At 41.8% G+C, this 288,358-nt stretch overlaps 3 protein-coding genes across 4 annotated transcripts in view; all 3 read left to right on the top strand.

Annotated features, from left to right (window-relative positions):
* Positions 1-94,994, top strand: part of LOC140481693 (uncharacterized) — a 156,644-nt gene extending 61,650 nt beyond the window's left edge. Inside the window, exons 13-25 of the mRNA XM_072578268.1 lie at positions 1,399-1,766; positions 24,201-24,491; positions 24,917-25,128; positions 33,189-33,256; positions 33,659-33,899; positions 35,476-35,656; positions 50,471-50,639; positions 54,891-54,959; positions 57,747-57,879; positions 63,112-63,260; positions 69,111-69,254; positions 78,348-78,515; positions 94,284-94,994. Coding sequence (XP_072434369.1) covers positions 1,399-1,766; positions 24,201-24,491; positions 24,917-25,128; positions 33,189-33,256; positions 33,659-33,899; positions 35,476-35,656; positions 50,471-50,639; positions 54,891-54,959; positions 57,747-57,879; positions 63,112-63,260; positions 69,111-69,254; positions 78,348-78,515; positions 94,284-94,690 — 2,600 coding nt within the window. The 3' untranslated portion in view covers positions 94,691-94,994. The remainder of the gene's footprint in view (positions 1-1,398; positions 1,767-24,200; positions 24,492-24,916; positions 25,129-33,188; positions 33,257-33,658; positions 33,900-35,475; positions 35,657-50,470; positions 50,640-54,890; positions 54,960-57,746; positions 57,880-63,111; positions 63,261-69,110; positions 69,255-78,347; positions 78,516-94,283) is intronic.
* A 20,552-nt stretch (positions 94,995-115,546) lies between these two features.
* Positions 115,547-210,639, top strand: LOC140481435 (interleukin-18 receptor 1-like). Of its 2 annotated transcripts, XM_072577603.1 has the most exons (13): positions 115,547-115,615; positions 119,030-119,291; positions 157,422-157,495; positions 158,808-159,087; positions 161,844-162,024; positions 174,510-174,657; positions 176,815-176,874; positions 184,925-185,060; positions 189,390-189,535; positions 190,553-190,696; positions 192,609-192,773; positions 204,117-204,486; positions 208,329-210,639. In XM_072577603.1, the coding sequence occupies exons 3-12, from the start codon at positions 157,423-157,425 to the stop codon at positions 204,467-204,469; spliced, it is 1,686 nt and encodes a 561-aa protein (XP_072433704.1). In that variant the 5' UTR covers positions 115,547-115,615; positions 119,030-119,291; position 157,422; the 3' UTR covers positions 204,470-204,486; positions 208,329-210,639. The 2 variants fall into 2 exon arrangements, with proteins under 2 accessions (XP_072433704.1, XP_072433705.1); XM_072577604.1 differs by lacking the exons at positions 115,547-115,615; positions 119,030-119,291 and adding an exon at positions 143,181-143,218.
* A 7,535-nt stretch (positions 210,640-218,174) lies between these two features.
* On the top strand, positions 218,175-268,242 carry LOC140481692 (interleukin-18 receptor 1-like). Its single transcript, XM_072578267.1, has 9 exons — positions 218,175-218,381; positions 231,819-231,934; positions 246,113-246,360; positions 246,826-246,891; positions 250,826-250,955; positions 255,368-255,513; positions 261,272-261,415; positions 263,389-263,550; positions 267,861-268,242. Exons 1-9 carry the CDS (start codon positions 218,175-218,177, stop codon positions 268,169-268,171), a joined length of 1,530 nt encoding a protein of 509 aa, XP_072434368.1. The 3' UTR covers positions 268,172-268,242.
* The last annotated feature ends 20,116 nt before the right edge of the window (positions 268,243-288,358 follow it).

Here is a 288,358-nt window from a genome sequence, read left to right as displayed (position 1 = left end):
GTGATCCAAAAATGTGAATCCTTCTCCCATACACCAGCTCCTAACCTTCCAACTCTGCACCACCCTCTTGAAAGGTCCTACCTGTCAGTCTTCCTTCCCACCTATCTGCTCCACTCTCCTCTCCGACCTATCACCTTCACCCCCACCTTCACCTACCTATCACATTCCCAGCTACCTTGACCCAGCCCCACCCCTTTCCCATTTATCTCCCAGCCGTCTTGGCTCACAAACCTCATTCCTGTTGAAGGGCTTATGCCTGAAATGTTGATTCTCCTGCTCTTCGGATGCTGCCTGACTGGCTGTGCTTTTCCAGCACCACACTCTTCGACTCTGATTTCCAGCATCTGCAGGGCTAACTTTCTTTTAGATGAAAATAAAAAATGAGAGAGCATTTTTTAAGGTTATGTCAGAGGCTGGGATTTCAGTGACAAGTAACTCACCTGTTGACACTTCAAACCTGTCTCATCCATGAGACACACGCTCACCCATACAATATCCAGACTTAGAACTAAGTTGCTCTGTTGAGTATGGGCATTGCCAATAAGGTGGGTAATTAATCATCAATCAATGGCCTTGTGAAGCGTGATGTGGACTTTGCATTTTTACTTGCTATGATCTGTTTGGTTTAGGCTGGCCTGAACAGCTGTTTGGTAAGGAACTTCAGGAATTTGAACTGGTGAACACAGAAGAATGGGGCTACACTTGCATGTCAGGATAATGTGTAATTTCAGAGGTGGGCTTGGAGGTGATTGGGCTTGCAAGCACCAGCTACCCAAGTGCTTCTAAGTCATAATAAATTCAGGTTTGGAAGGTACCACCAAAGAAATTAATGTTGCGATATTGTGATGAAGCTTGTAGCACTGCTCCTGCCATGCACCTAATGGAAAAGGAACAAATGTAGAAGGTAGTAGATGGCACGCTTATCAGAGAGGTTGCTTCTTCTTAGATGGTATTGGATATTTTATGTGTTGTTGGATTGGCAGTCATTCAGGCCAATGGAGTGTATTCCATGACTTGTATCTTGCAGGGCGCAGACTGACTTTGGTAAGGCGGAATGTGATTCACTCACTGCAGAATAACCAGTATCTGACCTCTTGTAGCCATAGTATTTATAAGGATGAGATTTTAAATTTGGCTATGCAATAGAATGTGAAGGGGAATGGAGCAAGGAAAGATCAATGGATTTCTTTCTATAGTCTGGTGACTGCCTATATTTTATCTGCAATGCAGTGGTGTCTGTTTAGCCCTTGCAATTAATGTCTCCCCAACCTATGCAGTCTGATCACCATTATTGTGGGAGGCAAAAAGCCAAGTGTATCATTGGCATCCCAGAATGCAATTTTTCAGCTGTATTGATTTGTTCATCTTATGTTTTCTCCATTTTTTTGTTCTTTTTAGATTATGTTGAAAAAGTAAAATCAAACATCAAAGACAGTAGAAGACTGATTATTTTGATGGCAAAATCTGTTGATAAACAACTGTGCACCATGTTTGAACAGCAAGTTGGATTGCATGATGCATTGATATCTAATCAAATAGAAGTGATTCTGATTGAGTTGGATTATCACGATAATTACAGTGACCTTCCAGAATCACTTAGACACATTATACAAAAGAAAGGAACTATTAAGTGGACAAGCAGTGAATGGAAAAAAGAATCGCCATCATTAAGCTCAAAATTCTGGAAACAAGTGCGATACAAAATGCCACTAAGGTCTTCGCGATCTTGTTGTAAAACTGAGTATTACCATACATTAGAAATGCATTAAATAGCATTTCATCTTTCAAGAAATTGCAGATATTTGGGTATCGTACATTGGGTAATAGTGTAAACTGCAGCAGTGGGTGTTTTTGAACACTGGACGAATTTCTTCAGGTCCTTTCCCATTGTAACTTTGAAAGCTCATGGAAATCTGTTTGCAGTCTTAATAGCCTCAAGGTAACCAACCCCATTAACCTGTTAAGAAAGCCAAAGTCTGTCTTTTAATTATTTGCAATGCAGATTTAAAAGTGGTTTATTTTAAACAGGTGCTTCCTTATGCTAGTTTACAACTGTGTAACACATACAGGATTATCCACAAATGATTTGTAAACACATATAAACATAAAATAATACAATTTTGTAAGCTAATGCATTCCAAAAATAGATTTATAAAAACATAATACAATGTTGAATTTATTTTAAATGAAGTTTTGTTTGTTCTGCACAATTATTTATAATATGAAGAACTTCAGGACCATAAAATGTAATAGCAGAAGTAGACAATTCAGGCTGTTGAGTCTGCTCTGCCATTCAATGAGATCATGGCTGTTTTGATAGTCCTCAAATCCACTCACGTATCTTTTCCCTGTAACCCTAGATACCCTTGCTGATTAAATAGCTTTCAATCTCAGCCTTGAATATACTTAATGACCCTGCCTTGGCAGTTGTCAATGGTAAGGAATTTCACAATTTCACTACACTCCAGGAGAAGAAATTCCTTCTCTGTTATAACTGGCAACCCCTAACTTTGAGATTATGTTATCTGGTCTTAAATTTTCTGACAAGGAGAAACAACCTCTCAGTATCTACCTTGTCAACCTCATGAGAATCTTATGTTTCAATCAGGTCACCTCTCATTCTTCTAAACTTCAGTGAGTATAGCACCAACTGACTCACCCTCTCAGAAAGCAATCTCTCCATACCTGGGACTCCATAACTGAGTGAACTTTCTCTGCATTACCTCCAATGCCAGTAAAGCTTTCCTCAGAAAAGGAGTGCAGAACTGCACACAATATTCTAAGTGTGGTCTGACAAGTGCCTTGTACAGTTTTAACAAAATATCCCTACTTTTATACTCCATTCCCTTTTGAATAAAGTTAACATTCCCTGCTGAACCTGTATGCTAGCTTTTTATGATTTATGCATGAAGTCTCCTAAATCATGCTGTGCTGCAGTCTTTCTCCATTTAGCTAATATTAACTTCCTCCATTCTTCCTGCCAAAGTGCAAAACCTTACATGTTGTGACATTATATTCCATCTGCCAAGTTTTTGCTACTCATTCAACTGAGTATATCCCTGGGCAGATGCTGTAATTTTAAAAAGTTGCCTACCTACCTCTTATTGTCATCTGCAAATTTAAATACAGTGCATTCATTTTCCTCATACAAGTTATTTAACATACACAGTAAATAATTGCGACTTCAGCAATGATTATTGTGGCACTCCACTAGTTACAGGTTGGCACCCTCAAAATGCCCCCCCCACCCCCCCCCCCCAATCCCAACACTACTTCTATTAGTTAGCCAATCCTCTATTTGTGCCAGTATTTTATGTGAAACAACATGGGTTCTTCTTAAGTAGCATAATGTGTGGTAACTTTTCAAATGTCTTCTGGAAATCAAAACATATTACAACTACTGGTTCTATCATCTATCTTGCTTATTACCTCTTTGAAAATTCCAGAAAATTTGTCAGATATAATTCCTCCTTTGTGAAGCCACACTGACTGTGCTTGATTAACTCATGCATTTTTAAATGCTGTACTGTTACATCATTTATAATAGACCCTAACATTGTCCCAACAACAGGCCTGCTTTTTAACTAAGGCTGTTATGAATTCTTGGAAGATTGCTACCACACATCCACTGTCTCTATAGCTACTTTAATATCCTAGAATGCATCTCATCAGGTCCAGAGGACTTATTGGCTTTCAGTCCTGTTAGCTTCTCTAGTACTTTTTTGCCACGGTGCGTTATTGTATTTATATCATCTCCCCCTTTTCCCTTGATTATTTTATGTTTTTGAGACATTATTATGGAATTAAAATCCTACCCAAATCCTAAAAATGCTCAGCTTAACTGTTAAAAGTTAACTATGCCAAAGCACAAAGTAGTGACAATTTATGTGAAATAAGATGATGACTTATGGATTAAGAAAAGTTTCCTGGAGATTTAGTTGTTTTGATGATTACTCTGCTTTTATTTGAATGGATCCCTATTTAGTATAAATCCAAAGTAAACGTGCTTAATAAAAATGTTTTTAAAATGTATCAAAGCCTTGAAAGTGAATCTGGATGATGTAATGGGATGAAACTGTTGTTAATAACTGTACATCATGTCTTCTAGATACCTCTGCACGTCTTATTTTGTGGCTCCTTTTATTAATTTTTTACTAAATTGTTCTAGCATAAATAGGAACTAGAATAAGCAGAGTCCTATGTGCCATCCTTCTGATACGCTTCTGTTTGTCTCTTAGGAATTATGTCAGGAACATTACATGATGTTTCACTGACTTCTGAATTCAGTGGAAGTACAGTGCTGAAGTGGTATCTAAACAAGATCATTACTCATGTGTGGTTGTAGTTTCCAGATATAGAGCATGGTGTACACATTGAAAGGAGATAAACTGACTGTTGTAGAGGTTAGAAAGTTGTCCGTCTGATGAATAAAAGAGGTATTGAAGAAACTCAGCAAGTCTGCCAACATCTGTGATAAAAGAAATTGAATTAATCTTTTGAATCCAATATGACTCATCTTTTGATCTTGAGATCCTGACTTTGAGTTGTAGTATGTATATGAATTTCTTTTTAGATCTCTGCCTATTTCACCATTGTCATAGCATATTTAAGGGATGGTCCCAGTAGTTGACTCTGACTAGGCAGCTGAAATGTCTAGTGGTATTCCAAGGTTCAGTCATACTGATGTGACACTAGGATGTAATTGGCAGGCTATGCACAGAATTTTAGCTCAGCAACTTTACTATTCATTACATGATAACAATTTGAAACTAGTAATGTGCAGTTTGGTAGGTTTGTTCAGTTTTTAGCTGTTAGAGTGTAGAAGGTAAAAATAATATCACCAAAGTTCCAGAAGACCATAGAGCTCCCCTCTCATTAGAGGGGATGATTTAACCTGGTGATGGTTTAACCTAAGGGTCACTACATTGCATTCTTGGTGAAGGGCTTATGCTTGAAACATTAATTCTCCTGCTCCTTGGATGCTGCATGACTGGCTGTGCTTTTCCAGCACCACACTTTGTGACTCTGATCTCCAGCATCTGCAGTCCTCACTTTCTCCTACATCTCATGTGATGAGCAAGATTGAGAAGGTGGAATCTTCATGGTGACCTCAGCCAGTGTGAGAAATGAATCTGTGTTGATGGCATCACTCTGCATCACAAACCAGTCATCTAATCAACTGAGGTAACCCCCCACCTCCCCAAACACACACACACACACACAAACTGTCATTGGCTGAGCAATGGTTTGTAGTGCAGAGCAATTCCTGCATCAGCTGAGGTTATCATGAAGGTCCCACCTTCTTAACCCTGCCCCTTGTCTGAGGTGTGATGACCCTCCGGTTAAACTACCACCAGTTTGTCTCTCTAATGAGAGAGCAATCCTCTGGGTTTATGGCAGCTTTATAATGTGGAATTGCATTCTTGATTACAATACTTGGTGTTTATAATACAAATTAACTACTGTATATGTAGTACTTCAAATAAAACAGTTCTATAGCAGTTCTTCATTTTTCAACTGGAGATATTTTCCATTTACCATCTAATTTAACAGTACCAGTCCATAATGCAAACCCATCCATTGACTCCATCTATGCTTCCTGGTACATTGGGAAAGCAACAAACCTAATCAAAGATCCCTTCCACTCCAGTTATACTCTCTTCCAGTTATACTGTATCTTCCACAGAAGATATAAAAGTTTGTGTACAAGTGCAAACCGATTTAAGAACCGCTTCTTCCCCACTGTTATCAGACTTTTGATTGGATGTCTTTAGTATTCATGTTGATCTCTGCACCTTCTCAGTAGCTGTAACATTGTATCTAGTCTCTGTTCTGTTACCCTGATGCACTTATATAGTATGATCTGCCTGTAAAGCATGTAAGACAGCATTTTCACTGTACCTTGGTACATGTGACAGTAATAAAACAAAATCATTTTTACTTATGCCCTCCTAAGTTAATTTGTTATGAAGATAGTATTCATTTGGTGTACATAGTCAATCAGTCAGACTCTCTGATATCACATGCATATTGTCTATTCATACCAAATATATACTCTAAGTAAAAGACTTCAGAATGCAGATTTATTTCTTTGTAGTGTTGTATTATCCACATTGATATAGTTTATGAATAGTTCAATACAGCTGTTTGTAGACTCCTTTTATTCAATACATTTTGCACATTGACTGACACATCTGCATTGGAAACATGGCAACAGTAAAATTTATTAGTATATACCTTAACAAACCTGCTAATGGTACTGGTGAGCTTGTAAAAATAAATATATTGATCAGGGTGAAGTGGGGCAGATGTGCCAAACTACAAATTCAGAATGTAAGGGTTAAAGGATAGCAATAGTATGTTTGGGTTAATAAACTGACTATTTGTTAGCTAGAGTAAACATGAAAGCTCACATTTTCAAGGCTGTAGTTAGAATGAGCATTGGTAGAAGCAATGTTGGGGGAATATTGCAACATTTCTGCTAGAAATCGCAGTGCTCAGCAATTAAAGGCATATGATCTGATATGTGCACGTATGTGATCTGGGACATGTTGGGGAGTGTGTCTACCAAAAATAAATTGTGTAAGACAGAAGAAAACAGGAACAGAATTAGGTCATTTGCCCCTTGAGCCTGTTCCATCATTCAGTAGGTTCATCGCTGCTCGCATTCACTTTCCTGCCCTTTTCCTTTGATTCCCCTATTGATTAGGAATCTATCTCCTCCTTAGATATACATGAGGACTCTGCCCCCACAGCTCTCTGTGGCAAGGAGCTCCAAAGATTCTCAAACCTCTTGAAAGATGAAGTTCATTAAATTGACACCCCTCTATTCTGAGACTATGCCTTCTGGTCCTACACTCTCCTAAGAGGAGAAATGTTTCAGCATTTGCCCAATCAAGCCCCTTAAGAATCCTACCTGATTACCTCTCATTTTTCTAAGTTCCAGTGAAGAAAGTCCCAACCCGTATACCTCTCCATACCAGATATCATCCTAGTTAACTTTCTCCAAAGTGCCACCAATGAAATTATATCTTTCCTTAAACAAAGGGACCAAAATTAGTCTCAGTTCTCCAGACATGGTCTCACCAGGACCTTGAACATTACAGTAAGACCTTCTGACTTTATAGCAGTATGATGCAAGAAATGTCTAGCCAAAATGGGCTAAGAAATTGTATAAAAACCTTACAAACTTGTTATTTGTGAAGAATGAAGATGGAGAGCTCAGCAGGGGCTGACTAGAATACACTTATGTAAACAGACTGTATTGAGTTTATACTTTAATATCCACTGTAAAAATTCACCGTCCGGTATCAATGTGCTATGTGCTGTACTAGTCACCATACTTACAGAAGAATGTTAATGCATTGGGAAAATGTGCAGAGAAGGTTTATGAACTAGTTACAGGAATGCATGGATTACCTTGTGAAGAAAGGCGAAGCAGGCTTGACCTGCATCCTCAGGAGTTTAGAAGAGTCCAGAGTGATTTAACTGATATATATAATCCAAGGGGACTTGACCTGGTGGGATATTCAAAGAAATATTGTCGTGGGAGAACCTAGAATTAGTGGCCACCATTTAAAAATAAGGGGGTATCCATTTAAAACAAGTGGGAAACTTTCTTTTTCTCCTGGGGGTTAAGATGCTTTGGAATTCTCTTTCTGAACATGTAGTGGATGCAGAACCTCTAAATAGTTTGTAAGACAGAGGTAGATAAATTCTAGATTACCAAAAGGCTGCAAGATTATTGTGAGTAAAATCAGATTACAATCCCCTACCCAAGGAAAAAAAGACCTTGGCTATTTACCCTATCCATGCCCCTCGTGATTTTATAAGCTTTTATCATTTAAGAAAGGTAGTGTTGGACATATAGATAAATAAGTTAGTTTTGCTAGGACAGGTAGATACTAATTGGAATTAATAGCTTGGAAACTTAACAATTGAGCTTGATTCAGATCTGATCCGATGTCCTTTTTATGCATTTCGAAAAGAGACTCATAATGCCCAAAAGCTGATTTTATTTGCTCTAGTCTTTTGTAATGATCATAGAGATGAACAGCATGGAAACAAGTCCTTCAGTCCAACCCGTCCACGCCGACCAAATATCCTAACCTAATATATTCCCATTTGCCAGCACTTGGCGCATAACCTTCTAAACCCTTCCCATTCATATACCCATCCGGATGCCTTTTAAATGCTGTATTGTACTAGCCTCTACCACTTACTCTGGCTGCTCATTCTATACAGACACCACACTCTTTGTGAAAAAGTTGCCCTTTAGGTTCCTTTTAATTTTTTCCCGCTCATCCTAAACCTATGCCCTCTAGTTCAGGACTCCCCCACTCCAGAGAAAAGACCTCATCCATTTATCCTATCCATGCCCCTCATGATTTCATAAACCTCTATAAAACCACCCCTCAGCCTCCCATGCTCCAGGGAAAATAGCCCCAGCTGATTCAGCCACTGTCTATAGCTCAAATCCTCCTACCCTGGAGGCATCCTTGTAAATCTTTTCTGAACCCTTTCAAGTCTCACAACATCCTTTTATAGGAGGGAGACCAGAATTGCACAGAATATTCGAAATGTGGCCTAATCAATGTCCTGTACAGCTGCAACATGACCTCCCAGCTCCTATTCTTGATGCTCTGACCAATCAAGGAAAGCATATCAAATGCTTTCTTCACTATCCTATCTACCTGAAACTCAACTTTCAAGGAACTATGAACCTGTGCTCTGAAGTTTCTTTGTTCAGCAATACTCCCTACCATTAAGTGTATAAGTCCTGTCGGATTTGCCTTTCCAAAATGCAGCACCTCACATGAATCTAAATTAAACTCCATTTGTCGTTCCTTGGACCATTGGCCCATCTGATCAAGATCCAGTTGTTCTCTGCGGTATCCTTCTTCAGCTCTAATTTTGGTGTCATGTGAAGTTTATCAAAAGGATTAAATTGTATAAATAGAATCAAGTATCTTTCTTGAAAAGTAACATACACAACCACTAAGTCTGTGAAAAAATGTAGTAATTCAGTCAGGAAAAAAAGTTATCTACTGAACATGTGATATAAGGATTAACATCATGGGGAATGTATTACTTAATTGTACTAAATTGAAAAACTCTCTCAGCCAAAGCTGCAAATGAACTAATGCAGTTGCCTTAAGCTGTCCCAGGAAGAGAAGAAAACAAATATGACAAAGTGATTCTTCATTCAAAATATATGACATGAGCATCACATTAGATTTAAATTAATCAATATTCACCATCATAATTAGTGAACAGCAAACGGAAAATGGATACTACATGTGAGTGAGAAGGCAGAGGTACAAAATAGACCTCTACTTGAAATGTGGAACACATGAAATAAAATGGTTTCCCTCCTGAGAAACTGTGTGCTGGGTGCTTGTCAGGACCTTCGGGTGTTATGTGTTCGCTGTTGTCCATGCCTAAATCATGGCCTCTGCAGCTGTCCTGACAAAAGATGGCATTTCAAACTTAGAATATTCTCACAGGAGTCAATAGGGTAGATACAGGAAAGGTGTTTGCCCAGGTAGTGTATTTAGAAAGTTTCATAGGAATATTTCATAGTTCTAAATATTTAGGGACATAAATAATTGTAGCTGGACTAAGCCATTTAGCCCCAGATGCCTGCTTCACTATTCCCATACTGTCCATATATCCCTCAACTCACTCACTTTACAGTGTACTGCTGCTGCCTGGCCAATTTGTGCACAGGCACTCATCTTGTGCCTTGGAGCCAGTATTTTGCATTTATAAAACAGAAGTTTTATGGCTAGTTCAGATCAGTTTCTGATCAATGGCATCCCCTGGGATATTGATAGTAGGAAACTTCAGTGATGATCGCACCATTGAATGTCAAAGTAGTAATTGGATTGTCTCTTGACCTGCGGAAAAGTGAGGCACATTCCTGCCACTGATTGAGAATGTCCAGGGATTCAGTGATAGAAATGTGTCATCTATGGGAGCATTTGTGACCCTGACAGTTGAGGGTTGTTTGGTGAAACACATGAAGTGTGTTTACTATGAGAATTGAAGGGAAGAAGTTCTTTGTTGGTTGGTGTCATACCTAGCACAAAGAGAGTGGTTATTGAAGGTCTGCTATATTAGCTCTAGGACCTCTCTGCAGGAGGTCCTCAGGGTAGTGTCTGAGGCCAACCACCTTCGGATGCTTCAACAATAACCTTCCCTCCATCATAAGGTCAGAAGGGGGACTTTCACTGATGATTGCACAATGTTCAATATCATTCGGGACTCCAAAGATACTGAAGCAGTCCATGTCTATGTGCAGTAAGATTTGAACAATATCAGAATGATGCTTGGCAAGCTACATTCTCAGAAAAAAAGCTTCCTTGTTGAAGGTAACATTCACACCATGCAAATAGCAAACAATAACTGTGACAAGACAGAATCCAACAATTGCCTCTTGAACATTCAATGGCATTACCAATACTGAATTCTCTCACCATCTACAACCTGGGGGACATGACTGATGTAAAACTAAACTGGACTAGCTATACAAATACTATGGTTACAAGAGCAGCTTAGAGATTGGGAATTCTATGGCAAGCAACTCATCTGTCTCCCCATTACCTAGCCACCATTGATAAGGCACAAGATAGAAATGCATTGGAATACTGCAGCACGTGTGTTGATGAGTGCAGTTCCAACAACAATCACAACAGATGACATCATTGATTGATGTCACCCCACTTGATTGCATTCCACCCATCGCACTCAACATTGATTCCCTTTCAGCATGGACACACAGTGGCAGCAATGTGTACCATCCATAAGATGCATTGTAACAACCCACTGAGGAAGTATTTGCTTCTTTGAACTATCATGGAATCTCAAAAGAAAAGGCAGTTGTAAAAGAAAAGTGTCTGTAATTGACAGACGTGAACTATTATAAACACTTGTTATTAAAGTGGATATTGCATCATTCAGTTTTAATTATTGACAGTAAACTGGGCTATATATAAGATTAGATTAGATTACTTACAGTGTGGAAACAGGCCCTTCAGCCCAACAAGTCCACACCGCCCCGCCGAAGCGTACCCACCCATACCCCTACATCTACATCGACCCCTTACCTAACACTACGGGCAATTTAGCATGGCCAATTCACCTGACCTGCACATCTTTGGACTGTGGGAGGAAACCGGAGCACCCGGAGGAAACCCACGCAGACACGGGGAGAACGTGCAAACTCCACACAGTCAGTCGCCTGAGGCGGGAATTGAACCCGGGTCTCCGGCGCTGTGAGGCAGCAGTGCAGAGAAAACTTACCACGAAGCAATGTCACAAAAATAGGTAATTCCCTTGCAGTAAGATCTGGACAGTGGAAAAGTGCATCTGTCTAGAGCTTCAGTTTCTCTAGAAATCAATCCTCTTTGCAACTAGAGTAATGTAAAAAAATTGCAAAACATTTGCTTAAAAAAAACTAATCTCATTATCTTGCTGTTGATCATACATCCAGCATATTGCTGATAATGCAGCTTTTAAATTTGAAATCTAAAGTCACAATCAGAATATCATTCTTTTAATCAGTATCAGATGTCTTTTTCTTCAGTGGCTTCATTTTAGATGTAGGTTACCTGGATATGACCTTAGATGGCCTTGAGGACAAAGCAGGCCACTTGATTAACACAGCATCCACCATCATAAATATTCACTCTCTCCATTCCTAATACATAGTTAGACCAATATGTACAATCTACAAGACGTACAGCACCAAGGCAGTGCCTTCCAAAACTTCTAGAAGGATAAGGACAGCAGACGCCTGGATGCACCAACACCTGAAAGTTCCTCTGCAAGCCATGTGTCACCCTGACTTGGAGCTATATCTGTTTCTTCATTGCCATGGATACAAAATTCTGAAACTCCTTTCTTTACAGTACTGTAGCATTACATAGACTACAATGGTTAAAAAGGGTTGCTCATCAACATTTTCTCAAGGGCAATTACAGACAAGCAATAAATGTTTAACCTAGTGATGCCGACATCCTGTCAATGAATTTTAAACATTTTTTTTGAGTATTCCAAGTATATTGAAAAATATATCTAATTGATATTGATGGAAGTAAACTACAACATTTTAATATAGAAACAACAAATTAATATGCAAGAAATGTGGGTGGTATTTGTGGAAATGCGTACGGAATATTTATTTTAATTGCAAAGATTTGAAAAAGGTTTTTTATAAATAGAAGACAGATTAGAATCAAATAAGTAAGCTGAAAAATACATACCTTTAGGCATCATTGTAAGGATGCAGGTCAGCTTTCTGGTAATGCAGCTCTGACCTTATTCCACAATATGTGAATACTGAGTTTTCAAAGGGGCCACTGCCTCTGCTTTCTCTCCACAGATTGATAGGTATAGGGCAGATGCCAGAGGTACTTTCTTTACACAGAGAGTAATACGGATATGGAGCACACTGTAACAGTAATAGACTCGCCAACTTTAAGGGCATTTAAATGGTCATTGGGTAAACATATGGATGAAAATGCAAGTGTTGGATAGATGGGCTTCAGATTGGTTCCACAGGGTGGCACATTATTGAGGTATGAAGGGCCTGTATTTTGCTAAAATGTTCTACGTTCTATAGATACTACCAGACCTTCTTGATTCTCCAGCTATTTCTGTTTTTGTTTTTGAATAGTGAAGGATTGGTGCGACCAATCAGCCTAACAGTTACCTCCCTTAATCCCATTAGTACATGTAAACTGATGACTTGAGTAAAGGTCACTATATAAAAGAGCAATAGCATCAGAATAGCAGTATTTATGAAGCAGATAATAATTGAGAAAGGCAGTATAAATCCTCATTTTAAATCATCCTGTTACAAGTTGTTTTGCTTTGAATTTCTGCCTTTTTGTGCTTGAGTACACATGACAATAAAACTTAATTCTGATTCTATTGACACAGGCTGCAACTCTGGTAACTCTTATGTTTTACATGTTTTCTTAAATGGTCACACCTGTTTGACCCTTTGCTCCTCCTGAAGCTGTTTCACTCATGTGGTCATTCTCAGTAATGTGAGGTTTCAACATCTAAAAGAAAGATAGAAGTTGTGTTGTCAGTGATTAATATTGATAATACATTCTTTGTAGTGAAAGTCAGTAGCATAAAGTGGAAAATCAAATCTTGATTTTTCTACAATGAAGCTTTCATGGTTTGAATTTGTAGCTTAGCTTCTCTATTTCCTTGAGGATAGTAAGATGAACCAGTATCTTAATTGAGATCATATTCACCTGTGAATTTTTAAACTATCCTTTTGTAAACTGTGAACTGTTATATGATAATGCAAAGTCAAGAATCCTAAGCGTTGAGCAGATTCTATTGAGTGATTTGCATCCTGTAAGACTTTCCTCACTGTTCTGATACTTTACCGTGCTCTTTTTTTGTATATCCAAGTATCAATAAAATCCATGTGGCATATTGCCCTGTTAAGTCCTACCAATATGCGGGAATTGTTATCTGAAAAGAATCTGCAATGGTTGCCTTTCTGAAAGATAAGGTGTATTAAAAATAGTTAACATCTTTGAATTTTCAGCTGGAAGAAAGTACCCAAGTCCATTATTAAGATGCAGCTTAGTGAATAGGGCACTCTTGGCTAGTTTTGCTAGATTTTCATCTGCTGAGGCCATTGGGTGAATCTAACCAGACCCACATTTGGTTGACTGAGCTAATTCACGGGTTTGAGATTCTTCTCAAATTGTAACCACATCTGAACACCATCTACTTGCCATTGTAACCTATAAAATTACTCCTTTCCTTATCTTCTTAAATTCTTCTTAACTTTGTTCAAGAGAAGGTGAGTCACTTTGCTCATCACGTATAAACAGATTGATTCCCCTGTAGGCTGATGTGATATTCTGTTTTCAATTTAGCTAAGTCTGACAACACTTTTTAAAATTGGCAATGTATTTGCAGTCTTATCAATTTCACAGTTTAATTTAGTTTTAAACATGTTCTGCTGCTTAGTAGATTAGAGGGAGTGACCGTTGAAGGGGTTTTTCCTGGATGGTTTTGCACTTCTTGAGTATTGTTGCAACTACACTCATCTGCACAAATGCAGAATATTCCACTACAATGCCTTATATTCTTGGTAGATAGGCTTTGATGATTCAGGAGTAGCTACTTGCCAAAGTGGTCCTAACCTCTGACTTGCACTTGTAGCCATTGTCTTTATATGGCCAATCCAGTTCAAATTCTGGTCAATGATAATCCCCTGGACTTGATCATGGAGGATTCAGCAATAGGAAAGCGTTGAATGTCAAAGGATAATGTTTTGGATTCTCTCCTTTTTGAGACAGTTGGGTTCTGGACTCAATCCTGATGTGATGTTCAGAGGATGAAATTAGGAAAGAGTGAGGACTGCAGATGCTGGACATCAGAGTCAAAATGTGTGGTGTCAAATGCTGCCTGACTGGCTGTGCTTTTCTAACGCCACGCTCGTTGACTGTGGCTGAAATGTTTGAGCTCCAACAACCACAACCATCTTCCTTTCTATTGGATACAAGTCCAAACAATGGAAACATTTACCTCGGATTCTGACTGACTTCAGTTTTGCTTGTGCTCTTTCATACTGCACTCTGTTAAATATTGACTTGATGTCAGCTACAGTCATACTCACTCCCCACTTGGATTTAGATCTTTTGTCCTTGCTTGAAACAAGTCTGTAATAAGGTAAGGAACTGAGTGGGCCTGGAAGAACCCAAAATAAGCATCAGTGAGTAGGTTACCATTGAGTAAGTGCCACTTGACTGCACTGTTGACGATACCTTCCATCATACTGTTAACACTACTGGGCAATTTTCCACATTGCCAAGTGGATGTCAACATTTTACCTTTACTGGAACTGCCTGGCTATGGGCATGGCAAGAGCACAAGTCTTTAGCACTATTGCTGAAATAGTATCAGGGCCCATAGCCTTTGGAGGGTTCAGTGCCTTCAGCTATTGATAGCTATTACAGAACAAATACTTACGGTCTGACATACCTGCTGAGAAGTGTGATGGGGGCAGGTTCAAATAAGGTATTCCATAAGACATCAGATAATACAGTAAGTATGAAACAATGTGCGGGGTTATGGGGAAAAGGTGGAAGATTGGCACTAAGTTCAAATGCTCAGAGAACCACTGCAGACACTAAGGGCTGAATGGAGATTCTGTGCTATCATGTTGAATCAATGAAAATGGTTGAAGACTGACATCTGTGATGCAGGGGATCTCAGGAGGAGGATAAAATGAATTGTCCACGCAGAACTTCTGGCTAATATTGCTTGCAAAAGCTTCTGCATGAGCTTTCCACTGATATGCTGGGAGCAATCTGAGATTGCAAATTTTGGTTGAATGCAATACTACAGCTGCTGATAGCTGACAGCACCTCATAGAATCCCAATAGTGTGGAAACAGGCCCTTCAGCCCAGCAGGTCCACACCAACCCAGCGAAGAGAATCCCACCCAAACCTGTTACTCTACTTTTACGCCAACTAATGTACCTAAGCTACACATCTCTGAACACTATGGTATAGGCAAATTAGCATGTCCAATTCACCTAACTTGCACATCTTTGGACTGCGGGAGGGAATTGGAGCACCCAGAGGAAACTCAGGGAGAATGTGCAAACTCCAAACAAAAATCACCCAAGGCTGGAATCAAACCCAGGTCCCTAGTGCTGTGAGGTAGCAGTGCTAACCACTGAGGCACCATGTTACCCCAGTCTTGATTTGCTCGATCTGTTCAACAGTTATCCCATTTAGCACAGTGGTGTTGCTACTCAATACAATAAAGAGTATCCTCAATGTGGTGGCGGAGCTTGGTCTCCACAACAACTGTGTGGTGCTTATTCCCACTGTTTATGTGAGCATATAGTTTGGTGAGGATGACATAGCTACATTTTTAGCGCCTGTGGATTCTGTCTTACTGATTTCTCTTTCCCGTTTCCTGAGTTTCATCTCAAATTGACCTTTTCCTTTTAATGATATTTCTCCAGGACTTGGCAACTTCATGGCTATAATTTTAATTGTTTAAGCCATTTAAATTGATCTGATAATGCTGACAATCCAGCTCCTGAACCTCGTTTAAAATGCATCAAGTGTCTGTTCACTTCCAGTTTGGCACTCCAATATTTATCTTTGGAATTATTAATTTGCCCCAATTTTTTTCCCCTGATGTTGAATTTGCTGTCACTTTAAAGATTTCTCCCTTTCTTATCCAATCTTTCAAAATGGTGGGATGTGTAAAATAGACAATTTTGCCCATTTGTAGCACTCCACATCCCTTGCTGGATTTCTTTTTTATTAAGTTAAAAATCACACAACACCAGGTTGTAGTCCAACAGGTTTAATTGGAAGCACTAGCTTCTGGAGCGTCGCTCCTTCATCAGGTGGTTGTGGAGTACACAATTGTAATTTATAGCAAAAGTTTATGGTGTGATGTAACTGAAATTATAAATTGAAAAATACCTTGATTGTTTGTTGAGTCTTTCATCTGTTAGACTGACCATGATCGTTTCACTTCTTTCATATGTAAATCACAGAACTTTTAAAAAGTTACATTCTCAGGTTAACTGTAACAATTGGTGTCAGCCAGATAATATGTTCAATGTGTTAGCCCCCTGTGTTCCCTGTCTGTGCCATAATGTTTAGACTAATCATGTTCCATCTAGTCATGAATGATGGGAAACAATTAAGCAATTAAGTGGAGGTTTCTCAAATACCTCATTACTAATGATGTAGCCCACCACATCAATGCAAAAGTCAAAACTGGAGCATTTGCATCCATCTCTATCCAGAAATGCAAGACAAATGCTACATCTTGGCCTTCTCCTCTTCTCCCAGTCCAAAACTAGAGGGCATAAGTTTAAGGTGAGGGGGGGAAAATTTAGAACGACCTAAGGTGTCCAGGTATGGGATGAGCTGGCAGAGGAAATGGGTCTAATTACAACATTTATAAGGCGTCTGGATGGGTATATGAATAGAAAGGATTTAGAGAGATTAGGGCCAAATGCTGGCAGGTGGGACTAGGTCAAATTAGGATGTCTGGTCAGTGTAGACAAGTTGTACTGAAGGGTCTGTTTCTGTGCTGTATGATTCTATGATTCCTAGTTTCTCCAGTTTTTCTAAGGTTCCTTGAAGCCACACTCAGTCAAATGCTGCGTTGGTGTCAAGGACAGACTCTCTCATCTCACCTCTATACTATATAAGGCAATACACACACTTTATAAATGAAATCGTTACGGGGAAAAACATTTGCCACTGATAAACAGGATGATCTCCAGATAGTGGTTTTAGATTTCAAGTTTAAAAGCATAAAATGATGGATGAAAGATTAGTAGCATAGTGATGGGGTTAGATGCATTTAATCTCTTTTAGCTGGTACTTCCATTCTTAGCTGCTTTACTCTTTTATGCATTGCACTAGTTGCAAACAGGATTGCTTTGCAGAGATACTGATACTCTTAACTGATGTACTTTTCCACTGTCTAGAATGGCCTCATTACAGTTATCTTGGCTTGTGACAGTTCTCTTTCAATAAAAAAAAACATATTTTGCAAATATGGACTGAAAACACAGTAGTATTTTGGGGTTCTAACCCATTATTGTACCATCTGTCAGTTAATGAATCCTGCATGTATGCTAATGTAAGAAGTTCATTCCGTTTATTGAAGTGATTTATATATTGTGAATAGAACCACTGCTGCTCTGAAAATGCCAGTTTTGTACTTAGAATAGAGTACTAGAATCTTGGAGATGTACAGCACAGAAACAGATGCTTCATTCCAACTCGTCCATGCCGACCAGATCTCCCAAATTACTCTAGTCCCACTTGCCAGCACTTGGCCCATATCCCTCCAAACCATTCCTATTCATATACCCATCCAGATGCCTTTTAAATGTTGCAATTGTACCAGCCTTCACCACTTCATCTGGCAGCTCATTCCATACACGCACCACCCTCTGCATGAAAAAGTTGTCCATTAGGTCCCTTTTAATTCATTCCCCTCTCACCCTCAACCTATGCCCTCTAGTTCTGGGCTCTCCAACCCAGGGAAAAGACCTTGTCTATCTTATCCATTCATCTCATGATTTTATAAAACTCTATGAGGTCACCCTCAGCCTCCGATGCTCCAGGGAAAACAGCCCCAGCCTGTTCAGCCTCTCGCTGTAGCTTAAATCCTCCTACTCTGGCAACATCCTTGTAAATCTTTTCTGAGCCCTTTCAAGTTTGACAACATCTTTCCGATAGGAAGGAGACCAGAATTGCATGCGATATTCCAAAAGTGGCCTAACCAATGTCCTGTATACAGCCACAACATGACCTCCCAACTCCTGGACTCAATACTCTGACCAAGAAAGGAAAGCACACCAAACGCCATCTTCAATGTCCTATCTACCTGTGACACTACTTTCAAGGAACTATGAACCTGCACTCCAAGGACTATTTTTCAGCAACATTCCCTAGGACCTTACCATTAAATGTATAAGTCCTGCTCAGATTTGCCTTTCCCAAATGCAGTATCTCGCATTTATCTAAGTTAAACTCCATCTGCCACTCCTCAGCCCATTGGTCCATCTGATTAAGATCCCATTGTATTCTGAGGTCACCTTCTTCACTGTCCACTACACCACCAATTTTGGTGTCATCTGCAAACTTACTAACTATACCTCTTATGCTCACGTCCAAATCATTTACATAAATGACGAAAAGTAGTGGACCCAGCATCAATCCTTGTGGCACTCCACTGGTCACAGGCTGGTAAAAACAATGACTGCAGATTCTGGAAACCAGATTCTGGATTAGTGGTGCTGGAAGAGCACAGCAGTTCAGGCAGTATCCAACGAGCAGTAAAATTGACGTTTCGGGCAAAAGCCCTTCATCAGGAATAAAGGCAGAGAGCCTGAAGCGTGGAGAGATAAGCTAGAGGAGGGTGGGGGTGGGGAGAATGTAGCATAGAGTACAATGGCTGAGTGGGGGAGGGGATGAAGGTGATAGGTCAGGGAGGAGGGTGGAGTGGATAGGTGGAAAAGAAGATAGGCAGGTCGGACAAGTCATGGGGACAGTGCTGAGCTGAAGTTTGGAACTAGGGTGAGGTGGGGGCAGGGGAAATGAGGGAACTGTTGAAGTCCACATTAATGCCCTTGTGCTGAAGTGTTCTGAGGCAGAAGATGAGGCGTTCTTCCTCCAGGGGTCTGGTGGTGAGGGAGCGGCAGCCTTGTGTTCCCGCGAGGAGGTTGAGCAATTCATCAACTTCACCAACACATTCCACCCTGACCTTAAATTTACATGGACCATCTCCGACTCTTCCCTCCCCTTCTTGGACCTCTCGATCTCCATTAATGAGATCGACTTGGCACTGACATTTTTTACAAACCCACCGACTCCCACAGCTACCTGGATTACACCTCTTCCCACGCTACCACATGCAAAAATGCCATCCCGTATTCCCAATTCCTCCGCCTCCACCGTATCTGCTCCCAGGAGGACCAGTTCCACCACAGAACACACAGATGGCCTCCTTCTTTAGAGACCGCAATTTCCTTTCCCACATGGTTAAAGATACCCTCCAACGCATCTCGTCCACATCCCGCACCTCCGCCCTCAGACCCCACCCCTCCAACTGTAACAAGGACAGAACCCCCCCGGGTGCTCACCTTCCACCCTACCAACCTTCGCATCAACCAAATCATCCGCCGACATTTCCGCCACATCCAAAAAGACCCTACCACCAGGGATATATTTCCCTCCCCACCTCTTTCCACCTTCCACAAAGACCGTTCCCTCCGTGACTACATGGTCAGGTCCACGCCCTCCTACAACCCACCCTCCCATCCTGGCACCTTCCCCTGCCACCGCAGGAACTACAAAACCTGCGCCCACACTACCTCCCTCACCTCCATCCAAGGCCCTAAAGGAGCCTTCCACGTCCATCAAAGTTTTACCTGCTCATCCACTAATATCATTTATTATATCCGTTGCTCCCGATGTGGTCTCCTGTATATTGGGGAGACTGGACGCCTCCTAGCAAATCGCTTTAGGGAGCATCTCCGGGACACCCGCACCAATCAACCACACCGCCCTGTGGCCCAACATTTCAACTCCCCCTCCCACTCTGCCGTGGACATGGAGGTCCTGGGCCTCCTTCACCGCCGCTCCCTCACCACCAGACGCCTGGAGGAAGAACGCCTCATCTTCTGCCTCGGAACACTTCAACCCCAGGGCATCAATGTGGACTTCAACAGTTTCCTCATTTCCCCTTCCCCCACCTCACCCTGATCACAGGCCTTCAGTCTTAAAAAACAACCCTTCACCACCACCCTCTGTCTTTTACCTTTGAGCCAGTTCTATATTCAAATGACTAGTTCTCTCTATATTCCATGAGAGCTAACCTTGCTAACCAGTCTCCTATGGGGAACCTTGTCAAGCACCTTACTGAGGCCCATATAGATCGTGTCCACCGCTCTGCTGTCATCAATCCTCCTTGTCGTTCTGTATGCTACACTTACTCAGAGGTAAACACTGCTTGTAGCAAGGGTCGATAAGGCGTGAAAATGCAGTAATGGGTTTGAAAGGGTTGCTTTGATTAGAAAGGGTTGTTTTAAATTTTGATAGTTAAATATAACCGTTAGTTTATGAATGAATTAATAAAACCATTTTATAGTCAATAACGGGTTAGTAAAGGGTTATGAATGAATGAATGGAAACCCAATATTAATGAATACAGGTGAGTGAGTTAATAAAGATAAGCTGAAACTCAGTATCACACAGTTCCCCCCTTTTGATTTTACTGAGACCTAATGAAAAGCATCACACAATTCTTATCCTAGCTTACATACTTTTGACAGTTTGACAACTACACTTTACGGAAAGAAAGCCTGCACAATTAGAATAACAATAACAAACATTATGGTGGACAAAGTTAAAAATCACACAACACCAGGTTATAGTCCAACAGGATTATTTGGAAGTACTAGCTTTTGGAGCACTGCTCCTTCATCAGCTACATTCATTGGCTCCCATCGAGATACCTGTTGACCTTTGGACTATAACTTGGTGTTGTGTGATTTTTAACTTTGTTCACATCAGTCCAACATCTGCTCCTCCACATCATGGCCAAAATCATAGTGGTCAGTCAGTCTCTGGTCCCACTGTATTGTGAGATGCCTGTGTTGATGTGGGAGACATGAATCCATTCCTTGGATTTTTGGCAGCGCTTGTATGGTCCTCCCCATTTGACACCTAAGGGTTCCTTGTGGATCTTTTTCACAAGAACCCTCTGGCCTGTTATGCTGTCGTGACCTCTTTCTTTCCAGGCAGGTCTTTCCAGGCAGCCAATATCTGTGAGGAAGCAGAACTTACAGTATTGGTTAGTACCTAACAGCAAGATGATAGGGTGTCACCCATAAGATGACAGTCGGAACATAGCGGGAGTCTGTATAAAAGTTGGCAAACTGATCCTCTACTGTCCTACAGGCTTCAGTCAGAGCCTGTAATTCTGCTGGTCATGGTGATGCTCTGGGTGATAGTCTTCCCGATACCCTGACAGTGCGGCATGATGTGATAGCCCATCTGGCTTTCTTGTGATCTGTAGTTAATATCCATTTCCCACGTGACTTTGCGCTGTTAGAGGTACAGTGGATTTTTATTAAAGTCCCTTTAAGTGTCTCGTTCCATTTTCAGTAACTTGCAGTCATCCTTATCTTTAGTCCAGATGGAATGGTCTTTTAGATTTTCCCTTTGCAGGGTTATGTTAGACCATGTTACCTGTCCATCATCAAAATATAACTGGAAGTTCAGCTGGGGTGAGGATATCCATCCCGAGGAGCGGCTGGGCTAGAGGTCCTACCCATATACAGATTACTAACTCGTGGGAGCCAAATTCAAGGTGTATGGGTTTGGTCCTTTTCATTTCAATCCTGTCCTGTCAGTCCATAAGCTGTCCTCACTGTCCTGTCTAGCGGGAGTTTGGTCTCCTACCTCTGGGGTAGGCATGTTCATTCTACTCCTTTGTCCAAAGGCACTCAATGTCCGGGTCGCCTGCCTTCATGTTAACATACATCTATCTCCTCTCAGCCAGTAGGAACATGGACGGGTTCGGGACAGGCTCTTTCAGTTTTTTTGTTAACCTCACCAGCTCCTGCTGCTGCTGGATGGTTAGTTTTTTAAACTGTTCTAGGAGATTGATGTTACTCTCAACTGCCAGTCCTGTCCATCCCTGACCCATGTTTCTGTAATTGCTATGATATCCCAGTTCCTAACCATGCCCTGAGTTCATCTGCCTTCCCTGTTAGGCCTCTTGCATTGAAATAAATGCAGTTTTATTTATCAGTCCTCTGCTTTGTTCTCTGCTTTGTCCCTGCCTGCCCTGTCTGTTAAACTCACTTCTTTTCTCAACTGTACCAGTCTTAGATTGATCTCTTTCCTCACTATCTCCCTGGGTCCCACACCCCCACCTTATTAGTTTAAACCCTCCCAAGCAGCTCTTGCAAAGCTCCCTGCCAGTATATTAGTCCCCTTCCAATTTAGGTGCAATCCATCCTTCTTGTACACTTCTACCCCAGTAGAGATTCCAATGATTGAAAAATATGAATCCTTCTTCTTTACACCAGGTCCTCAGCCATGCATTCATCTGCTCTATCCTCCTATTCCCACCCTCACTAGCTCATAGATTCAGGAATAATCCAGATATTACGACTCTCCAGGGTCTCCTTTTTCAATTCCTGCCTAACTCTCTATATTGTCCCTTCAGAATCTCATTCTTTTCCCTTACTATATCATTGGTTCCAATGTGTACAATAACATCTTGCTGGTCCCTCTCCCCCTTGAGAACCTTCTGCACCCCCTCTGAGACATCCTTGATCCTGGCACCAGTGAGGCAACACACCATTCTGATTTTTCACAGAAAGGTCTGTCTGTGTCTCGGACTAGAGAGTCCCCTATCACAACTGATCGCTTTGACCCCAACGTATGCCTCATCACATCACAGCCAGTCTCGATACCAGAAACTTGGCTATTTGTGCTACATTCCCCTGAGAATCTATCACCACCTACACTTTCCAAAACAGCATACCCTGTTTGAAATGTGGATAGCCATAGAAGACTCCTGCAGTACCCACCTACCTCTCTTACCTTTCCTGGAGTTAACCCTTCTATGTGACTATACCTGTGGCTTTACTTCCTTTCTATAACTGCTATCACACTCCCTAACCCTTGTAAATTCCTCATTTCCTCTGTCTCTCCAACCAATCCATTAAATATGATAGAATTCATAACCAATGGCATTTATTGCAGATATAATCCTCAGTAACATGTAAACTCTCCCTAAACTCCTACATCCAACAAGAAGGCATATTACTCTACTAAAGGCTATTTTTGCTTCTTTCAATCTGCAGACCCAAAAAATTGCACAATCTTATTCCTCTACAAAACACTGCTCCAGGCTAACTTAATACTTATGGCTTATATTTTTAAGTTTAATCAAGAGACATGTCTCAATACATCATATAATCAAGAAAGAACCCACTCAACTCACTATTGTAGCTTTACAGCAAGGCCACACTTAAAATTATTCACTTATCTGTTTCTGTGCTGTGACCTTTCCTGAACAAGTTTCTCCAAGATCAATTGTGAATTTTACTGTTTGTTAATTTTCCCAGACCCCTTCAATTTCCAGCGATACATGAATTCAACAGCAAAGGCAGTAACAGTGTAGGTTCACTGTCAGTTAGCAGCGTGGGTTTCTTTCTCTCTCTCTCTCCTGCACGGACCTCCCATGTGCTGCCTTTGTCTATTCCTCTCCCTTTTAAAAGTGCTGTTGTTTTGACATGCTTTTCTCCAAAGGTCCAAAACAATGCACCAGCATATAAAACAGTGATTGCTCCCTCAGTGCAGACTCTTTGACAATGCCTGCTCCCTCTGCACTGACCCTTCGACAGTGCGATGCTCCATCTGCACTGACCCTCCAACTGTGCCTGCTCCCTCCGCGCTGACCCTCTGACAGTGTACCACACCCTCAGCACTGATCTTAAGTGGTCATTGGATAGACATATGGATGAGAATGGAATATGTCGGTTAGATGAGCTTCGGATTGGTTTAATAGGGCAGCATAACATCGATGGCCGAAGGGCCTGTATTACACTGTAATGTTCTATGTTCTATACATTATCTGTGTTTTGTAGAGCTCTAGTGTCTCCGCTGAATCTTCAATAATGTACGTACTGTTGTCTCTTAGAGACTGGCAACAATGTGCATCAAGTTCATTTGTCAAACATGGGGACCACGATAGAAAAACTACGTGCATCTTTTGCAATACACAGACTCCCAGAAAAGTTGGTCACAGGCAGTGGCTATCAGTTATCAGAAGACAATTTGAGTATTTCCTCAAGTTGAATGACATTCAGCATATAAGGATGGCTCCCTACCATCCATCACCCAACGGTCTGACGGAAAGAGCAGGCCAAGCTTTGAGGGTAAGCTTAAAGAAACAGACTACAGTTTCACCTGCTATCAAACTGTCTATTTCATTATTGACTACCACTCATGTAACTATAGAGATAGCTCCAGCAGTGTTACTGATAAGGAGAAGACTCCATACCAAGTTAAATCTCATCTTCCCCCACAATGTGTGGATGAAACAGCATAGGAAACACTATTGCTGGATTCCTCTACACGAGACAGACAGTTTACTTCAGACAAGATTTGGTGCAGAAAACACGGAAATGGCCTTGGATCAGTAAGAAATTGAGGTCGACACAAGGTCAGATCCCTTGATGTACAAAGGTCGGGTGAACAATGCGATCCTGAACAAGACATGGACCACATGAAAGGTGCAAAATATACCCGACCCCTCAGAATAGCTGGAAAGGCGGTCAGCACTCATGGGTTCATCCCTCAGTCTAGCGTCGAAGAATCCTTGGAGTCTGAGATGAGCATGGAGAATGTTACAGTCTCAATGACTTTACTGCCTGAAGAAGAGGATCCATTTAATCTGAGACCCTTTGGGTGCAAGAGGCGGGCTATGGTCCAGCACACTTCGTCAGTATCTGAGGCTGAATTGGAGGAACTGAAACCAGTGCAAAACCACCCCAGGAGAGGCTACAAGAAAAGGTACCGGCCTACATCCCCAAACTCAGAGTGGGGAGGGACATAGTGATTGTAACAAGGTCAGCCAGCTAGACCTCATAGAATATAAGTTCCCTGATTGAGGCTGTTAATCTGGTTCAATCAGGGAGCCCTGGCTGACAGATAAGAACAAAAGCGTCAGAGGTTCTGTTCACTCTGACAGCTGGCTGTGAGGAAGCCGGAGCAGTGTCAAGTATTAAGCAGATGTAAATAAAGAGTGATTTGGTGATTCGGACATGAGCCCTTCTTCAGGGTATCTGATACCCAGTCCGTAGTAACTGAACCAGCTGAATCTTATATGAGGCTGGAAGCAATGTTGTACCCTTAATCTGTAAAGGTTCATTGGTTTAGGTTCTCAGGTTAGCTGATGTCATACTCAAATTTAAGGGTTGGACGCCACAGTAAATTTTATAAAAGAATTGATTCTACATTCACTGATACAGCCATGCTGGTATCAACCTCCATTAGAATTAGGTGACCATTTAACCAGAAGTTAATTTTGATTAGCTCGAATTTGGATGTTGCTGAGCAATTTAATTGCTCCAAGCCAGATGTAAGTGGGCTTTCCAGGATGCACACCCTCCTGGATTATGGCTTATGAGTTGTCTTCCTCAATTCAGGACTACTGGGGCTGTCTTGTTGTCTAGAGTCCATATACCGGTAGCATCGACAATTGCTTTCTAGCCTGGATCGTGAAGAAAATGGTTTTGTTTTGAGGTTTTGCTTTGGCTGACCTAGAGTCTCTCTCTTCAGGATAAGTCCTGAATGAGGCTCTACAATTGCCTTCACTCAAGTGGTGTCCCCCAACCTCTGTTGGCCTGGCGAGTGTGCCCACTTCCATCAGCAAAGCCTAGAAGTCATATGATCCACCAATTGCATTTTGCAGTGACAAAGCTAGTTGTAGTTCCTGCTTGAAGTCCAGTTGGACTTCAGCAAGTAAGTGCTTTTGCATGGTTACATCATTAATCCCACACACCAAAATGTCTCTCAGAATCTCATCAAGGGTTAAACCAAAGTTACATGCCTCTGCCAGTTGTCTTAACCTCATCAAAAATCCCAATACCAATTCCCCCAGCTCTTGAACTGCTGAATAAAACTGACAATGTCTCAGAATTAGAGGAGGCTTGGGTTGTAATATTCCTTAACTGAATCCATCAAACTCTTGAAAAGTATCTGGTGCCTGAGAGGAAGTATCTGGAAGCAGCAGCTCCACAAGCTGTCAGAAGAATTATTCATTGCTTTTCATCCACCTCAATGCCATTTGCCCGGGAAAAAAAAAGTATTCTTTCCACATTCTGGAGTTAGTCTTCAACAGCAGGATTGAGCAAATAAAACTTCCCAAGTAATGGCATGATGTCAGAAATGCTTACCCCAACTCAAACATGGCTGCTGTGACTGAATTTCTTCACAAGCATAATATTTTTCTTGTTGCCACTGAAATAACTGCACAAAACCCGGTATTCCATCACCAAGTCATCCTTTATTTACACATGCATACACTTCCTCAGAGCCAGCTCTCAGTATGAACAGAACCTCTGACAAAATGTAACATCTTCAAGTTTGCAGATGATACCAAGTTGGGTGGGAGGGTAAACTGTGACAAGGATGCAGAAATGGACTGGTTGGGTGTGTGGGCAAACCAATGGCAGATGCAGCATAATTTGGGTAAATGTGAGGTTATTCACTTTGGAAGCAAAAACAAGAAAGCAGATGACTACCTGAATGACTGTAAATTGTGAGAGGGGAGTGTACAATGGGACCTGGGTGTCCAGTCGCTGAAGGTAAGCATGCAGGTGCAGCAGGCGGGAAAGAATGCAAATGGTATGTTGGCCTTCATTGTGAGAGGGTTCGAGTACAGGAGCAGGGATGTGTTGTTGTAGTTGGACAGGGCCTTGATGAGGTCATGTCTAGAATATTGCGAGCAGTTTTGGTCTCCTTTTCTGCGGAAGGATGCTCTTGCTCTCGAGGAAGTGCAGCGAGGATTTACCAGGCTGATTCCACGGATGGCGGGACCGATGTATGAGGAGAGATTGATTAGGTTAGGATTGTTTTTGCTGGAGTTCAGACAAGTGAAGGGGAATCTCATAGAGAATTATAAAATTCTAACAGGACTAGGCAGAGTAGAAGCAGGGAGGATGTTCCTGATGGTGGGTGCGTCTAGAACCAAGGGTTACAGTCTGAAGATTTGGGGTGAACCATTTAGGATGGAGATGAGGAGACATTTCTTCACCCAAAGAATGGTGAGGCTGTGGAATTCATTACCCCAGGAAGTAGATATAGCACCTAGGCTGAATGGGATCTAAGGTTATGGGGAGAAAGCTGGATTAGGCTGTTGAGTTGGACAATTGGCCATGATCGTGATGAACAGTGGAGCAGGCTTGAAGGGCCGATTGGCCTCTTCCTGCTCCTATCTTTTTATGTTTCTACGTTTCCTGTTTGTATCTGTCAGCCAAGTTGGACCAGGTTAACAGTCACAATCAGGGAATTCATGTTCTATGAGGTCTAACCTGGTTGACATCATTATAATCATTAAAATGTCTACCTCTAAATAAATAAGGAGCAGAGAATAACCAATGAAGCAAAGTCTTTCAAATTTTCAAAGTGAAAATATGTATGGAATGGTTAGGTAATTCATAGAACATAGAACAGTCCAGCACAGTACAGGCCCTTTGGCCCACTATGTTATGCCAAGCATTTAACTTAATCTTAAGGTAAATCTAACCTACACACCCCTCAATTTACTGCTGTCCATGTACTTGTCCAGCAGTTGCTTAAATGTCCCTGTTGTCTCTGACTCCAATGCCACTGCTGGCAGTGCATTCCACGCACCCACCACTCTCTGTGTAAAGAACATACCTCTGACATCTCCCCTGTACCTTCCACCAAACACCTGAAAATTACGACCCCTTGTGACAGCCATTTCTGCCCTGGGGAAAAGTCTCTGGCTATCTACTCTATCTACAGCTCTCATTACCTTGTACACCTGTATCAAGTCACCTCTCTTCCTTCTTCTCTCCAGTGTGAAAAGCTGGAACTCACTCCACCTCTCTTCATAAGCCAAGCTCTCCAATCCAGGCAGCATCCTGGTAAATCTCTTCTGCACCCTCTCTAAAGCATCTGCATGCTTCCTATAATGAGGCAACTAGAACTGGACACAATATTCCAAGTGTGGTCTAACTAGGGTTTTATAGAGCTGCAGCAAAACCTTGGGGCTCTTAAACTCAATCCCCCGTTAATGAAAGCCAAACCACCATACGACTTCTTAACATCCCTATCAGCTTGGGTGGCAACTTTGAGGGATCTATGTATGTGGACCCCAAGATCCTGCTATTCCTCCAAACTGCCAAGAATCCTGTCTTTAACCTGTATTCAGCATCCAAATTCGATCTTCCAAAATGAATCACTTGGCATTTATCCAGGTTGAATTCCATCTGTGACTTCCCAGCCCAGTTTTGCATCCTGTCAATGTCATGTTGTAGGCTGCAACACTATCCACACACCACCGACCTTTGTGTCATCGGCAAACTTACTAACTCACCCTTCCACTTCTTCATCCAAATCATTTATAAATTCTATAATATAAACACAGTACATTTAAGCTGCACTCGTAGAGAAAGATGAAACTTACAGATTTTCAATAATTAGGCATAAGATTAATATTAAGGAAGTTTTTGAAAGTTTTATTCTCAGTATGCTAAGATTTTTTCAATATCACAATGTGAATTTGCTGCATCTTTCACTTGTATAAATGTTAAAACAATTTCTTTCCAACTATTTACTGAGTCTAGAATAATATTTAACAGAGGAATGGTTTAATAGATTGTTTAGTCAGCTTTGTTCTCCATAAATGGTTAATTGTTCTGATGAAATTTGATTTGTTCTCTATCTCTACATCATTTCAAAGTAGATATCATTTGCATAATGAATAGCTTATCGCTACAAATAGTTGTACAGTCATTTTACAACAGCAGAGCCATGCTTACTAATTAACTGAAAGAACTGACATGTATTCCATTCGTCTGCTGGAGTCGCTCTGACTCTGACAGGTAGGCTTGGATCCAACTGTGTTTCTTTAGAATCATGCAGATCAATTTTCTTACACTTAATTACTATAACTATTCAATTCAGTTTATAAATTGCTGGGTTCCTCTATTTGTTCTTTGGATATGAGTATCATTAACAAGGTCAGCATTTGCTATCTGCTATGAATGTTCTTCTTGCGCTTTGCACACCAAGTGGTGTAGATAGATGCAGCTGTTAGGACATTAAAGGCATTTGACCCAGTGACAGTGAAGGAATGGTGATAAAATTCCAAGTCAGGATGGTGTGTGGGCAGGAGGGAAATCTGAAATTGGTGGGAATCCCATGTGTTTGCTTCCTTCTTCTTTTCAGTACACAGGTTTGGGAGATGTATTTGAAAGAGCCTTGAGGGGTTGCCGCAGTACATCTTGTAGATGGTATACATTGCAGTCGCTGTGCTTCCGTGCTGAAGGCAATGACTATTTAATGTTGTGATTGGGTACTGATCAAGTAGATTGCTTTGTCCTTGATGGCTTCAAGCCTGAGTGTTTTTGAAACTGCTCCATTGAAACAGAGAAGTTTTTATGACAATCAGTGAGACCTATCATGGCTGCTGTTACATCGACTAGCTTTCTATTGCAGACTTGGGAATTGATAATGCAAGTTAACTCATGGCACTCTCATAAATCTTCATAGCGCCAAGAAGCTATGTCACCCTGTATATTAAGTGAGTGGCATATATATTTTGTTTCATTCTGTTAGATCTACATGGTTAGTGTACAACATTTGGTAAATATTTGTTCCAATGTATCAAAATATCCTCTGTCAGCTAAAAAGGGAAACAATATTACTGAATTGCTACGTGCTACGCTCGGGTATGTAATACATTGGGGTATAATATAGACACAGCTGGAAAAAGGTTGTTGTGGTGTTAAAAAATTAACAGTACGTGGAAGAAGAGGCCTTTAAATATATAATCAACCCTAGAGGACAGGGCAGCATGGTGGCTCAGTGGTTAGCAGTGCTGCTTCACAGTGCCAGGGACTTGAGTTCAATTCCCACCTTGGGCGACTGTCTGTGTGGAGTTTGCACAGTCTCCCTGTGTCTGTGTGGGTTTCGTCCCGGTGCTCCGGTTTCCTCCCACAATCCAACAATGTGCAGGTTAGGTGAATTGGCTAGGCTTAATTGCCCATAATGTTAGGTGCATTAAGTAGGGGAATGGGTCTGGGTGGGATACTGTTTGAAGGTCTGTGTGGACTTGTTGGGCCAAATGGTCTGTTTCCATACTGTAGGGAATCTAATCTAATTAATCAGTGCTGTACTGCTGGGCCATTTTCCTGTACATAGGTTGGAACATTCCGCAAGCTTATTTGGCGCTCTGTCAACGTGGACGCAGCAGGAGTTGCAGACCATCCTGGACAATGATTGTACTCTCCCCCTACAAGGCCACTATCAGTCAATGGCTGCTGCATCAATATTTTATGTTTCAAAGGTTGAGAGAGCATGCCTGTATTTTGGAGTGTCCTCTCTATCATTTACCTGTCACACATGTTGTCGCAAGTAGCTTTTGCAGTAATGCCATGAAATCGGTTATGCAGTGTGACATCAATGGCCTGGGTTCAATTCCTGCACCAGCTGAGTTTACCATGAAGGAATCCCTTTGTCAACCTCTCCCTTCTCCTGAGGCATAGTGATTCTCCGATTAAACCATCACCAGTCATCTCTCGTTAATGACAGCACAGGCCTATGATCTGGTAGGACTATGGCAACTTTACCTTTACTTTTCATGAAATCAGTAAGGCAGGAAAATGACTTACTGTTATGAAGCAAAGAAAACAGGATAGAAGAGGATTTGAATCAGTGAGTATAATCCTCAGCACTTTGACTTTTGTCCTTCCCGTACTTCTATATTCCTGGACAATTGGTCATGTCAAAATGTCCAATCCACTGGTTATTCTTTAAGAATGAATTTGCTTTAAAAACTTCATGGATGTGATCTAGAAATAAGATTCAAGTTTTGTGGTGTAAGATGTATCTCTGTGATAGATCAGGTTGGATTAGCTTTAATAGAACAAATAGATTATCTCGTGAATATCATGTTATTAAAGAGCGTCATTTTCTCAGTTGCATGATTTTCTCTCGTGCAAAAAGGAATGTCTTCGGAAATCAGTGATGTCAGTCTGCATTCCCCCTTGTACAGGCAGGGTATGAATCAGTTACTGATGGACAGAATGAGATGGTGAATCTGCTAGGGTTGGTTATTTACTTTTCCAAAGGTGATAGTTGGCTTCATGAAGTAAAGAATAAAGGTGAGTATTCAGGTAGAATGCAATCTCTGGATGTTGCAACTGGAATACTTCCTTCTGAATCCGTGCCATTTCTTTGGTATTCAGTTGCCCGAAGAGATGAATTTCCTTCTTGATCTAATATTCTCTAATATACTTCTGCATTAAGACATAATCCCAGAACAGTACACAACAGTGAGAGTCCCTTTCAGATCTGCAACCACTTAATAATAAAATTTGTTTTGTTTGGAGAATGTTTTTAATGTAGATGAATAAATTTTGATTTGGAAAGAAGTAGGAGCAATTCAGAAGATAGAAAAGCAGGAAGCATCTTCTTTGATTATAATGGGTGTGACGAAGCTGCTCCCTTATCAAAGTTATGCAATCTTTTTTTTTAGAGAGGTCGTAGCGATACAGACTCTGAAAAGTCTGGAGGTGAAGGGTATTAGGGCCAATTTAATAATAGCTAACAGATACTGCCTCAGACAGAGGCTTTCAGGTTTAAAAAAACTTATACAATGAAAGGAGAGTGGCCAGTTCTCTCAGCTCAGCTCCTCTCCGGTTTGTTTTTTTTAGCAGTAGTGTTAAAGAAAGGCTGCTGGATCCAAAGAAGCAGGTTCAGGCTGCAACTCTCTCTCTCTGACTTCTAACCTGTAAGAACTTATGTTTGATTTTACCTTTTGTGCCAAGGGGTGTTTATGGGGATTGCTCCAAGTATTTGGAACAACATCATTACGTTGGGATGATCTGTTGGTTTTCCATAGAGGTTAAGTTATTCGGTATTCTGATTCCTGATGTTTGTGTTTCATTCAGTAATCTTGTAAATAAATTCTGTTTTGCTTGAAACTAAGTGGGTTGACCAACTGATTCTCTCCTGGGAATATCCACTTTACACCTGCTTAAAGCAACTGGCAAAGTTAGAGTCTGGCTACCTTCTTGAAATGTTTTAAGGGTGTATAGCCTTAGGTGAGAAATCAACTGCAATTACTACCAATTCTGGATTGCCAGTTGTCACTGCCCCTTCTTCCGTGTCACTGTGCCCAGTGCTCATTGGTGGAGTACAGTCCATTAACCATTGACATTTTTGAACCTTATCAGCAGCCATTCCCAATTTTGCCAAGACACCATTAATATGTTGAGGTTGTAAAGGACATTGTGTGATTGTGCCTGTACCAGTGCAATGAACTGCAATGTTTATTGGAGATGTAAAGATTGATGCAACCTGACATGGGATAGGAAAAATATTGAGTCAAATGATTAATTATCTTTTTGCATGTTGTGTAAAACAAATATACAGTATTATCGTTCTAGAGAAGGATCACTGGACCTGAAGCATTAACTCTGATTTCTCTCCACAGATGCTACCAGGCCTGCTGAGCTTTTCCAGCAATTTCTGCTTTTGTTTCTGATTTCCAGCATCCGCAGTTCTTTCGGTTTCTATTTAACATAATATAGTCTGTTTATTTCACAAATGGAGTGCACTTGCACCATTTATTTGTGAATCTATTAATCATCCCTACCCAGTTTTCCTCAAGTGAAAAATGAAATAATAGTTTGCATTCCAAATGTAATTTAAAAGTTGATATATTTAATCATCTATGTAAACAAAACTGTTTTCATGCTCTGCCACTTCATTAAAGTATTATTTGCTGTATTATTTATTTTATATCTAGAGTATGAATTAGAATACTGCAAAGCTTGAAATTGCATATTAACACATGGTTCTACACATTTCTGCAGAAATATGTCATTTTTACCATATATCATCCTTGCTGCAGCCTACCTCTGTCTAATTGTGGCTATACCAGGTAAGTTGAACAAAGATGATCCATTTAATAAATTGTTTTCACATTATACAGTTAAAAAAATGATTAGAAATTCAATGTAGAATGTCAAACCAGATCATCTGGTCTCATCATTGCCTCCTGGTGGTGAGAGACTGGCTCTGTGTACTAATGGGGGAAGGACATGATCTCACTGAACCAGAGTTTCAATGGATTAAGACTTGAATATGTGGCTAATGAATTACTGGTTAGGCTAATTTCTCTGAATGAAAACAATCTGAGTTCTTGAATCAATAACTCTATTATACATCTTCTAACCAACATTGTGATGCACATAATCAGTCTGATAAAAATCAGCTGACAAAAACTAAACTTGACCAACAATATTTCCATAATTTAAAAGAGGTTTTCTCTCTACACATTCAGATGACTGCTTTGATCTTCAAAATGAAAATAATATATCAATTCTTGAACACGAGGCATTTAAGTTAACAATATTTTATACAATGGATTTATCGATTGATAAAAATGATTCCTTTATATTTCAATGCAACGAGAATACTGCTATAATCACTAATCAAAGTTGGCAGATGGATTCAAATGAACTTTTCCTTTGGTTTCTGCCTGCATTACTGAGAGACTCTGGTACCTACAGTTGCTACTTGTGGTAAGTTTTCCTTTTCAATTTAAGAGATAAATAGATATGCTCAATAATTGAATCACATTAGTTTTGAAGAAAAGGGCCCCAATTCTTGGATTAGTAAATGTTGATGGTGTGTGTTGTACTGGTAAAATGGCCTGAATGTTTTAAATTTCATACTGTTATCTATTAACTTATGCATGAGATATGGAATCATGAGGAAGAATATTCAACAGTTCAGTTCATTCAGGCAAGACTATCTCCCAATTGATGGAATTGATGAAAAGAGCAAACCTGGCTGTGCATCATGCAATTCATCTCAGTAAGCTGCTGGTGCTGATCTCAAGATGGTGCTGCTCCTGGCTATGGAGCAGTCTGGCTTCGCCCTTCAGTTGGATGCACATTAAGTCAATGGCAGAATGATGTTGATGTTTGTCATTAGGTGAGAAATCAACTGCAATCACTACCAATTCTGGATTGCTAGTTGTCACTGCCCCTTCTTCCGTGTCACTGTGCCGATTGCTCATTGGTGGAGTACAGTCCACTAACCATTGACATTTTTGAACCTTATCAGCAGCTATTCTCAATTTTGTCAAGACACCATTAATGTGTTGAGGTTGTAAAGGACATTGTGTGATTGTGCCTGTACCAGTGCAATGAACTGCAATGTTTATTGGAGATGTAAAGATTGATGCAACCTGACAGATGACCTATGGGAAATGCTTTCATATGGATGGTGAAATCCTGCTCAGTAACTGCTTCTGAAAATGTCTAATTAAGTTCCATAATTCCTTCAACAATCTGTCACATTCCAAAAACATGTTTTTTTTAAAAAAACTGGAGGCTTTGACAGAAGCTGATTTTGAGGTGATTTTCCATTCAGATGTCTCACAATCTTGTATCCCATCTCCAGTTCCTTCTGTTCAATTTGCTCTGCAATTGCCCCCCCTAACACAGTACACTGACCTAAACTCATTAACTAACTTCTGCTGTTAAGGACCTGTGTCTTGATTGGAATTTTTTGTTAAAATGCAAATTTTTAAATGTATGTTAGCAGTCCTCATTATCTATTCCTGTTCTTACTTTCATTAAGTAGACAGGCAAGAGGCTGGACGAACATAGCAAGGCCAGGTAGCATTAGGAGGTGCAGAAGTTGACATTTCATGTATAACCCTTATTTTCATTAAACCATATTCTCTATTTAGAGCTAAACTGTGTCTCTCTGTGAACCTTTTATCCTGTAGACATTTAGAAGGGCCCAGTTGCAACATATATTTCATTACTTTCATTGACAGCTTTTTAGGACAGGTTCTCATCAAATCTAATCTAAACTAAAAGGATTGACTATGCACAATACAACAGAAATTTGCAACGTCTGCTTTACCTTGATGGTCTGGGGGAAGAGGTTCAAAAAGATTGATATGTTTGAGACAGATATGTTTTGAGGTAACTAAATAGTTTATTTGCTTAAAAGAGTGATCCATTTAAATGTATAAGGTCATTCTGTTGATTAATGTTGTTATATTACAACTGTAATCAAGCTTTTATAAGTTTGCTTTTCTTATAAGTTAGTGTATAATTGTAACCAATATTATTGTTTCAGGAATGCAACTTATTGTGTCATGGACATTTTTCATATAGAAGTGCTTCAATTACACCATGATCAGTGCTTTCATGAGAATTTACTAGAGTTGGATCAGACAGAATCTCCTGGTTCTATACTGATTCATTGCTCAGATATAGAAGACTATTTTCAACCATTTTCAGTTCTGCAATGGTTCAAGGTATGATTGTCGGGCAAAATGCTGAAAAAACTTCAGACAAGGTGATTTTCTTTCAGATACTTTAAGTGTGAAGGAGATTGCCTTGATGTTTTTAATCAACCTGTTCAAACAAATGATAGCACATGTCTGGAGCAGGCAGTACTTATACCTAGCCCTTCTGACCCAGAGGTAGGAAACTGACCACTGTGCCAGAAGAGTCCTTAAGGAGGCGGTCTAAATTGGTTCTTAAGCCAAAATATCAGTTTAGCTCTTGTTTAGTGAACAGTTTTTAAACATCTAATTGCCATTTTGATTAATTTACCGCTAGTATTCATCAACAAAGCTACACGACATTTTAATTTTAAATCCAGAAGTGCTCTTATGCACAGCATTTTGATGGATAGAGCTTAATCTAACACCCACTTCTGATATCAGTCAGGTGATTGGAAGTACTCAAGTCAATCCTGAAGATTTTGAATACTCTATAAAGGCATATCACTATTACTGGTCATTTGTCTTTGGTTATTTGAAGAATTATGGAGACACAAAAACAACAGATTAACATTTGCCTTTCTGCTGATCTGAAGTTTTCCTACCTTCATTATGTTTGTTAGAGCCATCAATAGTTTTTTAATGGAATTTTGTCAGCTGCAATCAATCAGAAGGACATAGGAAATAGGACCTAGAAAATTCTTGCTTACTGAGCATACTTCATCACTGAATGAGAACATGAGTATGCCCTCAGTTCCTCATCCCTTGACTCTGTTAGCCAAAGATCTATTAGTCTCTGACTTGATTATGCTCAATGACTAGGCTTTATTTGTATACAAGGATGCCCAGTTCTTGGAAAATATTTTCTTGTCAAATACCCTGTCAAATCTCTTAATAGTGATATGAGTTTCAATTGGATCACTTAATATTCATTGTTAAAAATCACACAACACCAGGTTATAGTCCAACAGGTTTAATTGGAAGCACTAGCTTTCGGAGGGCCGCTCCCCCAAAACCGCCTGGTGAAGGAGCGGCACTCAGAAAGCCGGTGCTTCCAATTAAATCTGTTGGACTATAACCTGGTGTTGTGTGATTTTTAATTTTGTACACCCCAGTCCAGCACCGGCATCTCCAAATCATTAATATTCATTGATTTATTGTTGTCACATGTACCGCATACAGTGAAAAGTGTGGCTATGGGTGCCATACAGGTAAGTCTTATCATACAAAGTGTATCAGGGTAGCAGAATAATGTTACAGCTGCAGGGAAGATGCAGAGAAAGGGATCAAAAATGACATTTGAGAATTCCGTTCAAAAGTCTGATAACAGCGGGGAAGAAGCTGTTCTTGAATTTATTTGTAAGTGTATTCAAACTTTTATATCTTCTGCCTGATGGAAGAGGACGGGAGAAGTCATTGATTATGTAGGTTGCTTTCCTGAGGTAGTGGAAACTATAGATGGAGTCAATGGATGGAAGGTTGGTTTGCCTGATGGACTGGGCTGTGTTCATGACTCTAGTTTCTTGCAGTCTTGAAGGAATATAGTTCCAGTCTACTCAATATCTCCTTATAGGTTAATTGCTTCATCTTAGGGGGTCAACTGGGAAATGTTTGTTGTACACTATCTGAGGAAAGTATCTATGTCTTTAGGTAAGGAGACCATAACTTTTCACAGTACTCCAGTTCGCACCAAAATGCCCACACAATTGCATTAAAATAATTTTATTTTTATTATTCAATTGTTTTAATACATAAGTTAGCATATTATTTATTTTCCTAATTTTTGGCTGTAAGTGCGTATTGACTTTCTGTGATTCCACATGGATGCCAGATTCTCCTGAAAATGCAAAATATTTTGTCGTCTCTTCTACAAAATTTTCTTCACTTTGTTTTTTGACAATTGCACATTTCCCCGCTAAATATTCCATCTTCCACAGGCTTTTGCACTTACCTGACTGGTTTAAATCCCTCATTTTGTCCAGGTTATAACCTCCTTTCCCACCTAACCTTGTATTATCAGTAAACTCAGATTACACATGTCTACTCGATATGATTTCTTTCAATTGTACTAAATAGATATAAAAACTGGATATCGAGACTATGCTTTTGACACTCCACTGGTTACAGCCTCCTAAACAGAAATGTTCACCTTTATTCCTACTCTATTTTCTGCTAACGAACCGAACCTTAATCCATGCTAATCTATTGCTTCCAATCCAATGAGTTCTAACAGAAGTGCTCTGTCATCTTATCCTCACAACAGAGTGAAAACTATGCTCATGATAAGTCAGGGTCCTTATATAGTAAATCTCCATCAGTGGTGTCACTGTACAAATTCCTTATGCTCTTGTGGAGGATTACTATATGCTAATGCTACAAGCAATGCCACATCTTACTGATGGGTGTTCCTTCTAAAGAGTAAGTGGCAGACTAATCATATTTAATGCTGCAAATAAGGGGGTGATCAGTTGGTTTTGGGACTTGAGTGCACTAAGTATGCAAGTAACAACAGATTTTAGCATTTTTGTTATTTAACAAACTTACAAATTAATAAAATTCAGTACTTTGGCCCCTTGAGCCTGCTACACAATTCAAGAAGGATAGAGCTGATTTATTTCTGTTTCCAGTTCCACTTTCCCACCTACCTGCAAAACCTTTTGATTCCCTTGCCTAACAAGAGTCTACCTTCACCTTAACAATATTCACTGTCGCTCCTCCAACAATATCAGAATGGTACTCAACATAGTGCAAGTATGCCAGCAAAGATTGATCCCGGGTTTGGTGGTCTCCCTAGATGCTGAAAAGGTGTTTGACCGGATAGAATGGCTGTACCTGTTTGGGGTCCTAAAGTCTGGGTGGAGCCTTAGCCAAATGGGTGGCAGTTTTGTATAAAGATCCTAAAGCGGCTGTCATCACAAATGGCACTAAGTCAAATAATTTAATATTGGGAGAGGTAGTCGACAGTGGTGTCCTCTTTCACCGCTATTATTTACCTTGGCAAAGGATCCTGAAACAGTGGTGCCAGTGGTGGGAATGGGGCAGCATTAGATCACCCTATATGCTGATGAAGTCCTTTTGTTCTTGGCCAATCCAGAGAAGTCTGTTCCTCGACTGATTCAAACAATCAATTTATTTGGTAGTTTTTTGGGTGACAGGATCAACTTTACAAAATTGGAAGCCCTGCGGGTGGGGTGTTAGTGGAGGTGCCTGACCTGAAGGATAGAATGCAGTTCCCATTTAGATAGTCGTCAAAAGGTTTTTGTAATTGGGAATTTTTATTACAACCAGCTGTACAGAGCTAACTATGTACAATCACTGGAGAGGATAAAACAGGATTTGCAGTGGTGGGAGGGATTACAGTTCTCAAGGTGAGGCAGAATAACCCTAACTAAAATGAATGTTCTTTCTCGCCTGTTGTAGCCCATGAGAATGCTCCCATTGTAGCTATGCAGACGAGTGTTACGGAGGCTCGATGGTTGGCTAGGGTCCTTTATTTGGTGTTGCAGGCGCCCCCTAATTAAATTTACTAAACTGCAGCTCTTGCAAGGTGAGGGAGGGGCGGATCTTCTGGACTTGAAGTGGTATCAAATAAGCACCCTGTAAGCATATGTTGGAATTCAAGAGAGGAGTGTCTCCAGGGTGTCCCAAATGTAAAATTAGTATAGGCACTCATACAGCTTGCTACTGGTCATGTTGTAAGATCCAGAGATACTAGAGTGCTATAGCAATGGAACTAAAAGGCATTCTGGGGATTGAAGTCAAAGTGGATCCGATATTTCTTCTTCTGCCATATTTGCCCTCTCTGTGGGAACACAGGAAGGGATTGTGTAACATTCTTACCCACTGTGCGAGGAAGAACATTTTAATGAATTGGATGTTGGAAAAACCACCAGGTCTTAAGGGATGGTGTAGGCTGGTGATGGAGCATCTTCCCCAAGACTACCTCACAAATATGGTGCACCACAAAATGGAGCAGTTTTACAAGACATGGCGGCCCTTTCTAAATTATATTGATGCAGACTTATCAGCAATATTAATTAGGACTGTGGTCTAGCTGTGGGAATCAGTCTGAATGCCCATGGGGCCGTGGGACGGGGAGACTGGGGAAAAGAGTACGGGTACAATGACTGGTGGAGGTGTGATGAGTGAAATAGAATAAAGTAGTGAGATATAATCTAATTTAAGTTAATTTGAATTTGGTCTAATTTAATTTTTATTCAATTTGTTTGTAGTTTAGTTTAAGTTAAGTAGATATGTTTGTTCTGGCAGAATAGTAGGTAGATCATTATTAATAGTATTGCCATATGATATTGTTGTACTGCCTCTATTTTTCTGTATTTTGGTATTTCTCTTTTTTGTATATAGATATTTTGTACAAGATTTGAAAAGGTTTCTATTAAAAATATTTTTAAAAATTCACCGGCACATCAGGATTAATATCAGAGCTTTTTTAAAAGGCATTCATGGGATGTTGGTGTCATTGGCTGGGCCAGCATTGACTACCCATACCTAGTTACCTTTGAGAGCCTAGTTATGAGCTGCCTTTTTGGACCACTGCAGTCCTTTTGCTATAGATGCACTCACAATGCTATTAGTGAGGGATGTTGACCCAGCAACACCAAAGGAAACAATATATTTCCAAGTCCAAATGGTGAATGACTTGGAAAGGAATTTGCTGGTAGTGATGTTCCCACATTCCTGCTGTCCTTGTCTTTCGGGATGGAAGTAAATGTGGGTTTGAAGGGCGCTGTTTAAGGTGTCTTGGTAAATTATTACATAGTATACACTGCTTTTACTGAGTGTTGGTTGTGAAGGGAGCGATGTTTGTGGATATGGTGCCAATTAAGTGAGCTATTTTGTCCAGGATGGTGACAATCTTATTAAATATTGCTGGAGCTGCACTCATTCACGTAAGAGGGGAGTATTCCATCACAGTCCTGACAAGTGTCTGGTGGACAGACTTTGGGGAGTCAGGAACTGAGTTACTTGCTGCAAGATTCCTACACTTTGACATAATCTTGTCACTGTATTTAAATGGCTAGTTCAATTCAATTTCTAGACAATAGTAACCCCCAGGACATTGATAGTGGGAGATTCAGTGATGGCAACATTGTTGAATGTGAATGGATAATAGTTAGATTGTCGTTTGTTGAAAATGGTCTTTGGCTAGCATTTGTGTGGCAAGAATGTTACTTGCCACTTTTTAGCCCAAGCCTGGATATTGTCCAGGTCTTGCTGCCTTAAGGCATAGGCTGCTTCAGTGTCTGAGGAGGTCCCACTGGTGCTGAACATTGTGCAATCATCAGCAAATATCCCTCCTTATGACCTTATGATGGAGGGAATGTCATTGATGAAGCAGCTGTGGACACCACTGTGAGGGCCTTCTGAAGACCTTCTCTGAAACTGCAATGACCAACCTCCGACAACTTTGTACCTATGGAGAGTTTTCCCCTGATTTCTATTGACTCTAATGTTGCTAGGGCTCCTCAATACTCTACATCTTCTAGTACCTTTGCGTGTAAGTCATGAAGTTAAGTAGGTTTCTTGGCTTTAGTTCCATTACTTCTCAAGTCCTAATCTTTTCTAGTACAAACATCCTTATGTTTCCCATTTTCACTAGTCCCTTAGTTCCCAATGCTTCCAGAATTTATTTTTTGTACCTTCAGTCAGATATATATAATATGCTAAATTGTAGTTCAAGTGTTTGATCCTGTCATCACATTGAATACTGGGTTGAAAAAAATGACCTGGCTGGATGAGACACAGGAAGAAACCTTTGAGGATGCAGAATTAATAGTTCACCCCTGGAGCTCCTCCCAATTTAGGATGTGAAATGGGCACAACTGGAAGAGACAATAAGAGTGCTTTAAGTCTTCGGATGACTGACAGCTCCAATGGGAAAGATGTGTGCTGGTGACTATCAAATTGCAAATCCTTCTACCACATGCCAACAGCAGTCAACAAGATTAGGAGAGATTTCCTATTAGCCCTGAGATGAAAGACATGTTGGAACCTCTATCATCAATATCCATAGATCCAGACTCGAACATGCATGTAAAAGGTACATGTTGACACACTAAGTCTCAGACTTCTGAGTGAAATGTAACTCCAAACTCTCCTGTCAGTTTTTTCAAACTTCCCTATTCTGCATGCCTTCGTAATGGCTGAGATCAAACCCATTAACATCTGTTTCAATAGACAATAGACAATAGACAATAGACAATAGATGCAGGAGTAGGCCATTCAGCCCTTCGAGCCTGCACCGCCATTCAATATGATCATGGCTGATCATTCCCAATCAGTATCCTGTTCCAGCCTTATCTCCATAACCCTTGACTCCACTATCTTTAAGAGCTCTATCCAATTCTTTCTTAAATGAATCCAGAGACTGGGCCTCCACTGCCCTCTGGGGCAGAGCATTCCACACAGCCACCACTCTCTGGGTGAAGTAGTTTCTCCTCATCTCTGTCCTAAATGGTCTACCCCGTATTTTTAAGTTGTGTCCTCTGGTTCGGCACTCCCCCATCAGCGGAAATATGTTTCCTTCTGCCAGAGTGTCCAATCCTTTCATAATCCTATACGTTTCAATCAGATCCCCTCTCAGTCTTCTAAACTCAAGGGTATACAAGCCCAGTCGCTTCAGTCTTTCCGTGTAAGGCAATCCTGCCATTCCAGGAATTGACCTCGTGAACCTACGCTGCACTCCCTCAATAGCCAGAATGTCTTTCCTCAAATTTGGAGGCCAGAACTGTACACAGTACTCCAGGTGTGGTCTCACCAGGGCCCTGTACAGCTGCAGAAGCACCTCTTTGCTTCTATACTCAATTCCTCTTGTTATGAAGGCCAGCATGCTATTAGCCTTCTTCACGACCTGCTATGCATGCTTGCCTTCATTGACTGGTGGACAAGAACACCCAGATCTCTCTGAACAGCCCCTTTACCTAATTTGATACCATTGAGGTAGTAATCTGCCTTCCTGTTCTTGCCACCAAAGTGGATAACCAGACATTTATCCACATTAAACTGCATCTGCCATGCATCTGCCCACTCACCTAACTTGTCCAGGTCACCCTGTAATCTCCTAACATCCTCATCACATTTCACCCTACCACCCAGCTTTGTATCATCAGCAAATTTGCTAATGTTATTGCTGATACCATCTTCTATATCATTTACATATATTGTAAAAAGCTGCGGTCCCAGCACGGATCCCTGCGGTACCCCACTGGTCACTGCCTGCCATTCCGAAATGGAGCCGTTAATCACTACCCTTTGTTTCCTATTAGCCAACCAATTCTCTATCCAATCTAGAACTTTGCCCCCAATACCGTGCGCCCTAATTTTACTCACTAACCTCTTGTGTGGGACTTTATCAAAAGCTTTCTGAAAGTCCAGGTACACTACATCCACTGGATCTCCCTCGTCCATCTTCCGAGTTACATCCTCAAAAAATTCAAGAAGATTAGTCAAGCATGATTTCCCCTTCATAAATCCATGCTGACTCTGTCCTATCCTGTTACTATTATCCAGATGTGTCATAATTTCATCCTTTATAATAGACTCCAGCATCTTTCCCACCACTGAGGTCAGACTAACTGGTCTATAATTTCCTGCTTTCTCCCGCCCACCCTTCTTAAAAAGTTGCACAACATTAGCCGCCCTCCAATCCTCAGGAACCGACCCCGATTCTATTGAACTCTGGAAAATAATCACCAGCGCATCCACGATTTCCCGAGCCATCTCCTTCAGTACCCTGGGATGCAGGCCATCAGGTCCCGGAGACTTATCAACCTTCAGACCTAACAGTCTCTCCAACACCAAATCCTGGCAAATATAAATTCCCTTAAGTTCAGGTCCTTCAGCCACTGTTACCTCAGGGAGATTGCTTGTGTCTTCCCCAGTGAACACAGATCTGAAGTACCCATTTAATTCCTCTGCCATTTCTTTGTTCCCAGTAATATATTCCCCTGTTTCTGTCTTCAAGGGCCCAATTTTTGTCCTAACCATTTTTTTGCCTTGGACATGCCTAAAAAAGCTTTTACTATCCTCCTTTATCTTCTTGGCCAGTTTACCTTCGTACCTCATTTTTTCTCTGCGTATTTCCTTCTTACTAATCCTCTGTTGTTCTTTAAAAGCTTCTCAGTCCTCAGTTTTCCCACTTATCTTCACTAAGTTATACTTTTTCTCTTTTAACTTTATATGTTTCTTTACTTCCCTCATCAGCCACGGCCGCCCATGTCTCCTCCTTGGATCTTTCTTCCTTTTAGGAATGAACTGATCCTGCAACTTCTGCATTATACACAGGAATATCCGCCATTGTTCCTCCACGGTCTTCCCTGTTAAGGTATTGCACCATTGAACTTTGGCCAGTTGCTCCCTCATAGCTCCATATTTCCCTTTATTCAACTGAAATATTGTCACTTCCGATTGTACCCACTCCCTCTCAAATTGCAGATTGAAGCTTATTGTATTATGGTCACTACTTCCCAATGGCTCCTTCACTTCGAGGTCACTGACCAATTCTGGTTCGTTACACAATACCAGATCCAGAATCGCCTTATCCCAGGTCGGCTCCAGCACCAGCTGCTCTAAAAATCCATCTCTGAGGCACTCCACAAAGTCTCTTTCTTGAGGCCCGATACCATCCTGATTCTCCCAGTCTACCTGCATGTTAAAATCCCCCATAACAACTGTAGTAACATCTTTGCGACAAGCCAATTTCAGCTCCTGATTCAACTTACATCCGACATCCAGACTACTGTTTGGGGGCCTGTAGATGACTCCCATGAGGGTCTTTTTACCTTTAGTGTTTCGAAGCTCTATCCACACTGACTCTACATCCCCTGACTCTAGGTCCCCCCGCGCAAGGGACTGAATATCCTCCCTTACCAACAAGGCCACCCCACCCCCTCTGCCCGTCAGTCTGTCCTTACGATAGCACGTGTAGCCTTGAATATTCATTTCCTAGGCCCTGTCCCCATGAAGCCACATCTCAGTTATCCCCACAATATCGTATCTGCCAATTTCCAAAAGAGCCTCAAGCTCATCCACCTTGTGTCTAATGCTTCGTGCATTCATATATAGAATTTTTAATTTGTTACTGCTCTCACCCTTCCCCTCAACCCTTATTTCACTCAACTTTACAGCATGATGCCTTTTCCAGTTTTCTGCCTCCTTGATACAGTTGTCTTTCTTGACTTCTCTTGTTCTAACTACCCCTTCAATTTCCTTTTTAAACATCCAGCTTGTCCCCTCCCCCCCCGCTACTTAGTTTAAATGTAGCGGTGTTGCAGCAGAAAACCTGCCTGCCAGAATGCTGATCCCTGATCTATTAAGGTGCAAGCCGTCTCTCTTGTAGAATTTATGGTTACCATAGAATATACCCCAGTGATCCAAGAACTTGAAACTTTGCTTCCTGCACCAGTTCCCCAACCACACGTTCAAGTCCATTATCTCCCGGTTTCTGGCCACACTAGCCCGAGGAACTGGAAGCAAACTGGAGATAACCACCTTGGACGTCCTGCTTTTTAGCCTTCTTCCTAGTTCTCCGAAGTCCCGCTGTAGTATGTTCCTCCTCTTCTTCCCGACATCATTTGTGCCGACATGTACCACCACCTCGGGCTCTTCACCCTCGTCCTTGAGGATGTCCTGCACTCTGTCCGCGATGTCTTTCACTCTAGCACCAGGAAGGCAACACACCATCCTTAAATCCCGTCTGCTGCCACAAAAACCCCGGTCAGTTCCTCTCACGATGGAGTCCGCTATTACCACGGCTCTGTGCGATGTCCGACTCTTCCGCTCTGCTTCTGCGGCAACTTTTGATTGACAAACATGGCCGCCTTGCGAACTGGCAGTGTCATCAGACTCTACTGTTTCCAAAAGCTTCAACTTGTTCCTGACAGGTACTTCTCCCGGCGTCTCTTGCACCTGTCTCCTCTCTGCCTTCCTCAACGTCTGCACTCTTCTGCTCTCTTCTGGCATGATTGGTGTAATAACATCACTGAAGGTCTTGTCCAGAAAGATCTCGTTCTCTCGGATGAGCCTAAGGTCTTCGAGTTCTTTTGTCAGTGCTGCAATATGCTCGGTCAATTGCTGAATGTGCGCACACTTTCCACACATATACGAGCCAGACACACCAGAGTCGTTGACCTGCCACATCAAACAGGTAGCGCACTGAACCAGTTGAGCAGTCATGTCTTCACCCTCTTCAACTGTGGCGTAATCTCTTTACTCAACCTCCTTATCAAGATTCCTGAGCTGAAGCCTCACTCTTCGATCTAAACTTCCTTAGACCCTCTTCCTATGGCAAGTCTGTGGACTCTTAATTAAGGTTAGAGGAGGAGGGAGGGAGGGAGACCCTACTTTGTAGGACCTGGGATTTAGAACACACCCACTCTAATAACAATCACTTACCTTCCCGACCGGCTTTGCTCTATCACTTCATTTTTTTAATATGAATATGTTGTATATGCCTTTCTGATCCTTTCTTTATTGACTCGTCTGCTCAGCAGTGCCATTATTGCTTTTGAACTTGCCTTCCCCTGAACAGTGCCAGCCCTCCTTCGTCAATCCAAAAGCCTTCCTACCACAATGCTTATGCAGGGTCTCAGTGAAAGAGCATGAGATAGGCACTAAGTTAACATGCGCGGAGCCAGTACAGACATAATAGGCTGAATGGATTCCTTATGCATCGTAACAATTGTGTGAGTCTGATTAATCAATTTGCCAGGATAACCTAGTTTAAGTGCAACCCATCCCAACAGATTGGCTCCCACTTTCCTGAGTACTGATGGCCTTGTCCCATGAATCAATATTCCTGCCTCTCACATCACTCCCAATTCCATAAAGTTGACCTTGAATCAATTTCTTACTTAACAAATTTGCAAGTGATTCAGTTAACCATCTAGACATTATTATAAAAAAAGTTCTTTGGTTTAATTTCAGCCTTATCTCCTCAGGTTCTCTCACCAATACTGATGACATGGTTTCTAGGTGGAGCACCACAACTCCCCATTCAGTCCTACCCTGTTTTAACCCTAAATCGTTCTCCTGCTGATGGAGCCATCTTTAACCTTGGCCGGAGGCAACCAACACAACCTTCAGAACTCTCTTGGTGGCTGAAAAGAACAGATTTTATCCCTTGGCTGACCTAGTTTGCAGAATTTTGATTATTTTGATATGTTTTCTTTCACGCATTACCATGTAAAATCTGACATGTGCTGGTTGAGAAGCTCATCGAAAATAATCCATCATTTTGGTTAGTAAGTACACCTAGATTGTAGAGACCCTGCAGTGTGGAAGCAGGCAATTCAGTCCATCGAATCCACACTGACCATCCGAAGAGCATCCCACCCAGACCCACTCCCCCTACCCTATAACTCTGCATTTCCCATGGCTAATCCATCTACCCTTCACATCCTTGGGCACTATGGGCAATTTAGCATGGCCTCCCCCTAATCTGCCCGTCCTTGAACTGTGGAAGCAAACCAGAGCACCTGGAGGAAAACCATGCAGACACAGGGAGAATGTGCAAACTCCACATAGACACTCACTCGATGGTGGAATCGAACCCAGGTCTCTGGCACTGTGAGGCTGCAGTGCTAACCACTGAGCCACTGTATCGCCCCTAATATTAGGGTGAAGGGGGAAGGACTACTGCAGTAGCTTCCTTAAGAAAGAGGAACTTCGCCAAAGCAAGATAATTAAACTACTCTCTGCAGAGTATGTGGATATGTAGGCAAAACCTAGACTCTTTTATTAGTAATGATCACCCTGGAATCCCTCTTTCCTAGCATTCCATTGAATAGGTAGTCTAGGACATTTTAAGTAAACAGCTATCTAGCTTCCTATGAACAGCTAAGTTTTAAATCACCCTGGAATCTATTAGTCTAACTTCAGGTAGATTCCTAACAAGCTGAAACAATCAGAGTCACAATAAATGTGAACTATTATGAGAATGTTAAGCTACCAATTAATTCCTTTGTGCACTGGCACAAATGTCTTGTTTGAATTTTGGTCAATGTCTGTAAGCATTACTTTCCTGTGAATTTAACACTAAATCCAGTAACATGCTGAACATCAAGCCTCCTAATGCAACCACACAATTTACAGTTACCACTCCACCCCATTTCTATCACCTGTAGAATTAGAGCAAACTTACAGCAGAGAGAAAAAGCTCATTCAGTGTATCATGTTGGTCCAAATTGAATGAACTCTTCTCACTTTCCAGTGGCTGGGCTGCTGCCTTATAGGTTACAAAGTTTCAGGTGCAGATCTCAGTTCCCTGTATATCAGTTGAGGCTTTCCAACCGGACTAACAAACTTGGCAGCAAATTGCAGGTACTCACCACCCATTGGGTAAGAATGTCTTTTTTCTTAGGTCCCCTCTGATTCTTCTACCAGTCACCTTAAATCTATCTATCTCTGATACTGATCTCTCTATTAAGGGAAACAAATCATCCCTTTTCACACTATCCAAGCCCCTTCATTATTTTCTACACCTCAATTAAATCACTCCTCAACTTCTGCTGTTCTAATGAAAATATCCCAGTCTATTTAATCTTTCCTCATACCTACAATTTTCAACCACTGGTAATAGTCTTGGATGTCTCCTTTGTACTGTCTCCACAACAATTATGGCCTTCCTGTGATGTGGTAACCAGAACTGTTCACAAAACTCCAGCTGTGGCCTAAACAGCGTTATAGGTGGTTCCAATGAACAAAAACATTCCATTTGTTTTATTTCCTACCTGTCCTGTCACCTTCAGACACCTGTGGACATACACTGTGAGGTGTATGCAATAGCTTCCCAATTACTCTGTATTCCCTTGCTTTGTTAGCCCAACCCACATGCAAAACCTCACACCTCTGTTTGAATTCTATTTGCCATTTTCCACTTACTCATCAAACCATCAACGTCATCCTGTAGTTGACAGCCATCTTCTTCACTCTCAACTACCTGACTAATTTTTGTGTCTTCTGCAACTCCGCCAATCATGCTTCCCACAGTTAAGTCTCAATCAATGACATACATCAAAAACAGCAGGAGACATAATACTCAGCTCTGTGGAATACCACTAGAAACTGAAAGAAACATCAATATTTAGATTTGTTTCCTGTCACTGAGTCAACTTTGGATCCAACTCAAAACTTTCCCCTGGGCTTTACCTTTTCTGACCAGTCTGTCACATGGAGCTTTGTTTAATTACTTACAAAAATGCATGTAGATAATATCCACTGCACTACACTCATCAATCCTCCTTGTTACTTCCTCCAAAAATTCAATTAAATTGGTAAGACATGACCCACCCTCAATAAAACTATGCTGACTATCTCTGATGAACTTTTGCCTTTTCAAGTACAAGTTAATCTTTTTTTTCAACATTGATCCCAGTAATTTGCTCACAAATGAGGTCAAACTGACAGGCTTATAATTATTTGTCATTTTCCTTGCGCCCTTTTTGAATAGTGGCACAAGTGCAGATCTCCAATTCTCTGATACATCACCTGCATCCAGTAAGGACTGGAAAATTATCCTTCAAACACCTATTGGTTCCTTCTGGTTTCTGTTATGAGTCTAGAATACTAGTCATCTGGGGCTGGTTATTATTCCACTCTCAGAAAGGTTCGTCCCTCCAATGCATATATTCACATTTTGCTTATTTTTATCTGGTCTTTCACATTCCCTTTACCTAGAATGGCTGTACAAATTTTTGTGAAAGCAATGATAAAATACTTACTCATTAAAATCGCTGCAGCATTCATACACAAGTTACCATGTACATCTCTGATACGTCCAATCAATCCTGTTTTCAACATGTACCAATAAAAGCACCCTTTTGACTTCCTTCATTTTCCCAAACAATATTTTTTGATATCACCACTTTTAGTCCTCTAAGCCTCCTGAAATATTACTTTTCTTGTGATTGTCATTCTCTGCATTTTTGTACTTTTTCTTGCCTTGTATGCCTCTGGATAACAGGGAACTCTAGATTTGGCAGGACTCTCTCTACCTCATCATAACTTTCAATGGTATTCTCCTTTTGTCCCCTACCTTCTTTGTCCATTACCAAACCCCTCCCTTTTGATTATTGGCCCTTTCACCATGTCCCTGTCTGATCCTGCTCTGAAAGATCCCACTCCCATTGAAATCTCTATGCCCAGAGTAACTATCACACCCTTCTCATTTAGTTTAGTTCTTTCTCCCTGCCTGACACAACATCTTACCCACTGTGTTACCTGCCCTTAATATCCAGCTCTCACTCTTAATTTTCTCCCTTGCTCCATGACCATTATTCCTCTTTCTGAATCCCAGTTTGTTCCCTAGATTCCACAGGATTATTCCATTGCCTCCAACAATCAATCCTTTTAAACTCCATTCCCTACTTTACACTTTCAGCCATGCCAGCACTCTGTTAATCTTTCTTTCATGTTGATCCCCCTTTAGTGAAAACCACCATTGATATTGCTCCCCTCCTTCAATTGAGTCCTGCTTGCCTGGTCTGGTCAGGTGTGTATTCCTGAAAAACAGGCTATCAAATACTTTCCACCTCCACTGGAAGGTTCTCTCCTGGCTAAATAATACATGGCATGTGGTTAAGGGTTCCATTGTATCAATGGTCTATCGCCATTATGACAAAGTAGTCAGTTAGTTTAGTTAACAGCCTTATTTCCAGCTCATTACATTACTTAACATTGATTATTGCTACCATCCAGGTTTAATTTCCCACAGCCTGTAAGTTATGTACAAATTGGGTATAAATTTGCTAACAACCAAAAATATATTTATGACTGATAGTTTAAAGATGAGGCTACATGAATTTAAACCATTGCTTTCCATTTCAGGATTGTATCCCTCTTACAATTGACAATAAAAAATATTTTAGTAATGACAATAAACTGACAATCAACAATGCAGACAATGAAGATATTGGATATTACACGTGTAAACTTGAATACAAGTATCTTGGGAAGAAATATAATGTAACAAGGACAACACAATTAAAAATGAAAGGTAGGTCAATTGGTCAACATATTAGTCTTCAACTCTTTCTCCTAGCAAAACTAAGAAAGTAGATTTTTGTACAGTATGGCATGTTTTACAGAACTAATTTAGGACAGACTTTTGCACTTGTATAATTGGTGGAAGAATAGCACTCATAGACATAGGTGAAAGGATGTCTGCTTCTTCAGCTGTGTGATGAAGTTGGAAAATATAACAGGATGATTCAAGTAAAATTTGGAATGTGATCTGAATAGTTATGTGCATAAATTTGCTTAATACAATGTTACACATTTAGGTAATTTGGAATATACAACAAAATTAGTTTTGTTTCTTGTGTATTTTTGATATCTGGTGACTTGTCTAAAATGCATGCCAGCACTAATTTGTGCATATGTGAGATCTTAAAAATAAGGTAATCATTTAACTGGTCCACAACATTAGCATCTACTCTATATTCACAAAGTAATGTGATCTTTAGGAGACAGGAGCCTTAATGTTATGGTCTTTGCATATCATCCAACTTGCAAATGATGGAAGGGAGCGATAAGAAAGAGAGAGGGAGATGCTATTGAGAGTTGGACAACAGAGAATGGATCTTCAAAGAGGCAAGAGTGAGAATGAGAAACTGTTCAGGGATAAGCTGGTGGAAGGCACTCCTACAACTTTTCATAAACAGGGAAGTGAAATTGACACACACATACTTCCACTGTTCTTATTTGAATGGGAGACAATACAGCCATAAATCAACCATACTGAGAAATTTAAAAAATACACATATATATAAAAAATACCAGCTAAAGATCAGAATCTGCTTTCTTTGTCCATTGAAATGAGGATACTATCTGTCATGTTCCATGTTTGATGTGTCCTCCAGTGACTCAGCAGACCAGTTCTTGGGGTCTTTGGGCAGAGAGGGTGTGAGTTGTCATAGAGAAAGGAGGATTCTCTAGTCAGGATTCTGCTTTGTCTCTCCTTTCAATTGTATTACTTCATCAAAGCAGTTTCTACAGTCAATTTCCAACATTTTGCAGCTTGTTCAATGAGTCATCATCACATATCACAGTTGTGGCAATATCCTCCTAAACACCAATGTCAATTTGTTCCCTTCATAATAAGATCTTCAGAGTGTCCACAAAACGTTTCCTTTGCCTTCCTTCCGATACATTACCATCCATAAGTTGAGAAGAGTTTGTTTTGTCGAAGTAGAATCACATGTTGGGGATTAGGTAAAGGTTCTGCTGAATTGAGGGAGATAAAGGGAATCTATTAAGTACTCAGGCTACAGGAGTGGTAAAGAAGAGTTGAATAAGACAATTGGCCTGAAAGGGTAAACTTTGAAGCCTTTGTATAGCTCTATCCAGGTGTGATTGTTTCTGCAAGGAGCTGGTGTGTTCTGATTGTCTGTGACCGTTATTCTAGTCTGTTAATTTTACCTCCACTGTTAACACCCATGGACCTGAGATTAACCTGGTATCTTTAGAAGGTATCAATGTCTCTTAGTAAGTGTAATATAGTTAAGTAGTGTTATGTGTAAAATTAACATAAATTACCTTTAATTTGACTACTTACTAAGAAATCTCATAGATAATCAAATACTGAAACAATAATTTAAACCTTATTGCATGTAGCAACCAAAATCAGACCCTCAAATAAGCAGGTTAAACCTCATCACTCAACATGGTTATTACCTGATTAATGGTGGAATTTAACTACAATTTCATTCAACATCATCTGTCTCTGAATGTCTAGGGTTTGATCCTTGTGCAGTGTTGTTCTTCAAAGTTTTACTGCTGAAGAATCCCAGAGTTGAATTCTTATACAGTCTTCTCTCTTTCAAGTTTATGGTGTGACATTATTGATGCTCCTTTAGATTCTTTTATCCACAATATTGACAACTCCTCTGGAGGTATCAAATCTATAGCTTGTCTCCTTATCAGGAGTGACTTTAGTGTTTCTTGTTACATTTGGCCTTGACTGCCAGTTTTCCTGTGATTATTGCATAGAGTCAGAGAGTCATACAGCACAGACACAGACCTTTCGATCAATCCAGTCCATGCTGACCATAATCCCAAACTAAACTAGTCCCTCCTGCCTGCTTCTGGCCCATATCCCTCCAAACCTTTCCTATTTCTTAAATTCTTTTGCAGGGCAATCATTTATCCTTGTGGTATAAGGCAGCCAATTATCAAACAGTTGCTAAAACAGTTATGTATATGTATCTTCGACTCCTCGTTCTCACATGCATGGCTAATTGCTTTCAGTTGCTGAATAACAGTTTGTCCTTTTGCTCAACAGTGTTATTGCTGATTCCTTCAATCCAAGAACAGTATTAAATTTCTGAAGTTTACTTTATCATAACAGTCTTAATCTAACTTGCTACCTTAGTTATTATGTAATAAGCTACTTCTCATTACCTAAATACATGCATCTTCTGCTGAAATCTTATTGTTGGTTAATTGCTGACCACTTAATATGAGTAAAAACAATGACTGCAGATGCTGGAAACCAGATTCTGGAATATTGGTGCTGGAAGAGCATAGCAGTTCAGGCAGCATCCAAGGAGCAGCAAAATCGACGTTTCGGGCAAAAGCCCTTCATAAGGAATAAAGGTAGTGAGCCTGAAGCGTGGAGAGATAAGCTAGAGGAGGGTGGGGGTGGGGAGAGAGTAGCATAGAGTAGTTGCAGTGGGAAAGGGACTCCCTGAGATTCTTGTAGAGAGGAGGAAAACTTCTTCAAGGCAGGCATCTTGCAAGAGGATTTGCAGTAGGGTTAAAATCAATGTGGTAAAAACAATGACTGCCTGATGAAGGGCTTTTGCCCGAAACGTCGATTTTGGTGCTCCTTGGATGCTGCCACTTAATATGAGTAAGTCCAGTGGATTAGTATTAATGACAGGGATTGATGGCAGCATATCTAACCAAAGACATCCCAACAGAATGAACTATCAGCAAAGGACATCTCTTACAACAAGGAGACAAGTCATGTTTCTGTCATAAATAATCAGCTATTAATACCATCATTAGAAATACCTAGGACAATGTTTACCTTTCCGTAAAAGGGAATAAATGCACTTAGGAAAGGACTTGAATGGTATGTCTTACATATAAAATTTGAAATTAATACATCATAGACATAAATTTTCACTGATTTCTATTTATGTGCTTTTCTTAAAGTGTCTTAAGACAATAAAATGTATTTCTAAATTATTTTATTACTTCATCTTTGATTCTATAATATGTTTTACATAATTTTCTAAACCTACAAAAAGAGCACAGAGCACTTATGCATGATATGTATATAAACATTTATTGAAAAAAAGGTAAAATATAAATTTAAAACCATCCAAATCTCTTCATCAAGGTTGAAATATGTGGGTTCCAAAAACCTTTGGATCCTCTCTGAGGAAAGAGGTGTAGAGGACTGGTTACTGCTAACCTCCAGCATGACTCAGTTGGAGAATATTACATGGCTCTGGTAACCTGCCATCCCAATAACTGAAACTCACAGAAAGATTGGGAAGAGACAGAGCAGAAGCTGCTTTTGGGTGAAGAACTGGGTATCAATCTGGGTGCTATACTATCTATAACAAATGGAAAAAGATCAAAGAGGAGATTTAGAGAGTAAAATGTGTGGAAGGTATTCCTAACCCAGTGTGCATGTGTCAGTCACCAATGTTGTGGAGATGGATAGCAGGACATTGCCTTAGAGGTTCATTGTGATTACCTCCCTCCTCTCCATGATTGCAGACAATACCAAATCATATCTTCATCCAATTTCCAAACTCTCCCCCCACCCTCAGTTAGGCTTTCGCCAATGGTGTTTTCTCTTCACTAAGTGTTTGTCAGAATGCTGAGTAGCTGACACTACAGTATGTTAATGATGGCTCTTTGTTAAGATAGGCAGAACTCCCCCATTAGCCATTTATGACCCCACCAACTCCCTTGTAACCTTTAGGCAAATATTGGGGACCTGACATTTTCAGATCCTGTTGGAGTTCCTTCCCTTTCTGCTGCACTGTCAACTGATTACATCATCTCAGGTCCAAGAGCATTTTAGGCTTTATAATCTCCAAGCACAAGCCAATATATGTACAAGTGATGCTGTTCTGTGCTGTCAACATTCTGTGATATAATGACTCTATAGCATCTCAAAATTATTGTCATCATTTACCAGAATTGAATAGTTGTACTCCTGCACATTTGTAGTTGCATATAGGATATCTTTGATTGAGATCTTTACATTTTGAATTGATTGTTTCAGAGACAATAATCAATCAAGTACAACCTGAAATGATAAGCCCTACAAATGAAACAATTGAAGCAAGACTTGGTAAGTATGAAGAAATAGTCGTAACTTATGGAGCTTTTATTTTGTCTCAAATATTCTAATGGTATTTTAACCTTTATTGTAATGCTGGCTGTAAAATGTGTTCAATTTATTTTCATCATATGGATGTTGAAAACGCAATGATTGAAAGATAATAAATCATTTTCTAGGGAAGTGATCATTTATTTGACCACATTCACAGTCCCACCCAGACTGGAAAATTCTCTTTCCTCAAAGTAACTGCTATGTCATATATGTGGAACAGATCTTTGGTTAGAGAAGTTAGCACAATGCACATTAACAACTTAAAACAATGCCTAGCTGACTTTCAACATGAAAATGGAATGACAGATTTCCTTGGTGGTTCAGTAGCTGAATGGGCTGAATGATACTGAGCAATTTGAACCAGGAAAATCATGAGAATGATTTAAACATACAAAGATAAGTGTGAAATCAGTGGAGCTCAGAACCAACATCAGATACATTATTCCCTTGTCTGCCTGGCTGAACTTGTTCTCATATTGAACAACCTTTTCTTCATGTATGCTCTTTCCCTGCTTTTCCTCCAGGTAAAAGATGATACTTTGCATACCCACACAGGTACTAGCTATAGCCTATTTTCTAGTGGGTTATGTTAAACATACATTTTTCCAGTCTTACACCCCAACCTCCATTTTCTGTACTTGATTAGGATATCAGTGTCACTTCCTGTTCTCACCCTGAATGGAAAATCTCATTAACATTGTTCTACCCTTCTCTCATTAACACCTGGTTCACCTCTAGTACTGCCTTGTCTTTCTTCAAATTTTCTGTCTCCATTTCTGTGGATAGGCTATCAACTTCAGATCTGTAAACTCTCACACCTATCTGGAGTAAACGTTCTCATGGGCTTTTTCCTGTTCATTTTTCTTGTTCAATCTTCGCCTTCAATCATGGATTCCTACCAACTGTAAGGGTCCTTGACCATGACTAATGTATTTCACAGATAATCTCTTACCCCTTCCTCTCCCTCCCACAACTTTCACAGGAGTTAAAATTACTGCACAGAGGCTGAGCTCCCATTTACTTAATGTGTGGAGTACACTGATTGAGGCCAAACAGTTCACAGTCAGTCTTTGAAGGGAGGAGATTCTCAATCTCCTGCTTATATCTGTCAGCCAGGGCTCCCTGACTGTCCCAAGCTAACAACCCCAATCAAGGGTTGCATAATCAATAAGGTCTCCCTGGTTCCAATCACTACAAGAGTCTAAGGACAGAGTGCTAAGGAAGGTAATAGGCCTGAAGGTGCATAAATCATCCAAATTAGATGGAATACACACCAAAGTTCTGAAAGAGAAAGCTGTGGATATTGTGGAGGCATTGTTAGCCTCAATTCTACTTTCCTGTCTATCCCACCTCATAACCGTTTAGCTATTAATAATTAAAAATCTGTCGATCCCCTCCTCACCAGGGACCCAGGGTTTTATTCCCACCTTGGACGACTGTCTGTGTGGAGTTTGCACGTTCTCCACATGTCTGCGTGGGTTTCCTCTGGGTGCTCCGGTTTCCTCCCACAAGCCAAAGATGTGCAGGTCAGGTGAACTGGCCATGCGAAATTGCCCGTAGTGTTAAGTGCATTAGTCAGGGGTAAATATAGGGTCGATGTGGACTTGTTGAGCCTGTTTCCATACTGTAGGGAATCTAATCTAAATTTACTCAATGGCTCAGCCTTCACCACGCTGAGTGGTGGTGATTTCCACACGTTCACAACTGTACAAGAAATACAATTATTCTTCATCTATCTATGACCTCTTGTTCTAGATCACTGCACATGAGGGACATCCTCTCTGCATCTATGTTGTCAACCCCCTTTAGCATCTTACATACCTCAACTAGACTACCTCTCATTCTTCTAAACTCCAGAGAGTATAGGCCTCAACTGCTCAATCTCCCTTAATAAGACAAATACCTCATCTCCAGAATCAATCCAACGGCTCTCCTCTGAACCATCTCCAACACAATTACATTAAAAATTGTGCACAGTACTCCAGGTGCAGTTTCATTAATGCCTTGTGCAGCTGCAGCAACACTTCCCTACTTTTATACGCTATTCCTTTCGCAATCAGTGCCAAAACTCCATTTGATTTATTACCTGTTGTTCTGCATACTAGATTTTTAGTGATTTATTCACAAGGACACCCAGACCCCCCTGCACCGAAGCACTCTGAAGTTTCTATTTGATTTAAGTTGCCTTTCTCCTTCTCTGACCAAAATGGATAATCTCACACTTATCCACGTTAAGTTCCATTTGTCAAATTTTGGACCATTCACCTAACCTAACTATATCTATTTGTACATTTCTTCTTGATTGCAAGGAATTGAATGATCAATTAATCCATTATCTATCCCATGCTGAAGCGTAATGGCAGATTTATTTTTCAGTATTGACAAATGTATTGTTAGACATTTAGTATGTTAATGAATGTGCCACTAAGTAAAACTATTTAATGATGTTAATTCAATTAGTGATGTTATTTGGGTTTTATTAATTTCCTTTTGTTCTTTATGGTTCTAATAATTAAAGTAAAATGTTAAATACTTAATAAAAGCATCACTGGGAAATCCTTCAGGTTCTACTAATTTCCAACCTTAATGTTTAGATGTGAAAAAAGAAACACATTGCACGACAGGTTGTTTTTTTTTCTACATTGGCATAATCAGTTTGATTACACTTGAAACTGTGCAGCATTATTTTATTAACTATATTTCTGTATATTAGGGCTGCATAGTTCTTTTCTGATTATTTCACAGGCTCAGAGCTAAATATGACCTGTGAAGTTCTTCTGGGATCTGGTGAAGTGGCAGAATTTGGGAAGCTTGCCTGGAAAATGAATAACACTGATATTCCTGAAGATATGTTCAGAATTAAGCAAGGAAACAAAATGTATGTGTTACTTTTAATCCTTAGCTAAACTGATTGCTTGTTAGGAAAGAATGGGATGAATGAAAAGAAACTTCTGTAAATGCACCTACTGCTTATGAAAAAAATTTCCCTGGAGTTAAGCTACCTCTGTCTGTCAAAATATATTAATATGTAATTTACAAATGTATGTTTGATGATAAAGGTCCTTTCTTTCCTTCATCATTACGTGGGATGGAATTGCCCATGTATTTATGCCCAGAATCTCATATAATTAGGATGTTAATAAGGGAAAGAAGGCTGGAGTAAAAGACCAATGAAACTTGAGCATAAATGTGCTATCCATGTCATTACCCTATTCTCATATTTTCTCACTGGTTTATGCCTTCTGTTGATTCAGGTGCTGAAATCCATCTCAATTTCGCTTAAAATGTTCTACCCAATCTAAAATGTCTGATATATGAATTTTTTGCAATTAATATTAGGCGCAGTCAAAGAGACTTGTCCTGGTGCTTTTTTGCAAATTTTTTTTTCTGGTTTGTTTTATTGCAATTTCATACTAACTGTGTAAGTTGCTTTAAAAATTGAAATACTTCTACAACCGCAAACTCCAGAATGTGCTGTGGCTTTTCATGCATCAAAATTAATCACTTTCAAAGTTTGGTAGAAGATTTGTAGCTCTGGTGCTCGTTGTTGTGGTTCTGTTCGCCGAGCTGGGAATTTGTCTTGCAAACGTTTCGTCCCCTGTCTAGGTGACATCGTCAATGCTTGGGAGCCTCCTGTGAAGCGCTTCTGTGATCTTTCCTCCGGGCATTTATAGTGGCCTGTCTCTGCCGCTTCCGGTTGTCAGTTTGAGCTGTCCACTGTAGTGGCCGGTATATTGGGTCCAGGTCGATGTGTTTGTTGATAGAGTCTGTGGATGAGTGCCATGCCTCTAGGAATTCCCTGGCTGTTCTCTGTTTGGCTTGCCCTATAATGGTAGTGTTGTCCCAGTCGAATTCATGATGCTTGTCATTATTTCTTTGGCTAGTGTTTTGTCGATGGAGATGAATAGTGCCGTTACATCAAATGAGACCACATATTTCTTTGGCTAGTGTTTTGTCGATGGAGGTGAATAGTGCCGTTACATCGAATGAGACCATATATTTCTTTGGCTAGTGTTTTGTCGATGACAAGCAACATGAATTCGACTGGGACAACACTACCATTATAGGGCAAGCCAAACAGAGAACAGCCAGGGAATTCCTAGAGGCATGGCACTCATCCACAGACTCTATCAACAAACACATCAACCTGGACCCAATATACCGGCCACTACAGTGGACAGCTCGAACTGACAACCGGAAGCGGCAGAGACAGGCCACTATAAAAATGCCGGAGGAAACAGCACAGAAGCGCTTCACAGGAGGCTCCCAAGCACTGACGATGTCACCTAGACAGGGGACGAAACGTTTGCAAGACAAATTCCCAGCTCGGCGAACAGAACCACAACAATTAATCACTTTGAAATTCTGCTACAATGTTTATGGGGAAATTGTGAACCAAATGACTCCCAAACGAAGAAGTTATCGAGATTTCACATGTTGTAACTTTCATTTTAACTTAATTCTGTCCCAACGCAAATAAAACATAAGTTAGCAGACAAATGATATTTTAAGTGCAACAGTAGATTTCACATTGCAGGGCAATTATGACAAGAGTTATTTCTCATTTGCACATTAGCCTTCACAACACTCCGTGCAACATGTGATACTATCTATAGTTCCATGTTTTCTAACTCTGTCTCTAGTAAATAAGAGCTCTCATTTTCCCACTGAATCAGTTCAGCCCTTAAGACTCAACCAACTCACTTCAACGCAAGATCCCAGAGACTGTTCGCTCCTGCAAAACCTCATAAAGACCAGGTTCATAACAGTTCAGGTGGTACAGTCATAGAGTCATAGAGATGTACAGCACGGAAACAGACCCTTTGGTCCAACTCATCCATGCCGACCACGTATCCTAATCAAGTGTTTGCCAGCACTTGCCCCATATCCCTCTAAACCCTCCTATTCATATACCCGTTGAGATGCATATTAAATGCTGTAATTGTACCAGCCTCCACCACTTCCTCTGGTAGCCTATTCCCCAGAGATTCCTTTATAAGCCCCTTTAATAAACCCAGTTTAGTAGTCTGGTTTGATTAAGAAAACTGAACCAATAGTATTAAACATGTACAATTCACAATTCTGCTATAACTGTGTCTTCATCTTTCTGAGTCTAGAGTGTGGTGCTGCAAAAGCACAGTAGGTCAGGCAGCATCCAAGGAGCAGGAGCATCGATGTTTCAGACATAAGCCCTTCATCAGGAATCCTTCAGCTTTCTGTCTTATCGCAGTGTATTGTCCAATCATGTATATTCATGTATGTGCGTTCTCTGTTCTTCCCTCTGCAGTGGCTCTCCTTCATTCTTACACTCACAACTGTTTGTCTGCCTTTTTTCTGTCTGGTCGCACGGCGCTTTGTATCTTAACCTCCATCTTGTTGGTACTGTCTCCAGGTAAAGGTAACTGGTTTACTTGGGCCAAGAGTTATATTATTCAAGAAAATTACAATTAATCCCTTTACAATTTGTGCAAACTTTTATAAGTCTATTTCATGCATTCTTAAAAACACTTACAAACCAACAGGCACTTTAAGGAAGTTACAAATTTTCCTTACTGTATTGCGTTTCGGTCAAATAGTTAATTTGAATTCTCACACTTACAGAAGGAGTGTACGATGTCAGTCAGTGTTTTCTTTAAATCTTGACTGTTAACACTGCTGCCTCACAGCACCAAGGACCCATTAACAGAACAGAGGTGGAACGAGTGGAGAGTGTCAAGCTCCTGGGAGTGGTCATCCACAACAAGCTTTCTTGGACTCGTCATGTGGACGCACTAGTTACAAAGGCTCAACACATCTCTTCTTCCTCAGGCAGCTGATGAAATTTGGCATGATGGTGAATACCCTTGCCAACTTTTATAGGTGCGCCATCGAGAGCATTCTGTCTGGATGTATCACCACCTAGTATGGCAACTGTACCATTCAAGGTCGGAGACAGTTACAGAGAGTGGTGAGCTTGGCCCAGACAATCACAAAGGCCATCTATAGAACCTATCAATAGGCCTGGTGTCAAGGAAAGGCCGCCAGCATTCTCAAAGATCCATCTGACTTTGGCAATGCTTTTCTACAATCTCTACAATTGGGGAGAAGGTACAGAAACCTGTTAGTATGAAATTGCAATAAAACAAACCAGAAAAAAATATTTGCAAAAAAAGCACCAGGACAAGTCTTTTTGACTGCACCTAATATTAATTGCAAAAAATTCATATATCAGACCTTTTTGATTGGGTAGAACATTTTAAGCGAAATTGAGATGGATTTCAGCACCTGAATCAACATGTACCAGCCAGTTTTGCAACAGTTTCTATCCTCCTGTTGTTAGAATACTGAATGGGCTCACAACTCTTAACATTCGTCTGTACCTGTGCTTTTATTTTTTACCGCTGTTACCTATTATTTACTTATCTATGCTACTTAACTGTGTGATCTGCCTGTCTTGCTCGCAAGACAAAGCTTTTCACTGTGCCTCGGTACACGTGACAATACATTCAATTTAATTCAAATGGATTGTGGCAAAATTAGCACACAAATGGACTTAATTTTAAGTTATTTAGGTTACGGTTTTCAAAAATGCCCTTAATTGAAGTTTAAGCCAACGTTTGAAGCTACACAATCAACAACAGACTGCAAACGTCTCTTCCTCTCAGGCAGATTTGCATCATAATCTTTCTAAATGCAATAGTGATGGGGCATTGTTATTTACATTTCTTGCAATGCCAACAACAGTGAAATTGTCAGCAGCGTAATCTTGATTGCACTTGGAGTTAATGTAAAAGTTACACATCAGTGAATAACAAAGGAGTAGCCATAAGGTGTCTTGAGCTTGAACAGCCATTTAATAAGACCATTACTGAACTTTTGCATCAACTGTTCTTTCCTGCACTGTTCCCTTAACCATTAGTCTGAATAAAGCTATTGTTCTCCATTTAAATATACTCAACTCAACAATTGAATGCCATCTCTGTTGCTGAGTTCAGTGTCAGGCAGTTGGTTATCATGTGGGAGTGTGCTAGGTTGGGGCTTTTCAATCTCTGCTCTGATTATCTCTGCGGTCAACTTGTATTTAAAGAAACAGGCTCCTGTTGGAAATTTATCCCTGATTAGGTACATACATCAAATCATTTGGTTCAGCAAGATATAAATTTCTGCCTCTTCTCTGGGGACTGGGACCACCTGTGGATGACACCAATGACAGAAGACAAGAATTGGGTGTAAGATAGATGAAAAAGGCTTGGGACAGTTAAAGGCAGCTGCACCATATACATGCTTCTTTTAAACATATCGTTTTGAAGTAACCATGAAAGCAACTTCACTGTGGCCAATACAAAAAAGAGCTCAGAGTAAGTAGACAAATGTTAATACCCACCATTAAGACTCATGAAATCTGGAGACTTGGTGTCAGCATGCTCATCAGACTGAAAATAACATTCCACGTCCCTTTCATTATATTTTGATGAAGATTCCCCACTGCTTCAAGTGGGACAAATGTAATTTCTCTACTAATTGGGGAAGAGATGAAAATCATTTCCAGAAACTGCAAATTCATTGTGACCTACATTAAAGGCAATAAGCTCATCATGTATATAAATCTTGCAAATGTCACATCCCTCACACTTTGTCTGCCATAATTTCAAAGTCTCAAAAACATAACAAAAAAAAAGTCAGTTAGTTCTGCTTTTTAAAATCTTGATGTTCTATCTTCTCTCACAAAACAGGAAGGTGAAAGATTTCCGCAGCCGTTAGTTACTAATTAGCCTCTCAAAGTAATTTGGCAATGACTTAAAGGCACATACAAGTTTAAACACATTTCAATCTTGGTAGCTAAACACAAAATATTCACAGCCACCATCAGACTTCAACTAATGAAAGAACAGTGCTCCAAAAGCTTATGATTTCAAAATAAACTTGGACTATAACCTGGTGTCATGTGACTTCTGACTTTGCCCATCCTAGTCCAACACCAGCACCTCCATATCATGGCTACCTTTTAGTTAATGTATGTACTTGAACTGACATTTTAAAATGTAATATTTTTTCAAAAAAGTAAAATTCTGAATAATATGTATCAAGTGATCAACACTTACTAATTGCTTTATTTTTTATACTATCACAGTGACAAAAAAGAAGCTAAGCATGCAGTAGTATCTTTAAGAACCTTATCTATCTCCAGTATCATTGAAGAAGATTTTCAAACCACATTTGAATGTTTTGCATATAACCCACGAGGCAAAAGTTATGGCTTTATAAAAATTACACCTCAATGTACGGTTTGCTTTTGGATTTAGTTTTTTTTTACTGAAATAAAGGTATTTTGCTATTTCATATTTAGTTTAACAACCACTCTATGCATAATGTAAAATTTAAAACACTGACAAAAGCCTGTTTACATATTTGTATGAGTAGGGTTGGAATTATTGTTTCCATGGTGGTCCAGGCATTGGCTTAACTGTAAACTCAGAGGGAATATTTGTTCTTACTTTCTGTGGAAGAGTGAATGGTTTTGAATTTAGCCCTAGCTTTCTGGCTAATTTTCTCAGCAGTTTCTTTTTAACATTTGCAGTTCATATTTGTGATGGGTGATTGTTAACATGATAGACATTTGTCCCTAAAAACAGCTGAGTTAGAAACAGGTATCTGAAGTGATTCAATTAATTCACTTATTTTTGTGATATCTTGATAGATTTGTTCATTTGTGCATTTTTTGGCCAGAACGTCAGTCCATTCACTCTTATTGTGTAATTTTGAGGCAGTTCCTCTCTGGTGCTAAGAATGAATATCTTGTCTGTTCAGTGCCTGGTGAGATTTTCTAGGTATTTTCTAGTGTCATTGTTATCTTTTAAGCCGGGAATGGGCAGTCTGCATCTTTCCACCTTAATGCTGTCTTTTTATTGCATTACTTTACCTTGTTACTCTGCATTTCTCCGACTCAATCCCACTCAGAGTTTGTCAAAAGAATAGGTAAGGAATAACACTGCTCTTGATTTATAGTAACCTTGACTTAGTGCTAGCTGTTACTTGTTCATCAAAAGGCATCAGTGTAATCTCTACTCTGGAGATCTCGGACAGGGTTTTGCATTTTCCATATCAGTATACTGATATGAAGCTCTCAACTCTGTACTGACTTGATAACAATTATCCAGCACAAATTTTCCCTTGATTGGCCAGGTAGTGGCCAGAAATTTCACTTGCCTTGCAGAACAGTGGAAAAGTCCTTCAGTGCATTAACTAACATTTATATGCAACCAATATTACCCAAACAGATGATCTGATCATTCATCTCATTTGCTGTTTGCAGGATCTTGCTATATTGAGACAAACTGCTGTACTTCTCTGTATTATTACAGAGAGTACTTTTGAAAAACAATTCATTAATTACTTTGGGACATTTAGATGCAAAGTGCTGTTAAATGCGAATTCTTTATTCTATCTGACCACAAGTACGAACCTTCAAGTGTTGTGGCCTTTATATCAGAATGGGAGCAAGATTGATGGAGGAACAAGCTTACATTTTAAAACATTTATTTTAAAGCATGGAATTAATATGCATCGTATTTTTTAAAATGAAATTACAGATACTTGCAAGTTAGTTAAAAAATGTCTAGATGCTAAATAAGTTCTGCAATTAGACACAGAGAGGAAGGAAGGCAGAGTATGAATCAAATGCTTTTAAAATAAATTAGTTCTTTATCCATGCACTGAATGATGATTTCAGATAATAGGTTAATAATGTCTTGCAAACTTCAACAGATCCTGTACAGAAAGTGGGGTGGGGGTTGGAGGAGGAGGAGGCAGGGGACGGGGAGTTGAGGGGAAGCAGACAGAAAGATATATGAACATATGAAGTTGGTGGAGCAGCTTATGCCTCTTGGCTCCTTGATCCTCCTCTAACAATTAATATAATCATTGCTATATGAATTGCGCCACATTCCTGTCTAACGTCCCCCCCCCCCAAACCATTTCGCCCCTTTGCTTAATAATGAGCCATTGGAGTGGCCATAAGCCATAAGCCATTAAGCCCACCAAGACTGCTCTGCTATTCAGTAAGGTAACATCTGATGTGATAGTCCTCAAATGACCTTTCCTGCTTTTTCCCTATAACTCTTGGTTCCCTTACTGATTACAATCTGTTTATCTCAATATTGAACATACCTAATGATCCAGTATCTACTGCCTTCTGTGGCAAAGAATTCCACAGATTCACTACCCTCTGAGAGATGAAAATCTTCCTCATCTCCAATTCAAACAGGTGACCCCTTATTCTGGGATTATGCCATCTATCTTAGACTCTCCCACGAGGTGATACAACCTTCCACATCTACTCTGTAAAGTCCCCTAAGAATTTTGCGTGTTTCAATAAAGTTGCCTCTCATTCTTTGAAACTCCAATCTACTCAAGCTCTCCTCATAACATAGGCTCCCTATATCTGGAATCAACCTAGTGAACTTTCTCTGGACTGCCTCAAAAGTAAGTATATGTTTCCTGAGATAGAATGTTCAATACTGTTCATAATATTTCAGCTGTCATCTGGCTAGTGCCTCGTACATATTTAGGACAACTTCCATATTTGTATACTACATTTCCTTTTATTTACAGGCCAACATTCTATTTGCCTTCCTTTGTACCAAATTCCAAGTCCCTCTGGATTCTGTAGTCACAGTTACTATGTTTAATTCCTTTCCTCCTTTCCCTCCTTAATTATTTAGTAATTTTGGAATGACATATATATCTTCTATTGGGAAGACAGATGCAAAGTATTTGATCCAGTCCTCTTCCATTTCCTGGTTCCCTATTAGTATTCCCTCAGCATCATTATCTAAGGGATCTACATTAATTTTGATGTTCCCCCCTTGATTTATATAATTATGAAAGCTCTTGCTTTCTATTTGCTATTGCTTACAAGTCTACTTCAAAGTTTATCATTTTCCTCTTTATTATTTATTTAATTATCTTTTGTTGGTTTTTAAAACTTTCCCAATCCTCTGGTTTGCTAGTAATCTGTAAACCATATTGTATATACAGCAGACGTTTTATTAACTGGAACTTATGGGACCAGGAATGCTGATCAAGTGGTCCATATAATCAATGTAAAAATGCACACTCAGTAATATAAACAAAATGCAGGAGGGTATACACATCACTGTGATACTTGACTTACAGCATAAGTCACTTAAATAATAACTTAAAATAAAACTTGCTCGCAGAAAGCCTTCTCACTCGCATCCTTGATTGATTGCTCTGATATTGTAGAAATCACGATAATACAGTTAACTTTTGATATTTCAGGTGTATAATTTTTCCCAGTTTATCGAGAGTGCCAGTCCATTAGGTGCCGGTTAAAACAAAGTTTCCTAGAATCCTTCTTTTCCACTGGAATATTACTATGCTGCGAGCCATGAATTATTTTCTTAAACATCTGCCATTATTCCTCAATTGTCTTTGGTATTAAATATCTTTCCCAGCCCATTCCAGCTAGATGTGCCTTCATTTCTTCATGATTACCAATTTTGCAGCTTAGCACATTTGTTTCCAACACAAGTTCCTTCCACATAAACTAACTACTAAATTCTACAATCTTACTGTTGCTGTTTCCCATGGGATCTTTTACTCTACCATCATTTATTAATCCTACCTCACCAGATCCAATATAGCCTGATCTCTGGTTGGATCTATCACATATTGTTTCAGGGAACTGTCTTGAACACACACTATGAATTCTTCCTTGTGGCTACCTCTGCTAATCTGACTATCCATATCTACGTGAAGATTGAAGTCACCCATTATTAATGTATTGTCTTTTCTTCCAAGCCTTCGTTATCTCCTGGTTTATTCTCTGCCCACTGTACAGTTACTTTCTGGGGACCTAGAGCCAATTCTGACTTGTCTTTTCCCATTTATATTTCTTACCTCCACCCATATGAATTCTGCATCTCTGATCCAAGATGTCATGTTTATTTCATCCTCTACAAAAATGCTACCCTGCTACTCTTTCCTTCCAGCTTGTCCTTTCAAGAAATCACATGCACATGAATATTTAGTAACCAGCTTTGATCTCCTTGTAACCGATATCTTCTCAATTGCTGGAAGATAATGCCCATTAATGTGTATTTGCTTTGTTAATTCATTTATTTTGGCCCAAACATTTAACTTTCCCCCCCCTTTGACCCAACTTAATGATTTTTATTCTACGTTTGTATACTCTAATAAGAATCTATCTCCTTCTGACTTAAAAATACTCAAGGACTCTGCTTCTCAGAACTCTATAATTTTGCAGCATTTTTAAATTCTTTCTGCAAAGTGGAAAATTTCAACTTTTGCACTTGTTACTTTATTTACCACAACAAATCCGTATCTTTCGTGGCCTGCTTAAATCCTCTTCATAATCTACTTTCTGAACTGCCTTTGTGTCATTAACAAATTTAGCAACCAAATATCTCTTCACCTAAGCCATTTATACAAATTGTATGAAGTTAAGACCCCACACTGCGGTTTTACAGCTGAACAATAACACTGGTGACAACTAAAATTAAGATTTCTAACTTCTATAATGCAGAAAACTATCTTATTAAATATCCAATGCTGTCTTTTTATTTCCACTATAATTTTGATATCAGACAGAGATCAGGAATGTTTATTTGAATCTTCAAGGATTTTAAAGTTGTGCAGAACACTGTTCATTTACGATTTTTAATGATTTGGTCATTTTCCTCGAGCGTACCTCTACAGCTTTAGGTTTTGGAAAAAATGCATAATCAGGTGATGCGTTTCACTCATAACATTTCCATTAAGACCTATCTTCCTGCTCCTACTGATCTTGGATCTAAATGATTCCAAAGGACATATTAACAGAAATATTCATGTTGCTCTAAAAACGCTCACAAACCAGGTGTAGTGCATTAGATGTGCAGTTAGCAACTCTATTAAACAAAAATGAGGTGGGTTCCTTTCAAGCAATTATGGGAGATCCTTGTCACATCTCTGGAATCTCTTTGCACACTCACACCATGAAGGTAGCTGGTGCTTTGCTTTCTTTGGTGAAATCATTTTGATCATTTTCCTTTGAAAAGCATTCAGTTGTGATTAGCAGCCTTCCAATACTATAGGGCAGCGACATTTCCATTGTTGTGGGCCATCACTGACTGCAATTGTGGCTGTATACACATTGCTTTGCATCCAGTTCAAAAAAAGTTATGGAATGGGTCACTGTTTTGGATCCAATGATTTGCACTGTAGCCAAAACTCACAGCACCATTTTATGATTCAGCTATGACGAGGTCTGAGGAAACGTACAGTAACGTTCACACTTCTACCACAGTATTAGTGAAACACAGCTTAGGCATTCTCAGCTAAGGGAAGTGCTACTGTGTAGTCTGGTTGACATCACCAAGACTATTGAAATTAGATGTGTCTGACAAAATAAATACCTTTCAAAAAGTCTTCAGTCATGGGGCAGGCAGGAGACAAACAGTAATCAAGAATCAACAAGAAAATGAAGCATGTCCGAAGACAGAGAACAGAGAACAAAGAACACATAAAGAAAGATATAAAGACAAACACTTGCATGTTTTAAAGTTAGAAAGTCCCAAACATTTCACAACAAATGAATTATTTTCAAACTGTTGTCACTGATGTTATAAAGGCAAACATGTCAGTCAATATTGTGCACAATAATTCCCCATAAATACCATTGGGTTAAAAAAATGTCTTTTGTGAAGTTGATGAAGAGATTAATATTGACTAAGATACCAAGATACCAAGTTGAATCTTCAAACAGCTGCCACAGAATCTTTCTCATCTATTAGAACAGGTTTGTAGGCCATTTTTTACTACTGAATCCAAACAAAGTTGTACTTTTGTGCTCCTATACTGCACATAGTCAAAGCTAAAATTCAAAATTAATTAATAGCTTTTGGGTGGCTTGCATATAGATCGATAATTGATGGTCAAATAAATTTATATACTTCATTAAACTATTATACAATAGTCGTCATGCTTGTTGTTTTTTGAGGAGACATTCTCAAAATATGTTTCAAAATTGTATCAGATTGCATCATTCATTAAAATGCTGTTAAAGCAACCTTTCTTTCAGTCACAATTCTTTAATTCTTTTCTTAGCCTCAAATAGGATACTTCATGTGATTAAGATCTTTGTTCCATTGATTTTCATGACTTTGGCCTGTACAACAATCAGTATGATTTGCAAAGTGGACATTGTCCTTTGGTATCGTGACCTATTTAAATCCCACAAGGACATTGATGGTAACTACTACATTATTTCATCTTACTTTGATATATATATTTTAAATTTTTTCCAGAAAATAACATTATTATAAATGCTAGTTGTTAAGAAGAGATTTTGTGCAGTTTACAATAGAATGTATTCTGCTGCTACTTCCTGTCATGAATGTCTTATGTCTCAGTGGGTAGTGACTGTATCTCTGAGCCAGATGTGCTAGATTCAAATTCCCTAAGACTTGTTAGAAAGAGTGTTCGTATACAGTTCAAGTTGATTAATAATCGGTGTGATAATCCTTCCAAAATGTGCCCAGTTTCCTAAAAAGGCAGTATATGTGTGTGTGTGAGAGAAACATAGAATCCCTATAGTGTGGAAACAGGCCCTTTGGCCCAACCCAAGTCCACACCAACCCTTTGAAGAGTATCCCAACCAAAGCCATTCCCCTATGTTTATCCCTGACTAATGCACCTAACCTACACATCCCTGAACACAATGTGCAATTTAGTATGGCCAATCCACCTAACCTGCACATTCTTGGACTGTGGGAGGAAATCGGAGCACCCGGCGGAAACCCACGCAGACACGGGGAGAATGTGCAAACTCCACACAGACAGTCGCCTAAGGCTGGAATCGAACCTGGGTCCCTGATGCTGTGAGTGCTAACCACTAAAGCCACCGGGCTGCCCCCACGGGATTGGTGGGGTGTGGGTGGGGTGCAGGTGTGGGAAGTAGAGAGTTAGAGAGAGAGAGATGAGATACGGGTTGGGGGGGGGGGGGGGTGGGGCGGGGGTTGGGAGATGGGGGAGGGTGGGGGAGACAGAGAGAGAGAAGATACAAAACAACAGAACCCAACTTTCCTTTCCTTTTACCTTCTTCTGCGCATAGCCCAATTTCTTGATACCTTAACAACTGGCAGATTGGGCTTTGCAGTGTGGTCTTCTCTAAGTTTCTTCTCATGTGGACAGGTTGTTAGCTCATACTCATCACTGGGAGAATCAACTTGAAGGGAAGGGATATTTGTCAGTCTACCTGCATTGGACACATGTGATGCACTAGATTTCTAAAGTTAAATACCTGTCCATCAGTTTTGCATAATAATATCTGATGATTCAGGTTTTCTAAATTATTTGGTATACAATATCAGTCTGAGTTTAGGACTACAAAAATTAAACAATTTGTAATCACAGTGTTTGTTTATGCATATGAAATAGAATATAATATGGCTGTCAGTTCATGACTATTACAAAGCAGTATTAAATGGTTTAATATTATGTATATCAACTGGCATGTAAAATCAATTTGATTTCTGTATTATGCCTTTCAAGCAGTTATTTCCCATTTGACATTGTCAACTAGTGTGCAATATCATACCAGTAGAGGAAAGAAGGAAATGGGTGTCCAGAAAGAACAGGCAGGCAGTGTAGGAGTCTCCTGTGATCCCACTCACTAACCGGTGTTGCAGTTTGGAAGCTAATGAGAGTGTTGGTACCTCAGAGGAATACAATCAGAGCCAAGCTTCTGGTACCACAAGTGGCTTGACTGTATGGAAATGGAGGTGGTGGTGGGGGGAGAGACAGTGAGAAGAAAAGGGAAGGGACAGTGTGAATAGATGATTCTTCAGTTAGGGGAGCAACCAGGCATTTCTGCAGCCAAAGACGTGACTCCAGCTTGGTGTGTTGCCTCCCTGGTGCCAGGGTTAGGATGTTACTGAACAGCTGCAGGGCATCATGAAAGGGAATGGTGATAAGTTGGAGGCCGTGGCACATATTGGTACCAATAATATGGACAAAGTGATGAATAAGATCTTGCATCAAGAATTCAAGGAACTAGGCAGCAGATTAAAAACCAGATGTTCCCAGGGTTGGTGAGTCCAAAACTATAGGGCATAGGTAAAGGTGAGAGGAGAAGGATTTAAAAGGGATTGAAGGGGTACCTTTTTCATGCAGAGAGTGGGGTGTGTATGGAATGAGCTGCCAGAGGATGTGGTGAAGGATGGTACTCTTAAAAACACTTAGAAGGCATTTGGATAGATATATGATTAGGAAGGGTTTAGAGGGATATTTGCCAAATGCTGGCAAATGGGGCTAGATTAATTTACAATATCTGGTCAGCATGGATGAATTGGACTGAAGGCTGTACAACCCTATGACTCTACCACCTCAATGGTTGTATCTCTGGATTACTCCTGGTGCCATGTGCAAGTGAGTTTAGAAATAGGAAAATAAGGACAGATGAATATGTGGCTCAAGAGTTGGTGCAAGAGGCAGAGCTTGAGAATCCTGGAACACTGGGACTGTTTTGGGAAGGTGGAATAGGTACAACTGGAATGGTCTCTCCCTGAGCCCAACGTCCTTGCAGGTAGGTTTGCTAATGCTGTTGGGAGGGGTTTAAACAAGTCTGGCAGAGGGAGGGAACTCAGAATATTGATGAAACAGGGACACATCATGCTACAGAAAAGGAAGACAGTCATAGTGAGTTCAGTTACGTTGAGTGTCAAGAGAGTAAGGCAAGGCTGGCAAGTCTTTAATGCTAGGAGTGTAATATAAGGCTAACCAGTGAATGGTGTGGATTGACACATGGAAAGATGATATTGTTGCCACCACAGAAATATAGTTGAGGGAAGGGCTAGACTGGCAACTCAACATTCTGGTGGTATAGGATCTTCAATGAGATAGAGGAAGGTGTAAAAAAGGTGGTGGTGTAGCGCTATTAATGAGGGAGTCAGTTACTGCAATAAGGAAAGATGATGTCTTAGAAGGGTCCTCAAATGCCGCTTTGGGGGTAGAACGTAGGAATGTTAAGGGGGCAGCTATTTTACCGGGAGTGTACTCTAGACCCTCAAAGAGTCAGTGCAAAATAGAGGAGCAATTATGTGGACAGTTCACAGAGGTGTGTAAGAGTAATAATTGGGTAATTGTATAAGGGGATTGTCATAGTGATGGGTTTAGAGGGGTCAGCTTTCTTGAAATGTATCCAGCGCAGTTTTTTGTATCAACATGTAGAAGTCCCAACAAGGGACGGTGTAGTGCTGGATCTGGGGAAAGAAGCCAGACAAGTGCTCGATGTGGCAGTGGGGGAACATTTAGGCAATTGTGACCACAACATGGCACAGTTCGAATTTGTCAGAGACAAGGAGAAAGATGGCCTGCAAAAGACAGCTGTGAACTGGGGGAAGACAGATTTTTTTTCGAATAAAGCAGGATTGGGCCACAGTAGACTGGGAACAGTTCCTTGTGGATAAGTCTACAGCAGAGCAATGGCAGGGACATTCAAAAAGGAGCAGGGGAGAGTACAGGCCCAAAATGTACCCTTTAGTGGTAAATGACAGAGCAATACGTTCAGAGAACCCTGGATATCTAGGACAATTCAGGATTAGATAAAGAAGAACAGTAGGGCTTTTATCAAGTCCAAAGAGCACAACTCAGCTGCAGCCCCAGAGGAAAACAAGAAGTGCAGGAGAGAACTTAAGAAAACAATTAGATGAGCAAAAAGGGGGCATGATAAAGAACTTATGAATAGGATTAGGGAGAATCCTAAGTATTCAATAAATATATTAAAATGAAGAGGTTAACCAGGGGAGGAGTAGGGACCATTAGGGACCAAGGGGGAAACTTGTGTGTGAGGTCGCAGAATATTGGAAGGGAGTTGAATGAATCCTTCTCATTGGTCTTTACTCTGGAAAAGGAGAATGCAGATATGGATTTCAGGAAAAGGGACTGTGTGGAACTTGCACAGTTTGACATAGGAAATGGGGAGGTACTGGGGGGTCTGTCAGGCTGGATGAATCCCCTAGCCTGGTTGGATTGCATTCCAGGCTGCTGTGGAGGTGAGGCAGGAAATGGCAGGGACTCTGACACAAACTTTTAATTCCTCTCTGGTGACAGGGGGATGTGCCAGAGGACTGGAGGGTGGCTAATGTGATTCCACTTATTAAGAGGGGTGGACCAGGTAATTATAGACTAGTGAGTCTCATGTCAGTGGTAGGGAAACTATTGGAGAAGAGTCTGAAGGAATGAATTAATACTCACTTTCAAAGGCATGGGTTAATTAAGGATAGTCAGCATGGCTTTGTCAAATACATTTGTTAGAATCTTTTGAAAATGTAATCAAATGTGTGGATGAGGGAAGTTCAGTTAATGTAGTTTATATGGATTTTAGCAATGTTTTTGACTAGGTCCTACATGGGAGACTGATTAAAAAGGTTAAAGTACCTGGAAATGAGGGAATCCTGGTGAGATGGATCAGAAACTGGCTTAGTAATAGGACATAAAGGTTAAAAATCACACAACACCAGGTTATAGTCCAACAGGTTTAATTGGAAGCACACTAGCTTTCGGAGCGACGCTCCTTCATTAGGTGATAGTGAAGGGCTCGATCATAACACAGAATTTATAGCAAAAATTTACAGTGTGATGTAACTGAAATTATACATTGAAAAATTGATTGTCTGTTAAGCCTTTCATCTGTTAGAATACAGTGATAGTTTCACTTCTTTCATGTGTAAATCACAAAACCTTCTTTTTAAAAAGTTGCATTCTTGGGTTAGCTGTTACCAATGGTGATAGCTAGACAATATGTTGAAGGTGTTGGCCCCCTGCGTTCTCTGTCTATCCCATGATGTTTAGATTGATTCTAATCTAAAAAGTGAGATAACGGAGTTTTACATAAATTCATGCAGTTTTTGAGCTCAGAGTTCTACATGAATGTATGCAGTTTTTGAGCAAAATACAATGTAACCCTGCAAATTCACCCCACAAAATATGTGTGCATGTGGGTCTTTGTCTGTCTGTGTGTGTATGTCTGTCTGGGTTGGGGGTTGTACTACGGATTTCTTACAGAAACTCAGCACCCACGGAACACTACGGATTTCTTACAGAAACTCAGCACCCACGAACCAGTCGAACCGGGAACATTCCTCGTTACAATGGACGTTTCCGCATTCTACACCAGCTTCTCCCACAATGATGGCATCGCGGTAACAGCCTCAGTACTCAACACCAACAACTGCCAATCTCCAAACATCATCCTACAACTCATCCACTTTATCCTCGATCACAATGTCTTCACCTTTGACAACCAGTTCTTCATCCAGACACATGGAACTGTCCTGGGGACCAAATGTGCACCTCAATATGCCAACATTTTTATACACAGGTTCAAACAAGACTTCTTCTCTATGCAGGATGTCCAACCAACATTGTACACCAGGTACATTGACGACATTTTCTTCCTCTGGACCCATGGCGAGGAGTCACTGGTAAAACTACACAGTGACATCAACAAGTTTCATCCCACCATCAAACTCACCATGGACTACTCTAGACTGTCTGTCTTATTCTTGGACACATGCATCTCCATCAAGGATGTACACCTCAGCACCACACTCTACCGCAAACCCACAGACAACCTCACAATGCTACACTTCTCCAGCTTTCACCCAAAACATATTAAAACAGCCATTCCCTATGGACAAGCCCTACGCATACACCGGATCTGCTCAGATGAGGAGGAATGTGACGGACACCTGGAAATACTCAAGGATGCCCTCACAAGAATGGGGTACGATGCTCAACTCATCGACCGCCAGTTCCGTTGTGCCACAGCAAGGAACCATAATGACCTTCTCAGGAGACAGACACGTGCTGCAACCGACTGTTCAGTATTTCCCAAGAGCTGAAAGATTACGCCATGTTCTTTGTGACCTGCAACACATTATCAGTGAGGATGAGCACCTCACCAAGACCTTCCCCACACCTCCACTACTTGCCTTTAAACAACTGCCGAACCTCAAACAGATCATTGTTCGTAGCAAACTGCCCGGCTCTCAGGACAACTCCATACAACCCTGTCACGGTGGACACTGCAAGACTTGTCAGAGTGTGGACATAGATGCCACCATTACGCGTGGGGCCACCTCCCACCTTGTACATGGCAGGTACTCATGTGACTCAGTCAACGTTGTCTATCTTATATGTCACAGGCAAGGATGCCCTGGAGCATGGTACATTGGGGAAACCGAGCAAAGGCTACGACAATGGATGAGTGGGCACCACACAACAATCAACAGACAGGAGGGTTCCCTCCCAGTTGGGGAACACTTCAGTGGTCCAGGACATTCAGCCTCGGACCTTCGAGTGACCATCCTCCAAGGTAGACTTCGGGACAGGCAGCAGAGGAAAGTGGCTGAGCAGAGGCTGATAGCTAAATTCAGTACCCATAGGGAGGGTCTCAACTGGGACCTTGGGTTCATGTCACATTACAGGTGATCACCATTGCACTATACACAGAGATACTCCTATACACACACACACACACACAGGCACACAGACACCCACACTCACACACTCACACATGCACCCCCTCACAGACTTAAGACACTCTGCATTCACTATACACACACACACACTTTCTCACACTCACAATCCCCAACCCAGACAGACAGACACACACACAGACAGACAAAGACCCACATGTACACATATATTTTGTGTGGTGAATTTGTACTTGCAGAGTTACATTGTATTTTGCTCAAAAACTGCATGAATTTATGTAAAACTCCGTTATCTCACGTTTTAGATTTGAATCAATCTAAACATCATGGCATAGACATAGAACACAAGGGGCTAACACCTTCAACATATTGTCTAGCTATCACCATTGTTAACAGCTAACCCAAGAATGCAACTTCTTTAAAAAAAGGTTTTGTGATTTACACATGAAAGAAGTGAAACTATCACTGTATTCTAACAGATGAAAGGCTTAACAGACAATCAATTTTTTAATGTATAATTTCAGTTACATCACACTGTAAATTTTTGCTATAAATTCTGTGTTAGGATTGAGCCCTTCACTATCACCTGATGGAGGAGCGTCGCTCCGAAAGCTAGTGTGCTTCCAATTAAACCTGTTGGACTATAACCTGGTGTTGTGTGATTTTTAACTTTGTACACCCCAGTCCAACACCGGCATCTCCAAATCAGGACAAAAAGGGTAATGGTAGAAGACAGTTTGAGTGACTGGAAACCAGTGCCTAGCACTGTACCACAAGAGTCAGTACAGGGACACTTATTGTTTGTTTAATACAGAAATAATACAGATGAAAATGTGAGAGGAATATTCAGCAAATTTGCATACAACACCAATTTGGTAGCCTGGTTAATAGCGAAGAAGATGGTTACATGTTACAGGAAGATGTAGATGGGTTGGCCAGATGAGCAGACAAGTGGCAGATGGTATTTAACCCTGGTAAGTGTGAGGTGATGCACTTTGAAAGAAGAAACACAACGAGGGAGTACTTAATGAACGGCAGGACACTGGATAATAGGATACACAGAGTAATGGAGAAGGCAATTTGAGTTACTGGAAGCCAGTTCCAGCACTGTACCACAAGGGTCAGTACAGGGACCCTCTTTAGAGGAACAGTGGGATCTTGTGGTAATTATTCACAGATCCCTGAAGTCAGCAAAGCAAATGCATAGGATAGTTAAAAGGGCATATGTGACACCTGCTTTCATCAGTTGTGGCACAGAGTACAAGAGAAGAAGGTGGAGTTGTACGGAGCATTGGTCAGCTGGAGTACTGTGTGCAGTTCTGGTCACCTCACTACAGGAAAGATGTAATAACATGAAAGGGAGCACAGAGGAACTTCACCAGGATGTTAGGAGAAAGTGACTCCCTCATCAGGTCACCCCCCCCCCCCCCCCCGCCCCCACCACCCCCCACCAGCTGAAACCCCACTCCTAGTACTTTTCCCTGCCACCACAGTAAGTGCAAAACCTCCGTCCATGACCCCAAAGGATCCTTCCATATCCATCAGAAATTTACCTGTACCTCTACCAATGTCATCTACAGCATCTGTTGCACCCAGTGTGGTCTCCTTTACATCAGGAGACAGGACGTCTTCTTGCGGATTGTTTCAGAGAACATCTCTGGAACACCCGCATCCATCAGCCTCACTGCCCCGTGGCTGAACACTTCAACTCCCCCTCCCACTCCGTCAAGGACATGCAGGTCCTGAGCCTCCTCCACCGCCAAACCGTTACCAACCGATGCCTGGAGGAAGAACACCTTATATTCTGCCTTGGGACCCTGCAACCATACGGGATAAATGTGGATTTCAACAGCATCCTCACTTCTCCGACACCCCCCCCCCCCCCCCCCCCCCCACATTATCCCAGTCCCAAGCCTCCAACTTGGCACTGCCTTCCTGACTCGTCCATCACTGCCCTCTCTGACCACTCACCTTCTCCCTCACTTTCATTCGCCTACAGCTACGTCCCGCCAATCCCACCCCCCCCCTCCCATTTATCTCTCAGCCCTGACCCACAAGCCTCATTCCTGATGCAGGGCTTATGTCCGAAACATTGATTTTCCTGTTCCTCAGGTGCTGCCTGACCGGCTGTACTTTTCCAGCAACACACTCTTGACCTTTCACCAGAATGTTGCCTGTGATGGAGAAATTTAGCTATAAGGAGAGTCTAGATGGGCTTGGATTATTCTTTTTACAGCAGAGGAGATGGAGGGGGAACATCATTGAGGTGTACAGGATTATGAAGGGCATGAACAGGGTGAATAGAGAGCAGCTATTCCCCTTGGGTGAGGGGTCAAACACAAGGGAGCATAGATTTAGAGTAAGGAGATTCAGAGGGGATTTGGGAAAAGAACATTTTCACTCAGTGGATGATCGGAATCTGGAATGTACTGCCTGAGAAGGTAGTGGAGGCTGGAAACCTTTAAAAAATATTTGGATGAGTACTTCAAAAATCATAACATTCAAGGATATGGGACAAGAGAGGAGATTGGGATTAACACAATTTTAGTAGTAGTTATGACTGTGCAGTCTTGATGTTTTTCTGTGCTGTATGGATCTATGAATCTATAAATCACTCTGTTTCTAATACTCTCATCAACCAATTGCTAACATTGAATGAGGTTAAGACAACAAATATTATTTAGTCTTGTAGTGTAAATTTCAGATTACAGCATTAGAGCATTGCACACTTACAATTTCAAATTACATTTTTGAAAAATATATGTGCCATCTTTAATCAGTTCAAGCAAATTATTTATTATCAGTTAGTATCGTTACAATTACATATTTTTCTTTGATTATACAGATGGTAAGATGTTTGATGCATATGTCACCTATCCAAGATATGTGAAGGAAGGCGCTCTTGATAACTGTAATGCAAACCACTTTGCTCTCCATACTTTGCCACAGACCCTTGAAGAAAAGTATGGCTACAAACTGTTCATTTCTGGCAGAGATGATCTTCCTGGTCAGGGTAAGATGAAGAAATTTAATTCCTTCCATTGTAAATGCTGGCCACTGAACAAAAAGTACTTTCTTTTAAAACATCTTCATTTTAATTTTATTTCTGTGTCAGTCCATTGACCAAAATTAAAGATAAAAAACAAAATGTTGATCTAATATACTATACAATATTTATATTATACTAAAAATTTATACAATATGAAGGGCATAGATAAGGTGAATAGCTAAAGTCTTTTTCCAAGCTAGAGGGATCCAAATCTAGAGGCAATAGGTTTAAGGTGAGAGGAGAAAGCTTTCAGGGGCAACCTTTTCATCCAGAAGGTGGTACTTGTACGGAATGAGCTGCCAGAGGAAATGGTGGTGGAGATGGGTACAATTGCAACATTTAAAAGGCATCTGGATGGGTATATGAATAGGAAGGGTTTAGAGGGAAATGGGCCAAATGCAGGCAAATGGGACAAGTTCAGTTTAGGAAACCTGGTTGGCATGGATGAGTGGGACTTAAGGCTCTGTTTCTATGCTGTATGACTCCATGACAGATTGAATTATGGGAAAATGGCAATTATTTAAAATTACATCAAATTACAAATTGGATCATCCTCATTAAGATTTATTTACATCTGTTCCATTTTACTCAATTGTTAAATATTTCAAAATTACACATAAGTATCACGTATAAGTAAATGTATAATGAAATAGATTTAATTCATTCTATCTAGCTTTTTGTATGGAGGCAAACAGTGTAACTAGTGTAGAGGGGGTACTGTTCTTTGAGTGTTGCATATGCCTATGTTACTCTGAGCTAATATTATGTAATACTGCAAAGTAAGCTAACTTTCAGGATATTTCAGCACTTCTGGCATGCTGAGTTGTGTAAGCTAGGGAAGCGGGAAGGTTGCTCAGTACTAGCAGCTTATAACTAAGACTCTGACACAGGGGTCATCAATGATAATCCTAATCCTACCCGCCCTGTACTACCTCCAACTTCACCATCTCTCTCATTCTCCACATCCAGAATTGGATGCAGTACAGAAATCAACATGTGCTTTAAGAAAAGCAATTAATTTTTGGAGCTTCCTCTGACTTTGATTTTACTGTTTTGGTTACATTGTACAACGTTCACTTGCCATCATTAATGAATGTCTACTCTGCATTGGAAGGACTTATTGAGCATTGTGTCTAATAAGATGATTAGACCGATGCAAATTTATTCTTAACTATTTTATCACCATTATAATGGAGTTATGTTTGTATTCTATTTATAATATTTCACACTTATTCATATAAAATTTCATCAGCCATTATTTGGTCAGTTCACATATCTTGTCAGCATTATATTGACTCATTAAATTTTACAATGCACTGTAATTTTTTTATCATCTGCAAATGTAACTAATCTGTATTAAGTTTCAAAATCCAAATCAATGATGCATGTTAGAAACCATAGTCATCCTAATTCTGAGCTCTGGGACACCCCACTCAGGACTTTCCTTAATGATTGCATCCCTTTAGGTCTAGAACTTATATGTTTAAGTCACCATGAGCCTAATGCAGAAAAAAGGCATGCAGCTGGTTGAGAAAACACATCATATTCCTAATTTGTTTAAACTGACACAGGAAAATAAAAATAGAAGACAATATGAATTTGACATGTTCAAAATCTGGTTGGAGGGAACAGCACATTCCTATCACAATCTTTCTGGTAAATTGCCATCTCTACCAGTAGACATTTCCAGATGAGTATGCTTTCACCTATTTGAGCTGATAACATCAGAGTCAAAAAGTGTGGTGCTGAGAAAGCACAGCAGGTCAGGCAGCATCCGAGGAGCAGGAGAGTTGACTTGTCAGGAAGCCCTTCATCAGGAAGGGCTTTTGCCCAAAATGTCGATTCTCCTGCTCCTCGAATGCTGCCTTACTGCCTGTGCTTTTCCAGTGCCACACCTTTTGACTCTGATCTCCAGTTCTCACTTTCTCCTGTCCTGATAACATGTCAGTTGTTCATTTTGAATGGCAAGGATGAATACATATTTGTCTTTCTAGCTTCCTGTGCTTAAACTCGTTCTGTTAAGAGAAACTTGGAAGTATTCATACAAGAAACTCATAAAGTTAGCAGACAGGAATAGTAAGCCTTTCCTTTGCTCTATGGAAATTGGAATGCAGAATGGGGAAGTTTTGGTTGAATTGTCTGTGATGTTTTGGCCATTATCTGGAAGAGAATATGTTTTGCTTGGAGGCAGTACAGCAAAGCCTTCCTAGATTGCTTCCAGGGATGTGAGAGTTGTCTTAAGTTGTGAGGCTAAGTAAATTGGGTCTGAATTTTCTGGAGTTTGGATAATAGCATGTGATTTCATTGAAAGACGATTCTGAAGGGGCTAGTGATGGTGTGTACCTTGGTCTCCCTGATGGGGAGTCTAAAGCTTAAAGGCACAGCTTTAGGGTAAAGATTCAGTCGTGTAATTAGGACTGAAATGAACAGCAATTTCTTCAATCGGGGGTTCTGCCCCTTTAGAATTTACTGCTCTAGAGGGTTGTGAATGCTCCTTCAGTGAATATATTCCAGACTGAGATTGATAGCGTTTGATCTCTTAAGGCAACACGTGGTAGGGGGAACAGAAATGTGAAGCTGAGGTAGAAAAAAGATCAAGTCATGATTGCATTGAATGACGGAGGAGGTTCAAGGATCTAAAAGCTATACTTACCTTCCCATTTCTTATGTTCTTATGATCTCATAAACTTGCAACTACACATGTATGTCCCAGATATATCTATAATTGCTATGTAAATTTGATTCAATTGACAAGCAACCCAGTTGGTCCAACTTAAGTTTGCTGGCACTTATACTCCACATAAACCTCGTCTCATCTTTTTAACCTATGCCATCACATTGTTTATTTCCTTCCTCCCTTAAATATATTTCCACTATTCCTTCAACTATACCCTGTGGTACTGCATTTCACATTCTTATCACTAGCTGGGTGATAAATCTTCCATTGGATTTATGCGTGATACATTTATATTTCTTGCTTTGGACAAATTGACAAGTGGAAACTGAAAGAACTGCAGATGTTGTAAATCAGAAACAAAAACAGAAGTTGCTGGAAAAGCTCAGCATTTCTCGCAGCATCTGAGAAAAGGAATCCGAGTTAAAGTTTCAGCTCAGAATGTAATGGGTGTGCCAGCCAAGGATTCATAGCATGGCCAAGCAGACCACGTCAGCTTGGGTAAGACTGAAAATTACTTTACCCAACTTCCCTGAATGATTTTTGTGTAAGTCCCTGTACCTCTATAGCTGCTCTATCTTTTCAGCTCTGCATCTGCGTTCTCTATACAGTGTTTGAGGTTTCGGTGCTGACCACAAATACAGACAGCTAGCTCTTTGTTAAACACAGCTGCCTTTTAAAGGAAGCCCAACAAAAAGATTCTGCAATGAAAAAGTTTGCAAAATGTGCACCACTCCAGACAGAGGGATCTAGATTAATGGAGGGAGTGCCAAAGACATGAATGGTGCAGGAGAGCTGGAGGAGAGATTGCATGATCTCACATGCTTAGAGGATCCATGACATAACCTGCCCCGAGGAATACAATATGCAATTCAATTGCACGACCATTTCTCTATGTCTAATTGATCAATTGTTTTTTCTATTTTTAAGGCCACCTATCAGCCTTTTCTAGAGAAGAAGCCTCAACTTATCTTTCCTGACGGTCTAACCAATCAGTTTGTGCTATCATCCTTTTGAATTGCTTTTACATTTTGCATGATACTAATTCACAAGAAGGGACCAGCAAAAGGTGAACGAGAGACTGGCAGCAGTCTCTGGTATGTGAGGGTCAGCTGGCATTCTGGTTGAGTCCATAAATGCCAGGGATGTACTGAGTGAGTTACTAGATTGTGTTGTATCGTGCAACAAAATAGAGTAGTGACAGGATTGGTATGCTGCACGTCTCTGAGAGATAACAGGAGATATGTCGATGAAGATACAGAAAAGACAGCTCTACAAAGCTTAATTAATTTATTAAGTACTTTAATGAATAACACATGCTTTTAGCTACCAGTGATACCTCAACCACTGTCCTTCACTAACATGGGTTCTGTAACGAAGCCAAACATAGAACCAGAGGGAGTATCTACTGGGGAGAGGTGGCAGCTGGCCAAGCTGGAATCTTCTCAATGTCTTCACCATGCCTCCTGACATAGGGTACCTCCTACAGTGTTATTCTCCTAAGTCCTGCTGAAATTCAAGGATCTCCATGTGCTCTTTCTGCACAGGTCTCTGTGCCAAGTGTAAGCCTTCTTTAAAATTGTCTGTGCACATCACCAGTCCTAAATGGTTCCTCCTTATTTGGTGGAGACAGCAATTACTAATTTCCTCCAATCTTAGTTATTAGCAGACCTGAATGACTCAGTGTAATTCCATTCACATAACAGCCCATTTGCAAAGGCGTATATCAGTTCCTGTTAACTTCAGCCTTATCCAACTTCTCACCCCACATTTGATTCAAATATTTATCTGAGGATCATCCCTACTGGGTTTGCTATATCCTCCAGGGCACCTTCAGGGAGTGGTGAGCATTACCTCCCTTACACTGATGCATTCTCAACAAAGCAGTACTTCATTTGTGTTATTTGAAATGCCATTTATATCATTGTACTTATCAAAAACACAGTCATAAGTCTGACAACATTACAAAGCAGTTTACAATATCTTTCACATTTTCCTTTTGTTCTGTGGCAAATACAATGTTATATGCTTTCCACACTTTGCAAGTTACACAAAATATCAATACAAATGAATGAATAGTAAGAAACACGATGAACTAGCTACATCTAGATTATTCCTACTCTTTAGTAAGTAGCCATTACAAGCCCTCTTCCATATGAGCTATCTTTTTGGTATCCAAGACCCATCTCTATTGTCAGTCTTCCCAGTTCTTAACTTTTAACAAACAAAATAAGACTATCACAATTATAGGAAATAGCAGCACAACAATCACGTGAGACTCAATTCTGATCCATGAATGGATTTGTGTTCAGTCCTCGATTCCAAATTTTACTCCAGAAACTTGGAGACTGCAAATTTCTATCTGCCTGTTCTGTGTGAGTTTTAATCTCCTTCTCATCCACGGCCCATTTATGGATAATTTCCTTTGCCTCAAAAATGACCTACAGCCAGCCTGCGGTGAAGTGTGGTATGGAAGTTCCGTAGCTATAAACTGCCAAAAATTTTTGTCTACATCATTTAGGTGGATGGATAGAGTTATGCTTAATTTCTCATCAGGTTCTGACTTAAACAGAATTTAGTGGCTAATGGTTAAGTCAGAAGAGATATTGCTGTTTGTCACATTTAGTCCATCTAGGGTACACCATGCCCTTCCTTTTGATATCCTGAGGCACCCATGGCAACATTGAAGGTGTCTCCCACCAAGACATACTTAAGAAAAGCTTGTTTGTTTACCAGAAGGATAGACAATAAGCAGTTCTCATAGGAGGCAAATCCACACTGAGTTAGCCCTTCTTCGATAATTTCTTCTGGACATGCCCAGTGGTTTCCTCTTGATGGCACTAGGACAAATCCAGCCCCCTTTGGATCCCTCTAGAACTATAGCATGGGTTGGTGGGTTACTTAATGATATTGAAGTTCCTTTATGGTATTTACACACATTATGAACTCACATTTATGAGTGTGTCAGATTGCCCCCATGCTGGAGTATAATAAGCACTGCACCAATGTTGAGCTGACCTTTATTATCATCACAGGTGCTCAAGACCTGTTTGGTGAGAGTGAGGCTTCTGAGTTGATCTGGTGCATCTCCTCTACCACCCATACCCTCAGATGCTCGTCTGACACCTATTCTGGAACTCTATGAGCATCTAAAATCAACATATTTGTGCTGAACGTAGACAGGAACCAGCTAAAATATGAACAATTGCTGCTTTATTACTGCATGTTGCCTCATGAGCCAGCTTGCCTATAATCTAGGTGTCTCAACATTTTGATGGTGCTCAGGGCTACATGTACTGCTTGCAATCCAATCCTACCCATCTTTTCTTGATCCTGGTATTCCTGGCCAACTATTATCCTCATCTTTTCCTGGAGGGAATTTAACAGAGCCTCTAATTCTGCTATGTCAAGGGTTTTAAAAGTTGTTACACCTGACACATAGCCTAGTCCTGCTAACTCTATCAATCCTCTCTTTCTCCTTTTTCTTTCTGATATAAATTCACCATGACTGAGTTGTCTCCAATGTTGTTCTATTGCACCAAGACAACACCTGTATATCCACCAGGCTAAACGCTATCTGTAAGTCTCCATATCTTGATATTAGATTAATTATCTCTTCCGCTTCTTCTAAAACTAACCCTACTCCCCTTGTACCTCTCTGAGATCTGCTGCACTGTGGCTCTGAAGTAGTTCCAGGCAGTCGCACTAGGTGGTAGTTAGTGGGCTATCTCTGTACAATATACAAGTATCTGGCCCTAAGCAAATTGTCCCCATCCTTTTTGGATACATTTGGCTTTGTGTTAAGTGTGTGTTTAAACTCTACTCTAAACCACTCAACTGAGCTGTTAAATACTTAGGTTTCCAATCCTTGAGGCTTACTCTTGTCTCAGACCATATAAAAGGTATCACCATCTTTTAGTCTGACAGAGCCATTGCCTGAAGAAAAGAGTGGATCCCAAAACTTGATAGAAAGATTCACATCTCGTCCCAACACATGACATTTGTTTGAACACTTAAGTTTTTACGTTTGCACTCAACAATCGCCATCCCTTTCCTTCCACAATACAAGTCCGTCAGCTGCCTGTTCCCAAGATTCCCTGGTTACACTAATCGCAGTTCCAAGGAAAATGACTATGACAATTGATTCTCCCATGTTTGTCTCTTCCTTTATTTTACCGCGTTGTCTTAGTTTCCTGCAAAACAAGCATAGTTTCTGCTAATGTTTACAGTTTATTCGATGTTTGTTATTCTATTTACAGCACTAATCTCCTCACCCCATCAGCCAATTTATGTACATCAAGAGTTGCTTCTAGCCTTCCATCCCTTCCCCTCACCCATTTTGGTTGAGGCATAGAACCTTTATCCATTATGTTCCCCTTTTTCTTTTCCCTTCATTTTCATTTGCATTGGTGAGCCTGAAGGGTCCATCTGAATCTTAAGGGGGTTGGGAGATAACAGTGCACTTGCTGGATATACATTTTGTTCAGGTTGCTCTGGTCCCACGATGCCATGGTTTACGTTCCAAAACCAGTCCAACTCTAAGTTTCCTAACTCTGGGGCATCACATTCTTTCAATGTCATGTGTAAATGATGATAATTATTCTGTCCCCTACAAATGTTTGTAGCTGGTTAATATGATACTAGCCACTCCTGTTAGGGGTTGTTAGTACTTGTATACTGATGAACTTGGTTTATCTATCACTTCATATGGTCCTGCAAAGCGAGGGGTCAGGAAGAATGTTGTTTGATGTATAGGTATCATTACCTGTAGAGAAGGTGTTGCTGGAAAAGCAGGAATTTTGCCTGAACCATTGAGTTTCCTGCTCCCCAGATGCTACCTGACCTGCTGTACTTTTTCAGCACCACACTCTCGGCTCTAATCTCCAGCACCTGCAGTCGTCATTACCTGTTGCCCCACCTGCACCTCCGTTGGCTTTGCCTTGGAGTCAAAGTAGGCCTTCCTTTGTTGTTTCTTCCTTCCCAGATAATTTGAGACCATATAATCTGCTTTATCTCACACCCTCAATGTGCTATTGTACTTATTTTTCATTATTCCTTTTACTTCAACTCAGATAAGTCTAATCTTAGCAGTGGCTCCAAGCCACACATCTCTCAACCTGTCATCAACCTATAAGGGGTAAATCCTGTCCAGGAAGCTACAGTGATTTTTATTATCATCCACACAAAAGGAAGCACCATTAATCAAGTGGCCTGGTGCTGCTGCACCATTTTGGCCAACAAACTTCAAAGTTTGTTTCATCCTTTCGACGATCCCACTGGATTGGGGCCTATAGAGTATGTGGAAACATTGTTTTATCCCTACAAGTGTCATGCCATTCTGCATCACCTGTACTGCAAAATACACCCCTTGATCTGATTCAATACTCCTTGGTAAACCACAACGAGTAAAAGCTTTTTGTAACAGGGATCTTCACTGCGATCTTAGCAGTATTGATTCGAGTGGGAAACACCTCTTGCGATTTGGTGAAGGTATTTACTCTCACCAGGATATACTTATAACCTTCTGTAGTTGGAGGTAAGGGACAAGCAAAGCCAGTTTGTAGATTTGTCCAGGGCCTCTCTACTAGCCTTGTGTATCTAAGGACTCTGGTCTTCACATTTTTGTCAGGATTTGGGAACATATCAGACAATTTTTCACATAATATTCCCCGTCTCCTTTCATCATGGCCACTAATATACCTCCTTCAAACTCTCCAAGGTGCTTTCCAACTCTTGGCATCCATATATGTCATGGTACCAATTAATCATCTGATCCCTTTCTCTTTCTGGTTCTACAAATTTCTCTTTACACAGTACCACACCCTCTTTTATGCGTCGACCTTTTTGAACCTTATATTCCTCTGACTCCTTCCCTCCCAATTCTTTTTATAATTCTTTATCTTTTCTTTGTCCTCCTGCTAAGTCAATTGAGGCCATTTCTTTCTCTTCCTGTCCCTATTTCCTTGATTTACAGCTGCCATTGTCCTTTTTTTGGCTAATTCATCTGCCATTCTATTTTATTCTGGTGATAACTTAGAATGAGCTTTTATTTCCATCACTCCATGTTCTTGCCCTTTCACTATTTCAAAGATGTACCTCAGCAATGAGGTGGATGGTAGGACCTCCCCATATGCTGACACAAGGCCTCTTGCCTCCTACAGGGGTACAGTATTGCGTCGGATTGTTGCACACGCACATGCTATCTGAAGAGACAGTTGATTCTGGAGGGGGAGTTTATTTGGGTGGTTCACGATATTTGCCACTGCTAGCAACTCAGCTGCTTGAGCATTCACAGCAGCTTGAGGGCTATACTATAATATTGACTTCTTGTTCTTGTTCATCTTCCATAAAGATACCACGACCAGTTCTCCATTCTCCATCCTGATGACCAGCCATCAACAAAGGGTGATTTGGCATTCCCTTGCTGTTCTCCTATTGCTGTCTCTATCTGTCTCTTGTTTTGAGTACTCCCTTCTTTTTGTTTTGATACAAATGACCCCTTGGAATCATTTGTTATCACCATCTGATATTCATGGGGTGTCCCTGGTAAATTAAATTATCTGTTAGCATGGTAGTATTTTTAACCATTTTTACCTCTTGTGTTTCTCCCCTGTAATAACAGTGTCCATCTGGCGATTCTGTTTTGGCTCACTGTGTCAGCATTAGTACGTCCATCCAGCAGCATCTGATTGGGTGTATCTTCTGTCAAGATTGTCAACAGGTTCAACCCTACAATGTAGGTAAAATGTTACAGAGTCATAGAGATGTACAGCATGGAAACAGACCCTTCGGTCCAACCAGTCCATGCCGACCAGATATCCCAACCCAATAAAAGTCCCACCTGCCAGCACCTGGCCCAGATCCCTCCAAACCCTTCCTATTCATACACCCATCCAAATGCCTCTTAAATGTTACAATTGTACTAGCCTCCACCACATCCTCTGGCAGCTCATTCCATACACATACCACCCTCTGCGTGAAAAAGTTGCCCCTTAGGTCTCTTTTATATCTTTCCCCTCTCACCCTAAACCTATGCCCTCTAGTTCTGGACTCCCTGACCCCAGGGAAAAGACTTTGTCTATTTATCCTATCCATGCCCCTCATAATTTGGTAAACCTCTATAAGGTCACCCCTCAGCCTCCGACTCTCCAGGGAAAACAGCCCCAGCCTGTTCAGCCTCTTCCTGTAGCTCAGATCCTCCAACCCTGGCAACATCCTTGTAAATCTTTTCTGAACCCTTTTGTACCACCCATAACACTAGCAGGAAGTACCTTTCACATGCCATGTACCCCGGTCTACTGGCATGAGTATGCATGAGACATAGGCCACTGGTCTGACTGACCATGCGCGTTTTGAAATAATGCTGGCAATATTATGAACTCTGTTGCAGCCACCTCCATGGAGGTTGGTTCCACTGGATTTAGGGTTTTTATGGCAGGAGCACTTGTCAAGCCCTGTTCAAAGCTGCTATTGCTTGCCTGTGTTCTGCCTTCCATTCCCATGGGGCATTTTTCTTTAGTGACATCATTAGTGGTAAAAACCAATATGGTCTCTAAAATACCCAGTCAAGCCCAAAACCGATCTTAATCCCAGCACATCTGTGGGAATGTGAAGTCTAATCGCTGTTTCAATTCTTTGTTTGTCTATCTTCTCTTTCTCCTGGTGTTAAAACCACTCCAGAAGTAATTCATTCTCTGCTTTTTCATTAAGTCAGCTTTTATCGGATTCACTTTTAACCTGAGCTCCTTTAGCAATTGCACTGATTCATTCAGGAGCTGATATTGATCCTGTTTGCTGAAGCAAATCATCAACATCCTGTACCTGGGAGTCTGGCCGAGAAAAATCCCACAACCCATTGCTTAACCATTGATGAAATATTAACAGAGAATTGTGAAATCCCTGTGTCAAAGCTGTCCACGTATATTGTTGTCCCTAAAAGGTAAATGCAAATTTATACTGACACTCTTTGGACAAGGGGATTGCCCAAAATCCAATACTTATATCTAGCACCATAAACCATTCTCTCTATTTAATTGTGGTTTCTGGGGTGGTGGCCACTGTGTTAGCTTATTTCGTTCTCAATAATCAATCATCAGTTACCAACTCCCATCTGGTTAGTTTACCGCTCCAATAGGTGAATCATTCATGGAGGCAATGCTCCTTTACATGCCTTGTGCTACCAGGCTTTGTACTATCTTTTCCATATTAGCTTCCAGCTGCTTGGGGAATCCCATACTGCTTTTGGGGCTTGGATCTGGGCCCGAATGCACACCTCTTCTTGCATCTGTCTACAGTCAAGCTTATGTTTGGCAAACTCTTCCTGGTTTTGTCCAATAATTCCTTACACTATCTGGTCCTCACTCATGTCAGTAGGACTGATCCACATTTCTCCCACCATGCCCTCTCTCTCTTTATACTGTCCTGCAGGGATATCAATAAAATACTGCTCCTGACTTATTTCTGGCATTTCACTGGATCAAAGTAGAGTCATGCTCTGGCCAGGATATGCTCTTGATTTGCTGGGAGGTTTATTAATACTGTTGGAAGCATCAACTATACCTCTCCTGTATGTGCATTTTAAAGGTCATTTGTCCTACTTGAGATTGACCTGCAAAGCCAATCATCACTATTTATAATGGATGTGTTCAGGTGTGGGTTGGGGTACAATCCATTTGTTGCCTCAGTTGGTTGCACATTGTCTTGTGGCACAGACTGGGTCCCTCTAGTCGTAAGGATTGGACCTGCACCTGATTCATCCTGCCCCTCGGGGATTTGGACAATGTCTGGCACAATGCCGTTCTTCATTGCAATTGAAACATTTCCATGAGCCCCCTGGGGTCCAACTGCTCCCTATGGCCACAGGTCAGCCTTGTTGTCCACGCCCACATCCCCTTCCTCTCAGTTCTTATCCAAGATGTCGGCGGAGTAGAGCCCCTGAGCTGGGGTTTGTCTGCTCTGACTGCTTTTCTTCTTTTCTTCCATTTTTTCTTTTTTTTAGACTTTCTCTCTTTCTTATCTTCTGGACGGAGCCCGGTCATGGAGATAGCAGCTGGGGGTCCAGAGCAGGGACTTTGCCAATTGGCACGAGGTGTTCAGGGTGCTCAGGCCAAACTCTGGTGGCATTGTGGAAGTGGCTGGGAGCCTGGAGGGGCACCATAGCAGGATTGTGGCAGCCTGTGGCAATGCGGCTGGTAAGTCTGGATGGCAGTCAGTGGTGAGATGGCACTACAGAGACGCAGAGATTAAGAGATTGAGCCCAGCGCGGAACAGAATTTGAGGCCTCCTGGGGAAAGCCAGCAAGTATTGACTGCAGGCCCATGCCTAAAGAAGGACTGTAATTTGGAACTTCTAACTTTATTTCTTATTTACTTCTTTATACTTGCAAGGACTATAATGTTGAACTTTTAACTTATTTATTCATTTTTCTACTCTTTACCTAAGATTTTGTGGCTAGGTACCTCGTTCCTTGGTGTTGTGAATGGTGACATAGTAAACTTTTCACTGTACTCCAGTATTCCCTGTGCTTGAGTACACATGACAATAAAACCTAATTATAGTTCTAATGTGAGAGGGTGATGTTGGTCCCCTTGGAACTGATCCCTTTCCTTCATTTCTCCTTGCTGCCCTTTGATCCCTAAGAGATACCATTCATCCTCCTTTAGATTTATATCCTCTTGTCTCCTTCTCCCAAGCTCTGACCATTTTCCCCAATTCTCAGGTCTCAGTGTGAGTACTGTCAGAGCAGTCAAACATGTCATGTACCTTTCATGACTTCTCTGTCCCATGAGACACCACTATATGGACCCACCGATTGTCAAAATGTGCAGCCAAGTCTAGCCCGGGGCCATATATGCTGCGGAACATTACCCACATCCTTGTTGGATGCTCCTTCTTCCTCTGTGTGCACTTATTTAGGGCTTTCACTGGGGCCTCTCTATTAATTCCAATGGCTGTCAGTACAACCTCCCTTAACTCATCTGATGGACTGCCTCCTGCATTTTGTTGCTTGGGCAAAGCTGAATGTATAGTGGGATGGGGACACATCAGGATTAGCTTTTCCTCCAACTCATTATCTAACCAGTGTCTGATTCGCTGCTTGGGGATAACTTGGAAAAGCTCCCAGGGGCCATGCCAGGCTGACAATCCCCCTTCCATTTGGCTATATCTCTTAGTTGTTGAACATTATAAAGTGTGGGCTATGTGAGGTCAGGGGGCACTGTGCAATGGCCTCCTGGTGCTGCTGGCTGTTTTCTCCTCATGATTGTGGAGGTCCATAGGAGCCTTGGGTCCTGCTTTCCATATCTGGCCAATTCACTGCAAGCCCTTCCCAGTCAACATCACCATCTTGCTCCCATCCCTCCTCAAAGGGTGAGTTTGTAAATGCTGATAGAGAAGTTAAAGAGCCAGATATTAGCACAAAGAGGAATAATCTGTGTTTTAGCTTCCTCTTCACTTTTCTCCTTTCCCTTTATCAATTTCTCACACTGCACATGATAATGGTTGCTATACTTGAGATCTGTATCTCTCTGGCTTTGTAAATTCTTGACCTTCTCAGTCAGTCTCTGCATCTCTTTAATCTCAGCCATCTCTGTTCATAGCTTCAGCTCTTGCTGCTGCTTTATTACTCAGTCTTCCAACATACAGCCTACAGCGACGGCTTTCTTCACATTTTTAAAGTTCTTTTTGCACATACTATTTTTTGCTGTATTCCATGCATTCGCATTCCTGTATCAGTCACACCTAATACATTCATGGTACTTCGGCCATTTCCCAGCCACATACTATTGGTGAAATCCTCCTAAGTCAGAGTGCCCTGATCCAACATTTTCTTTTAGTGCTAACTTCTCTAGTGTACCTGCTGTAATTTTTATTTACACCCACGTATTCCAGCGGGATATTGGAAAATTCAGAGGTTACTAGGTCCGGCGTCAGAGTAACTTAAAGCTACTTCTTATTGATGCCCACCCAGGGATGCCAAATTCCATTGCCCGTATCTGAGAGACAAAAGTATATACATCGATGAAGATGCAGTGGGAGTCACTTAGAGTTCGATAAAACTCAATTAATTTATCAAATACTTAAAATGAATAACACACATTTTTAACCAATAGAGATAACTCAATCACTGTCTTCCACTACCTTGGGTTCTGTAACGAACCCCAAACATTATTATCTGGAAAAGTTGGTGCCTGGTCAAGCTGGAACTCCACTTGATGCCTTTACCATGTATCCCAACATGGGGTACATCCTGCAAAGTCATTCTTCAAAGTTCTACTTGAAAATCAAGGATTTTCTTGGGCTGTTTATACGCAGGTCTGTTTGCCAAGTGTCTGCCTTATTTGGAGTTATTGGTGCACGCAACCAATCCTTAATTGGAAGAGACAGCAGTTACTGATTTCCTGCAATCATAGCTCTTTGCTGACCTGAATAATACAGTGCAACTCCACTCACATAACAGTCCACATTAAAGCCTCTTATCAGTTCCCTTTATCTTCAGCCTTATCCAACAGGCAGGTGATGTCATATGCAGATGCATCAATTCACATTGATTACCTTGTGAAATTACTGGACATATTTTCACATTGCTGTCAGGTTCTTGGTTCTAGAATCTGGTTGTTAACTTTCCTGGTTGTCTGCTCTTGATCTCTTCTCACTGTGTTAGTTCCACATTGTCCTATACAAGCATGGTGTATCTCCTCCTGCCCTCGTCCACCATTAAGAGCTCAAGAACTGCATTCCGCGTCCCTGGAGCTTTCTCCCCATACCTAGTATGAAATTGCAGCAAAAATAGAGTATAAGAATTAAGAGTAGGAGTAGGCCGTCCGGCCCTTCAAGCCTGCTCCACCACTCAATAAGATCATGGCTGATCTTTTCGTGGACTCAGCTCCACTTACCTGCATTTTCACCATATCCCTTCATTCCTTTATTTTTCAAAAAAGTATCTAACTTAACTTTAAAAGTGATTGCTGAAGTAGCATCAACTACTTCTGTGGGCAAGGAATTACATAGATTAACAACACTCTGGGTGAAGAAGTTCCTTTTCAGTTCAGTTCCAAACCTACTTCCTCTAATCTTGAGGCCATGCACTCTTGTCCTAGACTCATGTACCAGTCGAAACATCCTATCTATTTCTGTTTTATCGATTCCCTTCATAATTTTATATGTTTCTATAAGCCACTATAAGTATAAATATTTCTATAAATATTCTTCTGAATATTTGGCAAATGTCTCCAGTAATTCAGTGCCGCTTCCCTTTAAGAGGGAAACATGGAATTGAGACTGCAGGACTGTTTAACAGCAGCAGCCAAATTAGACATTGTGGTATGATAACAAATATTGGGCCCGTGTGTTATAAAATGCCTATTTTAAGAGAACACTTAGAAGTCAAAACATTTCCATTGGGGATTGGGCATGGACGATTACAACTGTGTATAGTCTGCTTATCTGTCTGAATTTTGTACAGAAAAGCAGAAAGAAGCAAGCCACAAAGTGGGTGGCACAGTGGCTCAGTGGTTAGCACTGCTGCCTCAGTGTCAGGGACCCAGGTTCAATTTCACCCTCTGTGCAGCGTTTTCACATTTTCCCCATATCTGCATGGGTTTCCTCACAGTGCATTATTTTGCAATCTAGAATAACTACTGAACACAAAATTTCAGGCTATGTAATATGATGTCCCACAAAATTTTAGCAATGATCACCTCCTGGCTCATGTTACTCAAAAATTAATTGTGTATTTATTTATTTTTTTCTCTCAGTCCAAAGGTGTACAGTTTAGGTGGATTAGCCATGACAAATGCAGGGGTAAGGTGGTGATGGGTGTTGGGGGGGGGGGGGGGGTTGGGGGTGGGGTGGTGGGTGGGTCTGGGTGGGATGCTCTTCAGATGGCCAGTGTGGACCTGATGGGTCAGAATGCTTGCTTCCACACTGTAGGGGTTGGATGATTATTGGAATCAATTTCCTCCCTCATGGATTTTTGGTGCCTTTCTATAACTCTTTGCAGAACAAATGTTAATAAGAAAATATCTAAAATAGGTGTTATGCCTGGTTTATATTTACAGCCGAGGTTGAAGTTATTGAAGCAAACATAAGGAACAGCAGAAGGTTGATAATCATTTTGGCTCAGAAGCCTTTGACTAGTGACCAAGCATACTGTGGATTTGAACAGCAGATTGGATTATATAAGGCTTTAATCCAGAATGAAATAAAAGTCATTCTAATTGAATTGGAGAAAGGTGATTACTTGAATCACTTTCCAGAATCCATAAGACACATCATTCAAAGATATGGTACTATTAAATGGAAACCAGATAGAAGAAGCAAACTGAACAGCTCTTATTCAAGATTTTGGAAACAAGTAAGGTACAAAATGCCATTGAAAAGCAAGTCTTCTATGTCTGCTGTGTACAACTCACAAATAAAATTCAAGCTGAATGACAGGCAATTACTCGGAAAAGAACAAACTTGAACCTCTCCTCGTTGACCTAATGTACTTCTGCCAAGCTGGAAAAGAGATACTGGCATTACATAGCATTTCCAAATGATAAGACAACATAAAAGTTGACTTTGATATTTTTCTTGCTTTAGAAAGAGAATTTATGTAATATTTCAGTGCCTATTAAAGTACCCTTTTAAATGAGTTTTATTCAGACATTTATTACTGTTAAATGTGTAAAGGTTTATTTTGTATGTGAGGATCCCTGGCGTGAATATTTACTCACCAGAAGCAGATATTGGACTCTCATGTGAACACGGCTCATTGTTTTGCAATTTAGGGGAATTACCAAACACAAAATTTTAGCAATAATCAGTGCTTATTGCATGTTATTCAAAAATTAGTTGTGTATTCATGTTTTTTAAATCTTTTAAGTCTGTTCTCTTGATGTACTCATTGATGAATTAAAATTATGTGAAATAAATCATAGCAGATGGTGAATAATTTTAGAAAAGGTGTTGTTTGAGTATCTTCCTCTGCAATGTCTCCCTGCTTCAGATATCAGTTTACTGGATTGACTCAGTTTCTGAATGACAAACATGCAAATCAATTTTGTCAGTCTGTGGAGAGACTGTAGTAGATAAACTTCTCAGGTACAAATAAAAGCAAGGTACTGCAGATGCTGGAGATCTGAAATAAAAACAAAAATTTCTGGAGAAACTTAGCAGGTCTGGCAGCATCTATGGAGAAAAATAAAGCCAGTGTTGAGTCCAATATCTTCTTTGGAACTGAACAACAGAATGCTATTCTTCTGACAAAGGATCATATTGGACTTGAAACATTATCTCCAATTTTCTTTTCACAGATACTGCCAGACCTGCTGGGTTTCTCCAGCGCCTTCTGTTTCAACTTATTTACAAAATGTGTTGCTTTAGTTTCAGAGGTGGGATATTGTCAGAAGTAGGCATTTGACAATTTAAAGCACAAATATAAGGTAGACAATCACAAAAAATGTGACAATTTACATTATTCTAAACTCTTTGGAAAGGGAATTTTGCCAGAGGGCTAGAGGCTGATAGATCTGTCACAGCTCTAGAAAATGAAAGAGTCATTACAGATCAGTTAACCTTACTTCAATTGTTGGTAAAATACGAAATCTAAAATTTCTGTGGACACCTCACCAGAAAGGAATCTTGCACAAGACCACTGCAGTCGGGAGATATCAAAGTCACAAAGCTATAACACTCTGCACCTGTTGTTTCTCACCATTACCCTTGTAAAACCTACCACAGGGATTTATAACATGAAATAATTCAAAAGCATTTGCAGACATGAAGAAATCAAGCTAGTCAGCAAGATTTTCTAAATGACAGGTGGTACTAGAACAACTGTTAGAAGTTCCAGAATGAAATAACTGGAAAATGAAAGGACCAGCTGTGGATGTGATTTACATGTTTCTACAAAAGCCACATGGTAAGATACTACTAACAGGGTGCTAGCAAGGAAAATCGTGTAAGGAATTAAGGAACCCATCTCTACCTCCAAGAAACTGGACAATGCAAATTCCCAACATGTGATTATTACAAGTTACTTGTGGTTTCAGCTTGTTTTGGTCTTCATACAACTCTACCTTCCTCTTAACACCTTGTATGCTTCATGGACACCTTTCATCTCCACCCTTCATCAACACAAGTCACCAACCTCACAACATCAACAGGTCGATGCTTGACCCAACTCACACACACATCACGCCTTCAGGACTTTAAATTGGAGCTCAGGGGCACCCATGATTTGCATGCTTCTGCCAGGTCATTTAGCACTCAGAGACATGCCCATATTTCATCCATCTAAATGGAATGCAGCTTATTGCTGTTAGCTTCATTCCTTAGTGCTCATTTCTGCTTACTTGGAGCTGCTTGCCTCTCTGGCTGGCATTACACTTTCTAATGCAAAGAGAAAGGCAGGAATCTTGCCATGGCTTATAATACTGAACAGTCAACTGGGTAGTTGTGTTGCTATATGACAATGTGCTATGTCGGTGTCCCAGCGACAGTAGGTGTCTATGGCTAACACATCAAATACATTGCCTATGCATCAAGCAAATAGTCATGCTTGAAAGTCAAAGGAGAGCAATCCTTGGTGGGGTCAAGGCAAACTACAGTCAGTTCATTACGGTACAGCAGGCCATGGTCAGGCAGGTGCTTCATCTTACCAGAGTTTGGGATCCATGTCCTTGCAGTCTGTGGCCAATCCTGCAGGGCAAGCACAACCAGTCTGGGGTTTACAAGTACTTGTAGCCATGTGTTGTAGAGATATCTATGTTCAGTTGGGCTGACCTGCCAAGTCAGTCGTCAATGAGCCATGGTCAGCCCTAGGGATTTGAGCAATAATGGTCAGAGGCGGTTATCAGGGAGCAGTCTGTATAGTCCTGGGGAAAGCGAGAAACTCAAGTCTGGGGATGAGTTTCAATAGACAGGGACATGAATTGGATGAATACAGTGAAAGGGTGCAATTCAAGAAAGAAGGGTGGAATCTCACTGAGCATAGGAAAAGCAGGGAACTCCACAAGGGGGAGAATCCACAGATCTCTATCAGACTAGTTTTTAGACACCAATTTGCCAAGTTCATCAACAGAAAAGGCTTCAACTCAATCAATGATCAATCTAAACCAAAGATGCCATATTTTGAACATGTCTTCTCGATATCCTGGGAACTTCCAATGAAGCTTACATACTGGAGATCTCACAGCTTCCTGTCTCTATTCAAGTTGTCTGGGCAACTGGTTGTTGGGAGATGAGAGCTACCTCCTCCAAACATGGTTGATGACACATTTATAAAACCCTTAGGACTGATACAGCCATAGTAACAATAAGGCCCATCCTACCACCAAGTTAATGTGGAACAGACCATAGGCCTCCTCATGATTAGGTTCGAGTACCTGGACTACTCTGACAGTACCTGGATTAGTGGTGCTGGAAGAGCACAGCAGTTCAGGCAGCATCCAAGTAGCTTTGAAATCGACGTTTCGGGCAAAAGCCCTTCATCAGGAATAAAGGCAGTGAGCCTGAAGCGTGGAGAGATAAGCTAGAGGAGGGTGGGGGTGGGGAGAAAGTAGCATAGAGTACAATGGGTGAGTGGAGGAGGGGATGAAGGTGATAGGTCAAGGAGGAGAGGGTGGAGTGGATAGGTGGAAAAGAAGATAGGCAGGTAGGACAAGTCTGGACAAGTTATGGGGACAGTTACTGAGCTGGAAGTTTAGAACTAGGGTGAGGTGGGGGAAGGGGAAATGAGGAAACTGTTGAAGTCCACATTGATGCCCTGGGGTTGAAGTGTTCCGAGGTGGAAGATGAGGCGTTCTTCCTCCAGGCGTCTGGTGGTGAGGGAGCAGCGGTGAAGGAGGCCCAGGACCTCCATGTCCTCGGCAGAGTGGGAGGGGGAGTTGAAATGTTGGGCTACGGGGCAGTGTGGTTGATTGGTGCGGGTGTCCTGGAGATGTTCCCTAAAGCGCTCTGCTAGGAGGCGCCCAGTCTCCCCAATGTAGAGGAGACTGCATCGGGAGCAACGGATACAATAAATGATATTAATGGATGTGCAAGTAAAACTTTGATGGATGTGGAAGGCTCCTTTAGGGTCTTGGATAGAGGTGAGGGAGGAGGTGTGGGCGCAGGTTTTACAGTTCCTGCGGTGGCAGGGGAAAGTGCCAGGATTGGAGGGTGGGTTGTTTGGGAGCGTGGACCTGACCAGGAACTCCGCACATACGTTCGAGACACCACCCACGCCCTCCACCTCCTCCAAGACTCCAAGTTTAGCCGCGGAGGGAACGGTCTTTGTGGAAGGCGGAAAGGGGTGGGGAGGGAAATATATCCCTGGTAGTGGGGTCTGTTTGGAGGTGGCAGAAATGTCGGCGGATGATTTGGTTTATGTGAAGGTTGGTAGGGTGGAAGGTGAGCACCAGGGGCGTCCTGTCCTTGTTACGGTTGGAGGGGTGGGGTCTGAGGTCGGAGGTGCGGGATGTAGACGAGATGCGTTGGAGGGCATCTTTAACCACGTGGGAAGGGAAATTGCGGTCTCTAAAGAAGGAGGCCATCTGGTGTGTTCTGTGGTGGAACTGGTCCTCCTGGGAGCAGATCCGGCGGAGGCAGAGGAATTGGGAATACGGGATGGCATTTTTGCAAGAGGTAGAGTGGGAAGAGGTGTAATCCAGGTAGCTGTGGGAGTCGGTGGGTTTGTAAAAAATGTCAGTGTCAAGTCGGTCGTCATTAATGGAGATGGAGAGGTACAGGAAGGGGATGGAGATGTCAGAGATGGTCCAGGTAAATTTAAGGTCAGGGTGGAATGTGTTGGTGAAGTTGATGAATTGCTCAACCTCCTCGTGGGAGCACGAGGTGGCGCCAATGCAGTCATCAATGTAGCGGAGGAAGAGGTGGGGAGTGGTGCCGCTGTAATTACGGAAGATCAACTGTTCTACATAGCCAACAAAGAGACAGGCATAGCTGGGGCCCATACGTGTGCCAATGGCTACCCCTTTGGTCTGGAGGAAGTGGGAGGATTGAAAGGAGAAATTGTTAAGCGTGAGGACCAGTTCGGCCAAACGAATGAGAGTGTTGGTGGAAGGGTACTGTTGGGGACGTCTGGAGAGGAAAAAACGGAGGGCTTGGAGGCCCTGGTCGTGGCGGTTGGAGGTGTAGAGGGATTGGATATCCATGGTGAAGATGAGGCGTTGGGGGCCAGGGAAACTGAAGTCTTGGAGGAGGTGGAGGGCGTGGGTGGTGTCTCGAACGTATGTGCGGAGTTCCTGGACTTGGGGGGATAGGACAGTGTCGAGATAGGTAGAGATGAGTTCAGTGGGGCAGGAGCATGCTGAGACAATGGGTCGGCCAGGGTGGTCAGGCTTGTGGATCTTGGGAAGGAGGTAGAACCGTGCAGTGCGGGGTTCCTGGACTATGAGGTTGGAAGCTGTGGATGTGAGATCTCCTGAGGTGATGAGGTTATGTATGGTCTGGGAGATGATGGTTTGGTGATGGGGGGTGGGGTCATGGTCGAGGGGGCAGTAGGAAGAGGTGTCCTCGAGTTGACGTTTGGCTTCAGCGGTGTAGAGGTCAGTGCGCCAGACTACCACTGCGCCCCCTTTATCCGCTGGCTTGATGGTGAGGTTGGGATTGGAGCAGAGGGATTGGAGGGCTGCGCGTTGTCAGGGTGAAAGATTGGAGTGGGGGAGGGGGGGCGACAGGTTGAGGCGGTCAATGTCCTGACGGCAGTTGGAAATGAAGAGGTCGAGGTTAGGTAATAGGCCAGCGCGGGGTGTCCAGGTGGATGCAGTGTGTTGGAGGTGGGCGAAGGGGTCCTCGGAAGGTGGGCGGGAGTCCTGATTGTGAAAGTAAGCTCGGAGGCGAAGGCGATGGAAGAATTGTTCGACATCATGGCGTGTATTAAATTCATTGATGTGTGGACGGAGGGGGATGAAGGTGAGTCCTTTGCTGAGGACTGATCATTTGTCCTCATTGAGGGGGAGGTCTGGGGGGATGGTGAAAACACGGCAGGGTCGGGAGCTGGGATCTGGGTGTAGAGCTGGGAGTGGGGGTGGAACCTGTAACTGGAGTGGGTGTGATGGTGGGGGGAATGGGGGTGGAGTCATGAGCAGGGGTAGTGTTCCCCTCAGGGTTCTGGGGGGTGAGGATAGTAACAGTGGGGTAGCATCTTCATGGCATGCCATCTCCTTCACAACTGGAGCCAACAAAACAGGGATGTCCTGGATACAGTAAAACTGGGAGATAACAACCATTTTATAAGGAAATAGATGAGAATCTGGATATTGACCTAAAAGGATATCCAAAAGAGCAATACAGAAGAACCTTGATTATCCGGCATAATCCAAACAAGATCGCAAGGTCTCAATGCGTGGCTGGCTATGTTACCTGCTATCGATTATCAGGCACTCAATTAAATCTACGAAATACTCTCCACCTGTGTCCTTCAGGTAATTGATGTTCATCATCATTAATTGCAAGAGGCCTGAGAGACTTTAATTGAAACTTGTTTCCAGAATAAATGACCCATATCGGAACTTTCTTTACCTGTTTAACATTCTGCTGGTTCTGTGACAAAGAGTTCTACATAACGCAAAGAGCATGTGGAACTTGTTATTTTTGCAGTCCTTTATCTTTTGATTTGCAGATTAAGTGTCTCATTGTCCATCTGATTGTACATTCAATATCTTTGGTTAATCCCACTTTCAAGTATGCACACAACAGATGTCCTACTCACTAAGCAACAGGCATTGAGACAGGGCCCTAACTTCATATGGTGCTGAGGTTAAATCAGATTAGATTCCCTACAGTGTGGAAACAGGCCCTTTGGCCCAACAAGTCCACACCGACCCTCTGAAGGGCAACCCACCCAGAACCATTCCCCTACATTCATGCCGACTAATGCATCGAACACAACAGGCAATTTAGCATGGCCAATTCACCAAACCTGCACATGGACTGTGGAAGGAAACCGGAGCACCCAGAGGAAACCCACACAGACACGGGGAGAATGTGCAAACTCCACACAGACAGTTGCCCAAGGCAGGAATTGAACCCAGGTCCCTGGCGCTGTGAGGCATCAGTGCTAACCACTGAGCCACCGTGCCACCCACAAGAGGTAGCTCTTAAGGCTTCAGTCAGCATTTGGCAAACATGTGCTGTGCAATGAAATCTCTCAAGGTAGGCCACAGGCTTAGATGAATGCTGAAGATTCTTCTTTTGACCCTTTCAACATCAGTAACCCTTCAATATTTCAGAGTGTTCATAGAATCATGGGCTTGAGCTCCTTGTAAGATAGTGCTGAATTAGTGAGAGGCAATGCTTTGTATAGCTTTTATCAGCAGGCCAATGTGTTATGAGGCAGAGTGGAGGTGTGAACTGCTTACTGTATGTCTCCTAACCTTGAGTAGGAGTGCACCTCCTTGATAGATAAAATGAACCTTTCTGTCCAGTGATTCTGTACTCTCACTCATAAGGTGGGTGTAATTGTGGAAAATATGTGCATGACATGACCTAGAACATTGTGATCACCCTCAGTTTTACCCACATTAAAGGGTCCTCAATGCCAACAGTCCAAGGACCGCTGACACCTGTAAGCTGAGGAGTCAGTTGCTTGTGAGAAATGAACAAGGATTGGCCATCACAATTTCCTTCATTCTGGGGATGTTCGAGATGCTGCCAAATCTCACATGGTTCTGACTTAATCAGGTCTGACAGGGACAAAGACATCATAGAGTCATAGAGATGTACAGCATGGAAACAGACCCTTCGGTCCAACCATCCATGCCGACCAGATATCCCAACCCAATCTAGTCCCACCTGTCAGCACCCGGCCCATATCCCTCCAAATCCTTCAGAGTGTAAGCGCATGCAAGTTTATAATCGTGCAGGATTATTTAGAATTATGTCACCCATATCACTGATATGTTTTCAGCAAGGCCTTTTCTTCCTTTCCCACCCACCCTGTCTAAGTATGATGTCTACAGGTGGGATGGAGGGAATCTGATCTGAAGTTGACTGTGTTAGCCTGGAAAACTTGGGTTTTTTTAATCCCCAGAGGAAAAACCTGAAAGTTCTGGAGAAACTCAGCAGGTCTAGGCAGCATCTGTCGAGAGAAAAACAGCTTTCTTTTCGAGTCCAGTGACCCTTTGTCAGACTTACCCTCTTCATCTGGAACTCCTGCAGTCTTTGGCGTCATAACTGGGGATGTGAAGGTCGAAGCACTTCTGGAATTCTGAGAAGAATCTTCTGTGGGGTCTTATATTGTCCACCTCCTCCCTGTGGGTGCCTCATGGTACCAACCAGCCTCCCTGAGATGAAGGGGCACTCGGAGTGAGATCAATGGCCCCTTGTACCCCCTACCATTGATGCTGAGCACCTATGTCTGCAGTTATGGAGCGAAGGTCTGTGTCCATACCTGGCACCGGTTGTGTGCGCTGGACTGGTTCATCAGAGTGGCTGCCAACCTGTTCATGGAGATAGCCAGACCCACACATAACAATGCCAGCTGGTGACCTTGGAGGATTCCTCTGTTCTTTGCTCCAGTTTACCGACCACCTCTGACAAACATGTCTGCTGTGCCTCTGGCTGCCTGTACATTTTGACAGTGTCATTAATGAATAAGACCACGTGATTGTCTTCTGCTTGTGCCTGTCTACAGTGGCCCAGAGATCTGGGGTAATTCTTCTTTTACAAACATCTGTGTGATTCCACAGGAAGGCCACCATAGATCCTGAATGCCTAATGAGGTGAGCAGCAGAAGATATTGTAAGCCAGGTTGCTTTGAGCCATTGCAAGATGACATGAATCTCACACAATCAAACATTTTGGCTGAAACTGGGAAAATTCAGCTAAAACAGTAGAAGTAAGGGCAATTGGTCAGGCTGGAGAGATATGAAGAATATTCCCTAATCTGTGCTGGGATCACTTTAGCATATAAATACACAAGATTCTGGATTGAATCATTGAAGGATTTATGCCAGCTTCCACAAAACAATTAAGGAAAATACATAAAAAAGTATAACAAAAAAAAACAATTTTGTGGTTAACTATAGATGATTTGCATTCTTTTGCACTTTCTCACAGAATTTGTGTGATTTATAGTTATCAGAAAACCAAGACAGTGAACTGGAATGCATGTGAAGAGTGCAACCAATTGTATGCTTCCTCAACAAAACATTCTGAACAATCCTTAATGCGGCATATAGAGTTTAAGCCAGGAAGTGAAAGTCAGCCCTTTTTATTCACTGTAAAATGATGTGCATTAAGTGAATAGATCCCAAAAGAAAGATGGCATAATAGGATAGGTGCAAAAGAGTCAAAATGAAAGGTATTTTTAATATATTATGTATTTTTAAACTATCTTCAACAATAAATAAAATCTGAAGGAATGAGACACCACACTGATAAAACTACATTCAAAATTTGTGGAACGGATGCTTGGCATTGGTAATAAGTTATCATGTCAATTAAAAAGATTTATTACATTTTAATGAAGAGGCCCTTTTTTAACCAGTTTAGCAGGTATTTGGTAGATACGCGAATAACTTCATTTGGTGGATGTTTACAGGAGTCGAAGTAATGACGGCTATGGGTGAGGTGTGAGGTAGAATCAGGCAACAAGTGTGACAAATGTCAATGTCAAGATCATCTCACACCCTCAGTACCACAGTGAGAGTCTTGCTGTGCATTGGCAAGGTGCCAATTGACAAGATTAAACACTTGTTACATGTCTTTTTAACACCATAAGTCACCTCAATAATAGTCAGAGTATCATCTTACTAAAACAGCCAAATAAGCTAAACTTTGGGAAAACTGAATGAGGGAAATAAAGTGAGCACCTGGTGGATTCAGCTTGCTGCATACTCCAAATGATGACCATCTTAGATCATGGGCAACAACATCTCATTTGGAGGTGGAGGGCTTGCTTACCTTCAGACTGCTCTGAGATGAGACTGCTGAGGTGTCTGTGTGTGGTTCCACATCTTTCACCTCCAGCTGTGTGCCTGCTGGTCAAGGTCTTCCTCCCCCAACCAGTCCCCACCGACCCTGTGGTCAGGATTTCATTCCTGGGGGCCAATGGGTGATATAAGGAGTGCAAGAGTGTGTGACAATCCAGCAAATCCTGAGACTGCTGGGCCTGTGTCTCTGTGGCAGCCACCAACCTGCCTATGGAGGCAGTCAAACGATTACATGACTCATTGCATTGATGCAGCTTTTGGTGTAATGAGAGCCATTTCATGCCATATACCTTCCTGCCAATCCTTTGTGTCTGGACAAATTCCCAGACTATTGACACCATGGGGTCCTCTCCTACCTGGGGCTGAGCAGGTGTCTGGGCTCTGGCTGTTGTCTGAGTACCAGCGGCCTTGGGTGCTTCTTCAGCTGCGGAGCTGCCAGATTGTGTATGCACACTCTATCACAACCATCCCCACTGAGGGATCGGTAGCTGAGCTGGTGGGGTGGAGGAGGCAGCTTTGCTGATGCCACTTCTGAGGCCTCAGTACTCAGAGAACTTGGAGGATCTGTAGCAGACATTTCTCTGCAGAAGGAAGACATAAAGAGAAAGCTTCATGGCTAGTGCTTACCAATGCTGTGTGACAATGATGAGTGAGAGTGGGAATCTTGGGAGAGTGACAGGTGAACAGAATCCTGGGGATTTCCTTGTTTAGAATGACATGGATATTGTGTGACTCCACAAGAGAAGTCCTGTTTTACTCTGGTGAAGGCCAGGGATCTCTCCTTCTAGAGGGTGAGGACATAAATTTTGGACTGCCCCGCCCACCCTTACAGGCTCTTTTGCCCTGATTTGTGCTGTCTTCACTGGCAATTAGAAAAAACTGGGCGGGGGGAGCAAGTGAGATAACGATGGGTGGCATGGCTGTTGGGGAGAGGTGGTGAGATGTAACAATGGTCTGAGGAGGTAACACAGAGTGTGTGCTAGGTCAGTGGTATGGGAGACTGAGGGGGGAAGAGCAGGTATGGGAAGGTGTTCCAGACAATGGTGGGAGAATGGTGGAGGGTGAGCCTTGGTGAGAGGTTTGTGCAGTGCCACTGATAGCTATTGTGAAGTGGCAGAGAGAAGAGTGTAGCGCTCACCCTGGCAATCCAGAATAGGTCACTAATCTTCTCTCTGCATTGCTGGCCATTCCTCCACATCCTGGCAACAGCACTGACTCAGGTGGCAACCTCAGACCAGGTTGGCACTGTGTGGTGTCACACCTCCTCTGCTGGTCCACTGAGGACAATACATTGTTGTACTGCCCCACTAACCAGGAACTCCTGGTCTCTGTTGGAGAAACACTGTGCCATCTTCCCCCTTTGTTGATCATCTTGTGCACATGCCTTTGAACACAGCAGCTTACAGTCATGCCTTAAAGATGGCACAGGAACCAGGGCTGCCAGATTTTCAGCGGCTATACAGCAAATGACAAGTTATGTCTGGAATGGTGCATGGTAATAATGGGGTGGAAATCGACTGTGAGAGATGCCATGGGGCATAGTAAGTAAATAATGAGGTGAATTCAATAATAAAACTCACTACGCCTTGTGGTGAGAATCCCCCAATAATCTTGTGGGACTTGGACTTAGCTAAAAAAACGTAAGATTTTTATATTTAAGTATCAATTCTCACAGTGAAGTATTAAATTAATACAGCAACTGGAAAAGTAGTATGATTCAGACAGAAACTTGTGACTTCCACATTTAACTATGGGTGCTGCAAGTTATTCACTTTTTAAGAACAGTGAGGTCTGATTGCTTCATCACCATTCTAATTGTGTAATCCTATACATCATGATTATATGCTTAGATTGTAGTTGTGCTAAATTATTTTCTTTAAACAAAAGCTTCTAAGGATAAAGCAAATAAAGATTTCTTCAAAGGAGGTAGATCACTTATCATTGATGACTTCTCATTCATATATTTCACTAAATTGTTTTGCCCCTAATTTTAAGCAGCTTGCATGCTAAATTCCACTTTAGAAATAGAACCAGTCTGACTGAAGATTGGGATGCAGACAGACTTTAACCTCACACCTTTAATGCATTGTCTGAGCTGAGATGGCACCTTTTGTTATAAAATCTTAAACTATCTTCAGAATGTGATTTAAATGAAGTTCTGGGATTTACATATTAAAGAACCGAAACTAACAAACTCATTCTAAAAGATGAAAGACTTAATCTAGTTTTGTTCAGTACTGTATATCATTTCAACTGCATGACTCTGTAATCTTTTGTTATAAATTCTGTGTCTTATGATCCTGCCTCATAACCACCTGATGAAGGAGCAGTGCTCCGAAAGCTAGTGCCTCCAAATAAACCTGTTGGACTATAACCTGGTGTTATGTGACTTTAACAGCATCCTTGCAGTAGCATTATAATATTATTGCCAATGCAGCATTGAAGTAGAGAACTGTTCTGTAACTGGATCAAAGATATGCTGTGAGAGTACTTAGAGGTTGGCACACATCAGATGCCAATGTCCATGGATGTGGGTGCATGCGACCACTGCATGCCCCGAGATGTTAGTGCAAAAGATATCCAACATGGATATCAGCAATCAGTGAGGTGAATCTGCCAGGTTCCTGCTCTGATTTCCGCACTGAATTTCCACAACTTCCAGATTATTTGGTGCATTTGCTAAAATGGAAAGTTGCATATTAATGAGGTGAAGTGTCATGTTTACAAGGCTTTTAACAAGCAATAATCACCCCTAATTGGCAACTCACCACTGCCTCGCATGAAACTTCCAAATGTGGATTGAGTTGTTTCCAAAGTACAGATAGGCTTCACCGGACGTTTGATTCTGCCACAAATCTAGTCATAGAGTCATAGAGTCATAGAGGTGTACAGCATGGAAACAGCCCCTTCAGTCCAACCCATCCATGCCGACCAGATATCCCAACCCAATCTAGTCCCACCTGCCAGTACCCGGCCCATATCCCTCCAAACCCTTCCTATTCATATACCCAACCAAATGCCTCTTAAATGTTGCAATTGTACCAGCCTCCACCACATCGTCTGGCAGCTCATTCCATACACTCGCCTACATCACTCAGAACCCTGTACGGTTCTGTCCTCTGTCTTTGAGTATAAAAGACTAGCTTTACTGAAGCCTTGCTCACCTACAAAATGGATTCTGGTAACCCTGGTTCTGTTATATTGCTAATCCGTACAGAAGCCAATAATGTTTTTTAAAAACAGATGAAATTCCCAATGATCCACAGTGGAAATACTCTTCTCAGATTTTCAGAAAGCTTCATTTTCCCTGTTACGTCACTTCAAGTCTCCTTTGAAAGTCATTCCACTCAGTTTTTGCAACATCCCCAAACTAGCTGCTCGCTGCAAGGCTCTTTCCCCTGAATATTTGGTTTCTAAACCTGCACAAGCCTAGTCTCCTCATACAGAGAACCGGTTCTCACTAGCATATTGCTTAGTGGCTGACATAAAATGGTCTTCCTCTCTTTTCAGCAGCTTTTTCCGTCTCTCTCCCTCTGGGTCTTTGAAATAACTCCACGAAGGCCGGTATGCCATCACATTGAGCACATGAATGGACCAGCAAGTCAACGTATATCTGACTCCAGAGTTTACCCAGCCATTTACAGGAATGTGGGGGTGCTGCTGGGTTGTAGTTTTTGTCCTTGTTATCACTCTGGGCAATGCCACACCAACGAAGCTATGTCTGCATCCAATGCTGACCACCAGACATAAGTTCTCACCAACATCTCCATTTTGGACACTCTTAGGTGACCCTGGTGGGATCCAGCCAGTATCTGAAGGCAACCTTTGCTCGGGACAATCATTCTTGCTCCCCATAATAAAATAGTGTCCTCACCGGTGATCTGTTCCTGCCAGGTCCAGAAAGGTTTCAATTCGGATTGGGATGATCCTTTTGCTCTGTACTCCAACCCTTAAATTTGTGCAAGACCTCAGCTAGAATGGAAACCTACACCAGGAACCTTGTACCACATTAATGGTACAACTTTGGTTCTGAAGAAGCAGCTGATTCAAATACCTTGGATTGTAGGAGAACGCTCAGGCCTGAGCCTGATGCGGCAAAATTGGTTTGAGAAAGATTCACCTTGATTGGCTCAACACTTTTCAATTAGAACATGGCTGCCTGAGTGAAATCCAAATTAAATACCTGGAAGATTTTTAGGAAGGTCAAGGGACGATCAAAGGAGCCAAGGCCACTTTGCATGTTGACCGGGAAGCAATTCTTACAAGGCCCGCCCAGTGCCTTTTGCCTTATGGGCAAAGGTAGAGGTGGAAATTAGGAGGCTTAAAGTTAAGGAATCATCAAACCAGTCTAGTTTGTGAAATGGGCATCACTGGTCATACCGGTGAAGTCTGATGGGTCAGTTGGCCTTTGTGGGGATTTTAAACAAAGAATAAATGGCTTCTCACAGTTGGACAAATACTCAATCCCTCACATAGAGGACTTGTATGCAAACTGGAGAGCAGCTGGCCTTCACGAAGCTGGACATGAGCCATGAATACTTATAATCGCAGTTCGATGAAGATTCCAAAGGTATGCTATAATTAATACCCAAAATGGTTAGTACCAATATATGAGACCGCCATCTGGGGTACCATCAGCCTGTGTCATTTTTCAGCAAATGATGTAGAACATTTTATGAGGTCTACCCCAGGTCGCCTTTCATCTGGATAATGTGCTAACGGAGAAGACCAATAAAAAGCATTTAGAAAACGTGTACATAATCCTGAGACATTTCTCCATGACAGGCATAAGCCTTAGAATGGGAAATGTGTGTTCCAGAGACCCCAAGTGACCTACTTGGGCTACAGGATCAACAAAACTGGATTACACCTGTTGTAGAAGATAAAGTGAGGGCGATCAAAGGAGCCCTGGCTTTGACCCCTGATTCTTTTGTTAATATCTGTCAGCTAGGGCTCCCTTATTGGACCAGGTTAACAGCCCCAAACAGGGAACTCATAGATTATGAGTTCCACCTGGGTGACCTCATTACAATCACTGCAGTATCCTTCCATCATCAACACTAAACAGTAGCAGTCTGTACGATCTACAAGGTACAATGGAGAGATTCATCAAGGCTCCTTGGGCAGCACCTCTCAAATCCACAACCTTGTCATCTAGAAGGACAACGACAGCACATACACGTGAACACTACCACCTGTGGGTTCCCCTCCAAGCTACTCATTGTCCTTATTTGCAATTTCCTCACCGTTCCTTCAGTGCTGCCGGGTCAAAATCCTCAAACTCCCTCCCTAACAGCATCGTGGGCCTACATACAGCAAATAAACTACAGCAGCTCAAGAATTGTTCAAGATCCAGGAGTCACGGTATAAGGAAACAGGGGTAGGCCATTTCGAAATGAGGTGGGGAATTTCTTCACCCTCAGGGTAATGAACCTGTGAAGCTCTCTGCCACGGAAAGCAGTTGAGTCCAAAACATTCAAGAAGGTGTTAGATAAAATTCTTCGAACCAAAGTTTTCAGATGATATGGAGAGAAAATAGGGACAGGGTACTGAATTGGATGACCAACCATGATCATATTGAATGAAGGAGTAGGCTCAAAGGGCCAACCAGTGTCCCCTTGTTTCTATTTTCTGTACTGCTAAGAAGCCAGCTCACCATCACCTTTGCAAGAGCAACTTAGGATGGACAATAAATGTCGGGCTAGCCAATGAGTGACAAGCCCCATGAATTAATGAAAGAATGGTTTGCCAAATACTTTTACCACCACTCCATCTCTCTCCAAGCCTCTGACTTGATAAATATCTGGTGACTTAATTGAGTTGGAAATCTGCTGCTTGAAGATGAAATAGAGTCATTGAATCATAGAGATGTACAGCCCGAAAACAGACCCTTTGGTCTAACCCGTCCATGCTGACCAGATATCCCAATTTATCTAGTCCCACTTGCAGCACTAGACATGTCCCTTTAAACTCTTCCTATTCATTTACCCATCCAGATGCCTTTTAAATGCTGAAATTGTAGTAGCCACTACCACTTCCTCTGGCAGCTCATACCATACACGCACCATCGTCTGCATGAATAAATTGCCCCTTAGGTGTCTTTTAAATATTTTCCCTCTCACCTTAAACCTATACCCTCTAGTTATGGACTCCCCCAACCTAGGGAAAAAGACTGTGTCTATTTATCCTAACCATGCTCTTCATGATTTTATAAACTTCTATAAGGTCACCCCTCAGCCTCCAACGCTTCAGAGAAAACAGCCCCAGCCTGTTCAGTCTCTCCCTATAGCTCAAATCCTCCAACCCTGTCAACATACTTGTAAGTGTTTTCTGTACCCTTTCAAGTTTCACAACATTCTTCTGATAGGAAGGAGACCAGAATTGAACACAATATTCCAACAGTGGCTTAACCAATGTCCTGTACAGCCGCAACATGACCTCCCAACTCCTATACTCAATGATCTGACCAATAAAGGAAAGCATACCAAACACCTTCTTCACTATCCTATCTACTGAACTATGAACCTACACTCCAAAGTCTTTTTGTTCAGCAACACTCCCAAGATCTTACCATTAAGTGTATAAGTCCTGCTCTGATTTGTTTTTCCAAAATGCAGCACCTCACATTTATCTAAATTAAACTCCATCCGCCACTTCTCAGCCCATTGGCCCATTTGATCAAGATGCAGTTGTACTCTGAGGTAACTTCTTTGCTGTCCACTACACCTTCAATTTTGGTGTCATCTGCAAACTGACTAACTATACCTCTTAAGCTCACATCCAAACCATTTATATAAATGACAAAAAACAATGGCCCGATTACTGATCCTCGTGGCACTCCACTGGTCACAGGCATCCAGTCTGAAAGCAACCCTCCACCACTACCCTCTGTCTTTTACCTTCAAGCCAGTTTTGTATCCAAATGGCTAGTTCTCCCTGTATTCCATAAGATAAAACCTTGCTAACCAATCTATCATGAGGAACCTTGCTGAACACAATACTGAAGTTCATATAGATTATGTCTACCATTCTGCCTTCATCAATCCTCTTTGTTACTTCTCCAAAAAACTCAATCAAGTTTGTGAGACATGATTTCCCATGTGCAAAGTCATATTGTCTATCCTTGATTTACCAAATGAATGTAATTCCTGTCCCTCCAACAATTTGTGCACCAACAATGTCTGTTTCACTGGTCTGGCTAGTCCTTATCAAATTTCTTAAATAGTGGCACCACGTTAGCTAACCTCCAGTCTTCCAACACCTCACCTGTGACTATCGATGATACAAATATCTCAGCAAGGAGCCCAGCAATCACTTTCCTAGCTTCCCACAGAGTTCTAGGGTACACCTGATCAGGTCCCAGGAATTTATCCACTTTTATGTATTTCAAGACATCCAGCACTTCCTCCTCTGTTATATGAACATTTTTCAAGATATCACTATCTATTTCCTCACATTTTCTATCTTCCATGTCCTTCTCCACAGCGAACACTGAGGCAAAATACTCATTTAGTACCTCCTCCATCTTTTGTGGTTCCACACAAAGGCAGCCTTTCTGATCTTTGAGGGGCCCTATTTGCTCCCTAGTTACCCTTTTGTCCTTAATTTATTAATAAATTCCTTTTGGATTCTCCTTAACTCTATTTGCCAAAGTTATCTCATGTCCCCTTTTTGCCCTCCTGATTTCCCTCTTAAATATACACTTATTGCTTTAATACTGCTCTGAAGATTCACTCGATCTATCCTGTCTACACCTAACAGACACTTCCTTCTTTTTCTTAACCAAACACTCAATTTCTCTTGTCATCCAGCATTCCCTACACTTACCAGCCTTAACAGGAATAGCCTGTCTCTGAACTCTCGTGAACTCATTTTTGAAGGTTACCCATTTTCCAGCCATCCTTTTACTTGCAAACATCTGTTCCTAGTCAACTTTTGAAAGCTCTTGCCTAATCCTGTCAAAATTGACCTTCCTCCAATTTAGAACTTCCAACTTTTAGATCCAATCTATCCTTTTCCATCACTATTTTAAAACGAACAAAATTATGGTTGCTGGCCCCAAAGTGCTCCCCCACTGACACCTCAGTCACCTACCCTGCCTTATTTCTCAGGAGTAGGTCAAGTTTTGCACCTTCTCTAGTTAGTACATCCACATAATGAATCAAAAAATTTTCTTGTACACACTTAACAAATTTCTTTCCATCTAAACCCTTAACACTATGATAGTCCCAGTCTATGTTTGGAAAGTTAAAATCCCCTACCATTACAAACTTATTATTCTTACAGATAACTGAGATATCCTTACAAGTTTGTTTCTCAATTTCCTGCTGACATTTGAAAGATTTACAATACAATCCCAATAAGGTGATCATCCCTTTCCTATTTCTCAGTTGCATGCAAATAACTTTCCTGGATGTACTCCCAGGAATATTCTGCCCAAGTACAGCTGTATTACTTTCCCCTTATCAAAAACGCCACTCCCCCTCCTCTCTTGCCTCCCTTTCTATCCTTCCTGTAGTACTTGTATCCTGGAACATTAAGCTACCAGTCCTGCCCATCCCTGAGCCATGTTTGTGTAATTGCTATGATATCTCAGTCCCATGTTCCTAACCATGCCCTGAGTTCATCTGTCTTCCCTGTTAGGCCCCTTGCATTGAAATAAGTGCAGTTTAATTTATCAGTCCTACCTTGTTCTCTGCTTTGTCCCTGCCTGCCCTGACTGTTTGACTCACTTCTGTTCTCATCTGTACCAGTCTCAGATTGATCTCTTTCCTCACTATCTCCCTGTGTTCCACCACACCCGCCCCCCCCTCCCCCCTCCCCCCCCACCTTACTAGTTTAAATTCTTTCGAGCAGCTCTAGCAAATCTCCCTGCTAGTATATTAGTCCCCTTCCAATTTAGGTGCAATCCGTCCTTCTTGTACAGGTCACTTCTACGCCAAAACAGCTTCCAATGATCCAAAAATGGGAATCATTTTCCCATACACCAGCTCCTCAGGCACACATTCATCTGCTCCTTCCTCCTATTCCTCCTTTCACTAGCTTGTAGCACCGGGAGTAATCCAGATATTACTACTCTTGAGGATCTCCTTTTAAAATTTCTGCCTAACTTTCTACATTCTGCCTTCAGACTCTTTTCCTTTCCCTTCCTATGTCATCGGTTCCAATGTGTACAATGTCCTCCTGCTGGCCCCTCTTCCCTTTGAGAATATTCTGCATGCTCTCTGAGACATCCTTGATCCTGGCATCAGGGAGGCAACACACTATTCTGATTTCTTGCTGCTGGCCACAGAAACCTCTGTCTGTGCCTCTGACTAGATAGCCCCCTTTCTTTGTACATTTAACCAAAGAATACAAGAAAAGAAAAAAGTATTCAATCTACCCTTCACAAGATCTATTTATCTATCTGCCTTCAGATAGCTACCAAAGTGATACAAGAAAAGACAGAGTATATAAGCATAAACAAAGACAGCAATTAGTGTTAAATGGGGGAAAATGGTTTCCAAAATAGGGCAAAATTAATGCCTCCTCAATTAATGTTTGAAACGAAATAAACAAATTAATGACACAAATAGAGATTAACAAATATTATCTTATAGCCACTATGAAGACATGGTTATAAGGAAATCAAATCTGAAAATTAAATACTCAGGGCACGTGTGTCTTCAGAAAGACAGGTGGAAAATAATGGTGGTGGGGTAGCTTTGTTTCCATGAGAGAGAATAAGAATGATAGCAATAAATGAACTAACAAGAGAAAGAAGACATGGAGTTTAGAAGGTTGAGGAGAGATCTAATTGAAACATACAGAATACTGAGTAGATGTTGGGAAGGTGTTTCCATAGAGTAAAGGGAAGACCTTTTAGAATGGAGATAAGGAGAAACTTCTTCAGCCAGAGAATGGTGATTCTATGGAACTCATCGCCAAAGAAGGCTGTGGAGGCCAGGTCATTGAGTATATTTAAGACTGAGATAGATAGGTTCTTGAGTATCAAGGGGATCAAGAGTTATGGATCAAGAGAAAGTGGGAGAATAGGGCAGAGAAACCTATCAGCCATGATTGAATGGCAGAGCAGACTCAATGGGCTGAATGGCCTAGTTTCTGTTCCTAAGTCTTATTGTCTTATAGTCTTATAAACAAGGAACATGAGTAGGCCACTTGGCCTTTGATCCCCCTGATCTGCCAACAAAAAGATCATTTAGAGACAAAAAAACACTGCAGATGCTGGAATCCAATGTAGATAAGCAGGAGGCTGGAAGAACACAGCAAGCCAGGCAGCATCAAAGGTGGACAAGCTGATGTTTCAGGTGTAACCCTTCTTCGAGTCCTGAATCAGGGGTACACACCAAACCCTTTACTCTAAGGCTGTGCCCTTGAGTCCTCGTCTCTCCTATCAATGGAAATATCTTCCCAACATCTACTCAGTATTCTGTATGTTTCAGTAAGATACCTCCATCATCCTTCTAAACTCCATGTCTTCTTCCTCTTGTTAGTCCTCTTGTTAGTGACCTATACGTACTTTTGGAAATTGGCATATACGATATTGTGGGGATAACTGAGACTTGGCTTCAAGTGGACAGGGCCTGGGAAATGAATATTCAAGGCGACATGTGCTATCGTAAGGACAGACTGACGGGCAGAGGGGGTGGGGTGGCCATGTTGGTAAGGGATGATATTCAGTCCCTTGCGCGGGGGTACCTAGAATCAGGGGATGTAGAGTCAGTGTGGATAGAGCTGAGAAATACTAAGGGTAAAAAGACCCTCTTGGGAGTTATCTACAGGCCCCCAAACAGTAGTCTGGATGTCGGATGTAAATTAAATCAGGAGCTGAAATTGGCCTGTCGCAAAAATGTTACTATAGTTGTTATGGGGGATTTCAACACGCAGGTAGACTGGGAGAATCAGGATGGTATTGGACCCCAAGAAAGAGACTTTGTGGAGTGCCTCAGACATGGATTCTAAGAACAGGTGGTGCTGGAGCCGACCATGGAGAAGGATATTCTGGATCTGGTATTGTGCAACGAACCAGAATTGGTCAGGGACCTCGAAGTGAAGGAGCCATTGGGAAGTAGTGACCATAATACAATAAGCTTCAATCTGCAGTTTGAGAGGGAGAAGGTACAATTGGAAGTGACAATATTTCTGTTGAATAAAGGGAACTATGGAGCTATGAGGGAGGAGCTGGCCAAAGTTCAATGGTGCAATACCTTAGCAAGGATGACAGTGAAGGAACAATGACGGATATTTCTGTGTATAATGCAGAAGTTGCAGGATCAGTTCATTCAAAAAAGGAAGAAAGATCCCAGGAGGAGGCATGGGTGGCCGTGGCTGACGAGGGAAGTTAAGAAACATATAAAGTTAAAAGAGAAAAAGTATAACACAGCAAAGATAAGTGGGAAAACGGAGGACTGGGAAGCTTTTAAAGAACAACAGAGGATTACTAAGAAGGAAATACGCAGAGAAAAAATGAGGTACGAAGGTAAACTGGCCAAAAATATAAAGGAGGATAGTAAAAGCTTTTTTAGGTATGTGAAAGGCAAAAAAAATGGTTAAGACTAAAATTGGGCCCTGAAGACAGAAACAGGGGAATATATTACAGGGAACAAAGAAATGGCAGAAGAATTGAATTGGTACTTCAGATCTGTGTTCACTGGGGAAGACACAAGCAATCTCCCTGAGGTAACAGTGGCTGAAGGACCTGAACTGAAGGGAATTTATATTTGCCAGGAATTGGTGTTGGAGAGACTGTTAGGTCTGAAGGTTGATAAGTCCCCGGGGCCTGATGGTCTACATCCCAGGGTACTGAAGGCGGTGGCTCGAGAAATCGTGGATGCGTTGGTGATTACTTTCCAGAGTTCGATAGATTCGGGATCAGTTCCTGCGGATTGGGGGGTGGCTAATGTTGTACCACTTTTTAAGAAAGGTGGGAGAGAGAAAACAGGAAATTATAGACCAGTTAGTCTGACCTCAGTGGTGGGCAAGATGCTGGAGTCTATTATAAAGGATGAAATTATGACACATCTGGATAGTGGTAACAGGATAGGTCAGAGTCAGCATGGATTTATGAAGGGGAAATCATGCTTGACTAATCTTCTGGAATTTTTTGAGGATGTAACTCTGAAGATGGACGAGGGGGATCCAGTAGATGTAGGGTACCTGCACTTGCAGAAAGCTTTTAATAAAGTCCCGCATAGGAGGTTAGTGAGCAAAATTAGGGCGCATGGTATTGGGGGCAAAGTACTAACTTGGATTGAAAGTTGGTTGGCTGATAGGAAACAAAGAGTAGTGATAAACGGCTCCATTTTGGAATGGCAGGCAGTGACCAATGGGGTACTGCAGGGATCAGTACTGGGACCGCTGCTTTTTACAATACATGTTAATGATATAGAAGATGGTATTAGCAATAACATTAGCAAATTTGCTGATGATACTAACCTGGGTGTCAGGGTGAAATGTGATGAGGATGTTAGGAGATTACAGGGTGACCTGGACAAGTTAGGTGAGTGGTCAGATGCATGGCAGATGCAGTTTAATGTGGATAAATGTATGGTTATCCACTTTGGTGGCAAGAACAGGAAGGCAGATTACTACCTCAATGGAATCAATTTAGGTAAAGGGGCAGTACAGAGAGATCTGGGTGTTCTTGTACACCAGTCAATGAAGGTAAGCATGCAGGTACAGCACGTGCTGAAGTAGGCTAATAGCATGCTGGCCTTCATAACAAGAGGGATTGAGTATAGAAGCAAAGAGGTTCTTCTGCAGCTGTACAGGGCCCTGGTGAGACCACACCTGGAGTACTGTGTGCAGTTCTGGCCTCCAAATTTGAGGAAAGACATTCTGGCTATTGAGGGAGTGCGGCGTAGGTTCACGAGGTCAATTCCTGGAATGGTGGGATTACCTTACACTGAAAGACTGGAGCGACTGGGCTTGTATACCCTTGAGTTTAGAAGACAGAGAGGGGATCTGATTGAGACATAAAAGATTATTAAAGGATTGGACACTCTGGAGTCAGGAAACATGTTTCCGCTGATGGGTGAGTGCCTAACCAGAGGACACAGCTTAAAAATACGGGGTAGACCATTTAGGACAGAGATGAGGAGAAACTTCTTCACCCAGAGAGTAGTGGCTGTGTGGAATGCTCTGCCCCAGAGGGCAGTGAAGGCCCAGTCTCTAGATTCATTTACGAAAGAGTTGGATAGAGCTCTCAAGGATAGTGGAATCAAGGGTTATGGAGATAAGGCAGGAACAGGATACTGATTAAGGATGATCAGCCATGATCATATTGCATGGTGGTGCAGGCTCGAAGGGCAGAATGGCCTACTCCTGCGCCTATTGTCTATTGTCTATTGTACACTATATTATTCAATAAAGATAATTTATTGCTATCATTCTTATTCTATCTCATGGGAACAAAGCTACCCCACCACCCCTTTTTTTCCGCCTGTCTTGCTGAAGAGACACATGCCCAGAGTATTTAATTTTCAGCTGTGATCTCCTTGTAACCATGTCTCCATAATGGCTATAAGATCATGTTTGTTAACCTCTATGTGTGTCATTAATTTATTTATTTTGTTTCAAGCATTAATTAAACAGCCATTAATATTGGCCTTTATTTGAAAACAATTTCCTCCCCTTTAACACTGTTTGCTGTGTTTCTTTATGCTTGTGGATTCTGTCTTTTCTTGTACCTCTTTGGTATCTATGTGAACAGATACATAAATAGGTCTTGTATAGAGTAAATTGAATACTTTTTTTCTTCTTTTTTATGCTCTTCTCCACCTCCTGATGCTGCCTGGCTTGCTGTGTTCTTCCAGCCTCCTGCTTGTCTACTTTGGAAAAGGACTTTAACAGAAAAGATGGTTGAGGAACAATGTCAAATGTTTTAAAAAATGAATCAATCATAGGAAAGACATATATCAGCGTAGAAGAAACAGTCTGAAAAGGGGATAAAGCAGCCATGTTTAATTCAGAAAGTTAAATATAAATTTATTACATTGAAAGGACTTTATACAATGTAGCAAAAATTAGTGGTGAAGTGAAAGATTGGGATGCTTTAAAAGCTAATGAAAATGACAAAATGAAAGTGGGGGGGGGGGGGGAAGGGGGAGGAGAAAAAAAGACAGGAAGAGCTTCTTTAAATATATAAGAAAGGATATGCCAAAGTGAACAGAGGCCACTTAGAGAATTAGGCAGGAGAAATAATAATGGGGAATAAGGAAATAGGAAATTGAATAAACACGTTGCACTGAAATTTGAAGTGGGCTTTCATTGGATTCTTTGTCCATAGTGCAAGATCAATAGAGGGGAGACAAGTCATGCCCCCTTTTACAGTGCTAGCTGCCTTATTCTGGTAAGTCTTCATTCATTGAATAACAAACAGTGGTGGACATTTCTTTGCAGTGTGTTAATGAATATTTGTGTGGTAGGTGGGTAGGTGGCACAGTGGTTGAGGTGTCAATGTGGTGAATTTGGGTCGGGGAAGTTGGGGTCAGAACATGAGGGTGGGGGAGCAGGCAAACTGAGGAGTTGGAATACAGGGTAGGAGTCAGAAAAAAAAATCACAAGGAAGGGTTTGGAGGGTCGGGGATATTGAAGACCCAGTGAAGAATTGGAGGGTTCAGGCTTAGAGGATTAGGGGTAGCTCAGAGAGGGTGGGGATGGTTGCAGAGTGTAAGAGGGTCATTGGAGGGTCCAGGTTTGAAGGTGCAAGTTAGAGGTTTAGGAGTTCAGAAAGTTGGGGTATTGGATTGTGCCCGTTAGAACGCAGAAGTGAAGCTGGTAGTAGGTTTCCTCAATAGGGTGTGGGGTGGGCAGTAACACATAGTTTTAACAGATCTAACATTTCCTGTATAACTATCTCAGTTTATATTTCATTCTCTCCCAAGCCCTGGAGACATTGGACAATTGCTCAACATGTTGCAACGGTTCTTCCCGTGGTTCTTTGGTGAAAGCGCCTGAAGAACTGGGAGTTCTGGGACACTGCAGAGAACCTCAGAACTTGCAGGAAGGTACAGCCCCGCTGAGTTTGGAGTTGTCCTTGATTTACATAAACCGTAGTACAGAGACCAGCGCTTCTCTGGGCAGTCACCTCTCTCTCTGTCTCCACTCCAAGTAGGTGCTCGGTTCACGGGTCCGGTTCAATTCACTGTAAGTAAGCCGCCCACAAGAGCCGTGCTGTCTGGGGTTGGAATCATATTCTCCTTTAGATTTCTAAAAGCGACGGTCTTTGCAATCTTGTTTAGGCAAGTTTTGAAAACCACTGGCTGCAGAAATTACTGACGCCAGTGAGTTCTCTCTGTTGAAATCTAGCTGCTTTTTCACCTTGTCAATGAATTGAGAGATCGTATCATTGTGACAGATTTCACGCAGCTCCTATTTCCCAACAGCGAATTGCCAGCGATTTCAGGGTTTTTTTTGCTTTATTTAACATGGTACATACTGATTGTGTTGCAAAATTAATCGTTTCCTGAAGTCTTTGCTATCTTTGGTGATAAAAGGCGGTTTTCGAACTTAGCTGTTGCGCGATGTTATGCTAAATATTCCAGAAATATCAATATTGAGAATGTTGATTTAGGTTGCTTTCAATGCCAAACAGTTTGAGATAGTGGGATGACAGTTGGGAAATGGTACAAGGGAGACAGCGCCATACTTCTTCACAAGGGACTTTCCTGTTGTGAGGTCTCACTGAAAGTCCCTGACCATTTTGCTTTAGGTATTAAAGGTGGAAGGATGGAGAACGAGGCAGAAGTCAAAAAAAAATTCACTGAAATTTGCTGTCGCAGAAAGATTTTCTGCACGAAGAGCAAAAAGGTAGTCAGGAAACATACATCAATGAAAGGTGCGAAGGAGAGCAGTTTATGATGCTGAAAGGTCAGGGAAATGAGCAGAACAACAGAAGAGCAGAAGAAATGAAGATTGAGTAAAGAAATTGTGACAATGTAACAGACTGTTTTCTGGGTTAAGTGGCTTTTGTTTTAAGATTACTTCTTAATCTCATCAAAGACTGAAACATCAGCCAAGGTGCTAAATAACAACAAAAAGTGCTGGTGAAACTCAGAAGTCTGACAGATATATGGACAGAGAAACAAAGTTAACACTTTCAAGTCTATTATTTCAAACCTGCAGCATCTGTAGTATTTTGCTTTTACTGTTTGAGGTGTTATTTGGTTTAGTGCCAAAACTGTTGAATTCCGCATAAAGTCATAGAGATGTACAGGACAGAAACAATTCAGTCTAACTCTTCCATGCCAACCAGACATCCTAAATTAATCTAGTCCCATTTGCCAGCATTTGGCCCATGTCCCTCTAAACCTATCCTATTCGTACACCCATCCACGTGCCTTTTAAATGTAAATGTACCAGCATTCACCACTTCCTCTTGAGGTATACAAGATAATGAGAGGCATAGATAGAGTCGATAGCCAGAGGCTATTTCCCAGGGCAGAAATGACTAACACGAGGGGTCATAGTTTTAAGCTGGTTGGAGGAAAGTATGGAGGGGATGTCAGAGGCGGGTTCTTTACACAAGAGTTGTGAGAGCATGGAATGCGTTGCCAGCAGCAGTTGTGGAGGCAGGGTCATTGGGGACATTTAAGAGACTCCTGGACATGCATATGGTCACAGAAATTTAAGGGTGCATACATGAGGATCAGTGGTCGGCACAACATCATGGGCTGAAGGGCCTGTTCTGTGCTGTACTGTTCTATGTTCTATGTTCTATGTTCTAACACATTCCGTACACAAACCACACTCTGCCCCTTAGGTCCCTTATAAATCTTTCCCCTCTCACCTTTAACCTATGCCCTCTAGCTTTGGACTCCCCACCATGGGGAAAAGACTTTATCTATTTACCCTGTCCATGCTCCTCATAATTTTGTAAGTCTATATAAGGTCACCGCTCAGCCTCCAATGCTCCAGGGAAAATAGCCCCCGGCAGAGAGAGGATTCTGGGTAATCCAAGAGGGAGGACGGGAAAAATTTGTAGCTGTAAGAGCTGCTCCTTTTTTGATGTATTTTAGGTGTTGGAAGTGATTTCCTTGAATTCCAGGAGCAACAGCGACTGTTTTATATGCTGCTGCATTGTTTTGGGACTTTGGGAAAAAAAGTCAAAATGGCAGCACTTTCAGAAGGGAGACAATAGGCAACACATGATCAATGAAGGAGAGAGAGAGAGAGAGAGAGAGAGAGAGAAAGAAAGAAACCCACACTCCTGACACAGCAGTGAATCTGCTCAGTTACTGCCTTTGCTGTTTGAATTCATGTATCTCTGGACATCAGAGTGTGTCTAGGAAAACTTAACCAGCAGCAAAATTCACACCTGATCTTGGAGGAACCTGTTTGGGAGAGGTCACAGCACAGACACAGATATGTACATAATTTTAAGCATAGTCTTGCTGTAAATCTACAATAGGGAGTAGAGTGGGTTCTTTCTTAGTTATACATTTTATTGAGATCTGTCTCTTGATTAAATTTTAAAAATATAAGCCATAAGTACTAAATTAGCCTGGAGCAGTGTGTTTTTTAGAGCAATAAGATGGTGCTATTTTCTGGGTCTGTAGATTGTGAAGGAGCAAAAATGGCCTTGAGTAGAGTGATATGCTTTTCCTGTCAGATGTGGGAGTTTAGAGAGAGTTTACGTGTTACTGAGGATTATATTTGCAATAAATGTTTTTGGTAGCGAATCCTCTCATATTGAATGGATTGGTTGGAGCAACAGTTAGATAGAGGCAGTCAAGAATTTACATGAGCTGGGGATATGATGGATGGCAGTTATTGGAAGGGAGAAAGGTTGCAGATACAGTCAGATAGATGGGTTAACTCCAGGAAAGGTAGGAGAGGTAGGCAAGTAATGCAGGAGTCATCTGTGGCTATCCTCATTTCAAACAAGTATGCTGTTTAGGAAAATGTAGGGGGTGATGGACTCTGAGAGGAATGTTTCTGTTATGGAGACAGGCTCTAATGTAAGGAGAGGTATGTCAGGTTCCAAGTGATCGATTGTTTTAGGGGACTGTCTCATCAGAGGCACAGACAGACCTTTGTGTGACCAGCAGCAAAAAATCAGAATGGTGTGTTGCCTTCCTGGTGCCAGAATAAAGGATGTCTCAGAGAGGGTGCAGAATGTTCTCAAAGGGAAGAAGGACCAGCAGGATGTCATTGTACACATTGGAACCAATGACATAGGAAGGGAAAAGGATGAGATTCTGAAGGGAGAATACAGAAAGTTAGGCAGGAATTTAAAAAGGGGGCCTTCAAGAGTAGTAATATCTGGATTACTCCCAGTGCTATATGCTAGTGAGGGCAGGAATAGGAGAATAGAGCAATGAATACATGGCTGAGGTGCTGGTCCATGGGAGAAGGTTTCACATTTTTGGATCATTGGAATCTCTATAGGGAGAGGCTGATTAGGCTGGGGGTGTTTTCCCTGGAGAGTCAGAGGCTGAGAGGGTGACCTTGTAGAAGTTTATAAAATCACGAGGGGCATGGATATGTTGAATAGACAAAATCTTTTCCCTGGGGTGGGAGAGTCCAGAACAAGAGAGCATAAGTTTATGGTGAGAGGGGAAAGATATAAAAGGGACCTAAGGGGCAAGGTTTTCACACAGAGGCTGGTGTGTGTGTGGAATGAGCTGCCAGTGGAAGCTAGTACAGTTGCAACATTTAAAAGGCATCTGACTGGGTATATGTATTGGAAGGGTTTAGAGGGATATGGCCAAATGCTGGCAAATGGGACTAGATTAGGTTTGGATATCTGGTCGGCTTGGACGAGTTGGACCGAAGGGTCTGTTTCCATCCATGACCATCTCTATGACTGCGTGAGTCTATGCAACCTTTCTCTCTATCTAAAACTCTCAACCCACCCAAAGCAATTACTATGTTGAAAATCAGCAGACACAAATCCATTCCAAATTTGTGTGTGTATTGTTTGCGTTTCAGGAGAATGACCTTTACTTCACATTCAAACAATCTCTTTTTAACCCAAGTCTGATATTTTTAGCCAGATTTTGGGGGAATTGACTTCAAAGGTGGATTTTAACCACATAAAAGTTTAAGTTTTGGACAGGAGGTGTGAAACTGTTAAAAATTAGATTCTAAACTCCAGTCCACTTACTTTACAGACTTTCAGCTTTTCCCCACATTGATTGCACTTCATTTGGCTTTGAAATGCTTTGGGTCGTTCTCACACCTTGAAAGAAACTACTTAAATACAAGTTTTTCATGTTTTTTTTCCCTTTATCAACCAAGGCGAGAAGGTGAACAGACACCCAACTCACACCAAGCAAGTGGTTTGACACTTTAAATGAGGCTATAACTAAACTAATAAGAGGATGTCAGCCAATCAGTGTTTTAATTTTAATTGTGATTGATAATTAATAATGCATCCAAGTAGGAATTGGATACGCTAAGGAGGCGATTGCCTTTATATCCATCTGCTCAGTGCACTGTGCCAGGACTAATGGCCGCCCACTCCAAACTTTCTCCATGTGGTCTCCAACACTGGTCAACCAAACTCCAACTCAAGGTTCACACTAAATCCTTTTTCCAGAACTTTGACTACACCATCTGGTCTCCAACTGCACTATTCAGACATCCAGTTCCTTTCTCAGACTTCTGACCTCCCCTTTAGTCCTCCAATGCCCCCCCACCCCCAGATCTCCTCCTTCGCCCCTCTCAAGTTATTGTCCACCCTCCAGCCTCATTGTGATTCCCAGGATCTCCCAGCTTCCAGAATTCCAAGAGTACTCTTCCACCCCACGGCTTAGGCCATAGCCTACCCAACTTCCCCAACAATTTGATCCTTTCCCCTCAGATTAAAAACCACCTCCCAACCACAGGACCTGCTGATGGGGGGGCTCAAACCTCAAACCTACAGATAAACTTGACAAAAAAATATTTTCTTTACTGAACTCTGCTGTTCTGTTTTCTATAGGAATTATTTTATGCAGAAGTGCAACAATTCAGCAGCAAATTGCATCACCCAGGGGGAAGTGTAAGCATTGGTGGGATTTATATTGGGGCAGAACATTTTTAGTTAGGACTTGCACTTTTTGGTCCATTTTATATTACTCCTTCAAGGTTTGTGTAAAGATTTGTAGCTGGGCTGCTGGTTGTCATGGTTGTGGGTATGATTGCCGAACTGGGAAGGTGATTTGCAGACATTTCACCCCCTGTCCAGGTGACATCTTCAGTGCTTTGGAGCCTCCTGTGAAGCGCAGCTGTACTGTGTCTTCTGGAATTTCATCCACGGACTCTATCAACAATCACATTGACCTAGACCCAATATACCAGCTGCTACAATGAACAACTGGAACTGGCAACTGGATGCAGCAGAAACAGAACCAAATACATTTCAGAAGGCACAGTACAGCAGCGCTTCACAGGAGGCTCCAAACCACTGAAGATGTCACCTAGACAGGGGGGCGCGAAAGGTCTGCAAATCAAATTCCCAGCTCAGTGAATATACCCATAACCACAATATTACTCATACATTGACCTATAAGCATGCAGAACTGTGTCACTGGAAAAGTTTGACAGTGGATGACCCCAAACCTGGACCTAGAACCGAAACCAAAACCACCAGAAAACTGTTTAAGGGATGGAAAGAAACTTGCTGACATCGCAAGTTCTCTGTTCACAAGCTCTTTTCATGGAACTGAGATCTGGAGGCACTACTTCAAAAAATAAATGCATTTGTAATCCTTCACCTTGTGCCTTTTTGATTGTGAGGATTCCAGAATTGAAAATTAATCAGATCTTATCAGGAATCTAATCAATTATTTGTATTTCTAACAGATTTAATGTCTCATCCTTAGCTCCTCTCCAATAACACTGTCAACACTTGCAATGATTCAGCACCCAGATGCTGTTGTGCTTTCTAACCTTCTTTTCATGGGAAGTGGGTGCCTTTCGCAGGCATGGCCAGTAATTGTCCCCAGTTGTTACAACTGAGTGGCCTGCTAGGCCATTGGAGAGACCAGTTAGAGTCTACCACCTTACAGTTGGTTAGGAGTCACTTGACTTGGACTTGGAGGCAGATCTCCTTCCCTGAAAGGATTTTCATGAACTAGATAGTATTTCATGGTCCCCCTAACTGATGTCAAACATTTATTATTAATCAATTCAATTTAAATTTCATTTGCTGTCACAGTAGGATTTGAATACACTGTTATTATTGCCTTCTGAATTACTAATCTTTTGACATTACCAATACCGCCACTTCCAGACTAGAGTTGCTACGACCTTTCAATCCTGAACTTTACCATTAATAGCTCTCTTCCTCCAGCTAAGCTTCTTCATAGCAAAGTTGTTTTAGGTGATTGAGCTCTGTATGAATTATCATTTGGATTCTAATACATTGTAGATTTTAATAATCGAAACAAGTCAAAATATAGATGGCTCATGCCCAGAAATGTCATTTGTTCTGGGCAGTAGTACTGGGTAAGGGAGATTGTGTTTTTAAAGTAAGGCAACTTATTAGAGTTGACTGCCATAGTCATGTTCTTTAGTTTTGCATTGTACATGATTATATCACATCCCTCATTAAATAATGTTCTATCTTGTGCAAAATACAACAGATATATTTCATACTGAATAGGATTTCCCATGTTATTAACTTCATTTGTCTTTAGTTTGAATGAAGGAGCACCTCTCTAACACCCAGGGATCCAGTGGAGAGCAGAAATGGAATATACTTTTTAAACTCCTAGAGTTGTAATAGCTGCATGCTGAATTGGATTGTGGAGTCAGTTGAAATTATGTCAGGAAAACCAGTCTTTGTTTTCACTTGGGAATGTACAAGTATTCAGTTTCAATTTCAGTCTGGTTAGAAAGATTTTGAAATCAAAGCTAAATCTGATTGATGTGGGAGGCAACTTTTGACTCGAGTAACCAAGATGATATTGTCATTTCTTGGCATCACCTTCATGATTTATCAGAACTCGTAGTTATGAAGTATGTTGTTGAGCAAAACATGTTGTGTGTGGGAAGACCAATTTAAAAACAGGAACAATTGAAGTAGTACATGCTGAGCTACTGAAGAAAAAATGAACAAAACTCATGGTTGAAGAATGGAGATGGGGCAAAGGTTTTCAGGAAGCAATTCCAGGGCTAAAAGCTGACAGGGAGGGATACACAAAAGTGCCAAATTAGAGGACTACAGTGTGGAGTTAGGAATGGCAACATTTCCCTCCTATATTCCATCAGAATGGGTCAGAGCTTTCTGGGCTGCTGCTTGTGAAGCAGAGAGGGAAACAGGGGTTTGGGAGTTCACCTGTTGGAAAGAGCAGCAATGATTTTTGCAGCAATGATAGTTGTGAGTGGGAGCAGTGAGCAAAAAGGGAATGAAGCTTAGGGCTTAATTATGTGTAAGTTGTGAAAAATTACTTCTGCTGATATGTGAATGGAGAATAAGAGGACAAAATTTTAGGATTTTGATAAGAAGAGGGGAAAAGTATAAGAAATGTTCACATAATGGCAAATTTATTTAACCCTAATCCTGACAAGACCAAAACCAATTTAGACTACAGAGTTCTTCCATATGGAGATCGTGTGGGAGAGGCCTCCAAATCTCGAGTTTTGGCCTGAAGAAGGATTTTTTTATGTTTGAAATGTTATACTTCAAAAATAAATTATACGAAGAAGGAGAGATTGTTTTCCATCCTGGTCTCGTGGTGAGGCCTACATCTGGACAGGTCTGGAGAGAGTTTGTTTTGTTCGGAAATTAAATTGGAGGAAGGGGACTGATTGTTTCAACAAAGAGTTTGTTTTTTTTAAGATACGTACGCTTAATTTTTTTTATCTTTTGCATGATCACGATCGATATCTGTGGGTAAGAAAGGGTAATTTATTTTTATCTATAAGATGTTATTGAGAGCTTCTTTTAAGGCTTAATGCCACTGAAGGTATTCAGAGACACTGAGTGTGGTGACTAGTAGACTTACAGAAGTGATTACACAGCAGAATCAGTCACATAGATGGGTGACTGTTAGGAAGGGTAAAAAGGTACTTCAGAAGTCTACTGTGGCTATTTCTCTCTCAGTTTTGGATACTGTTGAAGAGTATAGTCCTCAGAGGAAATTTGAAGTGGTAGTAGATCTCATCTCTTACATGGGGTTTATCAAGATTGAAACGAATAATTGTTATAGGGGGCTCTCCTGACAGGGGCACAGATGGGAGATTCTGTGGCTGTAAGCGTGAATCTTGGATAGTATGTTGCTTTCTGTTGCCAGGGTTAAGGAGGTCTCAAAAGGTTTGAAGCACATTGTCAAAAGGGAAAGTGAAAAGCCAGAAGTTCTACCTCCCTTGGCTTGTAGATGTTTTACCTTTTATAAATAAAATTAGGAGTGATTCTAATATTTAGACTATGCAATTTTAATTTTTAGACTATGCAGCCTAATCCTTGACTTGCCACTCAGCAGAAAAGATTTCTTTTTCGATACTGTGTATGGCTACGCTATCTCTATGATCTCTATATAGAGATGTACAGCATGGAGACAGACCCTTTGGTCCAACCTGTCCACGCCAACCAGATATCCCCGCACCCGGCCCATATCCCTCCAAACCCTTCCAATTCATATACCCATCCAAATACCTCTTAAATGGTGCAATTGTACAGACTCCACCATATCCTCTGGCAGCTCATTCCATACACGTACCACCCTCTGCGTGAAAAAGTTGCCCCTTAGGTCTCTTTTATATCTTTTCCCTCTCACCCTAAACCTATGCCCTCTAGTTCTGGACTTCCCTATCCCAGGGAAAAGACTTTGTCCATTTATCCTATCCATGCCCCTAATAATTTTGTAAACCTGTATAAGGTCACCCCTCAGCCTCCGACGCTCCAGGGAAAACAGCCCCAGCCTGTTCAGTCTCTCCCTATAGCTCAAATCCTCCAACCCTGGCAACATCCTTGTAAGTCTTTTCTGAAAGCTTTCAAGTTTCACTATTTAAGAATATTGTCCAAAGGTGCTCACGGTACTCTCATTGTGGCTGAGCTAGGACTTCATATAGCTTGATGTGTAACTTGTATTTCCTTGTTCTTTAACCCTTTAGATATAAAGGCCAGAACTCACATTATTCTTATTAATAATTTCGGTAACTGTTTGTGACAATTTGAAAATGTGAACTTCTGTCCCGTTATTAAAGAGTTTTGGTGAATAGTTGGCCCTACACATACCCTTGCAATTATCCCTATGTCTGTCTTCTACTCAGCCAGTTTCCCAATTGGGTCATTACTTTGCTTTCAGTTTTAGCTAACTGTCTTTTATGGTAACATGAAGAGATCAGCATTCGCCTATCTACTACTTTAATCGCCACTTCAATAAATGCAATCAGATTTGTTATGTCTGACCTACCTTTCTCAAATCCATGTTAGCAGACTCTAATTAACTGAGAATTCTCAAGGAGTTCACTTGCCCAATTTTTAATTATAAACTGGAGCAAATTGGCAACCAGAAATGTGAAATTAGCTGCTCTATAATTCCCTGATTTCCATTTTTCATCTTTTAGTTGTTTTGGTAATACAGAACTTAATGACGGAAAAAGACAAACATTGAAAAACTTATTGGCTTGCATTTGTAAGGATGGTACGCAAAAATCTGAATTTAAAAGGATAACTAACATTTGTACAATACAAGAGGAGAGTAATGATTGGTTGGCAAGTAGATTTTGGTAGTGACATTACCATGGAAATTGCACCAGTTATTGATTGACAGTTAACTACCAAGCTTTGTTTCAGTTTTAATCTGGCATTACCCTGAGAAGACTGGAGGTTGGCTAACATGGTGCCACTATTTAAGAAGGTTGGTAAGGACAAGCCAGGGAACGATGGATCAGTGAGCCTGACGTCGGTGGTGAGCAGTTTGTTGGAGGGAATCTGAGGGACAGGGTGTACATGTATTTGGAAAGGCAAGGACTGATTAGTGATCGTCAACATGGCTTTGTGCATGGGAAATCATGTCTCTCAAACTTGATCAAGTTTTTTGAAGAAGTAACAAAGAAGATTGATGAGGGTAGAGCAGTAGATGTGATCTATATGGACTTCAGTCAGGCGTTCGACAAGGTTCCCCTTGGGAGACTGATTAGCAAGGTTAGATCTCACGGAATACAGGGAGAACTAGCCATTTGGATACAGAACTGGCTCGAAAGTAGAAGACAGAGGGTGGTGGTGGAGGGTTGTTTTTCAGACTGGAGGCCTGTGACCAGTGGAGTGCTACAAGGATCGGTGCAGGGTCCACTCCTTTTCATCATTTATATAAATGAGTCGGATGTGAGCTTGAAAGGTATAGTTAGTAAGTTTGCAGATGACACCAAAATTGGAGATGTAATGGACAGCAAAAAAGGTTACCTCGAATTGCAACGGGATCTTGATCAGATGGGCTAATGGGCTGGGAAGTGGCAGATGGAGTTTAATTTAGATAAATGTGAGGTGCTGCATTTTGTGAAAGCAAATCTTAGCAGGACTTATACACTTAATGGTAAGGTCCTAGGGAGCGTTGTTGAACAAAGAGACCTTGGAGTGCAGGTTCACAGCTCCTTGAAAGTGGAGTTGAAGCTAGATAGGATAATGAAGAATGTGTTTGGTATGCTTTCCTTTATTGGTCAGAATGTTGAGTACAGGAGTTGGGAGGTCATGTTACGACTGTACAGGATATTGGTTAGGCCACTGTTGGAAAAGTGCATGCAATTCTGGTCTCCTTCCTATTGGAAAGATGTTGTGAAACTTGAAAGGGTTCAGAGAAGATCTACAAGGACATTGCCAGAGTTGGAGGATTTGAGCTATAGGGAGAGAGTGAATAGGCTAGGGCTGTTGTCCCTGGAGTGTCAGAGGCTAATAGGTGACCTTATAGAGGTTTATAAAATCATGAATGGCATGGATTAGGAAAATAGATAATGTCTTTTCCCTGGGGCAGGGGAATCCAGAACAAGAGGGCATAGGTTTGGGGTGAGAGGGGAAAGATATAAAAGAAACCTAAGAGGCAACTTTTTCACGCAGAGGGTGGTGCATGAGTGAAATGAGCTGCCAGAGGTTGTGGTGGAGGCTGGTACAATTGCAACATTTAAAAGGCATTTGGATGGGTATATGAATAGGAAGGGTTTGGAGGGATATGGACTGTGTGCTGGCTGGTGGGACTAGATTGGGTTGGGATATCTGGTTGGCATGGACGATTTGGACAGAAGGGTCTGTTTCTGTGCTGTATATCTCTATGACTCTGTGATTCTAAGTTGTTGAACACATTGATAGGAATGACATAGGGTCATTAGGGTAAGGGTTTATTTGCAGCGTGAATATAAGAGGTTATGTAGAAGCATATAGAAAGAAACATCAAAAGTAGTAATCACTGGTTTACTTTCAGTGCCAAGTTGTAACAAGGGAAGGCAAAAAAGCATAACAGATAAATTGATGGCTGAAGAGGTGGTGCAATATGCAGGGATTCAGATTTGTGGATCATTGGGAGCTCTTCTGGGGTAGAAGAAAACTATTCAAAAGGAATGGGTTTCACCTGAACTGAAAAGAGACCAATATCCTGCTGGGGAGATTTGCTAGTTCTATTTCGGAGTTTGTAAACTATTGGAGAGGGAGTATAGCAGTGAAAATAGAAAGATAGATAAGGGTGGTTCTGAATTAGAAAAGAGCAAGTTAACTAGAAAGGAAAAACAAGAGCAAGTCAGAGAACAAGGTAACTCTGAACAATTTATTTCAATGTAGGGAGTCTAACAAAGATGGCCGGTGAACTCAGGGCATGTATCAGACATGGGACTGGGACATCATAGCTATTAAGAGACTTGGCTGAAGGAAGGACAGGATTGTTCCAGGTTTTAGGAAGGAAGGAAAAAAAAGAGGGGAGGTGGGGAGCGGCATTTTTAATGAAACAAAACCATTATAAATGTAGTCATGAGTTGGAGATGCTGGTGTTGGACTGGGGTGTACAAAGTTACAAATCACACCACACCAGGTTATAGTCCAACAGGTTTAATTGGACCTATTGGACTATAACCTGGTGTTGTGTGATTTTTAACTTTGTACACCCCAGTCCAACACCGGCATCTCCGAATCATGTTTAATTGGAAGCACACTAGCTTTCGGAGCAACGCTCCTTCATCAGGTGATAGTGGAGGGCTGGATCATAACACAGAATTTATAGCAAAAATTTACAGTGTGATGTAACTGAAATTATACATTGAAAAATTGATTGTCAAGCCTTTCATCTGTTAGAATACAGTGATAGTTTCACTTCTTTCATGTGTAAATCACAAAACCTTTTTTAAAAAGTTGCATTCTTGGGTTAGCTGTTAACAATGGTGATAGCTAGACAATATGTTGAAGGTGTTGCCCCCCTGTGTTCTCTGTCTATGCCATGATTGATTCTAAAAAGTGAGATAACAGAGTTTTACATGAATACATGCAGTTTTTGAGCAAAGTACAATGTAACTCTGTAAGTACAAATTCACCCCAGAAATTATATGTGTGTGTGTGTGTGTGTGTGTGTGTGTGTCTACCTGTGTCTGTGTGTGTGTGTAGGAATGTCTGCGTGTGTGTATAGTGCAATGGTGATCACCTGTAATGTGACATGAACCCAAGGTCCCAGTTGAGGCCCTCCCTATGGGTACCGAACTTAGCTATCAGCCTCTGCTCGGCCACTTTTCTCTGTTGCCTGTCCCGAAGTCCACCTTGGAGGATGGTCACCCGAAGGTCCGAGGCTGAATGTCCTGGACCACTGAAGTGTTCCCCAACTGGGAGGGAACCCTCCTGTCTGTTGATTGTTGTGAGGTGCCCATTCATCCGTTGTTGTAGCCTTTGCTCGGTTTCCTCAATGTACCATACCTCCGGGCATCCTTGCCTGCAACGTATAAGATAGACAACGTTGGCTGAGTCACATGAGTACCTGCCATGTACAAGGTGGGAGGTGTTCCCACGCGTAATAGTGGTATCTATGTCCACACTCTGACACATCTTTCAGCGTACACCGTGACAGGGTTGTATGGAGTTGTCCTGAGAGCCGGGCAGTTTGCTACGAACAATGATCTGTTTGAGGTTTCGCGGTTGTTTAAAGGCAAGTAGTGGAGGTGTGGGGAAGGTCTTGGTGAGGTGCTCATCCTCATTGATAACATGTTACAGGTCACGAAGAACATGGCGTAATTCTTCAGCTCCTGGGAAGTACTGAACAACAAAGGTACCCTGTCAGTTGCAGCTTGTGTCTGTCTCCTGAGGAGGTCATTACGGTTCCTTGCTGTCGCACATCGGAATTGGCGGTCGATGAGTTGAATATCGTACCCTGTTCTTGTGAGGGCATCCTTGAGTACTTCCAGGAGTCCGTCACGTTCCTCCTCATCTGAGCAGATCCGGTGTATGCGTAGGGCTTGTCCATAGGGAATGGCTGTTTTAATATGTTTTGGGTGGAAGCTGGAGAAGTGTAGCATTGTGAGGTTGTCTGTGGGTTTGCGGTAGAGTGTGGTGCTGAGGTGTCCATCCTTGATGGAGACGCATGTGTCCAAGAACGAGAAAGATAGTCGAGAGTAGTCCATGGTGAGTTTGATGGTGGGATGAAACTTGTTGATGTCACTGTGTAGTTTTATCAGTGACTCCTCGGGGGTCCAGAGGAAGGAAATATCGTCAATGTATCTGGTGTACAATGTTGGTTGGAGATCCTTGCATAGAGAAGAAGTCTTGTTCGAATCTGTGCATAAAAATGTTGGCATATTGGGGTGCAAATTTGGTCCCCATGGCTGTTCCATGTGTCTGGGTGAAGAACTGGTTGTCAAAGGTGAAGACGTTATGATAGAGGATAAAGCGGATGAGTTGTAGGATGGTGTTTGGAGATTGGCAGTTGTTGGTGTTGAGTACTGAGGCTGTTGCCACGATGCCATCCTTGTGGAGGATGCTGGTGTAGAGTGTGGAAACGTCCATTGTGACGAGGAATGTTCCCGGTTCGACTGGTTCGTGGGTGCTGAGTTTCTGTAAGAAATCCATAGTGTCGCGACAGAAATGGAGATCCCCTGTACAATAGGTTTCAAAATGCCTTCCACATAGCCAGAGAGATTCTCACATAGGTTCCCATTGCCCGACACGATGGGACGTCCCGGTGTGTTGGCTCTGTGTACCTTTGGAAGGCAGTAGAAGTCGCCTACACGAGAAGTACGTGGGATGAGGGCGCGAAGGGAACTCTGAAGGTCTGGATCCAAAGTTCTGATCAGTGTGTTTAATTCTCGGGTGTGTTCTCTGGTCAGATCATCTGGTAGTTGCCTGTAGTGTTCCTGGTTGTTCAGTTGTTGGTACACTTCCTTGCAGTAATCTGTTCTATTCTGAATGACAATGGCTCCTCCTTTATCTGCTGGTTTGATGATAATGTTGTGATTGGTTTTGAGAGCCTGGATGGCATTGCGTTGTGAACGGGTGGTGTTTTGCTCTATCTTGTGAGTACGGCTGATGAATCTGGCATTTTTATATATTTCCTGACAGTTTGAGCATACATGTCAAGCCCAGGGCAGCGGCCCTCCGGTGGGGTCCATGTTGACACCTTGTTTGGTTGCTCCTCTACAGATCCCTGTGATGACTGTTCCAGTTCATCAGAGGGATCACTGCCGGCACCTTGAAAGAATTCCTGGAGTCTCATTCGTCTGATGAACTCCTCTGTGCCTGCTGCCAGAACCAACGGGTCCATTTTGGTGGTGGGGCAGAAGTTGAGACACCTACTCAGGGCTTCAATCTCTTCAGGTCGAAGGGTGTGGTCCGATAAGTTGACAATAGACTTCCCCGCAGTGATAATGTTGTCTACTGCGGTTCCAGGGCAGGCTTTGCTATTACTGGTGAGAATGTCAAGTTTCTCCAGTTTTTTGTTCTTGGCGTGCATGTACGTGGTGTAGTTTTGTCGCCTTGTCTGTTTGGCAATGTCACGTAATTGTACTGATGTATCCTGTGTGCAGGCTGTGAGTGTGGACTCCATCTGAATTTCAAGGTTGTGGCGCCTGCTGTAGAGTTGGTGCATGAGATGATTGAGGAGTTTACGAGAGGTCTCTCTGCGTGGCAACGTCTCTCTGCGTAGTCTGTGTTGTAGGTCGACCTAAGTGGGTTCATCATCCGTAATCCTTTCAGGATCTTTCCTGCTTGCCTGCATTCCTGTAGAAACTTGAAGGGTAAGGCTGGTAAGATTAGGATCAATGGATGAAGATATTGAAGCCCTAGTTGAGAATGAAAAAGAATCATATATTAGATATAGACCTCTGGGATCGAATGAAACTCTTGAAGAGTATAAAGAATCTAGGGGCATTCTTAAGAGGGAGATCAGGAAGACGTTCAGAGAATATGAGATAGCCTTGACAGATGAAGTTAAGAATAATCCAAAGAGATTTTACAAGTACATTAACAGAAAAAAGGGCAAGTAGAGAGTGAGGAGGGCTGCTTAAAGATCTATGCTGGAAATCTTAGAAAACATCAAAGTGATAAATCGCTGGGACCTGATCAAGTGTATACAAGGACATCGTGGGAACTTAGGGAGGAAATTGTGAGGCCTGAAGTAGAAATGATTGTATCATCTATAACCATGGGTGAGGTGCAGGAGGACTGGAGGGTGGCTATATTGTGTCTTTACTTAACAAAGGCTGTAAGGGGAAGCCTGGAAACAATAGATCTGTGAATCTGATGTTGGTGGTGGATACGTTATTGGAGGTGATTCTGAAAGATAGGAATTACATGCATTTGGAGAGGCAAAAACCCTAGTACCAAACTTCCAGCTCAGCACTGTCCCCATGACTTGTCCTACCTGCCTATCTTCTTTTCCACCTATCCACTCCACCCTCCTCCCTGACCTATCACCTTCATCCCCTCCCCCACTCACCTATTGTACTCTATGCTACTTTCTCCTCACCCCCACCCTCCTCTAGCTTATTTCTTCACCCTTCAGGCTCTCTGCCTTTATTCCTGATGAAGAGCTTTTGCCCGAAACGTCGATTTTCCTGCTCCTTGGATGCTGCCTGAACTGCTGTGCTCTTCCAGCACCACTAATCCAGAATCTGGTTTCCAGCATCTGCAGTCATTGTTTTTACCTCATTGATTTTAACCCTACTGCAAATCCTCTTGCAAAGATGCCTGCCTTGAAGAAGTTTTCCTCTTCTCTCTCCAAGAATCTCAGGGAGTCCCTCTCCCACTGCAACTCCCAAGTCATTTGCTCTGCCCTGAAGCTCTTCAACCATGTCCTGAAACAAACTCGCTACCACAGCCACATTTGCTTCCTCAGTGCCTGCCTCCGTAATCAACTCATCCCACACGGACTCCGGACCACCTTTAAACCAGCAGGGTTTGGACCCGAACAGGACAAACAGTACAGACTACAGATTCAAAAACACCAGCAACAGTTCTCCTTCAAGATCCTCCGCTCCACGCTTGCAGCAATGCGCCGGCACCTAACCTCTCTACAGTCAGCCCTGCCTCAGCTGAGGGCCACACTCTCTCAGAATTGCAAAGGACCCACACTGTACTACATCCTCAGGAGAATTCATACTCTCAACAAACAGTATTTCAACTCCATCTCAAATATCAAAAACTGTAAGTACAACAAACTTTTATTTACCCACCTCCATAACCAGCGGTCCTCAAACATTCCAGAAGTTTCCCATGGCATCTGGCACTGCTGGTGCAGCTGCCACCCCCCCCCCGCTGATTGATGATGTCACTTCCGCCACCATCATGGCCACTCCCACAACCACTTCCACCCCTCACAATTCCTCATGCATCACAAGTGACATCACTTCTGGCCCTCACATCATCGCTGATGTCACACGCTCATTGACTTCCGCCACCCCTACTGCCATGTCTGCCACCACTTCCGCCCCCACCAACACCACTCACCTGCATTATGCTGACATGCCCCCACAGATCCCCCTGTCACCATTCCCGGCCCCCAGAACCCTGAGGGGAACACCACCCCTGCTCATGACTCCACCCCCAATCCCCCACCATCACACCCACTCCAGTTACTGGCTCCATCCCCATTCCCAGCTCCACACCCACACCAGATCCCAGCGCCCAGCCCTGCCGAGTTTTCACCATCCCTCCAATCTTCCCCTCACTGAGGACGAACGATCAGTCCTCAGCAAAGGACTCACCTTCATCCCCCTCCGTCCACGCGTCAATGAATTTAATACACGCCGTGATGTCGAACACTTCTTCCTCCGCCTTCGAGCTTATTTTCACAATCAGGACTCCCGCCCACCTTCCGAGGACCCCTTCGCCCACCTCCAACATACTGCATCCACCTGGACACCCCACGCTGGCGTATTACCTGCCCTCGACCTCTTCATTTCCAACTGCCGCCGGGACATTAACCACCTCAAACTGTCTACCCCCCTCCCCCACTCCAACCTCTCACCCTCACAATGCGCAGCCCTCCAATCCCTCTGCTCCAATCCCAACCTCACTATCAAGCCAGCAGATAAAGGGGGCACAGTAGTAGTCTGGCGCACTGACCTCTACACCGTTGAAGCCAAACGCCAACTCGAGGACACCTCTTCCTATCGCCCCCTCGACCATGACCCCACCCCCATCACCAAAACATCATCTCCCAGACCATACAGAACCTCATCACCTCAGGAGATCTACCACCCCCCGCTTCCAACCTCATAGTCCGGGAACCCGGCACGCCCGGTTCTACCTCCTTCTCAAGATCCACAAGCCTGACCACCCTGGCCGACCCATTGTCTCAGCATGCTCCTGCCCCACTGAACTCATCTCTACCTACCTCAACACTGTCCTATCCCCCCTAGTCCAGGAACTCCCCATGTACATTCGAGACACCACCCACGCCCTCCACCTCTCCAAGACTTCCGTTTCCCCAGCCCCCAATGTCTCATCTTCACCATGGATATCCAATCCCTCTACACCTCCATCCACCATGACAAGGCCCTCCAAGCCTTCCGTTTTTTCCTCTCCCGACGTCCCTAACAGTACCCTTCTACCGACACTCTCATTCGTTTGGCTGAACTAGTCCTCACTCTTAACAATTTCTCCTTCGAATCCTCCCACTTCCTCCAGACTAAAGGGGTAGCCATGGGCACACGTATGGGCACCAGCTATGCCTGTCTCTTTGTTGGCTACGTAGAACAGTTGATCTTCCGTAATTACACCGGCACCACTCCCCACTTCTTCCTCCGCTACATTGATAACTGAATTGGCACCACCTCGTGCTCCCACGAGGAGGTTGAGCAATTCATCAACTTCATCAATACATTCCATGCTGACCTTAAATTTACCTGGACCATCTCTGACACCTCCCTCCCCTTCCTGGACCTCTCCATCTCCATTAATGATGACCAACTTGACGCTGACATTTTTTACAAACCCACCGACTCCCATAGCTACCTGGATTACACCTCTTTCCACCCTACTTGCAAAAATGCCATCCCATATTCCCAATTCCTCCGCCTCCGCCGTATCTGCTCCCAGGAGGACCAGTTCCACCACAGAACACACCAGATGGCCTCCTTCTTTAGAGACCGCAATTTCCCTTCCCACATGGTTAAAGATGCCCTCCAACGCATCTTGTCTACATCCCGCACCTCCGCCCTCAGACCCCACCCCTCCAACCGTAACAAGGACAGAACGCCCCCTGGTGCTCACCTTCCACCCTACCAACCTTCGCATCAACCAAATCATCCGCCGACATTTCCGCCACCTCGAAAAAGACCCCACCACTAGGGATATATTTCCCTCCCCACCCCTTTCCGCCTTCTGCAAAGACCGTTCCCTCCGTGACTACCTGGTCAGGTCCACACCCCCCTATGACCCACCCTCCCATCCTGGCACCTTCCCCTGCCACCGCAGGAACTGCAAAACCTGCGCCCACACTTCTTCCCTCACCTCCATCCAAGACCCTAAAGGAGCCTTCCACATCCATCAAAGTTTTCCTGCACATCCACTAATACCATTTATTGTATCCGTTGCTCCCGATGCGGTCTCCTCTACATTGGGGAGACTGGATGCCTCCTAGCAGAGCGCTTTAGGGAACATCTCCAGGACACATGCACCAATCAACCACACCGCCCTGTGGCCCAACATTTCAACTCCCTCTCCCACTCTGCCGAGAACATGGAGGTCCTGGGCCGCCTTCACCGCCGCTCCCTCACCACCAGACGCCTGGAGGAAGAACGCCTCATCTTCCGCCTCGGAACACTTCAACCTCAGGGCATCAATGTGGATTTCAACAGTTTCCTCATTTCCCCTTCCCCCACCTCACCCTAATTCCAAACTTCCAGCTTAGCACTGTCCCCATGACTTGTCCTACCTGCCTATCTTCCTTTCCACCTATCCACTCCAACCTCCCCCCTGACCTATCACCTTCATCCCCTCCCCCACTCACCTATTGTACTCTATGCTACTTTCTCCTCATCCCCATCCTCCTCTAGCTTATCTCTCCACCCTCCAGGCTCTCTGCCTTTATTCCTGATGAAGAGCTTTTGCCCGAAACGTCGATTTTACTGCTACTCGGATGCTGCCTGAACTGCTGTGCTCTTCCAGCACCACTAATCCAGAATCTGGTTTCCAGCATCTGCATTCATTGTTTTTACCTACCTTGATTAGGGATAGTCAGCATGGTTTTGTGTGAGGGAAATTGTATCTCACAAACTTGATTGAATTTTTTGAGGAAGTAACCAAAACGATTGATGAGGGCAGAGTGGTAGATATTGTTTACTTGGACTTTAGTAAAGCCTTTGATAAGACTCTATGTGGTAGATTAATTAGTAAAGTTACAATACATGGGATTCAGGGTCTGCTTCCTCAATGGATAATTGAATGTAAATTGGCTTGACAGTAGGAGACAGAGGGTGGTGGTGGAGGGTTGTTTGTCAGACTGGAAGCCTGTGACCAGCGGTGTTTCATAGGGATTGGCACTGGGTCCACTTTTGTTTGTCATTTATACAAATGATTTGGATGAGAATATAGGAGGCATGATTAGTAGGTTTTCAGATTGCTGGTATAGTGGACTATGAAGAAGGTTATCGAAGATTACAAAGAGAACATGATCAATAGGGTTAATGGGTTGAAGAAGCCATTTGGATAAATGTGAGGTATTGCATTTTAGAGTCATAGAGTCATAGAGACGTACAGCATGGAAACAGATCCTTCCATCCAACCAGTCCATGCCGACGAGATATCCCAACCCAATCTAGTTCCACCTGCCCGCACCCGGCCCATATCCCTCCAAACCCTTCCTATTCATATACCTATCCAAATGTCTTTTAAATGTTGCAATTTTTTTAGCTTTCACCACTTCCCCTGGCAGCTCATTCATACACGTACCACCCTCTATGTGAAAAAGTTGCCCCTTAGGTCCCTTTTATATCTTTCCCCTCTCACCCTAAACCTATGCGCTCAAGTTCTGGATTACCCCACCCAAGAGAAAAGACTTTGTCTCTTTATCCTGTCCATGCCCCTCACAATTTTGTAAACCTCTATAAGGTCACCCCTCAGCCTCTGACGCTCCAGGTAAAACAGCTCTCGCCTATTTAACCTCTCCCTATGGCTCAAATCCTCCAATCCTGGCAACATCCTTGTAAATTTTTTCTGAACCCTTTCAAGTTTCACAACAGCTTTCCAATGGGAAGGAGACTAGACTTGCACACAATATTCCAACAGTGGCCTAACCAATGTCCTGTACAGCTGCAACATGACCTCCCAACTCCTGTACTCAATACGCTGACCAATAAAGGAAAGCATACCAAACGCCTTCTTCACTATCCTACCTGCCTATGACTCCACTTTCAAGGAGCTATGAATCTACAATCCAAGGTCTCTTTCTTCATCAACACTCACTAGGACCTTACCATTCAGTGTATACGTCCTGCTAAGATTTCCTTTCCCAAAATGCACACCTCACATTTATCTGAATTAAACTCCATCTGCCGCTTCTCAGTCCATTGGCCAATCTGATCAAGATCCCGTTATAATCTGAGGTAACCTTCTTCGCTGTTCACTACACCTCCAATTTTGGTGTCATATGCAAACTTACTAACTATACCTCTTATGCTCACATCCAAATCATTTATTTAAATGATGAAAATTAGTCATTTCTTACCATGTGAAGTGCCCAGGGGTGTTGGAGGTGATTTCCTCGAATTCCAGGAGCAGCAATTACTGTTTTATATGCTATTGCATTGTTTTGGAACTGTGGAAAAAAAAAGTCAAAACAACAGCAGTTTTAAAAGGAAGAAGAACAGAAGTGGGTTCTTTCTTGATTGTATGTTTTATTGAGCTATGTCTCTTGATTAAACTTAAAATATAAGTCATAAGTATTAATTTAACCTGGAGCAGTGTTTATAGAGGAATAAGACAGTGTTATTTTCTGGGTCTGTAGATTGGCAATACAAACAAGGACAGGACCTGTACAGTTAATGGTAGGGCACTGGGTAGTGTTGTGGATCAGAGAGACTGAGGGGTTCAGGTACATAATTCTTTGAAGTTTGTATCACGAGTAGACAGGGTGGTTAAGAAGGTGTTTAGCACATTTTCCTTCATTGCTCAGACCATTGTGTAGAGGAGTTGGGATGTCACATTGAGGTTGTACAGGATGTTGGTGAGGCTTCCTCTGGACAATTTTCTGCAGTTCTGATTGCCCTGTTATGGGAAGGATATTATTAAACTGGAGAGGGTTCAGAAAATACTTAACGGAATGTTGCCGGGAATGGAGGGTTTGAGATATAAAAATAGGCTGGATAGACTCAGGCTTTTTTCATTGGAGTTAGGACGTTGAGGGGTGACCGTATAGAGGTTTATAAAATCATGAGGGGCATAGAAGAGGTGAATAGCAAAGATCTTTTCCCTAGGATGGGGGATTGAAAAACAAAGAGGCATATTTTTAAGGTGAGAGGAAAAAGACTTAAAAAGGACAGAGGAGCAACGTTTTTACACAGAGTGGTTTATGTGTGGAAAGAACTGCCAGAGGAAATGGTGGATGCAGGTACAGTTACAATGTTTAGAAGACAGTCACCAGGCAGGACTGTTCCCTCCCAGTTCGGGAACACTTCGGCCTCGGACCTTCAGGTGACCATCCTTCAAGGTGGCCTTCAGGACAAGCAACAACATAGAGTGGCTGAGCAGAAGCTGATAACAAAGTTTGGTACCCTTGGGAATGGCCTAAACTGGGACCTTGGGTTCATGTCACACTACAGGTGACCCCACTGTACTATACACTCTCTCTCTCTCTCTCTCTCTCACACACACACACACACACAGACTCCTACATACTTGCATACTCACACAGACCGTCTGTCACACACAAGCTCTCTCATACGCGCACGCATACACTCCCTGCACTCACACCCACGCATGCACCCTCTCACAAGCATACATCCCATCACACTCACATACATACTTAAGCAAGGTTACACACACACACACACACACATATACACACACACTCTTTCATATGGACTCACACCCACACGCACACACTCACATGCACACATTCACTCTGTCTCTCCTACACGTGCACACATGTAAGTTTATGGGGTGAATTTGTTTTCACAGAATTACATTTTATTTTGCTCAAGAACTGCATGAATCCATGTAAGACTCTGTAAATTCCACTTCAGAATTAGAACCAGTTTGACTCAACATTGGGACACAGACAGACCTCCCACATTAATGCATTGTCTGAGGTGAGATGGTGGATTAGTGGTGCTGGAAGAGCACAGCAGTTCAGGCAGCATCCAAGTAGCTTCGAAATCGACGTTTCGGGCAAAAGCCCTTCATCAGGAATAAAGGCAGTGAGCCTGAAGCGTGGAGAGGAAGGGCTTTTGCCCGAAACGTCGATTTCAAAGCTACTTGGATGCTGCCTGAACTGCTGTGCTCTTCCAGCACCACTAATACAGAATCTAGTTTCCAGCATCTGCAGTCATTGTTTTTACCTCGTTGATTTTAACCCTACTGTGAATCCTCTTGCAAGGATGCCTGCCTTGAAGAAGTTTTCCTCCTCTCTCTACAAGAATCTCAGGGAGTCCCTCTCCCACTGCAACTCCCAGGTCATTTCCTCTGCCCTGAAGCTCTTCACCCATTGTACTCTATGCTACTTTCTCCCCATCCCCACCCTCCTCTAGCTTATCTCTCCATGCTTCAGGCTCACTGCCTTTATTCCTGATGAAGGGCGTTTGCCCGAAACATCGATTTCAAAGCTACTTGGATGCTGCCTGAACTGCTGTGCTCTTCCAGCACCACTAATCCAGAATCTGGTTTCCAGCATCTGCAGTCATTGTTTTTACATGAGGTGAGATGGTACCTATTGTTCGAAAAGCTAGAGATATCTTGAGAATGTAATTTAAAAGAAGTTCTGGATTTACATATCAAAGAACAGAAACCAACACACTCCATTCTAAAAGATGAAAGGCTGAATCTAAAATTGTTTAATGTAAGATTACATCTCCAGGACAGTGTACTGCTTTGCTTATAAATTCTGTATCTTTTGGTCGTATTCTCCACAACCACCTGATGAAGGAACAGTGCTTCGAACGCTAGTGCTTCCAAATAAATCTGCAGGACTATAACCTGATGTTGTGTGATTTTAAACAACATCCTTAATGATGGAAGAGCCCAGCATTTCAGTGCAAGAAAGGCTGAAGCATTAACAACAATCTTCAGCCAAAAATGCTGAGTAGATGATCCTTCTCAGCCTGCTCATGGATGCCAGTCTTCATCCCATTTGCTATTAAGAATCAATTGGAGGCACTGGATAATGCAAAGGTTATGGACCCTTACAACATTCCAGCAACAGTTCTGAAGACTTGTGCTTCAGAACTTGCTGCTCCCCTAGCCAAGCTGTTCCAGTACAATTACAACATTGGCATCTACCCGACAATGTGGAAAATTGCTCAGGTATGTCCTGTACACAAAATGCAGGGCATATCCAACCATCAGTCTATTATTGATCATCCGTAAAGTGATGGAAGGTATCATCAACTGTGCTATCAAGCAGGACCTGCTCAGCAATAACCTGCTCAGTGATGCTCTATTTGGGTGCCGCCAGGGCCATTCAGCTCCTGACCTCAATACAGCCATGGTACAAACATGGACAAAAGAGCTGAATTCCAGAGGCAAGGTAAGAGTGACATCTCATGATATTAAACATAGAATGTAGAACATTACTGTGCAGTCCAGGCCCTTTGGCCCTCAATGTTGTGCCAAACCAATCTGAAGCCCATCTAACCTACACTATTCCATTTTCATCATTATGTTTATCAAATGACCATTTAAATGCCCTTAACGTTGGAGAGTCTACTACTGTTGCAGGCAGGGCATTCAATGCTCTTAATACTCTCTGAGTAAAGAAACTAACTCTGATATCTGTCCTATATCTATCACCTCTCAACTTAAAGCTATGTCCCCTCATGCTAGCCATTAACTTCCGAGGAAAAAGGTTCTCATTGTCCACCCTATCTAACCCTCTGATTATCTTAGATGTCTCAATTAAGTCACCTCTCAACCTTCTTCTCTCTAATGAAAAGAGCCTCAAGTCCTTCAGTCTTTCCTCATAAGACCTTCCCTCCATACCAGACAACATCCCAGTAAATTGCCTCTGAACCCTTTCCAAAGCTTCCACTTCCTCCTATAATGTAGTGACCAGAACTGTATGCAATACTCCAAGCGGGGCAGCACCAGAGATTTGTACAGCTGCAGCATGACCTCATGGCTCATCCCTCTACCAATAAAAGCTAACACGCTGTTTGCCTTCTCAACAACCCTATCAACCTGGAACTTTCAGGATCTTTGTACATTGACGCTGAGATTTCTTTGCTCATCTACACTGCCAAGAATCTTACCATTAGCCCAGTACTCTTTATTCCTGTTGATTCTTCCAAAGTGAATCACCTCATACTTTTCCACATTAAACTCCATCTGCCATCTCTCAGCCCAGCTCTGCAGCTTATCTATGTCCTTCTGTAACCTTCAACAGCTTTTGGCATTGTCCACAACTCCACCGACCTTAGTGTCATCCACAAATTTGCTAACCCATTCTTCAAAGATATAAAAGAGACCTAAAGAACAACTGTTTCACTCAGAGGGTGGTATGTGTATGGAATGAGCTGCCAGAGGAAATAATGGAGGCTGGTACAATTTTAACATTTAAAAGGCATTTGGATGGGTATATGAATAGGAAGGGTTTGGAGGGATGTGGGCCAGGTGCTGACAGGTGGGACTAGATTGGGTTGGAATATCTGGTCGGCATGGACGAGTTGGACCAAAGGGTCTGTTTCCATGCTGTACATCTCTATGACTCTATGAGTCTCCTAGGGCATTAATAAAAATGACAAACAGCAGTGGACCCAAAACAGATCCTTGTGATTCACCACTAGTAACTGAACTCCAGGATGAACATTTCCCATCAACCACCACCATCTGTCTTCTTTCAGCCAATTTCTGATCCAAACTGCTAAATCACCCTCAACCCTATGCCTCCGTATTTTGTGCAATAGCCTTCTGTGGGGTACCTTATCAAATGCCTTACATTGATACCACATTAACCACTTTACCCTTATGTACCTGTTTGGTCACCTTCTCAAAGAACTCAATAAGATTTGTGAAGCATGACCAACCCTTCACAAAGCTAAGTTGACTATCCCTAATCAACGTATTCTTTTCTAGATGATTATAAATCTTATCCCTTATAACCTTTTCCAACACTTTACCCACAACTGAAGTAAGGCTCACTGGTCTATAATTACCAGGGTTGTCTACTCCCCTTCTTGAACAAGGGTACAACATTTGCTATCTTCCAGTCTTCTGGCGCTATTCCTGTAGACAATGATGACATAAAGATCAAAACCAAAGGCTCTGTAATCTCCTCCCTGGCTTCCCAGCGTATCCTAGGATAAAACCCATCTGGCCCAAGGGACTTACCTATTTTCACACATCCCAGAATTGCTAACACCTCTTCTTTGTGAACCTCAATCCTGTCTAGTCTAGTAGCTTGTATCTTAGTATTATTCTGGACAACATTGTCTTTTTTCAGTGTGAATACCGACAAAAAAAAAATCATTTAGCACTTCCTCTATCTCCTCAGATTCCACACAACTTCCCACTACTGTCTTTGATTGGCATAATCTTTTTCTAGTCATTCTTTTATTCCTGATGTACCTACAGAAAGCTTTAGGGTTTGCCTTGATCCTATCTGCCAATGACTTCTCATGTCCCCTCCTGACTCTTCTTAGTTCTCTTTTTAGATCTTTCCTGGATACCTTGTAACTCTCAAGCACCCTAACTGAGCTTTCATGTCTCATCTTAACATAAGCCTGCTTCTTCCTCTTGACAAGAGATTCAACATCCTTAGTAAACCACAGCTCCCTCACTCAACCACTTCCTCCCTGCCTGACAGATACATACCTGTCATTAAGGTCACATATTAATGTCACATTTGACTGAATGTAGCATTGGAGCCTTAGTAAAACTGGAATCAATGGGAATTAAGGGGCAAATTCTCTGCTGGTTGGAATCATACTTGGAAAATAGAAAGATGGTTGTGGTTTTTGGATGTCAGTCACCTTTGCTGCAGGACATTTTTGCAGGAGTTCCTCAGGGTAGTGTACTAGGCAGAATCATCTTCAGCTGCTTCATCAATAACCTTCCCTCCATCATAAGGTCAGAAGTGGGGATGTTTGCCGATTATTATACATAATGTTCAGTACCATTTGTCACCCCTCAGATACTGGAGTAGCCCATGTGTAAATGCAACAGGATCGGAACAATATCCAGGGTTGAGCAGACCAGTTGCAAATAACATTTGCACCACAAAATTGCCAGGAAACAACCAACTCCAATAACAGACAATCTAAACACCATCCCTTGACATTCAATGGTGTCACCATTACTGAATCTCCCATTATCAAAATCCTGGATGTTACCATTGATCAGAAACTCAACTGGACTCACCACATAAGCACTGTGGCTACAAGACCAGGTCAGAGGCTAGGAATACTGTATTGTGTAACTCACTTCCTGACTCCCTAAAGCGTGTCCACTACCTACAGTGCACAAGTCAGGAGTGTGATAGAATACACCCCATTTGCCTGGATGAGTGCAGCTCCAACAGCACTCAAGAAGCTTAACACTCTCCAGGACAAAGCAGCTCGCTTGATTGGCACCACATCCACAAGCATCCACTTCATCCATCATTAATGCTCAGTAGCAACATTGTGCACTATTTATAAGGTGCACTGTAGAAATTCGCCGAAATTCCTCATACAGTACCTTCCAAACCCATAACCACTTTCATTTAGAAGGACAAGGGCAGCAGATACATGGGAACACCACCACCTTCACGTTTCATTCAAGCAACTCACCATCCTGGTTTGAAAATGTGTTGCCAGGTCACAGTCCTGAACTTCCTTCCTCACAGACATTTTGGGTCGAGTGACAGCACAGGACAGCAGTGGTTCAAGAAGGCAGCTTACCACCACCTTCTCAAGGACAACTGGCTACTGACAACAAATGCTGACCAGCCAGTGATGCCCATGTTCCACAAGCGAATTTAAAAAAAACAATGAGCATGATCTGAGTCACTTAAAATGAAAGTGCACATTTACCAACAACTCATACCTCCAAAGTTTGGTAGAAGATTTGTAGCTCGGGTGCTCGTTGTTGTGGTTCTGTTCGCCGAGCTGGGAATTTGTCTTGCAAACGTTTTGTCCCCTGTCTAGGTGATATCCTCAGTGCTTGGGAGCCTCCTGTGAAGCGCTTCTGTGCTGTTTCCTCCGGCATTTATAGTGGCCTGTCTCTGCCGCTTCCGGTTGTCAGTTCGAGCTGTCCGCTGTAGTGGCCGGTATATTGGGTCCAGGTCGATGTGTTTGTTGATAGAGTCTGTGGATGAGTGCCATGCCTCTAGGAATTCCCTGGCTGTTCTCTGTTTGGCTTGCCCTATCATGGTAGTGTTGTCCCAGTCGAATTCATGTTGCTTGTCGTCTGTGTGTGAGGCTACTAAGGATAGCTGGTCGTGTCGTTTTGTGGCTAGTTGGTGTTCGTGTATACGGATCGTTAACTGTCTTCCTGTTTGTCCGATGTAGTGTTTTCTACAGTCCTTGCATGGGATTTTGTACACTACATTAGTAGTGTACCTCCCACTGTATCCACGTGGCCACAAATCAAAAATAAAAGTGACCACAAAATAAGCATTTGAAGCCAAAGTTAGATTGAAAAAGAGGATTGGGAATGCTGTTATCTTCAAAAGTTTCAGCCTTGCCACAGCATGGCTACAACGATGGCTATTCCAATAATAGCTAATAAGAATTCTTCCCTAAGCGAGTTAGGACTTGTAACCATACGTGTCCTCGACAGTTCACTCTTGTTGTCTCCGTTTCGAGGTTACTTTAACCTGCAAGAGAGAGTCAGTAAGTGGTGTGATATGGTTCAATGACTAGCATTATGTGTAGATTGAGAGATCAGGATGTGAGGTTTGTAGTCGGGTATGTGGGAATAAGCTGAAAATGTGTTGCTGGAAAAGCACAGCAGGTCAGGCAGCATCCAAGGAGCAGGAGAATCGACGTTTCGGGCATGAGCCCTTCTTCAGGAATGAGGAAAGTGTCCAGCAGGCTAAGATAAAAGGTAGGGAGGAGGGACTTGGGGGAGGGGCGTTGGAAATGCGATAGGTGTAAGGAGATCAAGGTGAGGGTGATAGGCCGGAGTGGGGGTGGGGGCGGAGAGGTCAGGAAGAAGATTGCAGGTTAGGAAGTCGGTGCTGAGTTCAAGGGATTTGACTGAGACAAGGTGGGGGGAGGGGAAATGAGGAAACTGGAGAAATCTGAGTTCATCCCTTGTGGTTGGAGGGTTCCTAGGCGGAAGATGAGGCGCTCTTCCTCCAACCGTGAATTGAGTGAATTGAGCAATGGTTGTAGTTAGGGTGCAGTTGGTTGGACATGGAATTTAAAGATGCATTCATTCACCATGACCACTTGTGTCAAGGTTTTGAACCTCTTTCTGGTTTGCATCTGAGATCCTTCGAGCTTGGTCCTTGGTATTAACCGCCATGACCACCTGCTCCCACTACCTACAAGCTTCTAAATTAAGAGCAGGTGTAGGCCATTCAGCCCCTCAAGTCTGCTACTTAACAAGAGTCTGACTGATCTGATTATGTGCACGCTCCACATTCTGATCTGCGCTCAATAACTTTTGACTACCATGTTAGTCAAGAATCTTTGTATCTCTGCCTTAAAAATATTCAATCATCCTGCCTCCACTGTTCTTTGAAGAAGAGAGGTCTAAAGACTCTCAACCTTCCTCTTCATCTCTGTCTTACACAAGTGCCCTGTGATTTTTAAACTATTTCCCTCCCACAAAAAGAGGCAATCTTTCAGCATTCATCCTGCCAAGTCCACTTCGGATCTGTCTGATTCAATACGGTAGTTTCTGATTGTTCTAAACAGCAATGGATTCAGGCCTAAACTGTCCATGATTTCCTTGTGAGATACAATTCAAGGAACAGCTGGATGAGCTTCCTTTGGACTGTTTCTTACATATTTATATCCTTTCTTAACTAAGGAAACCAACCTGTACATAGTACTTCAGATGTGGTCTCAGCAACATGCTGCAACTGTAACAGAACATTTCTCCTTTTATGTTCTATTCCCTTTGCAATAAATGACACCATTCCTTTTGCCATGTTAATGACTTTGTGTACCTACATGTTAATTTTTTTTGTGGTTCATGTACCAGGAAACCCAGGTCCCTCTATTCTTTCTGCCAATGTGGATAAGGTCACATGTTCCACATTATATTGCAACTGCCATATTTTTGTTCACTCACAACGTATCTATATTCAACACTTCCTCTAATTTTCTGCTTCTTGGACCTCTTGAGGTTCATATGCACAGCTTAGAGGCAATATTGATTATACCTTTTTGGAGACTTGTTATTGCGCTGCTGTGTCTCACTGTCAAGAAATATGCTCATGATATTATTGTATCATTACTGTATCAAAGCATGCAACCTGAGGTTTAAACATCTCATACTCCATCTTAGTATGGGATCACTTGAAGGATGACACTGTCCTGAATGTATGCCAAACTCCGTTGTAATATAATAGCCCAATGTGAGCCCAGGCACTTATGTGCCGGTGGATGTAATATTTTCACAGTTGACTGCAATAAATGTTTGTTGAATTCTTCAATATTGCAATATCCACATCAGTTTCATTTGCTACAATCTTCAGTATAAGTATTGACACATCAGGGAAAACACCATATTGGAGACAAACTCTTATAACTGTAATAGTTACTTTTCTTGAGCTACTTAATGGCCTAGATTTGGAGTTCAAAGACAGAATTTGTGGAATTTACACAAAATTTGGAAACATTGAGGATATTAACAAATTTCAAGAGAAAATAAATAGGTCAGTGGAATGGATATACGTAGGGCAAATTAAATTTAATTCAGTATCATGTGAAGTAATACATTTTGGTAAGAAGAATAATGAGACTAAATAGAAAATAAGCGATATTATTCTAGAGAAGGTGCAGGTACATAAGAAGCTGAGCATATGTGTACCTTTGCCACTAAAAAGGGCAGAACAGTTGGAGAAACTGGTTAGAAAACTCTACTTTATCCTGAATTTTAGTAATAGAAGCAAATTATGTGCAAAAGCAAGCAAGGGATATGCGGAGGAGAAAGGAGAGTGGTGTTGAAATCTGAAATGATCCATGATCGTATTGTGTGGTGACCAGGAGCAGCGGACCTTATTGTCTACTCCTGCTCCTGTTGTTTTTGTTCTTGTGATCTTGATATTTTGATGACATTTTATAAAGTGATGATACACCTTCAAATGAAGTATTATGACCAATTCAGAATTGTGACTAGGCAATGAGACATGGGTGTCTTTGGACACTGGTTGTTGAAAGTAAGCACGCAGGTTCAGATATGTTGGCCTTCATAAGGAGAGGATTTGAGTGCAGGAATAGGGATGTCTTGTTGCAGTTGTGCAGGGCTTACCACAGCTGGAGTACTGTGTGCAGTTTTGGTTCTTTATCTGAGGAAGGATGTTCTGGCAATGGAGGGAGTGCCACAAAGGTTTACCACACTGATTCCTGGGATTTCAGAACTGGTATATGAAAAGAGATTGGATTGTTTAGGACTCTATTCATTATAGTTTAGAAAAATGAGAGGGAATTTCACAGAAACTTAGAAAATTCTGATAGGATTAGAGAGAGTGAATGCAGTAAAGGATGTTCCCAATGTCTGGGAGCCCAGAATAAGGAGTCACAGACTAAGTAGATGGGATAGGTCTTTTCGGGCAGAGGTGGGAGAAATTTCTTCACCCAGAGAACAGTGAGCCTCTGGAATTCTCTGCAACAGAAAATGGTTGATCGCAAATTATTGAATGCTTTTGAGAAGGACTTAGATATAGTTCTTAGGGCTAAGGGGATCAAAGGGTCTCGGGAGAAATTAGGAATGGGGTTCTGAGTTGGATAATCAGCCATGAATGGATTGAATGGCTGTGCAAGCTCAGATAGCCTATTCTTGCTGCTATATTCTAAGTTTCTGTGTAATTCTGTGACTAATTTAGGAAGGATATGAAGGTTGGACACTCTGGAGGCAGGAAACATATTTCTGCTGATGGGTGAGTGCCGAACCAGAGGACACAGCTTAAAAATACGGGGTAGACCATTTAGGACAGAGATAAGGAGAAACTTCTTCACCCAGAGAGTGGTGGGTGTGTGGAATGCTCTGCCCCAGAGGGCAGTGGAGACCCAGAATCTGGATTCATTTAAGGAAGAGTTGGATAGAGCTCTCAAGGATAGTGGAATCAAGGGTTATGGAGATAAGGCAGGAACAGGATACTGATTAAGGATGATCAGCCATGATCATATTGAATGGTGGTGCAGGCTCGAAGGGCAGAATGGCCTACTCCTGCACCTATTGTCTATTGTCTATTGTTTTCGAGAAGATGATAGACATAGTTCCAAGGAAGGACTTCAGTTAAATGATGAAGCTGATAACATCATTGTTACTTTTAGAAAAGATTTCAGAAGGTATTCAACACCATGAGGAATCTAGATAATATAAATGGAGAGGAACACTTCCTGTTGGCGGAAGGGTTGAGAACTAGAATACACTAATTTAAGGTGATTGGCAAAAGAGCCAACCGCTGTATAAGGCAAAACATTTTTACCCAGAATGTGCTAAGGGTGTGGGCTATACTTTCTGAGGGTGCGGTGGATGCTGATTTTGATCGTGGCTTTCAAAAGGAAATTGAAGCAACATCTAAAAATAATTGTGGGGCTATTGGAAAGGGTGGGGCATGAAGATAGTTAAGCTGGTCTTGGAGTGAGGCAGAACAGACTTGACAGACTGAATGGTCTTTTCCTGTGCTGTAACTATTCTATGATTCAAAGGTTCATTCTCTGAATGTTTGGATCATAGGTGCCAGTAACGGTCAGAATCTGGTTTGCAAGCAGTGATCATGAGTCATCCGTCCTGCATTCTGTGCTACCTTCATTGGAAACAGATCATTAGGTTGCAGGCTGGGCATTTGGTAGCGGTGGCAAATGTCTGCCAGGTATGACTCAACTCCAGTCCGGAAATCATTGTAGATGCGGGGCTGATTTACAATGAGGGAATTAGAGACCTCATTAAGCAGACTAATGGTGTGTTCAGGCAACACTTGCACATTTGGATCTTTCTGGAAGATCACTGCAGTACATCTCTGACTGTATTTCCAGATTATTGGCAAAGTGCTGCATTGCATTGTTGTGACGAGATACTAATTTCAGCGCTACACTAGAGTTTTTTTTTCTTGGTTATTTTCTTATTCTTTGCTACGATGAGCAGTATCTGCAGCAGTTAATGTATAAGGGGGTGGAGCTTTCTTTGAGGATACTTGGATGACAAGAGTGGTAGCCCTTAAGTGACTCGTTCTTCAGGGTCAGCTACAGGCAGCAACATCTCAGCCTGCATCATTTCAGTCTCGTTTAGTTCGCTGTGTGGAATTAATAAAGGCACAATTGGAGTTAGTGCTTGGGGGGGGCAGGCATTTTTTCACCCTGGGAGAGGACTGCAGATGCCTCTCCTATGGTATAAAGGTCATTCTCTTGAGAGTTAATAGTTCTGTGCAAGAATAGAGTGGTACTATGGAAGTCCCTGTCAACACTGGACTCCAAAGCCAAGGTACCAGGTGACCTTCCATTCTCCTTCAAACCATGCACTTATCCTGACTCATACATTTGCTATCATACCTTTATAATCATTGTTTTAAAATTCTTGAAGTTCAGACCAAACACTATTATGAGTACACCATCTGGTAGTTCAGGAAGCCCTTCAGCATCTTCTTAGTGTAACCAGGGATGGATAATCAATTTGGTTTTCCAAGTGTTGTTCACAAACTGAAAACAAATTTTAAGAAGATCAGAGAGGAAAATTTAAAGTTAAAATAAAATGATGCCCAATAACAGTCCAAATGACCAGAAATGTTGATAAAGATTTCAGCTAACTGAAGAAATTCTGCTACTTAATAATCCAACATCATTCCCAGTAAAGCTGTAAAAAATGTGCAGCCGATTTTTGATTTGATTTGATTTATTATTATTATTATTATTGTCACACAGATTATATTATACAAAGTGCATTAGGGTAATAGCACAGAACAAAGAATACATTGTTACAATTTTAAAGCTTTTTTTATTTTTCTTCCAACAATAATCTGAACATGAAGAATGAGACAATTTTTAAAGGATGGCCTACAAATTGCAGATTGCAAAATCTAGTCTAGCTGTTTAGCCTATCAGTGTTTTGTACTACTACTAATAGTACAAGTACTATTAAATAGGTCATTTACTTTTATTTATAGTACAGTCTTGTGGCCTTGGAACAGATACCTTTGTTGTTGACTGATCCTTGTCGTAACCACAGGCCTCATGGTAACCTGGTACATGCTGCTTTCGGTCGGGGAGTATTTTGAGCAAAAAATTACATTTCTGCAGTACTCATCCTCCAAAATGTCTTACCTAGACTGACTTACAGAACATTTCCATTTCCAGATTATTGGCTGTGTGCTGAATCATATTGCTGTACTGAGATACCAACTTTAGCATTACCCTGTTATCCCTGTTGCTCGATCATTTTCCTATTCTTTGCTCCGATGAGGAGCATCAGCAGCTGTTAAAGAATGGGGTGTGGCGGGGGTGCAGCTTCCTTTTAGGATACTTAGATGACTACAGTGGACAATCTCAAATGACTTGGTCAACTGACTATATTTATGTAGTCCTCCTTCTATGTCTTACCTTAGACTGACTTCCAGAAGACAGTAAAATCTGTTTAAATTTCAGTATTTTAGGATTAATAAAGAACAACAGTAACGTAAATGCAATAATCTAACTTCTTAATAGACCAGCATAATAAATTTGTTTTACATTTGTTTTTCCCTCTGTACTCAGGTTCCAGTCTCCCTCGAATAATAGGATGAAAGATTCCCCTGTGTGCTCACTGACAATCTTATTAAATTTGAGTTTGAGCATCTTTAGCCCAGTTACCAATGGTTTCATACCATTAACACAAAGCGACCTCTGGTGCGACATTGATGGAGATGGGTATTTAGTTATAGAAAATGGAAACAAACCTTGGCACAGGGGGACAGATTTTCGTACAGACTAAGGATCTTTGGAGAGAAAAGTGACTGGAGTTAACTCTGTGGTGACTATGTAAAAACTGGGGCATGTGAAAATTCAAAAATGTAGCCTGTTTAACAGCATTGATACAAATCATTCAGATGAGGGATAAATTTACACCAGAATATATGCACCAAGATTTTCTGCCAATGCACAAATAGACTTATTACAAAACACAAAGGAATGAGAGATTTCCTGAGCTATTGTGCACAGTCTGCAATGCAATCAACAGGAATGGGTTTGTTGTGCATTACATTCCTGTGCCAGTGTTTAAGGTTAATCAAACTAATGTACTTCATGCCTTCTGATGTTTTGCTCTGAACTCTCTCGCTATTCATTATACCCCCAATTTTATGTCACTCACAAATTTTGATATTGTGGCCTATAATTTCCACTAGCTCATTGTTCCTGAAGCATAGATGGAGCTTATGTATAGGGGACTTTGCTGAATCTCTGACATGGTAGACTCTGAAGGAATTCCCAAGAAATTGAAGATTCCGCTAGACAATTCCCCTAAACTTGGAACTCTCAGAAAGTATCCATTAAGTAAACAGTAGTTAGACTGTTAAAAGCCTAGTCCAACACCTATTAGACTGACATGCACCCACCAACTTACACCAAATGCTCCCAACTTACCTGGGATCTGACTTTAACAGCCACAATGTGAGACCCAGTCCTCTGCTGAACTACTGGACTCAACCTCACTTTTATGTGCTCTAGACCCGATTCCCACTTCACCTGCAATTGGGCTCAAACTCTGTGGGACACAACTCTCATACAACACACCCCTCCATCCATCTGTCCACCTCCAACTACCCTTAACCCTCCATCATCTCTCTGGCTCCCTTGCACCAGGTCACCTTACCTAGCCAACAGGCATTCTATCCTCACATGAACCTTTTGTACTTCCTGTTCCACAGTGACTGCTCAAGATGGCTGTTTGTGATTCTGAATCTCTAAGTTAGTGCTGCAGTTGACTGCTGAATTTACAGATCGAGAATTTCTTTCCCCTGACTGTTCTTCAGTACAATGGACCTGTCAGATTGGAACCATGATTGAGCTATGATCTGAAGGAGCCATGATCAAAATCTCTTGTCAGAAATTCTTACTCTTACATTGTGTAAAAAAGGAGAGTAGAAATCTGTGAGAAATTTTCACACCTTGGAACATCTGGCCCTAGACTTCCAATTCCTCAATTCAATAATATTAGATCTGGCACTGATACCTGTGGAACACATTATCCCAGCTTCTGCTAGGCTGAGGAATGACCTTTAATATTAGATCTGGCACTGATACCTGTGGAACACATTATCCCAGCTTCTGCTAGGCTGAGGAATGACCTTTAATCCCAAATATCCATTTTCTGTTTTATTGCCTGACAACTACATTTTCTTGATGCAAAATATGACCACAAATAAAATGTCATACGTACATCCTCACTACCTTTCTGACATTAACTTACCATCATTTATGTGACTTTTATAGAGTCATAGTCAGAGAGATGTACAGCATGGAAACAGACCCTTCGGTCCAAACCAAAATTACTATTTCTATTTGTGGTGTTCTTATATTGTTTCCTGAATAAAGAATTACCACTCTAATATGGATTGGTAAGTAATGTAGGTTCAGTTTACTTGAAAATCTCAAACAGTTTTGCTTAACAGACAAACTGATGCACTGCAGAAACTTGTCAAAGATCCTTAGGCAGCACCTTCCAGACCTAAGACCAATTCCAACTCAAAGGACAAAAGTAGAAGATACATGAGAACATCACCACAGCTTGCAAGTCAGTCATCACCCTGAGTGGAAATATATTGCCATTCCTTCAGTATTGCTGGGTCAAAATCCAGGAATTCCCTCTCTAATGGCATTGGGCCTCTACTTGCAGCAGTTCAAGAAGGCATATCGCCACCACCATCTTAAGGGCAAATAGGGATGGGCAATAAATACTGGCCCAGCCAGAAACACCCATGTTGCATGAGTGAGTTATAAAAAAAACTGATAACTTACAACTACAGAGAAATTTATGCATACAACCAATTTCTAACATGGTGCTGCTTAGACTTTGCATGGCTGCAGGTCATGAGGTGTCATTCTGTCTCTTGGCAGTTGGCATGCTCAGCTTTTAAAGCAATAACACATTCCCTTTTGTCCCCTAGAATTACATACACTAAGAGTGAAACTATGCAAAACTATTTACAGAGAAACAAGAATTGTAACATCTATGGTTTCAGAGCCCTAGAGCCCTAATGCACCTGTGATCTGACAATCCTTCTGGATTTTATGATGTTACAACCTTCCAGGCAAATGAACATCATGCTTGGATGTTCTCAACTCATGGATGTGCTGGAAACTTCCTTCTGATTCGCTGTTGGTTTTGGTTATGCTGGGTCTTCCACATCTCCATTATCTCAAAGTGTACCTTTAAATGTGTTCCATGCACAATTGGAGTACTATAGTTTGCTGAACTGACTCCTGTTTCTTCTCAATGTTGCTCCATGGAGAATGTTCAATGAACTCTTTTAAAGAAACCAGTCCAATTATTTCCATACAGCTTGCAACAAAGCCCTTCTTCGCAATCCTTCAAAACTTAAATCCTTAAGGCAATACTAAAACTGAAGCTTTTCATAACACCAGAAGATTGTAAGGCTACTCCATGTAGAGATTTAGCTGCTGTACTGCTTTTGCTTTGCTTAAAAAAAGTCCCTATTGCTCTTTTTGGCTCAAGCATTTTTGCTTTGTCTGAATTGTTTTTGTGCATGAAAATAACTCCTAAAGTTATTCTGATGCCACTGCAGCTTCCTGAGCTCAATTCAGAACTGACTCTTCACCTGCCTCCACCAATCTGGCCAGCTCACAAATCAGTTTCTTCGTGTTTAGCCAGCGCTGTTTGTGTAGTGATTTTTGTGACCCTGATACCCATTTGTAGTTGTAACTATAGCACTACTTTAAACCTTGTCTGAGGCTTTTTTCCATGGTTTTCAAGTTCCAATGCTGCCTGCATTTTTTCACGATATAACCTTGCTGATGATCATGTCATGTTTTTGTGTTCCTTAACACAGAATTGTCACTCTCTGACTGGAGTGGTAAGTAGAGTAGATTCAATTTACTTGAAATTCTCAAACAGGTTTATTTAACAGACAAACTGATAACCTGCATTTCCAGGGCAACATGATGTACACATCCTTCGGGTAGAATACTGCTGCAGTGAGTTCTCATAGCTGCTTGTCAGGTGGTCTCCTCCCAGTCCTTGACTCAGTTGCATGTTCAAGATATAAAGCAGTAACACAGCACTATTTATTTCATGAGATAGAAGCAACTTCATACTGTCATAAAATATTACTGCCTCGAAACTGCTACAATGATCTCTTGTGTGTACTTACTGATTCCTTCCACTGAGCTTTCTCCTTGAGACCAGTATGCAACACGTAACTTATAGTACAACAACAAGTGATGGATAGCCTTCCATGTGTAACGTATGAGCCTTTTGTGATCGAGGATAACAGTATCATGTCAACACATGCCTTGTGTTTTACTTGTAGTTCAATGCAGCATGATCTAGTGATTGAATAGAGAACATGTCACTGTCTTCTATTTATTTTTATCTTGTGCTGGCCTGAGGCAAATCACACAGTAACATTTTACTCTGAATTGCAGGATGATTGCAATGTTCTGGATGTTTTTATTAACATTTGCCATATCTGGAATGATGAATGGATGTAGTACCAAAGGTAAGATCTGTCCAGATTTACTATTCATTAATTCATAAATTGCATGTGAGTTATGTCAGGTATTACTCACATTGCTTGCTAAAGTATGTGTTTACTTCAGTCCTTTTCTTTAGCTTTTGTAGATTATGACTTTAAAAATTCCAAGTTCTATGTTTTGCAAAAAAAGTCTGAAAGTTTTGGTTTTAGTAATATAGGAATCTGAGTAGACTGCCTGTATTTGCTTCTACTCTTGCCCACCAAATCATAACCACAGAATCTCAGGTAATGGATCCTTTCCAATCCATGAACTGTACTACTATATCTATCAAGCATTTTGGTCCCCTTTTCTTCATCATCTACATCTTACCTCTTCATCTGAAGGCATGGGCTTGCTTCTACATATATACTGATAATATCTGATTTTTCCTCTTCACTACTTTCCATGGCCAATCTAGATTTCTCCAATTGTGTGTCAAACATCTAGTCTTGACTGAGTCACAGTTTCCTTCAGTTAAAGATTCAAAGAAGGCATTTTCAGCTTTGGTTACAAACTCTGTACCATTTCCACAGAATCCATTCCTTTCAATGGCAAGTATCTTCAGTTGAACAAATTTGTTTACAATGTCAGACTATGTTTGACCCTGAGCTGAACTTATGACTCCTATTTTTTTCATCAAGCAGAAAATCTTTCAATTTTGTAGACTTGCCTGCCTTCGACCCTATCTTTTTCTCATCTTTGTCACCTCACAATAAACTGCTCCAATACTACCTTCTTTTTTCCCACCTTTCATTGAGTCCAGCTCAACCTCAACTCTACTGCTCTTATCCTCTTCTACAGAAAATCCTGAGACTTTCTCCTCCACAATCAAAGCCATCAATTTTGAATTCTCAATTTTATCATCAAATCTGTTCGTGGACACAACTCTCCATATCTTGTTATATTCCTCATGGCCTGAAGATGTCGGAGAATGCTGTTTTTACCAGCTCTGGCCATCTCTGCCTTCTCCAATACCTTTGCCGCATCATTATTTGCTGCGCCTTCAACCTCCTTAACTTCAGAATATTCTGTCTCAACTCTGCACTGTGTCCTCTATTTTGATACCACTTTTGGATACCCAGACTTTTGACTAAAATTTTAATTAATCCTCCTAATATCTTTATCTGAACTTTTGTATCATTCTGATTTTATGAAACGTGTTACAACTTTTTTGACATACGTATGAATATAAATTATTGTAAACTAAATTTCTACCTCTCAAAATAACATTTTTTATTGTTGTGTAAAGTGCTGCTGTATTCTAACAAAGCTTAAACACTTTATGAATATTTCTAGGAAATCAGATTGACAGATGTCCTCCAGATGTAACCAGAAATGTCTATGCCCTTGAAGGCGAGCATGTCCGTGTACGTTGTAGATTGCGTATCCCATCTACTCCTCATGCCATGAATAACCTTCAAACACATGGATCTGGAATTACTTGGTTTAAGGACTTACATGAAAATGGTAGTGTTGAAATAATAGGTGGAACAGGCAGGCTAACGGTTGAAGGAGTCTTGCTCAGTTTTTGGCCTGCAACTGTGAATGACAGCGGAAGATACTTCTGTTCTTTCTTGTAAGTAGCAATAGCGATAGTTATCTAAACTGATAGGGACGGGTGTGTGTGTGTGCGTGTGCGTGTGTGTGTGTAGGGGAGAGATCATTCTTTTCAATTGGATGCCATCAGACAGCATTATAATGAAAACCAGGAATATGTTGACAAATCTCCTAAATCCCCTGACATAATAAGATCTAGCCATTAATTACCTGGTACTTTAAAGTTAATCTCTTGGTGTATCTGACACTCCTTTGTGAAAAGGAGAAAAAAGTCTGAAGGATAATGACAGATGTCAAAAATGCATTGCTAGGGCATTCTGGAATATACCACAAAGTTGACTTTTGACATTTTAAGTGCTTTACTATAAGTCTTTCAATCCCAAAATTAATAAGTCCATTTATGGAATTTCAACAGGCCAATGGGACAATTAATCAATTAATTAGTTCCTTTCAGTCTCAGATTGCAAATCACCCACATGGATTTGGCACCTATCCTTTTCACAGGGAGACTCTTTTCAAACTTTCCAATTCAATAGCACTCTTGACTCTTATATGTTAGAGACAAGATTAGAATGGTGCTGGAAAAGAACAGCAGGTCAGGCAGCATCCGAGGAGCAGGAAAATCAACATTTCAGTTCTGATGAAGGGCTCCTGCCTGAAATGTCGATTTTCCCACTCCTCAGATGCTGCCTGACCTGCTGTGCTTTTCCAGTACCACTCTAAACTTGTCTCTGATCGCCAGCATCTACAGTCCTCATTTTCGCCTCTTACATGTTAGAGCTTAGAACTCCATGTCTCAACCAATATAACAAATCTAGTATTTTTCCTCCAGTCTGTCCATTCAAAGTACAACGGTCTTTGAAGACCAGGAGACTATGGTCATGCTTTGCCTTCCCCCATTTCATGTTGACATGCTCCTTCCCCAGTCTCCTGCAGCTGATTTGCTTTTCTCTCCTGCTCAAAACACAACACATAGCTTTTCCAGTTTTCTTTCAAAAGCATCAGCCCCATAGTTTGCCTCCTTCCCCCTTCTGTTACAGTTCAGGATCTTTTTGTAAGACACTATTTTGCGTGCTCTTTCCAGGCATTTGTTTCCGCTTACTCTGTGAACTACTCTCCCTTGCAATGTCTTCATTCCCCACTATCACTATTCACCACCTTCTTTTCGACTGTTCATCCATTTCCCCTCACTTACATCCATCCCACTTGAAGACAGGCTGCTCATAGCAGCCTGTGGTTTTTGATCTTTTGAAAATTATGAGAGAGGTCCACAGGCTGAGAATGCTCAATGTCCTGGTGTTTCATTCTCGGCTTTACCAGCAAGTACAAAACTTCTCCTTAAAACTTGCAGCTTTTGTTCTGGTTGGCAATTTTTAAAATCAATGATCTTGTACTTTGCCAACCAGAAGTACTCCAATCTTTCTCCAGTCATGTTTCTTTGGATCTAACACTCTCTGGCTATTGCTGCTTCTCTACATTAACATACATAACATTAGACCACATTCATTGCATTTGTTATGAAGCTTGAATGATATAGTTGTTATGGTGTTTGAAATTGAACATTAATTAGTTCACCTTAATCAGTTTGGCCCAGATCTTCCCATAAGAAATTAATTGTTGGAACAGTGTAGACAGACATAGACAGTTGAGAGTTGGGATCTTGCAGAAGTTCTGACATAGCTGAATCCATGAAAATTACTTGCAAAGTTGAAAAGTTTGATGGGCAATTATCTCGTACCCGAAACACTCTGAAAATCTCCTCAAATTTGAGTTAGTGTTTGAAACTTTGAGAGGTTACAACTGTTTTGCCTGAATAGTTAGTCAGAAACAGTTAGAGGAGGTGAAACTGACATAGCTACCATCACAGCCACCCCTCCACCCCAAACACACACATGCTCACACACCCATTCACCGCCATCCCCAACTCCACATCTGCCTGCAGGTACCTGAACCCCACTCCAGATCTGGTTCCCATGACACCTGATGCCCCTCCTCCTGGTGTACTAACCACATTATGCCCCCCACCCCTTGGTATCCTGAACCCGACACCACCATTCTACCTCACATTGACCTAGATCCAACTCTACTTTTCCCCCAAACTCAGGAAGGCCACGGCCTCCTTAATTAATACTTATTTCCCCTGCAGTCTTTGTTGAGTTATGTTTATTCATAGTTCTTACTCGCTGACATTAAAGGAACGTAAGTATGTCTTCAAGTTAGGCTGATCCAATTTGAAAGTAAGGAGGGTTCTTATGTTTCTGATCACCTGATTGGTAAGGACGATCCAGTTAGGACAGGCTTTTAACGCAAAGTTCATGTATTGCTACTGATGGAATATACTGCCAGAGCAGTGTATTTGTGGTGGAGGGCATGGATAATGAGTCTATTGCTGTGGGTACCAAAGAAATGTATTGCTTTGTCCTGGACCATGTCATGCATTTGTGGTGTTATGTGACTGGAGGTGGTGAGTATTCCATTGTAGCTCTGATTTAACCCTTGTAGATGATGGTTGTATTGTGACAGTGCTGCAGAAAACAGCTTTACATTGACTTATGAGTCAGATTAAGCATCTAATTAAATGTATTTTGAATTAATGATATCATTGGATTGTAAGTCCTTTTGCTTAATTACTATGAATGATCTTGAATCTTGCACAAGACATGAGAGTGAATAAAGCAGTCTAATTTGGAACTGACTGCCTAATCTGTTCCTGTTATTTATTATCCCAAATTTGTGTTCAGCACCATTTGTTCTAACCTGCTTTGTGCTTAATAGCAATGGAACGCATAATATCACGGGTGAAAATATGAGTTTGAATGTTGCATCAATTATTGAAGGTTGTTACACTGAAGAGCTAACATATGAACGAGATGCAGATATTGGAACATCGATTGAACTGCTTTGTCCAAAAATGGAAGATTATGAGAATAATAAAGAAGATTTGAAGTGGTACAAGGTAATTATGTTTAATCAAATCAATTAGATTATCAAGTCTGGAGCTCACACTTATATTTGAATTAATAAGTGGGACCTATGGGCAATGGTGGAGTCACTTGGTTAAATGTGGTGAAAATTGAAAAGGTAGTATTGATGTAGTATGCAAAAGACTTTTGATTTACCATCCAAGGTTTGAATGGTGAGGCAAGAATCTCTCAAGTAAGTGGCAAGAGGCTTATTTAAATGCATTAATATCTCATTATAACCTGATCTCATCTCATTTATCTGCAAGTATGTTTTTTATTTCCCAGTCAATGGATTAAAATCAGACATGGAAATCTGAGCAGGTACCTGGTAGATTCAACTCATAATTTGCTCGTCTGGGTTTCCATCTGGATAGCAGGGCTCAGCATCACAGGGCACACTCCATGGGCACCACCACCTACATCCTTCATCCAAAGAGGTTGGCATCAGACTTGCATTGCCATGCTGCTACCAGTGTCTTTGTGCACAGAGGCACGTATCATCTCATACATCACAACTGGATGCACCTCATGGCTTTTAAATATTTAAATCAACCTGTTCAGAGATGCCATCGCACACCTCTGGAGCAGGTGGCAGACCTGGCAAAGACACTGGATCTGTCAGGTACCTGCTCACATACAGTCATAGAGACGTACAGCACAGAAATAGACCCTTTGGTCATCAATGCAAACCAGATATCCCACCCTAAACTAGTCCCACCTGCCAGCACCCGGCCCATATCCCTCCAAACCCTTCCTATTCAGATACCCATCCAGGTGCCTTTTAAATGTTGCAATTGTACCAGCGTCCACCAGTTCTTCTGGCAGCCCATTCCACACACACACCATCCTTTGTGTGAAAAAGTTGCCCCTTAGGTTTCTTTTATATCTTTCCCCTCTCACCCTAAACCTCTGACCTCTAGTTCTGGACTCCCCGATCCCAGGGAAAAAACATTGTCTATTTACCCTATCCATGCCCCTCATGATCTTATAAACCTCAATAAGGTCACCCCTCAGCCTCCGATGCTCCAGGGAAAGCAACCCTAGCCTATTCAACTCTCCCTATAGCTCAAATCCTCCAACCCTGGCAACATCATTGTAAATCTTTTCTGAACCCTTTCAAGTTTCACAACATCCTTCCGATAGGAAGGAAACCAGAATTGCACACAATATTCCAAAAGTGGCCTAACCAATGTTCTGTACAGCCTCAAAATGACCTCCCAACTCCTGTACTCAATACTCTGACCAATAACGGAAAGCATACCAAACACCTTATTCACTATCATATCCACCTGCAACTCTACTTTCAAGGAGCTATGAACCTGCACTCCAACGACTCTTTGTTCAGCAATTCTCCCTAGGACCTCTACCATTCAATGTATAAGTCCTGTCCTGATTTGTCTTTCCAAAATGCAGCACCTCGCATTTATCTAAATTAAACTCCATCTGTCACTTCTCAGCCCATTGGCCCATCTGATCAAGATCCCGTTGTAATCTGAAGTAACCTTCTTCGCTGTCCACTACACCTCCAAGTTTGGTGTCATCTGCAAACTTACTAACTATACCTCTTATGCTCACATCCAAATCATTTATATAAAGGATGAAAAGTAGTGGACCCAGCATCGATCCCTGTGGCCCTCTCGCACTTTCATGTCAAGAACTGTTGCTGTCTGGTTTTTCTCCACTGACTGGGAAAATAGCACTCTGAATAGATGAGGTGAGATTAGGTAATAATGAGATGTGAGTGCATACCACTGGAGCAGGTGGGACTTAAACCCAGGTCTCCTGGCTCTGAGGTAAGGGCACTACCAATGCACCACAGGAAAACTTGCTTTCTCTGTGTTCGTTCGCTTGGCATTCCTTGGGTGCTCACAACATCTCTTTGCACGTGCCTTGCCTTTTTGTGTATTGTCCCTCATTCAGAAATTAAAGGCTGTCAGTAATTTTGTCTCACCTTGTCTTTTAATGCCAGACAGTTTATCATTGTTGTTGTAGTGATCAGTCAAGAGGTAGACATTTAACTGTTCAACACCACGCTACATGAGTGTCACATCTGCAGCATGTGCCAGCAGCATACACAGCAAGCACACTGAATGTGCTTCAACCTCATGTCACCACATCTAAAGGAAGTAGTTCTCAGTCAATTCAAGGGTGACTGCTGTCAGTCAAGGGGTTCCACCATCATCAGTCAAGGACATTGTGTTATCTTAGTCCAGCGGCTTGGGCATAGGTATTTGACCACATCAGACATTCAGATGTTCTGTATCATTAAAGACTAGAGAGTGGGCTGTGGTCACTCCTGCAGATTGAGGATTAGCAGTATATTTGCTGGGGAGCTGGACAGAGATCAGTCAGGACTCTGTTCCATCATTAGACAAGCCTGTCATTCCAAATTAGTCAGGGGTTGGTCCATGATCTCCAAGATGCCTGTTCACTGAAAGACAGATGGGCTTATCAGGGGCCACTGCTGTAGTGGGCAATTTGGGAAGTCAATTGTGGGGATTGAAGTCTGCATGCCAGGATGCTGAGGGGACTATAATTATTACAGGATGGGGAGGGGGGCAACCCAAAATGAAAAGTTGGGAGACAATAGTGCCCTGGAAGACATGGGTTATTGTAGGAAGGTGGTCACTGATAGTATGCATCACCTTGGATTTGATGGGGGATTGGTGCAGAGCAATAGGTGGCTTGACTATCTGTAGGCCTGGGGCTCAGAAATAATGCAGGAAGATGGAGACTTCAATGACAGGTGGGTGGGGAAGTTCAGAATTGATGAGATAGATGGTGCAAAGAAGACAGGAACGTGAGGGGTTGGGCAGTCACCTAGATGTAACAGGCTGAGCCTGTGACTCACGCTGTGAAGCTTGGCAAGTGCTGCCTTCCACCCTCACCAGAATTGCAAATGCAAAACAGAAACAGAAAATGGCTGCCAGCACGCTGTAGTAGGTAAAGTGTTTTTTTCCTTTCCGTGTGAGAAAGTGAGTTGCACTTGTGAACAATGAGAGGACCATCTTTGGGTAGCTAACTTAATCAGACACTGACACAATACAGATTGAGGATATCTGTAGTCATAAAATCCTGTCTGTGAAACACTTACAGCGATTAACTGAATGGGAATCAAAACCTGGCCACTCGCAATTGTGATCAAATTATTGGTCAATACAGATTGATTATGGTCATCTCCGTAAATCACAAGTACAGGGCAGCTCCCATATCCGTGGTTTACCGTGGCCCGAACCTATTATAGGCAACCTCCCAGAACCAGGGGCCGAGGGCTGCCGGGTAGGTAATGTCGTGGAAATTAAACCGACTTGACTCAATAATTAGCAAGAGCAAGGTCTTTATTAAAAATCTTGCAAGATTGACTCATTACACTAAGTCAGATGTCTCAATGCAATGAGTACCGAAAAATTACACAGACGCCTGCCTTATAGCAGTCCTTATCACACTCTCAAGGGCAGAGACTGGGGAAACTCAAGTTGTTATCCTCTCATCCCCTGGTCCTAGACATAACAGTTATTCAGCTTTCGCTGAGTTCGACTATTGCAAGGTCGAGTTGAATGTTTACAGAATTCAAACAGAGATAAGCTAACTGCAAACCTTCATCAAAGCATCATTTACAAAGCTCAGCACAGCATTGATTTAAATAAGCATTGTCTTTAAATTTCACAGTAAATGGATAATTAATTTCACAGTAAATGGATAATTAATTTCACAGTTAATGCATAATTTTCCATTACATTTTCCCCCTTTTTGTCATTTTATGACAACAAGGACAACTACAGCAACAATAAAAAAATACAGAGCCAGAATAGCTATATATCCTAAAATGTTGGGGAAACACCAGGCCTTTTTCTCAAACACCACTTACCCGAAACACAGCTTTGTGGTGGTATCGTCACTTGCTCTGGTGTGCTCTGTACACAGCCCATGTTCACACGCCACACTTGTCAACGCCATGGTAGGGTGGGGTCCACGCAATGCCCCTGCCCTTACGAATAGTCCTACCAGGGCACTTGCTAAAGGTGTGAGCTGGGGCAGCCCCATATTCATATGAGGCTTCTAATCACTACTTGCACTTAATTGGTTCCGGAGCTGTCCGATGTCTCCTCAGGCCCAGCTACACGCTTGCAATGGCTCTTTCTGCGATCTTAACTGCTAACTGCTGTCTGTGTTGTAAGGAGCACTTGAAAGGCTCTAGCCACCTCTTCGCCTTCCAGTTTTCCCTCCTGAAGTCTTTCACCACCATCCAGTCTCCAGGTTCTAGATCGTGCAGCTTCCCTTCTGCTGGTTGGGGTAGTGCTGCTTTCACTTGATTCTGTATTTGAGATAAAAGTGTAGAGAGTTTTATACAGTAACACAACATCTCATCCTCACAGTGGCCTGTTATCTGTCTTACCTTAGGTCTTGGGCTAATTCCTGTGTTGGGCGGTCTACTAAACAAAATTTCAAATGGGCTAAGATTAGCTCTTCCTCTCCTCCTAGATCTCATATATATTAGAACAATTGGAAGTGCCTTTGTCCATGTCACCCCTCGTTCCTCACAACATTCTGTCAATTTATTTTTGAGTGGAGCATTTTCTCTCTCTACTGCCCCACCGCTGGCTGGGTGGTAGGCACAGTGTTGTCTCATGTATATTCCCAAATAATCACTGATCTGCTGGAAGGCATTATTAATAAATGGTGTCCCATTATCACTACTGAGCCTTTCAGGGATACCCCATCTCGGAATTATCTCAGTTAGCAAAGCCTTGGCTACTGCACTGGCATCCTGTTCAGATGCGTGGAATGCTTCCACCCATTTGGAAAACATCAGCTATTACCAGACAGTACCTTTTCCCTTCGCTGGGCGTTAATTCAATGAAATCCATCTGCAAATGTTCAAAAGGTTTTTGGGGTTGGGGGTGTGCTGCCTGACTCTCTGTATTCCCCTCCCCACATTATTTGTGGCACAGATAAAACAACGTTCACAATATTTCTGGGATTAATGAGTAAATCCCTTAGTATACCAGTGTGCTGAAATACTGTTGTACATCCCCCTTTTGACACATGGTCCTTACCGTATGTCAGTTTGGCATAGAATGGAAATAATGATGGTGGTAGACAGGGTTTACCATTAGGTAAAAACAATGACTGCAGATGCTGGAAACCAGATTCTGGCTTAGTGGTGCTGGAAGAGCACAGCAGTTCAGGCAGCATCCAAGGAGCAGCGAAATCGACGTTTCGGGCAAAAGCCCTTCATCAGGAATAAAGGCAGCGAGCCTGAAGCGTGGAGAGATAGGCTAGAGGAGGGTGGGGGTGGGGAGGAAGTAGCATAGAGTACAATAGGTGAGTGGGGGAGGGGATGAAGGTGATAGGTCAGGGAGGAGAGGGTGGAGTGGATAGGTGGAAAAGAAGATAGGCAGGTAGGACAAGTCCGGACAAGTCATGGGGACAGTGCTGAGCTGGAAGTTTGGAACTAGGGTGAGGTGGGGGAAGGGGAAATGAGGAAACTGTTGAAGTCCACATTGATGCCCTGGGGTTGAAGTGTTCCGAGGCGGAAGATGAGGCGTTCTTCCTCCAGGCGTCTGGTGGTGAGGGAGCGGCGATGAAGGAGGCCCAGGACCTCCATGTCCTCGGCAGAGTGGGAGGGGGAGTTGAAATGTTGGGCCACGGGGCGGTGTGGTTGATTGGTGCGGGTGTCCTGGAGGTGTTCCCTAAAGCACTCTGCTAGGAGGCGCCCAGTCTCCCCAATGTAGAGGAGACCGCATCGGGAGCAACGGATACAATAAATGATATTAGTGGATGTGCAGGAAAGCCTTTGATGGATGTGGAAGGCTCCTTTAGGGTCTTGGATGGAGGTGAGGGAGGAGGTGTGGGCGCAGGTTTTGCAGTTCCTGCGGTGGCAGGGGAAGGTGCCAGGATGGGAGGGTGGTTTGTAGGGGGGGGGCATGGACCTGACCAGGTAGTCACGGAGGGAACGGTCTTTGCAGAAGGTGGAAAGGGGTGGGGTGGGAAATATATCCCTGGTGGTGGGGTCTTTTTGGAGGTAGCGGAAATTTCAGCGGATGATTTGGTTTATGCGAAGGTTGGTAGGGTGGAAGGTGAGCACCAGGGGTGTTCTGTCCTTGTTACGGTTGGAGGGGTGGGGTCTGAGGGCGGAGGTGTGGGATGTGGACGAGATGCGTTGGAGAGCATCTTTAACCATGTGGGAAGATGCTGCCTGAACTGCTGTGCTCTTCCAGCACCACTAATCCAGAGGGTTTACCATTGGGGCCACACCATACTCCTTCCCTCACACTGCATCCTGCTTTCATCCACTCACGCTTTTCTTCTGGTGTGGCCTGTGACTGTAACTCCCGTATATCTGCTGTGGGAGTACAAATTTTTGTCTTATACATGTCAAACTGATCACTTATCGGCTGCTGGGCTGCTGTTTTCGCTGCCGAGTCTGCCCTTGCATTGCCTTGAGAAATAAAATCATTATTTCTTGTGTGGACTTCACACTTACACACAGCGATTGATTTAGGCGATAGGGCCACTTCCAGGAGGTCAGAAATCAGGCCACGGTGTGTGATGGGCTTTCCGGTGGAGGTCAAGAAGCCCCTGTGTTTCCACAGGGTTCCAAAATCATGTACAACCCCGAATGCATATCTGCTATTGGTGTAAATATTCACTGTCTTTCCCTCAGCCAATTTACAGGCCTCAGTCAAGGCAATCAGCTCCGCTGCTTGTGCTGACAGATGAGAAGGGAGTGATCCCACTTTGACTATCTCGTAGGTAGCCACTACAGCATACCCAACACAATTCTGGCCTGTCTCCTTGCTCCTGAATGCAACCCATCCACAAAAAACTCCATATCTGGATTGCTGAAGTGGTGAATCCTGCAAATCTGGTCTAGGGCTGCAAATTTCATTAGCTACAGCGACACAGTCATGTGGGTCTCCATCTCCTTCTGTGGGGAGAAAGCTAGCAGGGTTAAGGACGTTACATCGCTTTATTGTAATGTTAGGCATCTCTAAGAGCACAGTATTATATCTGAGCCAACACGCTGCTGACATGTGTGTGGTCCTTTGCTTGCTCAGTAGTAAGGATTCTGCATGTGGGACCAGAAAGGTTAATTCACCGTAGCCAACTATATCCCTGGACGCTACGTCAACTTTTTCAGCTGCAGCCACGGCTCGCAGACATTTAGGCAATCCTTCCACTACGGGGTCTAGTTTAGCTGAAAAATAAGCTACAAGCAGGCAGTCTTCCCCCATGATCATGTAACAGCACAGATGTCATGCAGCCAAACTTCTCATCCACCGTTTGTACAAAAGGCTTGTTTGGATTCAGAATCCACAGTGTAGGTGTAGTTTGGAGCACCTTTTTCAATTTAACAAAGGCACTGTCGGCCTCTGGGGTCTAATGCAATGGACTCTGGTTCTGCAACCCTTTGCTATGGGCTGTGTCACTTAGGGGCGCCTCAAGGGTTGCATAATGTGGGATAAATATTCTACAGTAAGAGCACATGCCAAAAAAGGATAGCGTTTGTTTCTTCGTGTGAGTCTTTGGAATTTGCTGGATTGCTTGAACTCTTTCTTGGCCAATAGCGTTCCCTTGTTCAGATATAGTATAGGAGTTAGGAACATTTGGGGCGCGCGGGACAACAGCGCTATTGACTGCCTGCAGGTTTTGGACAAACCTCCATTCCTCCGGTTCACCGGGAACGTTTGCCTTTTTGACCGGAAAGATTGAGTTCTCACCGATGAGTTTTCACAGGGGATTATCACTCTAGCCTTTAGGAGGGATTCAAAGACTGGAGTAATTCCTTCTATTTTTCGGGTTTTAATGGGTATTTGGGACTTCGGGGTTATCCTTATGGGCTCACAGCCTCATATGAGCCCCACATCATGTTTGCCCTTTGCCCACAACTCAGTAGGGACCATTTTTAATCTTGGGTCTGAGACTTCTATCTTAGGGAAACACCAGGCTATCCCCCTAGGGCTTCTCAGGGCTAGTGGGGGTTACCTGGACTGTCCTATCTGCCTGAGTTAGCCAATTTAGTTTCTTCTTATATGTTTGAATATCTGCATTGAACCAGATACCCACATCATCCCTGAAGACCCAACCTTTCATTCTTTGTGCCTTTAGCACCCATGGTCCCAAATCCTGCCACCTGTCACTAGACGCCTTTGCCAGTGACACGTGAGGAGTGGACCCTTCCACGTCAAAAATATAGGGTCTGTTTGCTGTTACAGGTACCTTAGATAAGTTCTCACTTAGATTTGTGCTCACTTCAATAAAATTCACACAATAACAACTGATCTGGTTTAACCAATCTCCTGAACCAATCCTTCTCATATGGTTTGTCAGGGCTGTCCCGGTGTATGTGTGCTGTGCAGTGCAACCTAATCTCCAGCAAGAAAATCGGTGTTAATAGGATTAACAGGGTTGCTTGCTTCCAGGGTGAGTGAATCGCTCACTGAACGTATCACTCTCTGGCCTAATCGCCACTCATAGACATACATCAAGGGTTGTGGGTCATCTTATACAGCCTGCACTGGTAAATCTTCCCTTTGAATTACCTGCAAGCCTATCGGAGTACTGAGCAAGTCCAAACCCAGTCTCACTATGAGATCCCGAGCCATCAGATTTAAAGGACAAAATTCCAATAACAAGAAGGAGAATTGGAAAGTTTCCCCGTTTCGCACAATAGGGGCGCGGAAAATCTCTCCCGCACTATGACTCCTGATGCACCCATTGTGTTCAGGAACCTTTCACTCATCTTTATTTGTGTCGATTGTCTAAACTGGCTTAATGTAAGGACTGAATATGTTGCCCCTATATCTACCAAAAAGGTAACTGATGTACCTTCCACAGATAACATAGAGGTGGGCATTGACTTATATGCATCATTGTGATATTGGACATACTGTCCACGCTTCGCAATCTCAGTGCTCAACGTAGAGGTGTGACATGTTTCAGTGCCCAGAAGGTTAGTAGAAGAGATTAGCATAAGCGAGTCTTCATTGCCAAGCATAAAGGAAAGAGGCTTACCTGTACCTTGTGGGCTGCCCACCTCCACCTCAGCCTTCCCCTGTCAGTCACCCTGTCACTCAACCTCCAGGGCCGATTGGGACTGTCTGTGCGGGCACTGCCTCGCCCAGTGGTCCATTGCTCTGCAAACAAAGCACCTGCCAGATCTACCTCTGGCACCGCCTCTTCCGCAACCTGTTTTTCTGCAGCACCTTCCTCCAATGGTTGGGTGACCATCCTTTTCGCTATTTCATCCTTCATTCCATTGATGAAGCTGTTCCTCAGGTGTGCTTCATACGGCGTGATTTCTGCTGCCGTTATTTCTTCAGGTGATCTCAGTCCACTATGGACATTATGGACTTCAGTGAGGCGCGTAAGGTACTGGGACACTGTCTCATCTTCTTGTTGTTTACACATTGCTATTTTGGTCATGTCTGTTCACACTGGGAATGCTGCCCCATAGGCAGTTGTCAGCACTGCAACAAAAGTCTTAACGTCTCCGTTCTCTTCTGCTAGTGGGTTGGCTACTCTGGCATGGACATTTACGGCTGGCCAGTTATACTTCTCTTGGTCTTCTTGCTTCGATCTGTTGCAGGTACAAAGTGCTATTGGTGATCCAGCAGGCCCCGAGGCGGTGGCCGCTGACGTGGAACTTTCGCCAGGCAGATCGCGTAGGGGGGCTGCAGGTCTCGGAGGGCAGTCATCAAACTCAGGATCTGAAACAGACTTAAGACACTGTACAGCTTCGTTAGGTTGTTTGCTGCACGCGTCTGCATGTGCGCTGGTGTTTGCACGTGTATTTGATCTATCTTTTACTTGAGATTTCCTTTCTCTGATATCAGCCTCAGCCTTCCACATGTTATAAGCACTCCAATTCACAGGTTCTATTTTTTCCTTCCTTTTCTCCTTCTCTCTCTCCTCCAACCTCAGCCTCAATATTTCCAGCTGCTTTTTACTAAAACTTCCTCCCTCCGGAAAACCACATTCCTTGATCCTCAATTCTAACTGCTGTACAGACTCTGGGCCGTAATTATTTAACATGTATTGTATTTTTGGTTGGCCATTCCAAGTCCTGTGTGGACTCTCCCTTTGTTTGCTCTTGCTGGAGCCCATTTTTAGTGTAACTGGAAAAGTGTTCACCTCTCTCTCTCTCTCTCGCGGTACCATTACCTTTTCCCTTTTGATTTGCTTTTTACCTCCGGAGGTCCCCTCTCACATTGGGCGCATCCGCTTCAATGCCTTGGTTTTCGTAAACCAAGAAACCATGTACCCAGTACGTCTTAGGCGAGTCCAACTCAGCCAGTGGTGGTTCCAAGTCTAAAACCACCCTTAACCTTGCTGTCTCCTAAACACTCTAGAGATGGCAAGCCCCTTCCCTTGGGATTTTACTCTAATACCACGCGCGAGTTCACTGAACCCTTTTCCTGCTGTATTTATTCTCTCACAATGAGTCTCTATGCAGGATTACTTAACCCATGACTCTTACCCCAACCTATTTGATTCGAAACCCCGGCGCTAGGGTGATCCACAAATTCCCAGTCCTCTCACGCAAAGGGGCCAATTCAGTGCTCGAGATGAAATGAAAGACCATCAAGGCACTGGCGCCTGCGCCTCCTGGGAATCTTCAGAATATCACCCAGTCGCGGGGTCCCGGACTGAGCCCCCACGTTTACTGTCGTGGAAATTAAATCGACGTGTATCAATAATTAGCAAGAGCAATGCAAGGGTCTTTATTAAAAATCTTGCAAGATTGACTCATTACACTAAGTCAGATGCCTCAATGCAATGAGTACTAAAAAATTACACAGACGCCTGCCTTATAGCAGTCCTTATCACACTCTCAAGGGTAGAGACTGGGGAAACTCAAGTTGTTATCCTCTCATCCCCTGGTCCTAGACATAACAGTTATTCAGCTTTCGCTGAGTTCGACTATTGCAAGGTCGAGTTGAATGTTTCCAGAATTCAAACAGAGATAAGCTAACTGCAAACCTTCATCAAAGCATCATTTACAAAGCTCAGCACAGCATTGATTTAAACAAGCGTTGTCTTTAAATTTCACAGTAAATGGATAATTAATTTCACAGTAAATGGATAATTTTCCATTACAGTAACTTCCCCATTTGAATGAATTGTGTCAGGCTTCCACAGTAGGTCTTGGAACGTATCCCCCGTGGGTACGGGGGGACTACTGTATCTGGATGGATGCATGAATAGGAAGGGTTTAGAGGGATGTAGGCCAAATGCTGGCAAATGGGACTAAGTCAGATTGTGATGTCTGGTTGGTGTGGATGAGTTGGACCGAAGAGTCTATTTCTGTGCTGTGTGACTCTATGACTCTCTGTGAGATGGTGGCATCATACTGAAAGTGGCATAAAAGGCAGCTAATGATCCTCTGGATGTTAATGCTGGTGGGATGGTAGGGGAAAATAATGGGGACCCTATTGATTTTGTGGGAGGGAAGAGAGGGAGTGAAGCTGAAGTGCAGGAGATGGGTCAGATCCGGCTGAGGGCTCTGTTAATTACGGTGTTGGGGAATCCTCGGTTGAGGAAGAAGGTGGACATTTTGGAACGCTCCTTGTCAAAGTTCGCATCATCAAAATAGATGCAACAGAGATGGAGGATCTGGGAGAATGGAATAGAGTCTTTATAGGAAGCAGGGTGTGTGGATGTATAGTCAAGGTAACTGTGGAGTCAGTGGGTTTGTAATGGATATTGGTGGCCAGCCTGGACTAATAGATAGGCAAACACATGTATTCCATTTCTGTCACCTCCACGGGATGCCCATTTATATCCTCCCTCCTCATTATCCAAAGACACAAACACACCTTCCAGGTGAAGCTGCGGTTTAGCTGCACTTCACTCAATCTGTATTCACTGTTCACAACGTGGTCTCCACTACAGTGGGGAAACGAAGCATAGATTGGGTGACCGCTTTGCAGGACACCCATATTCTGTCCACAAAAAAGACCCTGAGCTTCCAATTGGTGTGTGCCCAGGCCAAAATCTCTTTCTTAGGCTTGCTGCAGTGGTCCAGCGAAGATTAGCGCAGGCTGGAAGAACAGGGCTTCTTTTTCCACTTGGGGACTCTGCAGCTTTCAGGGACTTTTAGGGCTTGAGTAGCTTTTCCCATTCTTCATTATCCCAGACTGACCTTTACCTTTTCCTTTATGCAACTGTTTTTTTTCTCTCTTTGGGTTCTAGCTCCACCTATCATTTCCTCCTCCCCCTTCCCTATCTTCTGATAAAAAGCTACCCTTTTCCTAGCTGCCATCTATTCTGAAGAAAAGTCACTGGACCCGAAACGTTAACTCTGATGTCTCTCCACTGACCTGCTGAGCTTTTCCAGCAATTTCGATTTTTGTTTCTGACTTCCTGCATTGGCAGTTCTTTCAGTTTCTTTGTTCTGTTTTCAATGACATTGTTACAAGCTTTGTCTGTACTTGTCTGAATATTAGCAACATCTGGTTGATTCATTCAACAGGATTGTCAGGAATACATTCACACAGGATCATCACTACAGTTTAATAAACTTAAAAAAGAAAATGCGGGATATTACACTTGTAAACTTACAATTGAACATTCTGGAGTACAATACAATACTACAAGGACGTTAACACTGACGGTGAAAGGTAATGTCTTTTACTAATTTCTTAATGGCAGGACCAGAGGAATCCTTGATAAATTACATGCCTGTGGCAAAAAAGCACCAATAACCTTCTTAGGCCTATTCAAATATTTTTCTAAGTTGCTTGTGGAATATCTATCTTCTGTTAATTGCCAAGTTAACAAGCATTTAGTTAATTGATGGTCATAAGAATATCTACCACTAGAGGACACAGTTTTAAAATAAAGAGTCTCACAGATGGAGATGAAGAGAATTGTTTCTTACAGAGGGTCATGAGTCATGAATTGTCTGCTTAGAGAGTAGTGGAGGCCTGGCTCATTGTACATTCTTAAGACTGAGTTGAATAGATTTTTGAATGACAAGGGGTCAAAGTAAAGTTGAAGCCACAATCAGATGAGTGATGAACTTATGAAAGGGTGAAACAGGCACAGGGGCTGATTGAGCTGGTCCTAATTCACATCTTCGCATATTTGTATATTCTTATACCTTTTCTGGATACCTTCAAGAAGATATTCTGCAGAATAATAAATGTTGACCTAGGTCTAAAGATCATATCCAGCCTTGACATTTAAACAAAAAGTTATTTCAACACAATCCTAAAACATGCGGAGTATTAGAAAATGAAGAGGTATACCTACCTGTTTTCATATCCTACATGTGACACTCAATGATGTGGTCAAATCTTGACTGCAGTCTGAAATGACCCAGTGAGCCATTCAGTTGTATCAAACCAGGGAATCTCCAGAGAAAGTAGAAGAAGAATAAAACCCAGAACTGGATTCCTTCCCAACAGCTCTGTGAGTATCTACGCCACATGGACAATAATGGGTCACCACTACCTTCTCAAGGGCAAATATGCATGGGCAATAATGCAGAAATTCCCATGTCCCATGAAAGATTGAATTTAAAAATGTAATGGGTAACAATCAAAGTACAATTCAAAATTTCAGAGTTTACATTTCGAGTCATAGAGATGCAAGCATGGAAACAGATCATTTTGGCCAACTCGTGCATCCGACCAGATGTCCTAACCTAATTTGGTCCCATTTGCCATTTGTTCCCACTTGGTCCATATCCCTCTAAACCATTCCTATTCATGTACCCATCAAGATGCCTTTTAAATATTATAATTGTACCAACCTGCACCACTTCCTCTGGCAGCTCATTCCATACACGCACCACCCTTTGTGTCAAAAAGTTGCCCCTTAGGTCCCTTTTAAATCTTCCACCTCTCACCCTAAATCTATGCCCTCTAATTCTGCACTTCCCCAACCAGGGAAAAGGCCTTGTCTATTTACCCTATCCATACCCAGAATGATTTTATAAACCTCGAAAAGGTCACCCCTCAGCCTCCGATGCTCCAAGGAAAACAGCCTCAACCTATTCATTCTCCCCCTATAGCACAAATCCTCCAACCCTAGCAACACCTTTGAAAATCACTTCTGAACTCTTTCAAGTTTCATCCTTCCCTATTCTAGAGGGATAAATGTTACAATTGAAATACACTTACTGTAGGGCATGCAACAAATAGATTTTATACATAGAATGATGAATACAAATGGAGCTTTATGTAGAACCTTTGAAAGAAAGGGTTACATTTATGTTGCACCTTCCATGACTTCAGGACTTTCTAAAGTATTTACAGTCAATGGTTTTTTGAAGTGTAGTCACTACTGCAATGTAAGATAGACCTTAAAAATGTTTGGAAGATATATACTTAAACTAGATATTATAGAATTTGCCAAGTTGGTGGAGGATGGCTTACTCAGAGAAACTTTGAAAATCTGGGTTTCTGTTGTGGTGCTCCAGCCTAATAAGATTTCACATCATGCACAGTGCCTTACAGTATACCCCTAGTGGTCGATTCTGGAAATGATTTATATTTTGACAGACCACATTTTAACAGGTTAACTCCTCTATAAATTGACTTTTTTGCCTCCAGATATCTACCTCAGCCTTCTTTCTCAAAACCTATCAATTTGATCAGGCTTTGAATTATTATGCGTCGTCCTTGTAGCACAGGTTACTTTCACCTTTGAAAAGTGCTTGGAAACTTTACATTACACTAAAGTTCCATATAAATGAAGTTTATTGTGTAGTTACATTAGGAGTGAACTTAAGAACTTACTTTCATTTACTTATTTAAAAATTTATTTTTAAGAACCTCCTGCCAAACCAAATTTAATTTACCCAGTTGAAGAACGTATCGAAGTGGTTTTAGGTGAGTACTGTTTCTACAATTTTTTTTCTAATGTGACTTGTTACTTTTATTGATTGTCAGAATGTTTAGAATGTATGTAAACAGGTGAGATGAATTGTAATGGACAAGAGCACATTACAAGGTCATGGAGTCATAGAGTCATACAGCTTGGAACTAGAACCTTTGGTCCAATCATATACTAACCATATTCCCAAACTAAAGTAGTCCTCCCTATCTGTTGGCCCATACCTCTTCAACATTTTTTATTCATGTACTTATATAAATGTCTCTTAAATGTTGTAACTGTACCCGCATCTACCACTTTCTTTGGATGTTCATTACACGAAAAGTTGAAGTTCTAAATTGGAGAAAGGCTCATTTTGACAGTATTAGGCAAGAACTTTCAAAAGCTGATTGGGGGCAGATGTTCGCAGGTAAAGGGATGGCTGGAAAATTGGAAGCCTTCAGGAATGAGATAATGAGAATCCAGAGAAAGTATATTCCTGTTAGGGTGAAAGGGAAGGCTGGTAGGTATAGGGAATGCTGGAACACTAAAGAAATTGAGGGTTTGGTTAAGAAAAGGAAGGAAGCATTTGTAGACAGGAAAGACCGAGTGAATTCTTAGAAGAGTATAAAGGCAGTAAGAGTATACTTAAGAGGGAAATCAGGAGGGTAAAAAGGGAACATGAGCTAGCTTTGGCAAATAGAATTAAGGAGAATCCAAAGGGGTTTTACAAATACATTAAGGACAAAAGGGTAACTAGGGAGAGAATAGGGCCCCTCAAAGATCAGCAAGGCGGCTTTTGTGTGGAATCGCAGAAAATGGGGGAGATACTAAACAAGTATTTTCCATCAGTATTTATTGTGGAAAAGGATTTGGAAGATATAGAATATAGGGAAATAGATGGAGGCACCTTGCAAAATGTCCTTTTACAAATGAGGAAGTGCTGGATGTCTTGAAATGGTTAAAGATGGATAAACCCCCAAGACATGATCAGGCGTACTCTAGAACTCTGTGGGAAGCTGGAGAAGTGATTGCTGGGCCTCTTGCTGAGGTATTTGTATCATGAATAGTCACAGGTGAGGTGCCGGAAGACTGGAGGTTGGTTAACGTGGTGCCACTGTTTAAGAAGGGTGGTAAGGACAAGCCAGGGAACTATAGACCAGTGAGTCTGACCTTGGTGGTGGGCAGGTTGTTGGAGGGAATCCTGAGGGACAGGATGTACATGTATTTGGAAAGGCAAGGGCTGATTAGGGATAGTCAACATGGCTTTGTGCATGGGAAATCATGTCTCACAAATTTGATTGAGTTTTCTGAAGAAGTAACAAAGATGATTGATGAGGGCAGAGCAGTAGATGCGATCTATATGGACTTCAGTATGGCGTTTGACAAGGTTCCCCATGGGAAACTGGTTAGCAAGGTTAGATCTCATGGAATACAGGGAGAACTAGCCATTTGGATACAGAACTGGCTCAAAGGTGGAAGACAGAGGGTGGTGGTGGAGGGTTGCTTTTCAGACTGGAGGCCTGTGACCACAACGATCGGTGCTGGGTCCACTACTTTTTGTCCTGTACATAAATGATTTGGATGTGAGCATAAGAGGTACAGTTAGTAAGTTTGCAGATGACACCAACATTGGAAGTGCAGTGGACAACGAAGTGGGTTACCTCAGATTACAACAGAATCTTGACCAGATGGGCCAATGGGCTGAGAAGTGTCAGGTGGAGTTTAATTCAGATAAATGCGAGGTGCTGCATTTTGGGAAAGCAAATCTTAGCAGGACTTATACACTTAATGGTAAGGTCCTAGGGAGTGTTGCTGAACAAAGAGACCTTGGAGTGCAGGTTCATAGCACCTTGAAAGTGGAGTCTCAGCTAGATAGGATAATGAAGAAGGCGTTTGGTATGTTTTCCTTTATTGGTCAGAGTATTGAGTACAGGAGTTGGGAGGTCATGTTGCGGCTGTACAGGACATTGGTTAGGCCACTTTTGGAATATTGTGTGCATTTCTAGTCTCCTTCTTATTAGAAAGATGTTGTGAAACTTGAAAGGGTTCAGAAAAGACTTACAAAGGATGTTACCAGGGTTGGAGGACTTGAGCTATAGGGAGAAGTTAAACAGGTTGGGGTTGTTTTCCCTGGAATATCGGAGGCTGAGGGGTGACCTTATAGCGGTTTACAAAATCATGAGGAGCATGGATAGGATAAATAGACAAAGTCTTTTCCCTGGCGTTGGGGAGTTCAGAACTAGAGGGCATAGGTTTAAAGTGAGAGGAGAAATATATATAAGAGACCTAAGGGGCAACTTTTTCACACAGAGGGTGGTACGTGTATGGAATGAGCTGCCAGAGGATGTGGTGGAGGCTGGTACAATTGCAACATTTAAGAGTCATTTGGATGGAATAGGAAGGGTTTGGAGGGATATGGGTCAGGTGCTGGCAGGTGGGACTAGATTGGGTTGGGATATCTAGTCGGCATGGACTGGTTGGATCGAAGGGTCTGTTTCCATGCTGTACATCTCTATGTCTCTATGACTCTATGATACACACAAACTGAGTCTTATTTAAATCTTTCTTCTCTCACCCTAAAGATATGTCCCCTAGTCTTGACATCCCTCCCACCCCCCAGGGAAACGACACCTGCTATTCACCTTATCTATAACCATTATTATTTTATAAGGTCTAAAAAAGGTCTATAAGCTCTATAAGGTCACCTCTCAACTTCCTATGCTCTAGTGAAAGTCTCAACCTTTCTAGCCTCTCCTTATGAATCAAACATTCTGTTCCTGGCAACATCCTAGTAAATCACTTCTGAACCTTCTCTAGTTTAGTAATAAGCTTCCTATGACAGGGTGACCAGAAATGAATATAGTACTCCAGAAGAGGCCTCACCAATGTCTTGTACAACCTCCACATAATGTCCCAACTCGTATATTCAATGGTCTGAGCATTGAAGGTGACACAGGGAGAACGTGCAAACTCCACACCGACAGATGCCTTCTCATATGTGATGCAAACTTCAGAGAATTATGTACCTGAACCCCTTGGTCTCTGTCCTACAACACTACCCAGGGCCCTACTTTTAATTGTATATGTCTTGCCTTTATTTGTTTTACCAAAGTGCACTACCTCGCATTTATTCAAATTTAATCCCATTTACTCTTTCCATCCCATTGACCCAATTGATCAAGATCTGTTTGTAATCTTAGAAAACCTTCTTCACTGTCCACTATACCACCAATCTTGATGTCATCCACAAATTTATTATCTATGCTTTCTATATTCTCATCTGAATAATTTATATAAGTGACAAACAAAAGTAGACCGAAGGTCTTGATTTCATCTTCAGTGCATAAGATTCTTAACTTTAAAATGGTAAAATGGTTTCTGAGCTAGACACAGATAAATCAAACTGGGCTTGATTCAGGCATTTTTAACAAATATTTCTTGTGCACTACAGAAGAATAATAATTTTCAGGCAGGAACAAACCATTGTTTCATGTCACCTTGTAATCCAGTTTCTCAAAAATGCATTATACAAAGATATTATATCCTAAAGCTAATCACCATGATTTGCTGATGTGAATCTGTCTGATCCCTTTTTCAACATCATCATAAGTTTCTTTATCCATCAACTGATAATGTGTACCACATATTCACCCTTTTATTGGTTTTATTTTCTGTACTTTTTTTCCTTCATTTGTCTCTCTTTCTTGAGTACAAGGCACAAAAGTATCTTGTTCCACAATCTCTAAAGCAATTAATGTCCAGCACTTTAACGACCCAGCGATTAAGGGGCGGCACGGTGGCACAGTGGTTAGCACTGCTGTCTCACAGCGCCAGAGACTCGCGTTCAATTCCCGCCTCGGGTGACTGTCGGTGCGGATTTTGCACGTTCTCCCTGTGTCTGCATTGGCATGCTCCAGTTTCCTCCCACAGTCCAAAGATGTGCCAGTTAGATGAATTGGCCATGCTAAATTGCCCGTACTGTTAGGCGAAGGGGTAAATGTAGGGGAATGGGTCTGGGTGGGTTGCTCTTCAGAGGGTAGGTGTGGACTTGTTGGGCCAAAGGGCCTGTCTCCACACTGGAAGTAATCTAATCTACTGTCCATATAACAGTGAGACTAATAGCATTCAATATTATCAGTGGAGGAAGAATTCACTTTGATGCCTATGCAAGTTGTATAATCTAGCGCTTCATTCGAATCCCACTTTGCAACACCTGGTCTTTAGCTTTGTAGGTCACAGAGGCTTCAGGCACAGATCTAGGTTCTTTTTAAATAAGCTGAGGGTTTCTGGCTCAAAGAGTGAACTAAGTAGTAAATTCTAGGCACGAACCACCCTCTGGGTGAAAATTCTTTCCCTCATATCCTGTCTTATCCCCTCTATCACTCACCTTAAGTGTGTCCCCTTGCAATTGCGTTCTCTGCTGGGGGGGAGGGGGAAGGTCTTTAATGTCTACTCTATTCAAACCCCTCAAAATTTTATACATATCATTAAATCCTCAGATTCCTGTGTTCGAAGGAAAACAACTCTTGTTTCTAAAATCTTTCCTAATAGCTGCAATTTTCAATCCCTGACAATATTCCTGTAAGTCTCTGTACTCTCTCCATAGCATTACATCTTTTCTATAATGTGGTGATCAAAAGTATATACAAAACTTTAGAGTGGCCTAAATAGTGTCTGATGTCATTCCAGCATTACATTTCTGCTTTTGTAGTCACAGCCTCAATCAATAAAGGAACATCTACTATATATCAACTTTACTACCTATTTACCTATTCTGCCTTCCCAGAGGGACCTGTGGACATGCACTCTGAGATCTCACACTTGTTTACCCCTCTCATTACCTTTAGTGTTTTGATTGCCCACCCAAACGCAGAACCTCAACTTCTCTCAATTCCATCTGTCACTTTTTTGCCCATTCTGCCAGACCATTGATATAATCTTGCATTTGACAGCCATTCTCTACACTATCAGTTATCCATCCAATTTTTGTGGTGTCTGCAAATTTACCAATTATGCTTTCTACATTTAAGTCTGAATCATTAATATATACCATGATTAGCAAGGTACATAATATTTAGTTCTGTGGAACACCTCTAGAGACTGCTTTCTGTTAGCAAAGACATCTGATGACCATAACCAGTTTCATGTCACTGAGCCAAAATTGGATCCAACTTGTCACAGTCCCCTGTATCCCAGAGGCTTTAACTTTTCTAATAGTCTGCCATGTAGGACCTTGCCCAATGCTTTACTAAAATCCGTGCAGACTATATCCACTACACTGCCCTTATTACTTCCTCAAAAAATTCAGTTAAGTTAGTAAGACAAAACATTCTCTTAACAAAGCAGAATGATGCTGAATATCCATAATTAATGTGTGTCTTTCCAAGTAGCAATTACTCGTATCTCTCAACACATTCTAGTAATTTGTCACTAAAGTCAGACTGACAAGTTTATAATTATTTGACCTATCCCTTGATGCTTTTAGATTAATAATACAACATTGACAGATCTTCAGTCCTGTAGTACCTCATGTGTATCCAGTGAAGTTTGAAATATCCTCATCCATTATTTCCTTCCTTAAACAACCTAGAATACAATTCATCTGGTCCTGATGACTTATCCACTTTCAAGGAAGTCTGTCCGTCCGTATTTGCTTTCTTATTATATTTAGTTTAGTTAATATTTCAGACTTCTCCCCTTTAACTACAATGTCTGCATCAGCTCCCTCCTTTGTGAAGATAGAGAGACGATATTCAGTAAATCCCCTGTACGCAGCTTCTACATTCATACACAAGCTGTCATGTACATCTCTGATAGGCTCAAACCTTTCCATAGTCGTCTTCTTGCACTTACAGCACTAATAAATGCTTTTGGATTTTCCTTATTTTTACTAGACAATTTTGTCATCTATGTGCAACTTCAGATGAGGAAAGAAATGTGATTACATGCAAAAATCTGAACATTACTATCTGAAATACATGATCACTGTGAAAATGTCTGTATCCACATTCAAATGCATTATGCAGCTTGATCTACTTTCAGAGTTGGTATGAACTAAACTTTGGATGCTCAGTCACTGAGCATAATCAATACTGAGATTAATAAATTCTGGGCACTAATTTTAGGAGTTAAGGGATATGGTAAAAGGCAATAAAATGGAATTGATTGTAGAAGATCAGCCAAGATCTTATTCAATAGCAGCACAGATTAAATTTGCCCCTAATGGCCTAATGGTATTATCACTGGCTTTTTAATCCAGGCACCTGGGTTTGAATACTGGATTAGTGGTGCTGGAAGAGCACAGCAGTTCAGGCAGCATCCAACGAGCAGTGAAATCAACGTTTCGGGCAAAAGCCCTTCATCAGGAATAAAGGCAGTGAGCCTGAAGCATGGAGAGATAAGCTAGAGGAGGGTGGGGGTGGGGAGAGAGTAGCATAGAGTACAATGGGTGAGTGGGGGAGGAGATGAAGATGATAGGTCAAGGAGGAGAGGGTGGAGTGGATAGGTGGAAAAGAAGATAGGCAGGTCGGACGAGTCAAGGAGACAGTAACTGAGCTGGAAGTTTGAAACTAGGATGAGGTGGGGGAAGGGGAAATGAGGAAACTGTTGAAGTCCACATTGATGCCCTGGGGTTGAAGTGTTCCGAGGCGGAAGATGAGGCGTTCTTCCTCCAGGCGTCTGCTGGTGAGGGAGCGGTGGTGAAGGAGGCCCAGGACCTCCATGTCCTCGGCAGAGTGGGAGGGGGAGTTGAAATGTTGGGCCACGGGGTGGTTTGGTTGATTGATGCGAGTGTCTCGGAGATGTTCCCTAAAGCGCTCTGCTAGGAGGCGCCCAGTCTCCCCAATGTAGAGGAGACCACATCGGGAGCAACGGATACAATAAATGATATTGGTGGATGTGCAGGTGAAACTTTCATGGATGTGGAAGGCTCCTTTAGGGCCTTGGATAGAGGTGAGGGAGGAGGTGTGGGCACAGGTTTTACAGTTCCTGCGGTGGCAGGGGAACTTTCGCATCAATCAACCAAACCGCCCCGTGGCCCAACATTTCAACTCCCCCTCCCACTCTGCCGAGGACATGGAGGTCCTGGGCCTCCTTCACCGCCGCTCCCTCACCAGCAGACGCCTGGAGGAAGAACGCCTCATCTTCCGCCTCGGAACACTTCAACCCCAGGGCATCAATGTGGACTTCAACAGTTTCCTCATTTCCCCTTCCCCCACCTCATCCTAGTTTCAAACTTCCAGCTCAGTTACTGTCTCCTTGACTTGTCCGACCTGCCTATCTTCTTTTCCACCTATCCACTCCACCCTCTCCTCCTTGACCTATCACCTTCATCTCCTCCCCCACTCACCCATTGTACTCTATGCTACTCTCTCCCCACCCCCACCCTCCTCTAGCTTATCTCTCCATGCTTCAGTCTCACTGCCTTTATTCCTGATGAAGGGCTTTTGCCCGAAACATTGATTTCTCTGCTCGTTGGATGCTGCCTGAACTGCTGTGCTCTTCCAGCACCACTAATCCAGTATTTGATTTTCAGCATCTGCAGTCATTGTTTTTACCTGGGTTTGAATCCTGCCCTGGCAGATAGTGGAATTTGAATTGAATGATAATCTGGAATTAAGAGTCAGATGTTGATGAAACCATTGCTTATTGTCAAGGGAAAAACCCATCTGGTTCTCTAATGCCCTACAGGAAGGTAAATCTGCTGTCCTTGTCTGGTCGACGTGCTACTGCAGACCCATAATAATTGGATGACTTTCAATTGCCCTCTGGGCAATTAACAATGTACAATAAATGTGGGTACAGACAGCAGTTTCCACATCTGATGAATGAAATAGTAAGGGCTCCAACAACAATATTCACTGCGTCACTATTCACAAGAGCACTTTATTTTCAGAATTATTTTATAGTAATTATTAAGGCCTGAATGAAATGTAAAAACCTGCACTCCAAGTGCAAAATAAAATCTATTGTGGTTTCTTCAAATAGCTAATTCAAATCAGGATTTTTTAAGATTTATTCAAATGCTACTAATATCCATTGATATCTGATTACTTAAATGTTTAGGTGAAAATAGAACAATTAATTGCACAGCTTTTGCTAACAGCACAAGGAATCCATTGTTACGGCTAAATTGGTATTTTGACAACTCCCCTGTGGCTAGCTGTAATCGAGCAAAGTCTGTGTGTAAGGATTCGAGGAGGTAGGTGTTTAATGATTATTGGATTTATTACTTACTCTTGTGAAAGGATTCTGATACTCCAAAACACTTGGCTGATGAAGTATTTTGCAATGATTCTGAGATACAGTGTGGTGTATATTTTCTGTACACTATTTATGAGATTAATTTGCAATGAATCACTTTGAAATCAATAGAAAGTAGCTAAGGCACCAATAAAAGTGTCAAACTGAAGGTGTTGCAGGGATCAGTGTTGGAGTTTGCAATTCAATGTGTGACTTAGATGCAGAGACTGAGAGTCTAAACTATCCAAGTTTGCTGATGAATCAAAGCAAAATGGGAATGTAAGCTGCGAGGAGAACATAAGGAGATATAAACATGTTGAATGAAAGAGAAACAAGTTCGCAGATGTGGGCAAACATGAGGTTATTCAGTTTGATAATAAAAATAGAACAACAGAATATTATTTAAAAGGTTGAAACTTTGAAATGTTGACTTTTGGAGGAACATAGGTAAAGTTGTACACGAAAACACAAACACCAGTTAATCAGGAGGAGTTAGGTTTTGCTGCAGTGTGAAGTTTGGGCAAGTCATCATCTAATAACTGGATCTCCCTGTGATAGGGTGTTCAATCTCTGCAAACATGGTGAAAGCTGTAAGAAAGTTAAAAATGGTCACATCACTAAGGAAGGGAAGTTGATACAACAAGTAGTGGTGCAAAGCAAAAAGCAGACATCATTAAGAAGATTTTTCAGTTTGTCAGTCATTCTGAAGTGCAAGATGACTATCTTAGTTTAGATGGACAAACAGGCATTCTCTCCCACAAGGGTAAGGATGAGAACGGCTGCCAATTCTAACATTGAAGAACCTCTGCAAATGTAGTTCAAAATAGTTCCAGCAGAGAACGGTTCCGTCTGCAGTTTAATCCTGCAGAAAGGATGGGTCGCTCTACCAAAAATGATGAGCCACAAAGAGTTCATATGGTAAGCGATGGAGGTGCAGCAGTTACTGTAGCGGCACGGTGGCACAGTGGTTAGCACTGCTGCCTCACAGCGCCAGAGACCCGGGTTCACTTCCCGCCTCAGGCGACTGACTGTGTGGAGTTTGCACGTTCTCCCTGTGTCTGCGTGGGTTTCCTCCGGGTGCTCCGGTTTCCTCCCACAGTCCAAAGATGTGCAGGTCAGGTGAATTGGCCATGCTAAATTGCCCCTAGTGTTAGGTAAGGAGTAGATGTAGATGTAGGGGTATGGGTGGGTTACGCTTCGGCGGGGTGGTGTGGACTTGTTGGGCCGAAGGGCCTGTTTCCACACTGTAAGTAATCTAAGTAATCTAAAAAAAAAACAGATGGTTGACTGTAAAATGGTCTCGCCCATGTCCAGAATGACTTTGCACCCAGAGATATTTTCACTGCAGATTAAACCAGACTGTTTTACCAAATTCTGCCAGATCACTCTTTAATGTTTAATGATGCAACATGTCATTGTGGAAAGCGAGGCAAGCAATGTTGTCTGTGCCAACATGGGTGACATTGAAAAGTTGCCACTCCTTTTGATAGGAAAGTGCAAAAGCCCTTACAAGGGTTGAGATGCTTCCGGTGCAATATGTGATTCACAAACCCACCTGGATGAATGACCTCCAGCATTTTTGAGGTGTGTATCGGGAAAGTGGGCAATGGGGAGAAACAATAATCATCACTACAGACAACTATCCCACAAGCCCTGACATTTCTGCCTGAAGAGCTGACATTCTTGCCTTTCAATACCATGGCGAAGCTCTAGCCAATGGATTGGAGGTGGGTGGTTAGGAATCCACTACTGATTGCAGCTGGTCTCTTACATTATTGGGGCCCTCGAGAAAAAGCAGGAGTTCAATCCAATTGTTCTACAGGCAATCTTTATGAGGAGGAAGGTGTGATGTATGTTGAGGAAGCCACAATTGCCAACTGTTTCCAACATACTGAGTTCAAATGGGCTCTGATAATGCCACAAGAGACCAACCAAGCTGCTGATAATTTGTTTGTCTGTGCGAGGCCAGCAGAGACAGCCGTGGAAATGTTCACTGAGATGGCTGACATCTTATGCTGCCCAATGGAAGTGATGGATGAGTTAAGCAAAGATGCAGTAGGTTGTGCAACAGGGGAGCTTGAGGAGGTCAAGCATCCTAAAATGCCCCAGGAATTACTGCCTGCTCACCAGCCTGTTTCCTGAGCTGATGATTCAGAGATTTCACACTGCACTGTAAAAATACAGAAGGTATGTTTAAGTGCATTGATAGAATGGTGGACTGTATCGCACTCATATGGAAACACTCCACCAAGCAGAAAAGGCTGGTTTCTGGATCTATCGTCCAACCTTTTTCATTGTGTAAAGTTAGGCCATTGTAATGTAAGAACACATTGTAAGTAATGATATATTTCACATATTTAATGATTTACAATGTTTTATTAAGGTTTATTTGTAATAGAGCATGTTTGGAGGCAAATAAAGGCTTTCATAACTATCTGAAACTTTGCTTAATGTGAATCATGAGCAGAAGCCTTGCAATTCAACTCATTGTGATTTCATTGTAGGTTTAACAATGAATCGTTATTTTCCTAAATGAAAGTATTAAAATTTCCATTATGATACATTTGCAAGAAGGAAGCTCATTGAAGGAATGAAAGTTTGAGTTAAGGGGATAGCTTATAACTTTGGTAGCCTGAGGATTAGGAATGGAAGCTGTGTGAACAGTTAATGGAAATGGGATTGAAGGTGCAGTTAGGTCTTGGAGATGGAATGAGCTTGATTTGTGTAGAGAAGGACAGTGGCAGTATTAGACCTGGGTTCAGTACAGGTGGAGAAGGCGAGATTCAGGATGCTGGCCAATGAAGAGCAGCAGTGTCAACTAGATGGATGATGTATAGTTGGGAGATTAAGTAATTTTATGAACTTTTCATTTATTTTAGAAGTGATAGTGAGGACAGGAAATATGGTTCAAAGGAGACAAATGAACATAGAGTAAAAAAGGAACTTTGGTTCATCTACACTTCTCCAAAGCACCCCAGCATATCGTGTCGTTTTGATAAAGACAAGTGTGTTCTGGTAAAGCTGGATCAGATCAAAATAGCTCTACCCATGCATGGAAGTTGATGCCCCTTGGACTTAAGGAGGTGAAGATCAGAGCTGAAATAGGAGAACTGGAATAGGAGATAGTGAAGGAAATGGGCACTTATATTCAAGATGAAGGAATAGTTAAGCTTCAAATGTATAATGACCAATGGAGGATTGTAAGGAGGGTGACACCTCAAAAGCGTAATACTTCTGATTTAGCTTTGCAAAACGAATGAAATAGGATCTGCATATGTAAGAAGGTTGCAGGCTAGAAATGGGCCCAGGACTCAGCAGTCTATGGAATGCTTCCCACTTGTAAGGCACAAGTCTGAAATTGGGCCTCAGCCACTTCTAACTTTTTGCATGAAAGCCACTGGTATGTTCATTGACTACTTGACTATTTGAAAGGCCATGTGCCACATCAGAAATTGACTGCATTTAGGTCCCAGTAAAGCTTTAAGTGAACAGTGGTTGTCGGGGAGGAGGAGGAGGATTAGTTTGGTGGTCTTAGCAACCGTAGAGTTGGGCTAGTATGTCTGCTGTTTTCTGCTTCACATGAAAAATCTTAAAATTTTAAATTAACAAATATTTAAAATGGTGGCTATGGGCCTTCTTAGGGCAAATCTGACACTTATCACCCTCATTTATCAAAGGGATCCTTCAACTGCTGCTGGACACCAGATTAACATTTAGTGCACAACCATTGGCATTTCATCTTCCTTTGCTAAGATGTGCTGAGCTTTTCCAGCATTTCCTATTTGTTTGTTCCTTGATCCTTGCCCACCATACTATGCCCATTTGACTTTCCCTCCCTCTTTGAAGTGGTTTTAACTGGTGTTCTGACTGACATTCTCTCTAAGTGTGACTGTGACAATTCTGCATTTTTTTCTTCCTTGTCCTCCTTGATCTGGAGTCTTTAAAGTATGTAATCACTTCAACTTCCTACAGAATCTTGACACCTTTCCAATCCCATTATAGCTTTGCTTTTCGGTACTGACATGGTCCCTCCAGAACACCGCAAAGATCCATCTTTGGACCCTTCTTCCTCTTGCTTTGAGTTACCCCTTTACTTACTTTTTTGAATTACTGAATTATTGCTTTGACCTTTTTAGTCATTCCTTTAAAATTCATCCTGAAATGTTTTTCTATGTGTAAATAAATAAATGCAAGACTTGATTTAATTTTTATGTAATTATAATTGCTGTACAAAGGGACTTGTAGATTGTGATTGTTTTATCAAAGTAAAATTCATTGTATATTTCAGAGATATAATTAAAAGCAGCGGAAAGTATACTATACGTCCATTGGTATTTACTCAAATTAAAGAGGAGCATCTGAATCAAAACTTTAACTGTGTTTTAACAACTTATGACCAGAGGGTTTCTGGATACATTATTCTGCAAGAGAAAGGTACCGTCCTTTATTTGTGGCTAACATGGGGAGGAAATAGATGGGAAATGGCTGGCATTCTCTGGAAAATTGAGTGCCTCAATACTACTGATCCTCCTGGCCCTGCAAACAATTAAATTACTGAAAGAGCACTTCAGATTCTGGTCCCTTTCATGCTGACCTCCATCAATGTTACTACTCCAGCCAAAATTAAAACTGCAGGTAGGACATGAATGGTGAAAACAGTCCCTAATTGGTATACAATATGTGAGTTAGAACTCCACTGGATTTGAATTACCGCCTGAAAATTTTTGATAATTATGTAAAATAAGAACTGCAGATTCAAAGGTCAGGCCAAATTTCTAAAATATAATAACAAAAACAAAGTCTCACACAATCGGTCAATAAAAACTAATGGACTTAACCACAACCTGTGAAATGTTTCTTTAAACATTACAATAAAACAATGCTTCGTAATATCTGAATCCACTTGTTGAATATTATAGTGCACATGTGACAGGGCTGGGAAACAAAACAGTACCTTGGAATTTTTTGCTTAAATAATCTTTTTAAAATGTCAGATAAGAAAATGGTGTGAAAGATAATCTTGAGTTGAATGGGTTTAGATTAGATTACTTACAGTGTGGAACCAGGCCCTTCGGCCCAACAAGTACGCACCAACCCTCCGAAGAGCAAACCACCCAGACCCATTCCCCTACGTTCACCCCTTCACCTAACACTATGGGCAGTTTAGCATGGCCAATTCACCTAACTTGTACATCTTTGGACTGTGATAGGAAACCAGAGCACCCAGAGGAAACCCACACAGACATGGGCAGAACATGCAAACTCCACACAGACAATTGCCCAAGGCTGGAATTGAACCCTGGTCCCTGGCACTATGAGGCAGCAGTGCTAACCACTGTGCCACCCGTACCTTTATGTTACCTTTTTCTGATGTCATTGAGGATGTATTTGTTATGTAAAAAATATTGGTGACAGCAGCATAAATTATTCACAATTTTTTTTCTCCTGTAGGCAAGAACAATGTTCATGGAGTTGTTAAATTATTAACTTCCATTATTGTTGTGCTTGTCTTTGTGGCAATTGTATGTGTATACTTCCATGTACAAATTGTCCTTTGCTTCAGAGATCTCACTAGTAGAGATGATACTCTCGAAGGTAAGAATATTAAACAGTTAATTGTTTTGTTAAAAAGCACTCGCAATTCTTGTACTTTAAAGCAGTAATTCTGTGTGTCGCAGCGGTTGTGTGAAAGTCATTCATAGACATTTTGGGAAGACCTGAGAATGTGATCATTGTTATACAAATGCAAGTTTATTTTATCTTCTTGCCAATGGGCATACTATCACCGACAGGTTGCCCTCCAAACTCATACAATCATCATCTAGATAACACCATCAAGTCAACATTTTGCATTATTCAATCATACACTACACTGAGTACCACAAGAACTATAATAACACAGCAAAACAAACACTAGCTTATTCTAAGAACAAAGAGGGACAGCAATAAATGTTCCCTGGCTTGCATTTCTTATATCCAGACACAAATATGAAAAATCATGGTTGTTTTATTTGCCACTGTACTTGTAAATTGGTCCATATTGTTAAATTGGCATTCTGTCCAGTCATAGGTCCTACCTCAACTCATATGGAACAAACTTATGAGTAATTTTCCAGATATGAGTAAGTGGGGTGGTTTCCCAATACTTTCCTCTCGGTGTTTGTCTTTGAAGTACATTCTCCTCGGTGGGATACAATCAAGGCTAACACTATGTGAAATGCCTCAGCAGTACATCAAAAGCATCAATGCATTGGCCTCTCCTTAGAGTATGCCTAGGGTTAACCCTTCTGAGTGAACCAGTGACCACTCTATTTGTTGTATATTAATATTTATATAGCAACCATGGACTGGATTTTACAGTTTCCAAGATGGTGGATCTGAAGACATGGTGCTTGTTAAATCAAGGGGGCCTCTTCATTGCCTGCCCATACCCCTGCCCCATTACTATTATACCAGCAGTGGAGAGGAGCTGGTTGGCCTCCCACCAATAGGTCAATTAAAGCTATAATCGGAATTAATTCCCCCTTCCCAGCCTCATCTCACCACTGCTGGGATTTAACCAGTGTGGGAAAAGGGTCAGGCCAAAGAATCAACGTGGTGGGGTTCCCTGCATGATCTGGTGGTGGACTGTCCTTTAAGGGGATTCCTGAACCCATCAGAGGTTCATCCTTAAAGTACTGTAACATGTTTCTCTAACCATCCCTTCTTGTCCCTCAATTCCCAGCTTCTCACTCCTCACTAGTCCTACTCTGTCGACCTGACACACAGCAAACCTTCCTACAATGACCTCGATCCTGATTCAATATCACCTTGATTCCAAAAAACAGATTGACTGATAGATCTCTTTAAGCGACTCCCTGTCCTGAGGGCTGGTAGTGTCAGTCCAGTCTAATAGCAGCCCATTTGTGCATTAAGAGGCTCCAGGACAGCTAGTGTTTCCCACCATTTCAGCTGTAGGTGTGGAAAATCCTACACCTCATATAATTCTAGGTTCCACTTGCTGCCTTGAACCTTCACTGTATGATTCAGAAGCAGAAATGAAGCTAAACTGAACTCTCATCTGCAATAACAACTCTGATAGAAGTCCTAAAATAATCTGAGGAGACCTTGTAGTGTAATACCCTGCTAGATTAAATTCATTGTCAAAGTCTTGCTGATCTAACAAACTGAGGCATGAACAGTGCAGATGGAAAACATTTCCCTTTTTTAACTACATTTAAAACCATAAATTGTGCATAAGTAGTACTACTCAGGCATAGGACTCTCTTTGTTTTTGCAAAATTACGTGAGTTTTCAGAGCGTATAGTGGGGCTTCCATAAGATATATAGAAACTGGAATTTCCAGTTTTATTGTGACTACGCATTAATTGGAAATCTTTTATTGTTGGGGATGTGAACATCACTGGAAAGGCCAGCATTTATTGCTCATCCTAATTGCTCGTGGTCTTAATGCAAAAAAAGCTTTAATTACACTGATTGCTGCTAATGTTTTGGATTTAATTTTCAGATGATAAGGAATATGATGCATATGTGTTACTTCTTAAGAGTAAAGAGACTCTCGTTGATGCTAAGGAAGAGCAACAATTTGCATTTGAACTATTACCTGCAATTCTAGAAAAACAATTTGGATACCGACTGTGTATATTTGAACGTAATGTTCCTCCAGGAGGAAGTAAGATTTCTCGGTTTATTTTTTACTTTATTCTGCTAAATCTAGTATGGAAAAGTGCCCTGCTTTATTACAAGTATGTTCAGTTAATTTGGAGGTGAAAGAAACACTTGCAAAATAAGGAAACGTAGACTTTTCATTATCAACAAAATTACTGAGCTATAAATCTATTTATATTTAGATTTATGTCTCCAGTACTTAAAAGCTGAAGTCAAAGAGGGTCCACTTGTCTCTGGTAGGGAGACCCTCAGCAAGTCTAGGCAATCCAGGCACAAATGTTCCAGGTTCATCCAATCAAACCTCCAAGACCAATGGAGTCCATTACTGAGCAGGCTCCCTCTGTTTCAACTGCAGAACCTTAGACAAAACCGAGACTTAGTAGAAGAGAAAGGAAAAGTAATCCCTATGAGGCCACTGTGGAGGCATGGGTGACAGTGCACTGTACACAAGGTGTCATAGTTGCATAAATATTATTGGTTTTGCAAGGCGTCTGTTTGTTTGAACCTCTCAGTAGCTCCGAATGTAACTGATGCATTTAGACATGCAGCATGCAACCATGGATCAATGTCTGTCTTGAGAGCCTGCTACAGCATTCGGAAATGAGATGAAGAAGTCAGTTTTGCTGGCACAATTGCTCCCCCATGGTGAAACATTTCTGTTTTTTACCCTGGCCATTGTGTGCAGAAGTGATACTGTGAATGGAATGGTCCGCAATGGGTGGGTCAGTAAGGTGTACAGCGCACAGGGAGACAATGAATCATGATTGCCAGAGATTAGGTCTGTGTCCTGTACAGTGCATGGTCTGTGAGTAATGTTCTTATCCTCACATTGATGATCCTTGCAGCCCTCTTTCTCATACTCGGGTCACTTACCCTGCCCACTCTGGGTATGATTGCAGTCATTTTCTTCCACGTTGTATCATTTTAATTCCCAGTATGAAGAAAGGCAAAAGCAGATGCTTTCAGGACAGTTGCTTCCAGCCTCCTCCACCTCCAACCACATTAACCCTATCTCTTCATCTGGCAATTATATAGCTATCAGACTGACTGAGCCACTCCTTGGACTGCAGAGGCAGGAACCCCCTGAAGGAGAAGACCCAAACCAGACATCTGACTATGGCTCATCTCCTGGACCAGTATCAGAGGCTGCCCTTTACTTACTGTGCCAGGGCCCACCTACTGATGCGTGGCTCTGTGGACTTCAGTGGGAACCCTAGGACTTTGACAGCTGATTGCTGCTTGCAAGATCTAAACCCCAGGACTGAGACCTTTAATGAGCAAGGCAAGATGTCTGAATGTATGACTGTGTGAAGAGCAAGGTAAAGCAGGGATGATGTGAGCGTCCAGATAGGTGCTAAGGGAGTGAGCATTAAGAGTGCAAGCTAGCACTACTGACATACCACTGGCTGGAATCCCTGTGTGCAAGGTATCCGTGCAGCTACCTTTCAACACTGGTTGCAGGCGTGCCCCACATTGAAGGTCTGTACTCCCTAAGTGTGCAGCACATGGTTTAGAGAGATGCCATGAGGATCCTGAGAGGTTGGCAAATATCAGGTGCCACTGTTTGTGGTTGTGAGGTATATGTGGCTGGGGCCCAGAGATGTTCTAGTGTGGTGAGCATCATGAAAACATTTCTGGATCAAGAATCCTCAGACTCTAGTTTGTCTGTGGTGTGTGATGCCAGAAGTCACGTGACACCCAAGTTATAGGTTTATTTGAAATCATAAGCTTTCAGAGTGCTACTCCTTCATCACTTCACCTAATGGAATATAACCTCGTGTCACGTGACTTCTGACTTTGTCCACCCCAGTTCAACACCGGCACCTCCACATCGTGGTGAGCAATAGTGTAGGAAGCTGCAAATTCATAAGGTGAGATCTTCATTAACAAACAATATGACTTCAATAGGCAACTCAGTGCTGTCTACTGAGAATCTCGCTTCAATGCCTGGAACTTAGTTGAAAGATGCAGCAATTAGCTCCTCACATCGAGGTCGGCCCAGTCAGACTTCTCATGTGATTTTGTCAAAGCCCATGTCATTCAGGCCCCTACAACATTCTGCCCAATGTCTTAGTAACCACCAAACTGGCTCCTGTTGCCAACCACCATCTGCACTGAATGGAATGAATCTGCAATGAAAATCAGACTTGTTACTGAAGAAAGAATGGAAGATATTTTAAATCATTTTGTTTTTAACTCATTTGGGGGGTGTGCGTTTCATTGACTGGACCATCATTTATTACCCTCCCCAACCACCAGATAATAAGATGGTCATAGACCATAAGATGTCGGTGCAGAATTAGGCCATTCAGCCAATTGAGTATGCTCCATCATGGCTGATCTGATAATCCTCAACTGAATGCTCCTGTTTCTTCCTCAAAATTCTTGATTTCGTTATTGCTTAAAAATCTGTATCTCAGCCTTGAATATCCTACCTTCTGCAGCCCTCAATGTTATATATTCCACAAATGCTACCTTGTAAGAGAAGAAATTACTTCTCATTTCTGTCTTAAACGTATAGTCCCTTACTCTGAGATTATTTCCTCTGGTCCTAGACTCTCCCACAAGGGGAAATAACCTTTTGCATCTACCCTGTCAAGTTTCCATCAGGTCACATTTCATTCTTCTAAACTCCAATGAGTACAATCTCAAATTAATCAACTTTTTCTCAGAAGAAAGTCCCTCCATACACATGATGAACCTTTGTGAACCACCTCTGGACTGCCTCCAATGCCATTATATCTTTCCTCAGATAAGGAGACTAAAACTGCTCTTGGTATTCCAGCTGTGGCCTGACTAATGCCTTGCATAGTTTTAGCAAGATGTCACTCGTTTTATACTCTATTCTCTTTGAAATAAAGGCCAACATTTTATTTTTCTTTCCTATTACCCACTGAACTTAGATGGAAGGTTTTTGTGGTTTGTGTTAAACCATTGCAGTCCATTTAGTGCAGGAGCACCCACAATGTTGTGAGGAAGGGCGTTTCAGGATTTTGTAACAGCGACACAGGCAGAGCCTCAATATATTTCAATTCAGGATGGACAGTGACTCAGAGAGGATCTTGTAGTTGGTGGTGTTCCCACGTATCCGCTGCCTTCGTCCTTCTAGATGGCAGCAGTTATAGTTTCGAAATGTGATACCCGAGGAGCTTTGGTGAATTTCTACAGTGCATCTTATGGATAGTACACATACCACTGCTACTGAGCTTCACTGATGGAGGGTATGGGTGATTGAGGATGAGATGTGAAACAAATGGGCTGCTTTTGCCTAGATTGTATCAACCTTCTTGTGTGGGTCATTGGAGCCGAACACATCCCTTGTTTCTCTTAAATGGTTGTCAGGCTTTGAGGAGTCAAGAGATGAGTTATCATTTGAAGGTTTCTTAGACTTGACTTGCTGTTGTCACCTCATTATTTATATGTCAAGTCCAGTTCAATTTCTGGTCAGTGGAATCCCCAAGGATGTTCATAGTGGGGGATTCATTGAATATCAAGAGATGATGGTTAGATTTTCTCTTGTTGGAGATGGTCTTTATCTGGCACTTGTATGGGTGAAGGTTAATTGTCTCTTGTCGCGCAAAGTTTTTTTTATATAGAATTGCTGCAACGCGTGAAAATTACTGATGCGCATATCAGTCAGCATTAGCATCACAGCTTGAAATAGTCCTAAAAAGTCAAGAAAACATTTTCTCAAAATTATAGTTTTACACAATAACAAATAAGTGATTTAACATTACTCTTTGATTGACGTAAATACTGGAGGTTATGTCATTTTTGTCAATTTTAGCCTCAGTGGTCTCAAGCAATAAACATTCAATCAGGCAAAATAAGGTTTAGATTACTTATAGTGTGGAAACAGGCCCTTCAGCCCAACCTCATTCCCCTACACCGAACACTACGGGCAATTTAGAATGGCCAATTCACCAAATCTGCACATTTTTGGATTGTTGGAGGTAACCGGAGCAAAGCCATGTAGACATGGGGAGAATGTGCAAATTCCACACAGAGAGTCACCTGAGGCAGGAATTGAACCCAGGTCTCTAGCACTGTGAGGCAGTAGTGCTAACCACTGTGCCACCGTGTCACCCATAATTAAGTAGGTTAAATCAGTTATCATCACCATTTAACCTCAAACTAGAAGCTGGGCTATTTGTTGCAGTTATAAAACAATTCCATTTTCCTGCCTTCTCCCCAAATCCCTTGGTACCCATAAAGATAAAAACATCTGTCAATATAAGAACCTTACAACACAAGTACAGGGCCTTTGGCCCTCCAGGCCTGTACCAATCCAGATCCGCTAGCTAAACCTACCACCTATTTTCTAAGGATCTGTATCCCTTTGCTCCCTGCCCATTCATGTATCTGTCTAGATACATCTTAAATGATGCTATCAATCCCACCCCTACCTCCTCCATTGGCAACAAGTTCCAGGTGTCTACCACCCTCTGCGTGCAGAACTTTCCACATATTTCTCCCCTAAACTTTTTCCCTCTCACTTTGAACTTGTGATCCCTAGTAATTGAGTCCTCCGCTCTGGGAGAAAGCTTCTTGCTATCCACCCTGTCTATACTTCTCATGATTTTGTAGGCCTCAATCAGCACCCCAACTCCTTCTTTCCAATGAAAATAATTCTAATCTACTCAACCTCTCCTCATAGCTAGCACCTTCCATATCAGGCAACATCCTGGTGAACCACCTCTGCACCCTCTCTAAAGCATCCATATCCTTTTGTTAATATGGTGACCAGAACTGTACGCAGTATTCCAAATGTGGCAGAACTAAAGTCTTATACAACTGTAACATGACCTGCCAGCTCTTGAAGAAAGTGAGGACTGCAGATGCTGGAGATCAGAGTCAAGATTGTGGTGCTGGAAAAGTACAGCAGGTTAGGCAGCATCTGAGGAGCTGGAGAATTGATATTTTGGACATAAGTCCTTCATCAGGAATTCCTTCATCAGGAATCGGGCATAAGACCTTAATCTGCCTTGGAACCCTGCAACCACATGGGATCAATGTGGATTTCAGCAGTTTCCCCTCCCCCCACATTATCAGAGTCCCAAGCTTCCCACTCGGCACCACCATGCCAACTCTTGTACTAAATGCCCTGTCCAATGAAGGAAAGCATCCCATATGCCTTCTTGACCACTCTACTGACCTGCGTTGCCACCATTAGGGAACAATGGACCGAAACACCCAGATATCTCTGTACATCAATTTTACCCAGGACTTTTCCATTTACTTTATAGTTTGCTCTTGAATTGCTTCTTCCAAAATGCATCACCTCGCATTTGTCAGAATTGAACTCCATCTGCCACATCTCTGCCCAACTCTCCAATCTATCTATATTCTGTAGTATTCTCTGACAGTCCCCTTCACTATCTGCTACTCCACCAATCTTGGTGTCATCTTCAAACTTGATAATGAGGCAACCTACACCTTCCTCCAAATCATTTATGTATATCACAAACAACAATGGTACCAGCACAGATCCCTGTGGGACACCATTCGTCAGAGGTCTCCATTTTAAGAAGCTCCCTTCCACTACTATTCTGTCTCCTGTTGCCCAGCCAGTTCTCTAACCATCTAGCTAGAACACCCTGGACCCCTGTGACTTCACCTTCTTCATCAGCCTACCATGGAGAACCTTATCAAATTCATTACTGAAGTCCATGTATATAAAACCTACAGCCCTTTCCTCAACAATCAACTTTGTCACCTCTTCAAAGAATTCTATTAGGTTTGTAAGACATGACTTTCCCTGCACAAAGCCATGCTGCCTATCACTGATAAGTCTATTTTCTTCTAAATGGGTATAGTACCTTCTCCAGTAGCTTCCGACCACTGACATGGGAGGGAAGAAAATACCAGAAGAAAATAGATGCGAGCAAAAGATGGATACATGATTAGTGATCTTCTGCACTCGGCAAGTTACAATGCCATTGTCTTCTCTATGCTTCCTCACACTTGCTTTACCTCTGCAGCAGCACAGCATCACCAACGAGACTAATGGTGTACAGCGCTCACAGTTGCAAGCTACATTTCCGCCTGATGGCACCTACCTGCCTCAACCTCCTAAACTGCCCTTGCTGCCTCTGCAATTCCCACTCACTCACTCAGACATCTCCCCACCTCTGCTGCTTTAGCACAACCACCAACAATTCTTCCACACACTTTCATCTCCCTCAAACCTTTTGTCGCACGGAAGTCATGGAAACAGGAGGCAGTGTTGTAACAGACATTTGAAAAGCTGTTGGAAGAGTCCACAGTTGAAAGAGTCCACCAATACCTTGCTGGGTCTGGCTCTCCCTGTGGAAAGGTTGGCATCTGCAGAGCACTCAGTGGCTGCCAGAAATACATGCAGACCTGCACTCCAAAGCTATTTGCCGGCAGCGGGGGAGAGTGGGATGAAGGACCTTGACCTCACTTCAGGTGCCTCTGCAAGTGCCCAAGGAGACAGACTGGTGGCAGCAGGCACCCAGATGGAGGAGAGACCATACAGAGACCACCCATTCATTTCCTCCCAAGACACATCAGAGATGCCTAGCTCCTCCAGCTTCAACCTGTCTGCAATCCCCAACTCTATAGAAGGGGAGGGGTGCAATCGGGGAGGGGTGAGCATGCACATAGGATGGGCACTAAGCAGGTGATAGAGTCATAGAGATGTACAGCATAGAAACAGACCCTTCGGTCCAACCTGTCAATGCCGACCAGATATCCCAACCCAATCTAGTCCCACGTGCCAGCACCCGGCTCATATCCCTCCAAATCCTTCCTATTCATATATCCATCCAAATGCCTCTTAAATGTTGCAACTGTACCAGCGTCCACCACATCCTCTGGCAGCTCATTCCATACACATATCACCTTCTGTGTGAAAATGTTGCCCCCTAGGTCTCTTTTATATCTTTCCCCTCTCACCCTAAACCTATGCCCTCTAGTTCTGGACTCCCTGACCCAAGGGAAAAGACTTTGTCTATTTATCATATCCATGCCCCTCATAATTTTGTATAGCTCTATAAGGTCACCCCTCAGCCTCCGACACTCCAGGGAAAACAGCCCCAGCCTGTTCAGAATCTCCCTTTGGCTCAAATCCTCCAACCCTGGCAATATCCTTGTAAATCTTTTCTGAACCCTTTCAGGCTTCACAACATCCTTCCGATAGGAACGAGGGCTCTTGAGGCACAAATGGCCAGGGAGTGTCTGCCCAAATCACCTAGGCCAACAGGTTCCACCACAGAGTATATTCCCTCCACCACAGACCTCAGGGCTGCATCTCAATGTAGTGGAAAAGGAGAAGAAAAATGCTGTGAGGGCACATAGGTGGCATGGGTGACAGATCTTTGCAAATGCTTTGTAGTGATTGTTACAACTGTGTGACTAGCTATGTTATTTCAGAGGTCAGCTAAGAGCTGTGGGTCTGGAATCACATGTAGGCTAGACCAGGTAAGGACAGCAGATTTCCTTCCTTAAAGAAAATGAGTGAATCACATCAGTTTTTCCAATAATCAACAATGATTTCATGGTAATCATTAGACTCTTAATTCCAGATTTTTAATGAATTCAAATTCCACCATGTGGCATGGTAGGATTTGAACCCTGGTCACCTGAACATAAATCAGGAATAAGAGTCAAATCATAAAATCACTAGGCCATCGCCTCCTCTTCAAGCAAAGTGGTTTGCTTGATCAGGCCCGCATCCCACAAGCATCTACTCCCTCTTTGATCGATTGACAGTGGAAACAGCGTGTACTATCAACAAGATGCACTGCAGAACTTTACCAAAGCTCCTTAGACTGTATATTCCAAATTCATGACCACTCACACTAGAAGGACAAGGACTTGCACCAACTGCAAGTTCCCTCCAAGCCGCTCACCATCTTGCCTTGGAAATACATCAGCATTCCTTCACTGTTGCTGGGCCAAAATCCTGCAATTCCTTCTGTAGCGGCATTGTTAGTCTACCTAAACTTCAGTGGTCCAAGAAGGCAGTTCACCACCATCTTCTCAAGGGCAACTAGAGATGGCCAATAAATACTGACCCAGCTGTTGACACCCACATCGCATGAATCAATAAAAAAAACAGCTTTCACATCTGAAAATTCGTATGTGCTTTCTGATTTCATGTCTGGTTGGTTGGTATTTTAGTTATGTAGGGTCTGGTTTAATTGGTTGTTGTTTCATCGTTAATCTGCCTCTTTATACATCCCAAGGAGGACAGAAGTTTTATTGGTGAAGCATTGGTCATCTGTAAAAAATTCCTGTATTCCAGCAGATTTTGGGGATTTTTCATCCCTTATGTTCATGACTGCAGCCAAAGCTTAACACTGAGGCCAAAGGTAATGTGACTGCTTTGGACAGGTGTTTTCTCATGTTCCACACTTCCAACCACCTTGTGTATGTGTGAATGTGATCATTCATGAGCTTACATTTCTCTGGAGGCAAAGGTTCATTCTACCTTTTTGCCTAACAGAGGAACTTACACTCATTGAAGAATGGATGACTTAATTACTATGATTCAGATTCATTGTCCAAACATGTGCACCTCGCCCCACCTGATCAAACAAAAGGCACTTGCTCCATCGACTGTGAATGTGTTGCAGCTACCTTTCTTCCTTATGCATGTTGAGGTTCCGTTGAAAATGGAACGCCATGCAGATTGCACTCTGGTGAATGAATTTCAACTCCACTTGACAAGAATCCCAATTCCAACTTCATGAATCCTTTTACACTGCTGACACTTCCAAACTCATTAGCTGTCAAGGTTCCCAGTGTTGCCACCCAATCTTCTTATTTACTGGTTAATATCCCCAATTTTTCCCTCTAGCCCTTTGCTTACCACATTGCCAGATCCACTGGCAATAGCTAACCACTGTCCTCTCATTGAAGCCAGGCTGGTGGTGACTTGTAAAATAAAAGCACTGTGTCCCCCCAGCTCCCAGCCTTATATTTAGAGTTTCCCCTTCACTGGCATTACTCCCTCAGCACCACAGTGTAATGCTTCCAATACTCAGACTTGGAATTCCTACTTTCCACTGCACTACATGGACTGTCCTTTAATAATCACCTCCCATTCCTATGATGTTTACTGTCCAAACCCCAGGCCTGACCGTGCAACACCCATATATGACAACATCCATGACTGAGCATGCCCCAATCCCAGACTGATATCTCCACAGTTCCTCAGTTATGATCTTGGACTGATTGGACCTGACCTACAAGAATGCCAGCTGTGGTCCAGTCCCAGAACGGAAAGGGCACAGAACCTTGAAAGCTGGTTGACAGTGGAAGCAGCGTGTACTATGTACAAGATGCACTGCAGAACTTCACCAAAGCTCCTTAGACTGTATATTCCAAACTCGTGACCACTCACACTAGAAGGACAAGGACTTGCACCAACTGCAAGTTCCCTCCAAGCCACTCACCATCTTGACTTGGAAATACATCAGCATTTAGACAATAGACAATAGACAATAGAATCAGGAGTAGGCCATTCAGCCCTTCGAGCCTGCACCGCCATTCAATATGATCATGGCTGATCATTCCCAATCAGTATCCTGTTCCAGCCTTATCTCCATAACCCTTGACTCCACTATCTTAAAGAGCTCTATCCAACTCTTTCTTAAATGAATCCAGAGACTGGGCCTCCACTGCCCTCTGGGGCAGAGCATTCCACACAGCCACCACTCTCTGGGTGAAGTAGTTTCTCCTCATCTCTGTCCTAAATGGTCTACCCCGTATTTTTAAGTTGTGTCCTCTGGTTCGGCACTCCCCCATCAGCGGAAATATGTTTCCTCCTGCCAGAGTGTCCAATCCTTTCATAATCCTATACGTTTCAATCAGATCCCCTCTCAGTCTTCTAAACTCAAGGGTATACAAGCCCAGTCGCTTCAGTCTTTCCGTGTAAGGCAATCCTGCCATTCCAGGAATTGACCTCGTGAACCTACGCTGCACTCCCTCAATAGCCAGAATGTCTTTCCTCAAATTTGGAGACCAGAACTGCACACAGTACTCCAGGTGTGGTCTCACCAGGGCCCTGTACAGCTGCAGAAGCACCTCTTTGCTTCTATACTCAATTCCTCTTGTTATGAAGGCCAGCATGCTATTAGCCTTCTTCACCACCTGCTGTACCTGCATGCTTGCCTTCATTGACTGGTGGACAAGAACACCCAGATCTCTCTGAACAGCCCCTTTACCTAATTTGATACCATTTGACTGTCCATGGCCAACCCCATAGACTATATGTGGCAGTAACCCCACGCTGACTGTAGTTATCTTCACTCCACTAACATCTATTCCCCTTTGGCTTTCTGACATGGGTATTCGATTGAAACACATCTAATGTGCTTGCTCTATAAGCTGCTCACACATACTATAGATATTGCACTGACATAGCATGGTGCTGTATGGCAATGTGACCAGCCCTTGACTGATCATTGCTGGCAATCATGATAAACTGCTGAACTATCAACATCCTTTCTTCCCTCAGCATTAACATGCCCCCACTCCCCTCCCCCCGCCAACTATTACATAAATGCTGCCTTCTCCATGCATCACATCAGTTCTCAAGAAAAATCATCGAAACGTTAGCTTGTTCTCTGTCCATGGAGGCTGCCTGACCCGCGGGGATCTCCAGCGTTTGTTGTTTTCAGTGCCTGTCTTTGTTATGAGCGCTTAAAAACAAGTCAAAACAGAGATGCTGTGGCCCTCATTGAAGTGACAATGCACAAAGAGAGAAGAAATGCCAGAGATGCTGTGAGTGAGCACTAAGAGAGCAAGCTAACAGCCATAAAATGCATCACTGTAAAGAGTAAGCTGACCGAACATTGCAGTGTAAGGTGACCATAAGCTCCAATATGTAGCGGTGAAGAACTGAAGCTGTACATGCAAGCCATGTGTGCTAGGTAATCACTTCCCCTTTCAACTTTCAAAGTGGTGCCATCTAGTCTCTCACCATGCTGGAAGAATAGTGGATGGCATTGAAATGAGGTGAGATTCGCTGATAATGAGATGCAAATACACTGGCAATGAACTGACTGCCACTTACTCATGAATTCAGAATTCACCATTTAAACTGTAAGGGGTAAATCGAACATTTTGTTTTCTAGATGTCAAGAAAGATTTTTTCATTCTCACTATATTTTCCCACAGTTCTCTCCATTGCTCATGTCACTAAAGGGCTCCCCCCATTGTGATCACATTTGACATATTGCTCAGCATTCTGGGAAATAATTTGAGTGAACAGCAAAGAAATAAGACTATGTACAGGTTGAGATTTATATGTGTGATATTCAAGATTTTTTTTGCCAAATGGTATTTTTAATGAATTGATATTTAATTTCTTTTACAGGCTCTGCAGATAATATACTTTCTTATGTAAACAAATGCCGAAGATTGATTATAATTCTCTGTGAAGAATATGTGGACAATGAATGCAGCTCTACATATGAACTAATGACTGGACTGTATCAAGTATTGGTTGAAAGAAAAATAAAACCAATACTTATTGAATTTAAACCTATAAGCAACCCTAAGTTACTACCAGAGTCACTTCAACTTGTTCTGAAGTCAAAAAGAATTGTGAAATGGAAGGGTAACAAGTTGGCCTTGAAAAATTCTTATTTCTGGAAGAAGGTGCGATACTTGATGCCAGCTAATGGTCGTCAGCGAGCAAAACATTCACAACGTAATGTGGCTTTATAAAATAATGACTGATTCAAGTAAGTTACAGGTTTGCTATAATTTTGTTTCCCTAACATTGATTCAAAATGTATTTATGCCAGTTTTGCAAAATACGTTTCTGCATCAGTGATAATGTGGACTTTGGATCCTAGCAACTTCCATTTCAGTGAGATTCAGATGAAAACCAGTTTGGAAGGAACACCATAATAGCAATTGTTTGTGTGTTTATGTTATTCAAATTAAGTTAAAAATCACACAACACCGGGTTGTAGTCCAACTGGTTTATTTGGAAGCACATGCTTTCGGAGCGCTGCTCCTTCATCAGGTAGCTGTGGAGCAGGATCATAAGACACAGAATTTGTAGCAAAATCTTTTGCTATACATTCTGTGTATAATGATCTTGCTCCACAGCTACCTGATGACGGAGCAGTGCTCCAAACACTAGTGCTTCCAAATAAACTTGTTGGACTGTAACCTGGTGTTGTGTGATTTTTTTTTAAACTTTGTCCAGCCCAGTCCAACACTGGCACCTCCACATCATATTCAAATTAATCCACTGGTGTAAGTTTAGCAGGAAACAGTACAAATTTGGCCCACGTTTAAAGCATCTTTAAAGAAACAATAACTGCAAGAAAGCTGATATAATGTTTCTGAAGCTACTAACCATTAAATGGCACTTGTTGAGTATAGCAAGTCCAGGTGTTGCCATTGTATTTTGATAGATACAGACAGAACTTGATGCACAGGCAAATATGAATTTGTACTTTGTACTCAGTTCCATTATGAATATTAAGACTCACTGCAAGTGTCATTTGTTTTTGATATTTGTACAGTATTACAGAGAATAATTCATTTACACAGTGTCACTTTATAGAGTATTCAAATTCCCTGAGGGCATACTGCAGTACTGGCTGCCATTTACGTGGGCTTTGGCATTCACCATTGGTATCATTGAAGCAACATCCCTCAAGCACTATTTTTTCTTCCATAATGTGCTACTTGAGCTATGTGGGCATTGATCAGATGTTTTAAAGAGAACATGCCCTTACAATTTGGAAATGAGAGTGAGGGCCAGATTCTTACCAAAGGGGCATAAAGTTTGAGTCAGGAAATTTTTTAGGATTAGTCGTGCTGGAAGAGCACAGCAGTTCAGGCAGCATCCAAGGAACTTCGAAATCGACGTTTCGGGCAAAAGCTCTTCATCAGGAATAAAAACCTCAGGAAATTTTTTAGTTCACCTGACCCTGCATGCGCTGTTTTCGCTTTGTGGAGCTGGATCAGGATTAAGTCAAGCCATCCATGCCAGAAGCAGTATGAATTCAGTCACAGAAATGCTGAGTGCTGAGACAGGATGGTTAGAGTTCCCTCCTCAGTTCTCTCAGATTTCATCCCATTAGCCCACACCACTCTGGCCCCCTGAAATCCAGTGACTCCTCACGAAACCTCCTTGCCCTCAATATCTCTTCCATGACCCCATGCATACCCCATGCCCACTCACCCCATGCACACTATTGAAAGATGAATCATATAATAACAATGACAAGTCTGGATATGGATTCAAATTGTTTAAAATCTGTCCAGAAAATACAGCTGCACTTATAAACTTATAAATAGATTCATCGTTGTGGTTCTGTTCGCCGAGCTGGGAATTTGTGTTGTAGACGTTTCAAATCTTCTCACAAACTTTAAATAGGTTCATCAAACAGAATCATTCTCATAGTTTTACCTTATTCCATGGCTCTTACCCTTATCTAAATGAACACATTGGCTTTGAAAGAAGCACCTCAAAGCAATAATATCTTAAAACATCATAAACATGCCAATTAATCAAAATAAACACACTTCTTCAGTTTTTTTTGAAAAAAAGACCTCCCCACTGTGCTAATCCATTAGTCAACCTTAATGAAATGTTAACTGTGTTTTTTCTCTATTGATGTTGCCAGACCTTTTGAGCTTCTCCAGCACTCCCTGTTTTTATTTCAGATTTTCAGCATCTGCAGTTCTTTATGTTTATTTTAATGAACTTTGGAGCATTCAGCTTTAATAATACAGCCATTTTGTTTCTGTTGTGATGATTTAATAGTTAATGGATTGTGTTAACCTTTATCCTGAGAGAGATATGAAGACTGAGAAAGAGAGAAAGCCCTGTTGCTCAGTTGAGTATCTGACATAGAAACTAATCATCATGTTTCAGTGTTTAAATTACCAAATCAAGGCATTGTGAAATCTATGCATCCACTAACCTCACAACAGGGCTTCTCCCTTCATCCCACATGAATATTTCAGAAATCTGAAGCACAGGTTAGCAGAATCAAGACCAGGGATTTTCGATTGGTCATTGGAGTAGTGCAAGAGTGTGACTAACTTAAACCTCACAGTTTACAATATTGGCTTCCTGTTACTTGTCTAGTTGGGACTGCCCTACTTTTTGTCAAATTCCCTGTGAAGGTCACTTGCAGCCAAATGAGAAGAGTCCCAACCTCAAGTCATTGATCTACTAAAACATACTCAGAGTTACAGTGGGATAGGTCAAAGGAAATACAAATCCACTCAATTATAGTGATATCAAGGACAATGGGATGCTGCTTTAAAATACCTAGAAATGCTACATGCTATTTTATATTTTTACTTTTATGTTCCAAAAGTTTTTTTTCTCTATCAACTTTGGTGCTGAAGAGTTTTCTCTGACTTTTTTTTTGTGTAGATTTGTGTCAGCACATGAAAAGGTGGACAAAATCTAAACTTATTCAGGATGGTACTAATCTTTGATAAAGGTTTAGGATTCCATTTTTCCCTACTCCATTCTTCTAGCCAAAGAGTACACAACAGCCTTCTCCAGGAATGTGAAAACCATGTGATTCCTGCATCATCTTCAAGTTTGGGTCTATTTTATTGTATTTTATGCCACCTGGTGATTACAATTGGAGAACCTTTGAGATAAAAGTTGAAGAATTTGTGATTAAATAAGTCACAAGCCTAACAGTTTCATTCAGAACTTCACAGTTTACATCCTGTTTGAACAGGTTGAGTCATTGTTTTTCTAAATTACACCTTGACTCAAGTGTTTTAACATTTCATTTCAGACCCATGACCTTTCATGAGGAAATATTCAAAATGTTTCTAGTTCTGATGAAAGACCACAGACCTGAAACATTAACTGGTTCTTTCATTACAAAAATGCTGCCTAAACTGCTGGGTATTTTGCCGTATTTTCTGCTTTTAATTCAGTCTAGCAGCATGCATCTGCTTTTTACTTGTTAGGAGAAAGTGAGGACTGCAGATGCTGGAGATCAGAGTCAAAAAGTGTGGTGCTGGAAAAGCATCCGAGAAGCAGGAGAGTCGACATTTCAGGAATGACCTGAACGATGTATATAAGATAATGAGTGGAATAGATAGAGTCAATAGCCAGAGACTTTTCCCCAGGGCAGGATTGACTGCTACGAGGAGTCTTAGTTTGAAGATATTAGGAGGAAGGTATAAAGGAGACATCAGAGGTAGGTTCTTTATGCAGAGAGCTGTGGATGCATGGAATGTGTTGCCAGCTGGGGTGGTGGAAGCAGAGTGATTGGGGACATTTAAGCGACTGCTGGACATGCACATGGATAGCAGTGAGTTGAGGGGTGTGTAGGCTAAGTTATTATATTTTACATTTGGATTAAATCTCGGTACAACATCGTGGGCCAAAGGGCCTGTTCTGTACTGTACTTTTCTATGTTCTATGAAAGGCTTATGCTTGAACCATCAACTTTCATGCTGTTCAGATGCTACGCTTTTCCAGCACCAAACTTTCTGACTGCTTTTTAATTGTTGTTTAGTGACTGTGCCTTTTTCCCACTAAGAAAGCGTAAATAACGAGTTGAAAATGCTCATTTGTTTTCAGGCTTCCATCTTGGCCAACAATCAACCACTGAAGATAGTATCAAATTGAAGAAGCCTTTCACTTATAATTCTGGCTAATGCCTGAGTAATCTTGGAGTATTGGCAGGAAGTATCTGCAATCTGATTATACATATAATTGCATCTAACTTGACATTTTCATTTGTTGTAACTTGTGAATCTCAAATATCAATCCAAATACCAACCTCTTCTTTAAAATGTTTTGATTGAATTCATTGCAAGAACAGATGTGTATCTTGGTTGCAAACAGGACTATTGCACAGTTTTACAAAATCAAACTCCTTTCAAAATGGCTTAGATTTTCAAAATAAAGAGAATGGTACAGTATTTCAATGGTTGCAGGATTGATAAAATGAAGCAAAATAAAGTTAGGTCCATGGGTTTAGAAGGTGGTCCTACGTTAAGAGGCTGAGTGAATTGGGACTGCATTCTCTAAGTAGAACAAGAAGTAAACTCATTGAAACATTCAGGATTATGAAACAATACTAAGAGATTGGTTTGGGTAAAGCTATCTTATGGTTTAGTTGCAAGCTACTGCAGGGCTATTATAGATATTTCTAATCAGTCTGCTCATGTGTGAAGCAGGTGCTATTTGAACACAGGCTTTCTAGATGCGAAGTTGGGACATTACCATTGCACTACTCAACCTGTTCGGAAGTGCATTGACACACTTTGGAACAGGTGGAATTTGAATCCATACCTCTTGTCTCAGTGGTAAGGACACTGCTACTGTTCCGCAATAATCTTTCCTGGGATTAGAATCTGTTCAGAGATGTTAATGTTCATCTCTGGAGCAGATTGGACTTGAACCCAGATCTCCTGGCTCAGAAGTAGGGACAGGGACAATACCACTGTACCACAAAACTCTCAGGGATATTATTCCAGCAATTAGTACTTATCAGTTGTACTTGTTACATAAGACAGATGTCCATTGTGGGATGTGAGGAGAACAGCTATAAGCCTTCAGCTCCATGCCCTAAATTAATTTAGACTTTTGACTTGCAGTACCTCAAAGAGAAGCAGTCATTTTTAGGTTATAGAAGAGACTTCTGTGTTGATGATTGGCTTTGGCTCTGTAAGTTTAAGAATAATATTATTGTAGCTATATAGCTTTTCTTATTGCTTATGAACATGTATCAGTTGAATGTTTCCTGCAATATTTTGAAGTGAAACACATTAACAGGTTTAGCACACTGATTGGCTTTATACAATGATTGTATGTACACTTTGTATAGGTTTTATGGTGAAGCAAATTTGTAATGGCTGTACTAATTTTAAGGCTGTGTCACCATGCTCTTTTGCTAGTTCTAATTAACTTGTGCCAATCACCAACAGCCTCTCCAGAAATCTACACCAGCAAGCAGTTCTCTCAATCAAAACATTGATAAGTGCTTTTGTTAATGATGATTACACAGGACATACAGTATTGGTACAAATGTGTCTGTCTGTATAATGAGTTATTTACGACAATCGGCCCAGATGTTAGACGTTGGGACCAGGCACCAACACACACTCTTATCTCAAATAAACAGGCACAAAAATTAGTTTTATTGCTCCCTATTATTAGGAATGCATATAAATGCATGAACAGTGAGAAGTTGGAATGTGGAACTGTTTGGATGTCCCTGGGTTGAAGAGGCTTTATCATGTAATTTCTTGGAAATGAAAAGTCAAAAGGTCAATAAGAACTGTAAATTATTTGCTGTTTAAGACAATAAGATGTAGGAGCACAAGTAAGCCATTTGGCCCATTGAGACCACTGTGATGTTCAATGAGCTCATATCTGATGTGATCCATTTGCCTACTTTATCACCATAATTTTGATTCCCTTAAAGATAACAAATCTGTCTAATGATAATAAATCTGTCTTTCTATCTAATTATGGCCTAATCTCAACAGGCCTCTGCAGTTAAGAATCCCAAAGATTGATAACTGCCTGAAGGAAAATATTCCTGTTCTCTGTCTTAAATGGGTGACTCATTATTCTGAGATTCTCTCAAATGAGGACACAACCTCGCAGTATCACCCTTGTCAAGAATCTTACATTTTTTGAATATATGTTTCATTCTTCCAAGTCAAGCAACAACTATTGGGATAAAAAGCCTTTTTAGAAGAGATAAGAAATTAGTTTTATGGATTAATTGTAGAGCAAACAGACTCGGAAAAATTTTGACTCTGTGATGCTCTTCATTTAACAACAACTTCAAGACTCCTGTATGTTTTCACAGAACTGGGATGGGTGTTATTATCGCAATTTGTAGTGAGTTCTCTCTCTGACTCTCAGCCAATAATAAAGAAACCTTAAAGAAAAACAAGCACCTCTCTGCTCTTTATTTGGTGTTATGAATACTTCAGTTTTTAAAAAAACTATTTCCTGTCTGAATTGGAAGCTTGGCCTAAAAATCTTCTATCATTCCAAGACTGTCAGCAATCAGAACTTGTCAACAGGCAACACCGAAAAACTGTAATCTTCATACATTACTCAGGCACCATGCAGGCACACAATATATGTATCACCTCTGAATTTTAGTAGTCTCGAGAATATTTCTTTGGGCAGATGCTGCCTGAATGTTAAGTGCTTCAAAAAGGCTATGGGAATGATATATGGATGGGGAAGGGAACGATTTATGAACATACAACCTATGAATGCTCACATTTACGAATACAATCCCATATAGTGGTGTAATTTTAACAATTCAATACATGGCATTTCCATACTTATGAATGGCTGGCTATTTTATCTTGTTCTGCTTTGTGTTCTAATTTGCACACAAATCCATTTGCAATCAGACTCAAGAATGAAGCCCGTTGCAACCTGGGGACTGCCGGGAAGGGATTCTGATGACCGCATGGGCACCACATGTGGTTCTTTCCACTCGGAGATCCCTTCTCCCGAGTGGAAGCTATGTGTTTGGATTATTGATGCCTCCTTTCCACAAGAGAAGTACTGAAGATGTGACCCTTTGCAAGCATCATGGTTATCACTTCCTTGATTTCTGTTCAAAAGAAATGCACAGAAGTCGATATTCTGTCACCAAGTTACCCTTTATTTTTGTTTGGTTTCTACATGGGCTGTGCCCAGCCAGCTAACAGCCAGTCCTAGAATCAGGAAACTCTCTGAATCTCCTGTTTATGTATTCTATTCCATATTTAGATTAGATTCCCTACAGTGTGGAAACAGTTCCTTCGGCCCAACAAGTCCACACCAACCCTCCGAAGAGTAACCCACCCAGTCCCGTTTTCCCTCTGACTAATGCACCTAACACTATGGGCAACTTAACTTGGCCAATTCACCTGGTCTGCAAATCTTTGGACTGTGGGAGGAAACCGGAGCACCTGGAGGAAACCCATCCAGACATGGGGACAATGTGCAAACTCCACACAGACAGTCGCCCGAGGCTGGAATTGAAGCTGGGACTCTGGTGCTGTGAGGCAACAGTGATAACTACTGAGTCGCCATGCAACAATCTACTGTTTATTTATTTTGAATTTTGAGAGACACAGTGAGAGATACAAGGTGTGCGAATCTTTATTCAGTTTCCACCACCAGGAAGCAAAGAAAACACCAAAGTGGCCAGTGGCAAGCAGTGCCCTTCACATTAACAGGCAGTGCTGTGTGATCAAACAGTGAAGGGGAGGGCAGGGATTAAATCAAAATAGAGTTGGAGGGGGAAATAATGCACTCCAATCCCTGTGGCACCCACCTCTCCTTGAACAGCTCAAGGGTGTTGGTGGACACCGTATGCTCCTTCTCCAGAGAGACCCGAATCTCCTGTTTATTTTTTTTTCCAAAGTGAAGAAGGTGACACTCTTTTTTCTTTTTTCTTTGTTTTTTTTTCTAAGCACTATCGCCTAACTGCAGTATCCTTTTTAGCAGAAATCGAGGAAGTGATAACCATGATGTTTGCAAAGGGTCACATCTTCATTACTTCTCTTGTGGAAAAGAGGCATCAATACCGTCTAACTGTGGTAGTTTTAATTTTTCCCCCCAGCACCCATGTTGTGTGTTGTGCAGGTGTGACACACAGTGAAAGACACAAGGTACATGAATCTTTATTCAGTTTCCACCACCAGGAAGAAAGGAAACACCCGAGTGGCCAGTGACAAGCAGAGCCCTTCACATCAAAGGGCAATGCTGTGTGATCAAACAGTGAAGGGGAGGGCAGGGATTAAATCAAAATAGAGTTGGAGGGGGAAATAATGCACTACACTTCCTGCAGTGCCCACCTCTCCCTGAACAACTCCAAGGTGTTGGTGGACACCGCGTGCTCCTTCTCCAGGGACACCCGAATCTCCTGTTTATATTTGTCAGCCGGGGTTCCTGATTGGTCCAGGTTAGCAACCCTGATCAAGGATCTCATAGTCAATGAGATCCATCTAGCTATGGTGCCAATCACTTCATCTGCATTGCAGATCATCTTATGTAACTGATACCACCTGGATTTCTGGAAACATATAGTGGTAGCTAATATCTACCAGTACAGTTGCCTCTTGTGTGTATGTGGTAACTGAAACAATTTGCAGTGACTTGTCTTGTGAAATCAAAGCAATGAAAACAGTACCAGATTTGTTGAGTGGTATGCTTACTACAGCAGATGCTGTTATACCTTAATTGGTTAGCCCATTGTTTTAATTTGGAATGGATTCAGAACATCTAAAGGAATCGATCATTGCCACTTGTGTGATGTAATTGAATATTAGCAGCCACTAGGAATCATGAAGATAAATATTAGTCAGGAAATTAGATTCAGGTTGAAAATAAGATTGTGAACATTCTTAACCTGATGGCTGAAAATCAGGTTCTGCATATTTTATTTTCATACTGGTTCAATGCCAAGGGAGATACTCGAGTAAGTAAAAATAAAAATTGCATTGCCTTTCATTTACCAAACAATTAATTAATATAGAATTAGTAGTCACATGGTAAAAGATAAGTTGATTAGGAACAGCATGATTTCTGACGAGGAAATTGGGCTTGACTAACTTGCTTGAATTTCTTAAAGAGGTTACAGGTAATAGAAAGTCTTGATGGTTGTTGATGTGGTTGGTACAGTGTCACATAACAGACCTTTTAGGAAAGTTGTAGACTATGAAAGAATGAAAGGACAGTGGTAACATAGATGCCAAATTGGCTCAGGCAGACAAAACTGAGGGTAATGGTCAATGGATATTTTCAGGCTGAAGGAGAGTTTATTCCAGAGGTCAGTATTGGGACCCATTCTTCTTCTGATATACATTAACAGTCTAGATCTTGGTGTGCAGGGAACAATTGCAATGTTTGCAGGTGACAAAAAACTTGGAAGAACCATAAACTGTGAGGACATAGACAAAAAGACATAGACATGTTGGTGGAGCAGGTGAATAGGTGGCAGATATGTAGTAATGCAGAGATGTGAGGTGGTGCACTTCAGTAGGAAAAACATTGAAAGACAATGTAAAATAGGGAGTACAATTGTGAAGGAGGTGCAGGAGCAGAGGGACCTGAGTGTAAATATACACAGATCATTGAAAGTGGCAGGATAGCTGAAGACAGCAGAAATAAAGCAAACTGTCTCCTCAGCTTCATTACTATTGCATAGAGTACAAGAGCAGGGAGGTGATGTTGAATTTGAATAAGACACTCGTTAGACCTCAGCTAGAGTATTGTGTACATTTCTGGCACAGTTTAGAAAAAGATATGAAGGGACTGCAAAAATGATTTACAAAACCTGATTTCAAGGATAAGAAACTTCAGGTATGAGTGTACATTGTTTAAGTCGGACTGTTCCTCTTGTGAGCTGTAATTCCCTGATTTACACATTATGCTACTTGTTAACTTCAGGATTTAATTGTTTCTCTGGTGAATATCTTGTCATCTTTTCTAAAATTCTTAAGTATGAGAGACCCCACAAATATCATCATCCTTACTGATGGGAAAGCCCAGCACATCAGTGTAAAAGATAAGGCAGGAACATTTGCATGAAATTTCAGCCAGAAGTGCCAAGTGGATGATCCATCTCCCCTTCCTCCAGAAGTCCTCACCATCACAGATACCAGTGTTCAGCCAATTTGATTCTCTCCGTAATGATTTCAAGAAGTATTGGAGATATTAGATGACACATTGCCTTTGCACTATGATAAGTACTATGGAAGTACTGGAAGACTTGTGCTCCAGAACTTGCTGCACACCTAGCCAAGCTGGTCCAGTACAGCTGCAATGGCATGGACCTGACAATGTTGAAAATTGCTGAAGTATGTCCTGTACACAGAAAGAAAGACAAATTCAACCCAACCAGATTCCACCCCATCAGTCTGCTCTTGATCACCATGAAATGATGGAAGGCATCAAGCAGCATTCACTTCGCAATAACCTACTAACATATGCTGAGTTTAGGTTCCACGGGAGCCACTCAGCTCTAGGCCTTATTATAGAGTTATTTCAAATATGGACAAAAGAGCTGAATTTTAAAGGTGTGATGAGAATAACTGTCTTTAACATCAAGGCTGCATTTGCTGGAATGTGACGGTAATGAGCCCTATCAAAACTGGAGTCAATGAGAATTAGGGGAGAGCTTCTGGTTGGGGTCATGCCTGGCACAAAGGAAGATTGTTGTAGTGTTGAGGTCAGCCAAGTCGGCTACAGGAAATCCTGAGATACAGGCTTGGGCTGACGTGGCAAGTAACATTCAGGCCACACAAGTACCAGGCAAAGACTATCTCCAACAAAAAAGAATCTCCCATTGCCCCTTGAATTCAATGAGGGCATTACAAACACTGAATCTCCCACTATCAAAAATCTGGGAATACACTTGTCCAGAAACTGAACTAGACTAGCCATATAGATAGCATGATGACAAGACCACATCAAAGACTAGGAATCTAGCATCAAGTAACTCGCCTCTTGACTCCTCAAAGCCTCTCAAGCATTTACAAGGCACAAGTCAGGAGTGTGATGGAATACTTTCCACTTGCCTGAATGGGTGCAGCTCCAGCAACACTCAAGAAGCTTGACAACATCCAGGGTAAAGCAGCTGCTAGTTTGGCACCATCATTGATAAACAGTTCCTCCCTCACCATTGACATTCAGTAGCTGCAGAATGTACCATCTACAAGGATCCTTAGACAGTACCTTCCAAACCAATGACCACTGATAATTAGAAGGACAAGAGCAGCAGAAACATCAGAACACCATCATCTGTAAGTTCCTTTTCAAGCCATTCACTATCCTGACTGGGAAATATATTTCTGTCACTTCACTGCTGCTGGGTCACAATCCTGCATCTCCTTGCCATCAGCATTGTGGATCTACCTACATTAAACAGACTGCAGTGGTTAAAAAATGCAGCCCCACTACCATCTTCTCCAGGGCAACTGGGGAAGGGAACAAATGCTGGCCCAGCTAGGGATGTCCATACCACACGATTCCATTTCCATGAAATAACCTTTCAGAAATAGGTGGCAGATGAAATGAGAACTAGTCATAAGAAAGTAAGTATTAGGAGCAGGAATAGGCCATCTGGCCCATCGAGCCTGCTCCGCTATTCAATAAGATCATGGTTGATATTTGCATGGACTCAACTCCACCTACCCACCCACTCACCATAACTCTTAATTCTTTTACTGTTCAAAGATCTATCTTTGCCGTAAAAATATTCAATGAGGTAGCCTCAATTGCTTCACTAGGTAGGGAATTTCACAAATTCACAATCCTTTGGGTGCAGAAGTTTCTCCTCAACTCAGTCCTAAATCTGCTCCCCGCTATTTTGAGGCCATGGCTACTACTTTTACTGGCACCAACATCGCTGGTTATATCCTATCTATTACCTTCATAATTTTATGTATGTCTATAAGATTCACCCCTCATTCTTCTAAATTCCAGTGAGTACAGTCCCGGTCCACCTCCTCCAGTGCCACTACATCCTTTCTCAAGTAAGGAGACCAAACTCTACACAGTACTCCAGGTATGGCCTCACCAGCATACTATACAGCTGCAGCATTACCTCCAAACTTTCAAACTCCATCCCTCTAGCACTGAAGGACAATATTCCATTTGTCTTTTTCACTACCTGCTGTATTTGCAGCCCAATGTTTTGTAATTCATGCACAAGGTCACCTAGGTCCCTCTACATAGCAGTATGCTGCAATTTTTCACTATTTAAATAATACCCCATTTTGCTGTTATTCCTACCAAAATAGATGACCTCACATTTGCCAACATTGTATTCCATCTGCCAGACTCTTGCCCACTCACTTCAACTACCTATATCCCTCTGCAGACTTTCTGTGTCCTCTGCACATTTTGCTCTGCCACTCATTTCAGTGTCATCTGCCAACTTTGACATATTACTCTTGGTCCCCAACTCTAAATCATCTATGTAAATTGTAAACAATTGCAGTCCCAACATTGACCCCAGAGGTGCACTACTAGCTACTGCTCGCCAACCAGAAAAACACCCATTTATCCCCATTCTTTGTTTTCTGTTAGTTAATCAATCTTCTATCACAGTCCAAAGATGTCAGGTCATGTGAATTGGCCAGGTGAAGGGGTAAATGTAGGGGAATGGGTCTGGGAGGGTCAGTGTGGATTTGGTGGGCCGAAGGACTTGTTTCCACATTGTAGGGAATCTAATCTAATAAGTTTAGTGCTGTATTCCCACAATTCTGAAGGAAAATATTGAAATTTATGCAATTGTTCTTACTAACCATATCAGTAACTGCTTTATCTATGTTTTAGCAAGATCGTAGTGGCCTCGGATCGTGATGGCACTACTGTAGTATAATGTTCAGACTATTCTAATGCTGCAAATAACATGCAGAAGCTTTTCTCATTTGTCATCAGAAAGATGACCAGGAGCCCTGTAGTGATTGGAACAAGGTCAGCTAGGTGGACTTCAGAATATAAGTTCCTTGATGAACCTGGTCCAAGCAGGGAATCCTGGCTGACAGATTTGAATGGGAGTGTCAGGTTCTCTGTTCATTCTTGAAGCCAGCTCTAGCTGGGTCAGTGTCATGTGCTATGCACGAGTAAATAAAGGGTGACTTGGTGATGGGATACAGGCCTCTATGGAGTCATTTCAAGCCCGCTATCAATTGTTGTAAGATCTATCTGGTTCACTAATCTCCTGGAGGGAAGGAAAACTGTTACCTACATGTGCGCCTGACCCATAGCAACATGGGTGACTTTTAAATACCCGCTGAAATTGTCTAACAACCATTCAGTTGTAACAAGGCAAGAGGTTTTGGAGTCTGCCTCCTACTGAACACCAGGTGGTGTCGCGACTTGCCCCTTGCCAGGTAATGTTCAAATGTGGTGACCCTGATGAGTTACTACACTCCAGTCCCAGAATACCTAACAGTGAAATGCCGTCCCTACCACCTGCCTTGTGAGTTCACCTCTGCCATCCTGAAAACGGTCTATATACCAACCCAGGTAGAAATGAAGAATTCTGTCGATGAAATTTACCCTGCTACAAATGCACTTGAGATGGAATACCCCGAGACCTTATCAATCATAGCCTGTGGCTTCAACCAGGCCAATGTCAAGAGGGTGCTATCAAAATACCATCAATACGTCTACTACCGGGGGCTAAACATCCTTGACCGTTGCTACACAACCATCAAAGATGCCTACAGCTTGATAGCCCCTCCCACACTTTGGAAAATTGGATCACAACTCTGTGTTCCTCCTCACAGCTTACAAGCAGAAGTTGAAACATGAGGACCCAGTACAGAATGTAGTAGAGTGCTAATCTGAAGCAGCTAAGAGCTTCTGAGGGACTGCTTGGATTCAGTGGACTGGCCCATATTCAAAACTTCAGCAGCCAACCTAGATGGGTATGCCATCACCGCCATGGGCTTCAATAGCAAGTGTGTAGAGGGATGCATGCCAAAAAGGTCAATCTGTATGTTCCCCAACTGGAAACCATGGATGAAGTGGGAAATCCATTACCTACTGAAGACCAGGCATACGGCATTCAAGTCAGACGACCCTGACCTTTACAAGAAATCCAGATATGATCTCTGCAAGGCCATTAGTGATGCCAAGATCAATACCGGAGTAAGTTAGAGACCTAAATGACCACATGGGCACTCGCTGTCTGTGGCAAGGTCTACACAACATAACGGGCTACAAAATGAAGCAGGAGAGAATAAAGGACAAAAATACATCCATCCCTGATGTGCTCAATTTATTTCATGCTCCATTCAAACAGAAGATCAATGAAATGGTGTTGCCTGCTCCAGCAGCCTCGGATACACCTGTTCCCTCAGTCACCATGGCAGCTTCCAGATTGGCCTTCTCGAGAATGAGGAGAAAGTGAGGACTGCAGATGCTGGACATCAGAGCTGAAAATGTGTTGCTGGAAAAGCGCAGCAGGCCAGACAGCATCCAAGGAACAGGAGAATCAACGTTTCGGGCATCAGCCCTTCTTCAGGAATCAATTCTGATTCTCCATTCCTGAAGAAGGGCTGATGCCCGAAACATCGATTCTTCTGTTCCTTGGATGCTGTCTGACCTGCTGTGCTTTTCCAGCAACACATTTTCTTCTCGAGAATGAACCCATAGAAAGTAACTGGTCCACTTGGAGTCCCTGACTGTGCACGCAGATCCTGTGCAGATCCTGGCTGGAAAATTGGCTGAGATCTTTCACACCACTTTGCTACAATCTGAAGTCCCCACCATCATCACGGTACCAAAGAAAACATGAACCATGCCTCAGTGACAACCGCTTGTGGCTCTGACCTCCAGCTTGTGGCTCTGACCTCCAGCCTGTGGCTCTGACTTCCATAATTATGAAGTGCTTAGAGAGGTTAGTCATAGCTCACATCATCTTTAGCCTCCCAGCCTGCCTTGATCCCTTGCAATTTGCCTACTGGTGCAACAGTTTCATCGCAGAAGCCATTTCCCTTGCCCTACATTCATCCCTGGAATATCTGAATAATAAGGATACCTACGTCAGGCATCTACATACTATTGCTGTGCTTTCAACACTATAATCCCAACCAAACCAATCTCCAAAATCTAGGTCCCTACTTTGCCCTCTGCAACTGGATCTTCAATTTCCTTATTCACAGACCTCAACCTTTATTGGTCAGACTATTGAGTACAGGCATTGGGAAGTCACGTTGTGGCTGTACAGGACATTGGTTAGGCCACTGTTGGAATATTGTGTGCAATTCTGGTCTTCTTCCTATCAGAAGGATGTTGTGCAACTTGAAAGGGTTCAGAAAAGATTTATAAGGTTGTTGCCAAGGTTGGAGGATTTGCGCTATAGGGAGAGGTGGTATAGGCAGGGGCTGTTTTTTCTGCAGCATCGGAGGCTGAGGGGTGACCTTATAGAGCTTTATAAAATCATAAGGAGCATGGATAGGGTGAGGGAGCCCAAAACTAGAGGGCATAGGTTTTGGATGAGAAGGGAAAGATATAAAATAGATGCAAGGGACAACATTTTCATGCAGAGGGTGATACGTGTATGGAATGAGCTGCCAGAGAAAGTGGTGGAGGCTAATACGACATTTAAGAGGCATCTGGATGGGCATATGAATCGGAAGGGTTTGGAGGGATATGGGCTGGGTGCTGGCAGGCGGAACTAGATTGGATTGGACCAAAGGGTCTGTTTCCGTGCTGTATGACTCTATGATATGTTGCATTTTACTCCTTTAGTTTTCTTTGGCAATCACTGTGCCCAGATAAATTATTTGTTCATGTTTACATCCTTACGTGTTCTTGTGGCTTAGTCAGCAACCCACCTTTTAGTGGGAAGCTCTGGGTTAAAGTCCTGCTCCATTCCTTGAATAGTAAAGAAAGGGTATAGCTGGAGTATCAACTTATAAATCCTTTCAGCAAACACCAAGAACAGGTGGTAGATGTGGCAGAGATTCCCTGTTAACCATGTGATTGAAAGAAAATTGGAGCCTCTTCCAAAGGTCCAGGCTGTATCATTCTTATAAAGGTTTATGTTGCCAGAACACTTCCGAGACTTTGGTGAACTCAGTAAGCCAGAGAGCCAGTGTCCGTTCAATTGGCCCCAACAACTAGGGAGGTTCAATCCCATTTCGGGTGAAGAGAATTTGGGATCTGTCTCCCTGCCCTGCCCATACCAGGGATCTTCAGCAAGGAGGAGCGGTAGTTTTTCGGGTTGTGTTTATTGGCTAAACCTTCGCATAACAAGGACAGAACGCCCCTGGTGCTCACCTTCCACCCTACCAACCTTCGCATAAACCAAATCATCCACCGACATTTCCGCCACCTCCAAACAGACCCCACCACCAGGGATATATTTCCCTCCCCACCCCTTTCCACCTTCCGCAAAGACCGTTCCCTCTGTGACTACCTGGTCAGGTCCACGCTCCCCTACAACCCACCCTCCAATCCTGGCACTTTCTCCTGCCATCACAGGAAATGTAAAACCTGCACCCACACCTCTTCCACATCCATCAAAGTTTTACTTGCACATCCACTAATATCATTTTTTGTATCCTTTGCTCCCGATGTGGTCTCCTCTACATTGGGGAGACTGGGTGCCTCCTAGCAGAGCGCTTTAGGGAACTTCTCCAGGACACCCGCACCAATCAACCACACCGCCCCGTGGCCCAACATTTCAACTCCCCCTCCCACTCTGCCGAGGACATGGAGGTCCTGGGCCTCCTTCACCGCCGCTCCCTCACCACCAGCCGCCTGGAGGAAGAACGCCTCATCTTCCGCCTCGGAACACTTCAACCCCAGGGCATCAATGTGGACTTCAACAGTTTCCTCATTTCCCCTTCCCCCACCTCACCCTCGTTCTAAACTTCCAGCTCAGCACTGTCCCCATGACTTGTCCGGACTTGTCCTACCTACCTATCTTCTTTTCCACCTATCCACTCCACCCTCTCCTCCCTGACCTATCACCTTCATCCCCTCCCCCACTCACCCATTGTACTCTATGCTACTTTCTCCCCACCCCCACCCTCCTCTAGCTTATCTCTCCACCCTTCAGGCTCACTGCCTTTATTCCTGATGAAGGGCTTTTGCCCGAAACATCGATTTCGAAGCACCTTGGATGCTGCCTGAACTGCTGTGCTCTTCCAGCACCACTAATCCAGAATCTGGTTTCCAGCATCTGCAATCATTGTTTTTACCTTTATTGGCTAAATGCCAGCTGGAAGCATTGGAAATGTGGGATATAAGTAAATTAATGTTACTTCTGCAATTCTGCAATTCCATTTTACAAAGTAAAATGGACTCACGCCAGTGTGTAATTGTTTTAGCCACGAGCTGAGTCAACAAGAATGGAAACGATGTGGAGGAAATATATAATTGTTTTTGTATTAGCTAAAACTGTATGTCAGAAGGTAGACATTATGGGCAAGTAGATAAGATGTTGTGAGGGGATGAAGTTAAGCTAGATACGCCTGTACAAACAGTAGGTATAAACATCTGTTTCCCACTTTTACAGAGACAGAGGAACAAACCCCAATTAAAAGGGTCATAGGGATCAGAATGGCCTCGGGAAAGGCACAGATGAAAGGGGTAGATAATGATGAAGAAAGAATATGCCTAACAATGACCTACAGCAGGATGAGGTCAAACAGCCTTGTGAGGCCAGGAATAAGCATTTTGTCACAGACAAGGCTGGATAAGGCAAGAGATAAACAGGGGTAATGGGGGCCGGTCTTAGGGAAGTGGAGGATGTAAACAGGGGAGGGAGTAGTGTAAAACAATAGAAATCAAATCATATAAATGTTGTGTATGAATTGAATTTGGTGTGTATGTCCTCTGCCTTATAGACACTGGACATCACACCCACTTGCAAGTGTAAAATAAATGGCACTACTGATTCAGATCTTGTCTCGGACTGAAATTATTGAAGTGAGTGGGCTTTATTTCTCACAGAAACAAATCGTTAAGAATGTGAAATAGTAAAGGAGGCGATGTAGTGATAGCAGGATGTTGCTGGAAATGTCAGCGCTTAGTTTTAAAGCAAGTGGGAGGGTGTGAACCTGATGGAAACCGTGATAAGTGAGGCTTTCTAACGGGTTTTCTAATCAAGCTGCTCTATACATATATATATATATATCTCCAGAGTCGGTAAGATTTGAACCCATGCCCCCTGTTTCAGAGGTATGTATTCTACTACTGTGGCATGAGAGCCCTTATAAATGAGTTTGTTGTAACTATAAAGATAGGATTAAGCGATGTTGTAAAAAAAATGACAGTAGATAGTGTAGCATAAATGACACAGTCATTGGAGTTTCTTTATTTGGGCAGAGCCATACGGAGGGGTTAAAAAAGGACCGTGATATTTTTGCAGATTAAGAATGAAAGTTGACTTCTGTATTGTATATTCCTTTAAATACGTTATCTCTTTACTGCTGGACAATAGCAAGAATAAAACGATTCCGATTTTCACTCCAACTCTGAACAGATGCTGCAGTGTCCATGATTGGATCTGATTTTCGGAGATTGTTGTGACATGTGGAGGTGGCTGTCATTGCTGGAGATTTCTACTCGAATCGCCGAAGCTGCAGCCTTGACTCATCAAAAGCCCTCCGATAACAACCGTCATCAAGACCTGAGTTTTAGGCAACTATCACCTTCTAACCTGAAGAGACAAATTTCTTGCTCTGGGTCAGATTGCCTTGGGCGCTTCTCCCCACTCACAGTGAGTTCAGGTAAGTTGCACTGAAAAGTCAAGTTTAACTGTGCAATCTGAGGGTTTCAGTTGATACTCAGCCAGGCATGGGAAATCCCCTTGGGGATGGAGACAAGTACTGTGGCCAGCAAGAAATTCTGGTCTTATTTCTGATTTGAAAGATGTATTGTGGAGAATCACTGAATTGTTGCGTTGTTGAACGAGGACATTCGTCCCGTCAGGCCTATACTGGCTCTTCACGTTACCTTTAGGGTCATAGAGATGTACAGCATAGAAACAGACCCTTTGGTCCAACCAGTCTGTGCCGACCAGATATCCCAACCCAATCTAGTCCCACCTGCCACCACTTGGCCCATGTCCCTCCAAACCCTTCGTATTCAAATGCCTCTTAAATGTTGCAATTATACCAGCCTCCACCACTTCCTCTGGCAGCTCATTCCATACACAAGCCACCCTCTGTGTGAAAACGTTGCCCCGTAGGTCTCTTTTATATCTTTCCCCTTTCACCCTAAACCTATGCCCTCTAGTGCTGGACTCCCCGACCCCAGGGAAAAGACTTTGCCTATTTATCCTATCCATGTCCCTCATAATTTTGTAAACCTCTATAAGGTCACCCCTCAGCGTCCGATGCTCCAGGGAAAACAGCCCCAACCTGTTCAGCCTCTCCTTATAGCTCAAATCCTCCAACCCTGGCAATATCCTTGTGCATCTTTTCTGAACACTTTCAAGTTTCACAACATCTTTCCAATAGGAAGGAGACCAGAATTGCACGCAATATTCCAACAGTGACTGAACCAATATCTTGCACAGCTGCAATATGACATCTCAACTCCTATACTCAATACTCTGACCAATAAAGGAAAGCATACTAAACGCCTTCTTCACTATCCTATCTACCTGCGACTCCACTTTCAAGGAGCTATGAACCTGCACTCCAAGGTCTCTTTGTTCAGCAACACTCCCTAGGACCTTACCGTTAAGTGTATAAGTCCTGCTAAGATTTGCTTTCCCAAAATGCAGCATCTCGCATTTATCTGAATTAAACTCCATCTGCCACTTCTCAGCCCATTGGCTCATCTGGTCAAGATCCTGTTGTAATCTGAGGTAACCCTCTTAGCTATCCACTACATCTCTAATTTTGGTGTCATCTGCAAACTTACTAACTGTACCTCTTATGCTCACATCCAAATAATTTATGTAAATGACAAAAAGTAGAGGACCCAGCACCGATCCTTGTGGCACTCCACTGGTCACAGATCTCCAGTCTGAAAAACAAGCCTCCAGCACCACCCTCTGACTTCTACCTTCGAGCCAGTTCTATACCCAAATGGCTAGTTCTCTCTGTATTCCATGAGATCTAACTTTGCTAATCAGTCTCCCATGGGGAACCTTGATGAACGCCTTACCTACACCCACACATTTCCATACTGCTCATTCCACACCCTAACTACTCACTGTGTGAAAATGTGTTTTTATTTCTCACAGCATCCTTGCTTTATTTGCCCATCACTGTAAATCTATTCCCCTCCCCCCATTCTTGTTTCTTTTACAAGTAGAAACAGCTTCACCCTATCTATTCTGTATAGCCTGCTCATGATATTGAGAACCTCAGTTCGATCTCCTCCCAGCCTTTTTTCTCCAAAGTGAACAGTTCCAATGTCTTCAATCTATCTTAAATCCTAAGTTTTCCTTGCCTGGAACCATTTTAGCAAATTGCTTCTGCATTCTCTCAAATGCATTCTCATCTTTCCTGTAATTTGATGCTTACACTGTACATGATTCTCCAGCTGCGGTGTAACAAGTGTCTTGTACAAGTTCAAACTCACCTCCTCGTTCTTGTACTCTATGCCTCTATTAATAAAGTAGCGAACAATGTGTGCCTAGATGGCCAAGATTCTTCTCAGAAATAAAACTACACAGAATAAACTAAAATCATCATAAGTTTCATAAAACAATTCACAAATAGATCCTTTAAGCTCAAAACGTACCCTACATTTGAGCTTCAACTCGTTCACAAAACAAATTTTATCATTTAAAATATTTGTTTACAAAATATGCATTCAGCATTGTCAGTGCAATATAAGCCTCCATGTTTTATAAAGTTTGCAAACATCTGCGTTGAAAGCAAATGTGGAAACAACTGACATAAAGTACAAGTGGTATATTTTAATTAAGAATCAGTCTGTATTGTGACCAAATATTTAAACAACAAAATTTGAGGATTTATATTTGCTTACCCATAAGTAAGGCATTATCTTGTTCCACTTACAGTATGAGTGCAAGGTTATTGTTGGCATTGCCCTTCACATACAATAGTGATGACTGGACACAATCAAGAGTCAGAGTCATACAGCAGGGAAACAGACCCTTCCATCTAACCAGTCCACGCTGAACATAATCCCGAACCTGGGGTGTGGGAATCCAGAACTAGAAAGCATCGCTTTAGTGTGAGAGGGGCAAGATAAAAAAAAGGACCAAAGGGGCAACGTTTTCTCGCAGAGTGTGGTGCGGGTATGGAATGAGCTGCCAGAGGAAATGGGTGGAGGCTAGTACAACTGCAACATGTAAAAGGCATGTGGATGGGTATATGAATAGGTAGGGTTTAGAGGAATATGGGCTTCGTGCTGGCAAATGGGACTAGATTAGTTTAGAATATCTGGATGAGTTGGACTGAAGGGTCTGTTTCTGTGCTGTACATCTCTATGAATCAATGATTCTAAATGGAGGGCTATCTTCTACCCTAGCAGAAAGCGCAGCTGATTTTGTTTTCAGAATAGTTAAAAGCAAGACGATAAATCTTACTATGAATTGTAATTAATTTCTTTTTATGCTATTCATATGATTGTATTCATTGAATTTTCAAACAAACAGCATATAGTATCTTGACATATTTGGAAGTTTTGATCTATTTTTAAAATACTTACGTAAAACGTCAAAGAAGAAAGTTTGTTGGACCAGATTTTCTTTTGTTGGGTATCATGAAGTTGTCTGAAATACAAATCAAGTATATTGCACTTCCATGTTGAATCATTTGCATCACTTTTGTGAATCTGACCAGTGCTTTAATTTCCTTCATTAGAACAATGACTACACTTCAAATGTATGTAATGGGCTACAAAGGACTTCAGAATTTTCTGAAGTTGTGAAAGATGCAATTGAGTTGAACTCTCTCCTAATTTCTATAGAATAGATTTCAGTTGAAGAAGTTTGACTATTTCCATCTAATCCCCTTCGTGATTGGCTAGGTGAGAAACCCTGACACCTGGTGAATTAATAGAGAGTGGTTCCATGCTGACCACAACAAATCCACAGTCATTTTACATTGTAAGGAGAGGTGAAATGGCTGGACACTGGACATCCATTCCTTATTTGGAATAAAAGCCCCACATCAGAGAACTGCTGTCAGTCTGATTATTTGGCAGCTCTGGGTCCCAGCAGAGCTAGTAGCAGCAGAGGGTCAGCATTTGGGCTAGAAGTGGTGCCATGTCCCAGAATCCAGGACTCAATAAGTACAGGAGGTGAAGTGAGGCCTGAGGATTGGGGAGAGGAGGTGGTGGTATTGATGAAGAACCTGAAGGGGGAAGGAAGTTTTGCAACAGGAAAGGTCTTGGTGTGAGATAAGGATGGCAGGATGCAGTATCCAATGTGTAAAAGAAGCTCTGGGTGCATGTGCCCCTCCTCCCCGAACTTTCCACCCAAGACAACCTGACAAACTTAACCCCAGCCCCAGAACTCCAAACACAATGTTTAAAATTGAGGCTAAGTGCAAAGCAGCCTCTGGTTGGCCATTATTTGTGCAATTAAGGGCCTCAAATATGACAAGGGTGGGTACATGCTCCAGGATTCCCGTGCCAAGTAGAATTGTGGACAGGGTGAGGGCAAGTAGGAGGGCATCAGGGAGTTTCAGACTGTCGCCCACTGGCAAACCTGCTGGAAGACATTACAAAATTCTGTCTGTTCACCGATTGGTACATGGCAAAATTGATTGGCAGATGACTGCATTTTAATTTCTTTTCTTCTCACCTGACCCATCGCCCCATTTTTAATATAATACTTCAATTGCTGGACAGTCGAGAAACTGTAAAACCAGTGGTTACAGAAGTGCTGGCTGCTTGAAGCTTGCTTTGTTTGACTGTGTATGCAAAAGCAAGACTGCAGAAATATTATGTCAGTGTGATTTGGTTGCTATTTACGTCAAATTACTGACAGTACAAAATTAAAGATTTCACATCATTGTATGAGATGTAGCCAAAATCGGAAGATGTAGGTGAGTAGTTCTGTTTCAGTGAAACCAAGCTTTGTTTTGATCATCTGCAGATTATAGGCTATAAGATGATAAGAAACAGGAACAGGAATAGAACTTTTGGTCTCTTGAGACTGCTCTGCCTTTCAATAAAATAATGGCTGATCTGACATTCCTCACACCCTGCATTTTCCCTGTAATCCTTGATTCCTCGACTGATCAAGAATCTATCTCAGCCTTATGTATTGCAGCTCTCTGTGGCAAGGAGTTCCAAACACTCTCAATTCTCTAAAGAAAAAAATTCTTCCTTGTCTGAATATTAATTTTGCGCACTATTTTCTGAGATTATGCCCTTTGGTCCTAGATTCTGCCATGATGGGAAACATCCTTTCAGCATTTACCCGGTCAAGCCCTTTAAGAATCCCATATGTTTCAGTGAGATTACCTCTCATTTTTCCAAGCTCTGGTGAGTAGAGTCCCAACCCATTTAGCCTTTGTTTGCAAGATAATCCCTCCATAGCAGGGATCATCCCGGTTTTCTGAACTGTCCCTAATGAAATGATTTCTTTTCTTAATGAGATGACCAAAACTTCTCACCGTACTCCAGATGTGGTCCCACCAACGTCTTGTGCAGTTGTAGTAAGACTTTCTTGCTCTTATATACAAAATAAAGGCCAACATTCCATTAGCCTCCCTGATAATCTGCTGTACCTGTGTGCTAGCCTTCTGCATTTCATACAGTAGTCCCTTTCTGTTACAGCTTCCTGTAGTTTTCTTCCATTTATATAATATCCTCTCCTTTTGTTCCCACTTCCAAAATGAACTGCTTTCAATTTTTCCTCATCATACTCTGTTTGCCAATTTTTGCCCAACTTTTTACTTAACATATCAATAGTTCTCTGTAACCTGTTTCGCGTCCTTTTCACAACATGCATTTCTACTTATTTTTGTGTCATCTGCAAATTTGGCTGCATGCATTCACTTGCTTCCTCCAAGTCATTAATGTATATTGTAAACAGTTGTTGTGGGAGAAAGCGAGGACTGCCGATGCTGGAGATCAGAGTCGAGAGTATCGTGCTGGAAAAGCACAGCAGGTCAGGCATCATTCGAGAAGCAGGAGAGTCGATGTTTCGGGCCTAAGCCCTTCATCAGCCCTTTCCTGATGAAGGGCTTATGCTTGAAACATCGACTGTCCTGCTCCTTGGATGCTGCCCGACCTGCTGTGCTTTTCCAGCACCACACTCTCAAAACAGTTGTTATGCCAGCACTCCTGAACTGTCCCTAATGAAATGATTTCTTTCCTTAATGAGATGACCAAAACTTCTCACTGTAAATTACATTCAATGCATATTCTTTCCATTACCTCTAGGATGGACACTGAAGCTGTTACTTAAAAAAATATTGTTCACAGTTGTTCCTAATTGATGAATGTTGAATATCATGGATAAAAATCTCAGTTAGATCATAAGACTATAAGTCATAGGAGCAGAAATTAGGCCATTTGACCCGTCAAGTCTGCTCTGCCATTCTAGCATGACTGATAAGTTTCTCAACCCCATTCTTCTGCTTTCTCCCCTTTGATCCCTTTCACAGTCAAGAACCTACCTATCTCTGCCTTAAATATACTCAATGACAGCCTTCTGTGGCAATTAATTCAATAATTCACCACTCCCTGGCTGAAGATGTTTCTCCTCATCTCTGTTCGGAAGTGTCTTCCCTTTACTCTAAAGCTATGCCCTCGGGTCCCAGTATTTCCTGCCAATGGAAACATCTTCTCAATGTCCACTCTGTCCAGGCCTTTCAATATTCTGTAAGTTTCAGTTGGATCCCTTTCATCTTTCCAAATTCCATTGAGTATAGATCCCGAGTCCTTAAACATTCCTCATACATTAAACCTTTCATTCCTGGGATCATTCTCATGAACCTCCTCTGGACCTGGTCCAGGGCCAGAACATCCTTCCTGAGGTATGGAATTTTCTATAAAGATATGCATTCTGGAATTTTCAGTAAAGTTCTAGTATTTTCCTTATTAACTTCCTAATTCAGGTTTAGATCTGTCTGGCCATCAGTATTCAAGTGCTTTAAAGGACATTTTATTGCTTTCTGAAATTTTGAAAAAGGTTGGTTCCAAAATTGGTACATAATGACTTGGATTCAAATACAGATTACTGCTGGGTGGTATGGTGACTCAGTTGCTAACACCGCTGCCGTACCGTAGGGAAAAGACCTTGGCTATTCACCTTATCTATGCCCCTCATGATTTTTATACACCTCTACAAGCTTCAGGGAAAAAGGTCGCAGCCTACCAGCCTCTCCTTATAACTCAAGCCTTCCAGTCTTGGCAACACCCTTGTAAATTATTTTTGCCCCCTGTCCAGTTCAATAACATCCTTCCTTTAGGAGGCCAATCAGAATTGTACACAGTACTCCAAAATTGGCCTCACCAACGTTCTGTACAGCTGCGACATAACATCCCAATTCCTGTACTCAGTACCCTGGCTGATGAAGACAAGTGTACCAAACACTTTCTTCACCACCCTATTTACCTGTGATACTACTTCAAGGAGCTATTTACCTGTACCCCCAGGTCTCCCTGTTTGACAACACTCCCCAGGGCCCTATCATTAACTGTGTAAGTCCTGCCCATGTTGTCTTATTAAAATGCAACACCTCACAATATTCTGAATTGAATTCCATCTGCCATTCCTTGGCCCACTAGCTTAGTTGATCAAGATCCCATTGTACTCTTAGATAACCTTCTTCACTTTCCACTATACCACCAATTCATCTGCAAATGTACTAACCATGCCTCTCATATTTCCATCCAAATCATTCATAAAAATGACAAGCAACAGTGGACCCAACACCGATCCTTGTGGCACACTGCTGGTCACAGGCTTTAGTCTGAACAATTACCCTCGAGTACCATCCTGTCTCCCACTGTCAAGTCAATTTTGTATGCAATCGGTGAGCTGTCCCTGGATTCCATGTGATCTAACATTTCGTGTATGCTTTGTTCTGAAGTAAATATTTCCATAACTGTATGTCATCATCCCTGAACACAAGATTGGAAGATTGAAAAACTTGCTTCAAATGTTTTAAAAGGCACGACAGATAATTTGTCAGAAACAATTTCAGCTATTCCGGTTTGTATCAGGAAGAAGAAAAGGAATAGAAAAACAGAAGTTTACAAAAGTAAAGAAAATAGTAGAGAAACATTTTTTAAAAATTTGGATAGTATTAAGACCCAAGCGTATTCGTGAGGCTAATATTGGAAAAATCTGTGTTCAGCAAAGATTGGCATCAAGGAAGAAAAAATCATATTCAAAACCAGATCAGTCTTATTGGATAACAAGAGTTTTTTACAATATTTACCAATGAGGGCTTGAATTTTTCAACCCTTGATCCAAGGGTTCCTATCTTGGTCTGGGGGGGAAGGATGGTTGTGAGGGGTTGTTTGGAGGGGTTAATAAAAGAATCATCCAAAAGCATCAACATAGACCAACCAATTATCCCAGGTGCAGGGCTTAATAGCAACTGTTGGGGTGGTAATTGGAGCCAGGGCTGTTGTGGGTCTTTTTAGCTGTAAGTGTATGTGAGGAGGTGGTGAGGAGATATTGATGTGTTTCTGAAGTTAGGGGCAGGGCTTTGACTTGGGAGCAAGCAGTCCAGCTCCGGCTGTCTCTGAGACTTGCCTTGCAGCTGCCACATTTCTTAAGGCCCAAGAAACCCAAACAACCAGATTGAATCCTGCAAATTGTGTTAAATCCAGAACTTTAAGGTTCATCACCAAAGTTAAAATGCCACCCGATTTTCTGTGAATGGATTGCCCACCACTTTTCCTGCCTGAGTAAAAGATGCAAAACACATGTTGGATCCAGCTTCCCAAAGCACTTCCTTTGTTTTAATCATTTAAAGATTCTGGACGTTTCGGGCATAAGCCCTTCGTCAGCCTTGATGAAGGGCTTATGCCTGAGACATCGATTCTCCTGCTGTTTGGATGCTGCCTGACCTGCTGTGCTTTTCCAGCAACACACTCTCGATTCTGATCTCCAGCATCTGCAGTCCTCACTTTGTCCAACATTTAAAAAGCATCTGGATGGGTATGTGAATAGAAAGGGTTTGGAGGGATATGGGCTGGGTGCTGGCAGGCGGGATAAGATTGGGTTAGAATATCTGATTGGCTTGGACTGGTTGGACTGAAGGGTCTATTTCCATGCTGTACATCGCTACGACTCTATGACTCTAAGTGTTCCAGGAAGCTGGATCCAACCTGTGTTTTGCATCTTCTTTTACTCAGGCAGGAAAAGTGGTGGGCAATCCATTCATAATAAAGTCAGGGTAATTAGCTTTCTCCAGAGATTGTTTTGAATATGAATATATTGAGTAGTTTAGGCAAATAGCATTAATATATTTAAGGAGAAGCAAAATAAGGATGAGGGAGAAAGGAATTGTAAAGTAAACTGATAACTGATAAACTGATTAGTCCTGAGTTGGTGGAAATAAAACTCGAGCAAAAGGTTATCAAAGATAAATGGCTGAATGTAACATTTGTGTTGTTTTATGTTTATAAGTAACAATTCTAGCATTATAAACTTTCATTTTATTTCACAAATAGAATTTTCCTAACAGTAAATGCAATGTCATTACAGTTGTGAAGCAACTCAAACTCGGTGATGCCTGTGAAATTTTTGACAGTGGTGACCTTTATTTGGTGCCTGGGAGCAATTCAAGGTCAGTTAAGCAAAGAATTTCCAAATATCATGATTTCTGCTGCTATTCAAAATGTCAAATTTCCTCGTCACCCTTTAGTTCTGGACTCTCTGACCCCAGGGAAAAGACTTTGCCTATTTATCCTAGCCATGCCCCTAATAATTTTGTAAACCTCTATAAGGTCACCCCTCAGCCTCCAACGCTCCAGGAAAGTAGTCCCAGCCCATTCAGCCTCTCCCTGTAGCTCAAATCCTCTAACCCTGGCAACACTCTTGTAAACATTTTCTGAATCCTTTCAACTTTCACAACATCTTTCCAACAGTGCCTTAACCAATGTCCTGTACAGCCGAAACATGACATCTCAGCTCCTCTACTCAATACTCTGACCAATAAAAGAAAGCATACTAAACACCTTCTTTATTATCCTATCTATCTGAGACTCCACTTTCAAGGAGTTATGAACCTGCACTCCAAGGTCTCTTTCTTCAGCAACACTCCCTAGGACCTTACCATTAAGTATATAAGTCCTGCTAAGGTTTGCTTTCCCAAAATACAGCACCTTGCATTTATCTGAATTAAACTCCATCTGCCACTTCTCAGCCCATTAGCCCATCTGGTCTAGATCCTGTTGTAATCTGAGGTAACCCTCTTAGCTGTCCACTACACCTCCAATTTTTGTGTCATCTGCAAACTTACAAACTGTACCTCTTATGCTTACATCCAAATCATTTATGTAAATGACAAAAAGTAGAGGACCCAGCACTGATCCTTGTGGCACTCCACTGGTCACAGGCCTCCAGTCTGAAAAACCACCACCACTGCCCTCTGTCTTCTACCTTCGAGCCAGTTCTGTATCCAAATGGCTAGTTCTCTCTGTATTCTGTGAGATCTAACCTTGCTAATCAGCCTCCCATGGGGAACCTTGTCAAACACCTTACTGAAGTCCATATTGATCACATTCACCGCATACCATCATCAATCCTATTTGTTACTTTTTTGAAAAACTCAGTCAAGTTCATGAGACATGATTTCCCACACACAAAACCATGTTGACTCTCCCTAATCAGTTCTTGCCTTTCCAAATACATGTAAATCCTATCTCTCAGAATTCCCTCCTCAACTTGCCCAGCACCAACATTAGGCTCACTGGTACTACATTAGCCAACCTCCAGCCTTCTGGGACCTTACCTGTGACTATTGATGATACAAGTATCTCAACAAGGGGCCTAGCAATCACTTCCATAGCTTCCCATAGAGTTCTAATGTACGCCTGATCAGGTCCAGGGGATTTATCCACCTTTATGCGTATCAAGACACAATCTATTTCCCCACTTTCTACATTTTCCATGTCCTTCTCCACAGGAAGCACTCATGCAAAATACTCATTTAGTATCTTCTCCATCTCCAGCAGCTTCACACAAAGGCCACCTTGCTGATTGTTGAAGGGCCCTACTCTCTCCCTAGTTACCTATTGTCCTTAATGTATAAGTTACCTCCCCAGCAGCCCCCTGGAATTATTTCTCGAATGTTCCATGTAGTATTTTCAGGCAGCAGTAAATCACGGATAACTGAAGCTGCAGAAACCTAATTTGGGGACAGGAGGGTTCTACGATACAAGGATGTTATGGGGACTGGAGGGATTGCATTAGAAGGAAAGGCTGGAAATGATGGGACTTGTTCACTGGAGTGCAGAAGGTTGAGGGGTGATCTTATAGAGGTTTAAAAAATCACGAAGGGTATCAATAAAGTGAAAAGCAAAGGTCTTTACCCTAGGGTTGCAAGTCCAAAACTAGAGGGCATAATGTTAAGGTGAGAGGAAGAAGATTTAAAAGGGTCCTGAGGGGAAACTTTTTCACAGAGGGTGGTTCATATGTAGAAGGAACTGTCAGAGGAAGTGGTAGATGTAGGTACAGTTACAACATTTAAAAGCCATTTGGACAGGTACATGAATAGGAAACGGTTTCAAGGGATATGGGCCAAACAGAGGCAAATGGGGCTATTTTATTTGGGAAACCTAATCAGCATGGATGAGTTAGCCTGAAGTGTCTGTTTTCATTCTGTAAAACCCTTTGACTCAATAATGAGTTTGTAGAGATCACGGTCTAGACTAGACACGATGCAGGTTGAACAATTTTCCACTTGTCCTGTCAAGTAACTCCAAACTGGGAGAAATTTCATTGATAGGAGGTGGAATATCATACAGGAAAGATGGAGAAGAGAAATGGTGAAGCCTGTGATGAAGCTTCCAGCATGCTACCCATCTCTATCGCAGCACTACCCGAGACGGGCATGAGGTTAAAAGGCATCTGACAGCTGTGAGCTATCAAGGCCACTAGTGCAGTTGGACTCCACATTCAAAATCATATAATATGACTGGGAAGTACTCTTGGCTCATATGTATCTTCATATTGAAGGAGGAGAGCGTACCAGGGGATCTACAAGACCATGTAATTTTGATCCCTTAAAATACAGAAATGAGGTTGATCATGCAAGGTGCAGAGGCATATCCTTTCTGTCTGCCATGAGGATGGTCATTGTAAAAACCTCGCATCAGGAGACACAGTGAGCATGAACTTTGCAGCCACATAAGTCCACCAAAAACGCAGAGAGCAAAATCGACCTCTGTACACATCCCTTCTGAATCTCACAGAGGTCTCCATCACCAGAGATTTACAATAAAGCAGAGAGATATGTTGAAAATTGATTGTCTGTAGAATTTCACCATTGTTCATCTGCTGCACAACAATGTGGGAGCCATGATCCTCATTAATGGATTGACACTGATCTGGTGAGTGTGCGTATTTGGGTGCAGCGAGGATGTGTCATTGCACCAATACTCATCTCCATCTTCCTTGCCACAACAATCAAACCCAGATCCATGAGCGAGGTTCAGCTTGACAGCAGGTAACAGGGAAACCTACAGGTTAAAGATAATAGCTGGAAGCAGTCCAGAAGGAGTACAACTGATTGTTTGCCATGTTAGGGGATTTGGATAATAAGTTCAGAAGAACAGGTCTAGGAGTGTTCTGTGAATGAATGATTTCACTGATGTCATCATCTGGTAGCTGGAAAGAACCTGTTGCACTTTTGATTTGGATGATGGTGTCTTGGCCTGCGACCAGCAATCTAGACATTGCTTGGGAGAGACAGGCAAGCACCACCCAGAAAGGGTGTGAATTTCTAGAGTGCATCTGGGATGGTTTCCTATGACAATATGTCTTGGATACAACAAGGAGGCAAGCAATATTTGATCTAGTAATGAGCAAAGAGTCTGGTTTAAATCGTGATCTAGTTGTTTATGAGTATTTATGAAATAGTGATCATAACATGATTGTGTTTCATATAGTATTTGAAGAGACGAACAAGTAATGTGGATTTTAATGGGATGAGGCAGAGACTGTCTACAGTAAACTGAGGAGTTCTGCTACTAATAGAACAACTAAGGAATAGAACATTTAAGGAGGAAAGAGACAGCATAAAATTAGAAGAAAGGGGTTATAAAAATGCAAAGAACAGTACAGATCCCACAGAATAGATCAAATACAAAGACCAATAAAGGGCCACAAAGTTGCTTATAAGGGTAGAGAAAAAGGATTATCAAAGGAAACACAGTGTGTGAGAGCTCAGAGACTATTTGGACTACATCTCAATTTTAGGGAAAGATTAAATAAAGCAGGTGGACAGCATTTAAAAATAGCACAGCATGTGATGAAACAGGAAGCAACCATGAAATTGAAAAATGTGTAGTTTCACTAAAGGAGATAAAGTGTTACTATTACTGCCAGTAGTAGGTGAATCACTAAAGGCAATGTTTAGTGGACCTTATGAAATCAAAAGGAAATTGAGTAAGCTGAATTATTTGATAAAAACGCCAGATAGAAGGAAATCTCATTGAGTGTGTCATGTGAATATGCTCAAAAGGTATTTTGACAGGGAAGGAAAGCAAAAGGAGAGTGTATTAATGGTTATAACACAGAGTAAAGAACCAAGTTCAGATGATTATGAATTGGACATTCCTCAAATTTGATTGGACAATGAGGAAGTTCTCAAAAAATGGATAAATTATTCAGTTATCTCTCAGAGGAAAATTGAAATGAACTGAGAGTTACTACAATCATGTAGGGAGATATGTAGAAATAAACTGGGAAGTACTAAACTAATTACACATGATGTAGATATAGGAAATGCTGTTCCAATTAAACAGTATCCTTACTGAATTAACCCTCTAAAGTTGGCAATGGTTCAAAAAGAGATAGTACATATGATCAAAGACAATATAATCAGAGTGAGTTGCAGCAAATGGAGCTCATCCATAGTCATGATACCAAAACCAGGTGTACCCAATGATCTTGTGTGAACTATCACAAAGTCAGTTACAGAATCTGATTCGTATCCTATTCTATGTTTGGAAGACGTATTGAGAAGGTTGGACAAGCAACTTATATTTCAAAGTTGGACTTACTTGGAGGATACCGGCAGATATCTTTATCTGAAAAAGTGAAGGAAAATTTGTTTTTTGTGATATGGAATGCACTGTACCAGTTTAAAATCATGCCATTTGGTATGAAAAGGGTGCAGCCACATTTCATTTTGGGATATGACATTTTGCAATTACACAATTGCATAGTGTTTCTTGAGGATCTAGTGATTTTTAGTTACACTTGGAAGGAACATTTGGAGCATCTATAGGAATTGTTTAACTTTGGGAGGCAGGCTTGGTGATAAACATATCTAACAGTAAGTTTGCAAAAGCCCAAATCACTCCTGGGCCACGTCTTTGGACATGGACAAGTGGCCTCACGGGATGTGAACACAGATTATTGGGGAGATTCCCAAACCATCAATGAAGAAGGAATTACCACAATTTCTGGGGCTGAGTGCTTTTTATTGGAAGTTCATATCGAATTTTAGAAGTGTGGTTGCAACAATGACTGAAATGTTGAAGAAATGCAGAAAATTTCACTGGACAGAGGAATGCCAGATGGCATTTGCCAGCCTGAAAGCTGGCAAGTATTTTTATCCAAAAGAGTGAAAGACAGTCTTGGTTAGTCTTTGAAATGTGGCTGGTGCATTTTTCATACCAAATGGCATGACTTTAAACTGGTATAGACTATTTGTGTTAACCAGTGCCTACGTGTTAGCCATACATATTAAGCAAGGTCATTCTAAGTGGCTAGCAGTGAGAGTGATGTGGGCATCAGTGCTGTACTCTTGCAAGAAGACAATGAGAAGATAGAAAGACCTGTCAGGCAATTTTTCAGAAAATTGAATAATCATCAAGAGAAATATTCGACAGTTGAGAAGGAGACCTAGAGTTTGTTATTGGCATTGCAACATTTCAGCATTTATTTTGCCAGTAATGTGTCTGAGACAATTGCATATGTACTTCATTTGGGGAGTGGGGGAGGGGAAGAAGGGATAATAATATGGCTTTTAGAGATGCATTTTGTCCTGGTTTTTTACTTATTGAAAAAAGGTTGAGACAGAAGTTACGAGCATCTGCTTCAAGCCAATAAACAGCTGGTACGGCCTTGATTTCTTTTTAAAGTTGGAACAATTGAAGCAGCCTGAATGCGTGGGGTCAAGCTCCTACAGAACCAAGATTTTTAGCTTAGCCTTCAGTAGCAGTTGCTGGGCTCTTGAAGCTGGATGTGGAAGCTCTTCTCCCTCTTTCTGTTACAGCTAAAAGCTGGGGTTCTCTTCCTGCTCCTAGAATTGCGTATGAGACAATCTATTCAACTGGCTTTGCCTTAGCCAAGGATGTGCTTTTTGGATGTTGTTATATTGGAACAGTTAATGAGTAGTTTATTATTTTGTTATATAAGTATTAAGTATTTTGTATATTGATAGAGTTACCTAAGCCAATTCTTTTAATTCTGTCTGTATTTTAACTATAATGTATGAATAAAACATGTTTTGCCTCAATTCTGATTGTTTGACCAGTCCAGTTGCATCTGGAATGCAACACCTACAACTTGCCTTTAACTAAGGAAGAGGCTGTCTCCTTAAATTTGGAACTGTCTTCCTCATGAGCGATCATTAACTGTCAATACTAACTCAAATGTTAAATTTAAATTTGAGGTGGACTTTTTTTTTATTAAACAAGGGTTTCATGGGATATGGGTCCAAGGCAGGCATTATGGAGTTAGGCCACAGATCAGCTATGGTCTTATTGGGTAGCAGAGGAGACTCAAGGGCTGAAGGCCTATTCATTTTCCTATGTTCCTAAATTGGTACCTGTGCAGGATTATCTTCTGGAAAAAATTTATTACAAATGAAAATAAAATCTGTGCTTTACAAATTTTGCATTTAATTTGCTCAAGGCTGCGATTGAATGAAAAATCTTTGGACTGTCATAATCCCAAAATATAAAGTACAGAGATTAAATCTGTGTAAACGGAAGTCTAGATGCTGATCATAATGCTTTACTCTTGTTTCTAACAAAGATTTTCACTTCTGGTTTTAGGAGAGCTGACTAAATGCCCTTTTTCTGGGTCTACAACAGTATTTACTCGTGAAGGGGAGCACGCACGTTTAAGATGCAAATTGTGCAATGCATCCACTCCACTTGCCTTGCATGACCTTCAAACACATGGATTTAACATCTCCTGGTTCCACAATGCATCCAAAGTTGGTCGTGCGGAGTTTTCAGGGAATAGAAGCAGAATTACACTTGAAGGAACCTCATTAGGATTTTGGCCTACATTTGTGAATGACTCTGGAAATTATTTTTGTTCTGTCTCGTAAGTAGCAATAACCCACATCAGGGCTTGCATTTTTCAGCCAGATGTCCATTGTAGCAGCATGTGTCAGATGACTCCAGCAGAATTTAGGAAGTGTTTGACCTCAATGGAGCACCAACTATTTTGCAGTACAATGTATTATCTTTAGTCTGGATATCATGTACCTTGAAATCATCAAACAGGCAGTTGCTTCATATACAGTCAGGTTATGGGTACTTTGAGGTCCACTTCTTATGCCAAGGATGTTGTTTTTAAAGGAAATCTGTGCACAACAGTCCAAGGGAATGTAATGGCATTTGATGTAAAGGGCACAGTTAGGTATTTTCTGGACTGTCTGAATTAATTTCTGTGAGAAGGGGTTCTGTTGGCACTTAGACTCAAACTAGTAAGTGGTAAATTCATCTCTGAAATCTCGAAGTATTTCTACACACAGAAATTGATGAATGCTTGGGCTCATCTTTGGTGGGATCAGAAGGTCTGGCATTATTCCAGAGGGTTGGGAAAAGATTTTTCCTGCAAGCCTCAGAATTCTGCCATCAGATTCCAATGGGAATCAGACTCTCTCCGAGGAACAAACATTCTGTTTGTATTTCTTTTCCCAAGTTAGTCAATTAGCCAGGCCTAACAGGAAGGCACATAATGCTGAAGGGCCAACAGGAGGACCTCTGGTTTGGAAACAGCACCTGCCATGGCAGGTAAATGAGCAAGGAGATCTAGTCCAAGGGGAAGGCATCTTGTCTCCAACGTTTTGATCTTTAACATCTAAAAGAAACCTTGACGACTGGCCAACTCCTCCACGGGGTGACTTGTCACTGCAGCTGAACTCAGGCAGGCAGTGCTCCAGGCTTACAGGCCCTGATGCCCTTATCTGCTGCCAGGAAACCACATTCAGATGGCTGCATTGTTTCCCTCAGCATCCCCCCACCCCTAAACAATCTTATGCCCCACTCCCCCACTCGCAAGGGCCTGGAGGAGGCCAAATGGAAACCTCTAGCTGTTCTCCAATGGTAAGCCTTAAGAGGATGTTGCTTTTCTACTGATTTGGCCTTTGGCGTCCAACCATTTCTACCCCTTCAACTAGCCTCTCTGAAATAGTCTGGGAACAGATGGAGCCAGGGATTCGGCATGCTGACAGGCAGTAATAAATTCTGCACTTGCCTTGGGCTGAAAATCCCGATTTGGATTCTGTGATAAGCAATTGTGCCTTTCAATGGAAAGGTTTATCATAAATGTTTGAGCCCTTATTCAAGCTGCCTCCAATGCACCCACATCTGCACTCAACAGGTCAGATGGACACTGTAAACCTTTCGGCTACAAACTTCCATTTTAACAACATTTCTCATTTTATTTTCTTAAGAAATGGAAGTTGGGATTCTTGGGCAGATAAAAGCTGAATGGCCAGATCCATGAGATAAGTACCTTTAGCACACTGTTTGAGGGCCAGGAAGGGCAAGAGTGTGTTTCCCGCAGGTCGTATCAATGTACTACTAGATGATTAGATACCACACTCCACCCCCCGCTCCCTATCCCCCACTCTCCCACACCCTCTGCTAATAGAAACATTCCTGATACTCGAACTGTGCTCTCCTCCCAAACCCAACATCTCAATGTCAGGGTCAGTTCTGAGTAAGGGTCACCTGACCCAGAATGTTAACTCTGATTTCTCTTCATAGATGCTGCCAGACCTGCTGGATGTTTTCAGCAACTTCTGTTTTGTTTCTGATTTCCAACATCGGTGGTTCTTTCGGTTTTTACCTCAATGTCAAGCTGTATTTGTCAGATGAAAACCTGTTGAAACATAATTGAAAGATGGCCTATGGTTAGTCTCTGCCAGGCTTTCAGGGAGTCAGATGCAGGTTTCACATGCAGGAAGCTCCCAACCACTGTAGCCTTGCCTGCATCAACTTTTCCATCTTACCCTCCACTTCTGTTCCAGGCTTGAACTTACTATTGTGGGCACTTTGCATGTGTTAAAGCTAATATCTAATATTATAAAAACAAGCATGGATAGAAAGGAATGATCAAAAATATTTTCAAACATTGAATTTTAAATGCTCGTTCCTTTTTTGGTCACATATTAAGATGAATACTAGACTACTGAAAATTTTCTGTTTACAGGAATGGAACTCATAAGATTGTGAGTGCAGTCACAACTTTGAATGTAAAAAAGAACAAAGGTTTGTGTCATGATGATGCGTACCCTTTCAGTCAACATATTGGAAGATCAATTATGTTGCCTTGTCCAAAACTTGGCGATTATAGTGACAAGAAAGAAAATATTATATGGCTGAAGGTATTGTATAAACGTTTTTATACTTCTGAGTACTTACTTGTATGGTGGGGGAGTTCAAAACTAAGGAGCATATTTTTAAAATGAAAGGAGAAAGATTTAAGAAGGACATGAGGGACAACTTTTTCACACAGACAGTGGTTAGTGTGTGGAATGAACTGCAGAGGAAGTGGTGGATGGGGGTACAATTACAACATTTAAAAGACACTTAGATAGGTACATGTGTAGGAAAGGTTTGGAGGGATATGGGCCAAGTGCGGGAAGGTGGGACTAGTTTAATGTGGGATTATAGTTGTCATGGACTGATTGGGTCTGTTTCTGTGCTTTATGACTGTATGACTGCATTTAAAGTTTTAAAAGTTTTGACAATGTACATATTGAAGTTTTGTAAAAAAAGAATTATTAAAGACTTTAAGTAACACCGAGTTAACTCATCACCTTTTCAGTTATATTAACAAACGTTTGAAATAATACTCAAATGATCAAAATACTCAAATTGTAGAAGTTCAGAGAGTCCCCAATTATGAATGTCCAACTCATAAATACTTGTACTGACAAACGCAGTATGCAAAAGTCCATCATCTCTGAGTTCTCTGCGTTGAACCTCATCTGCTATCTGTCAGCCCACTCTACCAAATTGTCAATGTCCTTTTGGAGTTCGACAATATCCTCCTCACAGTTTGCAATTCTTCCAAGTTTTGTATCATCTACAAACTTTGAAATTGACTCCTGCATACCAAAACCCAGAACATTAATGTATGTTAGGAAAAGCAAGCGTCTCAATACTGATCCTGACAAACCGTCCTCCAGCCCAAAAAATATCCATTGCCCATTTCTCTCAGTTTCCTATCACACAGCCAATTTTGTATCCATGTTGCTTCTGTTCCTTTGATACCATGATTGATGACTTTCCTGACCAGTCTGGTGTGTGGCATTAATTAGAATTCCTTCTGGAAATCCGTATATACCACACCCATGGTGTTAACCTTATTGAGCCTTCCTGTTAGCTCTTCAACAAACTGTAGTGAATTAGTTAAACTGCAGTTTCCCCTTTAGATTTCCCCTTTAAAAATCCATTCTGGCTCTTCCTAATCAAATCAACTTTTTATTCATGACTAAAACTCCATCTGGAATAATCATTCTAGAAGCTTCCCCATACTGAAGTTAATTGTCTTTAATTGCTGGTATTATGCTTACAACCTTTCTTGAACAAAACCATAATTTTTGCACTTTTCCAGTCTTCTGGCACCTACCCCAAGTCCAGGGAACACTGAAAGCTTATGGGTAGTGCACCGCAATTTCTAACCCAAATTTCTTCTGTGCATTTCAATATTACCCCTTTGGCCTGGCACTACTGCCTAGTCATGTTGACCATCATGCTGCCCTGTACCCCCACCATGGCCAAGGTGGCTGCGCCCACCAACGATCCCACCTATACTGACATCAATGTCGTCCAATGCATTGGCATCTCCCCTCACTTAGGTTGCGTTGTCCTCCTTCATCAGTATTGTGCTCCCTCTGCCTCCCAGCATGACTGCGCTAATGTCCCTACTACAACAATGGGCCCTCACATACCCTTCCTTGACTTTCATTGGGCTGACCACCCCATTGGGCCCCCCTATCTTTTCACCCTGCACAGACAGCCATGGCTGTTAAGTGAGCAGACACTTGGCTGAGCTCCCCAGATGACTTAAGTCAATTCTTCAGACCAGTTGCACTGGACTTGAAGGCCTAACCTTGGAGTGACCACCCCAAGTAAGTTAAATAAGTTGGGGTTGTACTCACTGGAGTTCAGAAGAATGAGAGGTGATTTTGTTGAAATATGTAGGGTTCTTATGAGGCTTTTCAGGGTAAATGCTCAAAGGATGTTTCCCTTCTTGGGAGAATTTAGGACCAGAGGGCATACTCTCAGAGTAAAGGTGTGTCAATTTAGGACTGAGATGAGGAGGAATTTCTCAGACGGTTGAGAGGCTTTCAAAGACATTGCCATAGAGAGCTTTGGGGGCAGAGACCTTGTGTATATTTAAGGCTGAGATAGATTCCTGCCCAGTAGGGGAATCAAGGGTCACAGAGAAAATGCAGGACATGAGGGATGTCGGATCAGGTATGATCTTATTGGATGGCAGAGCAGACTTAAGGGACCATGGAGTCATAGAGTCACATGGCAGGGAAACAGAGCCTTCAGTCCAAATTGTCCATGCTGACCATAATCCCAAACTAACCTAGATCCTCTTGCCTGCACTTGGCCCATATCTGTCCAAACCTTTCTTATTCAGGGACTTATCCAAATGTCATTTAAACATTATGGCTGTACTTGTATTCACTTGCTTTGAAGTTTAGTCCATATATGAACCACTCTCTGTTTAAAAAAGTTTCCCCTTGTGTCCTGTTAAATTTTTCTCCTCTAACCTTAAAAATATGCCCCACTTCTTGAAATCCCCCACCAGAGGGAAAAGGCACTTGCCATTCACCTTCTCTATACCCCTCAGAATTTTAAGGTCATCCCTATTATCCAGTACAAAATGTCCCAGTTTTCCCAGCCACTCCCTATCACTCAAACCTTCCATTCCTGCCAACATCCTGATAAATCTTCTCTGAACCCTCTCCACCTTAATAATATACTTCCTTTAACAGAACTGCATGCAGTATTCCAAAAAAGCCTCACCAACATCCTGTACAATCTCAACATGACTTTCCAACTCCTATACTCAAAGGTCTGAGAGATGAAGGCAAGCATGCTAAATGCTCTCTTAACTATCCTCTCTCCATGTGATGCAAACGCCAAATAATTATATATCTGAACCCCTGTGCCTTTCTCTGTTCTACAATGCCACCCAAATCCTACTTTTAATTCAGAAATCTCACGACACCAGGTTATAGTCCAACAGGTTTATTTGAAATCACAAGATTTTGGAGGACTGCTCCTTCATCAGATGAAGGCCCTATTTGTGTGGCTCCTAACTTTGCCCACCCCAGTCCAACACCAGCACAGTTGCAGCTAATGGAACATACCCTGAGATGTTAATGACACCAGTGAGTAGAATAACAAGCAGTGGGCTGAAGTTACCAGGTACCACAGTTGACATTAATGTTGGGAATTTTCATGTCTAGTTACTATGGGAGAATAGAAAACTGCAAACAAATGAGGTGCTAATTCATGCGAATGGAATTCTCACCATGCCCTAAGTGATATTGTCACCTAATCCAGCATTTAAAACTTGGTTGGAGAATCAGACCATTTTTATTTCTCAACATCGAGAATCTAATTTCTGCCAATGTCACCATTCTTCCCAACTGACTTTGACAATTCCTGCAACGTTTGGAGATTAAGACAATTCTGCCCTGTCGTCTCTGGTTATTTATTTTTGTCATGACCCACTAAGTTCGTGTGCTGGAAATCAAGTTCCATGATGTTTGAGTCATCACAAATGTGAAAAAATGTAGTGATAATATTTAAGGTGCCCAGTTTACATGCCTGATGAACTCAAATGAAAAGAAAATGCTCAACAAGTTTCTGTAGTTATAATAAAACAGCTATTGATTGCAAGCAGATTGTTTTTAACCATCAGTTTCTTCAGATATCCACTGAATTACTCAAGTGAGAAAACACCGGTATGCTTTTGTATCTTTAAGAATTGCACAGAAAATGTCCATACTGGGGCCATGTACACTATTCAGAAAGTGCAAGAAGAAAGCGCTGGACTCTACATGTGTGTACTCCCTTTAGAAAATGGTGGAGTTCAGTATAATGTTACAAGAACACTGAACCTGAAAGCTAAAGGTACAGTTTAACATTATTACTTATCAATAATATGTTGTAAATCTAACTGAAAATTGGTGGCTGTGCAGCATTGTATTGGGGTGAGGAGCCTGACAAAGCTCGAATGCTGGGGTATATGGAAGCAATGATGTTTGTATGATGTTGACCATAAGGGATGAGACTTCAGTGACAAGGAGTTGTGTTGGGTATATTATATGAATATGATGCATTGAGCAGTGTTGGAGGCTGCTGGAGCAATTGGTACAAGATGTCAAGTGTAGTTGCACCTTCTAATATTGGTTACCCATGAAAAGTCATTAGCCTTTTTGTGGCACTGTTGATCATTCTTACATCCAGACTCGAGTTGACCTTCCTGGCCATCAGCTCTCACTCCCTCTGAAAACCTTTTCCAGACAAGATCCACTATGATGTCCATACCAAATCTAAGATAGTCGATCCATAGATAATTGGTGACTTTGTCAGTGGAGACAGATTACTCTGCACAGAACCTTTGTCATGTTATCTTTTGACCTGGCAGGATATGTTGTGGCATGTTCAACTTAGAAGGGAAAAATAAAGCCCAATTATACAAATTATTCCCTTTCTGCCAGTTGGAATAGGGTTTGCATCTCAGGTAGGAATGTAGTGCCTCCCCAAGTGGCGGATTTTGCAGAGGGAGGCTTTCAATACGACACGAATTTGGTGGTTGGGATTCTGCCCCCTTCTCACGTGGGGAAGACTCGTGGGCTGCATTTCTGCATAGACTAGAATGAAGGATGTTAACTGGGTGATTGCCACAGGGGAAGCTCATAAAAGAAAACTCTTTCTCCTCATCGACTTCACTTTCCTGTTTGCTCTCCATAACCCTTCAACCCATTACTAGTTTACAATCTGTCCATCTTGGCCTTAACTGTACTCAATGACCCTTAACTGTACTGCACTGGAATTCTCCAATGGTAGTATTGCAGCAATCTCTCCAGCTGCCAATTCCGACCCCTATCACCATTCTGCCCTTGGTGGATGCTTTTCTCCTGCAGCACAATTACAGCAGGACAGTTGATGCCTCAGCATTTTATTTTTGCCTTGGTGTTTTCTTTTTAAATGTACAATTACATAACAACCTTGGTTATCTGAACATCAGTTATCCAAATCTTGGATTATCCAAACAAGATCTCAAGGTCCCATAAAAACGTTCCATCAATGAGGTGTTACCGACACTGGTGCAATGATCGCGTATTTTATTTACAGTTCTCTAGTGTGATCTCAGTCGGACACTTTAAACAGTGTTAAAATAATTTCAACATATAAACGTGATGGACATGCTGAGGATTTAAAAGCATGGCAAAATCGATGGTGCCTTCAATCACTCTATGACTTTGTTGGTACAATGGCTTGCATGTTGGTAGCCATGACAGTGAAGAGGACACCCATCCACATCAAAGGATAACCACTGACATCACCGAGAACCGCAGACTGCTGGCATTACGAGATTTCGTAGAGGCTGAGATCAATGCTTGGGTAAACTGTGATGACATTGGAACAGAGACACTCAGCAATGATCAGAGTATCAACATAGTCATGGAAGAACAGCGTGGAAGTACAGATGCCGTGGATGCTAAGAAAATTCCGATACTGTCACCTCCTCCAGTCTCCAGTAAGAAGCTATTGACTCTCATGGAGTGGTATGAAGCACAAGACAAAGTCAATGCCGTTATGTTGATGCATCTGTGTCAAATTTTATCGCTGGCAAAAACAAAATAATGTAAGCACGTCAAGCAACAGCGACTGGATATTTTCTTCAAGAAATAATAACCGACCTCCACCTCAATGAATCTTATTTACACAAAAAGTGATTTCATTTGTAAAATATCATGAGTTTTTAAGCAATATCTAATGTTTGTACAGATTTTATTGATTAAATGAAATAAAAATTCTGTAAACATGCCTTTTTATGTAATTATGCTTCAGTATGGCTTCCTTTGTTTATGATCAGTTATCCGAACAACCAGTTATCCGAACGACCAGTTACCTGCCTGTCTCAGTCCAATAATCGAGGTTGTTCTGTATTAGGTAAAAATGAAGTTCTCTAAATAAATGTAATGTTCCCCTTTCTTCACAGAATATATTGAGCCGTTCAAACCGAAATTAATTTATCCCATTGATGAACAAATTGAACTTGGACTTGGTATGTATACTTTAGAGTAATTTTAGAACCTGAAGTCTCTGAAAATTGTCTTCCCATTTCTACCAGTGATACAATTCATGCTGGGGGTACAGTTCCATGGGCTTCAAAAGCTTGCTCAAGTAGCCATTCCTCCAATATAAGTCAATGTAGTTCATGTCAAGTCTGTTTTTCCCCAGTCTACTTGGGCGCATTTGGCTCCAAGAATGACCAGAGAACAATCATTAGCAAGATCCCTGACTCTTCTTCCAATTCTAGGGTATAAAATCCAACTGAAGTATACTTAACAGTGCTGTAGCTGAGATCAGATAAATGCATCACTGACTGAGATTCAAATTTTGGAAATTCTAGGCTTTATGGTTGAGTAACATTTGACCTAGATTTGCTGATCGATGTTTATTCATTAACAGTGATGTTGGTTCATTTATTTAGCCATTTATTTTAAATGGGTTTCACATTTGGATTAAAATTGGATCATTCAGAAGAATGGAGAATTATATATTTGTAAGAAGGAGAAATTTTCTACCACATATAAGAGAAACATAGCTAATTCAAGCCCTGAAAGTCTGCACTTTTCTTTATGTCTTTGTTATTCTTGCTGGTTGGAGCTGAAATCCATTGATGTTCAGTGCTAGAAATGTTAACTTTGTTTCTCTCACCACAGATGCAACAAGAATGGCTGAGCATTTCCATCATTTTTTGTTTTTGTTTCCGAAATCCACTAGTCTATGCACTGATGACCCCAGTGAACTTTGTGAAGCCTGTAGGTTGAAGTCTAGCACATACGAAACCCACTGCTATTTAAAAAGGAAGGAGAAAATTTAATGATGGACAATTAGCCTAACATTAGTGGATAGAAAATTAGTGAAATGTATTACTCAGGAAGACCCCTCGTTCACAATGAGAACGTTAGGAAAGAGGTAACAAAAAGTGACAAACCAGAAGTTTTATGATGCATTTTCTCCTCAACAGATGAGACATATCTGAGAAATGAGAGATCCTCTGGTAGGCATGCAAAGGAGGCAGTCACCCATATTAACTACCAGAGGCATGTGGAACACATGCCATTTCTATGATCTGCAGATAGTGGAACAGTATTTCAAGGAGCTTAATGAATATTCAAGGTAGTCAAAGTGAGCAAAAGAGTCACCTCATCAATGTGCACCACAGAATCCCCTTCACTGATTACACTTCCTTCATTCAATAGAATTACATCCTTTCTTTCACATTGGCACCATGGTGTCAATCTCTAATGATTCCAATTGGAATCATTGGACAATATCTTGTTTTTTTGGAGACTAAGCGTACTGTTTTTGAGGGGATGCTACAGGAGACTGTGCCAGACTGTACCAAGTAAAAAAAGGGGTTTGCTGTGGAGGTCAGTGTGGCTTAAGAGAACCTGATTCCAGTGCCACAGAAAGATCAATGATCTATTGCTCTCCATGTCTAATATGTGTCACCATCTACTTAATGCTAACATACATTCATAAGGCTATGAAGGTTTGCCACTGTAGAGGACTTTCAAATACAAGACTGAATGTCAGGCATCTCCAATAGATATTGTATGTGCACTGTCTGTGTGTCAACTAATTTTAGCTACCAATGTTTCACTACATACACCACAGGGCCAGTGTTCAGAATTAGAACATAGAAAAAGCTACAACATTCAGCAGCTCTTGCTCCAGTAGCTCTTTGACCATGCAACTCAATTTGGAGAACCCATAACTATGATGACTTCTTACCAAAGAGTTGTAAGGGACAGGGACACAACTTCAGTCAAAACACCTTAGGAGATTTCTTAGTCACGCACATCATACAATGATTTATTACCTTTCACCTACTATAACTCTTTGATGAAACAGAAACACCATTCATTGAGAACCCCATGCCACATTTTTTCTTAGGAGTAACAAAAAAAATCACGAACAGCTCTGGAGACTGGCATCTCAATTTGTATCTATGAATATAGAGAAAATGTTCATGTACTCATGCTAATGTCTCTTAATACCTGTGGTCATAAATGAGTTGGATGTTGAACGGATTATCCTCCTAGCAATGTAAATGTCTTACTGATTCTTAGTGTCAGCAACAGATTCAGTCCCCAGGTACATATCACTACCATAGACTGTAAATAGCTTGTAGCTCTGAATCCTGGGGAAGTCCATTAGCTGCAGCTCATTAAACTGAAACAAAAATATCCCTATGCAGTATTTCCTGTTAGTTAACTAATTCCTTTTCTACATTAAGATTGTACCCCTTACACTGCAAACTCTTATTTAGCATCATAACTCTCAAATCCCTTTTGAAAATACAACTATAATAAGCTAAATACATAGGTTCCGGTTCTGTTCGCCGAGCTGGGAACCACAACAACGAGCACCCGAGCTACAAATCTTCTCCCAAACTTTGAACATAGGTTCCCTTTTATACACCCTGCTATTTATTTTCTCAAAAACTTTAATAAATTATTTTTGCACAAATTTCTATTCACAAAACCATGTTGTGTCTGCCTGATCACATAGTGATTTTCTAAGTGTCCTACTATAACTCCATTAAGAATGGATTCTAGCAATTTCTCTCTGATAGATGCTGGGCATCTGATCTATAGTTCCTTTCTTTGTGCCTTGTTTTCAAGAAAAAGTGTGTTGAGATAACCCTTTCAGAATCTAAACAATTTTGAAAAATTATAACCTCCATTATCTCTACAGGTACCACTTTTGAAACCTTAAATGCATAACATCTGGCCCTGGGATCTTGTCAGACATTTGGTTTTCCAAGCTTTTTTTTTAGTTTTTCCCTCCTGTTTGCCGTTTGATTTTTACAGTGAAGCCAGCAACAAAATTCCTCCTTCATTTTTTCATTATCAATTCTCTTCATCTAGAAGCAATTCTAGCTCTTTTGCAATTAAATACTTGTAGAAACTTTGTCTGCTTTTATATTATTAGCTAAGCTTCTCTTGCACTGTACTATCTCCTACTTTTTTCAGTTTTTTAAATTTAGCCATAGATAATGTATCCTTCTCTGTGTACTAACAGGGAAACATTTCAAGGCTATGCAGAAAAAAACAGAGGAACTAAGACATATGGATATCTTTTCAAAGAGCTAGCATATCCACAGTAAGCTGAGAAACCTATTTTTGTGATTTATGGTTCTAGCATTAAAATGTGAGTGATTTAATGATAGAAACAAGCCCCACTGAAAACTACTAACTGCATATTGTTTTTCCATTAAGATCTAAACACCGCTCCATAAATGTGAATTTTCAGTACCATTTTCTTTACTTCTAACCATGATAATAACACACAATCATCCTATCAAAAGTAATTATTCCAAATAATAAGATGCATCCACAATTAAGAATAGTGCTCATTGAATGAAATAACGTCTCAGAAATTGAGGTCTTGCTCCTGAGCTGACAGAAGAGAACTGCAGCTGGATTTTTGCCACTTATTGTCCTTCTCCTTAACTCTATCCCTAATTGTTGAATGGAGACATTGGGTTGGGGGGAGTGGGGAAAGGTCGCCTGTCACAATAATGGCATTGTTAGCACTGGTTTTTATTCTGTAGGTACCAATTTTTAATTTTCTGCTGCTAATTTTAATTCCCAGTGCAGCTAAAACTCAACAATGCAGTAACCCAGACACTCAAGCTGAGATCCCAAACATTGAAAATCACTGCTACTAATTGTGGCAACTTGCAAACTCTGGAGCAAGGCTCTGACCTGATTTGTAGTCCTTCTGGAAGACCCACAGGTTTTTATTCACAATGTATATTGTTTGTCAGTTTGACGTGTGCAGGGATCCTGAAATATGTTTGGAACTGTTTAGGTTATGAGCAGAGTTTTTATTTTAATGTTACAAACAGCAAATGATTATTTTACTGGCCACACAGCCCTAAATACAGTAGTTGCATTATTGAGTTTCCTCTTTTGTAATAGGTGAGAAAAGAGAAATTGAATGCAAAGCTATAGCGAACAAGGAAGCGGTTGACTTTTGCGTGCTTTTTTGGAATTTTAATCACAATTATTTAACCAGCGGTGGAAATGATGTCTATGAAAATTCTAGCAGGTAAGATATGTACTGATTTGTGCATTATATGTGCTGCATTGTTATTTTGCACTTAATTACTTGCTTGAGAAGTATTATTGAAAATGATCGTTTCACTCCACAGAGTTCAATAGCTGACTCCCTTTATTCCCGAACATTATTACAGCCTGTGGTCATTTTGTACTAAAAATAGATCTTCTCCCAGGTCACCACTACAGAGGATCTGTAGGGCAGCCTTTGATTTGTCATGCACACAGGCAGGGAAGACTTTTCGGCCTCACTGGAGAGCTGTATCTCCTTGTCTGGTTCTGGGAGGTCACCTCCGGGTGCATACGAAGATAAGGATTAGGAACAGGAGTGGGTTATATGGCCCTTTGAGACTATTCTGTTGTTTAATAAATCATAGCCTGTAACCTCAAATCAACTTTCTTGTCTACATCTGATAACTTTTCACCCCTTGCTTACAAAAATCTATCCATTAAAATAGTCTTAAACTATAATTTTTCTAAAAGCTATTCAAAGATTTTACTTCCACTGCCTTTTCAGGGAGAGAGTTCCAAAAATTCTCAACCCTCTGAAAAGAAATTTTACCCATCTCTGCCTATATGGGTGTCTCCTTATTTTTAAACAGACTCTTGGTTCTAAAATGTTCCATAGGAGGAAACATCCTCTTCACATACATCCTCTCAAGACCCCTCATAATCTTTTGCGTTTCACTCAAGTTACTTCTTCTAAACCCCAGCAGGTACAAGCATAGCTTGTCCAATATTTCCTCATAAGGCAATCGATCCATTCAAAGGATCATTCTAGTACACCTTGCCTGAACTGCTTCCAGCACATTTAAATCCACCCTTAAATAAGGGAAATAATATTGCTCACAGTACTCCAGATGTGATCTTATCAGTGCTCTGTATAATTGAAGCACAACCTCTTGATTTTTGTATTCAATTCCTCTGGTAGTAAGTATTAACATTGCTTTAGCTTTCCTAATTCTTGATGTACCTACACACTGCATATCAGGTCTCTGTAATATCTCACAATTCAGAAAACAGATTTCCTTTTACTACTTTCTGCCAAAATGCACAACTTCACATTTTTCCACATTTCATTCCATTTGCCACAATTTTTCTCCATTCATTTAACTTATTTTATCCCAAGTAGCACCTTTGTGTCCTTTTGTAGCCATAGAGCTGCACAGTATGGAAACAGACCCTTTTATCCAACTCATCCGTGCTGACCAGACATCCTAAAGTAATCTAGTCCCATTTGCCAGCATTTGGCCCATACCCCTCTAAACACTTCCTATTCATATAGCCATCCATGTGCCTTTTAAATATTGTAATTGTACCAGATTCCACCACTTCTTCTGGCAGCTCATTCCATATACACACCGTTCTCTGATGGAAAAACATTGCCCCATTCAGTCCCTTTTAAATCTTTCCCCTTTCACCTTAAACCTATGCCTTCTAGTTTTGGACTACTATCCTAGGGAAAAGACCTTGGCCATCCACCCTATCCATGCCCCTTATGATTTTATAAACTTCTATTAGGTCACCCTCAGCCTCTGACACTGCAGGGAAAATAGCCCCAGCCTATTCAGTATTTCCCGATAGCTAAAATGCTCCAACTGGCAACATCCTTGTAAATCTTTTCTGAACACTTTCAAGTTTCACAACATCCTTCCTTGAATTGAACGCAGTATTCTAAACGTAGCATAACCAATGTCCTGAACAGTCGCAAAATGACTTCCCAACTCAAATACTCAACGCACTGACCAAATGCCTTCTTCACTATCCTATTTACCTGCAACTCTACTTTCAAGAAGCTATGAATCTGCACTCCAAAGTCCCTTTGTTCAGCAACACTTCCCAGGACCTTTACCATTAAGTGTATAAGTCCTACTCTAATTTGCCTTTCCAAAGTGCAGCAACTCACATTTATCAATTAAACTCCATCTGCCACTCCTCGGCGGACCGGCTCTTCTGATCCAGGTCCCTTCACAATTTACTTTCCAACCTATCATTGTGTCATCAACAAATGTGACAATCTTACACTCAGCCCCTTTATCCAAGATTTGCTCAGTTGGCAGGACAGCTAGTTTGTGTTGCAGAGTGGGTTCAGCAGTATGGGTTCAATTCCCATGCTTGATATTACCACGAACGATACTCCTTCTCAACCCCTTCCCCTTGCCTGAAGTGTGGTGACCCTCAGGTTAAAATCACCACAGTTACTTCTCTCTAATGAGAGAGCTGGACTATGGTGACTTTACCTTTATTATATAAACTGCTGATGTCATGGTACTGATCCCTGTTGCATCCCACACATTACATCTTGCCAACCAGAAAAAGGATCCATTTATATCAATTCCATGCTACCTGTTATCTAGTCAACCTTGTGTCTATGCCAATACCCCAACACCATTCATTTTTATTTTCCTCAGTAACCATTGATGTAGCACTTAACAAGTGACATCTGAAATCTAAGTACAGTGAATCTAATGATTCCACCTTATGCACAGCATATGTTACTTCCTCAAAAAACTCCAATGGAATGGTTAAACATGATTTCCATTTCACAAAAATCTTGTTGAATCTGCCTTTTTGTCTTGAACTTATCTCAGTGCCCTGTTATAACTTTAAAAATTGTTTCTAAAATTTCCCTTATGCGAGATGGAAAGCCAACTGGGCTATAGTTTCCTGCTCTCTGCTTCCCTCCTGTTTTGAATATGTGTATCATTTGCCATCTTGCAGTCCAATGGGGCCTTCCCTGAATCTAGAACAGTGACCCAGCATCAGCAGCATCACGTGCTGGAGACTGTGAGGAAAAGCTAAAGTAATCTGTGTAAGAAATGCACTACAAGATCAGTATTATATAAAATATTGTAAACAAAAAAGTTGTGAAAATCTTACAGAATCTGCCTGTAGCATTCAGGAATGTGTAGGCTAGATGATGCATTAGTCAGGGGTAAATGTGGAGTAAAAGGGCAGGGGAATCGATCTGGGTGGGTTACTCTTCGGAGGGTTGGTGTGAGCTTGTTTGGCAAAATGTCCTGTTTCCACACTGTAGCGATTCCAATCTGGCAGCTGTAGGTGAGGGACAAATCATTAAGAAGGAGAGAAAGCAAGAGTTCAAAATAGCAACCTCTCCAAAGTGCAGGACACAACCTAGAGATCTGAACCTTATAGCAATGTAAGCCAAGATGATAGGCCAAGACTGCTCCTCTTGCATGTTGTGCTTTTCATGAGATCTTATCTGGTGAAACATTTGCTGAGTATTCTTAAAGTGGTAGTGCTCTTAAAGTGATAAATTAAATTGAGTTCTGAATTTCTTTTTCTCCTGAGTCGAGTGGATTATTTTTCACAGTTGTTACCTTGAGGTATTTGAGCAATCAAACCACTAATCACCATATAAGATCTTGCAGAACTGACCACTACCAGCTACTAGTTGAGCAGACTGCTGCCACTAAACCTCTTCTTTATCAAATCTAACTATGGTAGAGGATGAGTCACTACTGAGTCTTAACAATAAGAGACACTTGGCTCAGCAACACTTGCAAGTAGCAATAAATAAAAGTTACATTGATTAGTTAGACATAATTGTTTAGACGATCAGCTGACACATATTGGGATCTGGAATTCAACTCCTCTATATGAAATCAACCTATTGGGTTGAGCCTTGTTTAGTTTCCAACATTTAAACTTACAGAATCATTACCTTCCTTAAACAACAATGTGTTACATAATGGGGAAAGCCATTTGTCTATTCTATTTGAGTCTCGTTTCTATGGCAATAAAATATCCTTGTTATGAACATTCCTTGAGGGAGAATCAGCAGGCAGTTCCTGGCAGTCCATCCCTCATGGTCGAGTGGTTAGGATTCGGTGATTTCACTGCCATGGTCTAGGTTCAACTCCCAGTCAGGGAATTGTCATCCCTATGTGGGGGTGGCACAGTGGTTAGCAATGCTGCCTCACATCGCCAGGTACCTGGGTTCAATTCCAGCTTCGGGCGATGGTCTGTGTGGAATTTGCACATTCTCACTGTGTCTGCATGGGTTTCCCCCAAATGCTCTGGTTTCCTCCCACAATCCAAAGATGTGCGGTCAGGTGAAATAGCCATGTTAAATTGCCTGTAGTGATCAAGAATGTGTAGGTTAGGTGCATTAGTCAGGGGTAAATGTGGAGTTAAAGGGTAGGGGAATGGGTCTGGGTGGGTTACTCTTTGGAGGGTTGGTGTGGGCTTGTTTGGCATTTGGCCTGTTTCCACACTCCATTAAAAAAGTTGTAACATTGTCAGTAATTATTGGCCTTTCTCTTCTGTCCACTGTTCTGTTTGCTAAAGTGGAAAGTATTTATTTTTAGAATTATTTATAAGTTAACATAATTCATATTTTCCATTATAATTCCATCATGTTCACACATTCTTGAATTTTAGGATAGTTCCTGAAGATAACAGAGTATCTGTGATTGCACCACTTGTGTTCATGAAAATTAAAAAGGAACATTTGAATAAAACCTTTCAGTGTGTTTTAACTTGTCAAGACACGCAGCAAATCGGTAACATCATTCTTCTCGAAAAAGGTATTCCATCCTGTAGTAATAAGATAGACTGCTCAGTCTTGGCTTCATGTTCTTTTATTCATTCTTTTAATGGTCTGAAAGCTGGTTAATGCGAACTATGTAAGTCATAAAGTTCTAACTTCATATCCAAGTCCATGTGAAGACTTTGTCTGAAGCAACAGCTATGGTGATAGAAGACCATAAGATCATAAGAAATAGGAATTGGAGTCGGCCATTTGGCAGTTCAAACATGTTCTGTGTCATTCAGTAGGATCACGTCTGATCTGCCGTTCTTCAAGCCCACTTTCTTGGCCTTTCCCTACAATCCTTAATTCCCCTACTGATCAAAAATATACCTCAGCCTTAAATAATGATGTGGAGGTGGCAGTGTTGGACTGGGGTGGGCAAACTCAGAAGTCACATGACACAAGGTTATAGTCCAACAAGTTTATCTGAAATCACAAGTTTTCAGAGTGTTGCTCCTTCATCAGGCAAAACACTCCGAAAGCTTGTGATTTCAAATTAACCGGTTGGATTATAACCTGGTGTCATATGACTTCTAGCCTTAAATAAACACAAGGAATCTGACCACATAACTGTCTGTGGAAAGGAGTTTCAATTCTATAAATCCTCTAAGACAAAAAAATTCCTCCTCACCTCAGTCTTAACATGACCATCCCTTTATTCTGAGACTATGCCCTCTGGTCCTAGACTCTCTCATAAGGGCAAACATCCTCTCAGCTTTTACCCTGTCAAGCCCCTTAAGAATCCTGTATATTTCAATTAAATCACCTCTCATCCTTCCAAACTCCAGTGAATAGAATCCTAACTTGTTTACTAGAGAACAGTGCAGGCTGGGTGATTGAATATATTCAAGGCTGAGTTAATAGATTTTAGATCTGCAAAGGAGTTAGGAGTTATGAGGGTAGGCAGGAATGTGAAGTTCAATAAATAAAAGGATTCTGACCACATAGTTGTCTGTGGAAAGGGGTTTCAGTTCTATAAATCCTGTAAGAGTAGAAATTCCTCCTCACCTCAGTCTTAACTTGGTCATCCCTTAATTCTGAGACTATACCCTCTTGATCAGCCATGATCTTATTGAATCGCAAAGTAGGCTCAAAAGGTGAGATGATCTATTCCTGTTCTTAGAATGATCTTGTGTGATTTATGATTCAGAATCCCTATAGTGTGGAAACAAGCCCTTCAGCCCAACAAATCCACACAGACCTTCTGAAGAGTATCCCACACAGAATCATTACCCTCCCCTAGCACTTTATATTTACACCTGACTAATGCAACTAACCTACACGTCCCTGAACACTATGGGCAATTTAGCATGGCCAATTCACCTAACCTGCACATCTTTGGATTGTGGGAGGAAACCCACGCAGACACAGGGAAAACTCCACACAAGCAGCTGCCCAAGGCTGAAATCGAACACGAGTCCCTGGTGCTGTGAGGCAGCAGTGCTAACTACTGAGCCACCATGCCACCCCTGATATTGACAGAGGGCATTAGGTGCCACAATGGAAGAAATAAAAGATGAGATGGCACGGTGGCTAGCACTGCTGCCTCACAGCAGCAGGGACTTGGGTTTGATTCCAGCCTAGGGTGACTGTCTGTGTGGCGTTTGCATGTTCTCACATGTCTACATGGGTTTCCATTGGTTGCACTGGTTTCCGCTCAAGGCCCCCAAGATGTGCCGGTTAGGTGGATTGGCCATACTAAATTGCCCATAGAGCCTGTGGATATGCAGCCTAAGTAGATTAGCCATGGGAAATGTGGCATGACAGGAATAGAGTGTGGGGCTAAGTCTGGGTTGTGCAGACTTGATGGGCTGAATGGCCTCTTTCTGCATTGTAGGGATTCTATGAAAATATATTTAACTGTCGCCTGTTTTGCACAGAAGGACTCTAAAGGTTATTAAACTTTCTCTTTCCACTATTCCTGATTAAATGCAGTTTGAATTAAGGTTCACACCTGAAAAATCCCATCTATATTCTGCACAGATATTATCTGATGTTTTGCATTTTTCGAGCATTTCTGCCACTTCCAGCAGGGTACAGCTAACATTGCCAACAAACACATCCCTCCCCTCCACTGTCAGCATTCTGTTGGCATCTTTCCTTCCAAATCAGCCTAGTTCACTCCTCCATCACTCCCAAAACATCCTCACCACCTCACATCCCATGGTACCTTCCCATGCAATTGTAGAATTTACCTCCTCCTTCCTTAGTGACCAGGCCCCAAATACACCTTCCAAATGAAGCAGTATTTTACTTCTATTTCTTTCAAGGGCAGCATGGTGGCTCAGTGGTTAGCACTGCAGACTCACAATTCCAGCCTTGGGCAACTGTTTGTGTGGAGTTTGCACATTTTACTCTAGTGATGGAGAGTGATGGAGAGCGATAAGTGTGCACTGCAGGGCAAGAGTTATAGCTGGGGGCAGGGAAATTATGATGCGGTGAGGCACGACTTAGGATGCGTGGCTTGGAAAAGTAGGCTTCAAGGCAAGGGCACAATTGATATGTGGAGCTTATTCAAGGAGCAACTATTGAGTGTCCTTGATAAGTATGTACCTGTCAGGCAGGGAGGAAAGGGTCGTGTGAGAGAGCCGTGGTTTAATAAGGAATTCGAATCTCTTGTTAAAGGGAAGAGGGTGGCTTATGTAAAGATGAGGCGTGAAGGTTCAATTGGGGCGATTGAGAGTTATAACGTAGCCAGGAAGGATATGAAGAGAGAGCTAAGAGCAGCAAGGAGGGGACATGAAAAGTCCTTAGTTGGTAGGATTTGGGAAAACCCAAAGGCTTTCTATAGGTATGTCAGAAATAAAAGAATGACTAGGGTAGGAATAGGTCCAGTAGTAGTGGGAAGTTGCGTGTGGAGGCTGAAGAGATTGGGAGACACTGAATGAATACTTTTCGTCAGTATTCACTCAGGAACAGGATATTAGTGGGAAGTTGCGTGTGGAGGCTGAAGAGATTGGGAGACACTGAATGAATACTTTTCGTCAGTATTCACTCAGGAACAGGATATTGTTGCCGATGTGAATACTGAGTTACAATTAATTAGAATGGACGGCTTTGAGGTATGTAGGCAAGAGGTGTTAGAAATTCTGGAAAAGGTGAAAATAGATAGGTCCCCTGGGCCTGATGGCATTTATCCTAGGATTCTCTGGGAAGCAAGGGAGGAGATTGCAGAGCCATTGGCCTTGATTTTTATGTCCTCGTTGTCTACAGGAATAGTGCCAGAAGACTGGAGGATAGCAAATGTGGTTCCCTTGTTCAAGAAGGGGAGTAGGGATAACCCTAGTAACTATAGGCCAGTGAGCCTCACTTCTGTTGTGGGCAAAGTCTTAGAGAGAATTGTAAGGGATAGGATTTATGAACATCTGGATAGGAATAATGTGATCAAGGATAGTCAGCATGGTTTTGTGAAGGGCAGATCGTGCTTCACAAACCTTATTGAATTCTTTGAGAAGGTGACTAAGGAGGTGGACGAGGGTAAAGCGGTAGATGTGGTGTATATGGATTTTAGTAAGGCGTTTGATAAGGTTCCCCATGGTAGGCTACTGCAAAAAATACGGAGGTATGGCATTGAGGGTGATTTGGAGGTTTTGGATTAGGAATTGGCTGGCTGGAAGAAGACAGAGGGTAGTAGTTGATGGTAAAAGTTCACCTTGGAGTGCAGTTACTAGCGGTGTTCCGCAAGGATCTGTTTTGGGACAATTGCTGTTTGCCATTTTTATAAATGACCTGGAGGAGGGGCTAGAAGGTTGGGTGAGCAAGTTTGCGGATGATACGAAAGTCGGTGGAGTTGTTGACAGTGAGGAAGGATGTGTCAGTTTACAGCGGGATATAGATAAACTGCAGAGCTGGGCAGAAAGGTGGCAAATGGAGTTCAATGTGGGTAAGTGTGAAGTGATTCACTTTGGTATAAGTAACAAAAAGATGGGGTACTGGGCTAATGGTCAGATACTTGGTAGTGTGGATGAGCAGAGGGATCTTGGTGTCCATGTACACAGATCTCTGAAAGTTGCCACCCAGGTAAATAGTGCGGTGAAGAAGGCATATGGCGTACTGGCTTTTATTGGTAGAGGAATTGAGTTCCGGAGTCCTGAGGTCATGTTGCAGTTGTATAAGACTCTGGTGTGGCCGCATCTGGAGTATTGTGTGCAGTTTTGGTCGCCATACTATAGGAAGGATGTGGAGGCATTGGAACGGGTGCAGAGGAGGTTTACCAGGATGTTGTCTGGTATGGTAGGTAGATCGTATGAGGAAAGGCTGAGGCACTTGGGGCTGTTTTCATTGGAGAAAAGAAGGTTTAGGGGTGACTTGATAGAGGTGTACAAGATGATTAGGGGTTTAGATAGGGTTGACCATGAGAACCTTTTTCCACGTATGGAGTCAGCTATTACGAGGGGGCATAGCTTTAAATTAAGGGGTGGTAGGTATAGGAAAGATGTTAGGGGTAGATTCTTTACTCAGCGAGTTGTGAGTTCATGGAATGCCCTGCCAGTAGCAGTGGTGGACTCTCCCTCTTTATGGGCATTTAAGCAGGCATTGGATAGGTATATGGAGGATAGTGGGCTAGTGTAGGTTAGGTGGGCTTGGATCGGCGCAACATCAAGGGCCAAAGGGCTTGTACTGCGCTGTATTGTTCTATGTTCTTCTATGTTCTATGTTCTCTCTGTGTCTATATAGGTGATTAGATTAGACCCCCTACAGTATGGATACAGGCCATTTGGCCCAACATGTCCACACTGACCCTCTGAAGAGTAACCCACCCATTTCTCCTTTGGTCCAACAAGTCCACACCACCCTTCAAACACCAACTCACCCAGACCCATTCCCCTACCCTTTATTAACCCCTGACTAATGCACTTAACACTATGGGCAATTTAGCATGGCCAATTCACCTGTACTGCATATCCTTGGATTGTGGGAGGAAACCGGAGCACAAGGAAGAAATCCAGGTTTCCTCCCACAATCCAAAGATGTGCAGTACAGGTGAACTGGCCATGCTAAATTGTCCGTAGTGTTATATGCATTAGTCAGGGATTAATAAAGGGTAGGGGAATGGGTCTGGGTGAGTGGCTGTTTGAAGGGTGGTGTGGACTTGTTGGGCCGAAGGGCCTGTTTCCATACTGTAGAGAATCTAAACTAATCTAGTTTACTGAATTCAGTGCTTGCAATGTGGTCTACTTTCGATTCGTGAGACCAAACATTTACTGGGTGACCACACTGAGGATTATTTCCACTCTCTCTGTAGCAACGCTCCCAAACTTCTAGTTGCTTACCATTTCCACTAACCACCTTACTCCCATGCTTATATTTCCACCCTGGGCCTACTACAGTGTCCCAATGAAGCTGAATGCAAGCTGAGGAACAATACCTCATCTTCAGCTTTACAGCCTCTCAGACGCAACTTCCCAACTTCAGAGCATTATGTCTGTTCTCCATTTTTGTTACATTTCCTTCATTTTCTTCCATAAATAAGAGGATCTTACGCATACACCACTACTATTGCTTCTCCAGCACTTCTGGTGCCTGCTGTAGGTTACTCAATCTCCAAAGCATATTGAATTGCAGTAACCATTGCTGCCCAATACACTTTAGTCTTGGGTTTGATGTACTGGTCTTCAAATAATCATATATTCAGTCAACACCAGAAACCATAGTGTTTTATAGTCTATTGGCTAATACAGGCTGCAACGTCTGATTGACATTCTGAAGTTTTGGTAACTGCAACAAATATTATTTAATTTACTTTCTCATAGGCAAAGGTGACACTGATCCAGTAGTCCTACCAATAATCATGGCAGTGGCTGTTTTCATCAGTGTAGCAGTTGTATATGTCAAGTTCAAGATTTATTTTGTCCTTTGCTTCAGAGACTTCATTTCCAGAGATGAAACTTTAGAAGGTAAAACTTTAAAAATAAAATCTGTATGTCGGTTGTATTTTGATTCATGTCAAAGCAGACTTCCTAAATTCTCAGAAATAGGAATACCTCGACCAGGCTGTGATCGGGTCACCGTCTTTCTTTTTGTGAAATGCTAATGTTACCAAATTATGTAAACTAGAAACCCTGGGGCATGGGTTCAAATCCCACTGTGATATCTGGTGGAATTTAAAATTCAATTTGTGAAATCTGGAATTGAAAACTAGTCTCAGTAATGGTGACTGTGAAACTAGCATTTGTTGTTGCAAAACCCAATTTGTTTCATTATTGTTGTTTATAGAAGGAAATCTGCAGTCCTTACCTGGTCTGGCATTTGCCTGAGTCCAGAAGCGATTATTTTTCACTTGGCCTCAGAAATAGCCGAGCAAGCTATTCAGTTCAAGGGCTGTTAGGAACGAGGGATAAATTGCAGGCGTTTCCAGTGATGCCCACTAACCACAAATTAATAAAATACCAACCTTAACTAATTAACGAAAACACAAAGTCCACATATATCTGAAAATGATTTTGAAAGTTGAAAAACACCAAGGTAATTTTAACAGTTCCATCAAGCTGACTGACTCTTTTCCTGATGACAGGTTGAAATAACTGCACAGAGGCTGCTATCCTATCAACAAGTCACCATTTATTTACATGTGCACAGTACAGGGACTGTGGCCAGCCAGCTCAGAGTCAGTCCCTGATCTGAGGAGATTCTGAATCCCCTGTTCTTATTGGTCAGCCCAGGCTTTCCTGATTGGCCCAAGGTGAATAACTCCAGTCAAAGATCTCGTAATATACAAGATCCACTTGATTCTAATAATGGGCTGAATTTTCTGTCACTTTAAATTGCAAGGATAATGTTTTGAAAGTTGTAAAAATACAGTGAAAATGGATTCTTGGTAGAGAAAAAGATATCTTTTAGGGTTTAAGGACATGAGCAGAATCTCACTAATCCAGTGCTTATGACCATGTACTTGCATCTAATTATTAGTCCAGTCTTTGTGCCAAGTGTGGAGAAAGTGAGGACTGCAGATGCTGGAGATCAGAGCTGAGAATGTGTTGCTGAAGAAGGGCTTATGCCCGAAATGTCGATTCTCCTCCTCCTTGGATGCTGCCTGACCTGCTGCGCTTTTCCAGCAACACATTTTCAGCTTTGTGCCAAGTGTTCCTGGTGTGATTCAAAAGGTGTGACTGACTATGATGGAAGTATATTGAAGAGAAGTTAGTTGTGATGCAAAAGCAGGAGAGGAGGTGAAGGGGTGCCAGTGAGAGAGTAGAAAGTGCAAAGGACAAGAAATAGTAACCATTTGGGAGAATAAGGTGTGTGAGAGATATGGCGTGGGCATCATGCATGCAATATTGAGAGTTGATAAGAGTGGCACTTAGTGTGAGCAACAGCCCTATGTGTATGAGGTAGCAGAAAGAAGATGGTAGTACCTACTCTTACAGAGCACAGGTCATTAACCTTCTTCTTGCATTGATATTGTGGAGCTTGAGGAGAAATTCCTGCTTTTCCTAACCATACGTGGATGAGAAAAGTTCACCTTTGTCATCCCAGTCATCTGGATAGCAAGCTGGTATGGTCAGAGAATATATCATGCATTCCCCAAACCAAGAATGGCAAGTGGCATCCTACATATGTCATTCGACCCTATCAGCATTTTAAAGTATTCTTCCATGTTACTCAGTATGGTCGAGCAGTAGGCCTGGGACAGTAGTATCATGCACAGCGATGGTGAATATGAGTAGATTATTGTCCATTGTTAAGTTGTCACTGATGAGTTTACTTGGGCAGGAAGCTTGAGCAACTTTTTACAGCATTCTAATTCTCGCAAGTAAAATTTCTGTCTAATGCCATAGATTAATTCATAAAGAAATATTATTAACTGTTATCTTCTTGTTCTTTCCCTAACTGTACTGATTAATGCTGATGTTTTGAACTTAATGTTCAGACAGTAAAGAATATGATGCATACGTGCTGCTCCTTAAGAGTAATGATGCTGTCCTCAGTGCTAAAGAAGAAACATTTGCATTGGAAGTATTACCTTCAATTCTTGAGGAAAAGTTTGGTTACCGATTATGCATTTTTGAACGCGATGTCCTTCCAGGAGGAGGTAGGATAGGTTTATTCCTGTCCAGTTAATAACAATACTGAATGAATATATATATATATATATATATATATATATAGAATGAAATGTATTTACAACTAATTTTTCTATTATCCCTCAGTTGTCCATCAACCCCATTTTATATTTAATCTGCCCTTGGAAATAGTTGTCTTGAAGCTTGCTTTCAAACTCCCAGCTGTCTAACCTTTGGCCCTCTGCTTGATGTTTTTGTTTAACTATTTGGAAACATCTCTGTTTTCAAGGTCTTTCTCTAATCAAAAGCCTTCACTATTTCCCGCTGTTCCTGCTGTACTGACTCCCACTTTCATTCCTTCAAGAAAAAATGCAAGTTCTCTCCAATCCAAATGTGAGCTCATACCTATACAACAAATCATGGCCGTCCTGTGGTACCTTCATTCCATCAAAGCATAAAGTTAAAAATATAACCCCTATTTCTTGACATTATTTTCTATTTCCTTTTGTGCTCTCCAAGCTTATCATGATCATGAAACTCACCCAATTTCACTTCAGTGGTAGGTTTTGGAAATAATTCTGAGGGAGAGAATTAATCTTCATTTGGAGAGGCAAGGTTTGATCAGGAATAATCAGCATGGCTTTGTTGGAGGGAAGTGTGTCTAACAAATTTTATTGAACTGTTTGAGGAGATGACCAGCTATGTAGATGAGGCACTGCAGTTCATGTTTATGTGAATTACAGCAAAGCCTTTGTTAAGGTACCACATGGGAGACTGATAAAGAAGGTAAAAGCATTTGGGATCCAGGGTAACTTGCAAGGTGGAGATAGAGAAGTTGTGGTAAAAGGATTTTCATATGACTGGAGGCCAATGTGCAGTGGTGTACCACAGGGATCGGTGCTGAGTCCCTTATTGTTCATGATACACACACAAACATATATATATATGATGACACCAAGATTGGCTGGGTAGTTGACAATGAGGAAGAAGGTGTTAGTTTACAGGAAGGTATTGATGGATTAGCCAGATGGACATATCAGTGACAGATGGAATTTAACCTTGAAAACTGTGAATTGATGCATTTTGGAAGAGTGAACAAGACAAGGGAGTACTCAATGAATGACAGGGCACTCAGAACTTCAGAGGAACAAAGAGACCTTGGGTGCTTGTCCTCAGATCCCTCAAGGCAGCTTGTCAGATTAATAGAATGGTTAAAAATGGTTAAAAATGCATACGGGACATGCCTGTCAGTCATGGCATAGATAATATGAGCAGGAAAGTTATGTTAGACCTGTACAGGACTTTGGTTAGGCTACAACTGGAATACTGGGTGCTGTTCTGATCACCGCATTATAGGAGGAATGTGATTGCACTGGAGAGGGAGAGTGGTTAGCATTGCTGCCTCGCAGCGCCAGGGACCCGGGTTCGATTCCAGCCTTGGGCGACTGTCTGTGTGGAGTTTGCACCTTCTCCCTGTGTCTGCGTGGGTTTCCTTCGGGTGCTCCGGTTTCCTCCCACAGTCCAAAGATATGCAGGTCAGGTGAATTGGCCATGCTAAATTGCCCAAAGTGATAAGTGCATTAGCAGGGAGTAGGTGAGTGGGTCTGGGTGGGTTACTCTTCGGAGGGTCGTTGTGGACTTGTTGGGCCAAAGGGCCTGTTTCCGCACTGTAGGAAATCTAATCTAATCTAAAAGAAATGTGAGGAAAAATCTTTTCACCGAGAGGATGTTGGAATCTGGAATGCACTGCCTGGGAGTTTATTTGAGGCAGGAAATCTCACAACCTTTAACAAGTACATGGATGAGTACTTGAAATGTCATAACATTCAAAGCTATTGGGGAAGAGCTGGAAAGTGGGAATAGTGTAGACAGGACAGCAAAATCTCAATAAACTGAAGGGCATCTTCTGTGATGTATGATCTATGGTTCTGTCTTTGGGCATGCTCCCATCTCTTTCAAAATGTCCTTTATCACCCCTCATCAAAAAAACAACTTTGACAATCTAGCAAATAATTGCCCCATTTTAAATCTCCCTTGCCTTTGCATGTCCTAGGATATACTGTTGCCTCTCAGTTCTGAGTCCGAAGCCCCACATTTGAATCTTTTCAGTTTGGTTTCTGTCCCTCACACAGCATTCAATTAGCTCTTATCAAAGTCGCAAATGACATCGAATGAGACCATGAGAAAGGTAAACTATCCTTCTTAGGCCTTCTCAATTTGACTATACTCTTGCAAGTTTCTTCCATAGAGTCATAGAGATGTACAGCACGGAAACAGACATTTCAGTCCAACTTGTCCATGCCGACCAGATATCACAACCCAATCTCGTCCCACCTGCTAGCACCTGGCCCATATCCTTCCAAACCCTTCCTATTCATATACGCTTTTAATTGTACTAGCTTCCACCACTTCCTCTGACAGCTCATTCCATACATGTACCACTCTCTACGTGAAAAAGTTGCCCCTTAGGTCCCTTTTATATCTTTCCCCTCTCACCCTAAACCTATGCCCTCTACATCTGCAATCCACCACCCCAGGGAAGAGACTTTGTCTATTTATCCTGTCCATGCCTCTCATGATTTTGTAAACCTCTGTAACATCACCCCTCAGCCTCCAATACTCCAGAGAAAACAGCCCCAGCCTATTCAACCTCTCCCTATAGCTCAAATCCTCCAACTCTAGCAACATCCTTGTAAATCTTTTCTGAACCCTTTCAAGTTTCACAACATTGTTCTGATAAGAAGGAGACCAGAATTGCATGCAATATTCCAAAAGTGGCCAAACTAATGTCCTGTACAGCCAAATTCAGTTATCTTCAGTGACAGTCCACCCCCTCTACCACTCTCCCGGCCCCCCACCTCCTCTTTCTCATTTTCACACTGTCTCTTACAGACATTCATTCAAAAATACTGCTTCAGTTTTCACATATATGCTGAAGACACTCAGCCCTGCCTCAACACCAACTCTCTCGATCCCTCACTGTTGTTAAGTTGTCAGAATGCTTATTTGACATTAAGTACTGACCAGAAATTTCCTCAGATTAAATATTAGGAAGATGAACGGACTCCATTCCCTAGCTACCAACTCTATCCCTTTTTCTGATAACTGTCTGAAGATAAAGTCATAGATTCATAGACTCCTGCAGCACAGAAACAGACCCCTTGGTCCAACCAGTCCAGTGGTTAATACTGTTGCCTCACAGTGCCAGGGACCAGGGTTTGATTCAGGCCTCAGGTGACTGTCTGTGTGGAATTTGCACAGTCTCCCCATGTCTGCATGTGTTTGCTCCGGTTTGCTTCCACAATCTAAAGATGTACAGGTTAGGTGCATTGGCCAAGCTAAATTGCCCACAGTGTTCAGGGATGTATAGGTTAGGTGCATTAGTCAAAGGTAAATGTAGGGGAATGGGACTGGATGGAATACTCTTAAGAGGGTTGGTGTGGACTTCTTGGACCAAAGGCCTGTTTCCACACTGTATGAATTCTATGAGAACTGGGCGAACAGAACTGGACACAATATTCCAGAAAAGGCCTCACCAATATCCTGTCCAACCTCAATATGACTTCCCAACTCTTATGCTTAAAGGACTGAGTGATGAAGGCAAGCATGCCAAGCACCTTCTTAACTACTTTAATTCATGAGTTTGATGTCATATTTGACCTAATTGAATTCCCAATCATATAATCAAACCATTCATTTCTATCTATGTAATATACCCTGACTGCATTTCTGTCTCAAATCTTATGCTGCTGAAACTCTTAATATCCATAGGTTTGCCTGTTTCAGTGCCTTTTGACTGGCCTTGCACATTCTACCCTGCATTTACTTGAGGTTTTTCAAAGCTGTGCGGGTGGTGTTCGAACTCAAGCCTGGACACAAATATCCATCATCCCTGAGCTCCTTGATGTTCATTGATTCCAAATTAAGTATAAGGGCCTCAGGCCTCTTCATTTTTGTAATCTTCCCCGACCCCGTAACCTTTTGACATATTGATGTTTATCTTATTTTGGCCTCTTGAGAATCCTTTATTTTATTAGTCTCATTACTGGGGCTGTGCCTTAATTTCTCTAGGCCCTAACCTCTAGAATTCCTTCCACAACATTCTCTGCTTCTCTTCCTCTTGCTTTCCTTTAAAATACTCCTTAAAACCTACTGCTTTGGTCAAGCTTTTGATTTTTTATCCTATTATCATTTTATTTGATTCAGGGATACACGTTGCTTTAGCACCCTTCTGCGAACCATTGGCACATTTTATTACATTAGAGATACCATATAAATCCAAATTCGCTAAGTTATTTAAATTAATTGTTCATTTTAAAATGTTTGTTTTGCTTTACAGCTTCTGCAAATGATATGCTGTCCTGCATCAACAAATGTAGAAGATTAATTATAATACTTTGTGCTGAATGTGTGGCAGAAGATAGTTCTATGTATGAACTGATGACAGGTCTTCATCAAGCTTTAGTCAACAGATTAATAAAGCCAATCCTCATTGAATACAATCCAATAAGAGATGTTGGATTTTTGCCACAATCGCTTCAGCTTATTTTGAGATCAAACAGGAGAGTGAAATGGAGAAGTACATCTCTATCACAAAATTCATACTTTTGGAAGAAGATACGTTATCTTATGCCAGCAAAGCATATTTAAACTTCTGTAAATTCCCAAAATGGAGGAGTCATTCTTTGACAGCAGAATCTGAAACTGCAGTGATCTCATAGATTCATAAGATGGGAGTTCATGCAGGTGTCTTTTTGTCTGTTACTGCAGAAGGAATGACAACACTGTGAATAGCCAACTTTAAGATTCTGAACAGAATGCTGAAAAGGAGTTACAGGGGCAACTGACTAATGTGAAAATTATCCAACATGCAAGTATAAAGAAATAAGACTTGAAGCCTGGAACAAGAAACTGTAATTAGACACATCCTGTCTTTGAGGCAGATTTACTTACAATTTACATTCTCATGATCTCTACTCAGTAACCTTGATCTCTTGGGAGATGGACTGGTGTGAGTGAAAGTTTTAATTCTCTGAACTCCTGATATGACTCACGGAAATGTTTTGAGGCATGTCTGTTATTGTGCAGTTACTATTGGCATTTGTCTGAACATAACATAATTTTGTCAACAGCATAGTCCCTCAGCCTGCAAGAGGGTAAATACCAGTTAGACTATTTGTTGCAGTGGTTGAAGGAAAATTGTAGGCTCTAACGTCAGAAAAACTTCTAATTCTTTCTCCGAAAGAGCCATGGGTTTTTAACATCTAACTGAAACAATGGATAAAAGAGTCTTCAGCTAAGCTTTAATTTCATTCTTAACTATTTGCTAAGTACTTCAGAAAGAGTTATTTGTTTCTAATGAACCAAAGGTGGGAAGTATTATTACTGAGCCTATAAAATGCTTCTGTGGCATTTAAGTATTATTGTGACATGTCAAGGTAGATTTAAATTTACTCCAGTATTTAATGGTGATGTACGTTTACACAAGGGATTTGGTTGAAAATGTGTGGTGTGATTATAATGGAGAGTTTAATTCAACTGGATTCTGGGTAATCCAAGAGGGAGGATGGGAAAAAAATTTTGGCTGTAAGAGCTGCTCCTTTTTTGAGGTATTTTATGTGTTGGAGGTGATTTCCTCAAATTCCAGGAGCACCAATTACTGTTTTATTTGCTGTTGCATTGTTATGGAACTTTGGGGGAAAAAGGATCAAAACAATGGCACTTTTAAAAGAAGGAAGACAGACAAAAGGCAGTGACCACATGGTCAGTGAGGGAGAGAGAGAAAGAAATCGACACTGCTGTCAGACACAGCAGTGAATCTGCAGTTATTGCCTTTGCTGTTTGAGTTCATGTCTCTCTGGACATCAGAGTGTGTCTAGGAAAAAGTACCAAACAGCGAAATTCACAGCTGCCCTTGGAGGAGCCTGTGTGGGAGAGCTCACAGCACAGGAATAAATAAATGCTTAGTTTTTAAGTGTAACCTTGCTACAAGTCTACAGTAGTAAGTGAAGAGAGTTTTTTTTCTTGATTATATGTTTTATTGAGATTTGTCTTTTAATTAAATTTTAAAAATATAAACCATAAGTACTAAGTTAGCCCGGAGCACTGTTCTTAGAGCAAAACGATGGTGCAGTTTTCTGGGTCTGTAGATTGTGAAGGAGCAAAGCTGGCCTTTTGTAGAGTGATATACTCTTCCTATCGGATATGGGTGTTTAGGGAGAGTTTGCATGTTACTAATGCTTATGTCTGCAGGAATTGTCTGGTTGTGAATCCCATCAGTTTGCATGGATCAGTTAGACAGGCAGTTAGAGGCAATAAGAAATTTACAAGATCTAGGGGATGTGATGGATGGCAGATACAGTCAGGCAGATGGGTTAATGGCAGGAAAGTTAGGAGGGGTAGACAGGTAGTACAGGAGTCTTCTCTGGCTATCACCATTCCAAACAAGAATGCTGTTTTGGAAAACATAGAGGGTGATGGACTCTCAGTAGCAGGTAGCACAACAGCCAAGTTTCTGGTATCGAGACAGATTCTAATGTCATGAGGGGTATGTCAGATTCCAAGTGATCGATTATGATAAGAGACTTTCTAGTCAGAGGCACAGACAGACCTTTCTGTGGCCAGCAGCGAAACATCAGAATGGTGTATTGCCTCCCTGGTGCCAGGATCAAGGATGTCTCAGAGAGGGTGCAGAATGTTCTCAAAGGGGAGAGAGATCAGCAGGAGGTCATTGTACACATTGGAACCAATGACATAGCAAGGGAAAAGGATGGGATTCTGGAAAGAGACTATAGAGAGTTAGGCAGGAATTTAAAAAAAGAGGTCCTCGAGAGTAGAAATATCTGGATTATTCCCGGTGCTATGAGCTAGTGAGGGCAGAGTATATGAATGTGTGGCTGAGGACCTGGTACAGGGGAGAAAGGTTCACACTTCTGGATAATTGGAATCTCTTCTGGGGTAGAAGTGACCTGTACAAGAAGGATGGATTGCACCTGAATTGGAAGGGGACTAATATACTGGCAGGGAGATTTGCTAGAGTTGCTCGGGAGGATTTAAACTATTAAAGTGGGGGAATGGGACCGAGGGAAAGAGTGAGAAAAGAGATCAATCTGAGACTGGTACAGTTGGGAAAAGAGTGAATCAAACAGTCAGGGCAGGCAGGAACAAGCAGAGAACTAGGTAGGACTGATAAATTAAACTGCATTTATTTCAATGCAAGAGGCCTAATAGGGAAGGCAGTGAACTCAGGGCATGGTTAGGAACATGGGACTGGGATATAATAGCAATTACAGAAATGTGGCTCAGGGGTGGACAGGACTGGCATCTTAAAGTTCCAGGATACAAATGCTTCGGAAGGATCGAAAGGGGAGCAAGAGAGGAGGGGGATCTGATGTGTTTGATAAGGGATAGAATTTCAGCTATACTTAGGGATGATACTCCTGGGAATACATCCAGTGAAGCTTTTTGGATGGAGCTGGGAAATAGGAAAGGGATGATCACCTTATTGGGATTGTATTATAAACCCCCTAATAGTCAGCAAGAAATTGAGAAATAAATCGGTAAGGAGGTTTCAGTTATCTGTAAGAATACGGTTTGGTGAATTGGCCATATTAAATTGCACCTAATGTTCAGGGATGTGTAGGCTAGGCAGGTTCATAGTTCCTTGAAAGTAGAATCGCAGGTAGATAGGATAGCAAAAAAAAATTGGTATGCTTTTCTTTATTGGTCAGCGCATTGAGTATAGGAGTTGGGAGGTCATGTTACGGCAATACAGGACATTGGTTAGGTCACTTCTGGAAGATTGCATGCAATTCTGGTCTCCTTCCTATTGGAAGGATGTTGTGAAATTTGAAAGAGTTCAGAAAAGATTTACAAGGATGTTGCCAGGGTTGGAAGATTTGAGCTAAATGGAGAGTTTGAATAGGCTAGGGCTGTTTTCTTTGGAGTGTCAGAGGCAGAGGGGTGACCTTTATCGAGGTTTATACAATCTTGAGGGACATGTATAGGATAAATAGACAAGGACTTCTCCCTGGGGTAGGGGAGTCCAGAACTAAAGGGCACAGCTTTAAGGCTAGAGGGGAATGAAATAACAGGGACTTAAAGGGCAACTTTTTCACAGAGGGTGGTGTGTGCTGCCAGAAGAAGTGGGGGAGGCTGGTGCATTTAAAAGGCACCTGGATGGGTAGGGTTTAGAGGCATGTGGGTCAGGTGCTGGTAAATGGGATTAGATTAGGTTAAGATATCTGGTCAGCATGGACATGTTGGACTGAAGGGTCAGTTTCCATGCTGTGCATCTGTATGACTCTAAGACACTGTTTGAACATATGGCTCAGTATCCTTTCAAACACGTCATCACTCAAGTGAATAGTTGAAGTGCCAGCACACACTCGTCTGATCAAAATTAGCTACATTCTGCCAACTTGAACACCTGCCCAGTATCCAACATCCTGTCCTTTCGGGAATAGGGCTGTTCTCCAGAAAGCTGCATCAACTCAATGGACTGAATGATCTCCTTTTGTGCTTTTTGGTGCTATGATAAAAGGGGGTGTATATTTACCATATCTAATAGTGTATAAAATGACTTTATTTAATGATGATTAAAAGAATATTATGCTCCAGAATTCATTTTTAGATTCATTGGGGTGCTTCCTGATATGAGGAAATGTGAATACTCAAGTTCAGATCATTTTTCTACACTGACCAATCATTCATGACATTGCACAAGGCATCAAATCCATTGGTAAAATATTCTGCTTTGGTGGGTTATATCATTCTCTACTGGTTATATCCATGCAAAAGCATTGACTAATATGACAAAAGGTCAAATGTTAAAATGTAGAGATTTAATGCTGGTATGACAATTCCCTTGAAAATCCAGCACTACGAGGAAACTGTTTGAAAAAGGCCTGCTCTGCATTTCTGAAGAAACTGGCATCAGGTCTTCCCTGAGAAATGTGGAGCTCTTTTGCAACACAGTAAAATAGGAACAGGTTGGCAATGTGATGGTGATGGCTACTCTTCGGGAGATTTCGAGCATTCTTCCCAACTGGCACTGCTGGCTGCTGTAATCATTCCTCGAACTCACAGCACACCTCAGGGCAAACAATCTTCACTCATTGAATAAGCAGCATCTTGCATTTCACATCTTAACTTGTTCCTGTGTGCAATGTGAACACAAAATCAGGGCATCCAGGTGTTCAACACCACTGGTCCAATCCACTTTTACTAGTCTCGTGACCAATATATACTAATTCACTGGGTTATTGGGTTTCAGAAATAATCCAGGTTCTGACTAAGCCAAATCAATAGAATGCTCCTCTTTTGTATTCCCCTGGTGACATTTGCACTTTAAAGGTTTGATGGAACTTCTTTATCTTATGAGGGGCAGGTATTCCATGAAATGATTTACTTAAATTGTCATTACTTTTCTTAACATCAACTTTACTGTTTATAAAATGCTGTTCTATTGCTTTTTATCTCCTAATCTTTCTTTATAGACCCTTCTTTTTCTTTTCTAATGGTCTCCCTGCTTTGTTTCTATACTCCCCTTATTCTTTTTGTATTAGCTGACATAGGATCACCATATTTTAAAGTCTCGATTTAGCTTTGATTTTTTTCTAATCATCCAAAAATTTCAACTTTTAGTGGGAACTGTCCTGAAATCTGCCTTGTCTGTACTGCAGACATTTTATATTATAATGCTCTATTTGGTTGTCCATTGCTTTATCTAACAGAGTGGGTTGAAGAGTTTCCGTTTAGGACGGTATTTCTACAAGTATATTATTTTATATGAATCTATAATTTTCTTCCGTTACATTAGGGCATCATTAATTATTCAGATTATTGGCCTTTATTTCTGTCCCTTCAAGCAAGGATTTTCTTTACCTTATAGCTTATGAAATTTGGATATTGTGCTCAATAATAAATGAACAATTGAAATATGCTTCCTGCATTTTACCATCAATAAAAGGCAATTTTTGAGAATCCATCCAAGAATAATTATCAAAGGAATTAACTTACTTACAATTACATGTATGTATTGCTTTTGGTTAAGAACCATATTTAAATAAACATAATCCACTGTTTCTTAATTTTAGTAAGTTAATAATACTTTAATAAACATATCACTATTGCCTCTGTGCTTTTTTTCTACAGTATAATCAGCTCTGTTACAATATTAACAATAAGCCTGGGGTCTTAGGTAGAATACTGCCTCCAATCCTTCTTCCCATACGAGTCTAGGTAATTTCGAGTAGTTTGAGGTGTTGGATGAACCACGAGTAAGTCTCATCAATAGAGGATCTTGTCTTGGATAAGGAGATGAGATTTTAACCATATATTATATTGATGGTAATGTGAGAAACAGAAGATATGATTGTCTCCAACTACAACTGCCCAAAACTGTCTTATGGTCCATCCAGTGGCTGTACTGTACATCAGAGTGGATAGAGCTTCAAATTAGTTCAGATTAATGTTTAATATCCATTATCTTGTACAACATTCACAAGTACTTTCCACATAATTAACCCTTTACACAATGATACAAATAACTGTAATGAATTCATCACCACCCCTTCTCCCTCAAGTCTGACTTCACAAATTCAAGAAAACTGGTGATCTGTCAGTTTTTCTAGAATGCATTCATTTCAGATTTGAAAGATTAGTAGGCTCGAGGATTGCTGACCTTGATGGTGTTCATTCCTTTGGATTATCCTTTCTCTTGTAAATCTCTTTTACTGATATTGAGTGGACATTTACCTGGAGAGCCTTTAATCTCATGGATGTCTCATAGAATAATTGTGCAGGTGAACGAGGGTGGTTTCATTTTTAGTACCACTAACTGGACATGTGACTGATATCATACAAGTGATTGCATATTGCGGTTGTCCTCCATCATTCAAAGTGTGATTGTTTGAGGTCAGCCTCTGCGTTTAGATCCTTGTAGGCTGATCTGTCTATAATGTTCAGTGAAATACCAACAAAAATCCAATAATCTTATATTTTAATGACTTGCCAAGTAGTGTTCCTTTCTCAAACCCCATCTCTATGTTAACATGAACCACACAGGCCTTCCATCCAGGTAGAAATGCTGGATCCCCAATGCCATGATAACTTGAAATTAAATGAATTCTTTAAGAGTATGGCTGAGTCCAAAACCTGATATTCTTAACATCCCCTATGACTTGGAGATTAAGAGTCAACCCAGAGTCATCATGGATACCATTATCTTTGTCCAAAGCTGTGAATATTGTTCACCATCTTCTCTGTAAATCAACCTGGCTTTCATTGTTGTCATAGTAATGAAGCTTTGCAGTCAATAAGATTTTGGAACAGGTTACATGACCCCCAGTGTTTATTCCCGTTTACGTTGAACAGACAGTCTCGAAATGAACAACTTATAAACTTCATGTTTGTAAAAGGTTGTATAGATTCTAAATTCAGGAATGACCTCCCTAAAGCTCTTTGACTTTCTACTCCTCTTTCTTCTTTTGTAAGCACACTTGAAACAGGCCTCTTGTACAAAACTTTGAGTTATCTAACATAGAATCTTTTAATCTGTTTTAATTTACATTTATTGTTGGCATTTATGATAATGCACCCTGTCTGATTTTAATTTCCATTCATTTCAGTTTTAGATTAATCTCAACATTAACATAGTTTAATTTGAAAACAACACATCTTATTCTGACAAAATTTACAGAGTAATTTTTACATGAAATCTAAGACCACTTTAATGTACCATCAGGAATCGCTGAATGTCATCTGTTCTAATCTGGCATATTTCAGCTTCTATCAGAGTTCTGACATGCGGTCGAGTTTTACCCCCTGTAATAAAACCCATTTGTTTTGCTTCTGTGTAACTTCTTTTTTGAAATAACTTAAAAATTGATTCTTAGTTGTAGACTAAATTATATGTTCCGCTATTTGTTATTTCCGTCTTAGACACCCATACCCACATTCCTTGAAAACAGAAGATGTATAAATGTCACAGGGAGAGACTAAATGAGTAAGAGGTAAATTGTGCCACTTGTAATGAGATATATGGCATCACACTGGTTATTTTATCTCCGAGATTAATTTGTTTTCGTTCAAAGGAATCTGTGCTCACTTGTGAATTAGTCTTTTTTGCTGGGTAGGAGAAAAGGGTCCTAAAGTTTTTCTAAATTGCAAAATTTGCTAATGAACTTAAAATTTAAGGATAATAATGTTCATAAAACTAATAATAGAGAGCATGTTTAATGCATCAAGGTAATGAATGCCTGAGAGCAGCATTACTTCTTTAAACTGGTTTGAAATGGGATCATGGTTGTACTTAATGTGGGTGATGGGGATCTCACTCACAGAGAGACTTGGTGGGAGCCAGGCTTCACCTCCCTTCAAGAAGGCGTGACATTCTCAATGCCTACCTTGCACTTAATAGGGCTATGCCAGTCCATCCCTGGGATCCAATCAACTGGGAGAAAGTGAGGACTGCGAATGCTGGAGATCAGAGTGGAGAGTGTGGTGTTGGAAAAGCACAGCCAGTCAGACAGCATCTAAGGAGCAGGAGAGTCGACATTTCTTCCTGTTGAAGAGCTTATGCTTGAAACATCGATTCTCCTGCTTTTCAGGTGGTGCCTAACCAGCTGTGCCCATCCCTGGGATCAGGCAGCTGTGTATTGCTCTGTTTGATCCCAGGTGATTTTCCCAAATTTGTGTTAGCTCCACATGGATATACCAAATGTTTGAGTTCCCTGGTGTCCCTCCACACATAAGCTTCCACTTTCCCACGGACAACTAGAAATGGACAACTAATACTGGTCTTGCCAGCTCCACTTTTCTCCCCGAATGAATTTTTAAACAAATGTTAGAGGTGAAATTGAGTTGTTTGATAAATTTGAATTTATATTTCTATTTGTTATGGGGTACGTCGGGTTCCAAGAGATCGATTGTGTCAGGGGACTCTCTAGTACAAGGTACACAAAGATGTTTCTGTGACCAGCAGCGGAAAATCAGAATGCTGTGTTGCTTCCCTGGTGCCAGGATCAGGGATGTCTCAGAGAGGGTGCAGAATTTCCTCAAGGGGGAGAGGGGCCAGCAGGAGGTCATTGTACACATTGGAACCAACAACATAGGAAGGGAAAAGGTTGAGATTCTGAAGGGAGATTACAGAGAGTTAGGCAGGAATTTAAAAAGGATGTCCTCGAGAGTAGTAATAGCTGGATTACTCCAGGTGCTATGAGCTAGTGAGGGCAGGAATTAGAGGATAGAGGAGATGAATGCATGGCTGAGGAGCTGGTGTATGGGAGAAGGATTCACATTTTTGGATCATTGGAACCTCTTTTGGGGTAGAAGAGACCTGTGCAAGAAGGACGGATTGCTCCTAAATTGGAAGAGGACTAATATATTGGCAGGGAGATTAGCGAGACCTGCTCAGGAGGCTTTAAACTAGTAAACTGGGGTGGGGGGGTGGGATCCAGGGAGGTAGTGTGGAAAGAGATCAACCTGACACTGGTACAGTTGAGAACAGAAGTGAGTCAAACAGTCAGGGCAGGAAGGAACAAAGCAGAGAACAAGGTAGGACTGATAAATTAAACTGCATTTATTTCAATGCAAGAGGCCTAATAGAGAAGGCAGATGAACTCAGGGCATGGTTGGGAACATGGGACTGGGATATCATAGCCATTACAGAAACATGGGTCAGGGATGGACCGGACTGGCAGCTTAATGTTCTAGAATACAAATACTACAGAAAAGACAGAAAGGTGGCTAAATCCCCAGGACCTGATCAGGTGTACGCTAGAACTCTGTGGGAAACAAGAGAAGTGATTGCTGGGCCTCTTATTGAGATACTTGTATCATCGATAGTCACAGGTAAGGTGCTGGAGGTTGGATAACGTGGTGCCACTGTATAAGAAAAGTGGTAAGGGCAAGCCAGGGAACCATAGACCGGTGAGCCTGACGCGGTGGTGGACAAGTTGTTGGAAGGAATCCTGAGGGACAGGATATACATGTATTTGAAAAGGCAAGGACTGATTGGGGATAGTCAATATGGCTTTGTGTGTGGGAAATCATGTTTCGCAAACTTGATTGACTGTTTTGAAGAAATAACAAACAGGATTGATGAAGGCAGAGCGGGAGACGTGATCTGCATGGACTTCAGTAAGGCGTTCGACAAGGTTCCCCATTGGAGACTGGTTAGCAAGGTTGTATCTCATGGAATACAGGGAGAACTAGCCATTTGGACACAGAACTGGCTCAAAGGTAGAAAACAGAGGGCGGTGGTGGACGGTTAGTTTTCAGACTGAAGGCCTGTGACCCAGTGGAGTGCCACAAGGATCGATGCTGGGTCCACTACTTTTCATCATTTATAGAAATGATTTGGATGGGAACATAAGAGGTATAGTTAGTAAGTTTGCAGATGACACCAAAATTGGAGGTATAGTGGACAGTGAAGAAGGTTACCTCAGATTACAACAGGATATGATCATATGGGCCAAAGGGCTGAGGAATGGCAGATGGAGTTTAATCTAGATAACTGTGAGATGCTGCTATTTGGGAAAACAAATCTTAGCAGGCCTTATACACTTAATGGTAAGGTCCTAGGGAGCGTTGCTGAACAAAGAGACCTTGGAGTGCAGGTTTATAGCTCCTTGAAAGTGGAGTCGCAGGTAGACAGGATAGTGAAGAAGGCATTTGGTATACTTTCCTTTACTGGTCAGAGTATTGAGTAAAGGAATTGTGAGGTCATGTTGCAGCTGTACAGATCATTGGTTAGTCCACTGTTGGAATATTGCATGCGATTCTGGTCTCCTTTCTATTGGAAAGATATTGTTGAACTTGAAAGCATTCAGAAAAGATTTACAAGGACGTTGCCAGGGTTGGAGGATTCGAGCTATAGGGAGAGGTTAAATAAGCTGGGATTGTTTTCCCTGGAGTGTCGGAGGCTGAGGGGTGACCTTGTAGATGTTTATAAAGTCATGGGGGGGCATGGATATGATAAGTGGACAAGGTCTTTTCCCTGGGGTGGGGGAGTCCAGAACTAGAGGGCATAGGTTTAGGGTGAAAGTGGGAAGATATGAAAATGCCCTAAGGGGCAACGTTTTCACTCAGAGGGTGGTAAGTGTATGGAGTGAGCGGCATAATTACAACATTTAAAAGGCATCTGGGTGGGTACATGAATAGGAAGGGTTTGGAGGGATATGGGTTGGGTGCTGGCAGGTGGGACTAGATTGGGTTGGGATAGCTGGTCAGTATGGACAAGTTGGACCGAAGGGTCTGTTTCCATGCTGTACATCCTATGACACTGGGTTATGTTTTGTTCTATATATTAGATAAGTTCATGATTTGAATCCTACTCAGTGTTCACCATTATTTGCTATAATATACATTAGTTCTAGAACTCTCTGGGAGAAGTGAAATCCACCATGCTGACTTGAACTAAGCACAAAGATTTTGCCAAACATTTTTGAGACCTCTTGCATGCATGCTGCATTCATAATACAAGTCTGGCACACTTGAATGTCATTAAGAGCTGGTGAAGAACCATAAAAGGCCTAAAAATCACACAACACCAGGTTATAGTCCAACAGGTTTAATTGGAAGCACACTAGCTTTCGGAGTGACGCTCCTTCATCAGGTGATTGTGGAGGGCTCGATCGTAACACAGAATTTATATCAAAAATTTGCAGTGTGATGTAACTGAAATTATACATTGAAAAAATGATTGTCTGTTAAGCCTTTCATCTGTTAGAATACAGTGATAGTTTCATTTCTTTCATGTGTAAATCACAAAACCCTTTTTTTAAAAGTTGCATTCTCGTGTTAGCTGTTAACAATGGTGATAGCTAGACAATATGTTGAAGGTGTTAGCCCCTTGTGTTCTCTGTCTATGACCTGATGTTTAGATTGATTCTAATCTAAAAAGTGAGATAACAGAGTTTCACATAAATTCATGCAGCTTTTGAGCTCAGAGTTCTACATGAATGTATACAGTTTTTGAGCAAAGTGCAATGTAACCCTACACGTACAAATTCACCCCACAAAATATATGTGTGCATGTGGGTCTTTGTCTGTCTGTGTGTGTGTGTTTGTCTGGGGTGGGGGTTGTGAGTGTGAGAAAGTGTGTGTGTGTGTGTTTAGTGAGTGCAGAGTGTCTTTAGTCTGTGAGGGGGTGCATGTGTGAGTGTCTGTGTGCGCGTCTGTGTGTAGCTATGTCCGTGTGTATGTGAGAGTGTGTGTGTCCGTGTGTATGTGAGAGTGTGTGTGTGTAGGAATATCTGTGTGTGTGTAGTGCAATGGCGATCACCTGTAATGTGACATGAACCCAAGGTCCTGGTTGAGGCCCTCCCTATGGGTACCGAACTTAGCTGTCAGCCTCTGCTCGGCCACTTTCCTCTGCTGCCTGTCCCGAAGTCCACCTTGGAGGATGGTCACCCGAAGGTCCGAGGCTGAATGTCCTGGACCACTGAAGTGTTCCCCAACTGGGAGGGAACCCTCCTGTCTGTTGATTGTTGTGAGGTGCCCATTCATCCGTTGTCGTAGCCTTTGCTCGGTTTCCCCAATGTACCATGCCTCCGGGCATCCTTGCCTGCAACATATAAGATAGACAACGTTGGCTCATTCACATGAGTACCTGCCATGTACAAGGTGGGAGGTGTTCCCACGCGTAATAGTAGACATAGATACCACTATTACGTATGGGAACACCTCCCACCTTGTACATGGCAGGTACACATGTGACTCAGCCAACGTTGTCTAAACCCTATGAGTCAGTGATCATGTACCTGGGTGTACATTGTCCACTGGCATTTCAATGACCAGATTGTCATGCAGCACTCACATGTAATAAAAGATGTAAGCTACTAACTGAACAACTCTGAAATCATTTGAAAGTAGGCTGATGTTGAAAACCATCTGCGATTGTAACCAACACACTTACTGCCAGAGCGTAGAAATCAGAATGGTTTTGCAGTCCAACTGTTCCAGAACACGAGCCTGCTGTGAATGCTTTCAGTGGGTGGTGACAATTTCTTAACTCAACTATTCTGTTTCTGACAAAGTGCTCCAGTGACTTTTTTTAAAATAAATGCATTCAAAAATAAACTGTTTCTATTTTATCAAAATTGATATATTTTAAGACAATGTAGAGAGAGGAAGAATAGACAGATCTCATGTGCATTGGCTTCTGTTTATCAGTTGTATTCCAATGTCACTAAGGGTCTTGTGATGCAGTGGTAGTGTCAGAAAGAGAGGCAGAAAATTCAAGTTCCAGTCCCATGTGTGTGAGAGGTGTGTTTCACAGAAGGCTGACTGAAAATAACTTTTCTCTCAGTGTTGCTGTTGAGAGAGCAAAAGGTCTACTGTTCTTCTAGAGGCCGACCCTGCTTTCAAAACAAAGTGGTCCTCCAGATCTAAATGTATTTGTCATTGAGAGATAACCAGAGAAAGCAATAAGTGACAAACTATTCTCCTCATTGAGCAAGTTGCATCTCATGTCCAGGTCATTAGAAACCTGAAAACTGATCTACATTCTGGCAAATATCGTTTCAGTCTGACCATTGTGTCTGCTTTTAACAACATAGTGACATGCAAAGTCATAGCCAACACAGCATAGAGTCATAGAGATGTACAGCACGGAAACAGAACCTTCGGTCCAACTCACCCATGACAACCAGATATCCCAACTCAGTCTAGTCTCACCTCTCAGCACCGGGCCCATATCCCTCTAAACCCTTCCTATTCATATACCCATCCAGATACCTTTTAAATGTTGCAATTGTACCGGCCTCCACCAGTTCCTCTGTCAGCTCATTCCATATGCGCACCCCACTCCGCGCGAAAATGTTGCCCCTTGTGTCCTTTTTATATCTTTCCCCTCTCGCCCTGAACCTATGCTCTATAGTTCTGGACTCACCCACCCCAGGGAAAAGACTTTGTCTATTTATCCGATACATGTCTCACATGATTTTATAAACCTTTATGAGGTCACCCCTCAGCCTCCGATGCTCCAGGGAAAACAGCCCCAGCCTGTTCAGCCTCTCCCTATAGCTCAAATCTTCCAACCCTGGCAACATCCTTGTAAATCTTTTCTGAATCCTTTCAAATGTCATAACAGCCTTCCAATAGGAAAGAGACCAGAATTGCACACATTATTCCAAAAGTGGCCTCACCAATGTCCTGTACAGCCGCAACATAACTCCCAACTCCTGTACTCAATACTCTGACCAATAAAGGAAAGCATACCAAACGCTTTCTTCACTATCCTATCTAATGGCGACTCTACTTCCAAGGAGCTATGAACTTACACTCCAAGGACTCTTTGTTCACCAACACACCCTAGGACCCTACCATTAAGTGCATAAGTCCTGCTAAGATTTGTTTTCCCAAAATGCAGCACCTTACATTTATCTGAATTTAACTCTATCTTCTACTCTTCAGCCCATTGGCTCATCTGATCAAGATCCCATTGTAATCTGAGGTAACCTTCTTCGCTGTCCACTACATGTCTAATTTTGGAGTCATCTGCAAACTTTCAAACTATATCTCTTATGTTCACATTTCTATAAATGATGAAAAGTAGTGGACATGACATCGATCCTTGTGGCACTCCACTGGTCACAGGCCTCCGGTCTGAAAAACAACTCTCCACACTCTGTCATCTACCTTTGAGCCAGTTCTGTATCCAAATGGCCAGTTCTCCCTGTATTCCATGAGATCTAACCTTGCTAACCAGTCTCCCACGGAGAACCTTGTCGAACACCTTATTGAAGTCCATTTAGATCACGTCCACTGCTCTGCCTTTATCAATTCTCTTTGCTACTTTTTCAAAAAACTCAACCAAGCTCATGAGATGTGATTTCCCATGCACAAAGCCATGTTGACTATCCCTAATCAGTCCTTGCCTTTCCAAATAGGTGTACAGGTAAATTCTATCCCTCAGGATTCCCTCGAACAACTTGCCCATCACCTATGTCAGGATCACCCCTCTATACTTCTCTGGCTTGCCCTTACCACCTTTCTTGGTACCATGCTAGCCAACTTCCAGTCTTCTGGCACCTCACCTGTGACTATAAATGATACAAATATCTCAGCAAGGAGCCCAGCAATCTCTTCCCTAGCTTCCCACAGAGTTCTAGGCTACACCTGATCAGGTTCTGGGGATTTATCCACTTTTATGCATTTCAACATATCCAGCACTTCCTCCTCTGTAATAAGGACATTTTTCAAGATGTCACCATCTATTTCCCCACATTCTATATCTTCCATGTCCTTTTCCACACTAAACACTGATGCAAAATACTCGTTTAGTATCTCCCTCATCTCTTCTGGTTCCACAAAAAGGCTACCTTGCTGATTTTTGAGGAGCCCTATTGTCTCTCTAGTTACCCTTTTGTTCTTAATGTATTTGTAAAAATCCTTTGGATTTTCCTAAACTGTATTTGCCAAATCTTTCTCATGTCCCCTTTTTGCCCTCCTGATTTCCCTCTTAAGTATACTCTTATTGCCTTTATACTCTTCTGAGGATTCACTCGATCACTCCTGTCTATACCTGACATATGCTTCCTTCTTATTCTTAAACAACCCCTTAATTTCTTCAGTCATCCAACATTCCCTATACCTACCAGCCTGTACTTTCATCGTAACAAGAGTATACTGTCTCTGAATTCTCGTTATCTCAATTCTGAAAGCTCCCCATTTTCCAGCCATCCCTTTACCTGTGAACATCTGCCCCAATCAGCTTTTGAAAGTTCTTGCCTAATACTGTCAAAATTAGCCTTCCTCCAGTTTAGAACTCCAACTATTAGATCTGGTCTACCCTTTTCCATCACTATTTTAAAACTAATAGAATTATGGTCGCTAGCCCCAAAGTGCTCTTCCACTGACACCTCAGTCACCTGCTTTGCCTTATTTCCCAAGAGTAGGTCACCTTTAAAACAATATAGTATTAGTTCTTGAAATGAATAATGTCAACTTGCTACATGTCTGTGGTTGACTCCACATCTGGCCAGTGGCAAGTGTATTGGATAACATTGAAATTGGCTGGATGAGATCTCCTGTCTGTAAAGATGCCTACTACATTTCTTCCAAGTAATCCAGCTGTAGAATGAGCGGGTGGGTTGTTTAGCAGCAGTGCATTCTGAGCAACCTGATTTTCCAACCTTTGCCATTCCCTGCAACTCCTGTACACAAAGCCAGATAAACTCTCTGTGCGTCCAGAATTTAACTGCTTCAATGTTCAATTGATCCTATAATTAGTGTGCTAACCCCTGTTGCTTCATTTTAATCTTTCCCAGCAAATACCTGCTAACTCTTTCTCTGAGTTAATTAATCTGTAGCAATTGCTAAGGTTTCACAGGTTTTAAAAACAACACGGGGGATTTTTAAAAAGATGTTTTGCTACCAATTTCACTCATCTTTTTCTGAATAGAAAGTAAGGGAGATAGTGCAGGAAGGAAAAGCCTTGGCAGCTTTGCCCTGTGATTGGTTTCCTGTCAGTGTTAACGGTCCTCCTCCCTCAGCATTACAGTCAAATAGTATTGGGAAACTCACCCACGTTTTTACCAAACTTTGCGAGTGGAAATCCCTGGTCAACTATTTTGACAAAGTCATAGAATCATAAAATCCATACTTTTTTTAATTTCAAAAGTATACTTTATTCATAAAATATTTTGATGATCTGTACAATTGGTCATGCCATACATACGTAAACATTCCATTTCTTCGCATACATAGACAGAGTAATCATTCATATATACAGGTCTGTACGATTACTATCCACATATTTAGCAGGGGGGGGTCAGCGGAGCCCCCTTACTGCTTTGGACCCCTGTGCTTAGGCAGGCAGACATTACACGGTGGTCTTTCCCCACCGCGCCTTGGCGGCAGCTGCCGCAAGCTTCAGTGCGTCCCTCAACACGTAGTCCTGGACCTTGGAATATGCCAGTCTGCAACACTCAGTCGGGGTCAACTCCTTCAGCTGGAAGATCAACAGGTTTCGGACCACCCAGAGAGTGTCCTTCACCGAGTTGATGATCCTCCAGGCACAGTTGATGTTCGTCTCGGTGTGCGTCCCGGGGAACAGACCGTAGAGCACAGCCCTTGAGTCCTTCAAAAAGAATAAAACTCCCGAAAGCGACTGCTTACCGATCGAGCTTTATACTGCTCTGTGGCTCTTGATTGGCCAGGACCTGCTGGAGGCGTATGTCAGCATGCTTCGGGCAGGTGCCATGAGTGAATCCATGAGGAAAGGCATCATCACCCTCATCTACAAGTGGAAGGGGGAGAGGGAGGAACTCAAAAATTGGAGACCAATCTCACTGTTGAATGCGGATAATAAAAATTCTGTCAAAGGTAATCGCCAACCGGGTCAGGTCTGCTCTGGGGCTGGTGATTCACCCTGACCAAACCTGTGCTGTACCAGACAGGAAGATCACTGAGAGTCTCGCGCTCCTCAGGGATACGATCGCCTACATGCAGGACAGAGGGTTGGGTACCTGCCTCATCAGCCTGGACCAGGAGAAAGCTTTTGACAGGATATCACACAGGTATAGGAGAGATGTTCTCTCCAAAATGGGATTTGGGGAGGGAATCTGCAATTGAATCAGACTGCTCTACACCAATATTGTCAGTGCAGTCTCAATCAATGGTGGGAATCAGATAGCTTCCCAGTCAGATCTGGAGTCAGGCAGGGCTGCCCTCTCTCTCCTGCCTTGTTTGTGTGCTGCATAGAGCCATTTGCCAAGTCCATCAGGAAGGATGCGAGCCTAAGAGGGTTGACTATTCCTGGCAGCGGGGGCCTGCAGGTTAAGGTCTCCTTGTACATGGATGATGTTGCCATTTTCTGTTCGGATCCGCTGTCCGTGCACAGACTCATGTGCATATGTGACCATTTCGAGTGGGCCTCAGGGGCCAAGGTAAACCAAGGCAAGAGCGAGGCCATGCTCTTCGGGAACTGGGCCGACCAATCCTCGATCCCCTTCACTGTCAGGACCGACTACTTAAAGGTGCTGAGCATTTGGTTCGGCGGGGGGGGGGGGGGGGGGGGGGCGGTGCTGGGGTGTACGCCAAGTCTTAGGAGGAGTGTATCAGCAAAGTGAGGCTGAAACTGGGCAGATAGAAGCTACGGTCACTCTCCATCGTGGGAAAAAACCTGGTCATCAGGTGTGAGGCACTGTTATTGCTGTTATACGTGGCACAGGTCTGGCCTATCCCCAGAACCTGTGCCGCTGCAGTCACCCGGGCCATCTTCCAATTTTAATGGAGAACAAAGATGGACGGAATCCGAAGAAGCTCGATGTATAAAGATCTTGGCAACGGTGGAAAAGATATACCCAATGCCACCCTCACCCTGATGGCCATCTTTGTGTGTGGCTGCATCAAGTTGTGCGTGGATCCTCGGTACGCAAACACCAAGTGTCACCATGTACTGAGGTTCTACCTGTCCCCGGTGTTGTGAAGGATGGGCCTGACCTCGCTGCCGCGGAACGCTCCGAGTTGTTGGACCGTTCCGTATCAACTGTCCTTCGTGGAGAAGATTATGAAGAAAAACACCTTTGACCACAAGCCAATCAGGAAGTGGTCAGCACATAGTGTCCTTGAGACCCTTCATGAAAAGAAGAGGGCGGATCCTATCAAGCAGTTCCCTGAGCAGACTGTCAAAGCCATTTGGGAGAATGCCTCATCGCCAGAACTTTCCAACAAGCACCAAGACATGGCTTGGCTGGTGGTGAGAAGCCTGTGAGATCCTTTATGCCCAGACTCTCAGCCACACCGCACGCTGCCCTCGAAGTGGCTGCGGGGGGGATGAGACTGTCACACATCTCCTTCTGGAATGTGCCTTTGCAGAAGAAGTCTGGAGAGGAATGCAGTGGTGTTTGTCGAGGTTCATCCCGAACAGCGCCGTGGCGCAAGACTCCATGCTCTAGAATCATAATATCCTTACAATGTCGAAACAGGCCCTTTGGCCCAACAAGTCCACACCGACTCTCTGATGAGTATCCCACCCAAACCATTCCCACCCAAACCATTACTCTACATTTACCCCTAACTAACACATCCCTGAATACTATTGGCAATTTAGTATGGCGAATTCATCTAACCTGCACATCTTTGGATGTCCTTAACCTGAGAAGTCCAGGCGTACTTATGTTCTCAATTACCTTGGTCAAAGGAGGAATTGGGAAAATAGCAAATGGGAAAATAGGTAAGAGAAGAATGGGGGTATCTCTCAGTAAAACAAATTCATTATCATATCCCTTAATATTGAGAGAAAGTGTGGGATTGGAAATTTCATTTGGTGGTTATTTGTTGGTAAAGGAATTTTTCCGACAGGTAGATTTTGAGTATAGTTAGATATTTTAACAAATAATGATGGCATTAATACCAGACATCTCATGAATTCATCGAATGCTTTGTGTTCAAAGTACTATGTCCTTGTGTGTACTGTGCAATTAGAGATGTGCTCTTGATGACTTTATTCTTTATACTTGTTGACAGCTGGCAAAAGCGTATGTGCCTCATAGTAGAGATCACATGACAACAGCAGACCAAAAAGGAAATTTGTACATCATTTCATTTCAATCTAAACCTTCTCCTTTTCACAAGCAAAAAGCAAATTGCATGCACAACTTGTAACAATGAGTTAACTCATTAAGCACACCATTAATCACAATTCTTATGTACGAACAGTTGATTGTCATTTTAGCTATTCCCACTTTCTCCTTTTAGTTATATACATGATTTGTGTGGTTTTGAAATAGTTTGTGATGGCATGCATGCATATTGTCATCTTTTTCTCCAAAATCTGCTGTTGATATGATGTGCTTTGATTCAGTTTTGAAACTTTTGCAGTTGATTTGCTAATTTATACCATTATCTTAGATATTACTTTACAATAGTTACATCTGGCAAAGCAGTTTTTCCATTTTTTGGCACCGACATCAATTTTCCTGTGTTGTCCTGCAGTTGGACCCTCTCTGTCTTGAGCTATTGTTTGTCTGTTTGTCAAGTAAAGTGACCTGTGAAACAATGGAAACATCTTCTAAAACATTTATATTTATTCATTAGCCCAAGCTTTGGACTTCCTTCGGCAGAGCTTTGCATGTGATACCTGGAATTCCAGATCTTCAGTCTTGTTGCTGCACTGGGCTCTAAAAGCAGTTTGTTCTCTAGATGTGAGCATTGCTATGTCACAGATTCTCCAGCTTCCCTTTGGGGGTTTCACTTTTGGATTGCTATCTGGTGTGACTTTACACCAGTCTGCAAAGCTCATGATGTTGCAGAAAGTACCATTCTGGAAGGTCACCTCATATTTAGTTGACTTGGTTTGCTGTTTTCATTTCAATAGTTACAAAACATTTCTCTTCTTTAGACTTGATGTTGCCCAACTTTCGAAGATGAAAATGGAATGATCTTGAATCATCATTGAATGTTTCTCAAGTACCCACACTTGATTCATTTGAATTATCACCCACCATTTGTGCACAAAGCTTCTCCATAATCTTTATAGGCTTATTTTTCTGTTCCCTAGCTAAATACTGGCATGCAAGGTGGATTCTTTTAGTTGAAGAACAGTTTTCACCTTTCTGGACATGCTTTATTTTGTTTTATTTGACAATTTGTACAATATTTGCAACTTGTCCTTCAACTTTCACCCTTCTACTGGCCCTTCAGTGGATACCTGTTGCTTTTATCCACACTGTTATGCTTGAACGGCCTAGGTTGCATTTTGACATTGTGAGCATGTCTGAGCTACTTTCCAAAATACTTCTCAGGTTTATGCCCTTTCTCCACATTATGGACAAAATTGACTTTATGTTAGGAGACAGAGGGTGGTGGTAGAGGGTTGTTTTGCAG

The sequence above is a fragment of the Chiloscyllium punctatum genome, chromosome 9, assembly GCF_047496795.1.
Source record: "Chiloscyllium punctatum isolate Juve2018m chromosome 9, sChiPun1.3, whole genome shotgun sequence".
NCBI classification, from domain to species: Eukaryota; Metazoa; Chordata; class Chondrichthyes; order Orectolobiformes; family Hemiscylliidae; genus Chiloscyllium; species Chiloscyllium punctatum.
The sequence above is the reverse complement of the archived record's forward strand: the minus strand, read 5'-3'. Positions and strand labels throughout refer to the sequence as shown.

Bases quoted from the DNA above. Each gene is read 5' to 3' on its own strand.
- LOC140481692 (XM_072578267.1), top strand. From the start codon at position 218,175: ATGGGCTTCAATAGCAAGTGTGTAGAGGGATGCATGCCAAAAAGGTCA. The intron at 246,892-250,825 runs GTATGTATACTT...CTTTTGTAATAG, and splicing joins ACAAATTGAACTTGGACTTG to GTGAGAAAAGAGAAATTGAA. The intron at 263,551-267,860 runs GTAGGATAGGTT...TTTGCTTTACAG, and splicing joins CGATGTCCTTCCAGGAGGAG to CTTCTGCAAATGATATGCTG.
- LOC140481435 (XM_072577603.1), top strand. From the start codon at position 157,423: ATGATTGCAATGTTCTGGATGTTTTTATTAACATTTGCCATATCTGGA. The intron at 174,658-176,814 runs GTAATGTCTTTT...TTTATTTTTAAG, and splicing joins GTTAACACTGACGGTGAAAG to AACCTCCTGCCAAACCAAAT. The intron at 176,875-184,924 runs GTGAGTACTGTT...TTAAATGTTTAG, and splicing joins ACGTATCGAAGTGGTTTTAG to GTGAAAATAGAACAATTAAT.